At 35.5% G+C, this 239,820-nt stretch overlaps 13 protein-coding genes across 21 annotated transcripts in view; 8 read left to right on the top strand and 5 right to left on the bottom strand.

Moving 5' to 3' along the window:
* The window catches only part of LOC116347608 (tyrosine kinase receptor Cad96Ca), a 39,789-nt gene extending 17,700 nt beyond the window's left edge, over positions 1-22,089 (top strand). For all 5 annotated transcript variants that reach the window (XM_031778282.1, XM_031778281.1, XM_031778279.1 and 2 more), the window contains 6 exons: positions 6,940-7,028; positions 10,985-11,124; positions 17,104-17,209; positions 17,584-17,723; positions 19,549-19,690; positions 21,369-22,089. In XM_031778282.1, the coding sequence (XP_031634142.1) occupies positions 6,940-7,028; positions 10,985-11,124; positions 17,104-17,209; positions 17,584-17,723; positions 19,549-19,690; positions 21,369-21,593 (842 nt within the window). In that variant the 3' untranslated portion in view covers positions 21,594-22,089. The remainder of the gene's footprint in view (positions 1-6,939; positions 7,029-10,984; positions 11,125-17,103; positions 17,210-17,583; positions 17,724-19,548; positions 19,691-21,368) is intronic.
* Positions 1-57,973, bottom strand: part of LOC116347607 — a 92,105-nt gene extending 34,132 nt beyond the window's left edge. Inside the window, exons 1-4 of one of the 3 annotated variants that reach the window (XM_031778270.1) lie at positions 57,405-57,973; positions 41,593-42,875; positions 10,810-10,890; positions 849-950 (exon numbers count right to left, since the gene is read on the bottom strand). The gene's annotated coding sequence lies outside the window, so the exon portion shown is untranslated. The remainder of the gene's footprint in view (positions 1-848; positions 951-10,809; positions 10,891-41,592; positions 42,876-57,404) is intronic. The other 2 variants (XM_031778269.1, XM_031778271.1) reach the window with 2 other exon arrangements.
* An 11,411-nt stretch (positions 57,974-69,384) lies between these two features.
* LOC116347519 lies at positions 69,385-70,133 on the top strand. The gene is made up of 3 exons (XM_031778114.1): positions 69,385-69,544; positions 69,608-69,737; positions 69,799-70,133. Exons 1-3 carry the CDS (start codon positions 69,458-69,460, stop codon positions 70,131-70,133), a joined length of 552 nt encoding a protein of 183 aa, XP_031633974.1. The 5' UTR covers positions 69,385-69,457.
* LOC116347642 lies at positions 70,042-70,914 on the top strand. Its single transcript, XM_031778331.1, has 3 exons — positions 70,042-70,226; positions 70,293-70,483; positions 70,547-70,914. Exons 1-3 carry the CDS (start codon positions 70,196-70,198, stop codon positions 70,811-70,813), a joined length of 489 nt encoding a protein of 162 aa, XP_031634191.1. The 5' UTR covers positions 70,042-70,195; the 3' UTR covers positions 70,814-70,914.
* A 10,218-nt stretch (positions 70,915-81,132) lies between these two features.
* On the bottom strand, positions 81,133-101,528 carry LOC116347547 (protein O-mannosyl-transferase 2). The gene is made up of 13 exons (XM_031778167.1): positions 101,388-101,528; positions 101,240-101,320; positions 100,787-100,871; positions 100,435-100,539; positions 99,705-100,088; positions 99,018-99,317; positions 98,277-98,486; positions 96,074-96,314; positions 87,330-87,478; positions 86,931-87,087; positions 84,927-85,001; positions 84,800-84,865; positions 81,133-82,239 (listed from the first exon to the last, which is right to left on the bottom strand). Exons 1-13 carry the CDS (start codon positions 101,459-101,461, stop codon positions 82,046-82,048), a joined length of 2,121 nt encoding a protein of 706 aa, XP_031634027.1. The 5' UTR covers positions 101,462-101,528; the 3' UTR covers positions 81,133-82,045.
* Positions 101,529-102,298: 770 nt separating this feature from the next.
* On the top strand, positions 102,299-195,587 carry LOC116347518 (coiled-coil domain-containing protein lobo). Its single transcript, XM_031778113.1, has 12 exons — positions 102,299-102,751; positions 192,260-192,469; positions 192,556-192,954; positions 193,166-193,385; positions 193,465-193,722; positions 193,798-193,930; positions 194,018-194,072; positions 194,134-194,346; positions 194,416-194,637; positions 194,713-194,901; positions 194,963-195,054; positions 195,428-195,587. The coding sequence occupies exons 1-12, from the start codon at positions 102,299-102,301 to the stop codon at positions 195,585-195,587; spliced, it is 2,604 nt and encodes an 867-aa protein (XP_031633973.1).
* Positions 102,896-120,674, bottom strand: LOC116347530 (protein distal antenna-like). The gene is made up of 2 exons (XM_031778137.1): positions 118,601-120,674; positions 102,896-107,057 (listed from the first exon to the last, which is right to left on the bottom strand). Exons 1-2 carry the CDS (start codon positions 118,615-118,617, stop codon positions 105,038-105,040), a joined length of 2,037 nt encoding a protein of 678 aa, XP_031633997.1. The 5' UTR covers positions 118,618-120,674; the 3' UTR covers positions 102,896-105,037.
* Positions 195,588-196,586: 999 nt separating the features above from the next.
* Positions 196,587-201,792, bottom strand: LOC116347618 (FERM domain-containing protein 8). The gene is made up of 9 exons (XM_031778298.1): positions 201,499-201,792; positions 200,270-201,021; positions 199,730-200,183; positions 199,100-199,446; positions 198,597-198,947; positions 198,285-198,414; positions 198,092-198,190; positions 197,685-197,832; positions 196,587-197,613 (listed from the first exon to the last, which is right to left on the bottom strand). The coding sequence occupies exons 2-9, from the start codon at positions 200,536-200,538 to the stop codon at positions 197,486-197,488; spliced, it is 1,926 nt and encodes a 641-aa protein (XP_031634158.1). The 5' UTR covers positions 200,539-201,021; positions 201,499-201,792; the 3' UTR covers positions 196,587-197,485.
* Positions 201,793-202,665: 873 nt separating this feature from the next.
* Positions 202,666-208,295, top strand: LOC116347602 (putative mediator of RNA polymerase II transcription subunit 26). 2 transcript variants are annotated; one of them, XM_031778263.1, is made up of 7 exons: positions 202,666-203,166; positions 203,858-204,248; positions 204,344-204,809; positions 204,920-205,312; positions 205,381-205,768; positions 205,848-205,943; positions 206,012-208,295. In XM_031778263.1, the coding sequence occupies exons 2-7, from the start codon at positions 203,890-203,892 to the stop codon at positions 206,017-206,019; spliced, it is 1,710 nt and encodes a 569-aa protein (XP_031634123.1). In that variant the 5' UTR covers positions 202,666-203,166; positions 203,858-203,889; the 3' UTR covers positions 206,020-208,295. The 2 variants fall into 2 exon arrangements, with proteins under 2 accessions (XP_031634123.1, XP_031634124.1); XM_031778264.1 differs by lacking the exon at positions 202,666-203,166 and adding an exon at positions 203,659-203,681.
* A 1,082-nt stretch (positions 208,296-209,377) lies between these two features.
* On the top strand, positions 209,378-215,496 carry LOC116347545 (protein slender lobes). Its single transcript, XM_031778165.1, has 8 exons — positions 209,378-209,707; positions 209,968-210,066; positions 210,215-212,881; positions 212,966-213,328; positions 213,442-214,359; positions 214,424-214,494; positions 214,572-214,761; positions 214,836-215,496. Exons 1-8 carry the CDS (start codon positions 209,674-209,676, stop codon positions 215,213-215,215), a joined length of 4,722 nt encoding a protein of 1,573 aa, XP_031634025.1. The 5' UTR covers positions 209,378-209,673; the 3' UTR covers positions 215,216-215,496.
* A 1,381-nt stretch (positions 215,497-216,877) lies between these two features.
* Positions 216,878-228,565, top strand: LOC116347521. Of its 2 annotated transcripts, XM_031778117.1 has the most exons (12): positions 216,878-217,248; positions 217,364-218,525; positions 222,495-222,619; positions 222,795-222,952; positions 223,121-223,144; positions 223,402-223,550; positions 223,744-223,938; positions 224,018-224,234; positions 224,325-224,509; positions 225,203-225,385; positions 226,851-227,508; positions 227,647-228,565. In XM_031778117.1, exons 2-12 carry the CDS (start codon positions 218,434-218,436, stop codon positions 227,977-227,979), a joined length of 2,319 nt encoding a protein of 772 aa, XP_031633977.1. In that variant the 5' UTR covers positions 216,878-217,248; positions 217,364-218,433; the 3' UTR covers positions 227,980-228,565. The 2 variants fall into 2 exon arrangements, with proteins under 2 accessions (XP_031633977.1, XP_031633978.1); XM_031778118.1 differs by having other exon boundaries at positions 216,878-218,525; positions 222,495-222,613.
* Positions 228,566-231,811: 3,246 nt separating this feature from the next.
* On the top strand, positions 231,812-237,634 carry LOC116347597 (AP-3 complex subunit delta). The gene is made up of 15 exons (XM_031778258.1): positions 231,812-232,185; positions 232,424-232,519; positions 232,674-232,802; positions 232,906-233,046; positions 233,488-233,617; positions 233,694-233,833; positions 234,185-234,258; positions 234,363-234,511; positions 234,573-234,920; positions 234,992-235,163; positions 235,231-235,849; positions 235,922-236,072; positions 236,154-236,279; positions 236,355-236,484; positions 236,554-237,634. Exons 1-15 carry the CDS (start codon positions 232,090-232,092, stop codon positions 236,954-236,956), a joined length of 2,904 nt encoding a protein of 967 aa, XP_031634118.1. The 5' UTR covers positions 231,812-232,089; the 3' UTR covers positions 236,957-237,634.
* A 987-nt stretch (positions 237,635-238,621) lies between these two features.
* LOC116347516 (antichymotrypsin-2-like) lies at positions 238,622-239,818 on the bottom strand (the record flags this gene model as incomplete). The annotated part of the gene is made up of 3 exons (XM_031778112.1): positions 238,622-238,960; positions 239,026-239,170; positions 239,243-239,818. Coding segments are annotated over 3 exons (918 nt in total), but the record flags the coding sequence as incomplete, so codon positions are not given.
* Positions 239,819-239,820: the final 2 nt, after the last annotated feature.

The following is a 239,820-nucleotide window of genomic DNA, read 5'->3' as shown; positions in this document are numbered from 1 at the left end:
GCGCCTTACAAAACTATTGTATCAAATTTTGATTAAAATCAAAATAACTTTGTCTTCCGGTAAATTCGAAATTTCCGTAACCCAGGCACATACACACTTTGACATTTACAGCTTTTTGTTCGAACCAAGCAATATATTTTTTTAATATATTTAATATATTTAAATAACAATAACTAACACCCACTCCTCATCATGTTTCACCATTTGAACTAAAAATAGAAGCGAGTATATTTTATTCAACACCAGTCGCTCACTATTACTTGAACTCCATATTGTATTTATTATGTCATTTCTTAACGATGGTGAACTACGAACCACCAGTTGTGTCAATAGAGTGAGAACTTTTCTCAAATCATCCGTACACAAAAAAAAAATCCAACATTTTGGATTTAAACCAAATCATTTTCAATACGATGATGAGCTTCCATTTTGTATTGAATTAATGGTATCTTTTCATATCATGTGGTTCGACACATAGCAGATGATCCTTTTGCGATTTGATGTACCATGGCTTCGGTTAATCTTGTCACGGTAATTATCTTGATGCGATTATCAGTGAATTAAATCTGAGATTATTTTATATTATCATGGGTATTATTTAGAAGCTTGCAATATTCTTAAAACTTTGTAATATTGGGTGTATTGTGCTAATTTCAATAAAGCTGAACAAATTCTCAATATCTTCGTTTTAAATTGGTATTTGTGTTTGCATTGTAACAAGTCTCCAATGTGTATCGATCGAATGAGTTTAGTTTTTGGCAATTTCATTCATATTGCAATAGAATGTGATTTGGATATGGCATTCAAAAATGGTAATGCAACCCGTTTCGGAATCATGTAATACTTACGAATAACAGTATCAAAACATGGTCTCAATTGATCCTGCTGAGACGTCGTCGTTTAATGGCAGTCATTCGGAATTGCATCGCATTTTAGTGTTTTTTTTTTACCTGTAAAACAGACATAAACATAACAAGTACCAAAATTACTACATAAACTGCTAACTGCACAAATACCAAACAATTCCGAAAATGAATAAAAGAAACTTATACATATACAAAAACCAGCAACGACGACAATAACGATGAATTTCAACCGGCAATAAACATTTTTCTCAACGGGTAAATGGAGCAAAAGCGTTTTCACCGAAGTTTGTTTAATTCCAGACTTTGTATTTAAAGCTTAAATTCGTTGCGATTTGCACGTTTACTGTTTGAATGCACTTTGAATCACATTTTGTTTGACTGGCTGTTCGATTCGAGACGTTTCGTTTGTTTTTCCTCGAGTTTGATTGCATTTGTTTTTTTTTTTTTTGGTGCCGCCGAAGAGTGGGAGTCCTTCGGGATTGCAACGAAATTGCCAGACATTATATGTGTCTACAACGACAATATTATACGACGAAACATGTATTGATTGAAACGCAATACATTTTGCGGAAGCTGAATAAAACCAGAATAAAATTTAAACAATCGTTGAATTGGTTCATGTGTGTTTATGACTTGCAGTTAAGTTTGAAGCGATTTTTTTCTTCTTCGCTCTCTCTCTCTTTCTCTATCTTCGTTTTATTGCTCAAAATTGAATTTAACATTTCATGAAGCTGATAGTGCGCTTCAGGCATGTATACAAATATCCGTTTGGTGCTTGTGCTTGTGCAATGCATTTGGTGCCCAATCCTATTCATACATTGTCGCAATTTGCATAATATGCATATTATGTAATAGGGGATAATGTTTATTGTATACAAATCAACAATTTCAAGCAATCTCGTTGAAAACTATTGTCTATTTTCAATCCATTTTCGGTATTGTTGTGTGAGAGACGTGCCAAAACTGCTTAAGGAATTTCTTTTAACGATCCATTTGCCGGGCTATAAACTAGCTGCAAACACATACATACATGCAGACAAAAATCGCGCGCAACTGTCTTTTTTTGGGTCCATTTCAAATGGTTTCGCTTATCATTTACGATTCATATCACATCGTCATGCTCTTTCACCAAATCGAGCCAAACCATTTCAGCTATATATTTTTTCTTTGTCGAAATAACTAAAGCAAATAGTTTTCGTATTCTTTACGAATAATATTTTGAGTAAGAAAAGACATGGGAGAGAAAGAGAAAGAAGGAGAATGAATAAAAAGAATGAACGCATCATTCTGCGAATGATAAGCAGCTAAAATGTCGATCTCTTTTTGCTTCATTGCGTTGCTTGAGTAGCAACAAATCTCGAATTCAGTTAAATATTCAAAATGAATATTTTATACGGATGCTTTGATTCAATGCTCTTACTTCTGCTGATGTTGCTCTGCTGCTTTTGCTGTTGATGCTATTCAATGGTATATTTTTCGCATGTTGCATAGAGTGAATGATTTTTTTTTTTTTTCATTTTTCGTTTGTTTTGCGCTTTTCTTTGGTTCTGATTAAATTCCCAACCAAATTGAGTAAACCATCACGCTGTGCACGCATCGTTCATTTCCACCAAAAACTTTCCATATACATAAATTCATATATTGCTGATGATGGCAGATCAAAACCAAACTCACAACCAAATGAAGTACCGCATGTGGAATATTTTCGGTTTTCGTCGCAAATTTCTCTCATTTTGTCTATTCACACATACAGACATAAACATCGAAGAGGTACTTTTGAAACAATGAAACATATTTCAAATCGCTACAGGAATGTGTATAAGTGCATCATTCACAAGCATTTTATGCAAAATTTGCAAAATGTTCGAGCTCAAATCAAACTTGAATACGGTTTGTTTTTGTATCGTTGCGCTATCATCATTGTCTCGCTGTGTTGTTCATCTCTGATTCGTTGTTATTTTTCACTTCATGGTGTATGTGTGTTTGTGTGCGCTTCTTTTATTTCAATTTCCTACGATTTTATGAACTGTTTGTAGATGACATGTCATGCCGTCCTTCACATTTGACACCATCTATCTCGTTTTCCGTATTTCAGCAATATTGTTATTAAATAGATACAATGATAAACCGAATAATATGACAAATAAAAAATGCCAAGAATTTTGTGGATTTGACAACAAAACAATGAAAATCTGGCAACAAAAGCCACTCTCTGATACACGCCCTCAACTGATCTCGATATGTCTCTTATGCGTCATTGTGTTCTATCTCTCTCTCTTCCTCATTCTCTCATCCATTCTTTTTCTTTATTCTCGTTCATTCATCTTCAGTCCATTTGCTATTGTAATGTAATAAAGATGATGATGTGTATAAATTTATTCTTGTCAATTTCATTTTTTTCACTTCTTTTTCTCTCTCTTTCTCTTTTCATTGTTGTGTCATTTATTTTTAATGTACGCCAAAACAAAAGGCCCCAAACAAAAAGAACAAGAACTGCCAAAAGAATAAGAAAGTTGGTGGAGCACACAAAGGGAGTCACAGAAAACTTCGAATGAAACGAATGCTTTTTATCATTTCTCATAATTTTTTTTTATTTTCCGTTGAACGGTGATTTAATTCGATGCCGAGCACCAAAGCAGACTGAATTATACACAAGTAATACATACTTCCGAGTAATAACAATAGTAAATGGAATTCGCAATGTAGACGACAATTGTGGGTACTGAATGGAAGAAAAATAAGAAGAAGAAGAAGGAGAAGAAAAAACACCAGCATCAAGAATCGTTTCGTAAAGATTTTCTTGTCGAGTGTGTACCAAGAGTGAAAAAGCGAAAATGAATGGGATGAGGCCGAGAGAAACGGAGAACAACGAATGCACATTGAGCACAAAAAACAAGAACAGTCGAATAATAAAAAAAGAACTTCTTGAAATGGACGAGTGCAAATGAAGAGAATGCCACGTCGATGTGCAAAAGATGTAGAAATGGCAACGAACGAATGGGAGAACTTGGCGAACAATTTATTAAAATAATATGATTATTTGTGTAGAGCAACAATTTTCCATTATAACTTTTTCCATTCTTATTTTCATCGTCTTTCTTTTCATCATCTTTATTCATTATTTTTTCACTTAACGTCAATTATTCCACTTTTTTGCTTCATTTGATGGCCACTCCACATTTTTTTCTTCTCTTGCTCTCTCTCTCTCTACATAGCGATTGTTTCCTTCTTATTCCTTTTGTTTTTTGCTCGCTTCGTTTTCTTCTGTTTTACAACTTGTTTTATGAACGGAAATCGATAAGAAAATTTTTGTTTGCGAAGTAATAAGGGTTGAAAGAGTGAGAGAGGGGAATCATATCAGCTAGCTGAAGATGAGGAGCTAAAAAGTTCTGATCATCTTGTTAGATAGCGTGCTGAATACCAATCTCCACACAGAGATGGTATAAAATTCGTTGCTGTCTGTTCGCATTTAGACATAGCACTTGTGTTGGTAAAAGTTTTTATAAAACAATAACAAAAACCAGAAAAACCAACGATTTCTTTTTGTTGAATCATTCATCGAAATGAATTTCGACATCGCTTTTACGTTCTTTCTCTCAATATCATATGTAATAATCACAGTATTGTATCCAGTAAATAGCTAATTTACTAATAGACGTGTATATACATATACCACTCAAAAACGCACACATTTTTATTCGGAACAATCAACCGCACGATCTTTGGCTGTGTGACGGAATTTTTCCGAAATATTTGCAAAGTTTCTTCGTATATTAAAAAAAAGCAACATTCATTAAGGATGAGATGACAGCAAATAGAATTTGGAAGCGGGTAGATAAGACAAAGCGCAACATTCGGTGTGAATGTGGTGTTAGGGTGCAGTGAATATCAAGCGAATGTACAAGATACATGCAAACAAGCGGAAAATCGATGTAAAAACAAAAACACAAGTAAATTGGCAATGGCAATGGTAATGACAACAACTCGAAACTTTGCTCATTCGCTTGCCTTGTCATGTACAGCAGTACTGCGTAACACTTTACATGTTTTACGAGCATTTTCCCTTCGTTTTGGTTTTTATTTATGTTTTCACTTGCCTTTCGTAATTCGACACATTCTCTCTCTCTCTCCTTCTGTCGCTACAGGTTACTTTTTTGTTGGGGAGATCTTCGCCATTCGCATATCTATGTGTCGCACACGCCAATATATTTTTCCGTTTCTTTTATAACATTCTTTATTCTCAGTTTGGCGAAAAGTTCTTTCCTCTCTCCGCTCACTCTCTCTCTTCCGTACTGTTATGGCGCTAATAGACTCGGTACATCATCTCATTCTTTCTCTCTTATCGCAACGAATAAATTTCCATGGTTAGCATTTTCATTTTAAAATGACAACAATCTTTCCGCAACGACTGAATGAGACAGTGTCACTCGCAGCATAAAATTACACGGAAATAAGAGCAAAATTGTTTCAATAAATATGGGAAAATTAGTTTTATCAGTAATTGGCCAGAGTTGGATTAAATTTTCATGAATTTCATGAAACGGTATATCGCCTATCAAAAATTACATAATTTCCTCGAGGATGTTGTTCTGCGATAGCAACGAGATAGAATCCAATTGAGTTGATTCCATTAAAAGAAACCACTTATTCTGCAAACAAATATATTCAAGTCAATCCCGTTTGAATGTACAGAAAGTGAGATAAGATTATGAAACTTCTTAGAAACAGATATACTTTACAATTTATTTGTGATCGATAAATGCAACGCATCGCTGAGTTCAATTTCTTTGACTATAATATCAGATAGATGAAATTGTCTCGAGTTACAAATCGAAGTAAGAGCTCAATACGACTTTATGCACTTTGATCGTTAATCAAAATGAAGTGATACGTGTAAACTTTGAATACATGCCAAACCAAAACCAATTAGGCAAGCATTGGATGCTCTAACATTCAAACAAACATCCGAACGCAGTACTTTATTGCAGTAAAAGTGTTCTTCAATGAAAGAGACCCAAGCAAAAAACGAAACACTAGGGGATCGGATCGCGATCAGAACATCGAGAATTTTACGATATTTTAATGATTTGCTATTGAAGTTGCTATTCACAAACAAGTCGCAAATAATTCGCTATAAATGTTAGGAAATTTGTATCTTTTGTATTTATCAAATTGTGACAACTTATTGAGATTTGTTTGCGAATTGTTTGAATTATTTTATTGAAGTAACGACTTATTATGCAACTTCAACGAGTTTTGTCCATTTTCAAACAGATAATTTCCCCTAGATGAAACAAATTAGTTTGAATGATGGTAAAATTTGATGAATTATACATATTCCATCACTATTACAGTACAGATTCTCGATTTCATTAAGCCAGGTTCAAGTCTAGGGATTCATTATCACAATTCTACAACCAACAACAACAATCACATAATAATTCATTAAAATTCATCGAAAGTCCTCTATGAAATGCAACAAATTTTATTTCATTTACAAAACTTCTTCAAAAATGTTTTCTCATATTTCGCAATTAAAATCCCATATGCGAATCACAAACCTTTCCCCATAAATTTAATTTAGTTTGTTTCACACATACATACAGTATCCCCTTGCAACCTTTCAATCTTAAAGGTACGATCAATACGATTCAGATCTGTGCATTTGCAGGTGGTTCGATGTGAATCGAGTTTTCGAAAAATCCATTTAAAAGATATATTTTGGCATATATCTTCATTATCAAAGCATTAACTATGTATCGAATGCCAAAGGGTGGCCATTTGCAGCGCCAATTAAAATTAAATTGCATCTACGATGTTCATGAAGAATATATATAGATTTTTCGTCGAAAAGGGCAAAAATTTCAAACCCAGCACACCACATTGCACTGTTGCAGTGAAAACACACGACGCTTCGCTTGCTTTTCATTCGAGATTCGTATAAGATAGAGTTTTAATAAACCCAAAGTGCAATAGCTTAATATTCGACTTGTGCACATAAATATACTTTTCAATTCGTTTCGATTCGTTTGTATAATGGTTTTTGTTGTTTTGTGTGGTGTTTTTTTTGCAGGTAAAGAAGGTGTAACCACAGTGGCTGTTAAAACATTGAAAGAGAATGCAACGGACATCGAACGAAATGATTTACATTCCGAACTACAGGTAAGCTTACATTTTACTTTTACACTCTGTATCACTTTACCGCCTCTCCCACCCCCAATTGGTCGTATTCGACTCAATTCACATTCATTTTCAAGGAACAACAATGGCTTTATTGCAACAGGAGAAAGTAAAATTGCAATACGTTTCACGATTACTCTCTGGCAGTGTATTAAAAAGTGGTAATCCTTTCTCGCGGATCGTTTCATGTGAGTAAGAGCACAACGTTGTAGAAAGAGACGATGCGATGGATCGAGAGAAAGAAGTTTTATTTCATTTTATTATATCAGCTATTGTAATATGGAATCATTTATCAATTTCGTACACACTGCACATCGTATTTCTGTGGCAAATTTTCTTTTCGCTTATTTTCATTCTCGTTCTGACCGGGTTTTTTTCATCTTCTTCTCTTTTTCTGTCTATTGGTCTTGCTCTCCATCTCCCATTCTGTGATACTTAATCCGTATGTCATTTCACAATGCTCCGATATATATTTTATCTTGCTTCGCAAAGCGATACGATTCCATTGTAGATTTTTATTTTTGGTGTGGTTTGCAACAAAATGCTTGAACAATGAAATGCAGCTTAGCGTTGCATTGTGTATTATATTTCAAATTATGGAATTCGTGTTCGTTTTTTTTTTCTTCACCTCTCTTCTTTCGTACATCACTCCCTCGCCTCACACAATACCACATTTTGGTTTCTATGCACTTTTCATTCGCCATGGAAACCAAAGTGAACGATTAGCAAACATGTTTGCTACGTGAACGGAATCGTTTACGTCTTTCTGGTGCACATGCTTCGACAGTAAAAATATGCTTTGAAATCATTTGGCGAATCTTTGACGATAAAAGTATAAAGTTTGATGCAAAAATATGTTCGAACGTAACGAAAATTCCACTGTAGTTGTGAATTCTCTTTAAGTAGATTCGATTAAAAAGCGACATATTATGTTGGAATTTTTAAGAATATTGCGCGAATGTCAAACATATCGAAAATATGCGAATAAAATAAGCGCTCGGAAAATACCAATTTTGAAAAAAAAACCGAGAAGGAAAAACAACAACCAACACCGTCATCTGACAAGAGAATACCAGGTGAATAAGTTAGACCACCATTTACGAAGAACGAACATGTTTTGTGTTGTATATTTACATTAAACGCAATAAGTTTTTCAATTGAACTTTTTCCCAGGCGCGCCGTTAACGTCACCGATACCATTCTATCGATATAAAATATAAATTGGAAATGTTAGCAATGCACTTCGTCGAAAGACATGAATAACCGCAAAATGCTCGCACATATTGAATTTTACATCATTTTCGCCCCCCCTCCTTGTTCCCAATACGGTTCGTGTGTGCGCGCTTTACGGACTTTTTCAATTTATCGAAAGAATATTTTCAACATTCATTCATAGTCATATTACTTTAATGTTGGGGTTTTTTTCGGCTGTACGCTTCACTCAACGTTTCATGTGCCATGAAATGATGTTGAAAAAAAGGCGATAGAAACCAACACAAATAATATATATATAAATTGAATATCTGAAGAAGACAAAAAAAGCTCGAACAATCAATTTGAAAATCGAATAGACGTAAAACACACGGTGCTCACACACTTGCTAATGTATTGAAATCAAAAGAAGAAATAAATATTTTAACAGCCCCTTTCAATCGAATACACAAGTGAAACTGGCGGTTAAGTACATTGAACGTCAGCTTATTTTATCGTGCGTTCCATTGCAAACACTTTTCCGATATGTGCAATGTGTGTGCTTACACAAAGCGCCTTCACATAAGAAAGAATAATAGATTTTAAATTGGCTGTTTCTTTATATTGTATGTGCATTCGATGTGGATGTTTCGCCTGTCGCGCTCTTATCGCTGCTGTTGCTGCTTGCTATTTGATTGAATCGCTTTTGTGTTCGATTTCATATTGAATTTTCAATTTTTCTGCCAATCAGCATCGAATTTACGCAAAAGAATCGAATAAGTTGGGAAATAATGCAGCTTTTAAAGTTAAACTTCAAACTCTTTATCGAATTTATATTTTTGTATAGTTGATGTTTTGAGCTTTGATCAAACAGACACCGCATGCAACGGCAAAAAAAGTTTTTTCTCCGGTTTTATTCCAATAGAATTGGTATGGATTTTAATTTTGATGGAATAGCACTTTCATGCATCTCAAAAACTATCTTCAGAATAAAGAAATGCTTCGACAAGAATATGTCTAGACCAGATATTTAATTGGATTTTAAGCATTCTTCCATTTGGCTTATAAACTTTGTTATAAAACTCGTTATCAACCGTTATGTGGCTTCAAATTGGATTACTGACTATAACACAGCACACATAGCACAGCGATAGAAAATTTTATTCACATTTTTCATCGAACACAATTTTTACTTATATTTTTAGCATTACGTTCATATATTATCCAAAGAGAGTCATCAATTCATTATGAACTTAATTCGAAATCCTTTTAGCAAAAAACTTTCACTAATATAGTCAGAGGCACTCATCAACACGTTCGATTTTCATGTTGTACTGTACACCGTACAATGTTTCGTTTCAAAATAAGCAGATTGCTACGGTATCAACATGATAATATGCCAATTTACAATCTTTTCACCGGTTTATTTATCCTGCTAATGAATTTTCGAGATTTAAATTTTGCACTAAAATTGTTGAAGGTAACTCTTCGGTTTCATGTCTCTTTATGTGTAAAAGCGAAACTTCATTAACTTTTTAATGGCGATTCGACCATTCCAAGAGGTTAGTTTTGATTATGAAGAGTGATTTTGATATACTCAAGCCAAAAGTGCACTGTTTTTTTTAAATTTTAGTTTTTAGTTTATTTCAGTTGAATGTTCTCAAAGGAAATAATTCTCTTTATGCTCGGCAGCAGCTCAAAGCCAGTTTTGTATTTATATTAAGCACACATACACATAAAGAGAAAAGTGAAACGAGTGAAAGAAGCTCAACTTTTGTTTACCTTTTTACACTTGTGGCATATTGACGAGCTGCAGTAAATTCAGTGGCCTCCGCCCGAAAACTCACAAAATTTACATACATTTACCAAAAAGCTCTGAGTATTTTCAATCTTATTCTGTCTTTGCTCTCTCTCTTTCCCTCGATCTGCACAACGAATGAGAAAAACTTTTTCCCGAATAGAATTCACAGAGGAAGCGGAAAATGTAAAAGTTTCAGCTTTATTTACGATGAGTGCGCGGATAAACATCACCTCTCGCCAACAGTTTTCAGTCACTTTGTGTTGTTCTTTCTTATTTCTCGAAAAAATTATTAACTTTGCCTTTGGGAAGGCATTCAGCGTAAAATGCGTGAATGTTTTCGATCAAAAAGGACCGTGCCATTGTGAGCGACTGCATGTGTATGTAGTTCGGAGTGTTGTTGTAGTGATTGAGTATTTTGTAAACCTGCAAAAACTTGAATTTGATCCGTATCTTAACAAAAGTTCGAACGGTGAATTGGGCTATGCCAACGTTAGATTTTGACGTGTTGCGTCAATATTTGAAGTATATTTTCTGTTTTCGTTTACATTTTGAACTAAATTTTCTGGTGCCAAGAAAACACCGTTTCAATATTTATACGTAGCAGTTCGACTTAGACAAACTATATGTATGGAAAATAGCATGTATATTTTGACCTGAATTTTGGCATTTGAATGGAAATTTATAATTTATCGAACCAATGTCACCATCGCTTGAATTATTTATAGAAAACTAAGTTCCGAAAACTTTGCCTATACAAAATTGTCAACCTACCGAAACCAATTCAAGTTGTCAGACAATGTAGAGAGTATCTACCGTGAACTGTTGATATAACTGTCAATCCTTCGACAATACCTGAAAACGAAAAAAAAATATTTGTCATTGTTTGCTTATAAAATGGTTCAAATGGATAGCTAAATTTTAAATTTGATTTTTATTTTTGAAATAGGTAATGAAGACATTGGATCCGCACATCAATGTTGTCCGTTTGCTGGGCTGTTGCGTCGAAAAAGAGCCGATTTTCGTCATTATGGAATATGTGAATTGTGGCAAACTACAAACATACCTACGAAATTCACGGGCCGAACGGTAAGTTCTACTTGTTCTTTAATGGTTTAAAAATGCAAAATTTCAACTACAGCGAAATGCGCGAATAAAAGCAATAGTGTATACGAGATCTAATAAAATGGGAATTAAGAATTCGACGACTCAAAACGACAACGAAAATATCCCGAAAAGTTTGTAATTTGATAAAGTTTTCATGCTCATGAAATCACTCAGCTCAAAATATCAAACAGTTACATTCGACAACTTTTCAAATTGGATTGAATAACTTTTCGATTTTAAAGTGTATTCAGATTCTTTTTTTTATTTCGCTTTCTATTTTTCATTCTTTCGTTGGTTCCCGTTCAGTTTCGTGTCGTGTTTGAATAATAGAATGCTGTGTGCCATTTTGATTCTCTATCTATTCAGCATGAAAATGAATTGGTTGGCAGTATCGGTGCAACCGTTAATTTAATCACAATCTGCGCAAAAGACATTTAAATTCCGATAAATGTCGATAGAATGGGTATATACAAGTTTTACAAAAGTACAATCAATACTCGAGTCGATTGGGATGGGATGGTGCAAAGCGAATTCATTGGAAAATTATTTTCATTATTGGAATAATAATAATAATCTTTTTTCGTCTTCTTCTTTGTTGGTGTATACCCGTATTTTCTGCTATCTTAAACCTCCAACCAAACAATCCGTATATAATCGATAAAAATAATATTTTCTTTCTTTTCATTTGTAAAGTTAAAATGAAGTTTTATCTCTTTGACAATCTACTTTGTGTGTTGTATCAGCGAAAATGAGCCGCCGTATAAGCACCAGATGATCCAATGAATTGGATCCGTTTTTTGGTGTCCTTTTTTTTCGCTTTTCAAATGCACTGAGCTTATAAAATGCTTTTTATCATCGCTGTTATCTTTCACTCACATAACAGATTAATATGAACTACGTTGAATATTAAAAGAAAGACGATCTTTGTGTCTGTGTACGTTTTACGGTTCAGCGAAACTGTATCCAAACCAAACTGGTGGAACGGTAATGTGTACGTTGACCGAATGCGGGGGTCGTTCGTTTCGTTCACCACCATCATTATTAACATTATTGCCAGTATCGCATAACTGACTTTGTCATTTTTATCCATCGGATCAAATGAATTTCAGGTTCTTGTGTTGTCCTTTAGGTGGCTCTCTTTGGTCGGTTTGTGTTTCGTTTTTAATTTTTTGTTCTGCAGCTAAATGCTGAACTTTAAAGTGAAGCCGTGCATCAAATACCGTGGTGATGGTGTGTGGTGGTCGACCGAGTGCTGTTGAGTGGATACGCGATTTACAAAGACGTCTCCTAATAGCATAAAATGATTACATTGATCACAGCAAAAGATACGCTCGCATGTTATTGTATAGCAAATAAAACATAAATGAACCCGCAAAAACGAAAAAAGAGCAACACAGAGAGAGAAAGAGAAAGAGAGAGCAGCAGCAACAAAAAGAATCTTAATTCTGTGAGCCTTTCTTTAGCTTCTTCTCATCCCTTCCTGTATAAAAAACATAATAATTTGTATGTGTGTTTGTGTCTGTTCGGTTGGATGTTCAGTGGAAATTGCTGTATGGCAAAAGCGCAGAATAATTTTCCGTTCTAATAAATATCTCGTTAATTTTTCTCTCATCTTCCTCTTCCATCCTTTGTACTTTTCAACCCGATTCAAAAGCAATGATAAGAGTACCGCTGAAAGATACTCTGCCTATGTGCCACCCATTTGGCTCCAATTCGTTCTGTCTTTCTCGTTTTTTTTTTATCGCATTTTTATACTGTTTTAAAAAAAACGCCGAACTTTCTCGTTCGATTCACTTCCGTCCATCGAGCTCATTTTTTTCGAATATATCATCCGGTGCGCTATGGGTTCCCTTTTAAATCATAACACACACACACACCGACCGACCGAAAAAGATTGAAAAAGTGCTCTTCGAAAATATTTGCGCACCGCTAGTCAACAATTCCAATTTATATCAACCTCAAAGAAAATTCTGCTGAAGACGAAAATTACTAACCGGCATTAAGACCAGCAACTGAAGCAAAAAAGAAAATAAAATATGAAAAACCCATAAAAAATGTACGCTTTCATTTTTCTTTTTGCCCGAAAAAAGTGTGCACAAAGTGCGAAACTGTTGTGATACTATCGCCTTCGTTTTATGAGCAAACACAACAACAAGCACAATATAATAATTAATGAAAATCTAGACGACAGGCGGAAAAAAGAGAGAGCAACAACGAGTGGACCATCTATTTTGACAAAAACACAAGTGGGTGTGAGAATGGCCACAAGCGACAATGAGTCACTCATTGCGACTCTTTGTAAGAGAAAATATCTCATTGCACGCAATTGCTTTCCCTATCCGGTTTGTATTCTACTTTTGAATACTTCATATTTTTTTCGACCCATAATCATAAAGCTTAAAAGCAGCAAAGAAGAGCGAAAGAGAGAGAACAAATGTAATCTCAATTGGTAACCAAAAACCATCATGGAAAAAAAGGATAAAATAATTCGAATTACTTATTAACAGCAAGAGTATCACAAGCAATTATTTTTGTCGGTATCGTTGTTGCATGGGGGTGTATGGATGTGTATGTTTGATCATGAATGTTATTAGAATTTGTAATTTCCAACGAATCAGCATTATGCAAGAACCTTAAAAGCTTTGGCTTTATTTCAATGTCCTGTATTTTCTTTTTTTTCCTCGCATGCCAATTAAACGGAACCGATTTTTTTTCGAATTGTATACACAATAGTATGGATCACAGACAAGAAAGGGAAACAGATTCCCATAAAAATGTGCCAAATATTTGTTGCTGTTTGATCATTTCGAATGCCAAGTCAATATAACTTATAATTAAGGGCACAGGCAATCAAAGTCCAAACAAGAGTGTGAGAGAGGGATATGGAGGAAAAGATAGAAAATGACACACACACAGAGAGGAAATGTGTTACATTATTCAGAAGTATTGAACGACAACAGTGAAATTTAATATCGGCTTCAATGGAATTCCAGCATTTGCGGTAATTGTATTTTGAGGCATTTTCTCTGCCATGAAAATGTGAAAATGTGCAGTTGGGATTGCGTACCGAAGCAAGTTGACGCAAAGCAATAATAGCGTAGTGAGAAACGGGATGCTGGCACTGCCATCGACATACTCACTACACATTCGACTCCATAAAACGGCTTTCACAAAATATATGGTATGGCGAATGGTAGTAAAAAAAAAATTTGAGACAGAGTTGCATTTCCACATTGAAATTATGTGCGGTACTTATTAGTTAACGATTAAATCGCTAGAATGAATTTTCCAACGCGGAACATTCTAATTACTTTGTGTTTTTGTTGCTCAATTTTATGAAATTTTGTTATTACTTTACTATATTTTGCGACTCAATGCCGATTCTGCTACGGGCGTTTCGTTCATTTTGTAATATTATTATTTTTCATTGTTCCATTGTATGTTTGCCATTTGATACAATATTTCCATTGCCGCACAGCTATTACCATCATAGAATCATGAATGTAGCCCCCAACCCTTCCTCTCTCTCTCGGCATGTGTATTTTGTGTTTTTCTCATTTTGATGCGATTCATCGTCTTTCTCTCTTTCACAACTTTTGCATTAATATATATTTACACAAAGTGGTGACACTCTTTGGCTGCGAGAGAACTATCAACGTAAGAGTATTGCAATCGCCTATCTCATTTTCACCATGGAAAATTGAATTTGGTTGTGAAAAGGATGCCAAGTGTACATTTTATTGAATGCAAAGTGAATAACAGCCGGTTTACATATGAAAATGTTCATAAAAGTGGCATAGACACGCACATATGGGCCTGGTAATAAAGGGATTGAAATTGGATTCTCTCTCTGGCGGAAAAGACGACAAAAATCTCTCTCTCTCTCTCATACACACTCTTCCGCTCTCTATCTCTCCGGTTTTCTCTGCGAACGTAAAGACTTGATAGGGAAAATGAGCGAAAAGCTTTTAGATTATAATTACTGTCTGCTTTGTTTGCCATTATTATTCTGTGCTACTGACGCCGTTCCAACTGTTCCGATTTAATAGCTGCCAGAGACGACTATACTGCCTCTGCTGTTGCCGCTCTTCAGCACTATTTACTCAATGTTTAATTAAAATCATTGTGGTATTGTGTCGCATGCACACAAAACGCACTACATCTCGAATATAAACTTGAAATACCGCATCCAAAAGATTTGCACATTATTCGCAGTTTTTTTTTGTGACATTGTTCGCTGAATTCATTCCAGTGGTTATTTAAAATGTTTGTAAACCATTTTCAGCGACTGCGTGAAATATTTTCAAGCATAAAGAACAGATCGATTGGCAAATTGGAACAGTGTAGGAGTGATAAATGAATCACAGTTAGAAACTCCATTTTTGGCCACCACCTCCATGTTGAGCCGATTAATTGAAGAAAAAGAAAATTAAGTATTAAGTAACGAAGGCCAACGTGATTAACTTGATTCAAACCACTCGAGTGACTCTCTCCGGGAAACACAATTTTCGCCAAACCAATTAAAAACAATAAAGTACAGTGCCGCCCAATCAAAATTCAATGCTACTTTATTATTAATGCATCAGAGATTCTTGTGTTTCCAAAAATAAAAGGCGAAATCACAATATTTTTGTGATCTCTTCAAAAACCCACATGTAATTGCCAAGCAACACTGTAATGTGTAATTTTTGTGCACGCAACAATAAGAAAATTAGGAAAAACAGACACATTAAAGGGAACACAAAGAGGATACGAAATTATGATGCTCAAATGAACGTCAAACACGCCATCTCAGTAGTTCGCTTGAGTGAGCTAAATTGCCACTTTGCCGCTAATTACTCACATGTTAGGGTGGCTCAACACAAAAATCTTGCCACACGAACATATTCTTCTTCAATTTCAGTTCTTATTACAACCACTTCAATTCAGTTTCTTCGTGTGCAAGTGAAATTAATGATTTAGTATCTGAAATATGCACAGATGTGCAAATATTCCAGCTTGGAGTTCATTTAATGATTTTTGAACGGTCAAGCGGTGATATCCGCCCAACGTTGCTTTAAATCCCCACATTTGAACTGCGAACCACTCCAAAGTGCAATAATGTTATGTTGTCGTTGATTGGTTTCGTGTTCGTGTAGTGTCCTCCGTACGTTGGTAAAATCATTAATTCCAAAATTGCTGAATGTTTAACGAAAATGCTCTCTCTTCATAAAATGTTGAATATTGTATGTTAAATTTTCGTGCAACACGCTATCACAAAGCGAACACATGCACACATTATGGCAAATTGTATATCGTACATAAAATGCCATTTTCTTTGTGTATGTGTAATAAAATTATGCAGGCAAAATGTGTGCTATCAAAGAAAGTGCTGAGCATCTTTCGACTTGCTCTTCATCTGCACTCGCATGAAAAATGAATGTCGAGTCAAATTTAAGGAGCATCGCGCGGCGTACATTTGAAAGCGCACCCAAAAATACGAATGGCAAAAGTGTTCGTTCGGTAAATTTTCCAGTCAAAAGCTTTTCGGATGACTTTTCATCCGTGGTTATTGCATGCATAACAAAATAATTTGATCCGAAAATATGGTAATATGTTATGTCGCGTGCACATGTGATAATTTCTCGGTACCTTTCGAACGTTCACATTAAAATGTAACTTATAATATACACGACAATCATTCCATAGCATGTAAAAGCTTATAGCTGATTCAATCTCCTTAACACGTACAACATGCTGTAACGAGCGCATTACACAATGACGACACACCATCTCTCTATCGCAATTTATACACAAACACATTCAATTTAATTGATTTTTGCTTTTGTTTTTCGTCGTTGTCACATTTTTGGCATAACGTACATGTCATTTTCGTGCTTATATTAAGTTTTCGTGTGCTTTTTATCTATTCAATTTCTCGGTTTTTCTCATCCACCACCCCCGGCCCCCCACTCTGGACAGGCATTACGGCAATACACATGGAAAATCAAATATTTTAACATCAGGTGATCTGACATCGTTCATGTACCAAGTGGCAAGAGGAATGGATTACTTATCATCGCGAGGCGTAAGTAAACTTATTAGATACACTCGAATGCTTTCATTATTCTCTTATCTACATTTGAAAATTGTTCAACATTTCACTCTAGTGAGCGCACAGTAGCACATTATTGAATTAATTAAAAACAATTGAGATTTCGTGAAGATTTCAAAAACAATTTTTGTTAATTTTTTTTCTAAAGTTGTTGTTTTTAATTTATTTGAGCACGGAATTTATGCGCTTCGCAACATTTTCAATGAAGAGAAGAAAAAAAAACTTTTCAAAAGTATTCGAGCGAATGAATTTGAAGAATGCTTCGCTTCAGTCGAATCGTATTTTGGTTGAAGAATAATATAAATTTATAAATTTTTTATTTTCAATTTTCGTTTGCATTTGCACAGATAATTCATCGTGATTTGGCCGCTCGAAATGTATTGATAACTGATGATCATACATGTAAAATCGCTGATTTTGGTTTTGCACGTGATGTGATTACGTCGAAAATCTACGAGCGAAAAAGTGAAGGAAAATTACCAATCAGGTAAGTTCTGGGCAGAAATTTGCATTTTAATGTTGATTGTTGATACATATCACATTTTTTCATGTAGATTCTGTTGAGTAATTGATATTGATTCGAAGTGAATGTCATTTCGTCTTCCAAAGGTTGAACTTAATCTGATTGCGGTTGACAGCTGCCGCGTTGATATTCAGTAAAAAAGAGGAACAACATGTCAATCGAAGTTCGGTTAAGTTCGACTCTTTGAAAACGACATGACATTTGAATTCAACAAAAATTTCAAAACGACTACCATTTTCAGTGGATATATATATACACTTCCGGAAATGTAGTAAATGTGAACGCGACCGTGTTCACATATTTTCAACTGGTGATAACGATTTTCCTCGCCAGAAAGTTGGAAGTGGAAATAAAACGAAAGATACACTCGCTTGCGAATCAAAATAAGCACAAATTATGTAAATTATTCTTTCTTTTGCATGGAAACGTTAGCGCATATATATCCGTAGGTGTTTTAGATGATAGAAATGGAAATGTGTTTTTATCCGTTTGCATGCATTCACCGTAGCCATTGGCCTGTGGCAATGCAAAAGCGATTTTATCGACCTGTATTTGGGGGAACTAATCACATTTTCTTTGTCAAATAGAACTGTAATCACAAAAGTACTGTACAGATTTTGTGCCTGCTTTGATGTCTACGATTTGACATTTATGTTGATCGCCTTGATCATATCAAACACAAACATTGCCAACGTTGATTTCCCACTTTTATTTGCAACATTTTTATATTATGATACGCTGTTTGCACACAAGCGAAACAGTGATTATTTTCCTGAATGCGGTTTATCTTAATTTGAAGCAATGAAAATGTGGTAAAAGGCTGATTCAATGTTTTCGCCCATAAAAACGGATATAACAACGCACAATGAAAAAAAATGTGCTCATATCATACACTTTCACGGTTGATGAGATGAGATGCGTTCGACAGAGAAAGAAATAAAAAAAACCTTTGAAAATCTCAAGGAAAACGGCTTTGTCAACGATGCTCATGCATTCTTCAGATTAAAATCAACAGAATTGGTGAGTGAGAGATAGCGACAGCAACAGGATCGAAGCAAAACACTTGGAATATTGTATTTGCAAAATAAACCGGTTCCAATAAAATGGTTCGTGCTTTGGATTCAAACAGGCTTTTAAGGGAGTCGATTCGGTCGTATGTGTGTTTGTATGTTATACTATGATATCTGATATAACGTGCCACACATTTAATACAAAACGTTCGTTCACTTCGCTTACTATGTGTGTGTGTGATGTTTTCTTTTTGCAAACGTCATTTATTTGGTGGCGGAAAAATGTCAAAAGACACCCGCATAGAATGAAAATGCGGCGAGTCACTCACAACACACTAACACGCACTCAACGACCGAGCAGCGGAAAAATTGCTTCAATTCACCAACAACATCGTCGTTATATTATTAGAATAAATTTCTGTTGTTATTCTCGTCTCGGCAAAATGTTATAACGTTGACACGTTAAGATGAAAGCACGAGTTTCCAATTGCTTAGGTTACGCACACACACATACCGAACGAAAGTTGGATGTTCCAAGACGGTGAACGTACGTGAATTGGTTTTCCTTCCATCTATCTAATGTGTACTCTTGCGGCAGTGCTTGTTTTTCGTTTTATTATCTCATATCAGCTCATTTTGTTGTTGTTCACTTGACAAAACTATGTGAGATTATGTAATTCTATGCCTAGTCATAAAACAGTTTTATTTTTCTCTTTTTTCTTCTTTCTTTTGCTTCTTTTCTTACAATTTTCTTTACATTCATTTTCCCGCATTCACAGGTGGATGGCAATCGAGTCACTTTATGATAATATATTCTCTGTCAAGTCAGATATTTGGAGTTTTGGAATTTTGATGTGGGAAATTGTCACATTGGGCTCAACACCGTATCCAGGCACAGCTGCAGCAGATGTCATGCGAAAGGTAAGCAAGACACTCGCGTGTACAAAAAAAACTTTTTATGTTACAGCGAAAAATCTCGCGCGGCCACTTTTTGTTCAATTCATTGGTTGTCATCACATTGGTGCAAAAGTGATGGCAAACTGTGTTACACACAGATAGAATATTGTTTCTTTTGCCATTTTTATCGTTACAACTATTTTTCTATCTGGAGCTGTTTAAAATTTGCATATTTTATTGAGCTGTAAGCAGATGACTCCAAAACTTGATAATGATGAAGAAAACTTCTTCTTTGTAATCGAAACAAAAAACAAGATGGCACGAGCGTACCACGAATCAAATCGAGAGACGGAAGAAAAAATCATGAGGCATTTGGCATGACACACACACACACCCATATCAGACAATATTGTTTCGATGTCATCAGCTGCGACAAATGTATGCATAAAATGTGAATAAATTGATAAGAGAAAATCGACTTCGCCGCCGCTTGTATTCTATGGAATTCAAAATGTTTTTACGTTGTTATGTGCAATCGACGATTTGCATTTTCTCTTTTTTCTCACATCTTCTTTGTTGTCGGCGAGTTCTTTTTTTTGTTCGTCGGTGTTATATTCATGTTTAAATTATGTTCTCTTCTATCTTTATCCTTGCACCGATTTTCAATTGAGCCAATTGAACATTTTTTTCGCTTAACCATTCGACGACACCGTAAATTATACGTCATATTTTGAATTTTAAAACGTTCTTCATCGTTTTATGAAGCCAAATATGAACGGAAGAATGATTTTTTTCGTCATGCTTAAGCAAAACATGCTAAATTTATTTCGTGCATGCCAATTGCTGTTGGGCTCATGGTTTTCTTCGGTCGTTTTTTTTGTACTGCTTCAATGGCAGTACTTCGTTTTGATTGAATATAAATGATTTTAAATCGAAATCTTTCTGGCTTTTCGCGATTCTTTTACAACTTTCCGTCTCTCTCATTCTCTTTTCATTCGTGTAAATAATTCTGTTGGAAAACATGCATTGCATTTGTTATCCAATCCAATTTCAAATGCAGAAAAATTGTCTTCGCAATTTGAGATTTATATATTTTTTTTGCCAATTTGTTTTCGGTTGAATCGTGTACCTTGTGTGCCAATAAAATGTAAACCGGATCAAAATTTGAAATTCACGAATACTTTTGAATTGATTATAATTCCGAAAACTGGATTTCTATTCGATTCAGGAAGCAATTTTCAAGCATTACATTGACGAAAATGGGATTTTTCGTATTCAAAGGCACAACGCGAATTGAATCTAATCGATTGCATTAAAATGCAACTGTTGCAATTTGATGAATGCTATCATTACAAAAATCATTGTCTTTTTGAAATGATAATTTGGTTTGGATTTCGAATTCCGTTACATCCGGTGCTGCTTTTTTTATTTTCGCCGAAAATGATTTCAATTCAGGCGAATAAATCTCCTTTTTTTCCCAATAACTATTACCTCCGAATTTCAATTCCATCCACAGCCAAAATGATAAAATTATAGATCCGTTTCAAGTAACTTACGACATTGTAGTTTAAGTTAATAATGACCATTGATTATACCGTTTCAAATGGTTTTGCGAAAATTTCCCTGCAATAAAATATATTTTATTGGTATTTATTGTTCTTTCTCGTTTTTGATTTCTCTTTGTTATTGCTTGCACATACAGGTACGTGATGGTTATCGGCTGGAAAAACCGGAACATTGTCGCAGAGAAATATATAACGTAATGTACTACTGTTGGTCTAAGGATCCTCAAGACCGTCCGTCTTTCTCCGAAATAGTAAAATTGCTCGATAAATTATTGGTAACCGAAATGGATTATATTCAATTGGAACACTTTCCCGATCACAATTATTACAACATGCTGAGCGTAAGCGGTGAAAAGCTTTAAACAATCAACGACAACGACGACAGAATAGCAGTAGCAAAACGAGCAGCATCGACAAAAAGTCACTCACGGCAAACGAACTTACACAAAATCGAAAATTTAAATTAATTATATTGCTACATTTTGATAGAAACGTAATTTATTTGATATTTATAAATAGTGTCCCTATATCAATCACGAACAAATGTCACGTGAAAGCGAATAAGAAGCCAATGACACACGAATAAAATAAATCAACTTAAAATCGATAATGTTAAAAGTCGTGAGCATAATTTTAAAAGAAAGGGTCATTTTACTATCGATTTGATACGATATTGTGCGTGTATTTGATAGTATATTGGCTCGAATCTCACCGAGTTTATAAGGTAGAACAAAGCAAAGGCAAGAAATATCTTAATTTTTAATAAGTTAAATTTATTTATTGTGCCTCAGAGAGGAAAACAAAAGTTATAAGCACACATTAATAATCAGAATCCCAAACGTAACAATTGTAAGCTTAGCAACTGAATTTTATTTTAGTATATCTTATTTAGAAAAAAAAAATCAAGTTTTAATTAAGCCAATAAAATGATGTTGATATATACGCGAACAATAAAAAGAAGAAAAAAAATACACGAAACATAAAAAAATCACGGCATTCTTTTTATTTAATATCTTGAATGGGAAATTGAATTTTTGTTATATGAAGAACGACGTTTTTGAAATTACAGTCACATGGCAATGACAGATGATTTGGAGCAATTTAATTTCTTTCTTTGATCTCCAAATTTATTTCTGGAACAATATTTTATGACCTTTTTACTTATGTAATAATAATACTATAAATTGATTCGTTTTGGTTTCTGACCTCTCAAAATTATAGTAAATACCTTTGAGTTGATTGAATTTTTTCGAAAATTGGAGCGTGCGCTTTATGTAACACCTGCTATTTTGTTGGTATATTTAGGTGGTTGATTAAAAATCTATGTTTCTTAATTAAACACGGCCGTAGCCAGCAGTGAACATTTGGGTGAGCTCGACCAATTTTTGGGTGAGCTGCAGTGGCGATTTAAAACTTTGATGGGCTCTGCGACGACTAATTTTTGTGAACAAGGGAATTCCATGAAATTTTTCTATTTTGATAAAAAGAACCAAATTATGTTATTTTTCTTTCGAAATTTACATTACGAACGTATATGAACCAGCGTAAATTTCAAATTTTCATAATTTTTTTTTTTCAAATAATTTCTTGTTGAAAATTCGGAAATATTTCAATTTTTTTGGGTAAGCTCGAATAGTTTTAGGGTGAGCTCAGCTCACCCAAGCGTGCCTATGGCTACGGCCGTGTAATTAAAGCTTGCCACACGATATTATTTGAAGTAATTTTACTCTCTATTAAGTCTAAATTAATTACTGACATGAATTGATTCACCTTCGTTTCAAATATTTCGAGAATTGTGGTAATTTTGTGTGGGCTACAGTCACGTTTACATTAATATCATTAGAACGCGGTTGAGATCCCAAAGTGGTCGAACATTGATTGAGTAAAGCTCATTACACCTAAATTGCTTTAAATCCATATACAATGCGATCCATCTCTATATCATTTATACCAACAACATTCTTCTTTTGCGGTCAACGACTCGTGATGCCGGAAATAGGTCCAACGTACAAACTAATCTAATTCACTTGTGCTCATTTCTTTCTTTCGGTTGGATCGCTTTCCCAAAGAAGCTCTTCATTTTTTTTGTCGCTTTGTCCATACGAAAATGAAGGACATTTTTGAAGTTTCGGATGGAATTTTTATGTGTCAATTATCATCAAGCGACAGATCTTGATGCTGCCATAGGAATCAAAATTCATTGTCAAAGCCATAAGCACTTTGGTTTCACGCCGTAATGACCATCTTCATGTTTCAGGCAATTTTTCTCTTTGATTGTTAGCAGCGACCAATTTTCGTTGGCGTGCGCTTGTGTGTGTGTGTGTGTGTATTCTGGGTGGTCTGGAAATGGTTTCGAATGTCACAACACATCCAATGAAATAAGAGGAAAATTCGTGCTGACATCACATAAATTAAATTTAGTTGGTTCAAGCGTGTAAATGCGAAAATGGTGAAATGGCTTATGATAGTTTAGAATGACATATGGCTCTCTGTGCGGTTCCATTTTCATGTTATCAATTCTACTTTATCTAGCCATTTGAATCAAACTAATGTATATGATATCTTTTATAAAAATTGCTTCCATTCGAACGAATGAACATTGTTGTTGCGTCTATTTTTCGTTGTTCGGTTCGGTGTTGCTATAGCAACAATTGCATTGGTGTGAAAATGTCCATTTCCTTGATTATATAGATTTTATACGCTCACTCATTACGTTTTCGTGTCTACACTTGTTTTGGTCTCTTCTATCTTCACTTCGTACAACCGAACAAAGTACCAATTAGGGCACGTACCGGAGTCAAAGAGAAAAATACAGAGAAATAGAGCAAAAAGAAGAAGATTGAATGAGTGCAGAGCGAAAAACCTTGCACTACCGTTGCCAAAAATTGTTTCCAAGCTTTATCCTGCTGACGGTTGCAAATGCACAAATATTTTTGCGCTTAAAATTTATTTTCCAACCGAAGTGTTGCATATGGGTTTTATCTGTTGTTAAAACTAATCACAAAAGTATTTGCAGTTGCTCTGGCTACTTATAAAATGTTATCATTCATCGGATTAAAATCTGTTCACTCGAATAATATGCAAAAAACAGAAAATCTCTCTCATTTAACAAACTATAACTCCAGCAAATGGAGGAAAAAACGACGCCAACAAAATACAACATAGCGAATATTTATGATTGTAATATTTTGTAAATGAAACACTTCGACACAATGCAAGCAATACACAGTTATGGAAATGGATAGCGGCCAGTAACTGGAAAAAATCTTTACGCTTTTTCCACACTTCGTGTGAAATCTTCATCGCTCAACGACTTTCTTTCTCTTTTTTTTTTTTTTTCATTTATTCAAATGATTTTGCCTTCGGGAGTGCATTTCCAGGGTAACGCGCACAGCTGCATATTTTAACATTGTTTGATATTATTTTTAGTGTTTAACTGGCACTTCAACTGGAACAGCGCATAAATGAGTGTGAGAGAGTATAAGCCGCAGAAAATAAAAAACCAATTTGTCTGTTCATATGCTTACATATAAAAGAGGCCAATTAAAAGAATATAAATTTTGCTTCTGTTGCCATGAATGTGAACGAGAAAACGATCATGATTGGGGGGCAGGCGAGGAATGTTCAAATAAAATAATTCGCTCAAAATTGACTTCCAAGAAGAACATTCAATTACGGAACAAATCAACTCAGACAGTGATTCCGGTGAAATTTTGGTCCAAGCGTGTCAAATACTTTGGATAAAGCGCTCGGACAAAGCGATATCATTAAAAAGAACTCTTAACCCAGACAAAATAAGCCATTGTAATACCGAAAATATATCCAAAACACTTTTTCTATTCAAAGGCGAAAAGTTCGGTTTATAATGAGGTGTATTTCTTTTGTGTGGAAAAAAACGAGCGCCTGAAGCATAAAATGCGCTTGCAAATATTTTTAGGGTGAAAATGAAATCTTGAGAGTGTTCCGTTGCCTAGATCCAATTGGACAGTGGAGTTTGTTAACATAAACAGAAGTAGTTAGATAACAAAAGGGATTGGAGAGCGTACAGAACAAATGAGCTCGAAGAACGAATAGATAAAAAAAAGAAATTTAAATTTAGCAATGATGATGATGACTTTTCCTCTCCTCATTCGTCGTCGGCAACGAATGTTTGCGTGAGATTTTATTTTTTGCCCTTTTTTCGATTGAAAAGAAAGAAAAAATTAGTGTTTGTATTCGCGTAGTGTGATCCGACATGCAAAGCTCAAATTCGAATTACTTTATCGTGCACGCGCATGCACTCCCATACTCACAGAGATAATGTTAGCAGTTTTTAATAGTTCGAAAACAGCTGTCGCCATTCGAGGGTAATTTATAGAAAGATCTGGCTTGAAAGCTGCTGCTGTTGCAACAGAAACAATGACGTCTGGTAATAACAAGTCAAAACGAATAAATGAGTGAATGAAGGGCGGGCAATGAGAGAAAATCAGAAAAATTGCTTAAATTTGCAATTCTTCATTTGGATTTGTATGTATTTTTTTTCCTTCCATCTCTTTTGCTCGCATTTTTCCCCATCTATGGTTGGTGTTTTCTCTCAGCCGCATGCCATTTTTCCATTTCTAACTTACTTATCTAGCGATCTGGTGCAGCAGCATTCGCTCAACGCGCTACCACTTTACTCGTTTTGACTACTTATAAATATCTAAGTATAAATCTTTTATGGTTTTTCTGCTGTTGCCCCACATTCATCGCCAATGCCATTTCGTCTCATTTCTCTCCTACACACCGTTTTTCCTACATTTGGCTGCCATGGGTAAGTTTTTATTTTCGTTGCTGTTCGTTCGTTCGTTTTGCTCGCAACGTTTCATTTTTTCTCTGCCCATTTTACACTTTCAGCTCAGGTAATTTATGGATTTTTAAGCTGTACATTTTGTAAGCAATTTTCTTGGCATTCGTTCTGTGCACGCTAAATTAAGTTGAAGTTGGCAATATTTTTCTTCTTGTTAAACAATTTTTTTCTCGCTCTGTGTGTGTGTGTATGCACCCTCTCTGTCTCGCTTGTTCTCTAAATGTGCACCCCCCTTTCGTTTTTGCTTTGTGTGCATTTCTTCACGCAAGCATCATGCCTTATGTATCGCCCAGATTACGGTTTTACTATTTAAAATGGATTTTCTTGGTTGTCGGCGGTGACCGTTTTACTCTCTTTCTTTCACTTTAGGTTGGTTTTACGTTATTTCTCTTTTTTTTTGCCTCATTTGACGGTTGTGATTTTCTTTTGATAATCTTTTTTTGAAAAAGAAAAAAATGCGTTTATTTCGTCTAGCGTTGATTATGTGACACGATGTGATGAATTACTAATAGAATTGAAATTTATGTTTCGTTTGCGCGCCGATGAGCCGCATTTACCTGCGGCGACATACAATTTTCATTGCATTTCAAAACAAGAAAATTAAACTACGACACAATTTGTTTTTCTGTTGCTTCCTTTTTTGTTTGGTCTCAAGTGACATTAAAAAATAATCTGCAGCAGAATGCCGCATTTCGAAATTCCATTTCGCATTACTGCGAATGGCGATACTTAAGGTATTTCAACTGTGTCTATTTGTATGAATGCAAACGATTGTGTGGTGTACACTTGAATAAATATAACTCAAGAGCACGTGTGTGTGTTACTCCATCAAAATACCATAAATTGAATATTAAAATTATTTACCGTTCCATTGTGATTGTTTACGGTTGGTTTTTCGGTACTATCTAACTCTTGTTTTGTATGAGCACACACATAGGGGCGCAATATTGGATCGGTTTTTTTTCTAACTCGATTGGAATTGAACCCGCCATTTTGGTCTATGCCTTTTGTTTCAAAGCAATCATTTTGCATGCATAATATATATTTTCTTCTTTTGCAAAATTGATTCTTTCTATTTTCCATTTTTTCTTGTTTGGTTTGTATCCTTTTCTATAGGCGAAAAAAAAAACAACAATAACACACCCAAGATAAAATGTATCTGTGACAGTTCTTTATTCTCGTTTCGTTTGTTCTGAATGTGTCGTACGCATGGTGAATATCGAATTCGATGCAAAAACATGTATGCTATTTGGTGGAATATGCTGTTTGGATTTTGCACATAAATCGATTTTAAGACACTGAAATATATAAAGTGGTGTGTTGTCGGTCCCCTCTTCAAAGCCAAAAGACCAGAAGAAAAAAAGAGAACAGAAGGAAAACGCACAGAAATGATACGAATAAAAAGAAATATGTGATCGAAGGAGCTTTTATCGCATGTTTTACTGGCAAAACACAGTTATTCGTTTTGTCTCTCACTCCCCGTGCATCCGGCGGGCCGAATCGCATATACGTAAACGAGGCACACACACACACATACAAACACTTTCACAATTCGTATCAATTTATATTTTTATCTACAAATCCTTCATGTTCGACGGATTTTTCGCGTCATCTTCGGCTTCGTCCTCAATCGAAGCGTATCGTCGCTCGGTCTCTATCTCTTCGGCCCCATCCCCTCGTCTCTTTGTTGTCTTTCTGTCGATATGTGTGTGTGCCTGGTTTTACAAACATACTTTATTATGTCTAGCACATTCGTCTTATCATGAGCTTTTAGTCCCCCAATCCAGCCACTGTGCGATATAAATGTTACACATGTTGTGATCGATTTCATGTGTGAACGATACGAATTTGAGAATTCTTATTTTTTTTATTCGTTTGTGAAAAATAACATGAATAAAAAAGGGAAGAAAAAAATGAAACGAAAATAACGAGCATCAATGGCAAACGATAGGCACTGCTGCCTATCAGTCCGTGGTGGTGGTGGGCCATTAAATTGTGATGTTTCTTATTGCCAGTTCACTTGATATTCTTAGTAAGAAACGCGAGTTTGTTATCGTCTTTTGAATCATCATCGATGCGAAAACACCGTTACCAGACGCACATCGACAGCGTTTCGAAGACATAAAAAGAAAAAAATCGAATAAAATTTCACAGACATGCAGAACACACGATTCGATACATATATTTAGTGTGTGTGCATTTTGTATGCGAAAACAAAAGACTCTATAGATGTTTCGAAAGTTTTAGCATTTTTCTTTGAGGCTCAAAGCAGACGAGTCACACGGTATCACTGAGAAACTCAATTTTTGAACCGAAGTCTCGAATATGAAGTGTTGCGACGGAAAAACACTCGCTACTTGGATGGAAAGAAAAACAAGGAATTCGGATGTTACAACAAAAATGAGATTCTACATCATATTTGCTGTCGACATATGAGTCTTGCTTAATAAACAGCATCGAATTGAGAACATGTAATGTGTCAATAATAAAATGGCGATTCACATTTGGAATGTAAAATGTGCTGGCCATCTAATATATATCTAAATTGAGAGTCTATGCCTTGAATAATTAAAGCCGTGAATTTATTATGGAAGAATATAGCGAATGTTTGGCGTCATTTTTCTTCATTTATAGCTGGCACACGTATTTGAGCACGTTCAATGGTTCAAAAGACGCATGATCACATATTATGTATGTGTTACTTTCTTTCTCTTTCTTTCTCTCGCATGAAAATGAAACGAAACGAAAAATGGTGCTATCATATCGAAAGCATGCAACGAAGCGATACAACAAAAATTACCATGTGCACCGATGTATACAGAACATTGAAAGAATTTGATGTTGAGTCAAATGTATGGCAAACATCTTGTAGCCGCCGCGCATTGCACTCTCAAAACTGCTTAAATACTAAAGAAAAGTTATAAATTACTTCGTTGTCAAGTTAGTTCACGAAAAATAACAAAGGAAAAAGAGCAAAGTTCCACCATCAACGACCGACGGAAAAAAGAAACAAATGAAAGAGAGAGACAGAGATAGAGGAAGAATGTGTGGATAAAAAGAATCTAAAGGAAATTCCTCGACACAAACAGCAAATTTCCACATATTCTCATTACAGTTTGGTGAATAGCGAAGCAGAGATAGAGCGCACCGAAGCATTGAAACTAGCTAAAAAAACCATTAGTTTGAATTGCACGGTGACGACATTTTTGCAACGTTATTAGAATGTATCGCGCGCGGCATTTTGATTGCTCGAAACAAGCGGCGAAAACCAACTTCTCCATCTGTGTCAAATTGGTGATGCGATAGCATTTCGCATGCCAGTTTAATGCTCACTTTTTTTTAACTTTGTTACTCATTCGTTATGTTCGTTTTTTGTGCTATGTTCGAAGCGCAGTTCACTTTTTTTCTCTTATGAGCAACACCGATATTCCCTTATTACTATGAAAGATAGATTGTTTGCTATAAATCATTCGAGTGCTTTTTTTTCTCTTGCATCTTGTTCTAGTTACTCGTATACGCTGGTGCTTGGGCGATCTCTTTTCCTTTACAACATTGCAGTTTCTTTGGCCATCTTCTATCTATATTAAATCTAACTGCTATAGTTCGCAAAACATGCTCACACAGACACAGACACAATTCGACCGGGTGACAAGACAAGAACGAAAGAGACAAGAAAAACGGAGAGCACATCTAAAAGCATAAAAAGTTTTTTTTTGCATGGAAAATGATCTCGATTTGGTTATCTCAAGAATCTTGTTCGGCGTCCTTTTTGGTCTGGGACGTGAGTGTTTGGAAAAGGGTTTTGTGCATAGATATATGTGTGTATCGAAGGCAAAGATGTTTTAAAACTTTAAAATTCCACTGTTCTTGGTTTTATGTATGTGTTGCTGAGAATTCGATGTGTCTGGTCATGGCCTTAGCGCAAATGCTTTAAATAACATGTATGATGACGATGATAAAATGTTGAGGCGGGCAGAAAAGAATGCAGAAAGACACACATACAGAGAGAGAGAGAGAGAGAGAGAGACAAAAAACGAGTTGAAAAAGTGTAGAAAAAAAGTAATGCAAGAAGAAGACATAGAGAGCGAGACACATCCTTTGGCATTAAACAATGCGGAACGGTCAAAAATGTTGAACTAAGTTTTTGTCCCGCTTTTTATTGCGCTCCAAAGCAACCGATGGTTATAATAAATGCACACACTAGTTTGACAAACTTTCCCGCATCTATGTACTTCATTCAACATTCCCCATTCTCAATTCGATATTTGAGAGTTTATTCATATTTTTTTCTCATTCCGTGCAATGTCTTAAATAAAGAAGAATTATCCGGATACTGAATTTGCAATGCAAATTACATGCGCTTCACTTGTAAATTGTTTTGAAACAATTTGAAACACTGACTCTCTCTCTCTCTCTATGGCTTTCTCTTTCTCTCCATGTGGCAAAAGAGTCCACAACACTGAAAATGGGAATGTTAAAAGTGACGTAAAATTCTTATTTATCGCCTCAAACGTAAATTATGGCCGGTTTACTTTCTAATCCGCATTTATTCACTTCGAAATTTATATCCATTTCAGGCAAATAATTCAACAGCGCATGCAGCATATTTGACCCCTATATTTGACACGCCACAAACAACATAACGGGAGCGAGAAGAAATGTTAAGCATAAAAAAATGTATATGCTAAAGCGGTCGCTTTCAAATGCATACGCTTCCATAAAAAAAAGAGAAGACGAAAAAACGATGTCAATTGAGATGAGAATACAAATCCACCGAGCTCACAAAAATCTTCTTCTTTGGAATGTCATTAAAAACACACTAGACACTTGCTGCGAGCATTCCAAATGTTTCACATTTCGTATGGCTTCATTTTCTTGTTTCGTTCGGGTTTCCCTCTCTCTTTCTCCTCAACATACAGCTTTCCGAACAAAACTTTGATTTCTCATTTTATTTGTGGCCGGATTTTTCAAACTATCTGCTTGACGTCAATATATTCATTCGCCAAGCACCACAACTGTCGCTCGAAATCTCGACAAAGATAAACTTCACTTTGCATCTGCAAGAAAGAAAGAAAAACCAGGGCCACATATTTCGTACGCGTTTTCTCTCACTCTCTTTCCCTCTCATCGGTCCTTCTCTTTCTCAATCACACATTCATGTATATAGTAGTAAGTCGTTTGTTCGGTCTTGCTCAAAATGTTTCCATTTGGTAGTCGGTTTTTATACGGTTTGCATTAGAATTATGAACATTAACTTACCCCGTAGGTACAATTTATTATGGAACTTACAAGTATCATGTCGCTGTTTGCTACACTGTATTGCATTTTATACGCTTTTGTTCTGCATTTTCACTCGATCTCATTTCTTTTTCACTTCTCGTTTTGTCTTCATTTGCTTGTTTTTTTCTCTCTCTCTCGCTTTTTCCATTTTTCGTGACGATCATTTCGTGCAAGAATATGGGATACAATACATATTTTATTCGGTTTTACTGTCTTTATCTGCACACGATTATATACGATGTGTTTGGTTCGTGTGTATTTGTGTAGTTTTTCTTTCTCTTCATAATGGATCGTGGTTTATTTTTTTATTTCCGCAAGGCAAAATGTCGTATATAATAAATATATCTAAGCAAATCTTAGCCATGAAGCTTCAAAATGATGCATTTTTTTTAAACATTGACAACAATACAAACATACATGGGTCGAAAAACATGTGGATGTGTAGTCAGATGTAGTTGTAAATTCTTTACAATGAAAGAAAGAAGGGGGTAGAGATAGAAAAAGGTAAGAGATCAAGAGAGAGAAGCAGGGGGGCAAGTCAAACACCCAAGACTAAAAACATAAAAAGGTCTTTTTATTCGCCCTTTGAATAAAATATGAAGCATGAAGATAGACGAAACTGTGCATATAGTTGAACATAAAAGGTAAAACATCTCATTGAATATGAAATCGTATGTAAGCATAGTGATGAATAATAGTAACTGAGCGTTACAAATAGATAGCCATTAAATATAATTACTTGAATGATGTAAATACACAAAATGTAAATAAATGGAAAAACAAGCACCGCCATATTCATTGCGTCTTGGCATTTCCTAAGAAATTCAATGCAGTATCTTCAAGCTATCGATGGGATTGAGTGGGCGATCGGATGGAATTAGAGAAAAAATCGGAATCATGTAAAATGAGCGAAGAAGAAAGTTCGTTTGTAATGAAAAATAGGCATGACGGCAAAGAAAAATGATGAAAACCGATTAGCTAAAGTGTAGCTCATTCGAAGTGAAATCGAGTATAAATGATCTTGAATCTCTGAAAACGATGCGACGAGAAATTGAATTTGAAAGAATCGATTGCTATCCGTTGTAGCGCATTTTATCCGGAATCGCTGACCTTTTTTTCTCTCTTTCTTTGGCCTTATATTAGTTTTGCTGCAGTAAACAACAAAAATAACATCGGCAGCAATGAAAATGGATCGCCAACAATCCATCACTTGGCAAACGCTGATTGCGTTGGTTGCTATAGAAATGGTTCGCTCGCTTTTATTTGATTAATATATTGATAGCGAATTTTTTTTATACATTTTGGCTATGTTAAATCAAAAATTGAACACATTGAAAATGGGGGAGCAAAAACAATGAAACGGTCAGACAATGAAGTGGGTTACAGATGATGGGTTGATAAATCAGACATTTTTACTGTATATGCTCTTGTATCATGAGTTGAGTGGATAAACAATTTAATTTTTTTGTGTGGCAGTCAGCTATTTTTTTTTCGCTCACCATCATCAATTTTGATCTGAAAAAATGCGCCTTTTGAAAAGAAATATAACATTGATCAACACCAAGAATGTATATCCATTTTTATGAACTGATTGTGTATAAATAATGTAATAGATATCAGTGTCTGGCAAAAGCAAAACGGTTATCCCTGAACTCAAAAAAAACATCTGTTTACTCAAAGCCGAGATCCATGTTTATTTATTGTTTGAAGTGGAGTGTACAATAAATTGAACCGTAGTCGTAATAAATTAGCATTGCTGTGCTATTGAATCGTTGTTGCTTGTTTATTGGTTTCGTATCCGAGAATAGTGCTTGTACTTTCAATTTTCGTTCATAGTCAAAATATGTATTGGATTATTTACTTGAAACTTCCATACACATTAATGACCATAGCAAATCACATACACGCACGCTCACACAGGAAAATACGCACGGACTTTCTATTGCCATTGGCGGTTAATGAATGACTGTAAAAGCATTTTGCAATACATAACAATCGGAACAGCATTCGATTTCGATTGCAACCATTTTCGATTTGAAAACATATGACAAATTATGTAACATATATATAGTTGTAAGAAAACCCATATTTACATTTTGCTTTTTGTTTAGCTGTCCTTTGTGTTGTGCCTTCGCATTGCATTGGAATTTGGTTTTTGATGCGTGTACACGAATACATTTTTGTTGCAAGCCGATAACATGTAAATAAATATTTATCGTTGCATCGATCGATGCAATAATGTGCAACATTTTATATTTGCATAACATGCCCTATCATGAATTATATGCAGTGTATTAATTACGGGCTCACAATTTTCTCAAATAGGTTTGACATAAAGGACGACATTCCAATGAGAACGGAACAAATGGAGAGACTGGACCTACGTAAATTCCAAATATTCATGCCACAACATTTTATGGAATTTATATTTAATTCTCTAACTCAAAATATTTGTGTTCATAGTTTTGAATTAATTCCAAAACCAATGCACCTTGTGGTCATGCACACATATATTATCGCAATTTGAAATATTCAAACATTCGTTTAATAAAGACTTTTTTAAGTTTTAGAAACGCTATCATTCACTTTAAACTTCATCAGTTCGGAAATAGTTGATACAAATGTTCAAATTATGTGCATTCAAATGAGTATTGAATAAGCATTCTCCAAAACGATCTCATTATAATTGCTTTTCGCATCGATCGCGATTTATTTATTTACCGACCGAAATCTCCTTATTCATACAAACGAACGCACAACATCCGATCCGATATTCCATTCAATCGATGAACATTTCAAACAGTTCCGCTTTGATTTCAGCAAACACACTTTATTTATTATGATTAATAATTCCATTTGTTAGCATGAATTATGTGTACTAATTCGGATGCGAAATGCAAAGTAAAATCGATATTCTCACATGCTCAAATTCTCTTTGAGCTCTGTTGAATTTAATATTGCAATTGTTCGTGGCCTCCAACGCAAAACTGTGCTCAGTAAATAATTCATGATTCTAATTAAAAACGTTTTAGCCAAATTAAGCTCCGTTCATTTGAATAAATGGAATATTCATTGTATGTGGAAAAAAGGCACATTCATTTTAGCTTCGCCAGTTTTTTTGACCGAATTTCAAATTGAGAAAAAGTTTTGTTCTGCTATTTTAGCCGATAATTTTGATGGGAAAATTCGATGTTGAGGAAATTATGTGAGTAATTTGTTTGCTATCAAACACGGATAAGCTGTGTAATAACATTATCGGCCACGAAACTTCCTAAATCCCAATGTGAACACAACTCGTGATGAACGCGTACCACAACAAAAAAGAGACTCAGAATGTGTGACAACAATTTTGTGGTCTACCCCGAAACATTCCATTTCTGAAAATTGAAGAGAGCAAAAAAATGCACTGCATTCACCAAAATGATTGAATTCGCATTTATCAAACATGTTCAATGGTTGAAATGGCCGCAGGGAGTATTCGGTTGATGTTATCAATGACAATTGCTATAAAAAGAAGTCGCATAACAGTTGATCACATTTAAGCTCTTTAATAGTCTGAAAGAGAATTTGATTGCAATACACACATCGTCCATCTATACGCGAAATATGATCTCACTTTGTTCACATTTTTGTGGCCATTTTTCACCGCAATACATTTACATGCAACGTTGGCATTTTATAAGCGGCACGTAAATTCGAGATCGTTGGCAACGAAATTGTTTTTGATGATATGAAATGTATACACAGGCGCAAAAAACAAACGGCGCTGAAATATGAAATGTCAATAAAAACTGAAATTAAAATAAATAAGCCGGAATCAGGAGGAAAAAGACGAGAACGAAAAATGGAGCCGAAATACTGGGAAAAGGACACAAAACCAAATAATTAAAACATTGTTTATTGCGCTGCTGTGTGCACTTCAGTTCTATTTATATAACATCAAAATAAGAGAAATATAAAGAGGGGTGGGGAGAGAGAGAAAGAGAAAAAATAGCGCACAGACAGAGTTCTGCTGATACAATTTCAGTGGGACATTTTTTGCTTGAAATGCCAATTTCATTTGGTATCTCTGTAGCATGGAATCAAAAACAACAACGATAGCAGCAGCAGGAAAAAAACCGGGGTGAAAATCTATAAAATAACGTGTGTGTTAATGTAGTTAAGCTTACGATTGTAACCAATCCTAAAGTATACACATTGGCTTAATTTTTCCCTCTGAACCCCAAACATGTCACTGTACACAGACATAAATATTGAATCCATTTCGACCGCAAGTCGTGCGACCCGTCTGAGTGAGCAAAAAAAAAGCACACAACCACGACAAATACGACGACGAGAACTTTTGGTGTACTGTCGTATTTAATATCTGTGCGTTCATGTAGACGAAAGCTACGAGTTTTGTGGGAAAAAAGCAAAAATGACAAACATTGCTCGTATGTGATATGTTGAGTTGAGTGTGTGAACGAAATTCTCTCTCTCTTTCACTTTTTCTCTTTGATTTCTTTTTTTACTTTGCCGCCTGGTTATCCGAGTAACGAATTTCTATCTGATAGTTTATGTTTGTGTTATATGTGCTGTGCCCAGCTTAACTCACGTTGCATACAGTATTATTCAATCTGCTCGATGACCGGTTTGTACGAACAAGCTCACAAACAATTCCTTATTTAGCTGTATTCATTTTGATTTGGTGTTAATAATAAAAATATATATATGTGCTTTTCGAAAAACCGTTCTATTTCATTTCAGCGATAATTGAGTTGGTGTTTTTTTAGACTCGACCTTCATTCATTGGTCGTTCGGACCAATGTTTACCTATCATTTGTCGCATAGAAATACAATTTTTCTTTTTTTTTTGTTGAAGATTCATTGAAATAAATTCATCCTCATTTCAATTTGTATGAAAATTAAACAAATATCAAACTACAAATCAGGAAAAACGCAGCATTTGACCCTTCATAATATGCAAAAAAAAAGCGTGACGCTTTTAATTCAAATACGATTGGATAATTTATTGGGTGCTTGAAAGAACTTTTGAAGATTTATTCATTCCCTAATTGGGTTTTTCCGTGAAAAAGCACTGCTTTGCCATCCACTTAAACGGAATCGCAAAATGATAGCATGATTACGTTCATTCGCCCAAGAGATACAACATACCGGAATCGCGTTCAATTTCATTTTGTTGTACTTTGTTCAACAGTTTAAGTCCACGCGTTGTGAAACACAATTTGTGTTCACAATGTAAAAGGAATATATCGATTTGGCTGTGTGTGGGTATGTGTGTGAGAGGGAGACAGAATTTGGTTGAATCGCCTTGTTATTGAAAACCACGCCATTTCCATCCGTAATTCGCTTGGTAAAACATTACCGATATCATGTTCATAGATTATTAACTCTTAACGCAAATAGTGGAATTCGATACCAACCGACTAAATGAAGAAAAAAAATACGAAACAAGCGAACACGTTCAAACAACAAGCCTATGTTATACAACACTTTGTGCGCAGCTTAAATAGCTAGTGAAAATGAGGGAGAAAGAGACTGACAGAGAAAATCGGAATGGGCGGGGGAGAGAGAGGGAAAATAAGCTGAACGTAATTTACGTCCAGCTTTAAAGGATTGAAAATTGGTTTTTGCTTGTTGGTAATCGATATATGGAAAATATTTATAAAATGAATACCAACATCGGAAGCAAATACCATCGGATTGAATGCATCAACCAACAACAGCACCGGCAATAACCGAATGGCATCAACGGCAGCGCAATCAACACCAGCACCGGCACCAATAAAAACATCCCCATTAACAAGAAATATAAAGTCAAATAAAAATCCACTTGTGAAATAATCGATACGAGAAAAAAAAATTATAGATTTTTTTTCAACACATTTCCAAACAGAGTTCGGAATGTATTATGGACGAAATGCCATTGAATGGATAAATACATTGCGGAACAAGTGGACAGAGAAAAAGCATTATTTGTGCTATGCGAAGTAAACCAAAGAGTGCGAATATGTGCATGATAGAATTGAAAGCTAGACACCCAGTAATTTTCACAAGCGTTTTTGTATAATAACTAGTTTTGCGCACTTAAAAACATAGCCAACGAAAAATTGGGTCGTTTCGTCTCTTGCGTCGTTCTTTAGTGGTCGGCTATGCTTTTGTCGTTCGTACAAAAAGAAACATACACCGTATTAAAAGCGATTTATTTTCTGTACTCAAAATGAATGTTCGGCACATTATAACCCAATCATTTGGACGCAAATGAATTTTCATATGGCATGTCGTATAATAATTTTTCTCCCACTTTTCCATTTCCATTTCAGTTTCGGCTCCACTCATTCATTTACCTCATTTATTTATGCGAAAAGTGGCGCATATAAATTGTATAAATGAACTGAAGCGCGCTTGTTTGGGTTGATATTCATATATTACTTTTTACTTTGTGTGTCTCTCTCTGTCTTTATGTATGTATGCGTGAAAAATGTTGTTGTGGAAAGTGGTATTTTGGAAAATTATTTGCCTGATGTACGCCTCGAACCCTCAGTTGTCGCACCAAAATATCGAGCCAAAATGACAAAAGAATCGAACAAAAGCGCAATAGCCAAGTAATTGCTGCTTTGCTATGTTATTACTCGACGGCAACAGCAACTGACTATGTCTGCCTCTCGTATTTGTATGGAATGCCAACAAATGTGTTCACATAGTCTTTAATTGTACGGATGTGAGAACCTTTTTTGCCAGTTTTTTTTTTCAGAAGTTAGAAAATAAATTTTCGATGTTTTCACCGAGAGAAGCGAACAAGAGAGGGAGACAGAGACCGAAAGTGTAGTTAATTTAACATGAAATACAATGCTTCCTCTTTTTACCATCACGTACAACGACTATCTCTTTGGTTCTCTGTATTATTTGTTATTTATTTTGAGTGCGCCAAAGACAAATGTTAAATGAAGTCTAATGCATGCGCTCAAAATTATTTGGCAAACACAAAACATCATACAAATGAGGGGGCATTTTTGTTTTTTTTTTTTCATTTTGCGTGAAGCCATACGCAATAGCATGCTTTTTCTATCTCTCGTTTATACATGTTAAGCATTTAAAACAACCAAAACTATGCAACAAAGCGCTTTACAAACACATTTGTTTAAATTTTCGGTGAAATATTTTGCGTTGTAAAATGCCATCATGCAAACACATTTCGTAGCCACATCTAGCTAGCTAACATTTTATCATTTTGCAAATTAACACCACTCTTTTGCTCTCGTTTGTTCTCTCCGGTTGGTGAGATGTGTACGTGTTTTCAGTACCACTGCCAACTTTGAACTCTATTCCAATCTCTCATTTGTTCACCATTGATGCGTGTGTGAGCGCGCTCGTATGTGTGCGCGTGTGGTATGTCCTTTTCTATTTTATTTGAATGAATTGGCATTTAGTGAAAGTGTTTCACATTAAAACAAAACTACTCACATTAAGCAATGCCTGGTTGCTTTTAAATTCGTAAACTTCATCCAAAATGAGTATGGTCGATGTTGCCTATTGCTAAAAAGAATTGTAGTCTGTGATTATCTGGTTGCCTGTATAAACTGTGAATGTTAATGTACAAAGAATTCAACCAACATTCTTATACCAACAAATGAAAATGTAAGCCTGATTCATGGTTTTTTATGCTTGAGATTGTAGGCGACTTAATGAATACCGACTGCTATTCGGCATGGTCTTTAAAGAGGTAACCGGATAGCTGCTGCTATTCGAGCAGCTGTAGACTGTGTGAACACAATGTAAACGTACCGGCTGCTGTTGTTCACCGTAGCAGCAGCACCTGACCAGTTAGCTGCAGCCTGGCGGGGAACTGGAATCTCTTTATCATCAAACAAATGAGCACAAATAAAGCATCAAAATGCTTCAACATGCATGGATGGTTGTGGTTTGTGCGCCATTTTCTCGGCCGCCACCTCTCTGCTCATCCTCATCTATCATCGCGCGCACAACCACTTACTCGCTTTGAAAATAAACTCTTTTATTTTATTTCATATTTCATTCGATTTTATTTGTGCATTTGTGTTGAAACACACATCCTTTGCCAATCGTATTTATTATCAGATTTCGTGCATGCTGCGTAACCGCGCATTATTTTTGTTCATTTTAAATGGTTCGCAAACAATGGCATGCGTACATTAAATTATCAACACATTCCACCGAAATGATGAGAAAGAACAAAAAAAAAACGGCTATACAACCACATGAAATATGGCCAAACATAGAAATAAATTCTGAATTATTTATGCGATGAAAGCCGATGTATAATTTGCATTGGATATTTTTATACTATATGGTGAAAATAACACTGGCAACCCGATACACGAAAATCTACACAATAACGTTTGGCTTAAGGGAAGCGAAAATAAACTGAAATTGAATAGCAAAATGGGTGCGAAATACACACGCAACGCATACACCATTTGAATGGAGATAGAAAGAGCTAACGAAAGAAGAATGGCAGAACGAATTGGAAACCATGGGAAATTGGATTCAAAGCGGGTGTCATATGGAATTGTATTTATTTAAAGGTTGGAATGTTTTCGTTGTTCTACTTCGTTCATTCGGAGGTGTGGAGCTTGCGATGTGTGATTTTTAGTAAAGATCATGGCACGTTGATCATCTTCCGAGAAGAACGAAGGGTGCACATTTTATTTTGTAATCGAAAATGAACTTCACATACCATAACCATTAACCAAATATACACCTACTCTTTCTCGCTCCCGCACCAACTCTCAAATAAACATACAAATAAACCACGCATTATTTAAATTGTTTATTTTACGTTGAATGGCAAAGCAATCACACATTTCCGATTTCTGGGTGTTGATTGCCGAAAAAGCAACAAAGATGAATGTTGACATGGCAAATGGGGTTTATGTGAGCGCATCTTAGTGGAAAATTTCAATTAAATGTTTTTTCAATGTCACAAAACTACTAAAATGAGACATTCAACCAAAAACCACCGAAGAAACTTCTTCACCAAAACATCTTTCTATAAATTTGTTCAATGGTGCTTTCTTGAATTCGATACGAAAATGAGATTCCGGGTATTTTAAACCAAAATGACATGAGTGATTAAACCTATTCACAATATAAGAGCAACGTTTTCGCATGTGTGTATGCATGCTGCGAGATAAAATGTTTAAACAAATAACACATTTGATATGCTTGAATGCAAGACAAGCGACAGAAATGCGGGTGGCATTTACCAACATCCGATGTCTTAATTGAATGCCAAGAGACAATTTGCTTTGGTTGTATATTTCTTGCTATGAACCATATCGAGTGAAACTCTATTATCAGGCGGATGCTTTAATCCGAAGGTTCTCTCTCTCTCTCTCTATCTCGTTTTTCCGTTGGTATCTCTCTGTTCGTGCACTCCTCTTGTCTGGCTCGATCTGTGTTTTATCCTGGTGCGCTCTTACACTGCATAAATTCAACGCTTAAATAATTGATGCACGATTTTGATCGATTGAGTAAATTCCAAAGTTCATTGCGTTTCACACACACACACACCGTAGAATGCATATAGTCGATTAAATGGATTACTTGCCTTCTGCATGACGAAGTCGATATGTCGAAATACAATGGATGCACTGAATAACTTCCAGACTTATCACATTAATTAGAAGTATAATCGACAATATGTAAAGGGATTATATGTTTAAAAATAAACTGAATTGAAAATTTTGCGTATATCACTTGTGTCCGTTGTCCACTAAAGAACAATGAAATTGGTGATATCGGTGATGAGCCATGCTCTTAATGCAGCTTATATAGATATACGTCATAAAACGGGACATAATAATGTGCACACACATGTGAAATTGGCAACGATGCGGAATCGATGTTTTTTCCTCATAAATGACAATATAATAGAGTGAAAACTATTGCAAATAAATTATATTTGCCTTGAGTAAATATGCGGATCATCATCTCTTCCGTATATAAAATTGGATGGTATATTGCGATGTCGATGTCACTCCAACACTAAGGCCCAATCAATTTATTGGCTTTAATTTGTTATTCAACCCTCATTAAATGCTCTTCCTTTATCTCTTCTTAATGTTTTCATTGATGGAACAACATTGCGCAAATTACTTTAAAAGATCCGAGAAATAGCGATATTCCACAACCCATTTATCAACATACGGTTTCAATTTGGCATTTCCACAAAGAATTCCAATATAATATGTATAACAATTTCATTGACTTACCTCGTTTGAATAATTTTTGTTTCAAATGCCGGAAAATTTATTTTCAGCTTCAAATGCTCTCAAAAATAGAAATTTACTGCACACAACGTTTTAATGTTTGTGAATATTTCGGTTGTTTTTGAAAATGTCAATTTATAAATTCGAAAAACAATTAAATTTTCAATTATTGAGAGAAAGTGTATTTGACGGCTATTAAAGTTGATTTTTTTCTCTTCTTTTATTGTTCGTTCATGTCAATTTGTTTAATTGAATAGGTTGAACATATTTGATGACACTTTTGATCAATAATTCATTGAAATATATTGTTTTTTTTTTCTTTTTCCGTTGGTTCACGTCAATTCATATTAAATTTATGTGCGGTGTGCGCATTCACGCAGTAAAATGTGATCTTTATGTAAAAATTTATTGCGTTCGAATAAGTTTTTTTCTCTCTTTCTCACTCTCTCATGTCAAACAACACTTCATTTTATCCTCATAAAATGCAATCAATAAAATTTTATAAATTGCACATTAAATCTCATGTCCCGGATTTATATGAACGTTTTTTTTTTGTCGTTTCTCGATTGATGGCTGTTGCACGTATATTTTATCTCGTTATTTCAATTGTTGTAGCTGTTGTTGTATCATTATTTTCCCATCAATTTATAATAATCACGAAATTGTCTGAACAATTAAATAAATCCATGTATTCGATGTGAATGTGTGTGTGTGCGAGCTTTAATTTTAAGTCCTGTCACACATGTAGCTATCTATCTGTCTATATTGTTGATCTATTCCATTTGATGCTTCAATAAATATATGATCCAAATGTTGTACGTGAATGAGTTCGGCTCCGGTGTTTTTCAGCGATATCATCAATTAATTCGATATATATATTTAAATATAAATTATCGGCAATTTTTTGGTTCGAGCGCGGTGTCGTTGTTTTTGTTGATTTTTGACGATAATTTAATACGCCGGAAATTGAAACGGGCGCAATTTTTATTCGTATCACTCGAATTTTATGCACTCTTTAAATTATAAACTCATTATATGGACGCATACCATTGACTTTTTAGCATTGATTTTTGCATTCGCATGGACAAAAATGAGAATTCATTATTCAAATGTGATTCGAAACATGCAAATGTCAGTCGTATATATCACCGCCAAAGTGTTCGCTTTATTCACATGTCATTATTATCGTCAGGCATTCGATATAACGTTTTTTTTTGCTGTGAAGCGTATCGATTTAACCAATTTTATCCAAACTCACTCTGTGTCGATGTGTTTTGCAGCAGTAACTATACCAGGGGAAAAAACGAAAACAAAGTAGAGAATGAATAGAACACATATGAATGATATAGAAAGCTTAATGGAATAGAAAATGTTGAAATTGTTAAGGGTTCACATTGTACAACACTAACCCCAATGGCTAAATTACGTAATAAAAACCGAATATATAGATATACAGCAACTGAATAAACAGATATAGAAAAACAGCGAATAAGAAATGGCAAAAAAACTATGTTTCATCCAAAAATATATTTGAAAGTCTAGCAAAAGCCGTATTTTCCGAGTCGAATGACGACAAACAAAGCTATTCCATTTCCATTTGATTCGGCATGAATTCGGGGCTCTCTCCACTATGTGTGATATGCTTTTTTGCTTCTTCTGGTATTTACAAAATGACACGGCTTCATTGATACACCTACAGTGATTCGACCAAAAATGAATGTCAGTCGATGTAAGCCTATGCACTTTTCCACCGGTGTCCATTATTATCTATTGTGTATATTTGAATGGTTTATCTAGCCATTTCGGTGTTTTGGTGCACAAGGCCAAGTCTCGGCGCGAATGTAATTTTCGACAGAGAATGAGTGTTTGTTGATACTATAAATAATGTAAACCACATTACATCGTAGCAACGAAAAAAGAACAAAAGGATTATGGTGAGCTTAATAGCACATTCTTTCCCTCGTAAGCTTTCCAGCTATACGTGATTCTACTTCGATGTGAATACGCCGAAACGCAAATCAAATACTTAAATATTCATTATTGAATACCGTTAATTGTTGTCAATTTGTAGCGCTTCGATGCATCAGCATGACGAAATTACTAGTCTTCGGTGTATATTCGAAAAAATTTGTACCGTAATTTGAGATCGATTTTTTTTTGTCGTACACATTGTAGCAGTCGAAATTGGTGACGTTAAAGACGCAAGTTACCATAAGAACCCAAACTCAACGATTAAATCGGGCCAAACCGTAGCAACCAAAAACACTGGGACACTGTGTGTATGAATTATGTGAAAGTGTGAGAGAGAGAAATAGGGTTTTTTTATATCGGCCGATTCATATTGCCATTGCCCTCGAAGCAGAACATTTCCGAACTATCGTATATTGTTGGTTGTCGGATTTACCCAAAAGCCACTTGGATTAGTTTCGGTTTGGCATTCGCCATATTACTTCGAGCCATACACATGTGTCATATATTATACTCAACGGAAAGTCCTCTGCGGCACGTATTTTGAATGTGCGCTTAACATCTTTTTTAATGGGCTATTTTTGTATTTGGTCAGCCTCTGTAATTTAAATTATATAAATAAGCAGTCTACGTAATTCTTTTTTTGTTTGCGCGTCTGTAATTGACTTGAAATACCGAGAAATCGAACGAATCGCATTTTTGTTGGTAAAATTATGTTTCGATTACACGAAAGAAAAGTCAAGAAAATTCGAAATTTGATTTCGTTTGAAGGCGAAGACTTATTTGGAAGCAATTCCATCAATTTTAAATGAGAATTTCTTGAAATTTACTTTTTTTTGTTCAGATGCCGTGAAAAGTTCTTCAAAGGAATCACCTTTGCTTTCGAGATGAAGAAATTCAACGGCAAATCGAAAAATTGTGTGGAATTTTATTTGGAGGCAAAAAAGGCCAACAACAATTCAATGTTTTTGTGAGTTTTATTTGGTGAAAGCAAAATGGGCATATTTCTTTATCTCGAAACATGTTGATTGTTGTTTTGACACATTAGCAAATGTAATTTGACATCCTTTCAAAAACGAAAAGTTTCCATGGATTCCCCTTTCGCATTTCCTTCACTTCCACTCGTGGTTCGTGCATACTACGCTAAAATTTACGCTCATTTCACATGTTACATTAATTTGTCGCCTACACGAGGTGAAATGTGAAGCTTCGAAAATGTGCTTGCGCTCAATCCGATCCTTTGTCAAAATGAAAACGAAACCAGTCAACACACAAACACACAATTTGGAAGCAAATGAGAAAAACTGAAACGAAGTTTAGAGATTGTCGCGTGCCATTCCATAATTTGTATGCTTTTGTAGATAGATTTGTTGTTTCTTATTGCAAACGAGGCATTTGTTATTTATGTAAATGCCTTGGGCCGTTGTGCGCGGTTGAAAAAAGGGCCAAATTGTGCAAGGGTGAGAAACTGAAAGCGGAAACAAAAATCTCAAACTGAAAACACGGTGTGGCTTGTGGGGAACGTGACTTGGATACCAAATCGACAAAAACGCTTGTATTTTCGTTGACGAACAACCAAAAATGATATACAAATATAATATCGAGAATATCGTATTTATTTTAATTGTATGATTTACGCATGGCGAACAAAATATTATTTATAGGTGTTTAATACATGGTTTAATAGGTTTGGGTTGTGCATGTAAATAATATTCACTTCTTTTTCTTCATCAATTTCAGAATCAATTTTGAAGCCATCAAATTTATGGTCTCCATTATGCAAATCAAGCTTCGCTTAGATCAGAAATGTTCGAAGGGGGTTAGGAGAGGTTAACACCCTCTGTGATTTCGATTAGAATAATTTTTCGCGCGGAAATTATTCGAATTTGCCATGGTTTTTGATTTTAAAAATGAAGACCTTTTGCTTTTCAGTTTTTTTTTTTTTTTTTTTTTTTTTTTTTTAAGAAAATCTTTCGATTCGCTAGGGATTTTAGAGCTGTTTTTGTTGTTCAAATTCAACCCCCTGAAAATTTTTGCTCGCTGGCTTGGATTATCGCTGACATATTGACATAAACTGGCAACCTAATGAACGGTAATTCTCAAATCAAAAATAATAGTATGTCGCGTAGCTGCCGGAAATTTCAAGCAAAATGACTCTGACTGAAATAAATTATTCATATTTCGAAGCAAAAACCACTTTATATCTTGCCCAATTTAGTTTGCTTTTCTGCTGAAATGTTTTTCAACATAAATTTCTCGTCCATGGAATGTGAAATTTGAAAAAAGAATTAAACAAAAGTACAATTCCATGTTTTATTATCGAGACGCTGTCAAAAATTTGACAATTTATTTCCATTTTCATTTCAGCGTTGAATTAAAATACCTATTTTTTTTTAGAATAACACATGAAAAGGATTACAATATATGCAAAAGACTCACTTTCATCCCAACAACAGCTGGAAAACTGTCTGAAGGTTTTCTTCGCTTTTTAAAAGTCTAATTAGAGCGTGACAGTCAACAATTTGCACAGCGAAAAGATATATTTCATTTTTGTGGTTGTCTGTTATCAACATTGAGGCAGTTTTCTGCCCGATATTCTTATATTTAAGCCAATCAAGCCAATGTGAATCTGATAAAAGCATATGTCATAGCACACATATTATAAGCTGGTAATGGCAGCGATATTTAAATATAGTCTCAAATTAATTAAAATGCCATCCATCTTCGTTTCGTGTCCAATTGCTATTTTCTAAATTGAAGCAAAGATAACTTTTGAATAGTGAAGTTAAATGCCAACTGTTAAATGACATTTAAATTTACGATTATTCACTTTCATTTTCGCACGATATACGTATACCGGAGCGAAATAGTTAAATAACAAATGAATAAAGTGCAGAACATGTTATTTGTAGCAAAGTGCACACTGAAAGTATTGCACTTGAAAAAAGCAACTCATCACAAAGTGACTTATTTAATTCTTCCACTTAGCTTCGGTTTTATGTTCTCTGAGTTTCAAATTAATTATATTTTTAGAACATGGCATATACTCTTTGGAATGACACTTAATAAATGCAAGACCTGTCGTATTGTTTTCAAAGTTGTTATGCGTTACAGTGACGGGAAGAAATGCTAGAAGAAATTAGGAATATTTTCAGAACTGAATTATGGCATTTTTGAAATGTTTACGTTCAGTGAATCTTTTGTTTTTTTTTTTTTTAAATGAAAATTAGCTGATTTCGCGACTTTTGCTACTCGTTAAAATGGAAACATTTAAATATTCAAATTCTGTCGCTACAGTTTGGATAATGTACACTTGAGAAAATAAACTTGTTGAAACAGTGTTTTGAGAGTGTTTCTGGATGGATCTTATTTCTCAAGCTTTTTTACGTCTTTGCTTTTAAACCGAGCAACATTAGAATTAAAATTCAGCTTCATGTGAACCACCAGCATAAAAGGAAGCAAATATGTTGTAGACGAAAAGTTTATTTTTAACATATTTTGAGAACATCAAAACTTGGTGCATTTCTTCATACGTATAACATATTATATATCGTCAATCTAATAAAAATCTTTGTTCTAATTTCTCAAAGTTCTTTAAAATGTATTTCAAATTGCCTTTTTTTCGTGGGTGAAAATATTCTGTGTATCCAATACTTAAATGAAAAACTTTTTGCCATCGTATTAACCACCATATTATTTGAATGTTTACTTTTGTATTTGGTTGCTGTTCAATGAACAGTGATCAGGTGATGTTATGCATATTGAATGAAAAACGAATGAATCGAAAAGGAAATGAACGACCCACATAAATTCTCATGTGTTGTGTGTGTGTTCTTTTTCCTTTTTCATTCCTGTAAAATAGAAAAACATTTTTTTTCCTTCTTTTGTATGTATAGATATGTGAAGTATTGCCGATTCGATTTTTTACTGTAGTTTGTACAATTTAAAAGAACAAACCAGATGCAAATGGCACGTATTCATTGAGTGTTTTTCCTAGTGAATATTCCCCATTCAGGTTGCATAGATAAATTGCATATCTTTCCATCTTTAGCACACGGAAATAAACAACATTTCGAATAGAGATTTATATTCAACGTTATCGAACGTTTTGTGCATGTGTATTTTTAACTGGAATGCGATTTTATGGAGCAGTTGGTAAGTGCATTCTATATTGATTCTATTGAACCGGAAGCGTAAGCAATTTCCGCTGAACAAAAATGGCCCCTCATTCGATCGTACATCATACGATATGTACACATTTTACAAGCTTGATAGGCTCTTCTGGCTGATTCGATGTGATTTGATATTGTTCGAAATTCAATGGCCAAACATTGACCCGAAGAATGAACTCCTCATGAACTTAAACTCAATTTATATCGAAATATTATTTGCATTCCATACCCAAGGGCCGCATAATTGTATGCTCTCTTCTCCCTACAAATTGATTCCATCGATATGATAAAATTCTTCACTTTATTCGACTGTGAAATTCACATTCAACAAAATTCGCATTTAAATTGCAATCACTCTTGCCATCCGGATCAATTAATTAAAAATTTGCTTCATTTTCACATTTCACATACTGGATTAAGCTGCAAATTCCACACGCGCCTCGCTAACCATCTCTTTGCTCTCTTCGACGAAAATTGTACATTAAATACTCAATTTTTACGGACAGCGTGTAATAGGGGAAAAAGTGGTCTACATAAGTGCGCAGACACTTTTTTTTCGTTTTAATTTTTCATATAATGCCAAATACTCATGTGTGTGTGTGTGCACATTGAAAACTGAGTTTTACTTCCGCGTTATTATATGTGTGTCAGTTACAGATTTTATCACCGTTTTTAATGCACTTTTTAAATAAAGCACTCGAGAAAATTGCGAACTTGTGTTGTTATCACTTTAAAAATCATTTTTATTGTACATGTACTTAAGTAATTAAGCTTAATGAAGATCTGTTCATTATTTTATTAACTCGGTTTTTTTCATATTTGCTTCTACCATATGCCGAGGTAGGCAAAATTTTATTTGAAAAAAAAAAAACGAAAAGATTTTTCGTTAGATGAGCGGTATGAATGAAAAAACAAGAACATGCAATTTAATGAAAAACTTTTTTCGCTGTCGAATGTGACCCACTTCAGAGCTGCTTTGTGTGTGTTAACATTTTAAATGTATAACTAGCAGTGAGTAATTGTATATAAATAAACTTTCAATTTTCTCAACATTGTATGCGGCTAATGTTGATTTACCGAAGCTTGCCGCCTGTTCCTTAAACCGTATAAAATGCCTGAATAAACTCCAAAGTAAACTTGATAACCTACAATGTTTAGTTTACAAAGTGGAAAACCTTGCGCGCAAAGTTCGTCAAACAAATAAACGGTGCAATAAATTGTACTTTGGCTACTACTTCCGTGATCTGTGCGCAAATACACGCAACCAAAGTCAGAATACAATGGCAAATGTTTGCTGGAACAAGAAAGTCAATTGATTGTGAGTTGTAAGAAGAAAAAAAATACAATAAATGGCAAATTGATTTTTCAATTTTTTTTTAAATTGGCAATTAAATGGCATCAAACGTCGTCTTTGGAGGCAAAACAATTGAGCACAGTAAGTAAGCGTTAAAAAAGTTTTTCGATTCAAGTCTCAATGGGCGATTTTTCGCAGATACGGCAATCAAATCCGATTCGGACCAATGCCATCGAGGAATAAAAGCGAAGAAGAAAAAAATCGTCCAAAACTTTTTAAGTATTTTGTTTTGTTCACGGGGCATTTCATTTCCAATAGTATTTACTTGTTCTGGCAAAAAGAGCGTGAGTTTCGTTGTTGTTTGTGGTGTCAAACATCTCGTTTTATACGCTTGTGCGTACGTCAATGAAACGAATTGGTAAAAGTTCGTTCAGTGAACAACGCCTACCACATAATTTTGTAAATTGTTTTTCGGTTCGTTCAACAGTAAAAGTTATGCCAAAGACTTGAAAAAGACAAATAAATCATATACGTTTCACATATATCGGAAAAGTCTATTGAAAAAATTTTAATATTGAAAATCAAATCGCTGTGGGCAAAAAATGATAAACGAACCGTTGGAAAAATATTTTTATTTGATCGAATCGATCGGGAAAAAAGAAGAAAAAAAAAACAGAAAAATATTATATATGGTCATTTTTTGCCTGATAACAGAAGTCAAATAAAATACACTGAACTTTATTCAACAACATGTTGAAATATAGATTATATGCTGAATCATCCGCCACCGCTTTCAGTTTATTTTGCATAATTCGGTGGGCTTTTCGGGGTGAACATTGTATTCTCAACTCTGTTCGTTTAAATTTGAATTTGATGTATATTTTTGTGGATTTTCAATCTAAATCCATCTCTATCGAGGCAAACTATTAAAGCAAATAAAATCGCCCCTTTTTACCAATATAGATTTACAACATTTTAATAATTTGAAAGCATTTCGGATTATGCGTGTAATTCAAAAGCATTTTAATTTTGCAACATGAAAGAATAGTTGCATGAACCTTGTGTGTGTGCGATTTTTTTCCATTTCCGGATGGATTTTCATATAATTTGCGTTGAGGCAGCAGTAGTTTCAGAATTTGGGATTCATTCTGCATATATGAATATGAAAAAAAGGACTAGCCGTGGATTAAGTTGACGAGGATTTTCAAAGTAGATTTTGAACATCTGTGAACAGCTTTGTAAATATTTAAAAAGCATTTTTACGGTTAAAAACTGAATGCATATCTACATCGTTTCACATTTGCGCCAATGATAGCAATGATAAAGAGTGAAAAGGGATGAGAAAGAAAGAGATTGGGGAAATTCACTCTCAACAAAAATTGTGAGAGAAAAAAACACGTCAAAACTGGAAGATTACCGGCAAATTGGGTTTTGCTACTACTGACACTACAAGAAATCCACCAAACCGATTCGAATGCATGAAGCGAATACATTGGAATCACTGACAAGAGAAGAAGAAAAAAACGGAATTTTCTATTTTGTTGTCGCTTTTTTCGGTGTCTCTTCATCTCTCTATCTGTGTATTTGCTCAATTTTATAGAGAAAATGCGCACACTCACAGCTGAGATAATAAATTCTCGAACAACTCGTCGCATTATTTTTACATGTGATATTTGAACACATCCACAGGCACGTACGACGAATGAAATGACGAAAATGCTGGCAAACACCCCGAAAGTATGAATGAACGAGGCAAACGAACAAGCATACCCGAATAGAAAAAAAAAACAAGAATAGAAGAAAAAATCAACAAATTCGAGGCAGATATATGAAGTAACGCGCTCACTCATTTCAGCGGAAAAAGAAAACTGCACGAAATGTGAAGAGCTGCAAAATAATCCCTTGTACTTGTAGAAAAAACATACTGCGTTTCAACACACACATACATTTCGCAATTTCATGTGTTTATTGTGGATGTTTAAGCACAAAATGTTTTGCGGAACAAATTTCCACTTTTTCTCACACACAATTCCACCATCGTTTGCACAATATTTACACTTCAAATTTTTATTAAATCTTTTCTCTCTGCCGCTGTGCTTTTTGCCCGCCTTGTCGTTTCGCCAGCGCCAGTTTATTTTGAGAGATGAGAAAATCGCGCACATTTTATTTACTTTACAGTAAATTAATATCTATTTCATGAAGACATGCATGCGAATGGTTTTTATCTTTTGACTCATTTTTTTCGCTTATCATATCTTTTTTTTTATTCGTTTACATTTCACGTTGTTTTATGATGCGAAAGATTTCTCTTTTTTCGGCGAATGAAGATGAAAGAGAAAGAAATTGTTATTCAACCGTACTACATTCACCATGTTCAACATATAACTTGGATTTTCATTTGACGTTTTTATTTCCGTTTGTCGTTCCGAGAAAAAAAAAACACGGAGACACGTTTCACTTGTGTTGAAACATCCAATTTTCGCTCATTTATAAATATAAACACGGAGCAAACGCGCTTCCGAAGGAAAGCAGAAGAATTTCAATTCATTAAATGCAGAATAATGGGGAAAAAGAGACCGCGCCGCAAATGAGTCGATTGTTTATCAAACAAAGCGCTAATAAATTGAATAAATTTCATTATATGTGCGGGCGTTTCGAAGTGTACTCATTGTAATCAAATTGAATTGTGGAATCAAAATTCATTATTATAAAACTGATAACAATAATTAAAACGATGATGTCATTGCCGAATTGTCATCATACAATCACCATCAACATAATCATCATCGCTGCTATAAGCGGTGATGGTACAAAGTATTTAAAAACAACGTAATTACCAAACAGGGTTTGACAATGAAAATAAATCGAAATGTACCAAGTCACTTTGGTGTTTATCAATCAGAATTGACAGTTATCAAGTAGAAACTATGACAAATCGCTATATGCTGTTGCTCCCATGCAACCGTTTCATCTCTCATTTGATACGTGCTTCCAGTGGGATTTTGCCACTTACTATCGTCAACTGAAATAATTGCTTCGAGTTCAAAGAGTATGTTATCATTCCAAGTGATACATCGACTAGGCGATGAGATGGTACATCATTTTTCATTCACCAATAATTCCCAAAACAAAAGTTCAAAGATAAAATCTCGCTTTTTTTCGTCTGATTGGGAAAATGTCGGCCATTTAATGGTACAAAAAAGCATCCACTTTTTTGTCGATACTTTTCATTTATCCATCAGAACTTTTTCGGCGATACCGAAATGAAGTCCGTTCAAATTATCCATGAGTAACAACAACAACCATGGAAACAAAGCAAATGCAAATCGGTTAGCATTTTTGAGCATCCCTGAATTTATGTATGTGCAGATTATTTGATTTGTAACAGCATGACCTGCATGTCAAAATTAATTATGAATTTTGTGCTGTTCGCCAAATGGACAAGCGATTATCAACGTCAATTTATGAAATGAGTTTATTTTTGATGAACGCAAATGGAAAAAAAACTGCGCCACAAAAAGAATGGTATGTCCGGCATGCATGTCATGAGTGGAACGTGAACAAGAGCATATATTCATATTACCGATTCATGAGAATGGCATGTCAAATGAATTACATAACAACCATTGAGCCAGAGAATGAGCATTGTGGTTTTTATCAACCAAATGGGGTGGCCATCACCAATAATTGACCAGAACAACAACAGCCAAATTATTCGATTCACGGATTTGTTTAGTGCCGTTTCCATTTGAATATTTCAACATTAACATTTACTGATAATATACGCGATAAAAAAATATATGTTATAACCACTGTAATTATCGAATTCCAACCAGAAAATCATTTGAAAAAAAAAACTCAAACATTTCATACAAAATTGGTTACGAAATGAATTGCGAAACATTTAGCGAAATGAAATTGGCGGCGCGACAACGTCAACATGAAATCGTTCGTACTTTTGTTGTCGTGAACATTTTATGCATGGCCATGACTTTTCGCAGTGATTCACTGAACATTTCGAGTTTGTGTCCTTTGCAGAGAGTCAAGAGTATAAGAGAAAGGGAGTGAAAACTTCTTGCCTGCATTACGATAGATTTGCGACATCACTTGCTAACACAATCGCATTTGATGGTGGTTCTTTTGTTCGGGGTATTACATTGGAAAATGTTGAAGGACACCGCGTAATGAGGGCAACTCAATCGATACCTCACTATACTGCATACGGCATAACAAAGTGGCAAAACAGCATCGAATAGTGAAAAGAATTTTTATGTGGCACATATTTTGCAGTCATTCTGCCATTTGTAGTTGTTTGTACATCGCGATGCAATTTCACTGCTAAAAGAATAATAACGAGAGAGAAGAGACAGAGAAAATGAGTTCGCGCGGCCAAAAGGGGGAAATTTATAGTAAACTCAATTTTCTCAGTTGGAATATTTTCTCTCTCGTTCTCGGTCTCTCTGTTTCTCTTTGAGATCTTTGAGCCCTTTCTATTGCTCATTCTCTTCTCTGCCATCAACAATTTTCCAATCGTAAAATGCGCTTCAAATTGATAATAAAAATGCTCGTTGCGAAAAATCCATCGTTATGAAATGGCATTTCGTTTATATTCAATAAGTCTGAGAGACGTTTTCGATTGAAAGTGCGCCATAAATATTTTCAAACACATTCGAACGTTAATGCTTGGTTGTATGCGTGTGAGTCTTTCAATTTTTAAATTTGTGAAAATGAAGTCGGGTGGCAGGTGCTTTTCGGGTATTTATTCAGAGTTTCATTAATGAAAGCAGTTTCCGCATGCGATGCTATGATGAATGGGGCTTTCAAATAGTCATTTATATAGTCATCAAGGCAAAATTCGCTCCATCCATTGCTCTAGTTAATGAATTCAGGCGCCTTTGTTGACGCAATTCCGCTCATGGCTTAAATGATGCATCACATTCTCGCGTACACATCCACAAGAGAGAAAAAAGAGAGGACAGTTCGTCAAATAAGAGAAATGTCACAGAGCATTTTAAACATCCAATGATGCATGCGAATATGCAAAGAATCTAGCAAACACTGAGTTTGAATTTGTTATGGTTTTTTTTATTTGTATCAAACGTACGCACAAACATACAGACGACACATTTCGTGTCATCGAAGAGATATAACTATTTTTTTTGCATCAAAATAGAGAGAGAGCAATAAAAAAACTTGCTTTTGTGTAAAATATGCAACATAAATTCTTGAGCTATGCCATCTATCTTTTGTTGAACGGATTGAGAATGAGTTGGAGTTTGTATGGTTGGTATGGTTTTATGGCTGCCAAGAGATCTTTTTGCAACGAAAGATAAAAATAAAAGCACATATTTCCCAATGCGCTCAAAATGTATCTGCTTGTGTCATGCACAAATTTTCACATCGCTATAAAGTATATTGTTGATAAACTGAAACATAACAACGGCGAATGGCGCGTTTTACGCATAATATATGTGCCATTATGACGGTTTATTGTTGTTGTTTCAACCACCATTCACGGTGGGTACGAGTAAACGAACGAACAAGCGGGTGAGTTCTCTTTTTTTTCTCATCGTCTTTCCATTGTCAATTGTACCATTATCGTCGTCATCATCTTTTTTCCATGTGAAAAACCAACCAAGTGATCTCATTGTCACATACATGAAACGTTAAAACGAAGAAAATATATCTACATGGTTGATTGCATGACGGTGTGTATGTGTGTGTGCATGAGCTTGTTTTGGGTAACGATGTGCGCAAATAAATTCACTTCAGGCTCCACTTTAAAATGAATCAACATCGGAAGCATACAATACAAAAATAATAATAAAAGAAGAATGCCTGAAGTGTAGGAAAACCAAAACGCTTGTTTTGATACAGTATATATTTTCCGAAATATTTTCAAGCTTGTGTGTGTGTGTGTGTGTGTTGTACGTTGATACATTTTGAGTATGATGATGGCATTGTTTCGGAATGCTAAAGCGCGCATCACATTCTCTGTATTGCCATCGTCAAATTCAGAAGAATTGCACAAAATATACACGTCACGATCCTTGTCGTTCAGACGACACATCCACAAGCAACAACAAAAAGAGCATACAGCACAAGCAACACAGTGTGATACCACGAAACGAGCGTGAATGCAAAGAAGAAGAAGAAGTGAAAAAAGCTCAAAACAAGAAAAAGAAAAACAATGGTGGAAACAGGAAATTGAGTGCGTCTGTGAAACATAAATTAGTTTTCGAGATTCGTTGAGTCGATTCTCATTTCGTTGTTTGGGTGAATTTAAAACAACGCCTGGGAAATAGGATGACGACTAACCAAAAAAAGAAGAAACCATCATCATTTACCGTATACATCTCGACAGTCGACAACGCCATCGACGTACAAGAAGGCTTAACGGATACGTGAAAATGTCGCATTCAGAGCTCAAACTGAAAAATTGGAATTCAAAAAACAACACAAACTGACAACTGAACCACAAAAAAATTCCGAACAAAAGAGATCGGAGAAAAGAAAAAAATCGTCAACCGAGAATAGCAACAAATGAATTTTCACATCATTTTCTCTCTTTCTCGTTTTCATTGTCGTTACATAGTTGGTTTTTTTTTGTCATTTGTTTCAGTCGCTGCTTTGTGTGTTGTACATTGGAATCTTATACTTCTGTTTTTTCAATTTCATCTCATTCGGATTCAACTCTCGACGACTCTTCGAGTTTATATCGAATGAAAACAATGATTCATTGCATTTCAGCCATTGAAAATGGAAATGCGTCCAATTTTGAATGGGTCCAGTGGAGGAAAACGCGTTGGCGAGAGATAGAGAACAAACCAAAAAGAATCGGAGAAATACCAAACATACAAATGCGGTTGATACTTATACAGTGCACGAAATGAAAAGCAGAAAAAACCTGATGGTCACAAAAAACGATGGAAATGAGAAATAACAACGATTGATACACACAAAAAAAACAACAACGGCATGGAGTAGATATTGAAAAGATGTTACCGCAAACAGATACAGTGTGCAGTGGTATGATGGCCATTGGAATTTAAATCGTGTATCGTGGCAGAAATGTATTCAATATGCGAAGCCAAATTAGAAGTTTACATATTATAATTTATTAACAAGGCTCATTGTCAGTCATCTGAAGCGAACTGAATTTCCAAGGTTTTCAAGGGTCGTTCAATTTCGCATAATATTTATTGTCATTGTCTAAATTTGAAAAATGCCCAAAAGCACTGCTTCAGTACTACGTTCTTGATGAATATTTCATATTTCCCGTTGAATTGAGCGCACAATTCATGAAGCACAAAAAGTAAATATTTTCAATGGAATTTCGATTTTTATTTGGCCTTTTTGAGAGTGTGTGTGTGTGTCTTTGTTTGTGTATCTAATTTGAAATTTCTTTTTGGAAAACATTGTTGATATGTACAACGGGGGACATTTCAAATGACAATAAACAGACGCTTCCAACTCTTGGCACTGTCGGTGGTGTCGGCGGACATAAATTCCATTTGACAGCAGGAGGTTTGACACAGGTAAATTTAATTAGAATTTCTACGTTTCTATCTCATTTTCTTTGTCTCTGGTTTTGGTGAATATGGTGATCAAAACAAACATATATCAGACCACTCTGCGTTAGATAAGATTTTTTTTTGCTCATAAATCCCATGAAACGACAGGGGTGTAAGTTTTTCTACTACTTTTAGAAAAATGATTCCTGTGGTGTAAGGAAAACAATACTGCCGCACTTGATTAGTACAGTCTCGTTGATAGTCTCGTATCATTTGTTCACAATACGCTACGAATGCATGCCCATAAGCCCGAATCAATACAATTTTGGGTCATTGAAGGGTGCACAAACACAGTCTCATTCACGCCCCAACCGTTTATATTGTGGCTACTTCATTGTAGCTCATAACCGTCAAATCGAAAAACTTTTTTATAAGATTGAGTAAACAATGGCTCATATTGTTGGTATGTGCACAGTAATTTCGATCCCATGAAATTGGCGAAGAGAAAGAACCGTCAATCACTAGTTACAAGTATGTGCACAGTCATTGAAACACCTCTTAAAGAGATTCAACGATAAAAATGGTAAAAACTGCAACACTCATCAACACCACCACTTCTGCAACCCCCTTGAATTTTATCTGTCTGCCATGAACGTAGCGAATGGAAAACACAATTTATGCCAAAATGAATTAACGAACATAAAGCATCGAAACGGCATGAAATAAAAAAAACAACAACAATAACGAAAATAAAACAAGAACAACAACATTGCAAACAACAAAGAAAAACTCATAACAATTATCATAACTCAATTTAATTGTTTTGCATTAAATACGTAAGGAATATATATATACGAATATACACACCATTCCATTAGTTCATTATTCTGTTGGTGTCGTTAATTTTTGCTCTGTCTTTTTTCTATGTCTTGCAACGCATTTTTGTGTCCAATTTTCCTCTCCACACAATCTCGTTCAGTTAGTTACACACTGAGATTGTAAAATAACACACTGATTCGATGTTTTATCGTCACGTTTCACTTTAAAAACTATTATTATTTCCGAAACAAAAAAAAAACATCAACTTTGAATTGCATTCAAATGTTTGTTAAAAATTACAACTTGTTTTTTTTTTCACCTTAATTTCGTAAAGTCTTCATTAAAATTGTTTACAATTGTATGTTCTTTAATGTTATCTCAAAAAAACATGTTATTTTAACACGCGTACTGACAATTATTGTTAATTAAAATTTATATTTCCATTCGAAAAGTAATTTATTTTATATCGATTTTAACTACACGGACATATAGTTTTTTTTTATTCTCTTTGTTATTGCACAAGTTGACAGCTAACAACTGATCGGTTCGAAGGGCAAACAAGAACTAACGGAGCCGAGCGATATGAAGATGGGAAATGCCACAACATAACGCCAGCACCAACTCACAATCACTGTTCTCGTTTCACCAATTGACTTGTGTATTATACGTTGCCTGTCAAAATGTGCCGAGAGAGACATGGAGCGAGCGAGAGATAGAGAGAGAGCGCAAAATATCACCAACAAAACATTTGAATCGGCAACTATTCGAAGAGCCAATTTTCTCTCTTGCTCTCTATTCTCATTTTGACACAACACAAGCACTCGGGGCAAAATGCGCTCTCATTTTCGCAACGACACATGGAACATGTGTTTGAATTGTTTTGTTTTTGTTTGGTCTGCAATGGTGTGCGTGTTTATCCTTCAGTCAAGTGCATGGTCGCTTTACTTCCACTCAATTCGATGTTCGAAAATCCTTCATGCACACAGTGTAAGCGAACACAAATTTTCGAACTTGGAATCGCACAGACACACTCTCTCTCCTTCGCGAGAGCGGCGACTGTCATGCGCATTTCACAATGAAAGCAGTTTGTTGTTGACACTTTCCAATCTATGGATATATAATAAATTGAGTGCTATATGTGTGCTTGATAGAGAGCATGCAGACACGAATGAGCGGCGGCAATAGTCGCATATAATATAGCACACAGACTGAATAATATTCATATGAACGATATGTACTTATAATAATGACGATGTTGTTTATGGCATTGTGGATATGGATAATGTTTTTACAGTAAGGAAGAATGAAGAAGAAAAAAAAACGAACAAAGAGAAAGAGGAAAAAACCCCAACCAGCAACGAATTGCACTTGGATAGAGATTTGATAACCATTTTCCATTTACTCGTTGTGAGCCGAACATGTAGCCACCGCACACCAACAAGTCATTATCCATGAACCAAACAATGTGGATTTTATTCTATATTCACTAGTTCTTTCAAAAAGCATATTTTCTTTTTTTTATATTTCATTCGGTACGTCTCAGGCGAATGCAAGTCTCGCTTGCTGTACAGCCGAGTCAAGCGAAACCAAACCAATGGTTTTACAGCTTTTGGTTTTGTTTTTCAACTTCGAGCCAACTCCATAGCCAACCATGATTATATGCTGGTTAAATGATTACTATACAAACACTGGCCGAAACGAAATAAATTTCATATGCAGAAAATATATGGTGATGATAATAACCAAATGTATGTACCCGCTTTCTAATGAATTTTTGATTTCAAATAACGATAGTAATGCGTACATGCATAAAGAGTTGATTTCAAAAAGCTCAACTGCGGTATCTCTTTTGATGTAAAAAAAAATTCGAACCGAGTGCAGCAAAATGTAATGCCGAATAAACCAATGCTGAAAATAATGTACATCTCTGGCAAAGAGAATATTATGATTGGTTTACCACATGATGCCAACAAAGAGAAATTAAATGAGAAATTTCTTAAATTAACTTTTTGCGTTTTACGGCAAACAAAGCATACACACACGTCACAATCAAAATGACATTATTTTATTGACGAAGTTTTTCCATAGAGCCCAAAAAATACAAATACCATTCTTTTTCAATATGCATATGCAGAAATGAAAATTATTACATTCTTGTTTATTTTATTTGCTTTCTCTCTCACACACTCACTCGTATATTTTGATTAAAAGTTTTACCGCCCCCAAAAAAAGAGCATAGTAAATTTTCAGCAACAATATACCAGTTTCATTCACATAAAAAGTAGCAACACTAATATTTTAACCCAGTTTTTAAGCCGGAAAAAATAATTCAACATTTCAAACGAACAGCTGACTACTCAGATCGGCAGTGGGGCAAAATTAAAATTTAAAAAAAGGAACAGTTGAAATATTCAACGACAATATCATGGAACTATAACTCCAGTGGAATAATTCTAGAAAACTTTTTCATGATGTTCATGTGTGTTTGTCCCACTTTTATTCACTGCTGTAGGTTATTAACTGTGGGTTATTGCTCGAGTTCCATTAATGAATAAGATGAAGGAATAAATAAAAATAAATAAAAAAAGAAGGAAAAGTAAATTTGCAAGAGGATTGCTATTTCAAAGAGAATATATCTATCTACTTTCACATGGCTAATTGATTAATTTAATTATTTCACTTTGACGATTGAAGAAAATCTCTTGTGCAGTACAGAGAGTGTGTGTGTTTTTTTTTCTGCATGTCAAATCTTTTATAAACGTTACATCGTAAAGGGTATAACCAAGATGCATTTGATGGTTTCATTTTTTATTCATAAAATGCTCACAAAATACACTCCAGTGTGTGGCCATTAAGTTTACGACAAGCGAGCGTTTGAAGTAAAACCAACATTTGCAACGTATAACAAACGCGTCCAATTTTCATGGATTGAGTAGTAAAGTGTTCAACTTTGCCACTATGTTCACTACATATTATCTAGCACTTTTGAATTTATCGATGCTTCATTTTGGAATGACTTTCTATCCTGTTCCGTGTATGATGGAGAAGGAAATAGAGAAGGTGTATACTCACGTGCGAATGAGACCGACGTTTTATCGCCATTATCAACCTGTGTCTTTGATCACTGGGGATTTTGCCGTTGAAAATTTATTCATTTCGACTTGCAAGATGATCGTTTTCACATCTCTCCTTTGCGCGCGCCCTTTTACTCGTAAGCCAAAGCATGTGTGATGGTACGGTGTTTCTGGTGACGTTTTTTGTGATGGCAAAAGGCGAATCCGGTGCCATTAGTTTTCATGATTTTCTGTTTCATTTGATTTCCCATATTCAGCGTTATAGAGAAATTGTAAAGGTTCTCTCTCTCTCTCTCTCGCTTATTCGTCTCGTCTCTTTTAAGTTGAAGCGTCTGTTGGTTTTTACCGAATAAAGGAAATAGAAAAGGCAAGATAGAATACCGGTAAAAGAAAGCGGAAAACAAAAACGATGAAAATGTTGTAATCGCTTGTGCTTCCAATAATGCTGTGTGACGATGGTATTTTCGAAGGAAAAAAAACCCGCATATAGCCTGGCTATAGCTATCATATGTATGTGCATTTGATAAGAGTTGTACGAAATATATGGTGGCGTGAATAACGCTTTATGGAAATGCAATGAAAGTAAATGGTGTAACTCCATATCCGATTGCTGTTCAACCATCGCCACCGTCGCCGTCTTCTTCATCGGCAGCCACCTACAGCAAAATACAAGCAGCATATTGAAATATTCAAATATTAACGTCAACAATATGAACACTGCACCAAAAAAAATGAGCAATGAAAAATGTGTATGTGTGTGTGTGCAGCTTTGAGCTCGTCGGATGGGAAATCCGCCGACAATATATATTCGAGTATATTTTATATTTTCCACTAAAGATGGAATTTTCGCTGCATGGTTTCTTTTGTCGTTCGCATAGTCAGCACATTATTTCAAGTTGATAAAGTGTAACTTTATCGCTCCAATTTGACTTCAAAATGTGGCGGATTTCAAAACTAAAAGCATAAAAGAAACCGAGACGATTCAAGTGAAAAATTGCCACATCTTTTCCAAGTAATTTATTGACGATGTTAATTAAATAGACAAAATGTGGTTTGACGATGTAAATCTTTTTGTTGTTGTTGTACTGCGATGTTATCTACAAAGCTTTCTTTCGCAAGCTTTTGTCAATTTTTTGCAAATAAAATAAATAAATGAAGCTGATTTACTTGAAACATCTTATTTCCGTCACAATAACTGACATCTAAATGTTGTCACACTGTAACCCGCCGACGAAGAAAATGCTGTTAGCATAAATAACTTTTCCGATTTATAAGTACGATTCTAATGTGATGTTTCCGCTTGTTGAATACTTCCATTTATATGTGTATGTGTCGTACAATTCCAAGTGTCGAAATGGTTGCTATTTTTGTAGTGAAGTGCGCGCCTATGGAATGCGGTAAAGGGGTTTTTGTCATGAATGAAAAAAAAGAGAGAACTTCAAGCACTTGACACAATTGAACCAAATAAATATTATGTAAATCGTGGCTTTACGAAGTGATACAACAGAAATTGCGTTCCAGTTAAACCACAAGTCAATCCATATCCCAACAAATTCCAAATGTGACAACTGTTCCGCACAACAACAAAATAATGCATGTAATGTACAAAACTGTACGCCGGCTGTCATCACCATCGTCATTTTTGTGTTAAACACTCAATCGATGTGTAACGGTAGTAGGTCTCGCTCATTTGTGTCGTGACACTTTTTTTTGTTGTTGTACTGCATTCGCATTGACAGTGTCATTGAATGGTGTAAAAAGGCTGAAAACGTAAGAAGTAACGAATCAATCGCATTCAAAGTCGCAAAAAACGGGAAAATATTTCCGATTTTGTGTTGTGTCATTCAAGAAACACTTAGCTCATGATGATGTATATCCTTCGCGAACGTAACGTTGTGATTGAGAATATATCAAAGGAGAAAAAAACACGCGCGCCACTTTCAATGCTCGTAAAATAAATGTACAGGCGAAAAGTGTACTTTTGGTCGTTGTGCCGCTTTGATTTGCGTACATGTATTTAACTAGAGCAGTAAGTTGAGAAGCAAACGCACAGACAAAGGGCAAAAGGAACGCATTTGTGAATTGTCATCGAAGTTAAGTAATTTTAAGTCGAATAAGTGGCGTACAGTTCTTGTCACAGATCTTGTTCGACACAGTCATGCATTGATTGAGAAGAAGAAGAAAATCAATGGCATTTCACAAGGCAAGAAATCATTTGCCTAGTTCGTCATCTTCATGCCATGTACATAAAAAAGTAAACATCATCCCTTTCGATTAACTCAAATTAAGGAATTCCCGTTTGTGCACAATGCATAAGAAGGTTTTTTCTTCTTTTTTTCTTCATTCTACCAAAAGAAATGATTCAACTGCATAACTTTTCTGTAACCCAAATACCGTTGGAAAAGAAGGGATTGAAAAAAAGCACACACACAACGACATCATCATTTCAAGTTACTTTTGTACAAAAGAAAATCGGTGAAATTTTTCCTTCATTATCCCATTTTTCTTTCATTCGGCAAGCATTCTTTGTGTTTGGATATCATACCGTTTTCTTTGTTAGTTCATTGTTTTTTTTCTTCTCATTCGCGCATTGGTTGTCGGTATGGCATCTCCAAGGGAAATGAGAAATGGCAAAAGAGCAAAAATGACGGCAGTCAATTTTGTCGGCGATTGTTTTTCGCACAGCAAAAGATTATGTAGCCTCATTTATTTTGCGTTTATGCTCCGAATACGTCGCACGGTCGTTGAATACAATTCATTCGGAGTGTTTGTATACACCAAAGTCACACATACACACCAAAGTGAAAAGTGAGAAAGAGAATGAATGCGGTGCCGACCAAAGTGAACGAAAGAGAATCGTAGTATTTTCGCCAAAAAAGAAAGATGGTTGTTGCATTGTATAAAACCATTTGGTGCATGTGTCCTTTTAATGGTGCTCTTATGCATTATGTTTATGGGCTTTTCGTGCAGCGCCAACAACAAACAAATACACACACACACACACACATCACCATCATCCAATATCCACCATCCACCATCATTACGACTGACTCTGCAGCAGTCGTTCGTCGACACATACCAAACAGTCGTAATAACACAACAATGTCTAAAACTTAAAGACGCCCGGAATTGATGTATGGTCGGAGAGAATTTGTAAGGAAATTGCTGCATGAATGCGACTGCATGAGTCAGTCGACTTTTCTACCAATTCAAGCGTATGTAAGCTGTTTCATTTGTGCGCTAAATTATTTCTTCCACACCAAACAAGATTGTGTTTTGATGACGACACAAGAATGGAATTGCGAATCATTTTCCATTTGAGCCAAATGCATCCATATGCTCGACACCGACAAAAGTCCATTCTTAAGACCCGAGAACAATAGATCGTTGGGATAAAAAAAAAAGTAAAGGCATTTCGCACCGCAAAAAGGAGCGTATATATCTTGAAAAATCAATTTAAATACGACAAGAATGCAAGAAACACAAATATTCCCACACAATTTGAATATGAAGGAAACCACAAGCTGGAAAATGTTGGTATTGCTGCTGCCACCGGTCGCTGTACTCTTACTTGCTTTCTAAATTGTAATGCGCCCGTTTGTAATGAAAGAGTGTGGCTGTCTCTCTCTCTATCTCTCTGTACGTATATATTTTATATTTTGCACTTAAAGATTCCTTTCACTTGAGTACGAATTGGCTGCTTTGTCTCAACAAACTAGTGTATTTTATCTTCAATTTTCATCGTTGTATTTTTTCCTTCTTCATTCTTCTCTGTTGAGCATTGCAAGCACTTTACAGCTCATCTATAAACACACATCTTGTCTCTTTTTCTCCGCTTTCATTTTGTTTGCAATGGTTCAGTTCATCGTGGCATTTTCGGTGTGTCATTGCCTTATTTGTGTTGTCTTTGTGTTCATACTTTTGGTTAGCGAAGTGAATTTTTATTCCTGCACCAAGTGAATGCAACAATGAAAAAGCATTAGGTGAACAGACACACATTTAACCCAGCCATGGAAAAATGATTGCAAAGAGAAAGAGTGAGAAAGAGAACGGGCGAATGATAGAGAGAATGAATGAGTGGTGTGATGGTAAAGCTTTTGCACAACAATCCCAACATTTCCATTATACGCTGTAATCATGTGCTGAAGTGGTGAAATTGCACTTAGTTTATTTTCATTACATTTATTTGCATCTCATTTCCAAGTGCAGTTTCGTTTTATTTATACCGTGAGCTCTTTTTTTTTGTTCGCCACTCTCTTTCACTTTTGCCGGCGTATTTTACATTCTCGCAATCGTTCGGTGAATGTTTCGCATTTCGGACCGAAAATGTAATGTTAGAGCGAGCGAGATAGAGATAGCGTGGATAATAATATTCGTTATGTCACGGAATCGTTATCTCTGTTGATTGCACAGCAAACACGTACATCGTACATACTTACCACTTATCTGATTAAACCGAAAGTCTTTAGGAACCTATTAAATTTTCAGCGAGAAAATGCAAATTTTCGACATTCACGCGATAAGTTTTATGGAGCTGTCGACATTATATTTGAATATTTGGTAAGAGACAGTCTCTGCAAGAGAGGGACAGAAGGAAAGGAAAGAGAACAAAATAACGGACACACAGAAAATTGCCATCCATTTCAATGAAAAATGACAACACCTCTTACGAAATTGTTAGGAAGACACTGTAGTGTGTGCATGTATGTTGTATATGTATGGATGTGTGATAGAAACGCTTTTATGCGGACGCTCGTTATATTCTTGACCAGTGCAATAGACTGCTGCATTTTGCCAGCAGCGAAATGTCTCCGGTGTCAAGCATTTTGAACATGGTCCAACGAAATGCGATTGAAAAACGACATATTGCAGTTCGATAAAAATCTCGATTTATCTACTATCCCTGCAACTATTTTAATGGTTTGGTTCCGTTCTGTTCGACCATTCAGTTCTTGCATCGCTTTTCGCTGGCTACTAGTCTCCCTTTTTTGCTATCTTAAGCCACAAAAGCTCGCATATACACATCACTGCCATTGATAATACAAGTTATTGGATTTTCTTCGTTTTCAATGTTTAACGCTACGATGGCTGGTAGTTTATAACGAGCAAAATGTGTCCATACATTACGCATCCGATGTTAAATTGGATTGTGTTAGACTTGAAAGATTTTTCGGTTTGTTTAATATTGTGCATTTATAATTTATGCACTGAACAACACACACACCGAACCGTGATGTTGGCAACAGCAAAAAGCCAGCAGCATCGAACTAAGAGCTACCGTATAGTTTATAATGTATAATGTATGCATGTCTGTATGGGTGTGCATGAGTATGGAGTAAATTGGATGGGGTGCCGGATGCAATGCCACCGAATCTTTCTTTTTTCAAGCGCATTTTAGTATAAGCACCTTTCGTTTCTCTATCTTCGTTTGGTTTGGTTGGACGGCTGCAGTGTCAGACCATGAAATATGCGGAAGAGCTTTAGTTTATGTATCACAATCAATTTTACTGCAATGAAATCACGTTTGCGTTTCCATGTGAAATATGATTACATGCCACAACGAAACCGACGTTCAATATATTGGATCTCTCTCTATCTCTGTGTATCTCTCCTTCTTGTCGTATCTCTGGCAAACATTTGCAACGAAATGCACGGACGCTTCAACTAAAAACATCATGTCCTATCCATCTAACATCCGCCAGCAACGAGAAGTGGATGTCAGTCCATTAACGACCCTCAAGCCGATTTCGTTTTCGATTTGCTTTTAATGACAGCAAATCTGCAACCAGAACGATAAACATGCACCCAAACAGCAAAAAGAGACAGAGATCAAACGAGCATAGGGAAACGAACAGTTGGGATGAGGCAAGAGATTCTATTTGATTGAATGCAACGCAAATCAATACATAAATTTGATGCATTTTTCTGTTCACATTCACACATTCGCAAAGAATGATGCAGTGTCATTCGTGATGCTGGCATTTTCACCATAGTTCACCATTAAATGTGAAAATACGTGTGGATGTGGATGTGTATGTGTGTTTTGTACCAGATAAACCAGAATTACAAACTTTGAAATGCATTTTGAGACTACCCAATAATGACCCATTCCCATTGAATTGCTCAAAATGCTTGAAAAAGGCTGGAGTTGGTTATGTGTATTTGCTGCGTTCGAGTGTTTACTGATTTTGTACATTTACCATGAACTAGTCCAATCGACGGTGACAGGGCCAACACATTATGGCTTCGAAAGCAAAACATCAAGTGCTCAATTTATTGTTTTCGATGGCATAATACTACAACATTTCGCACTCAGATTTCATAAAACATCCAATTTGTTGAAATTGTTTCTCGTTGGTTTCTAACCAGACACACATATACACACACACGGTTGGTAACCTATTTCTGGGTCTTTGGTCAAATTGACTTTGGTGCTCATAAAGATTGGATGACGAAATAATGTAAATTTATAGGCAACTACTATTGTCTAACCGAATGCCGTTCCTTCAGCTTGTACATCACTGGGATTGGGGTAGCGTTGCGAAAAAGGATGTCAAAATTGAAAGAAACAGGTGCACTGCACACAAATCGAAACAAACTCGAAAAAAATTGTGCAAAAAAAACTTTGCAAAAGTTGTTTACACTGCATGTACGTACATATATATTGTAGTGACACTCATTGCGGATGTTAAGCGCGTCAACGTGGTGTTAAGTTATGGTAAAATATGTTGTTTTGCATTCAAATGCAATTAAAATTTAATTAAATTCATTTGGTTGGGGGGGGTAAAAGTTTACTTCTTCGTCATTGTCACCCATCGCCTTTAGTTGGATGACATTCTGCTTGCTAAAGTTTACGTTTTTACACACGCAACACTTTGAATGTTAACCATTTGATAAGCAAACAGAAACAACAAGCAATATATCAATATGCACAAACCATGATGCGAACGACGATAGAAAAAAAATGAAGCAAATAATTGTAAACTTGAAATCCTATAAGAGTGCGGTACAAGTAGCAGACTCTCTAGACTGTTATGAAAAACACTCATCAAAAACCAATTTTGATTCAAGTATCAAGGCATGGTTTTTTTCACAGTCAAATTTTTTTTTGCTTCTCTCATATTTGATCCATTATTTTTCTACCTTGAAACATATTTGTGTCATCGTACCTGCGCTCCGATGCGTTCTTACTGGTGGACGTATAACCATATGACGCTGTACTTGACAACCTCTCAAACAAATGAGAGAAAGGGAACTTGTGACCGAGTTTTTTTTTCATTTAACTCTCATGAATCTCACTAGATTTTCTACTTATTACACCCACACAAAATCGAAACAACTTTCGTTCGGTTGTGGCACTTGAATCATCCTTTTTCTCTTGCTATTTCGGGCCACATTTTTTGCAGTAATAAACTGAACTTGTAATTAAGACCTTTTGTGAACGAGACAAATATTTCATTGGTTCGTCTGGCATACAAATTGATTGACAGTAATCTAAATGTGAACTGAAAACGAAAGACGAGGGACACATCGGTCCCGAAAAATCGGTCGAGAAATGACAATCAATCTTGACGAATTACAATTTCAAACTTCCGAAAAATATTACGGGTATCACGAAAGACAAATGACGTATTTTTTCGGTTTAATTTTGTTCGGCAAGAGATGCGAATAAGGTATATTCTCAATCGACTTTCAGGTGAGACGAAAATGAAGAGCAAAAATAAATGACACAATGTTGCAGACATATTTTGACAATGTCAAAGACGTCAACTGCCCAAATAAATGATTTATGTTGATTCATTTGATAAGCTTTTTTCGAATACCAGACCCGATGCTCAACAAGAAGAATACTATTACAGAAAATGCAACTCGACAAAGGTATACAATCTCATGTATCGTATTACTATGCAAAAGTAATTTCTCTCTATTTCTCGGACATGATTCAATGCCATGCGCTTGACATTCGTTTACATTTTAACGTTAAATAGTGCACTTTGACCAATTGCTTTTGAGTGTATGATGTTCTTTCTAAATCGTTTCGCTATTTGCTTTCTTTTTGTCTATTGATGATGATTCGGTTTTTCCGTATCAATTTTCTTGTGTACAATAGATCACAAAGTGCCAAAAAGGGAGACTTCCATAATGGGAGAATGAATTCAACCGAAGCAAAAACATGATTTAGTCACAATCGAAAAATCTTACAAGTAAAATTATCATGTATTATTCAGTTTGCTTCTTTCTAAGGTGGATGTAAAAAGTAAAGTAATCTCCTTATTTTTATCTACTCAAAAAAAAACTTATTTTTTTGTGTTGTGAGTTTTCTTTTCTTGTTCAATCAAGATAGAATAATATTTCGGAAAAGTACCTTGGGTTGATTATTAAGTAACAAATGACGTCATTAAAAGTCTTCTATACATTTCGATATTGCGTAAAACATATCATTTTATATCATAATAATAAGACGTATGTGTACGAATATAGCCTCGTTGTTTGGAACAGTTGTTTTGAATTTTAATCTTATTTGTTTGATGAATGTGATGAAACCATACAATGTTGCTAGCTAGCTATTTATATCAGCTATTGCTATAGGGATATATAAATAGCTGCTATTAAACGCATCTCTTCGCTTGGACGCTGTGTATGCTGGACATAATAATGGTCTCATTGTTTGAAAATTTTAATGTTTTAAATCATTCCAAAACAATGACACCATTGTTATCCGAGCGTAGATATGCGTTAAATAGCAGCTATTTATATATCCCTATAGCAATAGCTGATAAAGATAGCTAGCTAGCAACATTGTATGAAACAAACATTATAATTTGGATTGACGTAATTCGATTTTCACTGCGAGTTTGGAATTCCGTATAAATAATTCACGAAACAACTCTTTTAAAGTCAATACGACTTTTACTACCCGTATCAGAAGAATTCACGCTTCGTGTACACTCGGCACATCTTGACACGTTTATTTGCTCAGTTTGATTTCAAATTTTCTGTTATTCGGTGAATATATAAGTAATTACCATGTGTTATTTGTTCTCATTTAACTTTGAAGTATTGAAAATGAAAGCAAAAATATTGTTTGCCTGTTTGGTACTTTTGCTGACATATGTAAGTATACTTGGTTATGCTGTTCCGTCCATTTTCATATTAAAATAGCATCGATAAATCTAGAATGGGGCCCTTGGATCGCTTGCTGACACATTAAATTCATGGGCTGAACATAACAAAACTATTCCCAACATTTTTAAACCATCGAAAGGCGGTTTCCTTGGCTATGGTTGTAATGGTTTTGCGTACAGAGGTTCGATTCAATTTATTGAAAAAATGAAAGATTGATTGCATTTATATTTAAAAAAAATTAGGTTTTCTATTGAATTCAACTACAAAAATGGAGGTTGCAATGAAATTTACACCGCTAAATCGTAAAGGTGATGCCGATTCAGAATACGAAATGTACAAATATTTGAATGCGGTTCAAAATCCAAGTGTAGAGTTGTATGGAATACCAAATGTTTATTATTATGATACGTGGCAAGATTACAAGTTGATGGCAATTACTTTACTCGAATCAAACTTTCTGGAAAAAACCAATGCGACAAATGAAGTCGATCTTTTGATTATATTTCAGCAATTTGTAATTAGAACTATTGTATTCATTGGTGCATTCTACATAGATTTGATTGTATTCTTCAGGTGAGAACATCGAAATACATACATAGCCGTGGTGTATTTCATGAAGATACTAAGCTTGATAATTTGATGTTCCGTACACATCAGTGCTTCATCATTGGTGAATTTTTGCGGAATCTTTTTCTTTTCGACCAATTTTTAACCTCGCTAATATTTGTGAAGATAGATTTCGGTGAAGCTTCATATATGGCCAAAGCCAGTCCCGCGGTAAAAATGAAAGCGGCAAGAGAAGATTGGACCAAATTCCTCACTACAATGTTCTCTATGGTTTATTCTAAGCTTAATTGGCTTGGATTCTCCGCACAGGATAGAATACGACTTTCATCTGATTTGATCAATAGACTTTTAGAAGATGTCGTGAGTTTCAATTATTCACTATTATTCCACAATTTTTACGATTTTTTATTTGACATTTGACAGAAAAACGTTGAACAATTCAGTGGATTGAGAAGAGTTTTTATTGAATTTGCCAAACATGCATACGACGTAGATCCACAGAAGGGAAAATCAACGATTCCATTTTATGATCAAGTATATCGAATAATCGAAAAAGAAATGGCGAACTACGCACCAGCTTTATTTTCTTGGATATCGAATAACAAAGAAATAAGTTTAGCCAAACAGCAATTGAAGAAAGCAATTTCCATTTACAAAATAAAAGATCCGTTTGCAATAGTCAAAAAGTGAATCTTTGATAAAGCAGAATTATTGGCGCAACAGGCGATAGAACCAGCAAATTTGCAATGACTCTTTTCAAACCAAAAACAATAAATTTCGTTGCCCAAGAACCCATGTTTTTTTTTATCAAATCATGTCTAGAATTTTTTTGAAAGAAAAAACGAAATGACAAAGTCGGACATGTTTGAGTCTTGGTGATCTCTCCATCTTTCAATTAAAGTTTTTTTTTAAAGCGAATAAAGCCAGAATCAGCGATTTTGCAAAGAAGACTGTCTCAAACTAATAGTAAACCAAATAAAAATGACACAATGTTGCCGACATATTTTGGCAACGTCAAAGACAGCAACTGCCCAAATAAATGATTTAAGTTGATTTGATAGGATTTTTTCGAATACCACCAGGGCCAGTGTTGATACTGAAGAATTGGAATTGCTTAAGCAAATCAAAAAATAATGGAAAATCAAAAATTGAAAATCTCATATACAATATTGTTGTACAAAAGCACATCTCTCTTTCTCTTTATTTCTTGAGCATGATTCAATGTCATGCGCTTTGATTTATATTCGTTTTCAGAGTTCGTTTACATTTTATCGTTAAACTGTGCACTGTTGCTGATTGACTTTGAGTATATATATATGAGGTTCTTTCCAACCCGTTTACTCCATTTGCAAAATCCTTTCTCTTTAACGATGATGATTCAGTTTTTCCATGTCAATTTATATTTGTCTTGTTTACAAAAGATAAAATTTCACTGTGTGCTCGCTATCTGTTTTGCATACCATATCTACATTTGACTTGACCGACAACCACAAAGTGGCAAAAAATAGAGAAAGAAAATGATGGTGTGGGAATGAATTCAACCGACACTAAAGCATGGCGAACGTTCATTTTATTTTTATCACAATCGAAAGATCTTGGTTGGCTGGATGAAGTTTTTGTTTGGTGAATCAACACAAATTGAGAAACGAAACGAAACTAAACAAAGAACTTTAATCATCAGGAAATAGACATTTGCATTGTTGATTTATCGATAAATGGCCGATTCTTTTCATTTAATCGTCGTCGGGTGTTGTATGTTGCCGGCGCAATGTTTGAATAGCGATTCCCATTTTCCATATTTGTTTATAATTTAAACAACCAATGAAGTACGCCAGATGCAACGAATCACCCGCTTCGTACCTTTCTCATTTTGTAGTTTTTATGTTAAAACATTCACATGAAAGAAGAGAGAAGAAAAAAGAAATCGAAAAACAAATATAAAATACACATGCCAGAATAAATAAAGTGAAGCGCAGTGTGTGTATGTATAAACGAGAATACGGCAATAGCAACAGTAACGACAGATGGAGGGTAAGAGAGAGAGAACAAGTGCCAGAGCAAAAAACTAATTTGCGTTTTGTAAATATGAAATGGTTGATGTTATATCCACAATGCTCGCACAACTTTGATACTTTGATACAGCAAGCTCTGTATGATGTTATACAAACGTTGTCCAAGCTTGTCGCTGCTGTTGCAGTGCTTAAAAAATGTGTTTCATGCTCGTGCAACCGAACTGTGAGTGTGTTCTGGTTTTTCAAATGTTCCAATGCTTAAATTGTGATGCTTGCGCTCGCTATTGCATACGAAATGTTGTTTGCTTGAACAAACGACTTTTTCCGGAGTTAACAACCTCGTTGGTCGATAAGGTTTTCTTTCATCGTTCGTCGTTATTTGCTCGCTGTCAAATAGTGCACAAATACCATTTTAAATGGGTGCTGCAACACTCTTCTGCCAACATTTCACAAAACCCTATCATATCCATATATATAGATATTACTACAATCGAATTCCACAGGTTAATCAAGAAATAATTAGACAGGCGCTATAGTGAATCGGACGCTGTTATGTGTACTATGTCGAACATTTAAAATTATTATTGAACAGTTGCCAAATTCCACAAAATCCAGCACATTTTCATTAAATTAATGTTGGTTTTCATCGGTTTTAGACATTTTTTGATTTTAATGAGCAACTCTGAGAGATGTTTTCTTGACAGAATTACCAACCGAAAAACAAGGATTCATTTTTGGCTAGATATATGCTTCGTATATAAATAGGCAGCATAGAAATATCCGCATACGCACTGACGCTCTGTTGCTTTGTGATTTTTTTAGTTTTTCTCCGTTTCTCTCGGCTCTGGTTGCCGAATAAGTTATGGTAGTTTGTTAAACTGACATATTTATAATTGAATTCTTTGCAGAGTTGATTTTGTGCAATTATGAAGTATTGTTGTTATTTAATGAATTGTTTAGGTCTTATCGGCCTTTTCGAATGTCAAAACGTGAACGCTTGTATATGGAATGACAAGTTTTCGCAAATTATTCAAGTAAGAATTCATGTGGTGATAATTTCATCGCAACAAAGACCAATTCAATGTTTATCGGATGACTACTCAAATGTCCGCACATGAAAATATTCCCAGTACCAATTTTCTTAGCAATCGAATAAAAACATTGTTTTCCGAAATATCATTCCAAAAGAAAGGTTTCAAGCTGAAAAATCTAAAAAAAAACTAATTTCTCAAAACGGTTGCCACCATTAAATTTTTCGGGTCCGAATTATGTAAAATCAGTTGTCAAAATGGACCAACAAAGTAAAAACCTAGCACATTACAGTGCATTAGTAAGATATTAAAATATAGGTGGCCGCTTAAGTTCACACTTTTCCCAATTTTCACCAAATAAAAAAATGTTGGTTGTTGGAAAAAAGCCAACATGTGACATTTTCGGCGAAAAATGACCATGACTTTTTTCACGTGATCCTTAAAAAAATTTGTCTATGAAAAAAATAAAAAAACTAGGCGTTTGTTAGGGACCAAATATGTGATGATGGGGAAAAATCGATGAAAATCGAAGTTAATCGTCATTTTTCTCGAAAAAATGTATGACTGGCGTGGCTTTTTTCCAACAACCAACATTTTTTTATTTGGTGAAAATTGGGAAAAGTGTGAACTTAAGCGGCCACCTATATTTTAATATCTTACTAATGCACTGTAATGTGCTAGGTTTTTACTTTGTTGGTCCATTTTGACAACTGATTTTACATAATTCGGACCCGAAAAATTTAATGGTGGCAACCGTTTTGAGAAATTAGTTTTTTTTTTAGATTTTTCAGCTTGAAACCTTTCTTTTGGAATGATATTTCGGAAAACAATGTTTTTATTCGATTGCTAAGAAAATTGGTACTGGGGGGTTTTTGGCACGAGAAAACCGAATCTGACATTTATTTTACGTTAAAATCAGGTCTCAACACACTTAGCGTTAGAATTTCGTCATAAATTACTAAAAAGATTATTGATATAAGTTTATATTTTAATAATTATTAACGTTTCACTTTATTACGATATCATACAGGTATATAAAATTCTTTATCCCTCCCTTCTTTATCCTCGTCAAAAACAAACAAAACTGAAAAAATAGGTTCTAACGCTATTAAAACGTGTCAAACCACAAGAAAGACAAATATCAATGGGTTGTTTTTATGATATGCCAGATGTTCGTTTTATTAAATTTAGTATTGATTAGAAATTCAGACTAAAAGTTAAAATGTTCATAATCAAATTTATTTTGTTTGGATTAATTGCCAAATCGATTTGTGAAGATCAAGCGAACATCGATTTTGTAAATAGATTTAAAGCACGATATAATGATTTATCAAAAAATTGTTTAGACTCAAATGATCTTGTAAGACCAGCATACGAATGTTCTGGAATTTTATTACGTGGCGTTAAAAGTGAAAAAAATAAAGATAATTATGCTTGGGGCAGAAGAAACTCGAGTATTCCAACTAAAGCATTTTCGATATCACTTTTACGGGTAGAAAATCCATTTTCCTCTATATGCTGTGGCTATGTGTCGGGTTTCATTCTTTATCCCCATTTAAGAACTCCGCCTGCATCTCCGGAAAATAGACTAAAAGTGTATTGTGCTTTTCCATTGGATGGTCATACAAATAGTCGCGGGGGACGTCACGGCGGTCTTGCATGTGGACAATCAGACAATGAAAAGTCTGGAACAAGCAAGCCCTGTCACTTGCAAGGGATAAACTCCATAGAAAAATGGATATCGCATTTTGAAAAAGTTTTACACGACCGAGAAGATGATTTTGCTATAAGGAGCAATCAATGTGGATTTGATATGACAGACAAGAGCGCGGCTAAAAATTTTGAGATGGTTCTTGCATGTAATGCGTATTACCAGAAAAATTGCAATTTAAATGTCAATTTTAACGGATACAAAGGGAACGAATTACGCATTGATCCATGGAGTGAAAATTGTGCAGAAATACCAATTGAAGCATTCTTCTATTTGATTGATTCAACGGGCGCAGATCTGAAAGCTAAAACGTATCGAGATCAATTTATTGAATGTGGTGGACGTAAAGTACCTATCGTTGGCATTGGATTACCTACTTCTGAACGAAATATAACTATTGAAATTTTGAAAGAATAATAAAAATAATTTTAATGCAGAAATATAGGTTTCACAGCACTCGTATTACATTACTCTTTGTTAAAACGTGAATGTTTGTATTAAAATTAACTTTTCCTTACATACTGACGTATATATTCATGTCTTTGTATTTAATGTGTTATACGCCATACGCTGTGTAACTGTATGCAGATATTTCCATGCTACCTTTTTATATGCAACGCATAAATCTAGGCAAAGATGAATCCCTAGGGGGCAGACACGTGGAATAGGATTAGACTTTTAGAGTAAAGATTCGAGAAATTTCAATGATATAGCAACGTATGTGAATGGATTCGCGTGGAATAGCAAAACAGTGCATGGAATAGCAAAAATTGTTTCACTTCAAATCCATTTGACATTTCTTTTGACGTTTATTGATGGATTATTGGAATAGTTTGGAATAGCAGAATTAACATTTTTGACGGAAACAGTGCATGGAATAGGAAAAATAGTTTCGATTCCACATTTGTGTTTTTGGATTAGTGGAATAGCTGGATTAGTAATTTATATAGTGGATTCGGAATTTATTCTTGGTGTCTCCCCCCTAGATGAATCCTTGCCGAAAAGTATTACAACACATTTCGTGTAAAGAATTTTTCAACACATATTTCTTCATTCTTTTAGTCTTCCTCTTCCTCTCTCTCTCTCTCTCTCTCTCTCTCTCTCTCTTCTCTCCTTTCTCACTTGTTTCATCACAAGCTGAACAAAAATAACGAGCTTATTTTGTAAATACACATGGATCAACACCCGAGCAAAACTTATTTCAAAATTGAAAAGTTTCTCGTGAAACGTCATCAGCATCAGCAATATGCAGCAATAATATTATTAAAAAAAGCAACAAAAATCCCGAAACGACTTAGACAGGATGTTGCTGAGCTCCGTCGTTTACGTTCAAAAAGCTCATGGATAGTTCGTGTACTTTTCTCTTAGTGTTTTTGCCATTGCAATGCATTCCACTTTGATGTTGACTTCGTTTCTTCGCTATTTCTGATGTAAACACGCACTTCAATGCGGTAAAATATTGGTTTTTAAATTAAATTTCAATTTTTTTTTGTTCTCCGGTACTCTTTCTTTGCTCTCATGTCACATCGGACATTATCACATGGTACATGGCAAATCAAACTAGCACAAAGTTATAGTGTTCTTCGATGCACGGGAGAATATATATACATCACATCCATACAATATCAAGACAAATTTTCAACGAAACAATGAAAACGAAGAAAAGAGGAAGAAGCAGAAGTAGAAGCAGAAGTTGTACGAAAGTTTTGCAACGAATCATGGATCTAAAACCACATCGAAAATCACAAAGAAACTAAAGTTTTTTGTGTGTCGGTCGAAAGTGCAGGCTGAAAAACGTGTTGCATGCGCACCCCCAAAAACTATATACAACAAACTTAATATGAACGAAATTGATGAGGGAAAACTCAGTGAAGCATATGTTATAGAATTTGTGTGCTTGCTCGCAATGTGTTTGTGTGAAGCAGCTGACAGTTGTTTTTGTTTCATTGGTTTTTGGTGTTGTTTGGCTGTGTCTGACTATGGTGTTTTCCGTTTCTCCATTTTGCACTAGTTTGCCAACAGCAGAGGTAGCTGGTCGAATTAAGAGCTGCAGCAACATTTTGTGTTTTCAAACAGTGCGGAGAGATTCACACAAACTTTATCGGACTTTTCAACACAACATTTCTATATTCGTGACTCAATTGCAAAAGCAACGCTTTGAATGATCAATTTAAAATGTTTCATTCGAGCATCGTCATAACGATAACATTTATTAAAGCATTTCCAGGCCACACTCAAAACTCAATTTTGTTTGCGTTCGACCAGAAAAACGAATTAAAGCTATATCATAAAGCTCATTAAGTACGTTTCCTTCTCGTAAATCATCATTCATGAAAATGTAAAATACTCTGAACAAAATTTCATCGAAAATTTATTCCATCAACATACGAACTCTTGTAAATTAAATTAAACTACACTCTGAGGTGAACCGCTTTTTTTAAAATGTCAGTTGAGCATATTCAAGGTAAAATAGAATGTAGGGAATCTTTTTTCTTTATTCAAATCAAATTCCATTGTAGAAAAAGTGTCTATCGTTTATATTTTCTGTTGCATTCTTGTGCGGAATAAAAACATTTTTTTGTGCACACTCAAACATAAATTACCTTCCTATTAAGGAATCGAAGAAGTCGGGTGGAAATGTTCATTGCATTTCATGCAAGTGAATTTCTCTCTTAAAGAGTGTTTTGAAAAAGCGGCACCACTTGAAACGCAATCGAAATGGAATAATACAAACTGAAAGCATTTTCGTTTGCAAATGAACGTGATGGTGGCTCTGGCTGTGGTGGTAATGCTGGCGGCAGCGGTGAGAGCAAGAGAGAGAGCACGGCAGAGAAACAAGAACGTTAAGCATGAATGCAAACTACAAAAATGTAAAAGTAAAGAGCAAGCAACGCGCTATGACAAATTGTGCCATGAGTTTGCTCATTGAGTAAGCAACAAGACTGGAAAATGAGATGAGAAATTATGTTTTTTAAATTGGTTGAATACTTCGAAATGGAGCTCATCAAAATGCCTTCTTATGACGCAGAAAAAAAAGAATTGCTTCAATCTCGTTCATTTCGACTACCTTAATGAGAACATTTTCCAATTCGCGAAAGGAGTTTTTTCTTATTTTCGATAAGATGTTTGGCTAATAAGCAAACTTTTAACAGCCCGATTATCATAAACAGATGATAAAAAAAAGAAAACATTTTCAAACATATTCAATTCAGTATTTATTTAATCTTGTGCATTTTCAAAGTGCATTCGATCGATGATCCGTAAATAATCTGCTTATAAGTTTTCACATTGTAATGATCCTGACTGAAAATTAATTTTCCTGGAATTAAAGTTGAAAAAATTATAGTGATTTCGTATGCATCAATGCTGTTCAACTCTTGCATTTAAATATGTCTTGAACATTGTTCAGGCGTACACATTTTGTACGATCGAATGGTTGAAAACAGCCTCTGGCGTTACATGGATGGTATTGTTGGTTTGTTGTGTTCCATTTTGGTTTAATTGCATTAGTTTTCGTACTTACTTTAAAACCTTCAACTTTTCCTTCTTTTATCCATTGAGAAAAAAAAATAATGGAAAAGGAAGTGGTGAAGTGTGTATTTTCTTGAATTTTCGCATTTTACATCATACATATTTCACACACTAAAACATGGACGGCAGAGCACGCATCTATCAAAAACGTTGCAATTAAACCGAAAGTATCTGCACAAAAGGTCTCTTCATATGCAAATATAATTAAATGCATAATGTCGCGTTTGCAGAGTGGTTCCTAACTCAGAGTAGCTTCAGCAGCGGATGTTGACTTTATTTAAACAACTGCCATGTGTGCTATGCGCGCTATATGAATGCAGTGCTTTTGTTGTTTTACAATGACTTTGATGCAGTAGACGTGAAGTTTTCTGTTGAATTTTCCATGTATATGTAATTGTTTTTTGTTCGAATGAATGTGACGCAGTTTCCCTGAGAATACTCTCGACCTGTTCTTAAGCGATATTCACTTATGAAAATGAGCCTACTTCTCTCGTTGCATGTGCCTGACGACGAATCTATGGTGTCTCGGTGTTTTACTCAAGAATTTTGTCAATGTCATGATGCCAACACAACTGTACATATACAGCATTTAAATTATCAACGGTGAAATTCTTTTTTTATTTCGATTTTTAAATTTTTAATGGAGTATACATTGAAAGAAAACGAAATAAGTGAGCTAATGTACTTGTTTTGAGTAACAAGCACACTGACGACGACAGAAACAGCACACACACACACACCACCACCATCCATTTTGCCACTGTGAGAAAACGAGATGGAAGTGAATCCTGTTATCAAGTGCAAATTAAGCGATAATGCGTGGCAATGGCAAGCGCGTCTGAATGAATGTTTTATGTCTTGAAGCTTCGATGGCATGGCGAAGTGTCTTTTAGTGAATTTAAACGAAATTATCGCTTTAGTCTTAACATATAGTGATAGAACTAATTATGGAAATGTCGTGAGAAAGAAACGGTGCAACGTCGCTTGTGTGAACTGGTGCGAATTTCCTCACTGAAATTGAACGAGTGCTTGCACTCTCATGCCGGAAGATCCGTCAAAATGTTCAACTTATTGATTCACAAAATTCAACGTTGAGGGTGAGAGACACCAAACTTGAGACTCGAACCACGATAGATGCCAGCCACTCGTTTAATACCTTGCAGCGCTTTTTTGTTTGAAACTAAACTACAAGAGGTTGTGCTGTTTAATGCATTTAATTTAATTATTATTCATTGATTTGCATTCGCTTGTGAAAAACGTAATTTTCATGCATCATGAAAGTGGTGGAAACGAAATTACTTGCAATAGGCACAATTCAAATATTCATTCAAGCAAAATGATTTCTTTTGAAATGCTTCAATGAAATTGATGGAGAAATGGACGACGAAGAAATAAATTAATTTATTTAAAAGTCTGTACTCAATCCAGTTTCAGAAATAAGCAGTAGGGTAGAGATGCGTCTACTTTTCAAGAAATGAAATCCGTTCCGAACGCGACCAATTATTTTTTATATCAATCGATTCAGTTTCAAATTCAAAAGCTATAGATAGATTAATTTTTAATGGATTTTTTTTATTTTTTGTCAGAATTAATTTTTAATTAGGTAATATTGCGTATAGAAGAAACAAAAAAATTTCAATAATTAAAAAAGAGATTATAAAAATGAGTTCACATGAAACCAAGCCTAAAAAATAAAATTCAACCAGGGAATTTGGAATTGAAATTGATACTCGTATCAAATCAAACATTTACTCTAAATTTGAAGAATTTATACACACATGACAATAAAATTCAATTACTTGCAGCTATGCCATCCTACTTAACAGAAAAGAATTGAATACAGCATGCCACGTAAATTCCAGGGAGGAGTCTTCTGTAACCGTACGTTTTTAATCAAAAGAAATAAATATAAAACATACCCACCCAAATGTGTACTTTTACAGAAAAAAATGTGCCGACATTTTCATGTGAATGTGAAATTATTACGAATGGTTTCGATTTCGCAATAATAATATTAATCTAAAATAATTACTGAAATACACATTATTGGGTTGCGTTTTGTTTCAAACTTGTGCTGATAGTTCTCTGTAATCTTCATTTACTAGTTGCAATATAGAGAGAAAAAAAGTGGTATTTTTAATTCAATTTTCAACTGCTTCATTACGTTTACCAGCTTTTCGAAACTACAAATGACGCTAGCCCATGTATTTGGTAAATGTAATGAAGCAGTTGGTAAAACTCATTCAATTAATAGTCTCTTTTGAAAAATATGCCTCGGAGATGTCATAAATGGTAAATCGTTGTTGGTTGATTTCATATTAAATGTATCGAAATTGAATTAAAAAAACCACATTTTTTCTCTCTGTGCATCGCATATAATGTGTTTTTCATCACATTTCCACGTAAAAACAAACCACAAAATATTTTTTGTTACAGTTTGCTTACCTGTATAGCAATTACCGCTTCGATTCGTATAAAATGGTATTATTAATTTATTGTGGTTGTTCCAAGGGTATTTCAATAAATAAATTCTATTTTACAAAAGCGTTGTAATAACAATTTCATTTCAATCATTTTCTAAATTAAAACTCATTACAATGAAATCTCATTATTGGGCCACAAAGTGCTGTTCAAAAAATCATTACACATTTTGTTGTTATTTTTGTAAAATCCATTATTTATTATTTATTTCATTTTATTTTCATTTCATTTGACTTGGTTGCATGAATACAAAGTATTTTCATTATAACATTTTTTATAGTATAAAATGAGTTTTCATTAGCAATCAATGATTGTATTGTTCTATCTAACAAATCAAATTGGAATATCATAATGGAATAAGGCAAATGTTTTTTTTGTTGTTGTTGTTTCGTTGTTGGTGCTGTTCAATGGCTGTTGTTGCTATGTCGTCAACAAGCAAATTCAAATTGCATTCTATTGTGAATGTGTGTTTTGTTAGTGGTCTCAGCACCATGCGGTGTACATTGTCGACTTCAACAGATATAAATGACATTTATTCGAGTGCCTGAAACATGCAAACTGCATATAATATTTTACCCAAATCTAGGTTGCATTTGAAACACAAAATAGAAAATGAACTGAAAAAAAATGCCACACCACCGTTAACAAATGCACGAAGCATTTGGAAAATCGAATAGAAAAACACGTTTCACGAACAGCGACCATTTCCTGAATGTTTGCTGCTGATTATCGATCTAGCTAAATAATAATATATTTATAAATTATGTAAAATAAATATGAGTATTGTGTTTCGATCGGCATAATACACAAAATGCCAACAATTTATGAGGAAGAATGGGAAGGCAAGTGGAATAAAAATTGCTCCCCTTATGTATATATACAACAACGGTAATTTTATAGCTATCTGAAAATTGGATCGCTTTTCAAGAGAGTAAACCTAATTACAAATGTTCAGCACGCGCGATTATTCTTTCAATTTACATTTAAATTTTGCAATTACATGCACACGCATGCAATTGCATGTGTTGTTGTCGTTGAAGTTGTCATTAGTTCTATGGCAATGATATTTACGTGTGGATACCAATATATGTCTATGTATAAACGGGTTTGCATAATAATTTTTCCAAATATTTGGTGAGTATTTGCATTTGCACTGCTAAAATTCCCAGCTGTTCAACCATTTCAATTTGAACATTGTTGAATTTGCTTCATTAGCTATTGGACCGGTCATTCCATATGCTAACGGTGAGAATAGCATAAAACTGTACGCCAATAATCCCAATGTGGTGCCGAGCACGGCTTGCTGCATCCATTTCGGCAAACGCTGAATCAAATAATACACCATCGGTCCTGAAAATCATGATTTTGTCATTAATGTTTATCTCTGTGTTTCTCTCTATCTCTATCGCATTTCAACGCTATTCGAAACTCTCTATCTATCTCTATCTCTCTTTCTCTCGTTTTCGTTTTCTCTTTCCCAAAGAGAGAAAGGGAATGAGTGAAAATGCATCTCATTTGTTAAAATGTAGGTATGCTTGTACGCGATATGTTTGGGTAAGCTTCATTACGAAATACACATTTTCATCGTTTGACCTGGCCAAATGTTTACTATGGTGGGAATTGTAAAACATTTTTTTTCGTTAGTTTTTTTTTGATTTATATCGTACCAAAACCGGACCATAAAATGCAACGGAAGGAAATACGAGCGCGTTAGGTCAACAGGAGATTTTCCATGTTTCGAAATTCAATTTGAAAAATTTTCAATTTTTATTTTTATTATTTGGCAGTTTTTGAATGGCCAACTGTCGCCTGAATCAAGTAATAAATCGATGGTCCATACGAGAAAAAAGAGCACATCATTGGCAATGGGAATGAAACCGTTTCCAAACTTCGAATAAACAGCCAGAGAAAAAAAAAACAAAATGACTCTAAAATTCACTTTCTTCGATCGACCACACACGTTTCGAATTTCATTGAAATGAGGGTTGAGAATGGTGAATCGTAAAATTGTTGTCAAAAGTAATGAAAATATCGCATAAATTTTAATCTGATTCAAAATGAACGTTTGCCTGGTCATTTTCATTGTGATGAATTCAGTGTTACTGGAATATCGTATAATATTGAACCACAATAAAAGTGTTTAAACGATGCTCGTTTTGCCCATAAAAACCAATGATTACTTGTTATCAAAGTGCTACAAAAGCACAAAAATGATATAGCTGTTCGGTTGTTGTTCTGTTGCTTTTCCACAAAAGAACAAAGCATATTATAGCTTATTTTTCTTTCATTCGACCGGTGATACGACCAACATCATCATTACCACAGTTGCTGTTATGTTCATAGTCGGGGCTCGTATTCACTTGAATGAGAAGTGGCGCACACAGTTTCACACGAAAAACGAACGAAGGGAAAATAACACGTAAAACATTTAGCATTAGATAACAAGTTACGACATATCATAATATTTCGTCAGTTCAGCAACATTCGCACGCACCGCAAATATGCATGATTACATTACGGTAGTCGGAAATTTCCCTCATTTCATTTTCATATTTATTTATATATATTATTTTTTTGCTGCTTTCGTTTTGTTTCCCATGACGTTCGTCAATTATTTCGTTTATGCTCTTGTGAATTTATTTATATATGAATGTCTTGAGCACAAGCGGAGAATGAATGTGGCGTATGAGAGTTTGGTGCGATTCAGCACCTTTACCTTTCATCAAGTGAGCCGATATTTTTAGTGTTCGTGTTGTGCATATTAAAAAGGGAAAGAGCAACGCAAAAAACGACATATCAAACAACAAGTCCAAAGCCGCAAGGCTGCGAGTAAAGAGCAAAACAGCAACAGAAGAAAACTTAAAGCCCAAACGAACATTGTGGCTTTTTCACCAACTACTTAATATTAATAACAATAAATTAATACACAACACGACATGAAAAATACATATATAAATTGTACGAAGCGAAGAAATTTTGTGCACAAGCTATGTGCACGATAGACAACAACAACAAACCAAGTGACTTAAACTCGAGCTGGAAAAAAAGTGAAAAAAAGACACGACGACAACAAAATCCGGTAAAGTTAACACAAACTGTCAGTGGTTTGAGACATGAACGAACGGGGCATCATGTCGATGGCTTTCGTTTTTGTTTGCCTTTTTCTAGGTGTAGGATTTTGTTGAACATTTTCTTAGCAGTCGATTCAGTCTTCAGTCTATGTGCGTGTTTAAGCATCAACCGAATTTTTTTTTATTTATCTTTGAATGAAGACGATGCTATTTGTCTTCTGCCATAATAAAAAATGAATGAAAATCAAATAGTTAGCATAGGTACGCACATTTGCACGTGCAAAATGCGATGGCGCATTGTTGTGACTGTGTGTCACATCAAATTTATATTAAAACCCATAAATAACATCGACAATTTTTTTTGTTGCGAAGAAGCATCAACCGGTGATAAGAAATCCTTGCTACTTTCAACATTTACGATCTATATATATATTTTCTTTAATATGGTATTTTTCGTGAGCACAAGTATATTGCTCGCCCTTTTTTTCTCTGGTTAAATTTGACGTTTTTACACACATTTGAGCAGAAAACATAAAATATGTATCATCGAAAATGGGAACTAGCAATTGTAGCGTGCAAGCGAACACATTAAGAAAATTGAAGTTAAATCACAGATTCTCACGCAGAGAGTCGAGAGGCAGTATTCGATACTTTCAATTTCCTCTTTTGCTAATTTGAAACAATTTTCATAACTCTTTTACAAAGTGAAAATTTGAAAAGAAAATTTGCATTACACCGCACGTAGTTTCATGGTGATTAACTTTAAGAGATGCGAGATATCGAGAGAAAGAGTGATTTTATTCTTTGGTGTATATTGATTAAAATCTAGTTTGCGTTACCTGTTAGCATTGAGTTGAATATCAGAGCTGGAAAATAGTGATGAAAGTATAGAACTCGACCCATACCTGTAATGATGTACTAGATTAGTATACAATAGACGTGACAGTCTTTTTACAATAAGATTACCCCAAAATGGAACATAGTGCAGCAACCACCCAATGAATAGCCATCCTCCAGCTCTCAATGATTTCCCCGTATATTCTGAAAACGAATGGTTAAACTCATTAAAATCATCTTTATTGCACTGTGAACGAACGAAGATGGCAAATGAACGTGAACGAAACGGTTATAACAAATGCGAAAGAGAGCGAGAGCACATCAACATCAGCATTACCGTAGATAACGAAGATTTAAAAAAAATTGAGCACTTTCTTGGCGTCATGGAATTGCTGCAAATGTTGATGGCCGAATACTGTGTGCGCTCGTTGCATCTAAGCTTCCATTGAGATAAGCTTAATGTGTCTGAAATGACCCGCTTTCAATTTTTTACACATTCATTTCGGTCAGAAGTCAGTGTGAAGAAAAAAGTCGACTATCAAGTGTCCGAACTGTTGAAACTCAACGACGACATCATGGAACCGATTCTTTCAACTTTTATAAACATTTGGCCCATTTGGCAAACCATTCGCTGTTTTGTTTTATCTCTTTTCATCTAACACATTTTGTTTTAAATGAAACAAAAAACATACTCTCGCTCCGTATTTTTTTCTTTCTGGCTTAATACCTCTTCTAAGTTCTAATGCGCGAAAATTAGTCGTTAAAAATTCAAACCGGATTGTGGAACTTATCATTAATTTACAATCTTTTGAGTATCAGCTTAAAATGATGTTAAGGTGCAATTTTTCATTGTCAAACAAGCTCGTGTACGTACAATGTGCACGCAAAACATTCAATGCTTGGAGAAAATGATACAGACACACCAATCTATCTAATTTTCTTTGAAATTCAGGAATTCCTGCCTTGACACATTGACAACGATAAAATTATCAGCATTCACAATAGCATCAACAGCGAGCACAGAATGGTTTTCCGCATGTCATTGAATGTGTATCAGTTGGTTGGAAATTTAAAATAGACAAGACGTGAATCATTCGTTTTCCTTTGGCTTTGTTGCTGTAATTTTCTTTTCGTTGTTCGCTCTTCTTGCAATTTAAGTCGATTCAAAATAGGACGATGAAATTAGAAGAGAGAAAAGTATCGATCGCGTAGCGGCTGAAGAGCATATGATGATGTGTGTTGTAGATGAGCCGTACATAAGGCTTTTGTTTGGCGTTCGATGTGAACGAAAATGATAAAGCCAAATGGGATGTAATAAATTCAATCATTTATTATTGAATGATAAGAGATGAGCTTTCAGCTCACGCATATACCATGTTGTTAGATTAAACGTATAGATAAGCATGTACTTGATTTTTTTTCATCGTCTTTTGCTTTAGTCATTGCGAACGGAAGCAGCGCATCAATCGAAAAACACAAAGCCTCGGAAAATGGTTTGTGTTTCCACCGATGATACTGATTCATCTTCTTAAATTTTATAAACTTGAATTTTTAAACGCGAATTTCCTTTGGTTGTTTAGCGTTTTTTGTGCTTCACCGTACAGCAAAAAAAAACGCGAGCGTCTGTCTTCTTTTTCTTGCTCGGTTTTTTGCTCATTTTGGCATTCTGTTTTCAGTCTTTTTCGCACTGACACACACTTTGTGAATTTGTTTTCGCAGCTGTTTTTCATTTAGCATACGATTTTTTTACATCTCATTCTTTCTTCTCGCGCACAAGCGGTTTTGTATATGTGTGTGTGCGTATATTTTGCTGTAAATTTCAATTTCATGCGAGTGTCAAGAGAATTTATGTGAAAAATTCGCAGCTGAAACAAAATTTTTATTGGCATATTAACGTATAACGTCCTTCTAGCTTAGAAGATAGATTTTTTTTCACCGCCTACATCATTTTCACGCGCGAGGTTTTTTCACACTTTTTCATACGCTTCGATGGATGCTTCTGTTTTATTCAGTTTTTTCCTCTCCATTTCGTTCCCTCTTGCACTTGCCATCATTCCGAATGCCATTTTTCTTCGTTCTCTTCTCCATCATTTTTTTTTCTATCTCTCTATCTACTGTTTTCTGTTACTTTACCATTATTCTCCAAATTATTTTCGTAGCCACGTTGCTGTTTAATGGCCGACACACAAAATACCAGCAAAAATATGACCAAAAATACCAAATTGCTCCACCAGATAATAGGATTGCCAAGCAAGTAGATACGGTAAGCGCTGCCAGAGAAGAATTGACCCTGTTTTCGATGAAACGAAAGTGAAAAAAAAAAAAATGTTTTGAGACTTTTTTTTCCTCCTGTGAGATCCGTTATAATGTGTATTTGAAATGAGAAATGAGCGAGAGAGCATACATTTTCCGTTTAAAAAAACCTTGATGAAAATGTAAATGACCTTCAACCGTCCGTTGTGATTTTGCATTGCGGATGCAACAAACACATGCATATTTCATGTGAATTTGGTCAACATAAAATAGACTTACCCGATAATTAATAGGCCACTGCCATGGCCTTGATGTAACTTCTCCTTCTTTTGGCTTCAAACCGGCGTTTCCTTGAAACATTACAGCATGCGATTCCATAAATCTGGCAAAGAATCCTGGCGCATAAACGCGAAAGCTCACGTTTGGCACTGTGTAATGAAAATGTAACATAACAACAAATAAAAACCACATCAGCATCAAGCATATTGCGCGCGACGTACACAAACAACTACAGTTTTCAATCTTTTATGATTTTGGCATTATTATCATTTAAAATCTAGGTTAATAGACGCAACAGTATGGAAGGGGTTGCAAAAACGGTAGAAAATACCCAATTCGAAGTAAAAAAAGTTTCTTTTGTTGATTTTTCGGAATTGAATCCATCAATGCAAAGAGTGATTGCAATTGCATTTCATCAAGTTTGCATTTATTTGATGCATTTTCATAAAATCAAACAAATCATAGGTGGAGTTTTGCTTTCGCATACGAAACATTCGATTTAATGCGAAACAATTTCAAGTGCTTTTCATTTCAATTGAGAGCAATGATTTTCCATCAATCAAAATGATATTTTTCTGGCTTTACACCTATTAATCATGTGGATGCACTTGATTGAATGACTGCGTTGTATACTATTCAAATCAATAGACTTTTATGAGGTAAAAGCTTTTTTTTCTTCAAAATTCAAATAAATGAAACGAAAATAGAAAAAGAGATACCAGTTCACCAATGGCATAACATTCAATTTGTGGATACATTGGAAAATATGGCAGAGGCTAGGGGCTTTTATCTTCAAATGTATACGATTTAAACTCTAAATAGTGAACTATATTGCAAAATAATCTGTAATACGCGCAAATAAATGTGCATAACTGCATATATTTGGTGTATATTTCGTATATATTTCGTCTATGGCATGTTTTTTTGTTCTCTTTTGTGCGGATCTTCTTCGATTCTGTGTAGCAATACTGTGTGTGTGTGTACACTGAAGTTTGAAATACATCTTATTCACTGGTATAGGCGAGAAATTTTAATCGTATATATGATGAATAGGACGTGAATATTGTGTATAAATTTGTATGAACGAATGATGAAAGCCCCTAGGGCAGAGGGAATCGTATTTGCATTTGATAAATAAAATCGAATGTTCCGGAAGGAATTTGTTCGGGTGTAATGAAGCTTAAAACATAAATTCCACAATCCACAGCATTGTTTGATTCCGATTTGGACTGGCATATATGTCTTCTTTATGTTTAAGTTTGCATGTATGCATATGCTCCTAGTTTTAACAAGGCGATAGTCTGTTACATGCACATTGCCAATTAAAATCGTTGCATTTAACATGATTTTTGAATAGGTTGACAAATTCATAATTTTGAAATGAATTTTGAATATTCTATATTCAATTTTACACAGTAACCAAATTTGGCCACAAACATAGAAGCAAATTGAAAATTTAATGTTCATTCATAATATAAATTTCAAACACAGTCGTACATTGAATAATGAGCGTATGTTAACCATTTGAAATACAAAAGGGCATCAAAAGCCCATACTCAATCGAAAAACACAGTCTTGTTTCGCTCTTCTTTTCTTCTCGAGTCAAAATGTTCAAACTTTCTGTTTTTGATGAAAACTCTTCGTCGGTCATCAAATTTGATCCGAGTGGAACCAAAAAATTCCTTTCAACAAGGTTTGACGAAAAAATTCTTTGGAGTTGCTAGTGTTTTTTTATGGGCGGATAGACCTCGTCATATTCGAGACCGCACTCATTTTTATTTTCGAATTCAAACCAATTTCCCATTTTGAGTTATATTTTATAGATGAACTCTATCATTGAACATTCAGCCATCGGTTTATTAGTAACATACCTTTTTCATAGCTCTCAGTTGAGGGTTAAATGCTTTTAAAATTATTTGAATTCATTCGATGAAAAATCAGAACCTTTTAAATCTGTTATTCAACATATTAGTTTTAGTCTGCTGTATCTATTTTATGAATTATTCCACATGAAAAAATCAAAATCAAACCGCCGTTTTCAATATTCATGCTCTCGTTTATACTCATTATTAATACATATGAATGATTTATGTATTCCCTGTGGTTGAATTCCATTTATCATAAAAAATCATCGATTTTCTTCGATCCATTTAGTTTGTTGGGAGCATTTCAACTTGAATGCGGCTAAAATCAATATTATGTGATTTGAACTGGTTTTCAAGAAATGAAATGTGTTTAGACAGGCAGAAGTACCATCAACTTTAATTTAAAATGTAAACATGAATAACATACAAAATAAAATCGTATCCAAATCGAAATGTACCGAGTTAATACAGTTTTCATTGGATTTAACGTGGAGTTATTGCATGCGCTGAGAAGAACTGAAATCAAATGGAGAAAAAATAATTCGAAATGCCATCAAACAAAAACGCCAATAACATTATTTGATTTCCATCGTTCGGTTCTTCGTTGACATTCGCATGTTTCAAACTGTTTAACTCTATTTTGTGTTCAATCATTGACGGAATCGAAAGGTACTTTTTCGCATTAGGATCGAACAATTTTCATCGATTGAAGTAAACAGACTGTTTACATTTTCATCAACATTTCAACAAAGCAAATCGTTCGATCCTAATGTGCGCATCATTTCGATTACTTTTTCTTACTTGTTTATTTGCTCTTGTATCCGATCCGCACACGTACAATTGAGCGGGTACGATGACATATTGACTTATACTTATATATACACGTAGACAATCCATCTGAACGAGAGACTACATTAGAATATCAGCAATCAATTGTTCATCGTTGGATTGAAGTTCAATTCAGAATACAACTTACACAGAGTGCAAATACCGTACATATTTATAGACAAGTTTCTCTTTCTTTCTTTTTCATTCGACAGTATTAACATTTCGTTTTGTGCCTAGCTTATTCATTTCCCCTGACGCACCGACAAACGAAATCCGGTGATGATTCCGAAATGATAATAGAAGCTGAGGTGAACGTATTTTTTTCGTTCTTTAAAACGGAGTAAATGGGAAAGAAGAGAACCGTTGTCGAAAGATCGTTGTTGTTGATTTTATTGTTCACAACGGTGGAATAAGAAATGAAAGCGTACGTTCAATACGTCAAGTTAAAAGTAGAAAACAGAATTTATACGTACAAGTAAAAACCACATCGAATCGTGCATTTTGAAGCAAGTCGATCGAACGATTCCATCCAAATAAAATATAACCGAACACAAAGTGATGCTGAATTGACAACGGCAAAAATGCAAATTGAATTAGAATGAAATGTGAACGGAGCAGAATTGTGGTAATTCAATGGAAACAGCAGAGGAATGAAAAGAGAAGCGCCGGAAAGAAGAAGAAAAAAGAATCGTTGCTTACCAGATAGCTTTATTTATTGTGCGATTTCATATCATCGCCAATGAATAGTGCGCGCAGTGAAAAGAATGAAAATTGTTCGCGAAAATATGTTTTGTCATTGGGTGAGAGAGATAGCAGAGCGCCTCGAAACTCAATGATGGTGTGCACACAATGGGCCACTGACAAACCTGACGAAAACCAATCATTGAAAGCATTGACACTGAAAATCGAAAATAAGAACTGATAAATTCACAATATTTTCCACTTCCTGTATCTAAAAGCTTCGCAAGCATTTATCTTTCGATGCTCAACACCAACAACAACAACAACGATGACACTTTCGACGAATTCAAACACTTTTCCAGATAAGAAGAAAAACAACATTTATTTCCTGCTTCGTTCTCTTCTTCTCTTGTCATACTTTTTCGTCGATACTTTTTTTGCCCTCATACTCGATGGTGTTTTTCGCTTCGGCTTTATGTTCATGATTATGCTGACGTTTCTTGTAACTTTATTTCATTCTGTTTTTTTTTTCTTCATACGAATTTCAACACTTCTTTATTTGGCCTTTTTTATGTTTATCTTGCAAAGTGTATTTACAATTTGGTGCGTTTCACAGGAATTCGTTGATTAGGACGATTCAGACGATGACACCTTTTTTTATGTATATCGTTATATCACTTACTTTCAAGCGATTGCCATTTTTCTCATTTTAACCCCTTTTTTATGTTGTCGGGTGTCAATGGGCGAATTGAGAGAACCCAATGAAATTACGTCGAACGTTTATTACGTTATTCAAGCGAACGTTTTGCACAACAATCTCAATTGGCTTTTTGGGAATATGTTGCAAACATTTTTGCTCGCCAACCATATCCGAATCCAACGGCAGTGTAAATAGACGCCAGAGATATGCTTGCGTGAGCTAACGACACATTTTTTTCAACACCATTCTATTTAATGGATCGTGTGGCTTCTTTTCATATTCAACTACTTTACCCGTATACACGATGATGTCATTGTATGCGTTGACATTTGAACAGAAGAATAGCTTTGGCAGCAGCAACAAGATTATCGAATCATGACTAAAATGTTTCATAATTTCAGTGTTTTCTTTTCATTTATTTGCCACCGTTGTCATCGTTTACCACAGAAAATATAGAACGATTGTGTGTTCGTGTGAATCAAACGACATTGGAAATTGTCGAAATGGGACGAATAAATTGAATCGTGCTTTTGCTAGCCCATTCATTTGGTTCATCAGCTACATCACAGCCGAACATCGGACACAACATAATGTCTTTGCCATTATGAATTCCATCGCCATAGAAAACTTTTCAAAACAATTTTATCAACAATGCCACTGTTAAGCAACTCACTTGAGAGCAAATTATTTAACATTGTAAATTACCTCTGATAAGACAAATTAGTAGCTGTTGACCTTTTTGTTTTGCGAAACTCTCGCTTTCAACTCTCAAATATACACCGAAATGTGTTGAACTTTTGCGAAATCACCGTATTATCTTCATAGATAATTCAAATGGGATATTTCAGTTTTTATTCAAGAATATGCTAGCTCTCAAAAGATAATTATTAAAGTGAAATGCAACACTGGTTCTCAACAGCTTTTGAGTCTGACAATTTTACACAGATCACAGCTGACAACTGTCCCATGAGATGAATGGAAATGGAGCCATTTCACTCTCTGATTTTAACATTGTGACCGACATTTCCGAAGTGAATATTTCAAGCTAATAAATATAGAAATCGCATTTCTACAACGTTTTACACGGTTTTGGACTTTTTGGTATCGAATAGATAAGCTGAATTTGTTGCATGACGGTGTACTAAATGGCTTAAATGATGATAAGCTAAATTCGATCGATTCGATATAGACACATAATGTCGATAAAGGTAAGCCCGCTGAAGAAGCTATTTTCGTCTTTCGTTGTGGAAAATCGATTGAAAAAAAGGCAAGAAGAGACAGACTTTTGTAAAGGTGTTTTCAAAATATTTCATTGTTAGATAATCTGCCAAGTCTGTCGGTCTGTCTATAAGAATTTTTAATATGAAACGGAACGAACGAAAATGGCGAATATATAAAGTAAATAGTCACTTAAAATCACAGGAAACTTGATTACGAAGTCAGATTTTCTCTATAAAAAAATGAATCGGATGAAAAAAAAAAACTGAAAAAGAATTAAAAACACATGTTTTGCGAGAGTATGTCGGATACATGAAATGCAGACATAGCACCGGATGTTATTGAGTCCTTTGAAGCATATTACCGCAGTTTTTGTTCAATCTTTGTTTTTACGACATCATTTTACAGTCTTCATATTCACATGCATTGGCAATATGTGTGTGTGTGTGTCGGGCGCCCGCTTTTCCCTTTATAGTAAAATTCTACTTAATTGAAAACCACTAAAATGTGAGCATGTAAATGAATGAAGCTGCTCATAAACATTTATTCATCATGTTCATATATTCTGAAAATCCCGAAAAATCGTTTTGGTTTGACTTTAGCGAACAGCGTGGAACACAATTTCATTGCATGTTCTCGTTTTTATGCATGAAAATTTCATTAAGCTGAACATATTCGCCATCGCCGTCATTATAAGTGGTAAGTGGTTGTGCCAATGTTGCGTGCGCTTAAGTGTCATACACGTTCAAGAAACATTAAATTAATCATAAAACACTGGAATGATAATTATTGTTCTGTACAAAAGTCAGGCGGATTGTTTGTCAGATTGAATAAGCGGGAGCTCGGAGGGAATGGGGAGGGAAAAAAATGAACGGATATGAATTTAATATGGCATACTCAAATGTGTATAATTTACATTTTATTGACAGAAAGTGTTTCGTTTTCAATATATTCATTTGAATGGGAAGTGTTTGCGAATTTATCGGAATTAAATAGAACAAGTGAGATGTTGTATCGGTGCTCTGCCATGTGCACATATATCTTATTCACCGAAGTGGTTCTTGACTTACTTTGGGGAATATCAAGTGAGGTGTATTTTTGCTCATTGCGATTCGTTGAATAACTTTTTTTCAAAAGCATCGAACTCTTTAACCCCAATCACAAGAGATTACTTTCTGCTTCAGTATCAAAACTGCTTTATTGTGTCATACAGGGCGAGAGAGAGAGAGAAAAGGGATTTCTTTTATTTCGAACGAAAAGTTTTCGGTGAGTTGTAGATTTTCAAGTTTGACATAAACAAAGCAGCTTTCTTATGCCCTAATCATAAGATTTGAAATTAAAAAGATATGTCGTTTCAATTCTTCTTTCGCCTCTGACGTTTGAATAAACAAAATATCTTTCAATTCAATTGAGAGAAACATTGATTAAATACACGAGAAAGTTTTTGTAAATTGACGATTTGCGTTTTTTTGAAAATCCCTCTTTAAATCTTCTTACTTGCAAAGTACACAAAGAGTCAGCGAAAGTGCTTTCATTGCAGCTCAGTCAGTTTTTCCTACTTTTAAAAGTTGAAAGCGCACTGAAAACTACTTTTCAATTAAATATCGCAATGCATTTTAAATAAATAAAATGCCAAATTGCTGTATTATGTGTACTTTCTTCCATTTTTTCCCCTCTCCCTCTCTCTCTCTCTATCTCTCTCTTACTTTCTCTCTCTCTCTCTTACTCTCCTCTCTACCTATCTATCTCATCGTAAATAAATATCGATTTCGTTCAGAGAAAATGCAGAAAATCGAATTCCTCCTATCATGCACATATCTTTGGCATTTCTTCAATGAAGTTATTCGTTTTTTTTTTTGTTGTTATTATTGAAAAGAGCTTTTGTTTGCAATGCGAACAAAAGCAAAAAAGTTTCAACATTTTCCGATAAGTGGAAGTTTTGTTCGTTCTTCATTCATTTAAAATGATCTCATATTTGAGTTCAACGCATTCTTTTCCCCCATTTCATGTTCTTCGAACTTCGAACATATATGCCCCATCTCGTTTCTATTCAAAATCCATATCTATGTAAATATGCAAGAAAATAAAAATACGTTTCGTTTGACTTGAAATTGATGGAAAACTACGTTTGGTAAAACATATATTTCAAATTCAAACATACATTAATATTGAAATAACAATCATTTGAATTCATATATACGATATTGGCGCAACAATAGCACCAACAACAATTCGACTCATTGAAAAAAGCCCGACGATATCAATCGATAAATATGTGTTATCAACACGGTAAAATCAGGTTGCCGACACATTTTCATGCTTTTGCTGTATCGCTGAAAAGTTGGTTGAAGAACAGCCAAAAAATTCCCAAACATTGGTAGAAGCAGCGAGAAAGTATAAGGTTGGCAAAGAGCAAACAAAAATCAATACATATATCATTTCTTTTCTCTTTTCGTCTGTTTGGAAATAAGTTTAATGTTTACACAAGTTGAGAAAACCAGAAAAATAACAATCCGTTTTGTTTTTCCCAATCCTTTTTTCGTTTGCTCTTTTATTTTTATTTGCAAGTTTTATATATCATGATATTGTAAATTTGGCAACAACTATTTGCACTAAAATGCCATTCCTTGCCGCTTAAATAAATATTATATAGAGTTTTTTTGTTGTTAAATTATTTGATTATGAACAGTTTCTTTTTTGGCTCTTTGTTTCGTTGAAGTTCGTTTTTTTTTTCGATTCGTAGATCGCATTCTATGTTGAAACGGTTGTGAAAGTTTATTAAATCGAATGGCAAATATATTTGCCGAAAAACTACCAGTTTTCCAACAATAAATAATTCATAAGTTATGAAGAACATTGTGCAGTGCCAGCATTGCATATCTGCAACGAAGCGTGAATATTTGAGCATCAGCGACCCCGAAATTCGCACTGATGGTCTATAAATTGATTTTGATGTTTGACATAACTTAAACATCGATTGAAGAATTGATGAAATCAAACAATGTGAAGAAATACGTTGTGTGATACAAGATTTGTGTTTTCAACCCATGCGCCGCCCCTCGAAAAAAATTGATTAAGTTTCAAACATGATTTCAAGTTATTTCTCATGCGATTAGTTTGATTCATTGTGGTTTCAAATCTTGATGTTCAGCGACCAAAAATCGCTTAAACTCACTTTAAAATGCTAAATGATGATGCGATTCGTCGTGGTAATCGAGTCGAAAACTTTCCAGCTTACGTAAAGTGATACGAGAGCGAACGGAGAAAAATAATCGATTCAAGTGGAAAAGTGCTCGACTAGCAATAAATGTAATAACTTAAACTCCATTAATAATTGATTTAAAAAATGAATGGAAATTTTTTGGCTGCGTGTTTGTGTACGCGTACTTAACAAGAATGAGCGAACATTGAATGGATAAAATGTATAGTAAAATGCAGAAGAATCTACTTACATTTATCAAAAGTGTTATCCTCGACATTCCAAAATGCATTCGGATCGCGTATATTTGGATTGCACGAAACTTCTTGCTGTTCATAACCCCATTTTGGTAATTGTTTTCCGCTCGTTGTAAGCGCACAATTTTGTAAATAATGTACGATTAGCAATTTACTGGTTACGGTTAAAACTGGTTCGTTTTCACGACCACCAACGATCATAATTTTCCAAATGTCATTCGCATCGCCGATGCCGTTCTATGTTATTATTATTGTTGTTGTTTGTGTTGTTGTCATCGTTGCCATTGCATCATTGCCGTTGTTGTTGTTATTGTTCAAAAATCCGATTAATGTTTGAAGTCGTTTGTGTTCGGTCCGGTCGAGCGAGGTGAAGAAGAGATGCCACCCCACCATCCACATTCATACCGAACATACAGGATATTACATAAATTTGCAGTCAAATCATAAATCATTCAACGCCACGTACCGATGTTTCAAAATCATTTTGAGGTTTTTCATTGTTCGGCGACGGTTAAATGTGCGGTGAGCACATGAAAAGTTTAGATTTCATCATCGTTGTCGTCGTCGTCGTTTGTTGAATTGAAGTGACGAAGAAGCGCCCGTTCAGCAACATTAACATCAGTTGTCAGAGAAATGCACGGAATCGAGAATCCATTTTATTGTATGGAAATCAAGCATTGGGATAGAGAAAAAAAAGAAACACAAGATAGTGCAGTGAATTGGTGTGGAAAAAGCTGTAATTTCGAATTCTATATTTATATATGTGTATGTGTATGTGTGTGTGAACGTGCGTTTTTCATCCGGATTCCGTCGTGTTGGATTGAAAATTGCTTCTATTATTAAATTCCGGAAGCGGTACAATAAAATTAAGATAAATTAATCATTTGGCAAATTGAAATGCAGATTTTGGCATTGTGTGACGTTTTTCATCCGCTCTCGCGTGTTTTTTTTTTTGGTACACACACATTGGATTCAGGTCAAATGAGATGACGAAGCGAACCATTTTCATGGAGTGAATTGTAGCAAAATGTATAGATTTTAAATTCGAATACATACAATCCACGCTCTATTGGTTTGATCACACCGACATATTTTTGCCGAGTTTTTAGTGTCAATGGAGAAAAAAAATGCGATGCAAAACCGAGAGAGAAAAAGTTGACGATGTAAAAAATATCTATTGAAATTCGTTTGGATGGAAAAGTTTTTTTTTCAGCTTATTATTGGTTTGCTACTTGAATGAACATCTATTTGATGTGAATGAAGGCAATTTGAGTGAACGGAAAAACCGGCGACGTTTTTTTCTTTAACCACTGCTCGATGGTTGCGTGATGAGGGATCAAATGCCCCGGAAATCGATTGGGAAAGAAAAAGTTCATTTTGATCAAATCGGTGGGTAGGTCGCAATTTCATCCGATAAAAAAGTAACTTAATGGTTGAAAGTGGCAATCATATATCTTGTCAAATCGAGGAACGAGAAAAAAAAGAAGATAAACAAAAAAAACACGTTGATGGTGCATCGCAGGTCTCCGCATCAGTATTTAAATGTCGATTTTTCTTTGTCAATTTTAAATGGAAGTGACAGATACAAAACGAAAATTTATCGCACCAATTTCGCATTTGTAATGAATTTGATAATGTTCGGTTGAAGTGTCGTCTGAAAAATGCCATTTTCCATCATAATTTCAAGCCAATGCATTTCGTCCAGGCAACTATATCAAATTTATAATCGCATTTCACTGAATAATCAATGTTTCGAAAGGAAAAATCTATATATGTAACTGATGCCACACAATCATTCGTTACATATTTGGCATTTTTTTCACGTGTCCATTTTCAAATTGTACATCAACACAACGCTTGTTACCACACTGAACTGCGAGTATCTGCCAATTTACGATTCGCCATTTACACCATTTTTCCATCGTGGGTATGTTTGTGTGATGGTTGACTTTGGAGCTTGCCGTTCATCAGACAATTTTTGGCGATTCCGTGAAAATACGCAGTCAAGCCACAAAAACCCAAAATCGATGATGCAAATCATTTGATGTTAAATTAGGTATGCACATCGGATAAAACGTGCAATGTTTTTTACCTTTCGAAATCCCAAATGTGAACTGCCACACACACACATTTAAAAAGAATTGAAGAGAGTGGGATGGGGGGGAAAAGAGTCAAAATGAATAAATTACGATCATTTACCTCTCCATATCCAGTGACTTGATAGTGTTTTTTTGTTAGCGGCGCTTGTTCACGATGCGAATGCAAATTGCGTTTCGTTTGAATGTGCTCCAATCGAATTAGATCGCCATGTTTAACAAGCACTACATCCTTTTCATTCGATTTAATCTCTTCGTTGTATGGTTTTATCAGCCATTTGTTGTTTTCGTCTTTGTGCGTGTACGTCGTTATCTGAGTCGTTCGTGCATTTATGTGATCGAAACGCCAAAAGTGTCGGCAGACAAGTCAAATGTGAAAAGAGGCCAAAATGGTTGTGGCGATGTGATGGGATGAGCGTGAAAAAAATAGAATTAAAGTAGATAAAAGTAAAATTACATTAAAAAGCGACCTAAAGAAAAAGAAAATCCTAGAATTGAATCGAATGGCAAATGAAATATTTGTCTGAAGTTTATTGCTTTTTTGTTCTTTCGCACGTGTTCTACGTGGGATTTCTTTGTCTATATTGTCTGTGATGAAGTGAAACTCTTAAGTGTACAAAGTGCAAATCACAAAAAGATGTTTCACATTTCACAAGGCACAAGAAAAAGCTAAAACTCGCTGAAATTGGATCGCTTCGTTGAATTGCACGGTTTCAACGAAGTGCGAATTCTTAGAAAATTAAAATTTTTGACGGCAGTCAATGACAAGCATATACACGCTTATTTCATTGTTGCCATTCGAAACGAAACAAAAAAATAAATTTAGACATTTTTGAATTTTTACCTGTTGTTGCCGAGAGCCAGCTCCTTTTGGGTAGAGGTGATAATGCGAATGTAAATATCCTCCGCCCGTTTTGTAATTTTTCAATGTTAAAACTGCACCGTACGCCAGTTGCCTTGGCATTGTTGCGTTATGCAAAGAATTTCCAATTAGTTGTGATTGAAATGCTGAGCTATAGAAGCCATCACCGTTACCGCTGTGATTTAGCACCTCCAAATGAACGTAGAAAAAGCACATATACAAAATGATTGGCCATACGATGAGTGTCACGGCGCGGCCAACAAATTGTTTCGCTATTTCAACCTGTACGTTTCCATGGGAAAAAGTTGAATTAACTTTTACGCGAACTCAAACAGTTGCAAAAAAAAAAGAATAAAATGTACGAAAAAGATGAGCAACAAAAAAAATCACGAACATCCTTCAAATTTAATTTATTTCCCGGATTCGCATTTTTTTCTGTTTCCGAAAGGTATTTCAAATTGAAATGGAAACAAGCCATTTTACGACAGTTGATGGCAAAATGTTAAATATTTTGTCATGGGAATTCAAATTAAATTCAACTTGATTTTTCGGTCAACAATGTGTGGCCGTGCATGTAAATTCGCCAATTTTGGTATGACACCACACGTGTCACCCTTTGTAAAACGATGCAGAAAGAAAAATAAAAAATAAAAAAATTAAATTACTCACAACTGGTTTGGTTAAATCGCCTAATTCAATCCACAAATCATTGATTGTATGTATACCGACCAATAAAATCACGAACAGACCAACAAATTTAACGCTGATGGTACAGGCGATCATGGTGCCAGTGAACAAAAGCCAAATCCACCATTTAAATGTAAATGTTTGACGATTATGTGTTGCTTTCGACACTTTAACCATGCCCATAATGGATGCCGTCATAAAACACAGCAAAATCGGATCCAATAAAATATATTGATTTAAAGTCACCATTCCAACATCAAACAGCACGTAGCAGCTTGAAATAAGTGCTCCAACATCCGATTCAATGAGGTCGAACACGGTCACATGCACCATTGGTACGATTAAGGCGCCCAATGCGGTACAAAACTGAAATATGTATAATATTATATTAAATCACGTCAGAGAAATTGTTAGAATATTGCACGCAGTTTGAATCGAACGGCTTCGAAATTAATTAGTTTTCTCATCGTAGTCGTTGTTTTTTTGCTCTCTTTTACATGCTCGTTTAAATCTATTTGTTTGTTCACCAAGCATGGTTAAATTTGCGCGCAGGCAGAAAATCGTTAAAATAAGACTAAAAAAATATTTATTTTACGTCACTCTTAGTTTGCAGTTTGAATTGAAAGCGAAATGCACGAGTTGAACAGGAAAAAAAATTCAATTAAAATCAGACAAACACACAAAATAGCAATTAAGAACATCAAACATTTACCAGTCTCATTCCTTCGTAAGCAGTCCCATTATATTTATCTCCAGGTTTTTCGAACGGATACGTTCCATTGTAGCCACTCATTACACCAGATAACGCTATCAACATCTAAAATAGAGTGCAAACGAAAAAAAGTTGTATATGTCCGTCATAAACATCAGAACCAAAGAAATAAGTTGTTTTGTATGTATGTGTAGAAAATGTGCGAGACATCTACTTCGCTGCACTTAATGAAAATGATGTTGTTTGGAATTTTCGTCGAAATAACGGACATTTAATGTGCGTTGAGCGTTGATCGCGCTGTTTTTTTGTTTGTTGATTTACTTCGCTAAAATAATGTACAACACACACACACCTTTCCCAAAGGTGGATGCACGTCAAAGAAGAACGTTCGGTTTATATACCAACTTCCCATTTTGCCGAAATGTGTCTCGTCCCAACTGCCAACAGCCAAGCATAATTCCGAAAATAGAAAGAAAATAAGAAAATTGCAATGAGAAGAAAACAAAATCATTTTCATTAACCTCGTTTTTATCTCTCTGTGTCTCACTCGAATAAAGCATGATATTCATTCGAAAGGCTGCCATTCATTTGATTCATGTGAATGTATTTATTGAAAAATCTTTTGCAATATTTGAATAAATCAGATTTTATCAAAGATTAAAGGATATCTCCGACTTATTCAAATTGCTTTCGGAATCATTTTTCGATTGAAATTTACATCTTTCATTCGATAACAACTCACTCGAGACATACCATTCAAATCCCAAAACACTGATTCCTACAAAAAAACATTCCTCTGACTTACCAAACATGATCGGGTTCAGTGACTTTATAAAATCGTGTTGCTAACGTAAGTAGAACGATTCCAAAGAACAGATACCAATCCCTGCATTCATCAAACAAAATCATTTCAATTAATTTCAATGATCACTTCAACGACGAACCAAACTTACATTCCAGCATTATTTTTACTGCCACTATCAGTACAGCTGGCAATATTTTTCTTACTAATTGCTTTTTTTGTCATATTTGAAATACTTTTTTTGATTAGATCAGCAAAATAAGAACATTGTTTTGGTTGTTTTTTAAAAATAAATTTAAATAAATATGTGCTTGAACTTATAAAAAACAAACAAAAAATATACTTCTTGTAAAACACAACTTAATATAAATAGTAAATAAACTATCAACAATTGTCAAATTAAAATGAAACAGAAGAAAGTTATCAAATTGTAAACAAAAAAAGAAATGAAATTCCGACGATATTGCTACGTATGTAGTTTGACACTGAATGTTGAAATTGGGTGATTTGTTATTAATGTGCGTTGTAACTCTTGACACACATGCACTCATACACGTACATTTTCACATATCGCGACGGTTGCCGCTATAAAGCGAGTGCTGTCAAATGTAAAAGAACTATCAAAAGAAAGGTAAAAAAAGCAACAACACTTGTCATTGTGCGAACAGGTAAGAAGTCATCGGCATACATGAGTGAGACCAGTGCACCGCTTACATGATATCAATTTTCCATGACCGAAACATTTGGTGCCTTATTTTTCTGCTTTTTATTGACATTTTTCTTCCAAAATCCTCATCAATATTGTGGATTGCAGACGAATTTGGTAAACAATACCAAAAATCTTCTTCAGTTGTGTTGAGCCACTCTCGAAAATCTCGAATGGGCCATCTATTGATGGTTGTTGAAACTAGTCACTTCAAGTGGAGTACACCTCAAAATCAAACTTCGTCAAATTGGATGGAGTCGCCGAAGAAGCATGTGTGCGACCGTTGCCTAGGAACGTATATCCAGAGTGCAATGTGTTTGTGACGCCGACAATTTTGTTTTCGCACGTGGTACACCATGGACGTGGAAAGTGAAGTAATTAAGTCAATTAACGATGAATTGAACGAAAGGGCCGGCAGCAAAGAAAGCGGTCATAGTGACGATAATGAGTTAATCCTTGAGGATGGAATTGAGTTAACACAAGAAATCGGAAGGATTTCGTTGGAATTTGCTGATGCCGATGCTGAAAAATATAGTGCATATCCAAGTTCATACTACACATTCAGTGCAAAAGAGCGACTACTTTTGATTTTTACGGAAAATTTTCGACGCCAATTCAAGTATACTCACCCAGAACGTAAACCACTTGTATTGGCCATTCCCAATGAATGTGGCATTCAGAAGTTCGTATCGACCACCGTACGACCGACTTCGTTCCTCTTTTATGAGTTCATCGATTGCTGGGATGGGCCAGCACGCTTTGTATCCGACTTCATTGCCTATGAACCTTTGGAAAATCCGTTTGAAATTGTAAGTAAAAAATGAGCATCTTTTTTTTTATTCGGGAAAGATTTTATTAAATTCATTTTCATTTTTTTTTTATACATTTATAACATAATTTGTTTTTGTCAATTATCCATTGCAGTTTACTTTTCTTCAATTTTTGAATTAAGTTAATGATTAGGTTTTTGTTGTTGTGTGTTTTTTTTTTTGTATTTATTTTTCTATTCATTTTGAAATTATGCATTAGAAGAGATCACAATAAGATTAAAATTGAGTAATTCTAATTTTAAATACGATTCCATTGTTTCTGTGTGTAATAATGTTTGTCTCATTTATTCGTCTCATGTTTGTTTCGTCGAAAAAACGTTAAACTGGGCGAAAAAAACATAACGAAATGGATTGAACCAATTGAGCGTTTCGTTAAATTATTATTCAAGTTGCACGACGCATGGAAACTGCTTCAAATTAATAATAATAAAACAAAAATAAAATTAACTAAAATATTGATGTGAAATGCCAGTTCGAATGCGGCTACTTCACGCTTTGAATACATTCGCGATGATATATTTAACTCATGAGTATTTACAACAGAAAAGAAAATATATGTATTTATATATCAAATTAATTACAATATATATTATTTAGTTATTAAGAACGTAAAAATTTGTCTAAAATAATTTGTGTGATGTAGTTGCAGCAATTGGTATGTTCGTTTTTTTCTCTCTCTTGATTCGACATCCATTTTTATATACAAAGATCGATGCGAATGATTTAACAAAAATGTAATACGACGTTGACTGCGGTTTGTGTTTCTGTGTATATGTGAACAAAGTACTGTCTAGTGAAGCATTGCTACGTATTTTCGGGATGATTTTCTCTGTCTCTGGCTCTTCACAATTTTTGTTTAGAAGAAAATTTATTACGTATATGTGTTTCTTCATTGATTTTTTTCTCTCAATGACAATTGCTCTACTTTATTTATATTTATTCCACCTAAGAATTGTTTTCTTTTTTCCTTAAAACACTGAATTACGTTTGACTCATTTTTATCGCTAATATGAATGGAATTGAATATATAGTCGAAGGAGATGAGCAAAGAACATGAACAAATGTTGTGATTCTTTTTTTCCATCTTTTTCGATTTAGTGAATGCATCAACTCGCTCAAATATTGATTTGTGTTTGCTTTCATTTTATTTGTTATAATTTTTTTTTTTTGTTTAAACGTGTACAATAGATTTCAAAATAAATTGTTCAATTTTCTTCCATGTCCAAATGTGGCGCATGGGCTTATTTACAAGAATTGATATAAAATACTGTGAATTTTTACGTATATATTTCCCATATTAGTGTTTTTCTATGCGGAATGTGCTAAAGATGATTTTTTTTTTTCTCATTTTTTTCTCATTTTATTTACAAAATATTTTAATGATTTTTGACTTCATAAAACTCTTCTCCACAATACTAATTAAACAATTTTGCAAAAAAAAATCTTTTTTAAAAAATTGTATGATATTCTTGAAAATGCTTATCATTGAACATGAAATAATTTTTTTGTTGTTTTTTTTTTTTGTTGTTAATTTCGTTTTATCGTGATTGGTTAAATTACATATTTGCTATTACGTATTTGGTTATCATCAAGTGTATTGTGGCATGTGTGTGTGTGTTCAAATATCTATATATCATGTTTGTATTCGTACATTTTCTCTACATTTAGCACATATCGAAATCAAAAATGGGGAAAAAATCCATTGCAGCAAATAAATTTGACGAAGTGTTTGTTAATTCTTGATTGATTTACGTTCGGTAAAGTTTTAACTTCTTTTTCATCTTTGTCTCATTCGAATTCTCTTTCATATTCTCATTGATAATTATGATTATAATAAATACTTTACAGCATTTTTCCTTTATCATTCAATACAATATATTTAATAACATACATGTATGTTTCGAATAAAATGTGTGTATGTGTGTGCTATTTTGTGTGCGACACACGGGCGCGCAATAAATATAACGCTGAGCTAAATTGTTTTTTTTTGTTGTGTAATTTTTGTTTTTTCTTCTTCTTTTTTTTTAAATACCATGGTGCTTAATTCAAAAAATCAACTAAAAATGCATGGTGGCTGTCATCGTCGTCATCGTCGTTGTAAATTGTTTGTGTGTCATCGTCGTATGGGTAAAGACTCTTGAAACTGCACCAATGCCAGTCAATATCAATGCTGCTATCATTTTTGTTGTTGTTGTTGTTGCTGCTACTACTTTCATCCTGTATGGTATTCATTGTAACGTAGTGAAGGGCTTGTTTTGGTTGCTCCTATTTTCGTTTGCGTATACGAATTCGTTGCTCTTGGTCCGATGTAGCGGTTGTCGTACCATTTTCGTTTGACATTCGTATAGCACTTGATTTGATGCTGTTTAATAATGTTTTGAATTGCATTACCTGAATGGCGGTAATGGTTGGATCGCTGCACGATTCGAGCCACTTCAAAAATTGTTCACCGTGTTCGATGGCCTCGAATGGGCTATTTGCCCGGGCTCTATCATCATCACCATTTTGTGTATCAATTGCCATCGCCTCATCGATATCGTCTTTGACATTTGTGTTGTCCTTTGTGTTATTGTTGTTATTTGCGGCCGATGCTTTACACAGCAAATCATCTAAAATATCGCGTACATTTGCCGATGATGTGTTTGATAACAGACTTGAGCATACTTTATCAGCATCATTCATTAGCATGTTTTTCACATTAATAATGCCAACTTTACAATCGGCTACATCGAGTGGCGATGATGATTCGGCTGTACGATTATTTTCGGGTGAACCATCGCCCGGTTCCGATTTTACCTTCAACGAACTGGTCGGTGTGCTGCGATCATTATTCGATGGTGAACATTTTGGCTGTGATAAATCTTCGGGTTTTCCATTGTTACCCTCTTTGTTGTCATTGTTGTTCATCGAATCCGATGGGCTCGGTGTCGACGATGATGATGCTTGTTTTGTTAATGTTGAATATAAGATATTTTCATAGATTGACGGTGTTGGTTTAACATCGTTTCCATTTTCAGCATTTTTATGCGATTCACCATTACTTTCGGCACCAACACTTGCACCGGCTGCAGCGGCCGCCATTTTTGTTAATAACGAATTACCGAATGTATTGTACAATTGCAAGAACCAATCTGAAGCTTGTGGATTGTCAGCGAATGGTGGTTTTGTTGATGATGTGTATGGTGTGTTCATTGCTGGTGGCGGGGATGTGGTTGATGTTGGAATATTCGATAGATTTGGGCGTTGATTGCCACCATTCTGATTCATTGGTGACATATGGCTTGGACTTGCACCGGCCCCATACAAACTATTTAAATTGGCCATATTTTGTTGTTGCTGTTGTTTAATCCAGTATGAGAGTGGATTATCATCCAATTCACGTCCGGTTGCTGTGTTTGCTTTCTTTAATTTACTCAACATATCAAATTCTTCGGGTGCATTTTTTTGGAGTTTGGCTAAATTTTTAACGGTTAGTCCTTGTGACTTTTCGCTATCGTTGCGTGGACTTAAGCTTGAGCTTGGTTTTGGTCGTACGTTGCGTAAATTGCTGGAACTTGAACCATTTCCAAGTGGACTATTTGCAAGCGGTGACATACCAGCCAGTGAATTTAAATTGGCACTGTTGAAATGTGCAAATAGACTCAAATTTGATGCGATATCGTTGAAGCTTAATGCTTGTGGATTTTGCATGAAATGTGTTAGACTTGACAATGGACTGATTGCTGACATCGATAAATCGGCTTTTGTTGGATCGGTTGGTTTTGAAAAATCACCACCATATCCTTTGTAACCGTTTGCCGATTTCGGCGATGAAAAATCATTGACCGATTTGTATGCATTGAAATCATTGTGTGACAAACCATTGAAGCCAAGACTGGCCATATCCAAACCACCGAGCGAATTGCGACCATTTGAAAAATCTTCGTATTTCAATTTACCATTCATGCCATTTGAACCAAAATTCATTGGCAAAGATGTGTCCAATTTTGAGCGTTTATTTTGTGGTGTGCCCAATAGGCTATTGATTGCTTCGCCGGCCAGTTTTTCATTTAGTTTATCCAAGCTGAGTTTATTATCCAATGGCTGTGATTGACGTGACATATTACGAAGTTTCTCTTCATTTTTACACCAACCACGCAACGTTGACTCTGGCACACCGATATCACGAGCCACAGACGCCTTTGATTCACCATCGTGAATACGTTGAATTGCATCGATTTTATCGCTGGCCGTTAAGTGACGCAACGGACGCTTCCCTTTGTTGCCTGACATTGCAACGGCATTACTAAAGGGAAAAAAGAAGAAGAAAAAAAATTAGAAAAATTACAAAAAAATTGCCAGTCACTGACAATGTAAATGGTTTGCAACAGAAAACTGTCACTTTAATCATTCCAACAAAGCGAATGTCGATTTTATGAGTGTTGTTGTATATTGCGGCGCATTCAACAGGTCTTTCCGACGATGGTAGAAAAGAAATTTATTGTCGGTTAAGTTAAAGTGTGTTTACTTCTTAATAATAAGTTATGGTCAAAAGCGAGAATAAGAAAACTCCAATAAAAGTGATGCAACCCCATGTATACACACAGAGAGTGAGCGCGCACAAACCGTTCTTCTGTTGAAGCGATTAAGTGTCTTTATAAATCTCTTATGGTTTTGTATGTCTCATTCGATGGAGCTCATGGGGCGAGAGAAAGTGTGAAAAGGATCTCAGTGATATTCGATGATGGAATGGAAAATGAAAACACGAATTAATCGTATATATACATCTATAACATGTGCGCATAAACGAGCTACCCTACTGTAAAACCAAAGCCAAAAGGCGAGCCAATAAATAAACTAAAACCAACTAAATAAAAATATTTTATGTATTTTATGTATAATGCACAGAGCTATACATAAACACAGAAAGTGAGAAAGAGACGTTCGGCGATAATGTGATTTAATGTGTCTGCGCTTCGTTTGTGCTTCTTTATGAGTCTATATTATACTAAATATGTTTGCTGTGAACTTTTGTACAATTCGAAACGTGAACATAATCACAATGTTGATAGGACTTTCATGAAACGAAGAGTGGAGAGACAGAAGCCGGCGGATGGTCCAACATAAAGTAGTAAGAAAATGAAGCGAAAAAAAATATATATGAAATAGACGGTATAGAAGCTTGCTTTTCGGTAAACTTGGAAATGTACAGTAGCATTAGCTGTGGCAGTGTAGTACCGCATCCAAACTGACTGAACAATCGTATGGCTTCTCTGTCGGGCATGGAAACGAGAAAAATTCACAATGTATTGGCAGTGTTCGGGACATTTTATCCCTTTACGCTGAACTGCTGTGTGCAAATGTGTACAATTTTTCCATCATTTCCTCGTCTAAAATTTCGCACACTGTGTATACACACGAAACATGCACATTTTCGTATTTCTCTTTTTCCCTTTATTACAGCAGCATATTTGAGCACTTTTTTTTCCGCTTTCTCTATTGTACACTGCTCGATTGGTGCAGATGTTTTTCCATTCTATATAATTGCGTATAAAATGAATAGATCGTCGAAATGGAATAAAAAGCACGTGGCTTTGTTTACAGCCGACGGTGTTTCGACAGCCGAGAATATTGTTAGAGTGTATGTGTGTTTGAATTCGTGTCAGCACGAAAGGGTGGCTGCAGCCCATTATACAAAGCGCTACACAAAAGTGGAAAATTGCAAACAATAGAGTCAAAGAGCCATTCATGGAAATGAATGAAAAAAAAATGCATGTTACATAATCCTCTAATGAGCAAGAAGAAAAAATTGTGTCCAAAAAAAGTTCCACAAGCACGTTGACCAAGTAGCAGACAGACGACAAATAAAATGCTCGACATTTCATTTATCAAGTGATAAAATTACAGTCAACGATGTCGTAAATCTAGTACTTATCAGTCAACTTTATAATATTTTTTACGTGAAAATGTAATGTTTTACACATAATATCAAGTGTATTTGCGATTCATAAATTATTTAAACAGATTTATTCGAGCAAAGACGTGCTGCCAAAGAAATACACACCGCAACAAGCCATTGATCTTGTGATAAATGAACGAATAGACATTTTGGGTTTTATTGATATTTTATTGCGTTGTCGATTAAGTAAGCAGACTGCGAAATAAAACGGTCAATGATTCTCAATATATACACACAGAGAGAAACGCAACGCACACAATGTATAATCGAGTGTATGAGAGAAAACTTGTAAAAGAGTGAGCCTATAAAATATAAAAACAAAAATGCCAAAAATAAAATCGTCGGTTTGAATAGAAGAAATTGCGGAAAGGAGCATATCGTAGGTCAATGCTACCGAATATTTATTTCCTTTGCCGAAATCTCGCAATTTTATTTATGGTTCTGAATGGGGACTTGCACATAAATTATTACTTGTGTGTATCTTTGTATTTATGTATGTATATATTTCGAAAAGTGCCGAATTGGAAATGGCAATGGAAAAGGAAACGACGATGAAGTCTGAGTCTGAGTTGGAGAGAGAGTCTGTGAGACAGATGATGGTGCCGCATAATAACATTGTCTCAATACACACGTATCATTTAATGTGTGCTTTTGCTCCAGATTTATCAAGGCAAAAGCTTGTCTTTTCTTAATATGTATACATATTAGTATATAGTTTTTATATCGTTGAGCGTAGACTCTTACACACAACTTTTATCCATGTGCTAAGTTTTCTTTTCTCTGTCCCATACATAATGTCTTCTTTTCAATATCAACACCCGACCGAAGACACTGGCACCATGAACCGACGACTTTCCTTGAACATCGAAATAGATAGTGAAATAGAGCGGCGGGAGGGAGCGAGAGAGAGAGAGGGTGGAAAAAATTATAACTTTTAATTTATAGGTCTCATCAAAAACTACATAAAAGCACCCCGGTATATAATCTCGATAGACGAATATGAGACTCGGTTTGTATGCTATTGCATGCTTACTGACCAACCGACAGACCAAATCCAAAATGAAACTAGACTATATCACAACAAAAATAAATAAAGATTTCTCACACTCTTCCAGTTATTCGGTTTCGTTTCGTTCGGTTCGGTGTAGTGCAGTGTGTATGGATGCCGGTCGTTTTTCGATCTCTGCATACGAATCTCCCGACGTTTTTTTTTCTCTTTCTCTTTATCATAGCATTCATTATCAGTAAATAAATCCATATGATTTTTGACCTACAATTACGGTTATGTAGACGCTTTGTATATACATGAACAAAAAAAAAGTTCACTTCTATCCATGTGATTTTTTCTATGTTTTTTCTATCTTTCTCTCTGTGCTCTGGCCCTGTGTTTGGTTTTCATTCATTTTCATTTAACACATTGTTATTAATGCTACGGTCGGCTAAATGTTTTGCTACTCTTGTTTTTCTCTTATTATTTTTTTGCTCGTGTGTATACATTTCTCCACACCACATCATTCGATGATTTTGTTTGGATCGTTGTTGGGGTTGTTGTGTGTTTGCATTTATCTGGCATAGAGTCATTGCATTTGGGTAATGAACGTCATACATTACCACTCTCTATCACTCTCTCTTACTCTCATCGAGTTGATGACGCTGATGGGCAGCGTTGATGTTCATATAATCCTGTAGCGCATATTCTCTTTTTTTTCGTTCGTGGTTCAGTTCAACACAAAACAACTATAAATGCAAATGAAATTCTTCCACCTAAAACGTTCATGTGCCATGAGCATGTGAACAAGTGGCTGCATGATTTCAATGAAAAATTGCATTTGCAAAGAAAAAAACCAGGCAAAATACAAAGATCCATGTTGTGAATATTTTTACTCCACATCAAGCGGCTGGCAGTAATTTTGCATTCAAACTGGTGTGCCGCCGCACATTGTCTCTTGCAAAAAAGAGATGGACGTGCGCTTCAGTCAGTTGATTTTCTCGGCCAGTCTTTTTTTGCATTGCAAATGTGTGTTGAGTGCTTTTAATGCATACAGAATTGAAAACAGCGGGTTTGTGGGTGATTATGACATCAGTTAGATGACATTAGTAGACACATATTTCATGGATTACTCTCATCTGTTGTGAGCTCTTTTACATGCTATCGCTCGTGTACATTTACAATAAACATTTTGGCCACAGATGAGGCAAAAAAATGACTTTTTCCGATGATTTAGTTTGACGAAAAAAAATTTCTCTTTCTCTCTTCGGTGTCTTTTTTTTATTGAATTCGCCTGTTGTCTTGCAGCGATCATCTGATATGCATCTCTTTTTTTTTTTTGGTCTGTTGCGTTTCAAGCGTCGGGTAATTTTAACTATGGCATCGAATTTCGTGCGAGCCAAGGGAATGTCGTGAGAAACGCAAAAGTTCTTATGGTCACTGAACTGAACTGGTAACAGCAGAATCAGCGATACGAAAGAAAAAAAAATTGTAAAAAAGTTACGCGTCAAATGAATGCGCGCACAGTTAGATAAGCATCTTGCACTAAATTGCATTTTGAAAATTCAATGAATAATATTTTTGTGTATGTGTTCGCTTTGCCGTTCGTATTTGGCATACAAATAAGAGTGTAAATGCATTTCCCCTTGCACAACGTGCTAAATCGGTTCACCTCATTCCATTATGCTCTACAAACACACGGTTTGCCATTGATTCCCTAGTTCAGCGTTTTTTTTTATTGCGTTTTTCTGTGCGACACACAATTCACTGTTTGCATGTCCATGATCGCTTCCTTGCATTTTGTTGTAATTTGCTAACGATGAAAATCTGCGTTCGCTTACATCGAACCTAGTTTCTATTTTGGCTTGCAAACACTCACTCTTCCTGCCTGAGTGCATGCACATAGAACTGAATTTTACCCGTGGTTGGATTACACAGAGACTATTTATTGAGTGTTATGTTTCGTTTATTCAACTGCATGAGTTTCGCATTCGGGTGCATGGTACGATTAATTTTTTTCCGTTTTCGCACGGACGTCATTTGTGTATGTGTGTGTTTTTTTTTTTTCCTGTCGCCCATGAACGAAACTTTTACTTTCGGTAGACATTGCGTAAATATAGTTTTTTTCGTATACGCTCGTTTTTTGTTCGAATCAAGGCAGGCGTCTACACTGGGAATTTGATTTCAGATTTTGCCGGCAAATATCAGCAACGAATAAAAAAAATAATTCAATGAAATGTAAATTGATTCGTAATTGCTTGCCACATGAAATGGCTTTGAGGACTGTAGATGAAACAAAAAGTGGTGAAATCACACGAACTCTTACTTTGACACGTTTTCACGGCGATAAGTACCGTTTCGCCGACGGGGCGTCAATCAAATGTGTAAACGAGTAAAATAGAACAATTGATGAAGTTTCTTAGATGGCACAGATGAGATAAGTGAATGTGGCGACAAAAATCAGTTTCAATGCCACTTTTAGATAACGACACACACTCAAGATATCACTCTTTCACAATCTCAAAGGAATGCTCGCGAAAAACGATCCTACACAATTTGGCCGCTATGAAATTGATATCGCACATATTCGAATGTAGTGTAAATATCTTCCTTTATACTATGTGGTCAATGGCTCGATTTGGCTTTTGAGATTTTGCATCGAAAAGTGATCCATATTCTTCTTCTTCTTCGTTTTGTTTCGTTCGATTTATGCACATCAAACCAGTGATGTGTGAGCGTACATCAGCAGCAATATTAGCGACAATTCAACGGAAATGATGTGTTTTGTCATTCCTTTTTTGTACTTGCTGCGTTGGATGGTTGCATTTTTATATATATGTTCATTGTAAAAATCCATGGTTTGGCAGAAAAGTCACATTAGCGAATTGATCGACGACGGCAGCCATACATAGAACATGCACACACATACATATAAATATTCGTGAGAATATTGGATAACGCTCTCTCGCGCGACAACACTCTTTCCAGTGCAATTGCTTGTTCAAGTGTGCACATCGCGCGTCGTTGGTTGCACGACACTAGCATTTTCTTTCCAATCCTTACATCCTGCCTTTTTTAAATGCATTTTATGCACCAACGTGATGCGTGTCTTTTTTTACTATAGAAAAAAAATCATATAATATCATTTATGTGTCTTTTGCATCATGGTGTATATTCAATATGTGCAGCTCCGGGTGCATTTTATTATGTGTCGAAGGAAATTCACTTCAGGAGCACCATAACGACACAAAAAAAAAACATTGTTCAACGTTCGGTTGACCATTGGATAATACATTTGATCGAAAACTATTTCGAGAGCAGAAAGTTTATAGGCAAGAGAGAGAGACGCGTAAGACCGGAACGTCAAGAGAAAGAGATTTCGAAAGACTGAACAAATTCAACAACGGTGGATAAAGTAGGAAAAAAAAATTACGACAAAATAAACCACAAATTAAATATACGTGCAAATGAAAAGCAGTAAAAAAAATCAAGAGCAGAATTTCAGAATTTACAGAGAAAAAAAAACCGACGAAAAAAAAGAACCGACCATCACAAGTTGCTGAATGGAGGAAAAGGTTCGCGTGATACACACAACTGCGTTTGGCTGTAATTTAATATGTATTTTGCGTACACTTAACAAAATCGTGTATGCATTTTTAGTATCCACTAAAACGCGAAATGATGGTAGAATTAATGTAACAGCTTAAGCGAAGAATAAAAAAAATCAACAACAAAGAGTCAACATACAGTGAAAAAAACTGAAACGAAGGACTGCTAATGGCAGGAACTTTAAACGCTCAATCGTCAGCAGCCACACCGACCATGTAGCAGACAAGCAACAGCATGAATGAAATGCACCAACAAAAGGGCAAAAGAAAAAAAAAACGAAAAAAAAAACTGAAATGTTGGAAAATAAGGCTAATGACATGCGGCTAGTGATGACTGCTTGAGCCACCGCGTTGTTTTATTCCATCGACCGAAATTATTCAGATTACATTTCGCAAGTACAAAATTACACGGAAAATCGTCGTCGACGGCGATCGACTCGGCGCGATACACTTTTTTTTATCGTTCCTACGTTTACGTGTGTGTATTCTTGAGACATCTCCCCCTCCTTTTTGATATCATGCGATTAAGAAGAGAAGCGAAAAAAAATACATCAGATAATAATGATAATCGGGGAAGCGAATTAACGAAAAAATTGAATTGTTTGCCACGTTTAATATTACTGTGTTGTAATTTGTTTTGTATTATATTTGTCGGTGTTGTTGTTGTGTTTCTGCGTTTCAACCATATAATTGTGTGTATTCGCAATTTGATCAGAAAAAGTGCACACATGCACAATTGAGGCAACGGTAATAATATTAAGCCGACACTTTGCGGCCCGTTTCGATGATTATCCAATCGCTGCTGTGGCAGAGTGATCGAAAGAGGTGAACGAGCGCGCGCGCGCACGCATTTACGCACACAGTGGCTCAGACTTAAAGCACAATACGCAGTAGCAATAACATAAACGAGTAATTATTATTAAATTTAAATTCGAATTGGCGCAGCCAAAAAAAAAACACAACCCGTCCGATTGTTTGACAAGAAAATATCATCAATATGGTTTTTTTTTCTCTTATTCTTTGTTCGATGAATCGGTGTAATTTGTTCGCCGGCGTTCGCTAACCATATGCAATGCATTCCACACACACATAAATATATTTGCAATTCTAAAGAGAATCACACAAGTTATACACAATATTATTGTTGTATTTTTTTGATTGCGTGCAATTTCTTGGCACGACATAATGCTGGTGCGATTTCGATATATATCTTAAAGCCGCGATGCATTCCATTTCATCGAGCTCGGTTTACGTCCACATGCGATTTACTCGCACACATATTTGTGTGTTGGTTTTTTTTTTCGTTAATTGCCATCTTCTTCCCATTCCAATATCATAGTATATCAGCGTCGTCACTGATGATGGAATATTATTTACATATTCTCGCTTAAAAACATTTCCTTTATGCCATATTTTTGACATATTTTTACCGACCGGAATGAAAACAAATTGACAAAATGAAGAGCAGCAAAAAAATGCAGTGCGTCGATAAATTGTTGTAGTTTAATGCGAACGCAGCGAAATAATAAACAGAAATTGAGCCAAAGGTCTTCGTTTGCATTTTACAACATTTGATTGGTTTTTATTTTGGTTTGCACAGCCTATCGTTCTCTCTCTTTCGGTCTTGTGACTGTTCAAGTATTGCGGTTCCGTGAGTGTTGTTTTTTTTCGGGTGCTCCGAAGCACAGAAGGCGAATACACGCATTTAAATAAAAATTGAACTGCTACTGGTGTGTACAAAAGAAAAATTGCGGTTCAACAGGTGGCCGTTAGTTCATTTCATACAATTAGCATTAATTTTCTCATTGTAGTTGCTATACAAATATCATATAAATATATACAGTTTTTTTTCTTATTCTCTTGATTGCCTCTTCTGTCGTTATATTTGGACGAAACCGATTCGATTTCGGGCCACATGTTTTGCGTGACGTTTTCAACATTAAACCGTTTTCTTACCCACATCGATTTTTAATGAAAACTTTATGTCGATTTGTGAAATTTGGTCACATTTTTCAACGACAACGGTGGCTACGACCGATACATTCATTAGCTGACACATTAACAGACGATGTGTTTTGTCTTAACTATGTTGCCGTAATCGATTTTGCTGTTATTATTGCATTTTGGGATTTTACGATTTTGCAATGTGAAATTCTTCGCCGAAAAATCGCATTTCACTTTCAATGGTGAAAGATGAGTCGTCAATATAATTCACTGTCATGGTATACATTGTTGTTTTTTATTAATTCTCGAAACGCATCGAATTTATGCGATTATAAGGTATTAGCTTGGAATTGGACACAGAGTGCGGTACCAATTGGCAATAGTCGATACCCTCTCATCTGTCGATTTGATGCAATTGAATTGGTCATATAGTCGCGTGATACACATATCAAATCACAACCCTCTTCAATTCAACCGATTTCGCATTTATTTTTTTGTTTGTCTCGCCAAAATTTATGCAGAGAAAAAGCCAAAACCGTATATTTTCTACTTCATCGAATGCAAACAACAGGCTGTACACATTCATATTTTTTTCTGCGCTCGTTTGCTCGCCAATCGATTCCACATAAAACAAATTACGAAACGCGATACAACAGCAACCGAACGACAAATAAAAAACAAAATCGGCTCAACACAGAAAGAAAAATAAATGTAGGAAAAAAAATCCCCGAATAAAATATTTCGCTGGTTTTTTTTTTTTTCAGTTATTGTGTGTGTGTGTGTGCTTTTTTTGTTATGAAAAAAAATCGCCCTTCGCAAACGACAATAAAGAAAATAAACGCGCGCTCAAATATAGTTTCGCTGTGTATTTTGTCGTGTGCATTTTTGCAGCATATTGCTTATTTGTGTGTGCGATATATAATGTTGGATGATGAGCGTAGCCAAATAGCCGACGGTGTACTTTTTGGGTGCTTGATATTCGTCGATCGTGTGAGAAAAAAGAAATACTTCGAACGACGCGCACCAAACAACGAAGAATGGAAAATAAATAAACGGAATTATGATAATGCGAGGAGCCGTTGGTCGTTTGTCCATGATATTCCCGCTTTTGTGATGGTACGTAATTTCGTAGACTACTCTGACAAATGTACCCAGAACTACAATGTGCGGTTTGCGATAGAAAAGGCACCCGAATAAAAATCATACAAACACACGAAAAACGAAATAACAATGAGAGAAATGCTCGGCAAACATAGTTCGCATCGTTTGCCATTTACATTTACTATTAATTTTGGCCTATGTGTACACGTATGCGTTGAGCCATTTATTATCACCGTCATCGTTCGGTGTTTGTGTGTGAGAGAGTAAAAACGACGATGGATGTTTTTTTTCGTCTTTTTTCATCGAAGTATATTGACAATGGGTCGCGTAAGTGTATGCGTTCGGATTTTGATGATATTTACTTTATGCCTTTTTTCTAACAAACATTTTACCGATTTTCTATTCCATTATTTTTTTTCCTATTTATGGGTAATTTCGTTCATCTTACACATTTTGTGTATGTGTGTCGATTGTCTATTTGTGCCTGAGTCTTGCATTTGGAATGCAATTATCTGGATTTTCGGGGAAAAATGGAAAAAAAAGCAAGCAAAAACATCAGCCACACCAAGTAAATACATAACAAAAAGATTAGACACGAAGAAGAGATAGAGAAAGAGAGAAATGGCAAGAGAGAAATAGCCAAAGAATAGAAAGAAATAACAAATGAGCGAAATACACACAGAGATAGAGAGTGAACGGCCAACATGGTTAATCGCACACCGTCGAAATTGTAGCAACCACCGTTTGTTCCTCTCTCTCTCCCCCTCTCTCTCTCTGTCAAAATGATTGTGTGTGTCTCTTTTTGTTTTATTGTTCTTTCCTCACTACTCGCACTCGCATCTCGAATGAGTTTCTTCGGGACCAAGAGCCGAGAGAATTGAATGTGACTAAAACTATGTGGTATTTGCGATGTGATAATTTTCATAGTTGTTGTTGCTTTCATTTAATGTGCGGCGGTGTCGTGTGATTTCCACTAACGACTTGTGCGAGTCGCCAACAATTAAATCATTATCAAGCATATTCCATGCGACAATTTCAACATTTTCGGCACCACGCAAACTAATGCCCAAACCTAAAATGGTTGCTATTGTAATTTTTTTTTTTGCTGTTGTTACCGTTCGCAAACTCACTTGAGACAAAAATGCATCGCGAACCGTTCATGTTTGTTTCGTATTACATTTCTATGGGCCAATAGCAACGCCAGCAAATGAAATGTGTGTATGTGTGTTGTACTTTATGATGTTGCATTATTTGTATTTTCGTCTATTCTCTCATCTTCATTGCGGCCGACTTTTTGGTGTCATTTTCGTCGTTAGTCGAATGCTCTGCCAAACTATTGATAGATTTATCGATAGATTTTTCTACCTGCCCCCGAACCGAATACAATATATTTAAATTCTTGGAATTTGCCACTTTTTCCGTTTCACCATTCGTTCGCCTAATGTAATTTTCATGAAATTTCCAATGCAGTTTTTGCATTGTTGCAGCGCACATTCAATAGAGTTCGTTATTTTTTTTTTGTATGTGTGTGTGTGTTGTTTTTGTTGCTTTTCTTTTTCTCTTTCTATTTTTTGTATGTGCCAAATGGGTGTGTGAGTGTGTGCGCGTTTTTTTTGGTCGGATGTTTGTACTTCATTCACATTTGTTTGGTGGTCGATACAAACGAAAAAGGAAAAAAAACACATATTCTCACTAGTTGCTTTGGTTTTTCTTCTTTGCTTTGGGAACATATACTCGATGCGTGTATGTTAAATATGTGCGGATCAATGATTTTATGATCTTTTTTTTCGGGTGGGCATTTCGGCATAAGAGATTTACTTGGAAAAGAGATTAAACTGCATCGTTAAGGTCTAGCTTAATACCAGAATTGGGATGAAGAAATGCGATTTTTTTTCGATAGAAAAATACTTCATGGTTGTTGTATTTACAAAAAAAAAAAACAGAAAAATAATTTGAATAAATTCCAACTCAAATTGAAAAAAATGTACTTTTACGATTTTGATCATCAACTTTTTCAAAAATAGAATATAATAGAATATAATCGCCTTCAATGGAATTTTTGCAACGCAAAAAAAAAATTGACACGTCGTGTCACAGTAAACCGCCGAAATAGATGTCCGTTATGTGATAATTCAAAGTCATACGATTACCGCGAAAAATGACTCAAAACACTTGTTAAATTAATTGTTTATCGCTAAATCAATGAATTTAATGGAGAATTTTTTGTAAAAAATTTCTGTTGTACTTACACTTTGTATAAATCCATAATAGATGTTCGTCTCTGATGAAAACGGAAAGCAATTTTCTCTCACTGGATGACTTCTGATTGAGTTAACATCAATTTAAAAAAAAAAGAAAACAAATATTCACCAAACTGATACTTTTTTCCCTTGCACGGTTTTAATATAAGTCACGTTATTTTTTGTTTTGTGTGGAAATATGCTATTAATAATTATTATAACTTGTTTGAATTAAATTGTTTTCTTTTTGCACTGGTTATTTTTTTTTATTTAAACAAAATGAAAAAAACAAGAATGTTTTGATCACATCAAATTTGTATCTCTTAAAAATATACACTAAGTCCTTGTTTTTGTGCGATGTGATCTGTATGCTTCGACTGGTTTTTTGTGTTTGAATGTCGAATTGAAATAACCGTTTTGATTTCGAGTCAAGAGCCGAACTAAATTAGCGCGTGTTCAAATTGGCTAGTGTGCACTGAGTGTGAGTGATGTTGCAGTGTAAAATTGGCATCAACCCCGTTCCACCGTCACACACTTTCTAGTTAATGAGCACCGCCGAAAAAATTATTATATTCGACGTCACGAGCAAATACATGCAGAATAAACGGACAAACGAGAAAAAAAAAACATAAACTGCACGAGCGACGTTGACGATCAGACGAATGGTATTGTTATAAACGCACAACACACTGGAATAAGCGGTAGTAGCAATAACTAATGACGATTGTTTTGGTTCGTATGCTGTTGTTCCGTCGCACTCTTTCTTCTTTTTTTTCTCTTCTCTTTCTCTCTTTCGTCTGCCTAAAACGTCCAAACGCTCACAGTGAAATGCGAATCCGAACCCAACCAAATACACTGTGTTCTTCCTTCGCTTACTCCCGATGTTGTTTCGTACAACGTGAGACGACAACGACGACAACGGCTACGACGTTATTATTTATATTGCACGCACGAAGACAAATGCCGAACTTATGGTGTGTCCGTACCCGAGGTATGAGTGGTTGAATGCAAACGCGTAACGCACAAATATAAACGCATACAGGCAAAACAAATACATACACAGTGACGCTTATTCAATCATAAGCACATTCAGTACAATCTCTCTTCAAACAGAACGAATGTGTGTCTCACCGTATGCAACTGACTTTGCCAAAGAAAATGCAATAATGGATATTTGCATGTGCTAATGTGATGCTTGTAATGAACGAGAGCGAAAAAAAAATATTGGCCTTTGTTTTTGTATGTGCTTGTCAAATGAAATCGCCGCTTTTCGGGATCACGATGAAGTTGAAGTCGTCACACTTGACTGCTTGTAATTGTTTCGGAAGGAGAAAAAAAAATAATTTAAACTGATTTTTAAAATGAGATCGACACGTTCGGCTTTGTAATTTATCTCTGTCGCTCTCCTTGCGTCTCTCTTGTATTGATAACGTTGCTGTTATTCGTCAAAACCAACCGCAAATGATTATTATTTATTATTGTATGTCTTATCTCTTGCTATCTCTCGAATTGCATTGAATTAATTTATTTTTATCATGAAAACCTAACTCTGAATGACCAGAATCGCGTCAAGTGATCAAAATACATTGGTTTTGTGTGATATGCGAGAGAAAAAAATTTTACTTCACGCAAAACCGATGACGGTTTTTTTTGTCGTGCTCTGTTTTGCTGAATGTTTTGAATGAGCGTTTCGCTTACTTTGTTTGAATTGTTGTCGTTGTTATTTATTTTTCGCCTTAAATGATGATGCACGCAATTTTATGGTTCGACCGCGTATGTGTTTTTATTTCCACTCTCTCACTCGATCGATTTATTGTATTATTATTTTTTAACGTTCTTTAGAGAAAAATGTCAATGTTTCTTTTTTAAATGAACACTTAGTTTATATTATTATAGATATTTCCACACAAGCGCGAGCACATTCGATCGCGAATTTATCGGAAAGATTTTCATATATATATATGTATGTCAGTGTCTTGAATCACATGCGTTTACTGACTGATAAGCGTTTATTTTCATTTCACAACAAACGAATCGATCACCAAAAACCGACTGTTTTATCTTCGTCACCAGTGGACCGATGGATTTGGTTTAGGTTTTAAATTGATGTTTTTTAAACGAAAATTTTGAAATTGATTTAATTTTATGAATTTTATTTTAGTTGATTGATTTACACCGAAAAAAAAATCTATCAAATTTGATTCAGTATTGATGTTGTTTTGATGAGCAAAAAGTCAAAAGCGAGAAAGAAATGAATAAATTCACCAAGTCAAAAATTGGTTATCGCGAAGATGTGATGAGAAAGATGTTCCGATAAGTAACATGCGTTACCGGACACTCCAAATGCATGTATGTCCTTTTCGAATAATAATACGTGAATAAATAGTTGGTTCGATGCTGATATTCGGTATTGTCGCTAATGCTGTGTGCTGCTGTTTTGCGCCGTTCCTTATGTGTTTTCTGTTATTACAAAATACAACCAGCGAATTTCATTATAAACTGACTCCTTCTCGCTCTTTTTCACTCTCTCAGTCAATCTATATGGACATACACACACACACACATGATCATACATCGTGTACGGGGCCCACCGTGTGTACTCAAGAATCACCATTTCGCCAATTCCATTTCTCTAGCACTCGACACGCATAAACTTAACGATGTTACATATATGCTCCGAAGCAGCCGCTGTGAGACACGTATTACGAAAACAAAGGCGAAAAAGGAAAAACGAAAAACACAAATACACACATATGCATTTCATCTCCATCCCTTTCTTGCTTTGTCCATTCCCGAAGATTATTATATACTATATGGGCCAACATTGAATATGCGTGCTATATATATGCACAAATGTATGAAAGTCATGTGTGCGAGCGAGACGCGAAACAAATCGAAACCATCGACGAGAGTGAAACATGTGAAACACAGTGTGGAAACAACAACGACGATGGCGAACGATATATGTATAATAGAAAACATTCCATACAGTTCGGGCCACTACTCGTCGAACCAAGTTTGTTTATTATGAGAAAATCGCCACATACGACGCTACTACAAATATTCTAAATAGTATCCTTTAGAAATCGTCGTCGTCGTCGTCGTAGTCGGCGCGTTATGGACAAGCGAACATACAGAGAGATGCGAAATCGCACTCCTATGTTTTCCAACAACACAATCTCTATTTTCTCCTTTTCTCGATGCTATTTCACGTCTTGTCGACGTTAAAGCGAGCACACACGGAGTATGCATCAATTTTCTTTCTCTCTTTCACCTCTACGACACACACGGATGGTCAAACGACGTTCAATGGTAGTTTCATCGTTTAAGTTTTTGCCTTCGATGGACATAAGATAGTTGCTATTGCCGCTCTGCTATCGCTATTTCGACCGTTTTGTTATTGTTGCTTTTTATGATTTTCCAAGTCCGAACACACTACATAAGCTTATCTTAAGAGAATTTTCTAGCCGCATTCGAACTATATGTGGTGCGATACTACATACATATTTCGATATATGGTCATCACACCAACACGCACATCGACACACACACGCACACACCAGCGATGGCATGTAAATGTCTTTGAAATTCGCGGTAAAATGACGACGTTGACCATTTACTCGATATATGTAAGGGCAGCATCACATTCGGGGTGGCTTTGACAACGACGACTGTGAATGTGCGTGTATGGAATATTCCTACGTGCGTATATGCGTAAGAGCTCTTTTTTGCCTGCATCTTTATGAAGGTAAAGAAAAGCGAGAAAAAAAATATGATAAAAAGATCAAAATGCACTTCTTTTTTCATGCATTTGTGTTTTCACTTTGTTTACTCTTCAATTAGTGAAGAAACTCATTAAGCGCATTATATCTACCTTGCTATACAAAAAAAATGCATTCAATTTCAAGTCAAAACAATTTTCTAAATGTGACACATAACATGGAAATATACTGAAATCAAACATAATTTTTTTTGTAATTTTTTAACGAAATCAAATTTAAAATGATAAAAATTATCGTTTTCAATTATGTTGTTAAGAAAAGAAAATCTTGAGTACGAATTTTTCTTTCTTTCAAAAAAAATTCTTTTTTTCTCAAATTTTTCTTCATTTCTTTAAAAAAAGGAATCGAATTTTGAAATCGAATGCAAATTCAAGAAGAAGCCATGTTCTGTCCGTTGCTCAAATGGTCAATGGTGAACGGAGATCTTTGATTTGAAGAAAATTTTCACCGAATTTTCTCGGGTTATGTGAGTGTATGTCTTTATGTAGTGCGCATTGATGTGTCTTTTCGCGAGATGACCAATCTTTTCGATTCGATGCTCATATGCGCCCCAAAAAGTAGAAGTGGTCATCTCGCTCGTCCGTTTGTGCTTGCAAATCGTGTGGCGTGGAGAATTTACATATATGCAAAATATCTCCATTCGATGTTGCGTGCTTGAGTATATAGCGAAATGGATTCGTTTATCGAATACAAAGACCGTAAACTTGCGATTGGCACGAAAACGGCGAAAACGAAAACTCTCTCTCCTTAGCTGTTTCGTCGTTTTGCTATCGAGTGTGTAGTATATGAACATTATGCAGTGGAACCGAGGTAATATACACATACACACATTTGATTCTTAAATAATATCATGGCTTAGCATCTCTGGTCAACATAGCATTCGAATTTGAGTAGGGTACAAATATCACTACATACGACACACACGATGGACTTTGAACCGTTCTCCGTGCATCTGAACTGAAGTCATTAGTAGTGTTCGACAGTGCCTAAAATTACAATAAACAAAACGGGCGATTCCATTATTATGACCTGCTCACTTTGGAGCTATGCTTGACAAACACCAACATAAAACATTGAAATTGTAATTGGGATAAGCAAAAAAAGAGCCATAAAAAATTGAAGATTATAAATTTTTACTTTTAGCCAAAGAAGTACATTTTCAATGGAACTAAACAAACAGATTATCTGTTTTGGTCATTTTTAACGTAGTCTCTGTCACGTACATGTATTGATGCGTGTTTGTCTTACCATTTCGATTGGTGTTGTGTTGTTGTTGCTACTGCTACCCCACACTCAATTTCCATTTCTCGCACACAAAAACGATGCGCTCATGTGTGTATTTATTGTTGGAAAGCAGCGAGTTGATATGTTACATACGTGACGCCTGAATCTATGTACCGAAATGGAGAACAAACGAGCAAAACGACGAACCAGAGAAAGTGAGCGAGATAGGAATATCAGCGAAGATAATGCAAATACATATTTCGAGCCGCTATTTCTAATGTCCACTACTTACTTCTACTTCTGTATATGTTGTTTGCAGCATCATATCGATATGTATGATTTACCTCAATATCCATTTTCGGCACGAACCGTATACTCCGTGCTATGTGTGTTATATTTCTCTCTCAATCTCTTTATTTTGCTTACCATGGATGTTGCTGATGCGATTCGTGTATGAGCATTTTCGAATGTAGCGTTTGTTTAGACGCTGATAACAGAGACAAAGGCGTACAGATTGCCCGTCAACAACAATATATACACCCTCTCGCGATATTCTCTCCGTACACTTGTATCACGCGAACTATGTTCAATTTAATTTAGCATTCGACTGATTGTTCGGTATTTCACGTTGGCTAACTAACGGTCACAACCGTAAATTCGCCGAATGAATTGATCGAATACTTTATTGAATGTTGTTCGATTGGTTTTGCATCGCGAAAAATAGGGTGAAAATAATGAGCACGTATTTTGTTCGAAACTGTTCCGTTTTCGATTTCTAACTAATGGTCATTTCGTATACGAAACACAGACGAAGCACAGACAATATTGGATGGAATTCAAAAGTTGAACAATTCGATGAACTGTGTGAACTTCGAACAATCGCAATTCATTTGATTCAAGCTAGAGACACTTGGCGTGTAGCAAACGCGTAAATTCAGTTGAATTGTTCGGTTTTCGAGTCCTTTTTGCTATGCACCATTGTTAAGTTGTTTGCTTATGTTGTTGTTGTCGTCGTCGTCGTCGTCGTCATCATCATAGTCCAGTTGATAATATGTGAAGCAATATCGTATATCGCGTATCCTCTGGGAATGACTACCGAATATTCTGTTCGATGTTCTTCTTCTTTTACATATTTATTGAACGATTTTGATGGCACATTGTGTGATATTATCGTGTATCTCCTTTCGACTGTGTACGCACATTCACATTTATATTTATACAAACGCCGATGCTTAGCGAATGAAGGTATGATGGTTTCATACGAGCGGGCGCCCGCGCTTACATTTTATGAGCGCGATTATTTCTTCGCTCAAGTTATGGCTAAAATTGAATACATTGGTGTGGGGCGCGTGTTCATCTACACAAACCGAACTGAATTTATTTCAAACGCAACGAACAAAGAATGTATTTGTGTGCCAAACGATTAAATATACTTGTGAACATTTTTTTTCACTCCATGAACCCATAAGCTGATGTAGCACATATATGTTATATAGATATAGGTTTTTACCTAATGTTTTTTAGTGTGGCAAATCTCTCTACCGCACACCCACACCATTCGCATCAATCCCGGTCAGTTTGAATCGAAGAAAAAGCCTTTGGCTAGATAACAAATACCGCATCTACATAACAACCACGAACTCTCATCTCATACCCATATCTGTTCGCTGTTCTCGCCATACGTGATACATTCATGAAGGCTATTTATTATAATGATGCCAAAATAGTAGCAACAAAAGGCAGCGGTCACTTTTTTAAGGTGAAAAATAGTTTCGGATGGTGAAATTTCTTCCGTTTTTTATTGTTGCTGTTTTTCTCTCTCTCTCCATATCACGTTGCTACTGGCCTTCGGACAGTGCAAAAGCATGCTTCATCTCAATCTCTATGTGTGTTTGATGCTGTGAGACGCGTAGTTTTAGTTTCAAGTTTTTTTTTTGTGTGTTTGGTTTTAATGTAAGGGTCTGTGTTTGCTCAATTAATTTTCGTGTTATCAACCGCACACAAGGGAGATTTTGCTATGTACCAAATATGGACTAATTAGAAGAGCCGAAAAGCGAAAGCGAGAAATATTTAAATAAAAACGGACATTTGCATCGTATAACATGCGTGCGTGTGTGTGTGTATATGATTTTCAATTCGGTCATTTATGGATAGCGTGGGTTTTTGTTGATTGTGTCTGAAACACGAACGAAATATGTCTCGCAAAAATTTTCATTCTACCCCACTCACTCAAACCCCGTGTTCAGGTCATCTTCTTGCGCGCCTTCACAACAGTCTCTTCAGCTCTTCGGTCAAACAATGATATGAGTAGTACTGACGGTGATGGTGATGGCGGTATACTTGCCGGAGAATGCCTTCAAACATATCTATATATATATATCATTAATTGTCTCTCTCCGGTTTTAATTTTCTTTTATATTTTTGGGACGACGGTCAAAAGTAAATATCCGAACGAAACGATGGAACGTGGTGAAGACCTTTTTTATATGTGCGCGCTCATATGTACACACACATTCACCGAGAATAGTTGATGTTGGTCTTCTTCGAGTTTGACGGGTTTATATTGCGAATAAGTTAACGGAAAATGAAAACGGTTTACGGTCATTAAAGTAAAACAGGCATATAAAATAGGTTTTTCTCTCGCACTTAGCAGGCCGGTCGTTGTATCTTATATGAAAGATCGGTTTGTATATGTGCGGCCATTGTGATAAGCGCACATATTAGTCGAAGAAAAATGTGAAAATGAACGACACACACACAGAGAGAGAGGAAAATAGAGAGAAGAGAATTGTATATCATAACAACAGTAGCAGTAACATTCATGCATGGACATAAAATCCATTGAAAATCAAATGAATTGGTGAACAGCAAACCGAATGGCATATGAATACAAGTTATGCGAAAGATGAAAATGATTATGGATCACATTGAAACGGCGGTTGAAACCGAACCGAGAAGAATGAATGTGAAGCACATAAACATACACTGGTCATAATGCACAATAACGGCGACAGCAGTAGCCGAGTAGCGTCGGTGAAACGACCGACAATTTCTTTAGGGTATAGAAAACGGGTAAAATCTCGCGAAATGAATATGAAGAGAATGAGTGAGTGAGTGAACGGTTGAGCGGGTGAATGAGTGGTGAATGAGTGCGCGCCTCGCGAGCAATTCAAAACGAGTCAACGGTCCACACACAACAGCACACTCACTCGCACAATAAATTGTGGATGGGGGAGTTTAGTTTTATAAATCGTCATCGTCGTCGTTGTACGCGGGTTTATTTGCTGCTGACGTTGCTTCTGTGTTTCGCTGGTTTTTCTCGAGAATATATATATATAATTTGAATGGCGCTTGATATTATATGAAATCTGAAGGCAACACACATGTGTGTTTGATTATAGATACGATATGTGAATTGAGAAGGGTCTACCATTTTTGCTGCTGTTGCTGATGCTGATGGTTTTATTATTTTTTTTTTCGCTTATTCTCTCTCCTTTCTTCCTTTTTGTGCGCTTTCTACTTATTTTTGCCAGCAATGTTTTTTTCTTTCTTCATTTAACAATTTTTGCTGTCTCTCTCTCGCTCGTTGTATCGCTGCGCGCTTGGCTCGAGATGTGAACGACGTATGTGTAAAAAGAAGGTTTTTCTCTTTGTTGGTAATACTTGAAAGCAAAATGCTTGGCTATATTGTGTGTACCAGTGGATATCAACGGTGGCCGCTATTTTTTGCGCTTTAACATCGTGGTGTGTTGTTTTTTTTTCGCTGCCGTGTGTATGCTTACTGTTCGTGATGTGATTGCGACGCGCGGACATTCATGCTGCCAAAGTACCATTCGATGAGTGCACAAGAGACTCTGTGTGTGAATCGCAATATGATGGCTTACTTCGTTTTGCTCTCGTCTCATTTTTCTTCTTCTTTTCTGGCCGCTCGTTTTTTTTTTCACTCTAGATTGTCCTGCAACCTCTCGATTGCTGCTTCAGCTCGTGTAATGCTTTGGCGTGTGTGGGAATAAAAAAAGCAAGAATTGAGCGAAAGAATAAAAGCGCACACAAAACGGACATAAGCAAAGAAGAATGAAAATTGGATGGGCTAGCGAAGTTGGTTTTTTTTTGTGTGCTTATTTGAAATGCGCGCGCGGAGCCACCATAAGCATCGACAACACAAGGAAAAGTAGAATATATTTAGAGGTAGCGTGTGTGGACATTGGCGGCATCAACGTGCGCGACACACAGAACATATATACATGCACATATGAAAGGGAGATATGTAGAACGGATGGTGGGTGAACGCGAAACGATGGTATGAGGTGAAAGATACTGGAAAGTGTAGAGAAAATGCGAACGAGTAACAACGAAGACTGGGCATCAACAACAAAAAACCGAGGGTGATTTTCTAAGGCTAGCGCGAAACGAGATGAAAAACGAACCTTATTTTTAAAGCGAATTCGGAAAAAAACACACACGGAGAAGAAAATAACATCAGAAAATAAATAAAACGAGGGTTTTTCGTGCGCATATCACATGTGCGGCTCGGATGAGTTTCTTTTTTTTCTGCTCTTATTCTTTACTCTCTAGTTGTTCGATGTAGAATTGTGAAACTCGGCGATCTTCCCGTTTCATTTTCGTGTTTTTTTATTCGTTGTTGTTGGTGATGCTGATGTTGGCGCGGTGTGTATATTTATTGTTGTTGCAATCGGTCGCATAATGGACTACACACATGTGAAAAGGGAGAAGAAGCGAACGAACCGTGGTTTTTGGCTGACAACATAAGAAATTGAATCAGAGTGTGGGTGGAAAATGGACTTTCGTTAAGGCGACATATACAATCGTACACACCGAATCGGAACAACAACACACGGGCCCAAACGTGAATTGCATGTACGAGAGAAAGACCGTCGTGATATGTATTAAATTTTGTGCGTTTTTTGTTCGCTTTATTTCTCTCACTCCTCAATCCATATACACTGTTCAATATGGTTTATACGGCAGAGGACCAACGATGGCGATTTTCTTCTTAGTACATAAGAATGGCCAGAGCACATAGACGAATCAAATTGAATGCATGATTTATATATATAATATAGCATGCATGATACTTATTCATTCGCTCTCGGTTGCCATGGAAAGAGCGGAATGAGCGGAAAAAAGGCATTTTCATGTTTAAAATATTGAAATGATATCGCGCGCGCAACGCGTGTGCCGTGGACACTGTAAATTCTAAATGCAATCGACGTTTTTTTTTGTATGCATATACTCACACCCTAGCCAACACATCTATGTAAGATGAAAGGCAAACAACTGCATTTGTACAAACTCTTTGAAGCTTATTTGAAATTCAAATAGATTTGTGTGTTCTGTTTTTTAACCAATTTGACATTTTTATTGAATCAGCAAGCAAATCAATCATCTCCTCTCCAACGAATTAACAATCGAAAAAAATGAGAGAAAAAAGTGTTGGAAAATTCTTCAAAATGTTCAAATAATTTCTAATCCATTTTAAACATATTATTTTCAACGCGGCATAAAAACAGATCTACGGACCAAAAGTCAAAACCGGAACCATTGTGCCCGAACTCAATACGGTTCAATTCTTGTTGAATATTTACGCTTGCAAAATCACTCAGTGCCATATGTAATAACATTAATACTTAAGTGCATGCGTTTGTTCTTCAAATTAAAGTGATTGAAACACGTACGATGTGGAGCGAAAATAAGAATGAACACGAGAAAGACAGTTTGTTTGCGCAAATATAAAAATCGTATTGTATGTTGTGTTGTATGTATGTTTCGTTTCGAAATGAATGCAAAAGGACACGAAACATGCCATTCATAATGCTGCTGGGACTATTTATTCAAAATTCAGCGAATAAACCCGCTTGTTTTCGGTCTATTGTTGGTGCCATGTGATGGTGTGCGCGTGCAATAAACGATTTGCGCGTATTCATTTATATTAGAAATCGTATGCAATCACGTTCTTGTTTGTTGTAGTCATCGTCGTCGACGACGACGACGTTATTGCCATCGTCATCATCGAAATGAGATGTGTGTTCTTCATACGTCCAAAAATAAATACCAAAATCGCCATAGGGGTTTTCCATATTCTCTCGTTCGCTTTGGTTCGCGATTTTAACGAAAAATCGTTTACTTACTTATCGCATGGGCTCAACACACTCACTGTACTGTATATTTGTGTGTATGTTCGTGTGGTTCACTTGAATAAATTTATCGGTGTGTACTATGCGGACGAGATTAGGGTTTTTAGCTTTCAAAATTTGTTGAATTGAGATCCATTCAGATGATGAGTGAGTGTATGTGTGTTTGGTTCGCGAGAAGTGACGGGATAAAACACATTTGACACGCCGTCAAAAACTAGAATCGCGCGGTATTGCTCATTCCAAATCCGACGACGTCTCCAACAAAATATTTTCTGAATTAAAATCAAAATTGCGTATATGTGATGGTTTGCTCTCTGTCCCTCTTTTACAAAATAATTGTTTCTCGGTTTGAAACTCGTTGAATATAATAATGCACTCTCTCTGCATTATGTCGTCTTTAATAATCATCGGCTTGCTGTGTTAGCATGATTGTTGGCGATTTGCCTCAATCATACATTCGGTGAATGTTGCCCAGAGATAAAATGCTTTCGGCTAAATCGAATGCGAATTTTCAGCAAATGTGCTTGACCACAGACTTTTTTTTTTTGACAACACGAAATTCGATTTTTTAAATTGTAAGTCCTTTTTCTTAAATTAAAAAACACAACAGATTGAAAATAAGCAGTTTTTTTTGTTTCTTTAGAAGAAAAAAAAACGAAAATTAACAACACCTTGAGGTAAAACTGTTACGAATTTGTATTGATATGATGAACAATAGTCCCTTTTTAAAATGCAAATCAAAAATATTAGCCATTCTATTTCGCTAGTAAAATTCGACGCGCTTTGCCGATAAAATCCATTCCACATACGTGCAATAAAAGACATTTGTCCCTTTCTTAGTATTTCCACAGATTAAACGCATATTCCATTGTTCGGCCCGTGTTACACATATCGTTCGCCGAAATTTACCCGGTTGCCAGTTACAATAGCCACCACGCACACGGATATATCATTATTGTTTGGTTGGGAAGAGTGTGAGATGGGTGTCGTTGTTTTTTTCTCTTTTGATTATTTATGTGAGTGTGTGCGTGTGAGCTCTGTGTCCGTGCGTAAATAATTTATAATGAAAATCAGAGTAGCAAACGTGTAACTGAAGAGAATTGTGTGTTTCGCTAATATGTCAAGCAACGACAGTCGAGAAAGTTTTTATGTATGTGAGATAGAGGATGAGTGTGTGGAATGGTTTGTGCTACCCTTCGATTTAACCAACTCGAAATTCTTATCTATTTTAGCATTTCTCGCACACAGTTTCTGCCGTTCACATACGATAATGTGCGTATATATATTTTTATTTGTCTCCTGTTTCGCATATTTTTTTTTCGCTTAGGTCCACATACATACATACACACCATACATTATATTGTATTGGCAAAATGTGAACTGCTCTTGACGTGGACGCGCGAGAGTGCTTTCACCAAATAGAGAAAAAAAATTCAACCGTTTATTCAATCGAAGTGTATCTCGCGCGCGTTCTCTTTCTCTCTCTCTCTTTCTCATCGTCATCGTTGTCCGCCTCGTCAACGGTTCGAATTCGAATAATACCATGAAAATGAGCATAGACGCATTTTCGAGGGATAAAAACACGTCACACAAATGTTGATCGAATCGTTCGCTTGAAGGGATGTCAATAAAAATTTCTATTTGATTTACGAACACCATGCACACACATAGACGCATTTTCTATATATTAATGCGTGTACTTTACGTATCCGCCAAAAGGTTCGATTCGCTCGTTTATTTTTTGCTCTCGTTTGTTTGTCCTTTATTCTGTTTCGTGAAAAATCTTCACTTTTCGATTGATCTATATATGTATGTTCGCATATGGGTGTTTACTGTATAGAAATTGTGAACAAAAGAAATTCGATTTGTTATTTATTCGACGCTGCTCACGGTTTTTGATAGTCGACAAATAGTGAAAAGAATGTGAGCGCTGATTTTCGGACAGCGAAACATTTTTCCATTTTAAAGAAACCGGCAACAATATCACGCTTGATTTCATCGTTCACATGCATTGGTTTAGAATATATAGAAATCGACATAGGCAGAGTGTCAAATTAGCTACGAGTCTCAATTTTCAGTCATCACAAAATAACAAATTTATTCTCCTGATTTTGCCCGCATATTCACCACGACAACGCATTTTAACCGAGAAAAGAAGAGGAAAAAATAAATGAAACGCCAGATTGATCACAAACAATAATGAATTTAGAACATTTTCGTTTTCCAATTCCTTCGTTCTACTGCTGTGAAGTCAAAGAACAAGTCAATGGATAATGGATATGCTATTGCAATTGCACGTATCTGTAACAAAGAAAAAATGCCTTTAACATCATCATTTTACCTTGCAGCGCACATTCAGGTAGATGATTCTTTTCCTAGGGAAAATTTATAATGGGTGCGCTTTGTTCGACTATTTTTTTTGCTCATGGAAATTCGTAAATTTTTAAATTACCACACTAGTACATAAATAACGTTAAATTTGAAGGTAAAGGCTATAAGGCTTATAAGGCTTGAGTTGTATTGCATTACGGAAACAACTATTTTTAGTGAGAACCAATTTATGAAGGACATACACCAAAACATCCTCTTTTGTTAACTTTTTTTTCCTATATTAGTGTTAGGAAGATTCGATCAACTTTTTTTTTTAGAAAAAAATGGAAATAAACATTGAATGCACGAAAAAAAGGAAAAAAATGTTATTCTCCGAAAATTTCAAAAATGTTGTTGTTGAAAACAAAGAAATTTAAATATAAACCGCAATACGTTGAAAAGAGGTAGAAAATGCGATGCCATTAATTCTATTCTTTTGGTTCAAGAGACAAACATCATAAACTCAGTTCTTTTGTTTAAGAAACAACACACTTTTTTGCAAACAATAACTTCAAATTGAAGACAAAATTAAGATTTTGTTACATCTTTTACCATTTTCTTAATCGGTAAATGGAAGAGTTTTTGCAGACACATTTTTATTATATCTGGATTACAGTCTTCACATGATGAAAAATTGAGATAAAAAAAATTATTTCAATTTTCGAAAACCAACTTTTGTTTGAAAATGAATGATATTCGACTATTGAAATATTGTTGTAGATACAGTAGATTGCCAAATGTCGCCACACGACCAAATGTCGGAATACCGAGAGGTGAATTGAAATTAAAAATTGAAAATTCATTTGAATTGCATTTTTAAAAGTAAATTATGAAAGATCAATATCAAATCTCTTTATTATAATCCAAATTTTAATCAAAAATCTATTATTGCTTTCACAAATTACGTTCAAAAAAAATTCGGCATTTTTATTACTTTTTCACGTCAAAAGTTAAACTATGTCATTTTGAGACAAGCCGGTAAAATGCGTTTTTTTATATGAAAAAATAACTAGTTTGGAAAAAAAATTATATTGGCGAATTGTAGATAGTTTAATTTAATTATTGAACAGAAATTTTGAAAATATAAAGAAAAACAATTATATTTATTTTTCATTTTTCACTGTAATACGTAGGCGACTATTTAAGTTTCTTCAATATGTATGTTTTAGTATTGCCCGATGCAAACCATTGTCATATTCGTGAAGTTGGACATTTTTCATGACCATTTGACTTAACAGGACGAATTTTAGTTTTGTGGTATGGCTACGACAGCAGCTTAAACATGACACTCCAAAAAGTGCACTTTTTTGAATATGCACCTAATTTCAAGTACGAAAAATATATTGTATCCAACTGATTTTGGTCTCTGGTGGACATAGGGGTCCCGAATAATTCGTACACGGAGTATTGTGCATCAATTCGATCTTTTGGGTGGTCAAATAGTCGACTGTTTGATGGGCTTCTTTTTGCCATGTTTTGGGATTATAAGTTTCAGAGTTTTGGTCTCCATATTCCCGTGATGACTTTTGACAATCAAATGGTTGTGTACTATTCAGCATTGAAGGACCTTTCATCCTCTAAAGGCATGGTAGCAACATGACACATAACACTGTAAAATAATGAGGTCCGATTTTCCCTATCACTTCACAAACGAACAACTTTTGTTCGATTGTGTTCATGTTTGAAGACTCAGAGAGTCAACCAAGTTTTTGTTTCAGGTCCAAACTACTGGAATCATGTCTTGGCTTCTATTGCGATCGTATAGACGTGTTTTTATTATCCTATGTCAAATTGGTTATGATTTTTTGGATGTGATTAAAATCAATCGATTTTTGAGCAACTGTGGGTTGACACGTAAAGATTTATTTTTTTCATGTTGTAATTCATGGAAGAACCAAATGATTGGAGTCTCTGTGATCCTTGGGCATACCACAATTTAACTGTAAAAGAAACTTCGATCCTAACTCAATCGGCACCAAAGTTTTTCTCGATGACATCAATTTTCGAAGGACCATCGCGCAATTGATCACTGTAGCGAGCACCATGACGATGGGATTCAGTGAACCAGTTGTATACAGTGGCAAGGCATGGTACTTCCTTCCCATACCCCGACTTGAGTCGGAAGTAATACTGTTGAGCAGGCAGCTCTTTTTGAAAACTTATGAGAAATAATCTTTTTTGTAAATTTCATTTTTTTGCGAAGTTGACCTTTTCCAACTGACACCGTGGCCATACCACAAAACTAAAATTCGTCCTGTTAAGTCAAATGGTCATGAAAAATGTCCAACTTTACGAATATGACAATGGTTTGCATCGGGCAATACTAAAACATACATATTGAAGAAACTTAAATAGTCGCCCTCGTATTATTCCGGAATAAATCGTCCAATTGCCGACACATAAAGCACCGAAGTTTCAAGTGAAACACTTTGGATTTGACAGATGTGACAGTTAAAGTCGTATTTGGTTCATTGTGATATTCAAACCAAAAATATTCTGGATCAGTGAAATAACGTAATATTTTTAAATATTTTTGCCACTTTACTATAGAAAAATAAGTAAAATAAAATATGGAGCAAAAATATATCAATCTAATAATTTTAACTCCAATATTTTGTATTGTTTACCTCAATGTAAATAGTGCGTTCATGGGCTGTCAAAACTTAAAGTTTACAAGTTTCGTAGTGAAAATGCATGAAATATGTCGAGATTAGGGAGCCGAGAATTGGACGACGAATATCCGACATTTGGAATTTTCGATGTTATGACGAAAAAATGGAAAAAAATAATACATTTTTGGAAATTACTATCTTTTGAGAAACGTGAAATGAAGCACAATTAAATTCTGCATCGAATTGTGTATAAAGTGATATTTTTTCATGAAATCAAAAATGTTAAATATTAAATTGAAGTTGAAAATTCAAACAAATAGTCCGACATTTGGGCGAGTGTCCATACATATCATTTAGCGAAAATACTTTTCTCAAACGATGGATGAAATCATTGTCCATTGTTTACAGCCCATCTTCATTCCTATCAACATGATCATTTTGAATGTAAAATTATCGTTTTTCTTTTGCATTTTTCATGTTGTCAATTAAAATAATTAAAATGTTCTCAATACAAATAGATTCTGTATAGACTTTAAATCCATTGGAGCTTCGAATCTTTGGCAAAATACTTGATATTCATTTTGGTAATTATTCGAAAATAATTGGAAGCTTCTGTTCGGTTGTGGCTGTTTTCATTCTATTATGGATTGAATGAAAGGTGTTTGGTTTCTTATCACTTCGATCACGGTAATGACAAAGCAACGTCGGAAGAACAAGTATCGAATTAATAGACCGACTGGTGATTGGATTGAAGAAATGTGTTCGTGTGTATGCTTTCGTTTTGGTTCGATGCGATCGTATAAGGTTTAAGAAAGGGTCAATTAAAATGAATATAATCACATAAGACGAGATTACATTTTCCGCATGCAATGATTCAGTTCAAAGAATACTTCACATGAATGTACGAATGTTATGGTCATAAATAAAGCAATCGCATCTTGGCAACAGTGCACAATGGTTCGAAACGAATTGAAATATATTCTTATCGGATGTTCACTCGTTATCACAATGAACGAGAGAAATGTCGACGTGCATATAGTATATTGCACATATACTGGCCATTTAGCCGAGATGGAGATCGGCCAATTCGCATCGATAGTTTTGCAACCTATGTAATCGAAAATTACATAAATTTATGATAAAATCGCATTGAAGACGATTTTACAGCGTTTATTAGTTTGGTCGTTAAATTCATTATGTACGATATGGAAAAAAAGTTTTAATGAATTTTACACAAAATTTGCATTCAATATTCATTTGTACTTTTATTCAGTACAGTGAGTACAGAGTAAGAATGTTTAGTATTAAAGAAATAGTGATGATCACGAATTTTTAAAGCTTTTTTTAACAATGTGTTAAATTGGTAAATGTCGCTTTTTAACAGAACATTTTTGCCGTTTCTTTGTGAAGTTTCATCGATTTTCGGTCAATTGTTCATTTAAAATTTAAAACTTAAAAGCAACGAATTTCTTCTCCGCCTACGATAAATCTATGTAAAATCAACTTATATACGGTTGATGTGCTGACGATATATGTTTTTGCATTAAATTAATGCAGCATGTAATGATTGGATATTATTATTTCTGTGTATTGCCTTCAAGTTAACTGTGGTCATGTCTCGGAGAATGAGTGATGTTTGATCGAAGTTTTTGGATGAAGCTGATGCAGCATTTGTATGCTTTCAGGAAGAAACGAGCCAGAAAGAAAAGATGTTTGTAAACAAAATTTGATTTTCTAATGATGTGAAGAACACTAAAAATAACAATCGTAATCCTGGCAACGGTCAAAAGCAGCGAAACCAAATATTTGCATTGGATTATGTTTGTGTTCCACACGAAAAATGCGGCGTTGCTATGTGTACCCATGTCCAGTGTAGTTTGAATCAATATAGTTTTGTTGGCGCATATATGGGGAGCAAGAAAACCGAAAGAGGTGCAAAGAGAGAGGGAGAGAGAGAGAGAGCAAGGGAATAAGCTCATTCAAAGTGTATGCAAATTTTTGCAATTGCTTATTTGTACCAAACGCATTCGCTCTTTTCCTCGATGGCAGCGCGTTAATGCAGCTGAAATATTCTGTTTCTATGGCACACACATTTGTCAGTCACATACAATATGCAAGGATCTATTTCCTTCGTTTCATTCCTCTCTCTCCCTCAGCCTCACACACTTGGCTCGGGTTCTTTGTTGTTCGGCGGAAAATTTTCAATTTAAATATGTATAACGCGTCGAAGAAACTCCCCAGCATCAACATCAGCAACGGCATCGGTGGCATCAGCAGCAGAAACAGCACCATCGATCGTCTTACGGTTACTCAAATACATTTAAAAAAAACCTTTTGCAAAATCCCAAAACACACTCGAGTCCATTTGGCTGCATGGCTACCATATTATTCTGTGTCCATTTCAAATTTGAGTGTGTGTGCTCAGAAAAGCAGAACGCATATATGCTCGAGCAGTCAATGTTCGTATCCCTCTTTTTCAAATGCTCTCTCTCTGCTCCTTGTTCTTCATCTCTTCTTCTTCTTCGCCTTCATAGTCTTCATCTTTGCCCTGTTTCTACAATATTTTCTCGTATTTTTTTTTCGTTCGATCGTTCGTTCATTCGTCAGCGAGATGTGTGTATGTACTCAATGGCCACCGTGCATACGGTATTATTTGGACATGAACCAAACATTTGCAATGAAACACATACCGTACGCAAATTTTTAGACAGTTGCGATATGTGTGCTGTGTGTGTCCGAGCGAACGAAAATCGGATATAATATGTATTCAAAAGTTCTATAACAACCGCAACGTGTATACCTTTGAATTGATGTGTAGTTTAAGCTCAAAACATTGCTTGCTTGTTCAACAAACGGGCACACCAACTAATATCTAAAACTCATTCCAGTATGGGGCAAGCTCGAGTGAACAAGCTAGCGATTCAATGTACCCAGTTCAATGTCTGATTTAGCTGTAAAACTCCAATTTTCCTACGCTAGTATTCTGACCATCTACTGCCATTTTCCAAACGGCTGCTACAGAATCAACAGCAACAATTTCGATGACGACGAAGAGCGGTAACATTCTATCATCTCAATACAGCGCCTTCTCTCCCGCCACATCAATCGAAGCAGAAATCTCTCATTCTTCAATCTACAAAAATTTTCTCTACTTTTGAATACATTCACTGCCCACGGCCCACTAACAACAGTCAATTTTCTCTTTAGCTGAAATACGTGAATTGTATGCTTTACACTATTTTCTCGCTAGCAAATCGTACATGTGTCCATCAAGGTAACATACGAATTCGCCAACAAATGCGGTTGAGAATAGTCAAAATCGTATACATTTTCTACGAAAATGGTCAAATGTGGATTGTGATTGACAAGATTTTCATACGGTTCTCGGTGTATTTTACACGCATTTGCACTGAAAATTGTTGTTGATATTCGGTGTGTGTAATAAGAAGCGGTGTACATATGCATGTGTGTCTTGTATAAACTGAACACTGAAGAGCGAGGATTGAATATCGTTAAAGTAAGCTTGGATAAGGTACTATCGTACATGATAGCATACACAACATAGTCAGCATAACTATCGCAAAAACATACTCACACATCTCTTTCTATCGTTTCTCATTTTCGAGCTGACCATTATTATCAGCACAGCGACAACGATCACATCAAGCGAATGCAAACATAGCGAGAACGCGCCTCGAAGGAGAGACTTTCTCATTCCCAAATACAATTTATGTATGTAGCCGTCTGTATTTTATAATAGCCAACGCGACTACATCAAACTATTTGAACGGTTGCCATTGCCATCGTTTCAAAAAGCAAATAGCCATCATTTTCTTCAGCTCCCTTGGCTGTCCAATGCAATCTCCCCGCCCCTCATTCCATTTTCTCACGTTCACTCTATCGCGCGCGCTATCGTGTCTCCTTTGCATTTCGTGCGATGCCACCACCAACTGTGTGTATGCGTTTTACATTACTTACATACATTTAGCATTTTCCAGCGTTGTTGTTGGTCCAAACGCTATTGCCTTTTGCCATTTTTCGAAACAACAGCGACAGATATAATATAGAAAACGGTCATTTTACCTCAAACTCCCATGCTCCAACAACTCTCTTTCTCTCTGTTGACCGCTTCACATACGCTACATCCTCTGTATCTTCGATGTACAGTTTGCAAAACAAAAAACGTTTTGAGACACTGAAGATATGCGAGTAGTCTGAATCGACCACGAAAACCATTTCTCATCAGAAAATAAAAAAAAATATGGTTGAAAAAAAAACCGAAGCCGGTGTCGTTTCTTGATGATGAAATCTTTCGTCCGTCAATTTCAAAATGTTCATCAATAAAATTCACATGCTGATTCGTTCAAACTTCTCGAATGTGTCAAAATATAAATGTCGTTTTTTCCACTCAATCCCAGACGTTAGAAAGACCATGCCATTATGGCCGAACTGAAAAAGTTTTATCCAAATTATTTATTTAGCTCAAACATATATCGATCTTTCGATGCGAATTTTGTTATGCGCTTTATCGAAATGTGCTTCGTTTCGGTCAGCAGAAAATTTCTATTATTACTTATGTACACATACATATCGAAGACGTGAAATTCTTTCGACACCATTGTCGATATCGCATTTGTATATTTGTGAACCGTTCAATTTATCCTCCGTAAACATCTTCTCAAGAAAAAGAAAAAAAAAAGGAAAATATAGAGACGTAGGGAAGAAGAAAAAGAAGCAGAAGAGAAAATCGCCACCATCATCTTCGTCACACAACAGCGAACACTTCAAATTATATAGATGGATGGAATCTAACCGTTTTCGTTTCTCGCGCTTCGTCACGCTTTGCCTGTTGTCGGACGATGGACAATTTCCTTTTTAAGACGCGATGGAATTTAAGTCCATTTCGGAAAATTCACATACACAAGCACATATGACCATTTCACTCATATGTGTGATATATGTATACGAATGTGTGTCGGTCGTTCTCTTTGCTCTTGGTGGATGAGAGAGGACGAACGTCACTTAATTTTGAAAAGGATCGCGCACGGTGACGACGGCCATCTTGTTAGAATATTCTTTTGCATATTATACATACGTCTAGTGGTCATCGTACCACACAACGTCTGTTTTTTCACGATAACAATAACCGCATGCCAGATTTCGAGCAATTTTAAATAAAATTCATTAATTATTCAATGAATAATTTGGCCCAGAGTCAATTTTATTTTCTTCGATTTCTTTATCATTTGATATATTTAATTTTCCATTTCTTTTTTCGGTTGCTTTTTTCTTCGTTAAAAGCTATGTCAAACGCAAAGTATCAAAACATGTTCCCTTCACTTAGTAGAAATAAAGCTTGAAAATCTCTTCTTAATCAGAAACAGGTGAGGTCGAATGTCGATGTAATGAATCCAAATTCATTGGAAAATAACATTGTGCATTGAATACACACAAATTGGATCAAAATCATTGATCATTTCAGCGATCCAATTGGCGGACTAGATTGTTGGATAAAATCGATAAATCCATCAGAATCATCACAGTGATGATTACGAGAATCTGAATTTGCAATTAACCGCGTACGTTTGTTTTTTTCTGCATCAACTGGCCCGACGATTGAGAATGTTGAATATGTGTATGTTATTTGTTCATCGCAAAATTCCATTGCTGCCGTTGTAGCCGCCAAAAACAAAAGCCATTCCACAGAATCGTATTATTACATAGTAAAATTGAATGAAGCTGAAAAGCATATATGAGCGATAAACGCATTTAACGTCCAACAAACTGGACAAATAAGTGGATGGAAGCATAGAGAGGGTGGACGGAGAGGGGGCGGTGGGGACGAGGGAGAGAGAAATGGCTACATTTATTGTTATATGTGTATATGGGGGCTCAAGTACCTACCAAGTGGAATGTATTAGCCTGCGTGAATAACTGTAGTGAAGTTAAGTTTTAACTAACAAGCAAACATGGCTAACGTAATTTCTCAATATCGCGCGCGCATTTTCAAAGGTTCGGAATAACTACTTTTCGTATTGTAAAATACGAAGCACCGATACACAAAAGAGACAATAATAGATACGATAGAGTGAATGGGAGACTTGAAATCGAGGAACCAAAAACACATTTCTGAGAAATATCAAAAGATGTACACACACATAGACACATATTCATTCCATGAATGTTATTTTGGTCATTTTTATTTTTCAACTTTTGCATATGTTGCTGTACATGCCATTTAGACAATTTCGAGTTTTAGTTTGACCATTTATAACCGAAATACACGGCCATCCCAAGAGCGAATGAGTGAGCGAGCGAAGGAGCAAAACGCGCGCACGCTCATCTCACAGAGAGATGCAGATATGGAGATGGGCATTGGGCACGTTGAAATGTTACGATAATGGCACAACGATAGAGAATGGTTATCGTAATATTCGCATAGTGAAATTATAGGAAAATGCAAACCAACAAGCTTCACATATTGCTTAGGTGGTTTTTAGAGGTGAGGTGAGAGGCAAAACGCGTACATATTATACAAGCGAACGAGGCGCGCTATCGATGTCTCTGGCGAATGAGATTGCTGAAGATGATAGAAACGGGCGATATATATATGTATGTATGTATATGAATGGTATGAGGAAAATGGTGGTTTTTAGTTTACTCGATTTGGTTTCAGCATATTCCGTATGATTATTATTCGAAGGAGAGAAATTTCAGTTTTGGACATGATTCTCGGCATTTTCGCTATATCGTCGTCGTCGTCACCGGTCATTGTGCATTCTTCTTCATGTGCTCTCTCTTCTCTATCCATTTTCTATTGTGGCTCTCGATGTTTCTCTGCCGTCGTCGCCGTCGTCGTCGTCGTCGATGATGCTGCTGTTGCTGGTGTTGTCGTTTCGTTCGAATGACCACATTCTATTTCGAAAATGTAAATCAAACGTGAGTGCACAGCATATATACAGACACAAACATTCTCAGCACATAGAATAACCAGATCCAGATCAGGCGCATAATAACAATAATAAGTTTTTGCCTATTGCGATGTTGTCGTTGACCAGCTACAATTTTTACGAAGCTCCAAACTGGAGGAAGATAAAGAGAAAGAGTGAGTGAGTACATATAGATAAATTGATGGCGATGTACTCCAATGTACGAGAGAAGAAGGAAGACAACGGCTTTAACGAAATTGCAAGAAATACCATTTCTACTATGTTATAAAGCAGACCAAAGAATGATTTACCTTAATGCTTGAGCTTCGCCGTTTCGGCCATATTTTCCAAAATGTGTGTGTGCATGGTGTGCGCTGTGCGCTCTGTATATTTGTTATGTATAGTCAAGTAGATGCGATAAGAAGAATGAATACAAGCGCATGCATGGCTACTTACAATTTTCAATGTGCAATATGAAAATACGTCGATCTAACCGAATTCTGAAAATTGAGACCATTGGAATAATATACATGCACACATGATCATGGTGTGGTGGTGGTGGTGGTGCTAGTGCTAGCAATGGTTGTGATGGTGGTGTCCATAGGTTACCTAAAATCTAAAATACCTTCTGCAAGTTGTAATATCCGAAAACTGCCATAGAAAATTGCTTGAATTTTCGAGCAAAGAGAACGATATCGAATTGGAGAAGAGAAGACGACATGACAACAATAAGACTTTCAGTTTTGGACAATCGGAAATGTGAAGCAACGATGGCAAAACCGAATACCAACAACAAATCGTTCTATATCCAAACAACGAAGTAAAGGGTCAAGCTCTCAGGCATAGAAAGAGAGCAAGACGACGATAATGAAGAAGAAGAAGAAGAACAAGAATAGAGAGAGAGATAGCATTGGCCAGAGATGATGGCGAATGCTTTTAAGCTTTTTGCATATAACATGGATCTAAAATGTAATTCGCCAACGAATACACAAAAGATGTATTCCGAAAAACATAAGAATATTTAGCTGCAGTCCAGTTTGTTCAGAAAATTTGGAAAGGATATTGTTATAGAAGTGCATAGATTTAGATAGAATGATAGATACATACATGCTATACACATTTATATAGAAATGCAACGACAAGAAAGGATGCAAACACGTTTGCTGCATGTAAAAGTTATTTTGGTTGGCTAAAACAGTTATTGACCATCGCACATTTTCTCGGAAACTTGCACACGTATTAATAGAAAATTTTCGTTTTAATGCAGAAGACACCAAATGGACATTTAGAGAAATGCACCGCATAGATGTAGCGAAAGATGAAGCGGAGAGAGGCGGTGGATGCTGTGAGGGTGGTTAGAAGAGAGTGAAAATATTTATAGAATGGAGTTTACTTGCATCAAGATATATCTAAATATCTCGTTCTTTCTCCAATGCTCACGATGCCGAAGCTTGGTGCAGAGAGGTATTTAGTTGAAACAATGAAGCTTAGTGAGATGGGCATTCGATGGTACTGTATGTGGTGCACACGAAAACTACTTTTATCAGAAACGTAGCGATGGCGACGACAATTTTCGAGGATAGCCATGTGTCATTTCTCTCTTACTCCAAAAATTGTAAATGTCCAATGGTTTTGTGTGTGGGGTGTCAGCGGCAATTGTTTGGCGATTCAAGCAGCATCATCAGCAGCAACAACATGATTTTCTTAAATTTTACACGCTCCACCTCACACCATTGTCCAATCCTTTGCATTCGCAAGCAATAATTCGTCCAGAAATTCAACCGAAGCTGATCCGAGTGCATTCGCAATATTCGTCGCCACCATTCACCCCGTATGCACTTAAATTAATTTTGGAGCTGAATAAAACTGGACATACACATTTTGCCCCGTTGCCAATGCAACTGCCACTGAGCACAAGAATGCGAATGCATGCACATCATCGACATAATAATGAAAGCATATTCCATACCCGTACACATTGCCTCTATCGCTTGCCCTCGCTCACAGCGGACATTCGCTTCGTGTAAATTATCATTTGTGTTCCATTGTTTATATTAAAATTTAATTCAGTCCAAACCATCACTTCAAAACTTTAAACCGCACAAACCAAACACACACTCGCATATATGCAATCGCTTGCTCGCTCATCCGTTTCGCCTCTTTTCTCATATCCATCTATCTTATACACAAAATGCATGCTGGCAAGTAGACGAAAGCAATCACTCGATTTCTCGCTGTGTATCATACACCAATATTAACAAACCGGCCAATGTGCTTTGGTTGCTACTCAATTCTAAGAATGGCCGTCCACTGAGGTCGATGGGGGTTGAATATTTCGTAGAACTACTTTGCATTTATCTGCATAAATCTCATCTCCAATCGGATGATTTTCTACGAACACACATTCATAATAAATGGGCAAAAATTTAATTGAGGATTTTGAACATTTCCACATAAACTCACTCATACACAGTGCTCGCTACTTACCCACACCCCACACACATCACCCATCATCTAGCCCATCATACATGGACGCATATGCAAACGAATACAAAACATTCAAGATATGGAGGTTGCTCAAGATCAATATCTAATTTAATTAGAATTTGCTGTTTACGTCTTTTCAAATCCATGACGGAAGTATATTTTCCTTCTACGAACCATTCCTTTTTTGATTGTCTTTTGCCAAAATTTAATAGTCGTGTTTGCATTTTCTTAGATTATATGCTTTTCCTGTGTTATTCAATTTCAAACTGAAAAGACTTTTATACTGACTGACCAGGCAACTGACAACAAAGACGTTTAAATTGACTCACAACGGTCAATGTGCAATGTGCATACAAATTTATCTGGAGCACATCGTTTCTATTCATCAAATCAAAATGAATGGAGTGTTGAAGAGGCAAACTGTATGCATCTTCAATTGAGCTGGTTAAACGTTTTTCATAAATTAAGTGGAGTGAATAGAGAATTGCCTCGATTCAGTTAAACTGAAAAATCATCTTAGAAAATATTTTATTTTCAACATGTTTGAAAACTATAATTGTATTATCCTTGGCTGTTGATTCAAAATATTTGATACATTCTAATTTGATAAAATAACAAATGGTTTTTCAAAAAATAACTTTTATCTTTCGTGTTCGATGTCAGTAAAGAGAAATATCGATGTATCTGTGTAATGCAACAGCATCAAACTATAAAAACCAATAGCAATGACTTTAGTATTGGACGAAATTTGTGCATGTAAAAACCCACTTTTCTTTTCTTCTTTTTCTCGCATTGTTTTACCACATACATTTATCGAAGCGATGAGATTGGCAAGTAATGAGTGAATGCGAAACAGTTCTGAAATGTCACGCGTGGTTTGAGTGACATCGACCATTGAATTGACATCGAAAATGTAATAACGACAAAAATTCAAAATTTGGATTCTGACGACTGGTGCCAAATTTAACTTCTATAATTTTAATAAAAAAAAATTATAATTTCAGAAGAGAGAAAGTGGGCGCAAGGCATTCAATTGGTTCCGTATGTTTCAACGGGTGAACTGTTTTTCTAAAACTCAGGTGCAACTATTTCTGATGCGGAATTGAACTCAAACGTAAAATTTTCCAACAAAAAATTAAATTATAATAGACCTTGTCCTATAAATTTTCCAACAATATCATAGACATACGCGTCGTCTCAATTGGGTCAATTAAATGTTTTTTTTTTCACATCTCAAACTAATCATGAATAACGGCAACAACATTTCATCATTATGAATATGATTGAAATTGAACAGCCTTAACTCGGTCGCTTATCATATCAAAATGCGAGAAAGTTTTCGCAATTAACTTTATTTCCTTCATTTAGGATGATACGAAAGCATCCTAGGTATAGTGTGCGATAAGAAATCGATTTTTCGCCTTTACAGTTTTTGCAGTTTCACTATCTCAATCGGAATCGTCTGCACGAAAAGTTTTGTGTTTGGTTTGAAGTTGTTCATTGGTTTTGTGATGGGTGTATGGCATATACAGTAAATGATTTGATAGAAAAAGAGATAGAGTATATTAGTGCAGTATGTGTTTACGTTATGTCATCATCAATCAGTAGGTTGTATTTATGTGTCTATTGAATTAAATGTTTGATTTTCCTTCTCTTTGCATCACTTGATACTGGATGCTGTTACTGCTGCCACACATTCTCTGTTTGGCAATAATAAAAACATCCATTTTCGACAAACAAACAAGCAACAAGTTAGAAACTGTAAAAATCGAAAGCCATAAATCGTTTCTACACTTCTTCTCCATAACATATACAACAACACACATAATATTGGCTCCGGAAAAAAAAGGCTCTGCGGAATTTTTATGGTTTTTCCCCCAGTCTGCAAATCAACAAGCAACAAACTACTACTCTCGACTCAACAGCCAACCAAGTTCGAATTTAGCAATAGCATTTTGCACGGATTTTGCTAATAAATAAAATTGCAGATAAAAGAGATAAAATTAGAATTCATGTGAGAACAAATAACTTCCATATCAACATCGAATAAATAAACAATGTTTGTGTGAGAGAAAGAGAGAGAGAGAGTGTGTATGCATCGTGTGCAAATACAAAACGATGAGCAAAATTCCCATTCCATCATCTCGAATGATATTCAACAGTTTACGTGTGTGTGTGGGAAAAAATACAGCAAAAGCGTGCGCTTGACTCAAATCAAAGCTGAACCGCACACATAAGACCATTCCGTTTCGTTTAACTTAACATTGCTTTTTTTCACTCACTTTCACTACTCAATGTGTGTGTGTGTGTGTGTGCACTTTTTTATAGCTTCAGTATAAAAAATTAACGCACCTTTTATCACTTTCGATCGGAAATGTATTCACCTCATGCTCACCAATGGAAGCATTGGCCATCATAAATCGGTGCCAGCCAAGTGAACCAACACACAACGTTGTTAACATATAGCAAAATCGTTTACACCCAAAACACTTTACACGGTAATAACTTATAGCGGCAATAATTTATTATTTTTATGAGCGCCGGCTCATGCAATGAACAACAAACACATCACATACTCCAAACCATTCCATAAGATATTTAGAATATATTTAATTCACACCGACATCACACAATCATCGATGTATTATCTAAAGCAAATGTTGTGCAAAGTGATGAGTTGTTGAGTCAATGAGCATAAGAATATGTGAAGTGAAGAAAGACTACAGAGAATAAAGAATGCTAAATAAAATAGTAGAAGAGTGCAAAATGTTTTTGATGTGAATTTATTTGCAATGTTCAATGTTCATAAAACGATGTACATCAATAGAGAAAAGAGAGTGAGAGCGAGAGAGCGAATGAAACGAAGAGTGAGTGAGAGAAAGTGAGTTAGACTTTGAAGCAATTGAAGTGTATCTGTCGAAGCGCCGGTAGCAATGTGTGTATTTATGTATTGAGCATAAAACACTAAACGATTTTCCAATAAAAACTGGCAAAAAAGAGAGAGAGAGAAAAAAGTAAACAAGAAAATGAAAAAGAAGATGGTTTTTTTCTACTCACTCTCACTTGCGTCCATGGACTTGCGATGCAATGTTATGTGTGCAATAAAAATAAAAATAAATACGTAATAACATCCTGTACGTAATGTGTTCGATCGAACGTTTTCAAATCGATTAGAACGTCGATTTTTGTGATCATCTCTGCCATTTATAGACTGGAAATGGATATGCAGTCAACGTTACTATCATCATTGACTAATCGGTTAATCGATTGAGAGCCAGAGAGATGGTCATCTTGTCTATTGTGGCAACAACGATAGTGGCGCTTGATAACTCAAATATTGAGATAAAAACAAAAGCACACCATCATCAGAATGAAGAGAAGCCATTGAACCAATGTTACGCAGCAAGCTGGAGAAGAGGAGAACAAAAAAATGATAGAGAAACTGGCGAAAAAAGCAGCAAATAAAAGCCCGAATGAAGAGCAGAAAAGAGAGAAAGAAAAAAAAACGCATAGAAAAAAAGTACACCATCGCATACCATTCAAATGAAAGTGAAAACATTGAAAGAGAGAGCGCACCAAGGTAAAACCAACAAATAAATATGTATGAGCATGAGTTACAATCAACAAAAGCCAAAGCTAACTACAGGGCAATGGAGACGAATAAAAAACTCGTTGTGTCGTTATTTGGGAAAAGTGGCTGTATGCTATGAGAACGATGTCGAGCATTTGCACTTTTGTGTCGGTTATTCCATTGAATCTGTGCCACTTTGACCCCCAAAACACATCACACACAAACACAAAGATCGAATATACGAACCGGCAACTGCAACTATACAAACACACACACACACATCAAATATTTTATAACTTTTTTATTCTGACATAATATTCTTTCTTGGTGATGGTGCTGCTATTTGCCGGCGGAAGATGAATTGGCCGGAATATAAGTACACAACTTTTGAGCTGGGCTTTTGTATTTGTTATGGGTAAATAAAGACACAACAAACGAACAATCATTATATTATTATTGGATTAGATTGGTAGTGAACTGTAGTGCACTGTGCAGTGGCTATTCTTAACCAATATAATCACTTGATAGGCACTTTAGATACAATTTTTTTTCATCTCCCACAGATCAATACATTTCCACATTTGAAATGGTATTGGTTTGTTTGCCATCAGCAAAAGTGATTCGCTTTTATTGGCGCAGCAGAATGAAATGAAGAACGATTTGTCATTCTTGGAATGGAAAATGTTTTACTCAAAAGTCAAATGAAAAACGAGGAAGTTTCTTTTGCTATAGGAAGTTTCTGTTTTTGCCGCATGCTCGAAAAGCATTTGATGTAATTTTCTTTATCAGGGTTTCGGAGATATTATTATTATTATTTTTTTTGCAGCTCATAAAATAATGTTGATATGATGTGAGCTGAATTGATGCATTTATCCTCATTTGGAATTCTGCACAAGCAAATTGTGTTTCGAAAACAAGCAATAAAGCAATCAGACAAAGCCAAGCACTTTTTACACCGTAAGAATGCTAGCGCAAAATGTTGTCGATGACGAAGAAAGATAGAAAGATAGCAGAACAGAGAATGTATGAGAGAGATAGAGAGAGAGAGAGAGAAAAGAGAAAAAAAGTGCATGTTTTACTACATTTTTATGTAAGCACGAAACGTAATAAAATAATATGAAACCACCTGTTGGGTGTTTGTTCCATATTCCGGCCCTTATGAATGAATCAACTCAATGAAATTGTAATGGCAGTCAATTTATGAATTTTTATATGAAAATGTCTATGTATTTGGATTTTCGTTTGAACATAATTCATTGTCTGAATATATTACATAATGCTCTCACCAAGATCATGTTTTATGTGCTTCGGCATTGAATGTATGCACGCGTACGAATGGCAATTGCGAATGTGCGAATCAAGCATTTCTCTCAATTGCCATTTTAATAGTAGCTAATTTATGTATGAGTTGAACATTGACCCATTGAATGTGGAATGTCCATATGGAGCCGCCGCTGCCGTCATCGCCATTGTTGTTGTTGTTTTTGTCGTCGTCATCACCAAAAGTGTTACACACACACACACTCAATTTCAATTTATTGTTGAAATCAATCGATCGTAATAATAGATTCATTTGGTAATGATTTTACATTATATAATTAAATATATAATATTATTGAATGAGATGCTCAAAAGATGCTTACAATCGGTTTCATCAAATCAAGAGAAAATGGAATATGCTTTTTGGCAGGAAATGAAAGTTGATTTCCACCCATCCGAAAATGTTTTGACTTGTTTACTCGAATACCAATATTCATAAATTCGTGAACAAATTTGGGAAACAAACAGACACACAACTAAAATAGAAGCGGTGGTTTAGAAACCTCATCAAATTGACAATGTTTTTTTCTCTCCTCTTTCCCTCTACTTTCTCTTGCTTTTGCTTCAACTCGGGAAAGTTCAAACTCGAAGGTTTAATTTTGTTTGAAATTTGTTCTATTCGCTTTTTGGTCATCGTTGTCGTTATGCATTTTGTTCATTTGCAAAGGTTTTGTGTGCAGTTGTTTGTGAGTGAAATGTATGTATATATTTCTGAACATAATATGTATATATGAGTGTGTATGTATATGTTGGAGTTCTGGTTGTCGCAAAAATTTGATCAAAGTCCAAGTGGTAGCGCACTGCAGTGGTATGACATATGTACACGTATGAATATGAATACAACAGAATGAAAGAGAGTGGGATTGGGTGGTTGCTAGCGACCAGATAGATATAACGTTAAATAATGTTGTGCACAAACTCAATGATTCAGCAACTAAATATGCTCGCTACTTGTGTACAAGAAAGAGAGTATGAGCAAATGAGTTCAGTGGGTTGAGGGGGGCGTTTGAGGGGGTAGGGGTGGTGGTTCGCTGGACGCAATTTAAGAATGTCCAGAAGGACTTTCAATGTGTATTCGGAGTTTTCGTTAAAACACAAGACACACATTGTATGTGGGAATATAAACAAAGTGGCAAACGACGATGACGACGACGACAACGACGATACAGAGAGCAAGACGTGCGAGAATAATCAAAAGCAGTATAGCAAAAATTTTCTCGTACCGAGATGGACCGAAGTGGTCGTTTTTTGTCCGAATCAGCATTAAACCACATCACATATACGACGAATATTGCTTTCCGCTGCCATGCCATTTGCTACTTTTACCTTTTTGCACAAAACTAACTAGCATCATTCCATTTACGTGTATTCCGTGTCCAGCGAGCACGAAAAATCCATACTCTCCCATCTGTATGTTTTGTGGTACAGTTATTAAGCGAAAATACTAAGAGTAAGAATTTAGCAAATAGACGACAACGACGACGACGACGTTCATACCATTGGAACGATATAGTATATTCAATGTCGGACGGACACAACTCGAAGGAAACGAAATTGCGAATGTCGAAAGAAGCGAAAACACACCATTACCGAAGCGAAGCACAAAATACATAATGCAATGTTTAACAGATAGATCTGGTTCATATTCCATGGAAAAAGACATTCTCGATATATTTCGTGCGAATACATAACGACGATGGTCAAGCAAGCAAATGGTTATGTCTAGATATCGAAGATACACGAATATTGCCCGCTCTGCGATACCGTTGTGTATTATATTTGCTGCTGCTGATGCTGATGTTGATGCTCATGTGTGCTCTTCTCTATCTCTTGTTGCTTTTTTTTTGTTTCTTCTATATATACATATTTTACTTTACGTGTTCGTTGACGACAACGACGACGGTGAATTTCTCTAGTTTTGCGATTGTCTTTTTTCGAATTTTCTCGCCAAAAATAATACATGTAGAAAATGTAAGACAGTTGATTCCATCGGGCACATGCATGAACTGCCACGAATCGCTGAACATCACCATTCAGGCACAAGCAACATATGCATATGTGGAGGAAAATTGGTACCGAAAGATATGAAGAGAGAGAGAGAGAGAGAGAATGAATGAGAAAAATAAAGAGAAAAAAATAAAAGTGTCCAGAGCGCTAGAGAGCCGTTATCAAATGTATTCACGTATGAAAGTACAATAAGTATGCTTGTGTGAGCATGCAGCATCGATGATGATGGGTCTCTAAGTGGGCGAACATAAATGCGATGTACAAGTTCGAAGTGTACGCGACCAATATACGCACACGTAGCATTTGCTTTGACCATACAATTTATAAAATATGTGCACAGTAAAATGTCGTTTGTTATCGTCGCCATAAGTTGAGAAAGCGTGAAAGGAAGAAAGAGAGACACACACACACACAGAGAGAGCAAATGTGTGTCCGAGAAAATTATGTTTATTCGCGCCGTGTGCGAGCCTGTGTTGGTTTCTCTGCGATAATTTGTCCCACCAACTCACATTTTGGATAAATTCGACTTTTAGCTGATTTCAGCGGTATTTTCTCCTCATCGAATCGAAGCAAAAATCGATTCATGGACAAAATTTCACCTTATTCTTTGGCATTGCCACCAATATCATATTGCCAGAATTGATGATATCGCCGTTAGTTACGTTCATTGTCATTTTCCATTCAAATTGAGCTAAGTTTCTTCTCTTTCTTTCCACCGACTCTTCTTCATCATTTTTACCTTTTTTTTGTTTAATAAAATATTGTTTCCGTTGAAGTCCAATCCGATGACCAAAATGGAAATATAACAATGTGAATGCGAATCGGAAATTTAGCTGTGAAATTGTGAATGGTGAGCCGACCAATCCGTGTTTTGTTTTCATTTGTTTGTATCGTATTTACTGGATGTCACTTGCGAAACATTGTGAACACTTGAGAAATGCGGTTTAAGTCAATATAAAAGAACCAATACCGAAAATGTATATTTCACAAGCAGGCAAAGCAATTCAAATGGCTCTCGCTGGTTCGTTTCTCGTTTGCGGGTGCTCATCGTCTCCTCTACCCGAAATGACAGCGATGCGATTAGAGCAAAAACAACGAACCAAATTGTCGTACATAACAACAAAATACAACGCTAACAAAACCAACATCATGTGATGCCAATGTCCAAAACTACCCAAACACCACCATCATCCACTCTCATTCTCTCTTTCGTTCTCTCAAATGCAATAGCAACGGCATCAGCATTTGCGAAATATACAAGAACGAAAATCCATTTCAATGATTTTGCTCGCTCGTCTGTTCCATTCCTTACGACAAAACTACGTATTCGTTTGAGGCTATATGGTCCGAGAGATGTGTCACACTACAATTTCCTCGCATATACTTTGTACGAAAATTGTATTCTGACTCCACTTGCGGGCCATATATTGCAGATGGGCATTAAAAGTGGTAAACGAAACGAATGGCGAGGCAAAATGGGGAGTTAGTTTAGAATCCATTCGCTGCTGCTGTTGATGCTGTTGCAAATGTTTCTTCGTTGTTGTTGTCGATGTCGTCGTCGTTGATGCTGTCGTGGACTTTGGACATTCGTTTTAACCACCAAAATATTCATACTCTCGTCTCATCAACGCCATACGGCGACTAACAAACCATCTTTACCCGCACTCACTTACACACATACTTGCAATGGCACAAAAGTTGCTTCAATCCAATCCATACTCTCACTTCTCGTTCACTTGGCATTTTGAAAACTTGGTGCTGCGGATTTGCAACCGAGAAAATGTCCATCGGAACGTGAAGTATACGCTATAGCACCACCATTTTTATAGGTATAGTTATTGCTACACGTGCACACACCCGATAGAAGCGATACAGTCAAAGAGTTTAAGTGAGAAAGGGAGTGATGGCGATAATAGCAAAGCAGTAGCCAAAATCAGCAAAAACATCGATTCAATGCAGATTTCCAAAGGAAAAATTACTCCAACGAAAATTATCTTATACAAAATTTGTTTCTTTTGTAATTGTCTTTCAATTAGTTTCGTAGCCTAATTTTTGGTGCGAAACTTTTATTTACTTCCTTCGTCAATGGTCAGCGTAGCCATTTTGGCCAGCCTCTTCACATATAAAGTGTTGTTTTTGGTTTGTGTGTTACATCAAATGGCAAAACCACGATTTTGCACATAAACACAACCATAGCCACATCACGGTGGAATTGTGCATTGTATCGGTTTTTCAGGCCAAACATAACATTATAACATTAGACTGGCTACTATCGATTTCTCGGCTGGTTATTTTCCAAAATGCATTGAAAATTACAGCAAAATATTCAATTCATGTCGATGCAATTGACAGTCTATGGATGCATTTCGAAAGTGCAAGAAGAGAGCGAGAAAGAAAGACGGATTCCAATTGCAGAAGTATGCAAAATATACACTATGCAAAGAACCGAAAACAAAACAACAACGACGACGATGACGGCGACGATGATGAGAAATGCAAAACATCCATCTACAACGATGTAGTAGACAACAATTTTATACTTCCCTCACAAATATCAAAATGGTGGAATGAAATGGAATGGTGAATGCTTTTGGATTGACCAACTATCCGATTATAATGCACGATTTCAGTGTGCGCGCGATGTGATATTTCTATATTTCTCTCTGTGTGCCTGTGATACTCAAGGCTTAAGCGTTGCGATAGCACACACACATACACCAGTTACTGCCCATCACCACTTAACTCACACCTTCGATATTCTGCGAAAATGACCAAGTTTGTGCCATGAATATGGCATGTGCTTGTTATGCTATCGTCGTCGTCGTTGTCGTCGTCGCCGTCCACTAGATCGGCACATAGAAATTTAGCATTATTTTGTATATTTTTATATATAGAGAGATTGTGTATGTGCATGTGCAAACTACTAAATATATTCGATGTGAACGGGTTTTGTGTGTTGTACACGAAAACGGTAAAGGAACCATCGAATAGTGGCAGACGACACATATACATAATGAATTGCGACTCTGTGTTTGGAATTTCGCTGATCAAAGTCCATTTTGCGCTGCCCACTTACCAAGTTGCCGACGATGCAAGCAGCAGCAGCAAGACGAAAAACGAGAAAACACATACACAATGCATACAGTTATACAGGCTCTGAATAATAACAATAACAACAACAAATAGGCAACGATAAGCTCTCGCCACTCAGTCTCTCATTCTATCCTTTTGTAATAATAAGAAATAGCCACGAAACTTCTGTATCGAAGCACATAACCAACTAATACAGCATTGTTTTGTGCATCACCGCGCACAAAATTATATAATATTTTGTTCAATTTTAAAATGTATTTTGTTGCTCGAATTTGGTGCTTTATTTTGCCGATAACTAACACACACTATGTTTATGGTCAGAACGATGGTCGGCTGGGCCCAACAACTGAGAAGCGACAAAGAGAGGAAAACATAGAAAGTGAGAGAGGGGCCGGAGGAGTGTAAGAGTTAGATTGAAGGAAAACAAAAGAGAACCAAAAATTGAAAACTTTACAACATAAATTTAGATTTTATTATTGAAAACAGTAAATAATTTTCCATTCGGTGTGTGCGAAATAGTTGAAGTGGAAAACTTTGACGTCCAGACTTCGAGTAAATTTTTGCCGAAATTATGATTTGATATTGTTGCGAAATAGGCGTAAACCATATTTTGACTTATGGCCATCACATGCTAATATGCCATTATAAGTTTGTGATCACCTCAGGATGAGAATTTTTGCTTGTTAACTCTTATGCTTTTCGAACGCAATTGTCTCGAATAAAGTTTTTGTTATTTGTTTTTTTTTTTTAGTTTTGGTTGTTTTTTTGGTGAAACAGAAAAGCTTGAAATAACGATCTTTGAAGATTAAAAAAAACAGCAAAAATGGACGATTCCGTTGTAATCATTTTAAAAGAATTTTTAGAGAAAACATGAAAAAAATGCGTCAACATTATTAAATTTCAGTTTAACAGCGAGACGGTCAACGTTTCCATAGAAATAAAACTGTATTCGGAAAACTAAGGATCACACAAATGACCAACCATTTAATATGCTCAATTTTCGCATTGTACATTTTTATCTCTTGGTTGGCTTGATTTTATTTTCAGTTGATGCCAAAACGTGTGCAGATTTTTACTTTATCCTGCCTTTTGTGCTGACTGTTCAAGCGGTATCAATGTGGTGTATCTCTTGAAAACAAGGCAACTGACAAATGATAACGGTGAATTGCATCCAAATGGCGCTAACATTAGGGCGACAAAAAGAAAAATATCTTTGAATATATGTCGTGTTCGCTTTCACCGCGTTGCCAACCATTAACCGTGTATGTGTGTGTGTGTGTGTCAGCTTTGGCTTGTCTCCCGTTCTCTCTACCTTTCTCCCATTCCCTTTTTAAGATCAATTCAGCACAAGTCGTATATATGCGAATGTATGCTCTGGACATTGGGCAAACCGAAAGTAGAAAAAAAAGTGGCGATTGGCAAAAAAAACACACACCTCGATATACAATTCTCTCTATGTTCAAGAAAATGGCCACAAATACATTTCGAAAAACACATCACACATGCTATTTATTTTCTGTCGTGTACCGAAAATCTCTCTTGCTCCCCTGGTATACGGTTTTGCGGCAGTTTTTCTTTTTCTTCTTCTTCATCGTTGGTTGCTCGAATGTAGAGCCTTATCCGTGTCATGATATTGTGTACGGGTACGAATGTGTGTGGTGCGAGCGCGCATTTTTCGCGAATGCTTTCAAATTCATTCTTTGAGCCCGATGGACGGAATATATATTGTGTACAGGACAAAGGTCATCTTCGCCCCAAAATCATATAAGCCGCACATGCTAACGTTGTAAAAGTACAGATCGACATTTTTTTTCATCTCATTCTCCACCTCTTGTCGGTTTTTTTTGCGGCGATTCCATTTGAAACGGTCTCGCTGTTTCCATTTCTCTGCTCGCCAATTCTTTCGTATGTGCGCTTTTTCTTCGAATATTTCTTTTACGCGTTTCCATTTGGACGTTGATGATGTCCTTACATGCCTCATATGTAGTTGCCATTTGCTGTATACGTTTTTTTTTCTCTTCATCTTCTTCTCTCTCTCGTACTTTCCGTGCCACCAATTCCAAACTCACTTATAGTGTGTAGCATTTTTGCTGGTCTATTCCATTTTTGGATTTATATATGGATGCTATGTATAAGCGTGTGCTGATGACCGTCGTTTCTTTGCAATGTTTTTTTTTTCTGTTCCTATTCTCGTTCGCATTCTCCTTTCTCATCTTATGTGTGTGATTTTTTTTGTGCAAATCATCATTCAAAATGTTTTGTACACGCACGATGGACGTACGGCGGAAAGCGAAAAAAAATTATTTTATAAAAAGGAAACGCAAAAATGCGAAAACTACGAATGGGTGGGAAGGGCACTTGGTCATATATGAGGTGGTTAGCTGGTTAGATGATGCGTACGATGCGATGGTTTGAATATAATATTCGATCTATTTTTTTTTGTGTATGTGCGTGTGTTACTCGTAATTTGACTCCCCTCGCCTCTTGCCCATTGTGGTGTTTCGTATTTCGCGCGCGTGTTTTATCCTTAAATACAATTTCGGCCAAATTTCGTGTGTGTATATGGGTTTTTTTTCTCGTTTCGTTTTGCTTTTGGTCGATTTTCTTTTTTTGCACCCTCGCTTCGAAAATCTCTAGTGACTAAGCATCGACCGTTTTCTTTTACTTAGAATTATACACATATAAGGGATCGCCATCATCATACATGTGTGTTTTTCGTGTTATTCTCTGCCTTACGGTCACGCTGAAACGTTGATTACGTTTTTGCTTCGTGCACATTTTTTATTTGGTTCTTGCCGATATCATACAGAACACACACACACCACCCAGCCAAATCAACGATGGAGAAAATAAAAACGAACAGCAAAAAAGGACAAATATTGATGCTGTATGGCATTTTTCACGTTCTTGACCATCTTTTTTGTTCACTTAAAAAAACCTTCTTTTTTTGTTTTAATCGCATGAACCCTAGTACTCAACGAACGTAGAATTGCGAAAACAATGTTGTTACTAACTCAAATGAAAAAGGGAAAAACTTAAATTGTTTCGTGCTGATGATGACTGAAAAAAAAAATTAAAATTCGACGTGAAAACGTAGAATGTTCCAAAGTTTTTCCAACCATATTTGCTAGAGCTGTTTCTGAATCGAAATAGGTAGTGTTGTGGATGATTGGTTCTTCTCAAAGACATTATCTACCATCTTATAAGTAAATTAATTGCTCATCGAATCAACTTTCACTTTTTTCAATTCAAAATGTTGAAAAATCTTAAAAAGATCGATAGAAAGTCGTCGCATACATCTTTCTGAAATGGTTTTCGAACATCGCGCCAATTTTTTTCTGCTTCTTTGAGTGTTTTTTTCCATCAACATCACCGAAAAAGGTTTTGCTTTGGTAAAAATAAATAAACTGTTCGAAATGGATGTTTGTCAAGTAGATCCTATACAAACTAATTCACAATTTTGGTTGAAAGGAGTTTCGTTTCAGCGTCAACCATCTTGTCTCAAAATAATATATACGTGAAGAGATTAAACGCTAGCGTGCAAAACTTTGATCATATTTACGAAATGGTTCTCCTTTCAAAAATACTGTGGTGTAATATATTCATTGAAAGAAGGCGACCTGTGACCATAATTTATTTTGATTACCTTGCAATGTTCGTAGTATAATCCACGTCAATCACTATCGCTATATCGTCGTAAAATTTGGCATTGAGCTGAAACCATCATCATCGGTGCACCACCATTTTTGCCTTTTACTATTTTGCTTGCCACCCCGATTCGTTCGCTCGCCCGCGCGCCTGTTTACTTGTCCATTCAATAACTATACGAATCTGATTCTCTCATTAACTACGCCAACAATCGACCGTGATATTTATCGAAAATCCAACATCTTTGGTGCTGATGAAAATTTCAATTTCGGAAAACAATAGAAGCATCTCATGTCGATATGCTATGGGTGATTTTAGTGGCTATGGATTGCGCGTATCAAAGCTTAACAGCTCTTTCGTTCTCATTCCTCCTCGGCTACAATCAAAACTATATCGATTTAACACACGGCTTGCTCGCATATTTATTAACATTGACGGCATGCGTGTATAATTATTGCTTTTAAGCCCCTTGCTTTAGATCCGTTGCTATTGCTTTACTCCATTTCTCTTGACAATGTTTCGAGATTATGTCGTTTTGAAGCGCATAAAATCCACAACACACACACACACTCGACACCACCATCGCACCATAACCAACCATTGCAAATATTCCAAAAGGTTATGCGTCCATCACATCGTGACATAAGCATTTCTATTCGGCATCATTTTGCATATAAAATCTGGTTTGAAAGCTCGACCGAATGGTGAGCACCCGAATAAATTTATACCGAAGTAGACGCATATCTTCGCTATTATTCCACGACATAAATGATACGCTTCACATTATCTAGTAGCTAAAGTTACTATTTCTTGTGTCCAGTAATTGTGCCGTCACGGAACATCAACATTGAATTGGTTGAATTTACATTATGGTATTTTGTGGACATCAATGTCCGTGACTCAAGTCATCAAATGATGAAATTTCAAATGCTTGCTGCAAAATGATGAGTTTTGAAAAAAGAAGAATTTCTCTTTTGAAACAAACGACTAAATTTGCTTGGCATCGTGATCAAGAAGATGATTTTTATATCTAAGCGAACCCACCATTCAAACCATCACTTAACTAATTCAATTGTATTGTTTTTAATTTCCATGTGTGTTTGCTTAACCAATTTCAAGTAAACCTTTTATTTTATATGTGAAAAACGGGTTAAGCTTCGACCATTGTCTGTCCGTGAAATTGTACATATAAGAGAGCGAGCGCGCGTGTGTCTGTAATTTATTTTGTAAATCTCATGTGTGTGGCCTCGGAATCCATTGAATCTCTAAAACCGTTTCTAGCAATGATGATGCATTTTATTTGACCATTTTCCATTTTATGACGATTTTAGTTGGTGTTTTTCTTTATGTGCTCCATCTTCCTTTTTGCTGCTTTTTTTTCATTAATATGTGTTCCCTTAGACAAATAGTTGTCGGTAAGTGCGTTTTTAGGGCGCAAACATTTGATTTCGGTTGAATGGCGGAATAAAGTTGGACATACACACAGTGAAAAAAAAAACACAACAACAGCGTAGAAAGAGAAAAGCGTAAATTCATTACATGAAAATTCTCAATGGTATTGTGAAAATGTGCCGAAAATCCGTCCAAAATAAACTAATGCAATCCGGTTAGCAATAAGAATTTTGCGTTAGACCAAACCATTAGAATAGAAAAAGGTGTAATTGGTTCGACATGGGCAACGTGAGACCATATAAAAAAGCGCTCTCAACTAAACGGACTAACGTCATTTAAGGATTTTTAGATTTGCATCACATTTTGCCGCACTTTAAGCAAATAAATGTATTATTTAATATATAAATAGTGTACATATATGTGTATGTGTATTGAGACGATGTGTACGTGAATACATTTCGTCGTTTGGACCGACCGAAGCGTCGCTTTTTGTGTATCAGTAATTAAGGTATAATATATAGTTTTGTGCGATGTGAATGCAAGAGAATGAGCGTCGCTCTTTTGCTGCTTTACCCATTATCCACAATATCCACATAACATCACATCCCACTCCATCACATCACATTTTCATCCATGCTATTCATTCTTGCGAAAATGTAAATATTTCAAAGATAGCCGATTCCTAAGCCACTCACTCCATCTCACGATGTTTGTATATGATGCGTAAATTCAAATGGTCAATCAGAAAAAGGTCTTTTCGGCGAGATAAATCGCGCGCGGAAAATTCATTTCTCTACACACATAGCCACATCAGCAGCAGCAGCGGCAATAGCAAAGCATTTGAGATGTGGTATCGCCTTCACATAGCCAGCAGTTCACAATGCGTTCCCTCACACAACCAAGTATCAGCAGCAATTGTGATAGAAGGCGAACGAGTATATTTGTCCTGCAAACGGTCAACCATGCGATTTAAATAAATTATATTTGGTGTGTGTAAGTATAAGAGGATCTCTTATGTTGTACGTTGAGATTGGAACGGATATCGTGTGTTCGGCGAATGTTCAGTTGTTCTATCGGTGTTCGTTCTGTTGCTGCTGTTGATGCTTCTGCTGTGTTCTCTCTCTCACACCGTATCGCATATTTAAATTTTCTTTTGCGTTTTGAATGGCTGTGCGCATGTATTGTGCACCACCCACCAAGATTGATTCGATCCTTCGGTGTTTAGACATCGTGTGTTCGGTGTGACTTTGCATCGGTTCACGTACACAACTGCCTTTCTTCTTTGGCTGCCCTCTCATTGTCGCAACCGTTGATGCTGAACGCGTTCGACCGATGTCTCTCTCTCTCGGACACCGTTCTATGTTCTATATGCTATGCTCTGCTCTACTCTACTCTGTACATGGTGAGTGTTTTTTTCATTCTCTTTTCGGGGGGAGAAAATTTATCACTATTCGTGTGTCCATCATATGCGAACCATACAAATCTTAAATGCGAAAATACGGTGAACAATTTTCGTGTACAACAACACACACACACAAGAAGCGCGCACTAACGCGCACACACAAAGTGTCATATGTGTCGAGAATTACGAGCGACAACTATTCGGCTGGCTACTGGCCATTCTCTTTCGCATTGTACTAAAAACGTGATACATGACAAAAAGTGAATAACGAAAACTACAAAATACGCGCATACTATTTCATAATTGAGTTTTATTCAGCGCTTACACTGTACCACGAATTGAACAACTTCGTGTTTACAACGAAATTGTGCGTTGATAAAACTATAGCATCGCTACTGCTTGTGTTGCTGGTGGTGGTGGTGGTCCTGCTGTTGTTGTGGTGATGATGCTACTAAAAATTTCGTTAATAATTTCAACACAACCAAAACACAATGAATAATGTACAACATATATTCGTAACAACTGGCATTCATTTATGATCAAATCAGAAATCATCACGTGGCCATTTCTACCACTGCTCGACCATATTTTCAACAATCACTTTTTATGGTAGCAACAAAATTTCCATGGAATTGTATACATATTTTTCATTCTAATCAAAAAGTTTTACATTGCCTTTGAATTAAAACGTGTTGATTTTCTCAAATGAAACAAGGAATATCGTAACTTATCGTAAAGTTCTTTTTTTTTATTTCGCTGTATATTTAGTAAGTTCTTCTTTAAATAATGTGTTCATTCAAAGGGTACAGAAATTTAAAGAAATAATTCTCGTTGATATTAAAAAACTTTGAATCTAAAAAAGTAGACGATTCAATGAACGAGTTAATCAACTACAGCTGAAACAAAATATTTAGTACATTCCAAATTTGTGAGAGTTATTCATTTAAAACTACATTGAATCCGTGAATTATGACTTCCATTTTGGAATTTTAGATGCAGATTTACGGAGTAAAACTGCAAATTAATAACTCTCACTAAATTCAAATGTCTATTTTGTCGCAGATCCAGATGAATACCTTGATCATTGTATTGTCTGAAAAAACATGAAATGATGAAAAATGTCATGTTCAGGAAATATCTTTTGAAAAATGTAAAAATAAAAAAAATCATCTGAAATCTATAAAAATCATTGGAATTTCATATTTACATAATATTAAATCCTTTTAAATATGATGAAGTCCATGGATCCTTTGTAACCAATATAGATGAATCCATATAACTTTGTTAGATTTCTTTGTCATCATTCCTTATATCACCAACGATGTTTCACCATACATCCTCGTTATGAGCTAGAAAAACTTTCGGCATTAGAACAAAGCACTTAACTAAATGACGTCAATAATCTGAATTTATCAATAAACGAAATGTCATGCCAAATATAGCTTGATAGTTTAAAAGAAATTGGTCAATGGTTTTGTGTGAAATCAAACAAGTGAGTGTGATCAAAAGATTGATGCAATTAGAATCACGTTGAAAATAGTAACATTGAGGTTGAAAGTGCCCAAAGAAAGTCCAAACAAAAACAATTATTTTCATTCTAATTTGAGTCATTCGAATGAAATGAACAAGAGCCAGATTAAACGTTTCTCCATTCAGTTTGAAAAGACGTGCTTTTGAATCGATTATGTCATTTCAAAGGATAAATATCGCACACAATTACTGTTATTTATTTACATAACATTTGTTGTCATCATTATGAAATTAATAATAATCGGATTAAATAATGAAAAATTGTTCACAACAACGTCATTTATCATATCGAATAAACATACTAGACGCGGATTGAATCAAATAAAATACAATCGTATCGCGTTCCGCGTCAACATTTTGTCACGTTTCACGAATGCCATTCGTAAAAAAAATGCCGATGTTATAAATGTTCGACAATAAATAAACAAAAACAAACAAGCCAGCGACAAGGAAACTAAGTCGCGGTGGAATAAAAAGTGCACAACTTATTTAGAATGTAGAGTTCGCGATCGCGCTAAAGGGATTTTTACCTCAATCAAATGGTGGAATATACTGAGAAAAGACACATCATCGCAACCCTTATTAGTGTCAATTCAATTTTTCATTTGTGCATTTCTCCGAAGATGTTTTTTTTTTCGTTTGTTCTGTTGATTGAAAACTATCCTTTACGCACTGTTGATTTGTATTATTCTTGCCTATGAAAAAAAGGTAAGATGCACCGCTATATGCAAATCACTTTTTACCTTTCATTCCCGTTTTCGAATGCATCTCGCGCTCATTTACCACGGTCGGTTTTATAAAGTAGTGGTTCGATTTAGTTGCACTTCTTATGGCGGCTTTACACCAATGCTTCTCGCCGATGAAGGATTAATTTTGAAAAATTGAACAACCACCACGAGTAGTGCCAAAAGTTGTTCGACGACTTTGTCAAATTGGTCGGGGTATCTCTGGGTGCACATCAGAGTTTGATATTGAAACAAAAAAAAACGAAAACAAGTTTTTCTAAATTCGACCCATCACATTCTCACGGACTTAGCGGGGAATGAAAAGCGGCCAGTTTGACAAAAAGTCCCATTCGTTGCATTTGCGGTATCAATCTTTCCTTCCGTCTTGCATTCATTGAAAATTCAATTTGTATTCTTATTATGCAAATTGAGCTAAAACAAAAAAAAGTCTACCTCAAACATCAAGCCAAGATGTTCGTCGTTTTTTTGTGTTTATGTTTTCGTTGATTTTAAGGCGCGTCGTTTGCATTTGAATTGATTTCATTGCTGCGAAGATATGTAACGGGATCGTGGAATCGTGCACCGCGCAAATCAAAATTCAGTGAAAAGAAAAGGAACAACCGCTTCATCAAATGATCGTAAAACAACACACCAAATTACCTATGGAAAATTTACTTTATGACAACGGTCTGTTTTCTTTATGCCTCGCGAAACATGCATTTTGTTTTTGTTGCTTTGATCCTTCGTCAATCGACGCATCGCAGCTTGTTCATCTACATTTTATTGTCAGGGCAGAGCAGACGAAAAAAAAAAACAATTTTATTTACATTTTATGTCATGTTTGTAAATTGTAAATGGTAATTGAATCAGCTCGTTTTTTCCCGCTTGCGATACCGACTTCAATTCAATTAATTAACCGTATGAAATCGTCGTTGAAGGTATTCACATTTCAGTTTACCTCTGAAAATGTTCTCTGAAAAAGAACTGATTTTGAATCGGGCGCGAGAAACCGTGATCCAATCGACATTTATCTTTTTTCGAAACTTTCAATTCTAATGCAAATAAAAAATAAATGCATTTTTCGCATCACACATAATTAGTCATGGCAAATATACTAAATTTGATTCGAAGTGATGTTTGATTGCACTAAATACTTTTCAAATTAAACCAAAATGGAATAGTTTTCTATTTCAAATTTGAAATACATTTCATTTCAAACCAATTTCATTTGAATTATGCAAATGAGAAAAAACTATTGATTTTCATTTCATCCATAATGAAATAAGAAAATTCAATTCTCCCGAGATTTAGTCTTGGTCAACGTTTTCCATAAAGAATCCATAAATTTGGTTAAATTTGCTACTTTATCAAATCAATTAGGTTTTAATTAATTGACATACATATTTTGTTTGGATGAGTTCATTCAAATCCTTTGAACTACGTGGCCAAAGCATTTCCTACACTCGACATTTGTCAACTTATTGGAATTGGCCAAATTCCGTAATGTTCTTAATTGAAATTGATATCAATAACCAGCAAGAAGCCAATATGCGTTTTGAGACACTCTATCACAAATTCACTCACGTGGAGACTCACACATTCAAAGATTCATCATAATTGTTCGATTCTTGAAAATATTGAGTTGAATGATTTTTGGATGGTTTTCAACCTGGAATGCATTATTTAAAGAAACTGATTGTATAAAATCACCTTGGCATAAGTATGGGAGGATAGAAGAAAGAGAAAAAACATTGATGATTGTGTTGTAGGCAAGCACCAAGTGTATAATCGATCATGGTCGCTTTGTCATGTGCAGCGGCAGACTGCAATGTTCGGTTTTTATTATCTGTATCGCAAATGCTTGTGAATTTATCGGAAAAAAAGAGGAAAGATAGAAACTAACTACAAAAACTAGGAAATCAATCCTCTTCAATTACGATGCGGTACTGTTTTCTTTTAACTAACACCAACCCCAAAGCATGGAATTGGTAGAAGAATAAAAAAATGCACACACAAAGCGAAAAAAAAATCCCTGGAAAATAATAAGAAAAAAAAACACACGAAAACATGTATAGAAAAATCGCAGAAAGTGCGGGCAGCTGCATACAATCCAATCCATTACAATCATATCGTTTTGTGTGTGTTTGCCTCGACGAAACGGCGCGTTTTGTGTTCTCACTGTATGTGTGCGTTTGTGTGTGCTCTCTTGACGACGAGTGTTTCAAGAAGTGAAGAATGAAATACACGAAACGAAGAACAAAAACAAAAATTGTGAACGAAAACGGTAAAATCGTCGCACCATCGACGAGCCAAAATGCATATTCCATGTGTGTGTGTTTGTATATTGCACCGATTGTTCAAAGCGTTTCTCTCTTTTTTCTCTTTTTTCATGGTCTTTCGCATTTGTGTCGTCGTTGTCGTTATTTTTTTTCTGTTACCCAGAGTTTTCCATTGTGTGCATTTATTGGTGTTGTTATTTCTTGTGCTGATTGGTTTCGCATTTGCTCTCTCTCTATGTGTATTTCTATGTGTGCGTGCGCGCACAACCAACAATTTTGGATTCTTTACTCGTTCAACGAAATCGTTATAATCATTTTCTTTCTCTCTTGGGTACGTTTTTCATCTTCATTTCTCTTTTCGCATTGTCACTATTTTACACGAACACCACATTTTCGTCTAAATCGTACAAATTTGATGATTACGCTCACACATCGCTAACTAATCCACTTCGAAATGTGATACAAAATGCACAAGAATAGAAGAGCCAGAGCGAAGAAAAAAGCGAAAGCAACAACAAAAGAAGAGCAACGAAATAAAGGGAAACAATGAAAATATGTAATAATAATCGTGGCGTGGATTATTATTTATTTGATTAGAAAAATCGGTTACTCCGTTTGTTCACTCTCTTTCGTTTTCTAATATTGTTTTCTTTTCTGCGTGCCGTTGGTGAATCGAAAAAGGAGCAAAGTAATTGTAGCACAAAGAATGGCATAATTGAATTTGGGTTATGCTTGTCGATGGCATTGTGAAAACAATGTGTCTCGTTTTGACGAATTTCATCTTCCGCTGCAGCTAAATCGCACACACATTGACACAAACACAAATCGGGATAAAAGCAATGCAAGCGAGACTCCTCATGCAATTTCCGTGTGTAAACTAATGAATAAAGGCGCTTTTCAAAACGGTTTGTATGTTTGCATTGCAATTTGTATTTGTCGCTTGTTTCGTATGTTGATCCGCGCCAATCTTTTTTCCTTTGCTACCATTGTTGTGCATCATTTCAAAACAGAGAATTTCAACGCAATCCTTGTCAATCGCTGTTCTATTGAACGCTATTTAATGAATTTGTTTGATGCATTCCATTGGCGTGTTTTTCTTTTTGTGCAATCGCATTTGTCACACTGAATTGTGATCCCATTTTATGTTGCACCCATTGCAAAACAAGGTAGCTACTTGCAGAAATCAACGAATCACCGTAAATTGAAATTAATGCGAATGACAACTTAAAACCATGCCATGGAAAATAGCGGAAGAGCAGAGCCGAAGTGAACACACACACATGCACGCATATCATCGATATTCAGTTGATGCCATTCGGCTAGCGAGACAGAGAGACATATTCACTTACAGCAGGTTCGTCATACAATATATATTCGTGATGCGTGTAATTCCGTATGCACGTTGATCGATTTCACATTGAGTGGCTGTCAAAGGATTTTTGATTTGACAATAATAGAGTTTTGCATTTTGATGGTAAAAGAGCGAACGGGTGAAAGAGTGAAAGAGAAACGCAGGATGCAATGTGATCGAGGCGCGCGAGACACTCACTGTTCACTGTTCATTGTGTAATTTTTGCACAAAAGGTGTCGTATTTCACATTATATGCCAATGCTATTCCATTCACCGTCACCATATCCGCAACCGTGCATTTTCCTACGTTGCATTCCCCGCGCCATAAATTATGCATGAACTTTGATGACTTCACATCAACATTTTTTGTTTTGTTAACTCGTATGCTTCAGTTTTTCTTGTCACACCACTATTCGTTCAGCGAAGCGTATTCAATTTCTGCCTTGCTGCTGTTAAAACTGCTGCTGTTATTCATCGGAATTTTTGGTTGACATTTTTCGAATCGCTTGTTTTTTTTTTGGTTCATGTGAATGTGTGTTAGTTTGGCTTGTCGATTTTGATGGTTTTGAAAATGTTCGAAACGGAAACGGTTGCATGTATTGATATGATCTTAATGGGCCCAAATCTGTTCTGTCAACAAAATTTTAATGTGGAAACTGAATTACGCGGTTAAACTGATTTCGCTTATCCAAGCCGATCGACGATGTGGCGATAGTGTTACATACGCGCGACCGTACGGCCAACAACATTGATATGCATAAAACCAAATCGACAAATACCATCTTGTTTACATCAAACAGCTTAAGCACACAAAAGAACGGTACATGAGTCTAAACAAACACACCTCGATGACAACTTTATAACCTTCGGCTCATGAAAATTCCACAACACAATACTTATTCAAATGAAAACAATTAACCCACCAAATCAACCAAAAATCTTCGACTAAACAAATGCGCCTCTTTAAATATGCGCTGAGATGCCTCTATCTTTCTTAGCATTTTACCTGTGTCATGCATCTCGCGACCTTTTTTTTTTCTCTTGTCATTCTTCTGCCGTGGAACGATCCGCTGATGCAGAACCAAAGTACTGCTGATATAAATCTCTGTCACAAAATTTCACTTAAGGATAATTCAAAAGGACTTTTCATATTTAAAAAGTGACAACTTAAAAACCATAACCGGAATCCGAACAACTTATTAACTACAGTATGATGTTTATTTTGTTTTCATTTCCATGTATGTAATGTCGCTGTAACGATGAAGGAAAAGGAAGGTAAATCGCGCGCGTTGCGCGATAAATACTCCAATGTGCAACGACTTAAACATTCATTCATTAAATTCACGGACACAATGTGACAATGCAACAAATTAAGTTCGTTGTGCCTAATCCCATATTTATCTATTCATTTATGGAATTGCTGTCTGTCACCGACCCGGCCCGCCGTTGAAAAAATTACATTACGGAAGGATACGGTTTTTTTCCATTCACTCTGCTTTGCACTCACGTCGATGCGATTTGGTACAGTTGTTTTTTTGTTTCTTTCTTCATCACCTTGTTTCATTTTGGTGTGTCTGTCTATCGCGCTGAGTTACTTCCCGAGCGTCGATTGTTCATCTAGATATGCTTCGCATCCAATTTAATATTTTGTTCATTTGGTGCATTGTCTTTTTTTCTGTTCATGTGTGTTTGTGTAAGGGTATATCTATGTATCGCATTCGCTCTAATCAATCGACCTCGGTCACAAACACAGCAAGCACATAGATACCCGCTGCGTCTGCTGGTGATGTCTTAAAAGTGGGTATCAGTTAAAACAGGGCAATGATTTCAGAGATTCGATTTATATATTTTTTTTGCCATGCCTTGCCTCAAATAACAAACCAATTTTCGCGTCTTTGGCATTTTCGTCATTTTTTTTCTTCTTGTTCCGTAGGTAGACAGAAGTTTGTTAACCGATTGCCATTTAATGTAATGCTGTCGTTGTCATCGTAAGCAGCATCGCGGCTTTATGGCATGCAATGCATGTTCGTTCATGTTGACTGATGTCATTGGGAATAAGTCGACAGTCGCCGTTGTCGATATTATTGTGTATCACATCACACGGCGTTCGATGACGAAAGAGCGAAAAACGCAGGTAGCACACCGTGTTCAACACAAACAAAAGTAGCAAAATTAACTCAAATTTAAAAGGATAAAATTTCATTAGGTTTGTATTAGCTCGACGAATGTGCGTGTCTCACTGACTCGATACATATACCTTCTTCTTCTTCGTACTTTTTTTTCCGTATCTCGTTTGTTGTTTATCCATTGTTTTGCTCAACTCAGTTTGAAGTTCGTAAATTATAGCAAAAAGAAAAAGATAGAAACAGAGAGAGAGAGAGGGAGAGAGAATGAATAAAAAAAATACGAAAAAGGCATTCACCGTCTTCAGCCTGTCAATGGAATGCATAACCTTTCTTCCTTAGAGTTTGTAGTTTTTTTTTCTGAATGAAATTAAATGGGTAAAGAGAGAAAGCAGCAAAAACTCATAAAATTGCAATGATGCTTCTCAAAAGGATAGAAAAAATATACACGAAAAGGAGTGTATATAAAAATACATACACACGAGTAATTAACAATGAAATTATCCGAACCAAACGAAAATGCCAGAGAGAGAGAGAGAGGTTCGACTTTTTTTTGTTGTGTTCGTGCCATGCCATTCAAACCTTTGAATGAAATCGAATCGGTGACTGTGTGTTTTTAATTTCGATCACAACACGATTGTAAATCACATCTCATTTTGATTTTCGAAATCAAATAAACTAGATACCGTAATCAAGGTAGCAAGCCGGCAAGAAGAATAGAGAAAAAAAACGGAGAGGAAAAAACCCTCTGTTTGACGTTGCAATCGACTTCGTTACATATATTTCGATCACTCTCGCTCGTTTGATAGTTAATTTATTGTTATTATCTCTTGGTATGTCACCGATTCCGATTCAATGTGTACTTTCACCGCTAAATTTAACAGCCACCGAATTTGAATTCCTCGAATAGAACAAGGGTTCGCAGCAATTTAAGTGGAAAGCAACCAAATATTCTTTCTTCGCATTTCTCTTTTGCACTCTTTTGCAATGCAATATTTGTGCCAGCGTAACGGATAACTTAAACCAAAAATAATGTCAAACTCAATCAAACAACCGAATCGCTTGAACAACTCAACCGAAATTTCATCTAAACCAAAATGTATTTAGGGTAGGAGAAAATAAGATGATAACATTTCAATCAGCATGAAGTGATCATGGGCATGTACCTTTCTTAAAGTGAAAACTCAATAATTTTTTGTTTGAACGGTTTGCGAATATGACCGTTTCTTGAAATTGTTAGATAAAAATGGCAACGAAAGCGTAAAAAAATACCAAAATAAAAACAAGTTAGAATAGAAAAAGGAAAATATGCGCGTCAAAACATTTTAGATCTCCATCACGAATATGCGAAACAAATAGCAAAAAAAAATCCACAGACACATTTCGATTTAGCTCGAACATATTTTGTTGTATGTATGTTGTTTTTTTTCTTCTCTTTTTTCGTCCGTTTTCCATTTATTTCTTACTTAATAAGACGACGCGCAAGTAGGGGGTTCTTTAACGCTGCTGGCACTTTTAGCAATAAAAATTGTTTTTAACAAAGTGCACAGAACAACAACCACACTACACACCATCGAAACTGTCGAACGACGACGCACATTGAACGAAATTGAAGAATAGAGCGGAAAAACGTCAGATTACCCAAAAAAAAAGAAAGAATAAAATGAAATAGAAAAAAAACAAAAATGAGCAACAACAACAACAACTGAAACCAGATATAATACGACAGTAACGAAAATCTTTATGGCCGCCTAAGTTCTGCAGTCTCCTTTTTTCAACTTTATAGTATGTGTCCATTGTTTCTTGTCGGCAATCGCATAGTTTTTGGTGCGTATGAGCGAATTTTTCGTGCGTTGCTCGAGAAAAATTTAAATGCGAACATGAACACACAACAAAATCACCAAAACTATTTACAACATACGATCACAAGCACAAGAAACAAACATTTCGTCGAAGAATAGAGACAATTTCGGAGAAACGAATTTCAAAAAGAAAATACAATAGAAGTAATACATTTGAAGGGAAAAAAAACTAACATCAACACACCAAAGCACTAAACAAAACAATGCATGTGCGGGTATGTAACAGTGCATCGTTCGTTATGTGATGCATGGAAAGAAGATTGAAGGAGTATGTATTTTTTTTTGTATTTTCCATAAAAGAATCGCTCATTTCGAGCCCATTCGTTATAGCTGCACTAAGCCGTACTCATTCAAAATGCACGTTGCGTTGTATGGTTTAAAGAATAGCGCATATTGCTCCGGGTTTGAAACGACTTTTCAACCGCCACCACCATTGACGAATAACATCGTTGTCATTCATTTCTGGCTTCCTTCATTTTGCATCTCTTCTTTTCCTTTCATCACAGACCATGTGCGGAACAACGATGACTATCAATCTATACACTCGTTTTTTTTCCTTTCTTTCTTTCTTTAAGCCGGGTTATTTTGACTGCATATTGTACGATTTTTTGAGTGTTTTGGTGTATTTTTACGATTTGTGTGTGTAACACAGACAATTAATCGTTTATGGTGACTATGCCAAATGCAACCGATCACTGAAATCCAATATTTTGGCTTGCATTTTTTTGGCGATCATTTGAAAAGACACAATACAACATTTTATTTATCTTTTATCTGTCTCCTTTTTTGAATCCCTTTACCTTAACTTTGATCAATTAACTGAAATGGTCACTTCTAAAAGTATTTGAAAGACAAAATTCGCATGTGTAAGTCTAAGATAAAGAGCGAGTCATGCTATGTGTATAATGCTTTACTCTCAGAGCTCAAATGTTTTCAAATACGCTTTTTCATTTTAACGACAAATTTATGTGTGAATGTCTACGAATAAAAGAAAAAGAAAACCTCTCTACTGAATGACCAACAAAAAATCATCGCAAATAAAATTTAATAGGATGTAATATCTTACGAGTCGATATGACTTGTCTATGTTGTAGAACGTCTCCAAAAATGATAATGAAAAAAGCAGAGAAAAAATAAACGCTGCATAATTTACGCATAAAATATGAATGAATAAGCAATTTGAATTGAAGTTTTCTGTTGATAACTATCTTTTGTCTACTAGAAATTGAACGGGACAAACATTTCGGCCCGCGGAAGGAGGATTTGAATTAAATGGAGATATAACGATTGGTTTCTTATTCAAACATATAATATAAAGAGTGTTTGGGAAAAACTGGAATTTTTCTGAGTTGAATCGAAAATCAATGATTTTGCTCGTTAGATGGAAATAATGTAAATTCAAATCGTAGCCGTTTGACCAGTAAAAATACATTAAATGAATAGTATGTATCCATTAAAAGATTTCTAGTCAGAAATAAACAGTTCTATTTAACGATTTTTGATTGTTTTTATGCTTTCAATGTTGAATTTTGGCATCCCAAAAGTGTTGAAGTCAAATTTTCAATTTTTCAGCTTGAAAATGAACACAAAATCTAATGATTTTGTATTTAAAATGCTCTTAGCGGATTTAGCATTAGAACGTTTCGGTAGTGTAGCTTTAATGATACAAAAATTTGCAAAATGTTATCCATTAGTGGATGTTTTATGTAATATTGAGTGATATTCAACGTGTTACAATTAAGCGATTATTTTTGCAGTAGATTATTTTTGTAACATTTTTCGCTATACATGACCATAAAGTTATTTCACTTCGCCTTCCATATCACATCTGCTTAATCTTTGTGTGTAAATCTGTTTTTACGTTCATTACAGTCGGGCTTGAGTCCATAGAACATTATATGCATTTGTATTTACTGCCACCGTGTTTATGATGTTCAACCTCACAGATTAAAATAAAAAAAAAAAAAAAACAATCGTATGGGTTCGGTTCTATTATCTGATTTCTGGAATTATCAATTATTTTACTACTTTTTCATGTCAATTTTGGTAATCTGCATCTTTTTACTCCTATCTCTCAACCATCCATTAAGATGCACATATTTTTGCAATTCATATTGTTAATATTGAAAATTCACACACATCAGTCCTTATCAATTGAACCTCTGCAAGTGCAAAATTCTATAATATAAGTTGAATAATGTATCGTTGTTGATGTCGATGTCATTGCTTTGATATTTCTTTCACGAGTAAATAAAATGCCAAGTATTTGGAATATAATTGTGCAAAAACCAATTAGAAATTGATCAGTTGGCCTTTCATTTAACCAAATTCGAATGTCTTATGTAAATCGAGATTTCCATTGGAAAATTTGCGGTATTCAAAATCGACGTTCATGTTGACGAGAGAGAATTGATATGTGTGAGAACGGGATCTATGATCTTATTGAAAATGAATGTTGAAGCATTAGAACTGAAAATACAATGGACACCGAATGATTACGAAATGCACATAAAATGTGTAGTGTGGTTTTGTACGGTGCAATGTTTGAGCTACACTTTGCCTTGGACACAATGGACGGTTGATTGTGTGGGAAGTCTCGACTCATTCTTCGATGTTGTTTTTCATCTTCTTGATATGGGTTCGCATTCACTGATTAATATTTCAAACAGAATGTCGTCTTCAAATACACCACATAAATAGGAGCCAGCGGCTGAAGCAACAACAACAACCGCACGTTGAATGGTTTTTGTCGTCATCACTGGACAAGCACACTATTGTTTCTTGCTGACTCGGCCAGAGTACAAGTTGGTGCTGTTGCGCTGTTCTAATGTGTCGTGTACGTTCCTTTTTTTTAATTTTCTTTTTCTACCCGGCCCCATTCTACCGAAAACTTGAGTTCGTTGCTATAGCAAGACAACACCATATATCAAAAAACTGGACAACATGCCACGAGAGATGGTGCATTTTGTAGCCATATTTCACTCTCACTCTGACTCACACAAGCAGCATCGCAGGCGATTATTTATTGCAATTAATACAATTAGAAAACATCGAGTATATGTGTACGATATTTGCGATGCTCAAGAAGCGCTTGATTGTGGAATGTGCTGGACAACGGATACACGGTATGTCAACCGTTAGCAGATTGAGAGCACATTTTATAGACATTGAACAGTGTTCGCATGCCCGCACAATTTGTGAGATGAAGACAACTTCGACTTCAAAATGACATATAGGTGACTGAATGGATGGATGAAGGCTTGTGTTGGTGGTCATTTTGACCATTTCAACTGAACTAATGTACATGCACTTCGTTCAATTTCCATTCTGACAAAATAATTAGAATTATAATATTCAAATAAATGGGTTTGAGGTAAAATGTTTGTGAGTTTCCGTATGTTTTAGTCTTCCATCATATCGTTCCATTTTTTGTTTTGTTTTCTCGAGACGCAGCAACATACAGAGAGATTGCATTTAAAGGACAAACTCTTCGCTTGGTCATCATTGGTTGCTTGTTGTTGTTCTTGTTTGATGCGAATGATATGGTATCCGAAGAATGAAACAACAGATAGAGTATTATGGTGATGGGTCGGTTGTGTATGAGTTGCGGGTATTTGTCTTCCTTTACATACGATATATTAAATTGATGCACACATAGCTCGTTGAATTTTCGAATCGGACATCAGGAAGAGCAGGCAAAAGCATTTCTATATCTCACTAAATTTGACATCGGTCTTGTTCACTTGGTCACTCGTTTGCCTGCAAAATCGCCTAATGAGATCTACATACAAAACTCAGTTTCTGTCATACTCTCGCCGTGTCTTTCTCTCTCTTTCTCTGAAAAAGTCTTGAGCACAATACCGCGCATTCTGTTTGACAATGCACTTAAATGTAAAATGGTACATACATAGACATGACAGAATATGCTTTCGCTTCAATTTAAGATGGATCGCGTTCAAAACTTAGAAATTCCAAGACCATCCTTTCGAATTTGTCCATCTCGTTTGCACTTGCTGCTGCTGCGTATCATACACATATGCCACAATAATTATGCATTTGCAAAATGGCTACGAAACCTGTGTATGTCACTTACATGAGAGAGAGAGAGAAAGAGAGAGACATTTTGACCACATTTCATGTCATGACGGCTCGGTCTATTTTAATATCGCAAATTTACAAGAAACTCGAAGTGAAAAAAACCCGAATGTTTCAGAAAATTGAAAGGCAAATGCATTTTCGGTTTTACCTGAGAGCTTTAAAACATGAAGATAAAGCTAGAGCTGGTTATTTCCTCTGATTTTACTCTCAAGATATGTGAAAATGAATATTCGTTCAAACTCATTACTTTAATTGAAACTGTATGGCTATAGCTAAACAATTGCGCCACCTGCCGATCTCAATCACTGAATTGCCCACTAAATTTCAAACAATAAAGCATATTTTGCTCAGCTTCATGTTGTGAATGTTTTGACCAAATAAAATGACCGTTCTAATTGAATACCGATAAAGTTGCAAAAGTTCATCTTCTCTCTCTGCATGTTCAATGTTTGCAAGTGAACGAGAGAGAGGGGGAGAGAGAGAAGAGATTCAAAGAAAAACATGCACGTATCTAAATATTCCATTAATTTTCGTAGCATGCATTTGAAGAGAAAGAGAAATAGAAATGGGAAAGGAGAAGGGGGAGCGGGAGATTAGCTCCATCCGATTAATAAGTTTATTTAGAAAATTTCGAGTGGTGCTTTCAACCGAACACATACTCACTCAAATAAGCTCCAAATATGCGTAAATGGAGTTGCTGCCATTTCTCAGATAAACGAAATGGGCGCTTTTTCAATTCGGACAACTGAACAGCACTGAAATCTGCAAGCCGCCTTTAACAAAGGAAGCTATTTTAAGATTAGCACAATGCACTCGGCTTACTCATACATATATACATATATGCACGCAAATTTATTTATTAGCCCCGAATAAGAAAGGACTATTTATCCACTGGTGCATACGATCATATCTCGAAATGTAAGGCTTTTGCACCGTTACTTACACACAAATTTACGCTTGAGCACATCCATCGACTTATGTACACTGGTGGCTGGTGATTCGTATATTTTAACAAAATTGTGTGTATGCCATGCATATAGCGTAGCACTTTGAAGTGTACATGTACATAGTTACGAAAATTCATCGAAAATGCACGTCGTGCATCTCGTTACGAAAACAGAGCATTGGATCAAACTAAAGATGACCATTGTCTATTTAAATAATGCCGTACATGTTGAAGTGACGATATTTGTACGCACTCAGGATTCCTAATAGGAATATATAGTCTTGTGTTTCGTATAAATACAAGTATATGTGACATTATAAGAATGGCAGAGTCCGTTGTGATCGATCTGGGAAAATATTTTGCATGAGAAAATTATTATGCATTCGTTAAGTGTGGATACAAGTCATTGAACTGCATTTCGGATGTTGAGTTGAGATCGTTTCAACGATACGTGAGCAAGAGATTCTTGAATAATTGGCCAAGGTACATTTTTCCATCTGTTCAGCCTACGCATGTTTTGATTAATGTTATTTTCTACGAATTTCGTGTGTCATTTTCTTGGATTGCGTCATACATGATGCTTGGGACACACAAACACCTGAATCGCATGAATACAAAAAGAAACAATTTCGGTTTCGGTTTTGCGCCCAGCCAAAGCATATAGAGTTTGTGAACCATCATCTCGCAATAGCCAGTGTACGCACATGTTCAAATGGTCCCATGGCTGACATTTTCGAGTTTCACAAATGTTTTTGCTGTGCGCGAAAATTGATGAGAAAGATGCAGTCTCTCTCTCTAATAGAGAGTCTCTATATATATATATGTACGATTCACAATGACCACCTTAAAGGCGATTTTGAATGAAACGAACGAAGCAAAGCAACATGATAATAACAATAAAAAAATAGAAAACTAGAACGACAATAGTGCAACTTGCCGGCCAAACGACACAGCACCAGTATTGGTCGACACTATCACCACCACCACAACCACCACACCATTGCCATCACCATAAGCAACAGCAGCAGCAGCAGCAGCAGCATAAGCACAAGAACATCAGTTTAGAAATCGGTTAAGCATCGAACTATTTCTCAGAAGTTTTTAGTAAACGACACACATGTGTGTACATCACACAGCACAGTACACACATAACGCAACGACAACAGCACTACTTTCAGCGGCAAAATCATATAGATTAGATAGCATATAGCCTGTAGATACACATATACATAAAAAGGCTTGTGAGGATGCTTTGCGGTTGAAATTATTCAAGAATGTACAGTACACGGAGAGCCAGAAAAGGAGGAGAGGTAGAGAGATAGGAAATGCGATCACACATTTCAACCGGGCAAGAAGACAGGCAAACGACCGTACCAAAAGAGGATGGGTATGAAGTTGAGGAAATTGGTGTAGATACGAAGCGCGCAATGTGCGATATGAATAAGATACATGCACGGGTTTTGGATATGTTGTGTTCAGCGAAGCAAACGGTGCGATGAAAGAAACGAGGGATGTGGAAGAAGAAACCGATGGCCAGCGGTGTACATAACGACATTTCATAAAATAGGCTAACGGACAGCGAACACACCGAGAGGGATAGAGAGAAATAGAGACACAGAGAGACTTTGCTGTATACAATTGTCTTTCCATATGAATAGAAAATATGTTTTACAGCGCGAATATATGCAATGGTCCATTTTCTCAAAAGCAAAACGACGGACCGAAAGCTTTGGACATTATAATATGTGGTATTCACCGTTGTTCGCCATCGCATCTCTATCTCTTCTGCATTCGAGAATATGAAGAATGCCAAATTGATGGAATGATGTTTTGGGTGTTATTTCCTGTAGATGTGCTTATCTTGGCTTTCGCACATGTACCGTTTCGAATCGAAACTCTGAAAAGCACTAACAACAACAACAACACCACTTCCAACTATGATGATGACGACGGCGACGACGATGATGATATGACGATATGAAGGTATTGTATAAGCAAAATCGAAAACATAAGTACAAGACATGCAGAGAGAAAATCGTGAAATGGACATTCGTTCGAATGGCAAAAGATGGAGAATGTGAGTAAGAGATATAGAGAGAGAGAGAGAGAGAGAGAGAGAGAGAGAGAGAGAGCAACAATATGAAAACGCCAACGCTTTATAGCGATGCTCCTGCTGTTGCACCACATACAAATGTACACGTTCGGCTTGTATCTTTTTCTTATTTAAACGTTTAAATACACGTTACAGCTCCCGGTATCTCCTCAGCTATTTTCATTTATTATATGTAGTCGGTGGTGCGAGCGACCAAGCCGAACCATCGTGTCCGAACTTTGAATGTGCGAGAGAATATGGATGTATGGATTTGGTGTGCATGACCAATGCTGTGAGTTTGCATGATATTTTCTCATCTCTTATTCACTGAAATTGAAGATGATGATGATGTTGATTTTTGTGCAGCGGTTTGAGTGGAAAACATCGAGAGAAAGATAGATAGATGTGACCGACCGAGAGCGAGAAAGAGAAAGAAAGAAAGAGATCAAGAGCAAGTAAATTCAAGTATTCGGAGCGAATTGCTTGATATTTCGATAATAATAGTAATAATAAAATGTATTCTCGGTTAAAACGGATATTGCACGGAGATGGACCTTCGTCGTTGACGTTGCTCTTGTCATTTTCAAATATGCAATATTATTGTTCTTCATTCGGCTCATGATATCGTTTCGACAATCTTCTTGTGTACTCGATGGTATACAATGCCGCCGTTTTTGTTATTGTACAACATTTACAACAGCAATAGCAATGGACAATAGTCACGATGACATCGACAGAGAGACATACATACACATTGCAGACCGAAAATGCCGAACCGCTTCTTGCCAATGTACGCTATAATGATGATGGTGTCCATGCATATGAGATATATAATAATACCTCCATTTCACCACTTTTACATGTTGTGCCCAACGTTGTTCGCTTGCAATTATACCCTCTCGCTCTCTCTCTTTCTCTCTCTTGATAATATCGGCTTCCATTTATTGCTGGGCATTATTATTACAACGGCATAAAATTGACGGTAACGGAATTTTGTCCAAATGTTTATTCGACATACATGTCGAACGCATGATCGACAACCGATGTTGTCTTATTAAGTTGTGACTCGCTGAACGATTCATATTGTCAGTCTAATTTCCATTCTAATTTCGTCTCCTTTTTGCTGTCCTTCACATGAATTTGGAAAACTAAATAAACCGGATAAATTCCAGTTACTGTCCAATAATATATTTCCAAATTTTTAATAAAAATACCAAATATATAAATGGTTATATGATATTTAATATCGTTGCGCAAACGAGGTTTTTGCATGGAGCACATCGTATCGCCTTTCTTCCGTGCGACCATTTTTCGATGATGGATTTGTGTTCTTCTCCAATTACGTTATTTATCATGAAGCAAAGCACGAAAGCGTATTTTCTCATTTTTTTTTGCTATTCAAAATGTAAATTGAAAGAAAACACAATACTATTCCACGACATATTTAAACGAAATGTAAATTCAAGAAGCTAGATTGGACGCTTCTATACGATTCACATATTTTTTTGGAGGGTGCATTTAAGTTTAACCCCAAAAATACCACATCAACGCAATACTGAACGATGAAAAGTCCATTTGCATTGTGCTTAGATATCGATGGCACCGTGAATACGATTAACATAGCATGTATTAGTGTTTATTTTGCTAGGCAAATAGTGAATGCGTGAGATGCGCGCTATGTACAATTGTAGATTGTGCGGCCAGGGGGGATGGAAAGCGTCAAGTTTTACAATGTGGCCTGTGGCTATCTCTCTTTTCACCAAGATTTGTATAAATTTTCGAAAAGGTTTTCGGTGTGCACTTGCCACAATAGTAGAGACGACGACAACGACAGTGGTGGTGGCGATGGTGGCAGTCGTGAACATACGTGCTTTTGTACACTATACACACCGTTGTTATCGTCGTCGTCATCATCAACATCATCATCATCATCGACCAAACAGCATCATGATTTGATATCGAATTGGAGCGGATAAAAACTTCATCTACTTTAACTCGTTCTTTGAGCTAACCATTATTTTCCATCACCTCCTCCGCTGCCAAATATGGTGACTGCCTTTTCGCTTTCGTCGCTGAATTGCCGTAAATAAATGTTTACCATTTACTTGTGTTTCTTCTATCGTGTCGAGAATTGTTTATTTTAGCGCGCTTGCTGTATTTTGAACGATATACGATATATATATTCACATACACAAAACATCTACAGCAACCGATGGTAGTAGAAGCCAACAGAAGCAACATCAGCAAGAAGCGAATGTCGGAACCTGGCTCAAAGTGACCGTTTTCAAAAGTTGTTGCTATAATATTTTATGTAAAATACTACAATGGCCCACCGGCCGAACATCAAGTGTACGAAAACACGAAAATCTATTTCGATAGATATAGCGAAAATGAGAATGTGGAAGGAGATGAATACATGTGTATGTGTGCTCGTTCACAAAAACGCCTATACATATATGCATGACACATATATATATATATATAGCTAAATCGCAAAGTCCAGCAGAAAACTCCAACAACCACCACCTTCTCTTGAATCTTCGCCTCCGAATCACCTCAAACCATTACTTTATCCACTCTTATTCGCCACTCCACACACCCCAATCTCACACTATTCACCATATAGCACATTTATATAGCAAGTACTTTTCCAACTTGCTGGACCGTCAACGAAAACGATGACTGTCGTTCGCATCACATCACTCTTTCTTTTTGCATTTTCTTGATTGCTTCGCATTTGTGTATTTGTGCGCGCGCGAAATGTGTGGACCCATCTCGTGTTATATTCTCTTGCGTATGTACGAACCAAAAACAACAACCAGTAACAACAACAAAAAAATAAAACGAAAAATCCGTCGCATCACACAACGTCGTATACAAACACACATGGCAAACATTTCCTTTTTCCATTTTATTTTATTTTATTATATATATTTTTTTCGTTCTTTCGTCCGTTCATTCGTTTTGGCCGTACCATATTTTTGCTTGGTAGCTATAACAATATCGTTGCCACATTAACCCCCGCTCATCGAACAACGAAGAAAAAAAAACACACGAACGATGGAAAAACATTTTTATAAAATTCAAAACCGACTTTCCCGATTCGACAACGACGACGGTGGACAAAAATCCGAGAGTCCAAAACACTCACACCCCCGCCACGTGTGAGCGCACATATTCCACGAAGGAACATTCGAATGGACACTTTTTTTTCTCGGACAAGCAAAATAACAAAAAATTATCGAACGAACTCGACAACAAACAAAGCTGAGCAAAGCAATCGAGCCAAACGAAGACGAGAAATACAAAATGTAACAAAGGAGGGCAAGTTGATGAAGAAGAAGAAAAAAAAAACAAATAAACGGCATTATTGAACACATTTCAGCGGTGCAGAACAGTAATCACACATATGTGCGATGCTTCTTTTCGCTTACTGTGGCTGTTGGTTGTGCTGTTGCTACTGCTGTTCATTTGCCTTACTAACCATTTTCAAACTGTGCGCTTGTGAGTCTGGTGAATGGCACAAAAATCAAGGAACCGAATTTTGTATTCGGTGGCAAAATCGAGACGTGTGCATTTTCTCGCTACAAAAATCAAGAGAAAACTGTTAGAGAGTTTAACTGAACAGAGTGCTATACGTGTGTATACTATGCTTAACATAAACGCGCATTTTCTTCGACTCTCATATGCAATAACAATTCACAATTCAGCGAAAAAACGGAAAAATGACCGACACACAAAACAAATAAGAGTAGCGCACACAAAGTAGAAAACGAGCACATTGGGAAGAGTAAAAAAATGACCAGTGAGAAAGTAGGAAAAAAACTCACACCCGATGGCCAAGACGAAAACAGCGAGTTGTCAATGACAACGGCATCGGCGAGAAAAAGCCATCCAAGAGTGGAAGCAGCAGCAGCAGCACTATTCGAAGACGCTTCTACATCTATCGAGGAAGATTGACAAAAAGAAGACTTCGAGGGAAAGAGAAAAAGAATGAACGTACAAGAAAAAAACATTGTACAACGGTTGAAAGCTCAATATACATGCGAATTCGACCATTCTCATGCCACTGATCTATCGCCACATATGCAATATGGAAGATAAAACCCATCGCAATTTTGCTTTTGCTCAACCTTTTTCCATTTATTTGACTTGTTTTTTTCTTGCATCATTGCCGTCATACAAACACCATCCCGCATAGATCGGCGAAAATTGCGACAACAGCATAAGAAAGTAAGGGAAAAGAGAACGCTGAAAAAAACAACAACTTCGAAGATACCGAAGTCGATGTGTCCACTTTGCCTCTGCAACAAACAATTGTAGTCCAATGAACGAATAAACGAAAACGACAAAAAACAACATCGTTCGAACGGCAACACACATACTCACTTACATTCACATTCAAATCAGGCGAAACGAGAGACAGAGAGAGAAAGAGAGAGAGCCAAGAGTGTGCGGTGAAAAATGGCAGGCAAGTCGAACAACGGAAAAGGTATTTATTTCATTTCATCTATTTGGCAATAGTTTGTGTCGTCTTGCTAGCTGTTGTTGTTGCCACTTCTCTCTTTTTTTTGTCGAACACATCGAACAAGACAAAGAAAAAAAGGAAGAAAAAAATTAAAATTTTCTTCGTGTTTCGCTTCAATAAACGCATGACTTGCAAATTTCGGCTCAGAAAATCGCCTCAAGTCACCGCAGCAGCGAACGTTCTTCTACGCTTGTATGTGTGTTCTGTCATTTTTCGCTTACAACAGCAATATTTCGAAATTGTTGGTTTCTCTTCTTTTTTGCTTTCTCCAAATCTGCTATAGAGATTCTGTGAAAATCAAATTCTTGATTGCATTTTTTTCTCAATTCTTGCAATCCTCGAAAACCGTTAAAGACATTTGATCCGATGAAAAAACGTAGCCAGTTTGTATGAAAATAACGAAATTATTGAATGACAAAAAAAACGAAAAAAACAAACGAAGGCTGAAAATGGGATGTTTTGAACATAAAATTGGGCGATTGCATTGTAACAATCGAATGCATCTTAATCAAAATGTAAGACAAACGCTCGTCACATTTGATGATTTAGTTTTGAAACATTACATTAAAATATCATGAAATATGTCTCACGACCTTTTGCACCGTTCCTCGTTACGGATTAAAAGATCATCAACTATTTATACGAACGGGCCAATGAATGATTGGAATACGCATTGGTTTTTCCAACACATTTCATCGAATCAAACCATCAAAGAAACTAATCTAACATCGTAATAAAACCTTTCTCTTCGACGAAAACAGAAAAAAACAAGATTTCGGTTTTGCATTTGTTTTTTGGTATGACAAAAGGATGCAATTTGAAAATGTAAACATTGAATTTCTAAGATACTGAACCGGACACTCGATGCATCGCATTGACCAATTGCTCAGTGGTGGCCGGTAAACGGTGACAATAGCATACAATTAAGTAGCATGCATTCGTATCGAAACGGACGAAACAGGAATCGGTTGCATTAGAAATATCAACGGTCTCGGAAAACGAATGATGGAAAAAAAAAAAGCGGAACCATCAACCATCCCGTAACTGGAACCAATAATCATTTTATTTACATAATGGCATGAGCTAAGCCTTAAATAAATGATTCATGAATTTATCATATTGAATAATTTGGCATGTTCAATACCCATCTTCTTCGTTGTTGATTGTTGCCGCTGTTCCTATTTTTATGTCTACGCTCGTTATGTGTGCATTTGCAATGGGCTGGTTGGTTGGGCTCACGGTCAAAGGGCCCCTATCAAAAATATGGCGGTATTCAAATTCAGCCACTCAAATATATAAGACAAAGACGGAATAACAGAAGAAAAAAACCAACCTATGCATTTATTATTTATTGTCCCAAATATTTATGCTCAAATCTATTTTTCGTCTCAGCATATCGTCTAATTTACGCACAGCGTGCAAACTGTGCAATTTAATTTTCTTAGCGAACGCTGCATTCGTAGTAAAAATGATGCACACATATTCAAAATTCCAGTTTGTGTTAAGTTGGTTGGGTTCGTCTTTGGTGTCATTGGTGTCATTCGCATAAAGTTCTAACTTTATTGTAAGTGAGCCCGCTTAAGATGCAAAGATTCGAATGAAATTACATTTTGTGCAATGAAATTTGTTTAGATTCATCTGTACTGCATCCCATTCTTCGAAGATGTCAAATGGTCATTGCTGTTTGATTTAAATAAATTTTCTTCATTTCTAACGGTCGAAATTAAGAAAAAAATAGATGACCAATTCTCGTTTCCCTTTTTTCAGAAAACAGCATCGAAAAGTAGTTGTTTTTCTGTTTTTCATTCTCGAATGCCGAATGCGACCAAATGCAAATAAAATAAGCCTACAGTTAAACAAGGATTTATTGTGAATCAATCAGCTGCGATTGGAAATCAAAATCGAAATTGGTTACATATGCTATTTCGTTCTGTCTGTTTTTCGTGTTGTGAATTTCGTGCATGAAATAAGCAGATAAAAAGAATTACAGCGACACCGAGTTTTGCACCATGCAAACATGCCATAAATCATTTTGTGAACAACAAAACACATACATATACAAACACACATTCTGCGAACACCATGATACCGTCCATAGTGGTGTTGTCCTTCGGTTGTCGAAAAAAAAAAAACCGAAACGAAAACGCACCCAGTCGCCTACATCATTTAGCGGGAAAAATGAAGGAAGACGGGTGATAGAGAAAGAGGAAAAAACGCACACACATCAATGAAATGAGCCTAGAATTCGTAAATATTCTGCGAACAAAGTGATGCTCATTTTTCTTTGTGGAAATTTCCGTGAATTCGGATGATGCATGGAAACATTCGTCTACTTTTTTGACCAAATGACGGCAAATAAAACGAATGGTGTTTTTTTTTCTTAAACTGACGCACATTCATCCACAGCAATGTACATTCGTTAAGTATGTATATAAGAATAAAATTGTATGTTTGGGTGGTTTTATCGTTCTTTCCCGTTTCATATTCATTATCGAACTAATCAGAACGATAAAATCTTCGGCAGTTTGCAAGAATTGATATTGAACTCTGTTTATTCGAAAGAAAACGACAGTTAACAGTGAAAAATTGTAACAATCGATGACATTAGACTTCAACGTGTGACAACAAAACAAAATAAAAGTTGACACAAATTGTTTGCAAAAAGAGTCTCATAAAACCATACGATCAATTACAATGAACTTCAACCGTATGTGCATTGTAACTGCAGCCAATTGTTAAACGTGCAACAAAGTTGTTCATAGAGCGTACAATTTCAATCGTACATCATGCTCGGACGGAGAAAGCGACCGTTTGGTGTGAGAGTAAAAGAAAGAAAAAGTGTCGTATTTCTGCGCTACTATAAATGACAAAATGGTCAGCAATATGTGGTCAAAGTTTCATAATTTTTTTGTTTTTAATTCCAGCTCCGTTCACTGAATGCTCGAAAAAAACTCACTTGTACGCTGTTGTAATACTCGGTACATGTATCGCAAGAGTTCTCAAGAGTATAGTGTTTTTTTTTGTCCGTTTTCTCTCTATGTCATGTATGTTTTGTTTGTCATATTGCTTCAATTGTTCTGTTGCGAATTTTTCAATTGTTGCTTGTGAACGATTTCCGATCATGTCATAAACTCAATGCGTTCCGACAGCACACACATGATGCATTTCTGTGAATTTAGGTAAAGAGAGATAGAGAAAGAGCGATAACAGAATGGAAAAAAACAACGTCAAGAGCACAGAATGCCGAACACAAGCAATAGATACAAGAGGATTAAGCTAAAGAAAACAAGTAGAAGCAATTGTAAAAATAAATAAAAAAATACACACATACACACGATTGAATCGTTTGTGGCACACATGATTTGCTGTTTGGTTCTATTCTCTCTTTTTTTATGCAGTTGTACATTATGACGAATTACTTGAGAAGAGAAACGTGTCGATTCAATTTTTTGCTGAATGGCATGGCGATTTAGTTTACACATGCAATGTGGGCTACTCTCATTGTTGTGAGTTTTTGCGCGGCAAATCGATCAGAAATCTGGTACTCTCTCTCTGTCTCTTTGTGTACAGTTCTCTCTCATGTTCAAAGCGAAATTGAATAAAAGGAATTTCACTAGATGCTTATCAAAATCAAACAAGTTACTTAAATCAAAAGAGACGTTAAGAGTCTTTTCCATCGTAATCGCTGAAAAATAGAGAGATTCAACGAAATCTTAATTTTGTTTTGGAATCCCGACCTTGTACGAATCTCTATTTTCTAGCAAAATGTTGAGAATATTGTAGTTTTGTAGAAAAATCATTCAAAGCGTGCGGTTTGAATACGTTGAATTCATAGAGAAAAAAAAACGAACTTCATTATTCGATTTTCACCGAAAATTTCTAAATTTTATGGTTTAAGTCGAAGAATATGCATGTGAAGGTAAACATTTATGATCACCCCGTGCGAATGATGGAATAAAGAATATGAATATACACACAATCACAAAACGACCATGTTAACATACACATTGTTTCGATTTCATGCAGAAAATTTAAAATAGATATATTTGTATGGTTGCAGGTAGTCGAAAATGCGTCGTGCAATAGTTCGCTTCTTGTTTCGTATTTTCTAAAAATGCAGCATATTTTTCAGTACGATATTTTGCTGTGCTATGCTGCACCGAATTTGAATTGGTAAGAAGATGCGAACAAAGTCCACAGCAATGATGATCGCTGGTGCCATATTGGTGCATTAAACAACACAAAATTGCACATTGAATATATAAAAGAGAAAGAGCATAAAAAGAATAGATAGTTTTTCGGGAAAAACATAACGCGCATTTATTTGAATGGAAGAGATGAGTAGTAAAGCGGTTGATTTGATGCAGCTGCCAGAGTGCCACAATGTGACATTCTTTGCTATTGTTGCGTTTGAGCGAAATTTATCGGCAAACGGCCATGGCAAATAATAAGTGAAATTAGGTAAAAAGGGGGTGAAAGAAAGACGACAAAAACACCATTATTTTGATTAAATCACAGCCACGCATTCGGCATCACCAACAGTCGAAATAAAAACGGCTCTGATTTATTGTATTTGGTTCTCATCTCCCGACCGGGACATCGTATTCGGTCTCTCATGAGCATGCATTCTATAACGTGCTCAGCATCATAGACGTTCATTTTTTTTCTCTCTCGATAAACTCTTTACCGGGAAAGTTTTTTTTCCACGTGAAAAATATTTGCTTTGCTCAACTTAATTACTGTGAAACCCCATATTCGGTGGCATTGTTTGGTAGCACAGCGCCATCCAGACAACCACCTTAAATGCTACGAGCAAAATAATAATATAAAAAAATACTTCAATGGCATTACGCGTCCAGTTTTTTATGCTCTCTTTTTTGTTTCCGTTGTTATTTAGTTTATTGTTACTTTATAGATTCATAATAATTGAATAACTGTAGCTAAAGAAAGAGAGGGAGAGAGTTTTGAATTGAATCGGGCCAATGAAGAAGAAAAACCACGAAATTGCCGCACCACAACTCCGCAACTAACTTTCGAAAATGCACTTAGTTTTCGTTTACATATTGCGGTTGGGTGAGATGCTTCTTTTATGACTATGAAAATTGTGGTAAGACATTGCCCATGTCAATTCACATCGGCATACACATGACTGACTTCCATCAAATGGCTAGTTTGCACTTGGTCTTGGAATCAGCACAGACATACAAAAAAAACACACGCACGAACACAGAAGTTGCACCTGAAATAATGATGAAAAGGCCACGCAGTGAATGGGAGCGAGTGAAGGAGACGCCACATGGTACAATTTGTGCGTACATAAAACACGCTGTAATTATGCAATTCATAAGAAAAAGAACCTAAATTACGCTGCTCATTGTTTAATTCATTGTCGTCCATTTTTTTTTGTTTCGTTAACTTTTCACATCTCTTTTTAAATTATATTCATCATCATTACGAACTTGAATTGTTGTTATTATTTCGTTAAAAAATGCGCGTGACCCTTTATTATTAAACAGTTTTTTTGCTGCTCGCTCTCTTTTGCTGCATTCGCTGTGGCTGCTGTTGTCGCTGTCGCTGTCGATTGCCAACGTTTCGTATGAAAAACTCCGTCAAATTACTGGTGAAACAAAAAAAAAAAATAACGTGAAAAAAATGTGATGTAAAAAAGGCTTCATCCGCTGTTTATCCAATATTAAACACGCGAAAGTCTAGATTGTTTGTATGGATTGACGAGATATAACATTGTTGTTGTATGAAGGATAAAGAAAAAATTCCCTGCGGCTTTTTTTTACTCGCTTCCATTCATACAGTGTGCGTTTGGCATTTGGCGTTGCACATATACTTACTTATTCGAGCAAAAAAAGAAATACACTCGATTACTTCGCGAGACTAGAATTGCATTTGCATATTTCTCTCGCTCTCCCTCTCGATGTGTACATCTCTCGATGTCAGAAACAACTCGCATTCGCAAAAGGAAAATCGCTAAAAATAATGAACGCAAAATAATTATATAATTTATTTAAAGAAAGAAGCAAAAAAAGAGCGAATCCGGTATTGAGAATGGTGAAATGAATGTGTTGGGTACTTGTTCACTGGTTTGAATAAACGGCACACAATCTCATGTGTGTGCGCGAGCTGATTTGTGTGAATGTGCGTTTCGTTTTTCAAATTCAATGAATACGATGAATGAATATACACAGTGAACTGATTTTTCACAATGAACACCAAACAAAACGCAACGCACATATTCGCGGAGAGGTGATTCACGAGGATGCAAACACTCTTTGACTTCAAACAACCGACCAATCATCATATGTGTATAAAATGCAAGCTGAAAAAAACAATTTGACAAGTACCTTTATTATTATTATAAGAGCACTGCTCCGATTATTTTAACTGCTTGGTTTGCATTTTTTTAGCCCCTGTTCATGCTGCTGATCGTCGCTGTCGAATATATTTCAAAAAAAACCCAGAGAGAAAACAATCTGAACGCGTTGGTTTTTCATACGAAGCCAACCAACCACTTTTGTTCGCGATCCGCGCTTTGTATGTGTGCGCACCGGAGACGTTTTTTTTTGTTTGTTCTGAAATTGTTAACTTTTCTGCGTGTCTCCTGCACCGCTACTTTTTCACCTCTCTTCTCCGTTTGCTGCAGGTTCGGTCGAATGCGTACTTGGATTTACATATATCGTTTTGATGAACACGCGAAAAACCGACACACATATGCGCACAAACCGGTACGAATAAGCGACGCGTGCACGCGATGTATTCAATGCAATAACAAATAATCTCCCTTTAAAATATCATAATAGCCATGTACCAAAGCTTGCCTTTTTTCAACCCGTGTTTTGCTTAATCATTTCAAGTCGCGCGTGTTTTTTTTTCGTCGCTCTTTATGAAGCAACTATCTTTTGTTCTCAATTTTTCTTTTATGCCCGATCGCTGTTTGGTTTGGCTCTTTCAATTTCAAATAAAAAAAATTAATTGTACAAAAGGCACAAGGAACGTCATTTGAACATACAACTGCAAATGAGGTTTATTTGACTTCTCCACTCTTTTTATGTGTGTGTTTGTGTGCGATTTGGCAGAGATCATTACAATACGAAATTATTATGAGGCACTTTGACTTCGACAGCAGGAAACCAAGAGATGAAGATGCGATGGTTTTTTTGCTTTCTCAGTTAGTTTTTGCGCTGTTTTTCGGCTGAAATGAAATTAAATTCTTTTCATTCCGAAGGCAGTGTTAAGCGTGCACAGAACAAAGTCAATGAACAAAAAGAACCAAACTTTTTTTTTGAACGATACTTGAATAATGTTTAATTGAATGATGACAGATTATTGGTATCATTGAATATATCCATTGTTGTAGTGTGTGTGCGTATCGGTTTGAATTTAATCATCGATTTTTAAAAAAATGAGGGAAATGACAACCGATTGATATAAAAAGAGTTTGTTCATGTTACTCTACATTTCTTTTAATTTTCGCATTTATATGAGGCTAATATCGACTCAATAATTTCTACTTGGTTTGACATTTTACACATGTGAAAACCTGTGAAATGTGTGTAAAATCTTTTCTACACACTTGGTCGATTCGATGTTGTTGCTGTTGATGCTTGTTTTTTTTTCTTCTCTCTATCATTTTGAGTCGAGTGCACAGCGAGGCCGAGATTTAAACTGGATATGTGTGTGCACAAATAACAACGTTACACAGGCGAATTCACTCGTCAAGCAGTCAGAGTTGTTGTCATCGTCATTATTCACATAAAAGTGCCTTTCATTTGATTGTGCAACGGATATAGCTATTGCCTGGTGATGTATTTTGTTCAAAAGCAAAACGCAAAATGAAGACGAGAATGAACGTTTAGATGGTGGTGTTTTTGCTCACCAGAGAAGTGAAAAGGATGGAAAGAGCAGAGAGAGAGAGAGAGAGAGATGGAGAAAAAAGAAGAACCGAATGAACCATTAGATGTAGAAAATATCCTCCATGGACGACAGGAAATCATCATACCATTACTCGTTGTCGTATGAAGTAATCGTATCTTTACGTTTTCTGTATTCGTTGCTAAGCCATTCAAATTCAATGTAAACCAATATCGCTATATGTTGTTACACCTACAAACGACGTTTTTCTCGCCACGCTCGAGAAATCATGTGCACTGCCACCCTCATCACCATCACCATACTATCACCATCAGCTCCACCGCCCATCTTCCACCATCGTCGCCATCATCATCGCCGTTTTCTCTCTGTCCATTGTCCGTGTACGATAGTTTTTGCACCTTTTTCGCTTCAAATCACCTATCGCTCCATCTTCTTATAAAATGTGTGCCGGTGCTCATGTGTGCTTATCAGCTCACCGAGCGCAAAGGGATTGGGCACAGAAAAAGCAAGAGAGAGAGAGAGAGAGAGAAAAGAAGAAAAAAACACACAACAAGCGACTGAAACGAGAGAATACTTACCAAACAGATAAAAAAAAACACGGTTGAATAAAGTGTATGCATACGTTAGCTGTATATCCTCGATATATCAGAGCAAAGAGACAACAACACAAGAAAGAAAGGACAAAAAATAGAGATATAAAGCACACACAGAGTTTAGCCCAAGTCGGTATATGACGCGTTGAATATTTCAAGTGACCATTTCAAAATATGTATATACATATATAGTAACTACTACCCACTATTCGTTGATTCGGTGTGTTTCTCTATTTCGCGTGCTCGCCTTTCCATATCGCACATACGCAAACTCTCATCTCATCGTTCGTGTCGTCGTTGTCGTCGTCGTTCAACAATGGAAAATACTTAAGGCTCGCTGCTCGATCCACCATTTAGCATGTTTATTTGTTGGTAACAAATGTAAAATTTTCGAGGGATGACAACGAGAAACGCGCGATATAAACTTGACAACATCTGTGTGATGGCACTGTAGAGAGGCAAAATACTTACAACAATGACCACACTACGATTGGATCGAGCCAGCGAATTCACCAATTCAAATACAGACACACACACACACACGTTTTGCCTACCCAACCTTCCGATTCAATTTATTTCACTTGGATGTGGACATAAGTGAGACCCATCTTTCTTCGAACAAAATATTATTTACAGCATCCACCGCCGCGCCATCGTCCATTGTCCATTGTGTGTACATATTCGCTTATTCATTCTATCATTTTGGTACTCATGTACAGTTCTCGGTCGGTTTATATTCGCTTGTTCGTTTGTTTGCTGCCTTCTATGCGGTTCGGTTGTTCGCATTTGCTTCGTTTGCATCGTTTCGCATTTATTTTGTAAGTGTGTGAATTTAAACCGTTTTTCCCGATTTTGAATTGCTTTTGGTTTGGACATTCGACCAATACCATGCGTGAAGATGATATTTGCCGACGACAACGACGACGATGAAATGCTAAAACTAAATGGACAAAAAGGAACGAGAAAAAGACATGAACTAAGAAAATCGATTTCACACAGACCACCGAACTCTTACATAAAATTTTCATAAAATATGTAAATGTGTGAATGCATGAGCGCACACGAACCGGTGGTGATGTTGCTCTATCTATCTATATTTTTCCTCGTTCGCTCCCTCTTCGATGTTGCTATGCCTTCGTACGCTCGATATCATCGTCGAAAAATCCAAATGATAAACAAAATTTAATTCAATCGCATCGTGTATTGACTTGGGTAGTCATTTTGACATTTTTCTTACATTTGCATTTCAATTACGACCGAACGACGATGGCGACACCAAATAGAGTCATTGACTTCGCAATTGATGTTTCATCGGAAATAACAAGCGTATTACAACAATTGCAATATGCGTTTAACATTTAATCCGATTTATCTTATATCGCTTTAATTAGAACCATATTAAAGCAACAATCAATAGCATATTTAGCTCGATAACGGTGGAACAACTGTTGATTGATTTCAGACGCCAAAAACACATTGAAACCAATACGGCTCTTAATTAATTCAAAATTAAACTGAATGAATACAGCGGGAGGTTCGTCACTTGTGAAAAAAACGGGTGGACCGGAGTAATTTCTTTTTAATTGGATTCATGTCACTTTGTCAAAGGATGAACACGATCCAATTCAAAATTGCGTTAAAAAAAATTTGTTTCTTTTTTTTCAGCCGCCACGACTAGTGTCACCTGACACGTTGCTGACACTGCGTTCTGGCAACGCCTTTGAAATGGCAACGCTTTTATGTAGCCTATTAATAGCTAATCGATATGGAGCGATGGTAGTGAGTGGATATGCGAGTGAGGTCGTGACAAGCTGCAATCAAAACCGTGAATGTTGTCCCAACATTCCAATCAGAGCATCAAAACAAACGACAAATGTACATATATAAAGAAACTAGTTTTTTTCTTTAACAATAATTATATTCATTATTATCGTTGTTTTGTCTCTTGTCGTTTTTTTAAGGAAGCAAGTTCGAGCAAAGCAAATGGCATGGATAAAAACAAATACGCATTAATCGATCCAGTTGATTTGAGAAGTAAATTTTTACTTGAAGTTGAAGCACGCAAACTGAAACAGGCAAATGACCAACGACGTGAGGAAATGGAACGTCAATTAGAAGAATTGCGAATTTTGGAAAAATTGCCAGAAGACGAACACATCGGTAGTCGCAGACATGCTTGGGTTGTAATTTTGTCAAATGTTGAATGGGCTTCAAAAAAATCCGCTGGGCCTGAACATGAATGCGATGAAACACAAGTTACACGACCATTTTTTATCGAACCAACGACAGGAGTTCATTTTTCAACAGATGATCCAAATTACTATGTCGTTGACAGTGTTTGGAATGAGGCCAACTACTATGTATGTGAAACTATGTAATTAATTTCAATCTTAAACGTACTAATTGGTTGCGGAATTATTGATATTAAGAACAGTTTGGCGTGAATCATGAGAGTTGAACGTTGCATGAACAACATGATGCGTATAACTATCATGATTTGGACTTTCTAAAATAAATTAGTACATGAACGATGCGTTCCAATTGATATTGTTGGTGTTCAAAATATTGCAGGTAAATTTACAAGATCCCGGTGAAAATAATCTAAAAAACCTTAAATGGAACTTTGAAGATCGGAAAAATTGGCAAACGCTGTTGAATGAAGATTCGGTCGTTGACTTTGTGAAAAGAAGTGAAACACCAGTAGAACTGAAGAGTGCAAATATAAGTTTTTGCGCACGATATTTGGACATGCCTATCAGTTGGGTGAAGCAATTTAGCGTATCGAATGCAGGTGAACATCCACTGATCCAATAATAATAATAATTCAATATAATCAAGTGTAAAAAATACTATATATATTTGGATTACAGATTATGATGAACGTTATCCGAATGGATGTAAAAAGATTTATTACAAACGGGTTCTGTTGGAACTGTTTGCACCATACTTGAACGATAACGGTGTTATTAAACGACTTACGCTGTATAAAAACTTGGACCACACCGATGAAATTACTTGTTGGCAATGGTACTGCAATCGTGAGGATTCACTTGAATCAGTCGAAAAGGACTTTGAAACAAATCAAATAATAGAAAATTACGCGAACGGTCGACCAGATTCTTTGCGCCGTAAATACTGATGACATTTTTGGTGTCCTTCACTATTGTTTTTTATTTTTTTAATATTGCTCATTGAACTCTTAGGTTTCACGAGATCAATGGAACGTGATGGTGAAAAAATGTTCGAATACTACGAAAATTCGCGTTTAGACGGTTTGATTTTACTTGAAGTAGCGCCGAACTATGTTCGAGAACATTTTGAGCACCGTCAAGACAGGTGATTGCTTTTATTTCAACACAAAGCTCGATTTAGATTAATATTTGTCATTGATTTTCTCGATAAAATTAAACTACAATACTTCAGATTTCTTGTCTACCGCGAGTTTGTGACGGATGCAAAGGGCAATAAAGACCTTCTTGTAAGTCAATTGAAATACATCGTTCGATATGAACCAATTTATTATTATATTCATTGAACAGAAAATCGTGGAAAAGTTTCGACGCAACGAGAAAATACCGTTTCACGAGAATATTTTGAAGCGCACCTTTGACATTGCAGAAAATAAGATAATTTTGCAATTTCATTATGGATACAATGACATAACTCCAACCATTCGTGTTTATACATGCCCACCGAAACCAAACTATGGATGCGAAATCCCATTTAGTGAAGATGATAATCCGGTTGATATGGTCCGTAAGAATGATATCTCTCTCTTGATTTCTTTTTTTGTGTGATAATTTGTTTGATGATTATTACAGACCAACAAATACGAAAGAAATGTTCCAAAACTTAAGAGATATTATACTCTGCTTGAACAACTCCGAAACCAAGAAGAATGTATAAAGTCTTTCGAAAGTCGGCTATTGCACATTGAGTCAACGATGGTCGAACATCAAAACAATGCTCAACATCCAGTTTTGACGACAAGCATTTATGATCCGCTCCGCAATACAATTTCAAGGAATAGACGACTGGCAGAGGTAACATTTGCTTTTTTATCACAAAAAAAATATTAAGACACATATTTCGTTCGCAAACTCTATTCATAACTTTAGAACGATCGAATTGAAAGACAACAAACATTAGCAATGACTTCTGCTCCGGATATATTAGCGCCATATCTAGTTCATTTTACGACAAAACCAAATGAAATCGAATCGTTGCAGATCTACGAAAAATGTTTAAATGACATTCAAATCGATTATACGGAACGTTTGGCGCTACTTCGACAACAATATGAAGATGTAAATTTCTACCACTTTTGCAATGTTTTGTTTGTTTTTTGAAATCAATCTATAATTTAAGGTATCGAAAGAAATAGAAAATCTGAAAAGGTACCTGGATTTGTATGAGGATAAAATCGATGAAAAGGAATACGACGATTACGTGAAACATGGGTAAGACTGAATGGTCGAGAATAAAAACCGCATTTGAAGGAAAACTGTTGTGGAGCAGGAGTTAAGCCGTTTTTTGGGGGTTCGGTTTTTTGGTTTTGGGGATTCGGCTTCAAGAAGCAAAAGAAAATTGTTTGTCTCCATACAATTTGGGTAATCGAGAAAAAAGTTCGATACTGTGGCATTGTTTATGACGAGGGTCTGAATTACCTGCAAAACAATCCCCCTGCATTTTTTGAAAATTGTAAATATTTGAATATACACACCCCAATGACCGGCAACGACAATAAAATTCTGTTTTCATTCTTAGTCATTCATTTCGATGGAACCAATATTCACTTCGATTTTAAATTCTGTTTTCCTTTTGATTTCGCAGTCTCGAATTGGATGTATCGCAGCGAGTGTTCAAGCAGCGAATCGTTGATATTGAAGAAGAATACAAACGAAAGTATAATGATGCAAAAGAGCAATTAAAACATGATTCACGCCTAACAGTCGACGTAATTGTATGCCTTGATGAAAAACTAACACAATAAAAACAACAACAGTATTTTATATTTACATAATTTTATTTAAACTTGTCTTAGTATTTTTTTTTTTTTGGAAAAAATATTTTTCGTCTATGTAATGTTCATTTTGTTGTCACTTTTTTTTCACAGTACTTATGGGCTAAGATTTTCTTTAGTTTTAGTCTAATTTATATCGTTCGTTCTACTGCATCATTGTTGAGATGATGATTCATTCTTAACCACATTTTATTTTGTTGTTGTTGTTGTCTCCAGTTTCAAATTCAATGTATGTGTATTTTGTTCAAAAGTTTCCATTTAAAATAGTGTATAGTTAAATAATGTATGCTATAGCAGCAACGATTTATTTTTAACATAACTACCAACTCCATCGGAAATATAAATTTGCCAATACTTTATCAATATTCGGGGGATTTGTTTTTTCTTCTTCTGGTTATCTCAATTGTCTTCACATAAAACAACGACTTAAAATAGGTAAAAATTTGATTTGAATTGGATTTTTGTTGTATAATAATAATAATAATAATAATTTATATATTCATTGAAAGAATTCGAATCGGTTATAATGATGTTATTTGCTATGAATTGCTTACATATGTAAAGATGTCAGCGTGTGTATTGTAAATAGGTTTCTTTTAAAAATAAAGGTAAAAATATGAAGACATTTGGTTTGTCGTGTATTTGATGGTCAGTTTGCAACACATTTCTTTTTTGCCTAACGACACTATTTGAATACAAAACTTGGGAGAAACTTTTTGATTGAAAGGGGGGAAGAGAACTGTTGCACTCAGAGAGTTTCTATCGCTCTCTCCTTACGTGTGCACAGGAATAATGTGTTGGTGTGTGTGTGTGAGAGAGAGTTTCGAGTGGGGTCGATGGAAAACGATTAAGAGATGTTAATTGTCACTTTAATCCATAATACATTTTACATTAGATTAGAGGCTCCCTTTAATACGAATATGATTGAGATTTAGATTTAGACTATGCTCTCTTTGTCTGTGTATTGTGGTTCCGTTTTCTCAAAGGTTTGTATTCTCTATTCATTTACACTGTCGTTCTAACATGAATTCAAAACCATTACAATTTATGCCATAACCAATTTGTTCATATATAATTTAAGTCGATTGACCAATAAAGCAAAAGGGGAGACAAACTTGTGTTCAATGCTGTGCGTTATAATTACCCGGAAAATGAGTCTTTAAAAGAGTACGAGTGTTGTTTGACCTCCTCTTTTTCTCTCTTCGCAGTAATCGTGTTGAAAACAAAAGTAATTACATTGATTATTGAATATCTTTTTAACTATGTCACGATTACTCTTTCTTACAACTTGTCTGTCACACAAAATGCCAGTTTGAACTATTCAACTCTATGAGATAGCAATCGTTTCACTTTTATGTCTCACTTTTGCTTTTTTGGCCATGCAATCATACATTTTATAAGATTTACTAGATTTTTTTTTCGGTTTAAGTCGTCACATAATCACTGTTTATATCTCACCATTATCATTCTTCACACTATATCGAGACTTATGGATTCACATTGTTCATCCACTCGAATTTCATTGGCAATAACGTTAAATGATTGATTTGTTTTAAAATTTCGTCAACTTTTAAAAATGGTGGTCATTTTAAAATGAAATATCCTTTCGCAACTACTTTATATTTTATCCACTTGATTCATTCTCGATTTTCCGTTTATAGTTATCGTCTTTTTTGTTTATTTTTATTTTCCCGAGGATAATAACACTCTGTGTTTGTTTCGTTTCACACTAAATTCAATCACTCTCACGTTTACCCAAACATCTAATTCATTATAATGTGTGCTTTGCATACTTAATTTCTTTGTTTCAAATAATTTTCATAAAACTGTCGTTAAATTTATGCCCAATATTTGATTACCACAAATTATCAATAGCTTATTGCCATTGATCCCATTTGTCCGATGCATCGACCCTCTTCGTCGAATGTAGCCAGCGTTAGTTTTGATAATTTGTTACTTAAAACGCCACAGCCATTGTTTTGAATTGGATTTGGTTCTGGAAGAGAAAGAAAAATGCCATTTAACACATTGACATGGTGACCGTGCGTTATTTTTGTTTTTGCATACCTTCAGCTACATTCTCCGTTCCATTTTCACCCAATTTTCGACGTCGCATTTCGGCAAAATGTGATATTAAGGCATCCATCATTGGGGCTTGCTTTGAAAATACTTGCATCATTTTCGATGTGTGCATTCCATTTTCAACGGCATCAAACTGAAAATAATAACCGATTCATTTCAAAAAGGATATCAAAAGGTACATGCGGATAGTATAGAACGGGTTCCACCATCTGGCGGAAGTAATGCAAAACAAAACGAAAAAAGGATTTTCCCATCAAAAGGATAGCTTTTGATAAAGCTTAAATGTGAACGATCCTTTCAAGTGGAGCACCGGAATTTCCCTTTCGAAAAAATGTTCGAATCCTTTTTTTCTCTCGATGGAGCTACTCGATCAAAGCTTTTCTTTTGTTTACCTGAATGAAAATACAGGGCAAACAATCTGGGTCATCTGTTGCACTCGGTTTGGCCAAGTCCCATGACAATTCGTCGTATTTTAATCCAAGCAGAAGATTCTGCATTTAAAGAAAATGAATTACATTTAGTTACCGCCATTCTGATGGTAATCACATTAATCACCATAAATAATTGCAACGAAAATTCACTTACCCCGTTTATGTTATCAATTATAAAAACGCCACGTTCGTTAATTCCAACTAAAACCGGTTCATCTTGTTGATTGAATAAACTCATAAGACCGCGAACGGGTTGCTCGATTTGCGCATTGAAAAAGGCCGAACTGAAAATACGTGCACGCACATATGCAAAAACCGATTGTGTTAATAATTAATTCATGGATTCAGGTTAATAATTTAAATCGTTTGAAGGAGAAGAAACACAAAAAGTGAAACAAATTAAATTTTGAATTGGTTGGGTGTATTCGTACATCATACGCGCAACCAATGCGTTCAATTTTCTTACCCATAAAATGGTAATGCCCAACAAAACTCTAAATATTTTCGCATTAATTTTCTAGTTGTCGCTGTGGTTGGCACTCGTTTATATTGTTCGAGTAGTTTTACCTCAGCGGACGTCTTACGGCTAATTGGCATCCATGACCAGCTTGTATTTTTTGCAATATGTGATGGCAAAAAGCGAAATTGATTCTCACGAAAATAGCCAATGGTGTGCGTGTGCATATTGTATGGGCCGAGTTCGATGCGTGCCTGAATGCCACCAAGCATAATTGAGTGTGCCGCCTCGAGTACATAACGACCGCTTAACACATTGTGCCTAGCTTCCTCGTACAACAATTCGATGATTCGTGGATCTCTGTTGTGAGTACAATGGGAAAATGAAACAAAACACAAACACAGAGACATAAGAGGTTGAATGGAACATGGAAAGCATAAAATTAAGTGATTAAATTCATCAAAATAATAATAAAAAAAATAAAAAAATAAGGTCAATATGTGGTCACTCACTTGATTTTCTCTTCTTCACGCTTTGAAACGAACACATTTCGTCTGAGCTGTATCATTGGTTCATCGTATCGTTTTTGTAAAGCGTTTGCATTGCTGAATTTATTCAACAGTTTTGGCCATGCAACTCGCACACCAAACGGTCGATGCTGTGGCTTCAATTGGATTTCCAGCAATGTAGAGTTCATCCAAAGCGAAAATATATTTTGTGCCAATAATTTATTTGATATACCAAGTTCTTCACAGCCTAATGCTGCAGCCAAATACACTTGCGCCGGACATTGTGCGGTACCTTCAATTTCCATATGAACTGCCACTCGTGACATTAGATAAACACACGTCGGAATCACCTGCAAAAATCAAAAAAAAATTATCGTTTTACAACTAGTTCGACGTCGAATATCATTGTTGGCATGAATTATGTGGATGACTGAGAAAAGGCTGTGACGACAGCAAAACCTTTCAATAATGGACGCTTTCAAAACTATAAGTCATCTCAAATTGAACATTTTTATCAGTTTTAAAAATGTTCATAAAAAATGAACTTTCATCGGTGCAAACTCCTCGATGGTACAAAAATTGAATTGAATCGATTATTGAGCGGTTCCGCTGTACTATTTTATTCGCACTTACATTTTGTAAGGGCCTATTTAATGAAACGGTATTATTTTGTGGTGCATTTGATGTGCCAGCATAGTAGTTGGAATTCTGTTGTGTTTCGGTCATTTGTGACATCATTTGATGTGAATGTGATTGATACGTGGCAGTGCTGCTTGTGCATTCCAGCATTTCGGTGCTTTGAATTTGTGATGTGGTTATGACTCGTTGTACTGTATACAAAACCGATGGTACATTCGATTGTTGAGGTGGTGGCGGCATCGGTGATGTTTGTTGATTTGACTGAAGCATTTGGGTCTGTTGTTGTACAGCTATCGATAGTGGCGTTGATATGCCAGAGTTATTATGGCTTGCCATCATTCCGGCATTAACAACCGAATCCGACATTGTGCTCGACAATGGAATCGGCGTTGATGCCAGCGTATAATAATCATCTCGTCCAGTGGCGCCAAAATAGATTTTTGACGGCCTAAAAATAAAACATTAAACATTGAATTGTTGTAAATTTCCATCAAAGACAACTTAAAAAAAAGTGATGATCAATTTTTGACTCACTGATAGTCTGATTGTATTTGTTGTGGATATTTCCGACGTTGATGATATTGAACGCCCATTTGCATTGGCACAATATTTATGTAGCTATTTCCTGAGTTTAATTGTGCTTTCGACTTTGTCAGTGTCAATTCGTCATTAGTATTGCTATTGTTGGTTGCGTTGATCGTTGTACCAATCGCTCCTCCATCCATGCATTGTGTACCAACGGAAGCTGTTTGAATCGCATTGGCACCGCTAACATGATAGCATTTTGAATCAATCGAATCCATTTCATAACTAATTCTATATATGTGTGTGTGTGTGAGTGTGGATTGGCGTTTCACGTCGATACCATCTAATGGTTAACGGATTTTTCGTCGGAATTTCATTGTTCTAACGCTTTTCCATTGATCGACACGAGCACCATTAGAAATTCCAACATTTTTCACATGAAAACAAAATAAAAAACAAGCAGGTACACTTAAAACCAAATCGAAACCAATTTATCACGTCAAAATCCACACCATCGACTATATGATGATAACACACTCGTTACACAATTCAAAATTTCATTTGAAATTTTATTCACGTCAACAAACCACTCACACACAATAATCGAAAAAATGTTTGCTAGCACAGTTGCATTGTTTTTGTTCTCGATATTCGTTTCACTTATCGTCGATCGAATTTTTTTTGATTTTTGTGTTCGTTCAATTTCAAAAACTATTTACTAAATTGGTTGTATATTTTATTTGGTAGGCAATTTATTTCATCTGTTTGGATAGATAAAGAGGAAAAAAAACAAACAAATACAAAATGTTAATCAACAAAGTTCAATAGTTAGTTAGTAGTTCATCAAATATTTCAAATATTGACATAGATAATTTGCAATTGAAATGAAATCCAATTTGTGTCAGAAACGCGATTGGGCGGATGGAAATATCAATACAAAGAATAAAAGAAATGTAATACAAAACAACAACAACACAAGTGACAAAATGAGATTTCCACCAAATGCCATTTATTTTGGTCGAAAATGAAGCACCATATCGAAATAGAAATTGGTGCACTAGTTTTCAAAAATGCCAACAAAAATAATGGATTTTTCATGTAAATAAATTATTCAACATAAATTGGTCACACTTTTGACGTTGACGATGAGTAATTTATGTTATTACATTATATTTCCTCTTCTTCTTCATCATCATCATCGTCTAAAATGATTCTTTGCTCTGCGCTTATGCACTTACATTCGATACATTGATTTACTACCCACTTTAAAAATTAAATAACATAAAAGACATCTTCTTTTTATTGCACAAAACTTTTCGTCGTATTTACATCGAAACTATTTGATTTACAAAATGAAAACCAAATGACTAACAATTGTTTCGTTCGCTGCAATTGTAATTTGCACAAAAATATTGGGCTGAAAAATATGAACAGAAACAAAAGAAAATTCGGAGCTCCCTTTTTTCTTGCTTTGAATAATCTTTTCTATATATGGTTTAAGTTGTCAAAACAGGCAGCAGCCATCATGAACTGCTGTTGAACAGCCTACATACAGTGAAAATTTCTCGCCATATACATCATCCGTTTTCCCCTTCACACACTTTTTCCACATTACAATTTTTCGATGGAAATTACACACTCGAAACAACCGAATAAAGAGCTTTTCTACGAAGGATAACACCATTACCCATTTTTGTTTCGTTGGCAGCACTGTACGTGTACATACATCGGAGAAAACTGTACAATGTGGATACCACTAGGATATTTTCTTTTTTAAATGAGTTTTACCTATATTTTCGCCAGTTCGACTTGAGTCGCGAAGAATGATTATTTGAATTTTTTTTCTATTCTCTTCTATTTTCAAATTTAAATTTGGTTTATGTGATTGAATTAATCCATTTTTACAGTAACTGCCCATCTTCATCTAACTACTAGATAAAATATTCAAATTGATAGTTTCCATACAAAAATGATGTACATCAGATGAAAATTGCATTCTTTCTATCCGAAAAAAGATAAACATTGTCAATGTTTATATTGATAAGACGGAATCGCGTGCGCCATCTCTTGTTCGTAATCGTATTATTGATAAAAAAAAAGCCCTCTGCCACATATATGCATAAATAATTTACTTATGAATAAATGCAAAGAATTGCATAAATTTCATGATGTTTCTTCGAATAAATGCTATGAATCTGTGATAAACTGGACGCGATCCAAAATAGCCGATTTAAAATTAAACTGCATCCGCATTCTAATTCGATTTGAATATGAGCGTTGTGTGCGTATGTGTGTGTGTTTGCAATTGGTTTTTGCACACGCACACATACACAAGCGTAATCACGTTTGTCGCAAGATATCGTTGTGTGTTGTATATCGAAAGACGTCTAGTCTGTCATCGCGTCTCGCAGAGCTCAGACGCAGAAATACATTTTTGCATATATCGAATTAATACGAAAGAGAAAGAGGGAAAAAAGACGACAACGTTAATCACAAAAATCGGTTTGTTCCGTGGTATTTTGTGTTCTCGCCATTCGGGTGGTGCATGTATTGGTGCGCATCATATGAGTAAATGTGAGCATGTGTGCATCTGACTGAAGGAAGAAAAAAAAAACGACGTACAAATATACATATATCGATATGTATGTATAGAGAGACGAATAAATTCGCTGTATCTATGGTGTGTGTATCGAAATGATTGATTGCAATTGAACGAGAGCTGCAGACTGCAAAGTGATAAGAAACGCGAGCGGAGAAAGAAAAAGAAAGAAGAAGTGTTTCATTGGGCGCTTTGTAAAAATGTCGAATTCCAATGAATTATGTGCAAGAAGCGGCTAAACAAATCGCACATACAATACGATTTAGCTGAAATATAGATACGCTGATCCGACCAAATTACATTTAAGGTAAATATATCCGTGCGAATAATGTAGCGACAGTTTTTCATGTGTGCATTTATTTTTATGAGAGCATTTGGCTGGGAACACGCCATCTTTTTGTTACCTTTTTTTTATTCATCTCTAATTGATGGTTTACATCAAAACATAATTGTAGTGTCGTGCGCGCGTTTTTTTTCACTCTTCGTTTTGCATTCATCGATGCTTTTTGGTATTTTCAAAAAATATTTTTCAATCGCATTTTATTTTTCACGTTCAATTGAAAAGGCGTAACATTTTGATAGTCGCGGTTCACCACGGAGACACCAACAGCTTGTTGGCATCGAATATAAAACAAAAATTCGAGTGATATTTTAATTATTCATATAACATTGAATCGTATGGAATATTTTAAATTATTACATTGTGTTCTGCCGTTTGATTCGTCGCGAGGCAGACTGTTCTGTGCCAGTTTACTTTGTGGATAATTTTCTTGTTTTACCAATTTCAGTTGTGTAAACAGCACGAATCGATCTCATATGATAGTAACTATGTTCGATTAAATAGCTCTCACGTTATTATAATTTCAAATTAATTCGATGAATTTTTAATGAAACAAAGGACTCGTCGAATTTGATGAGCGTGTGTCTTTTTCACAATACATATTCGACCTCTGGTGTTTAACAATATTTGATTTTTCCATTCTTTTCAATCCAATCAGAATCCCAATAAGACTATAATTAGAGTTCTATTATGGATTTGACGGAGACAATGAAGCAGGTGTTGGCCAAAGTGTCAGCGGGAAATGCGCAGGGATTGATGAATTCGACTGTCAACAATCCAGCTGCAATGGCACTCCTCCAACAGCATCACGCACAACAACAACAGCAACAGCAGCAGCAGCAGCAACAACAACAACAACAACAACAAAAAGCACATCCCAGCGATTTGCAATCGAATAACGGGCCCGGTGTCGGTTATGTTAATGAAAAACTTTACATGCTGCTTCAATTGTATTTGCAAAATAAAGGCTGGAATCCAAGTGTCGAATTGTTACAGTGTTTCAGTGAGCTAAAAGACAGTGCAATGTTGCCAAGTGCAGCTTATTTACAGTGAGTGTTGGCTGTTCGTGATCAAAATCGTCGACAATCCAATCTTATGAATCGAGTAAAATTCTAAATATTTTTTCTTTTTATTTTTTTTGTAGAGTATTGGCCAATCGATTATCGTTGGATAGCCAAGGACGTTTGGTGCTTCGTGAATCGGGTAAAATTGTTTTACCGTACGAACATTTTGCGAACGCTGTAATGTTGAAGCATATGACCGGTCCACATGGAATGCATTTAAGTTTGGATGCCACCATTCGATCGGTTGTGGAATCATATACGATTGGCCGTGAAAATTTTGGCATGGAAAAAGAATTTATTGTTGAAGTCGTGCAATCGTGTCCAAATCAAGCGTGTCGTTATTATAAAACTCATTTGGGCGGTACAGTGCCACCGTTTATGGACAGTGCTTTTCAATCGGCAGCTCAAACAAATCCAGATTTTTTGCAACATTTGCCACAGCCACCAATCCTGCCACAACAAAATATTCCATCATCACAGTCATCGGGAAGCACACCCAATCCAGGCATTATCGACATGTCACAAATGGATGCGAACAATGCTGCGGTGAGTCATAAGTATTGATCGACAATTTCTTCTATCAATTCCACACAAATATTTTTGTTTCAATTAGTTGATTGTGGCATATTTTTTTGTAACATCATTTTTAATTACAGCATCTATCATCAAAACAACAGCACAATAGCGTTAATGCTCAAAAGCAACAACAACGGGCCGCACTATCAGCTGCCGAAAAACACATGAAAATGGGACCAAATTCAACACAGCAAATTACAGCAGCTATTATTCAACAGCAAAATCGTGCGATTGCACAACAAAATTTGGAGAAATTTAATAGCATGTCGACCATGGAAAAGCAACGACTTTTTAAAGAATTTGATAAGAAACAATTTGATGCACCGATGCTTCATACGGATAATAATCACAGTCGGTCACATGGACGTAACCTTCAACCAACACAGCTACCATCTCGATCGCCACATCAAATTTTGAACTCGAATGCACCATTAGATCTTCAACAACAATCAAAACAACAAATTTCGCACAAGGTTTGAAAATGAACATTGTTAAGATCGAACCAAACCATATATATTATAAAATTGTTTTCTATTTGCAGCAATCACAACAATTGAATGGTGCTTGGAATTCATATTCTGCACAACAACAGTCGTTGCCAAATTTGTCGAATCGCACCGATATAGGACAAACAACCATTACACTTTCAAATTTAAACGCACATCAATCACCGCACACACAAGCGGCATTATCGCAACAAATTCCATCAGCACACAATCAATCTCAAGTTCCGTCGATGCCACCGCAACAGAATTATCAACAACAACAGCAGCAGCAGCAACAACAACAACAGCAACAATCGTCGATCGGCCAAGAGAATATTGTACGTGTTTTTGATGAACTAATGAAAAACATTGCGAGAATGAAAATGTTTGTTCGGCCATCAATGTGCAAACCATATGGCAAACAAAGCGAAAGCCTGCAAAAGAGTATGTACACCTAATTATGATTGAAAATTAGAAGAAAGAAAACAAAACAAAAATGTTGATTTTTTTCTCATTTATTTAGCTTTAATTGACACCATTCAAATCGTTCAATCGTTGCGCAATTGTATACCGGCGCCCACAATTTCAATTAATGCTTGGAAAAATGAAGATCGCAACAGTAAGTATACTTGTTTTATCGGTTTTAATCATTTTTGAGACTAACATTTGGTTATTCCAACTTTTCAGTTAACTGACATCTGAGTGTGTCCGATGACTTTTATTTTGAAGGTCAATCGGAAAGCTATCGATTATCATCGAATAAAAATTGACGCGAATATATTTAACAGATCATCGTATTGTACGTATTTTAATCGGTTCCTGATTTATAAGAACGACTCATAATTTCATTCTCCTTTCTGTGTTCCTTTTATTTAATTGTTTATTTTTTTAAGGTTCTTTTTAATCTAAAACTGAAAAGTATTTATTCTTTTTTAATTTCGCTAAAATCAAATGTACCTTAAGCATTGCATTTAGTTGTAATTTCTGTTCCTTATTTTCCTCCCGCCTCCCCACGTCGGGTGAATTAGTTTCAAGAAAGACTTTGATTTGAAAATTTTATGTTATGAACATATTTACGACTTACATAAACAAACAAGAAAAGATCGTTTTTTGTGATTAAGAATCACAATAAATTTATTATAATTAAATGATATCGAAAACATCACTGTAATTTTTAGTATTAAGTGCTTCTCCCATTCATTTATTATGATGTTGCAAATGGAGCGCAATTGAAACAAATCGCTTTTATGTAAAAACAAAATAATCGGAACATTTGCGACGGTGAATGTTGCTTTCGATTTGGATAGAAATAAAAATGGCGCATAATATGCCCAATTATTCCGTTCTTCCCCTCGTTAAGAGACCAGCACTATGTTACATTTTATGACTGTATTTAAATTACTTGTAAGTAAGCGATGGAGTGAATTAGAAAGCGAATTATTGCGGCAAGCACGCAAAATGTTTTGAAGAAGTCAATCGAGTTTCGATCATTCGAATTGCAAATATTGCTGATTAACTTGAATTGGTTTAAAAAAAATGGTATTTTAAGCAAGCAGAAAGACAACGTAGCGAAAATATAATCGTGATACATACAAATCAAAATGAGGCTATTTTCATCATATCGATTGTATTTTCCACGTTGGCACTTTCGTGTACTCTCTCATCAAATATTCACAATTTTTCATTCCAAATTTTATAATAATTTATTTAAATATAAACGAAAATTCGCCAAATTCAAAATCAAACATCACGCTCACAACTTTAGTCAATGATCATTTTGATACAATAAAAATTAAACATCACTTTTATCATTAATTCATTTATAAACTAAATTATGCATAATCTTAGAAATTGAACATTTTAATGAAAACGTTTAGAAAACAAATTGATACGTTCCGAATTGAATTTTGTGGGGGAAATACTGTAAAACCCATGCCAAAAATGGAACTTTTTTCTTATTTTAATGTAAAAAAAAAAAACAAAATTTAAATCAATTTTATTCGGCTATAGGAAAACTGTAATGTCATTTTTCGATTTTCAAGGCGCAAAAAGAATATTTATTCGAAAGCAAACGATGGCACGGCTACTGACAAAAAGAAAATATGGAAACGCAATCGGCAATATTCTGTGATAGACTCTAAGAATGAAATGAAATGAATGACATGATGAAGTTTGAAAGGTCATATTCCATCACCCGATTCAGTTTAACTGAATTATTACAGTATTGTATGTGTGTGTTTTCTTTTTTTAAAAACACTATCATATGAAATTTGAAAGTAACAGAAGTATTTGGTTAATTCCCTTTTTTAAACCATCGAATTATATTGATCATAATTATTAGAATGAAATTAGTCTAGATTGGCAATATCAAGAATGTGAAACAAAATTTAAAACAAAAAATAACGAATTCATAGTGCAAATGTTATATTTTAACGCTTAGAGAAAAAAAGTGAGGAGAAAACGCGACAAAATTTTCGCAATTTTCATTTATTTGTTGGAGTTGCCATCGTGCTGGTGCAATTACAAAGACAGCCAACATAAATCATTGGGAATTTCTTGCTTTATGGTTGTGTTAGAAAAGAGAAAGAAAATCAAGTAAATAGAAATAAGGATAAATAGTTTTTATTTCAGTAAATGCTCAAGTCAAACGATTTTTTTGTGTGTGTTTCAGCGGATAGGTGGAATTTCTTTTACTCGTTAGTTGTTTTTTTTCATCCTTCGTTCAAGTTTTGTTTTACATCATTTTTCCACATTGCAATGGAAAAACGTATATTTCATTATCGAAACATATAAATATCTCAGTATATCAGTATCAATACAAATGCGCATATTTTCGAAAAGAAAACTATCTAAGATAAACCGAAATAAAAGCCAATGTGCTTCAAACACACATCAATAACCGAGTTTTAAAAACTTAAGACAACATTTAGATTGTAATTTATCGATTATAAGAACATTCATTTTAAATCCATACAATTTTGTTCAGTTCTTTTTTAAATCTCTTGTTTTGTTTGAAAACAATTTACTTTGAACGAAAAAAAAGACGTTTTTATTTCTAAATTTCGATGAATGATGAAACAAATTTTTTATATGCTTAAACAAATTGCAGCTAATTCTTTGTAAATTCAAAATAAGCATTTAACAATAAAAAAAACGCAATTATTCAAGTACATGAATCGTGGGTCTTTTATTTATTTAAGATGTTTGTCCAAATTAATAGTGTGGCTCATATTAGCATCAGATTGATGGCAGCGTCCTTAGTTGGACCGTTAATGCAAAGACGGTGTGCTAGCAATCAGGACTCTGATTTTATCATGTGAAACTGTCAGTTGTGCTTTAAACATCAAAGTAAGTGCAAGATCTAACAAAAGTGAATCTCATTTGAGTGCCATTCATTTCCTGCAAATAGACACATTTGCATAGTATTCTATCAAAGTCTGTCACATTTAAAACAACTTCAAAATGCTTTGGCCGCAGCAGTTTTGGCTCGTGTCTCTTTCAATTGTTCTTGTGCTTGTTTTTGCATTTTCTCCAATTTTTCCAACGTAACCGACTTCAATGGCATCAGATGTGGTTTGCAATAAACGAAATCATTTTTTTGTTCATAAAATAATTTCCCATGATCGGGCAAAATTAAATCTACTTTTGGCGCATATGATGCGCCTGATACTGGCTGTTCATTGTAGGACATTATCTAGTGTAAAATCGATAAAAATTAATTATAGAAAATCCAAAAAAGAATACACATACAGAGTAAACATATATAAATTCTGTCTCTTACTTTAAATTTTAGTCGCAATTCCGATTTGGACCAACAAGTCTCAGAATATTTCAAAACGGAATTTTTTCCAAACTGATTTTGAAAAAAAGACACAAAATATGAAAAGAATATCAACAAAATCCAAGTGACAGGCGATTGTCAGCTGATTTACGTATCTCGCCGATGGCAACACCACTTCGCCGCAAAAACTGACAGCTTAACGAAATGTGCGGTTTTTTCGTGAAGTTTCGAACGAAACGATGGTGTTCACTTGCTTATCGTGCTCTTGACATGCGGTTGCATGTCTTTTACATATAGTTTAGCGCTAAAACATTGTATAAGATTCAATTTGTCGCGCATCACAGCGAACAGTGAGAGAAAGAAAGAACGCAGATAGCACAATTCAAAAAATCTTTTCTAACGGATTAAATTTATCGTGTTTGACGGACGTGTTTTATAATTGCTCCAACGAACAACGCAAATTCAATTCATTTCAACTGAAAATCAGACTTTTTACCATCCAATTATTGTTTGAATATTTTGTGTTTTGTAAAATAAAAGTTTCATTGACCAAATTCTACCGAATAAAATGGATGAAAATCAAACAGCAATACCATCGAGATGTAAGTTCTATTTTTTTTTTTCGATCGCCATTGTCTTGTACAATACTGTGCTTTATGTCGTTCAAATTTTTTTATTCAAACATTTCATAAATTCATGTCATTGTTTCAATAGTATATCATTTCTGTAGAATTTTCTCAAGACTACGCATATTTTTATTGCACAAACAGTGTGTGCAACACAATGATTCCAATCATTTTTATTTTTGTCATGTTTTATGCATTGTCATTAATTTTTTGTATGGATTTTTTTATATTAACAGTGACACGGTCACGTCGTGCATCGGTGGAAAGTCCTGTTGTTTCATCGCCAAGGAAGAATACACGGCAATCACGCAAATTAAAGAATATCACCGAAAAGGGTAAATATTTAACAAAGAATTTTAAGAAATATTTTCATTATTTATGATCGCATTTTGGTTATTCGTGAAAGAGAAAAACAAAATGTCTTACTACAATATTACCGTTATTCATGCTTTGCTATCATTTTTTCTCTTTCTATGCATTCAGATTCAGATGACGTCGACAATAACGATAGTGCAAAGAAAGATGATGATAATGATGATGCTGCAAGCAGTATTAGTTCAAATTCGATGAGAGGGTGCAAAGTAGTATTGGAACGTCAAAATTTCGATGACATTGATGCAACGTCTGGTCGTCGTGCCATTGCGCATGCTACACGCTCTCGTCGTAGTTCACAATTGACCGAAGAAAATATTGCTGCTCACTCAAATCCAACAAATCCGGCGCGACGAGCATTGCGCTCAAACAGTATTGCGTCTGATTCAACTGAAGCCACACAAACTTCACGTCGTTCCAGTCGAAAGGCTAATACACCAAAAGAAGAAATTGTTCCAACGACACCAGCACGTCGTAGTTCTCGTTTGCTGTCCGAAAACGAAAAAGCTACAGACTCACCGGCCAAATCGGCAACACCGGCCAGACGTTTGCGTTCAAATAGTGTAGCATCAGAAGATCATTCACCGACACGGCGTACAAGTTCCCGTTTGTCCGAATCACAAGTTGGCACACCGAAAACATTAAAGACCAAAGTCAGTAAAATTAAAGAGCCAACCACACCGCGTCGTGCATCAATGCGCATCAATAAAAGTATTATTGCGTCGGAAGTTATCGATGAGGAGTCAGACGAAGAAAATCTCGCAAATGAAATGAACAAGGTAAGCAAATCAAAGTCGCCATTGCAAACATATGTAATTGACGATGACGAAGATGATGTAACAAAAGACAAAAAGGTCAATGGTAAAGAAAACAAACAGGAAGTTCCTACAATAACTGTAGAAGAACACAAAATCGTTACGATTGAAGAAGAGCCAGAAGACATCAAACCCATTATTACTAATGAACAAAAAGAGACCAGTTTGATTGATACATCCAACTCAATCAACGTGTTAGCATCACCGTCATCACAAGTCGTGTTGATTTCCACCACAACCGCTAGAACACCAGTAGCACGTTCACCATTGCGAAAGGCTCAAACACCAAGTGTCGAACCAGCCGAACCAATGGAAACGTCCATGACGGAAGAAGTGGTCGGTACACCAAAGGGCACATCAAAAACAATGTCAATCAATACGCCAAAGGATACTACACCGAAAGCAATACCAAAAGGCACACCGAAAGGTATACCAAAATCCGAAGAACTTGCTCAATTGAATTCGAAAACGCCACAAGATGAAACGGTGTCCGATGATTTACTGAATGTGTCTGGCATGGTTAAGCTTTGGGAAAATAAAATATCGCCATCATCATCGGCCAAAGGTACCCCCAAAAGTAAAAATGTTTCAATCACAGATGAAGCAGAAATTGGTGTGGTCACCGAACCCGAATCCAATGAACCGAAACTTAATGAATCAAAAGGTAGCTCAACCGTTAATACACCACATAGAGAACCACGCATTACGAGCGACTTTGAGCATATGGATGATGAAAGTGAAGATGGTGACAATATTCAAACAATTCCAAAAGAATATCCCAACAAAACCACCGACAATGTTAACAAATCGGTGAGCACACCAAATTCAAAAGATCCATCAAAGACACTTTCACCTTTGGATGTATCTGTTGTGGTTCACGACAAAGATGTATCAACGCCACAAATGTCAAAGAAATCATCAAAACAACGTCAGTCATTGAATCGATCAACCGATTTGGATCGAATGGAAGTAAGTGTTTTAGCTGTAAAATCGAACGTTGAAAATATTAAATCGGCTACGCCAAAACAAAATAAAACACCAAAGGCTAAAAATGTTTCGGCAAAGAGTACACCGGTGAAGCTAAACACGCCCAAATCGAGTGAAAAAACACCAAAACAAGATGTAAGCATAGATCTAACCAGTGATGATGAAACAACAACTGAAATTGCGAAGGAAAAAACAAAACCCGAATTAGTGTTGCTTCGACCACCAAGAGAATCTACACTTGGCGGCCTATCAATCTCATTGACGGCTGCAATCGATCAAATGTTGGCTGGATTTGATGACACACCAACTAATGTAAGTTCTTCCATTGATGAAATCAGCGAAAGTGTAACACCATCGACTGAAAAGAAAATCGACGAAGATTTCAATGCAATTGCAACAGCGGCTATTTCCGAAACATCGAAAAATCAAACCGAAAACGTTGAACAAACACAAGATCCAGCAATTAAAATGGAAAAGAACGATACAGATAAAGGTAAAGATAATAGCACCATCATCGAGGAGTCTGTTGTCAATATGTCAGTTGTGAATGAAACACAATTTGATTCGGATGTCGATTCATCCATCAAACCAACGGTTGAAGAAGCCATCGAACCAGTCAAGGAGTCAATGGTCTCCGAATCCAAACAATCCGAATCGAATGAGAGTGAGTCTGTTAAACCAGTTAATGAACAATGCATTGAAAAACCTACCGATGTATCCAAAGAGGCAGAAATCGAAAAAGACCTTGAATCTCCTGAAAAAACTCTTGAAGCCAATGAAGTAGCTCACTCAATTGATAATGTCCCCACTTTAAAGAGTGAACGAAAATCGGTGCAAATTATGACGCCGAAAAATGATAAAAACCAAATGACAATGAGACGAGTCGATACACCTTTCCCAGACGAAAATTCAATTTTGGAAGCGACTAGAAGTCAGGAAAATTCCGAAGAAAAATTGAAACGTAAACAACGTGATGGTAAGTTTTTTACACTTCTTTTTTTCTTGAAGAATTTCTTAGCTTATTTTTTGTTCAACAAAATGACATTTTTAACCTTCACAGAGAATCGGGAGAAAGCTCGCGACAGTTTGAAGAAATTACAAGATTCATGGAATAAGTCGATTGCACGACATTCTCTGGATTCATCAAATCCAATCGATGCATTAGGTGTTGCCGATGCAAGTGATAAAACCGAAGAGGAACCAGTGAAAAAAGTTGTAGCACGCAACAATTGGGCCATATTGAAGGGCTTAGTGGACAGTGAGGATTCAGATGATGACATTGTTCCAGAGACTGAGGAAGGCAGCGATGAAGAAAACGAAGATGAGGAAGAAGCTAATGCATTTGTGGATGATGAAGCTGAAGAGGTCTTGGATTATGAAACGGGCGACTCAATGGATGATGAAGAACGGCGGGAAATTGAAGGTAATAACACCGATTTACATTTTTTTTTTTTTTTCTGAAAATAATAAAATTTGTGGTGTTTTTTATTTTAAACTAATTATTCCATATTTATGTTATTTTGTTCGTATTTACAGAAAATGAAATCGATTATGGTGTGGATATTGGATCCGAAGATTCTGATTTCGAAGAAGAAGATGAATACGAAGATGATGGTTTTATTATTTACGATAGTGATGTTACAGATGCAACGAACTGCGAAGAGGAGGAAGAAATTCCGAAGAAATCGAAGCTACGACGTCGATCTGCGATTATTGAAGAATCAAGTAGCTCCGATGAGAGCGACGATGAGCATGTGATCGAAAGTACAACTGAGGCTAGCAATGATATTGAAAGTGTTACATTGCAACAAGTGGAATCAGTTGTTGTGCTTGCCGGTGGTGCACCTAATGAAGCGGAGCCCATTGAAGGCAAAAAATTCGCTACAACATATTTGACGTCTGAAAAGGAAACGAAAGACATCAAAAATAAGTCCCAATCGAATGAAATTGACACAGAAAAAGAACAGGAAACGATTGCTGATGCGCCAGAATTGCCATCAAATAAAACGGTGCATGAAGATCAAGAAGAAACTTCAAGTGCGTCCAAAATGGCTTCCGAGGCACATGCACCCGAAGCAGTTGATTCCGATAGAGAGTCAGGCCACAATAAAATCGATAAAAACACATCATTGCAAAGCAAATCGGTTTCCAAAAAGATTGTTCTCAAAAAACGAACTTCACTACCTGGTTTGTCTGGCATTGAAAGTTTGTCGAAAGCAATCCGTAAGGAAAGCAATCGTCAATCTTTGAGTAATCTCAATCCAAAGGCATCAAATCCAACAGTGGTCGAATTTACAATGCAATCGAGCAAGTCAAAAACCGTTGAAAAAGAAAATCTCAATTTGAATGCAAGCACAAGTTCAAATGTGAGCCTGAGTCCAAATGACATCACACGTGCTCCGTTGAATATTTCGTCACAGGAAGAAAATAACAATCAAAAGGCTTCTAAAAAAGGTACCACATTCAAAAACATTTCTCATTAACTTTTGTTTCCTCATTTCATCTTTTTTTTGTGCAGCTACAATCGTCGAACAGGCACAAGAACAAGTGGAAAAAGACCGTGAAACTGTATCATCAACGTCACAGGATGTAAATATTCTAACTAAATGTTCATTTAGTCATTCGTAAATACTCATTCAATACTCTTCTATCACTATTATATTCAGGATATGCCGACATCAGTTGTGATTAACGTTAAACTTAATAGAAAGCGTAAATTTGTTGAAATAGACACTGATGTTGAGCCACGTGAACGACCAAAGGCGAAGAAATTATTGAACGTCATTCAATCATCAAGTGGTGCATTTATTGAGGAGCCGATGACACCCGAGAAAAAGAACAAATTTGGTTTCAGAGGTAAATCAATTAAACCATCTTGTCCAAACGAAACATTTTTATTTAAACTTTCTTTTTGTTTGGTATTGGTACAGAGGCACCAAAAACACCAATCAATTCGAGCTTCAAAATCGAAAAGCGCATCCAACTGGCGTATCCTGGTGCATCGAAGAAACGGAAGAGCATCTATCTCGATGAAGATTCTGATGACGTTGAAATGTTTTTACCGCGACCAAGATGGCAAATTAATACGCAATTCCAACACGAACAGCCAAAAAAACGAGCACGAAAATTGGATTTGGGTTCAACCGAAATCATATTGCAACCAGTCGCGCCGAAGAAAAAGACAAAACGAAATGTTTTGATTCCGATCGAATTGGCACAGTATCGCCAAAATAAATTGTATCGTGCCGACATTCCACGCCAAGATGCGCGTAATCTATTGCGTGAACGCCGAAAGCGAGTTGCCCGTTAAAGTTTATTCAGATTAAATTAAGCGTTGAAAACACTTCAAGATTTGAGAAGAATTTAATATTAAGAAAACAATTGCATTCAATATGAAATAATTGCTTCGCATCCTATAGTTTTAGTTATTTTTTTTATTATTGATATTAAAAACCCAATGCTGACTTTAAAGGCCATCAAGCTAGTGGGAAAAGACATTAAAAATGACACACACAAAAATGTAACATCGTTTTTATGCGTTTTTTTATCACGAGATTTTTCTGGTTGCTTATTGAAAGAAATTTAAGTGGACGTTTATTCGTTTTTCTCTCTTGCGAGTCCAATTTCTTTTAAAAAGAAAACATATGTCAAACTTTCTCAAAAAGCATATTATTCGAAAAAAAAGTTGTCAATAGATCAACGCTGGAATAAATGTTTCATTTTCTTTTATTTTTATGTGCCAATCTAATTCAAAGTCATTTTTCCTTTAATAATTACGAATTATTTGTTAAACCCATCATAAATGAAAAAAAATTGGATTACAGTGCTTTTGGCAATTTGTCATAGTGCATTCGAATAGACTTTACATAAGCGATGTTTTTGGGGTGAAGACAATATGAAAGCATTTATTACTTGAAAAATAATCAACAAAATGCCTTGTATAATCTTAACGGTATGCCAGTTTCACACAATTGACTGGTACAGTTACGATCTGAAACAGTCTCTGTTCGGTTTAATGTATTTTATTCTTTGGTTGTTGTTGTGGAATTCAATTTATTAGCGATAGAAACATTTTCGATATCGCTAGTCCTATGGAAATCTTGTAATGATAAACATAATCATTACCGAGACAAAGGTCACTGAGACACAATATTAGTTAAATATACAAATGTTAGTTATCCATTGGTCCATAAATAAAGCCCACTACGATTTCGTTTGAATTTTGGAAGCCAAAAATCAACGTTTTGCTGCAAACATGAATGACATATTTATATGTGATTATTTCTCAAAATGGACAGTGTGGTGGCGCCACGTACAAAATATCCCATTCACGTCATGTCAAACATTTTATTTCGATGAACTTTCAATCAGACAATGTTCACCCATTAATAAAATAAAAATTGATTTCAATTTATATTTGCTATTCTTTGCAATATTTATCTGTGCAACTTGATGTCATTGTAGCGATATGTGTTTGAATCATCGATGGGCAAAACCATTGACACTTTAAAACAATTCAAATCTGAATAGGCTTCATACTTCAATCGAACGCATACAGACAAATTGTGTGAGACAGCTCGAAGCAATTAAATCCAGATAGCGCAAAAGTAGTGATAGTTGTGTGAAGAAGAAGAAGCAGACGGGGCACAGTAAAAACGAAAGAAAAAAGAGCAATACTGTCGAATGCTGAGTGTCTCGCGAATAGACATCTTTTTCTCTCTGCACACACAAAACCAAAAGTGAAAAAAAATCACACTCGGTGAAAGAGAACGGAAACAATATTTTTTGTTCACTTTTTTTTTTTAATTGAACAAGAAACAACAACGATTGAAATAAAATTTTAATTGCAGTGCAATTTCGACGTTCGTAGACAAAGTTCGAAAGCTGAATTTGTGTTACAAACGAAGTGAATTGTCGACTTTGAATGTAAATCATAGTCGACACATAGATATATAAGTATAGAAAAAAATCGTCGACATTCAGTGCGAGTGTGTGTGTATTTGTTTGTCTTCACAAATTAAAAGAAATCATGTATTTTTAGTATACACAATTTACAACAAAAAAAACCACATGCACACACCAATAGTGTTTTGAAGTTCATCAAATCGCCTTTCGGAGGATCCGCAAGCCAATTTACAATAACATAAAAAAACGAAATGTGTGTCGCTATCGAAATAAATTATCGGTCATTAGAAAATTGAAGGAGAAAAAAACGACAAATGTTGACTTAAAATTCGATTGTGAAATGTGTAAATTTCTGAAATCGCCAATAAAACTTTAAGTCTGTGCGTGTGTTTTTTTCGCACGGTCAAAAATCGTATCAATGGAAAAATAGCGAACGGTGTATGTGTATCTCTTTGTGTTTGTGTGTGTGATGAGAGAAAACGAACGAAAAAGAAATGGAAAAAATCAACACATTCGTAGATTTCAAGCAGTTAATCTAATTTTGATTTTAAAGCTAATTCGTTTGGATTTGATCAACAACGACCATAAAATTTGCTCATAGAAACCACAAGCAACCGGAGAAACAAAAAATTCATTGGAAATTAGTGCAATTAAACAGATTACGTGTAGTAAATTATAATTCATTACCTTCGCTGGACAATCACTGTTGTGTATCGTATTACAACAGATGAAAATACAAATTAGAAAATACAAAGTAGCATCGAGTTTGTCGAAAATAGCCTTTGGCTTGTTCTTTGATTGTTCGTTGTTGTGTGTATATGTGATTTTTTCTCTCTTTCCCTCTCCCCGTTTCTGACGTATCATCGAGAGCGTATGCACCGTGTGTTATTTGAAAAAAAAAAAAAAAACATGTCTCTGGTGTTGTTCGCGGTCACAAATCGGTAAATGTGTCTATGTGTATTGGTGTGTCTATGAAGTGTATTTGATCACATACGGGAATGCATTTGTTGGCCATTTATCGGGCGACACAACAAATGTGAAGAAAAAAGTAACTTGCTGTACTATCTTCGATCGCTAAGGAATATCCAGTTACATGGAGACTTTGTTGTTGATGTCGTTGCCGTTGCCGTCGTCATTGTCCACGCTACCTTTTTTATTATTTGCTCATTTTTTATTACTATTCAAACTCATCAAATACAAGAACCATTCAACGTGATCCAATGTGGTGTGCATAGAAGTCAATTGTATTACCAAATAACATCAACAATTCAACACAACACAATACATAAAAGAAATCGTATATACTGAAAGTGTTTCATCGCTCTGTAATAACCGAATTTAACCATAACCGAACAATATCTCAATCATCTAAACGGAAAAAAAATTAACATCGACAGTTCGTGTCGTCGTCGACGTATTCCAGTAGTTTAGTGTTTTATAATAAAATAAAAGAAAAGGCATAAAGAAAGAACGAAAGAAAAATATCCACGAAAAAAAAAATAACGTTATTTAGAAAGGAACAAAAGGAAGGCGAAAAGTTTCGAGCAAATTAACCATACAAAAAGAAAAAAGAAAACACAGAACAAAAAAACAGAAGAAAAACAACAACATTGTGCACACAAAATGCCGAAATGTAGCCTGAAAACGAGATACATACCAGCCACATTCGCATGGCTTTTACTGCTTGGAACCACAGTCGCCTTTTTCTATTATCCGTAAGTGTCAATCAGCATTTTAATTGATATTCGGAGTTAGTGAATGTTGTTATGTTACTGTAAGTGTTAGTGTGTCTGTGTGTGAATGTAAGTGTTGTGTCTTTGAGTACTTTAATGGAAAAAACGCGAAAAAAGTGCAGAATGGAAGACATGCTAAAGACTATTTTTAAGGTATCCACTTGATAAATCCGTTGCGAGTGTGTCGATGACGCGCGCGCGCACGCTCCTCTTCTCTATTCGCCAAATCATGGATAAGAGCCCATTGTGGACTATATATTGTAACATTGTGCCGAACATATAAAAATGAATTCGTTATTGTTGTTGTTTGCCCGTTGATTTGTGTATTTTTGTGATTCTATCTCTCTCCCTCACTCTGTCGCTCTATTCATTCTTTATCATTTTCACAGCGATGGTCGTACATTTTAATGGATTGTTAAACCCACAATTATGCGACTAATTTTATACATTTTGCTTCATTCCACTTCATTCAATGTGCAAAACTATGTTGGAAATAACATTGTTCGTCAAAAGAAAAAGCAACAAAATAACAATGACAACCGCTGCAATTCTCTTGCACTCACTCTCTGTGTGTCAGACGTTCCGCAAAACTAATCAATAACAAAAGAAAGCTAAATGCGCTCAAGTGAGCGAATGAGTGATAAACGGGCAAATAATTGCATGTGTTACAGTCTCTTCTATTTTTTTTTCTCGCCTTCTCTTTCTCACTGATGACATCGGCTTTAGATTGTTTTACAAGGCAATTTTAGCCGCACAAGCGAATTATCGTATTATGTTCTACCTTCAAATATGTGCGCGATATTTTTTAGGTCGTTTTTAAGGACAAGGTTCGAAATGACTTTTTATGTCATCAGTCTTGTGGTATATTCTAGGTAAATAGCGTGGAAATGGTTTCATGTATTGATTTGTGTCTAGCCTCGATGGCAATTATTCCAAATTACACAAGTATCCATCAAATGATCGAATATCCAACGAGAATTAACTTAAAGCCCATCGTTAAATCAACAACACACATTCCCAGTGGATACTTTGATTGCCAAATATATGACATATTAAAACGAAGAAAGAATTTGACATAAATAAAGAAAACAAATATCCATGCAACACATCATTCATGTGTAAGCTCAAACGCAATGTATTTACTTTATGTTTTTTCTTCTCTACTCTATTTTCTAATAAAAATGTCAGTTATATGGTTTTTATTGGATTTGTCTTCCGTTCTCATTCGCTATGTATTTACATTTGACATCTCTCGTTATTTGAACAAGATATTTGAATGGGAGAGAAAGAGGCAGACAAAGAGAACGAGAACACCGTTAATCGAACAAATTAATTGCACTGTGAATATTTGTCCTTCCAAATAGCTGAATTTAATCAACGAAATTATCATATTAAATGTATTACGATTCAAGGAAAACATTTGGACAAAAAATTCATTTCAAATATGTTATTATCTGTATCTTTGAGTATAGGGGAGTGTTTTCGACATGTTCATATGAACAAATCATCTTTGTTTCACTAATGGTAATGAAAGTGTCATTTATACGTGTTTTTTTTTTTCGTTGTTTCTATTCTTTTGTATTTCAATCGCAACTGCGATTCAAAACAATGCCATACCATTATACCGTAAATGTGTCATCTATCATTTTATTGGTACAAAGGCAACTGAGAAAGAGTGATGGCTCGAGAAATATGTCAGTTTATTTTTCGTCGTTGACAATGCACTTTTTGAGCAATAAACAAAAAGAGTTTGTTGAATGATGACAATGTTATGCATATATATTATCTGTCACTCTCATGCATTTCATGAAAATGAGTAGAATCGGCCACCAACCGATTGTTTGTTACTCAGTTACTAACGAGTGAACTCATATAAAATTCACTTGTTGTATCTGTCTAATCGAAGCATTGCCACTTGAAAAATAATGTTATATAAATGTAATTCAAATGTTGTCACTTCTCATCGGTTAATGTGTCTTCCGAAGCCGTGCCAACGCACGGCTTGTGAATGAAATATATATACTTTTTGATGTCGGTGAATCGCACATACTCCTTAATTATGAACGGAAAATTCATATGCGTGCACGATTGCCTACAAAATGAAGCTCGAATTTACGAATAAAAAAAAATGAAAGCAAAAAGCCACCGTGAAACACGGCTAAAAATACGATAAACATGAGACGCCGTGTATGTAAAACATGGGCGCGCTCTTTTAATTTTAATAGGTCGGTATCTACTCGTGCGCTTACATCATATGTGTAGATATGTGTATTTTTCGATTCACACAGCATTTTGTTGTTGTTGTTGCTTCACTCCTTTTTTCCACATTCTCAACTGACTGAGTTAAATATTCATTTGTGCCACAATTTTTCCACCCATCGTAATAGCAAGTGCATCTTACTACTGCTTTAATCTCCCTTTGGCTGCTTGTCATCTCTGGCGATGCCATAAAAGGACTTAGCAACGGTCTTTCAGTTTTTCATCTAGCTATAGTCGATTCGCTCTTTTCATGCGAAAAAAGCGAAAAATGAAAATTCAAAACGCTTGACATGGAATCAACAAAAGTAAACTAATCATAGAAAAAGTGAAGTCAATAGACAATTGTTTTGAAGCATATCATATACACACATTCATGCGTGTGTGTGCTTGGATCGCTTCTACTTTTCTATCGAATAAGAAAATATATGAGTTTCGAAGAGAAAAAACCCAACATCGGGAAAATACTATCGTTTCAACATATCTCGGTGTTTCTATCTCTTTGTACGGTGTGTCGATGTGTATATCGAGTGTGTTGCGCGTGTAAGCATAAAGCATGCACTATTTGCTTGTTTTATGGTGTGTGCTAGAGATGTTTGCAAAAAGCGAAAAAAGATGTAACTCAAACTTATAATGAACGCACAAACGACACCAGCAGCTGAAGCTGTAGTTACAACAGTACTTATATACATTTCTCTCACTCTGCAATTTCTAATAACTAACACGAGAGTCTTCTACTTTGATATTTCTTCTTCTTTCTCTTTTTCTTCTTCTTTTCGGTATTTTACACCGATGTACAATGCACGAGCATTTCAAACAACACATTTTATGATGCAAATGAATGAACCGATTGTGTATTTATGAGTCGCAGTACTTCTTCTTTCTTTCTCTCTCTCTCTCTCTCTTTCTCTCGCACACGGCAACTGTGCTCAGTCACTCGTGTTTTTAATACATGACCGTAAACGTAACGACGATATATAGTTCGCATGTTTATGAATGCAATTTACACTCTATTGGTATTGACATTGGTTAACATTATGTCGCGCTGATAATTCAACTGAACTTTTTCAGAGTTCAATTTATCTTGAAGCGGTTTGATTTCATCACAACGGTGTAATGTGCATATTATATATGTTTTGGTCATGAATCACACATTATTTTATGAGAATAATAAATGTATCGAACGATATCGAATTGCAGTCATGCAATTAAACTTTTGGTTTTTTGATTTTATCGTCAGATATAAATGTGTTCTCTCTTTTTTGTTTTACATTTTCAATGTTAAAAAAACATACAGGGCGTTTTGCAGCAAAACAAAAAAATCATCGAATTTTTGAGCTGTCCACTTTGTGTGTATGTTTCTGTTGTCACCAAACCAAATGGTGGTTTCGTTGGACGTGCTCACGTGTGCGTAAAAAAGCGTGAGCATTGGGTACAGCAAATTTCTTCTGCTTCACTGAGCATTTTCGTATAATTGCCAATGCTGTTTGCTATTGAACTGTTTCGGCGATGTGGAGTGTTGTGTTTGTACAGTCTTTGTTTTGTGAACTACGAAAATTGTCGGAAGCCGCAGTATATTGCATCGAATTAATTCTCTTTCCGCAACTATTTCCCACACAATTGTTTTTTCTTTCTCAAAATCTAATTTCTGAAATAATACAATCATTTTCATTTTCGTTTGTTGTTCAATTTCAGATGTCAATATTATATACGTCATTATCTATGGGTACCTGCATATCAAGGCGTGTTGACGTTTTTTGTCATCGCAAATTTTACGCTGGCCACATTCATGGACCCGGGTGTTATCCCGAAAGGTATAGGTAGTGAGAGAAGTTACATCCATTTTTTTTTTCAACTCCATTTCATGCATTGATTTTATAATAATGAGCACATCAATCATAATCATTTCCATCAAAACAATAGAATGAATTAATTGACATGCACCGTGTAGAATGTGAATGAACTGCCGATTTTGTTTTTCTTTCTTTTCTTTAGCACCACCTGATGAGGATAAAGAGGATGAATTTCGATTTCCATTGTACAAAAATGCCGAAATCAATGGCATTACGGTGCGAATGAAGTGGTGTGTAACGTGCAAATTTTATCGACCGCCACGCTGTTCACACTGTTCGGTGTGCAATCATTGCATTGAGGTAATGCATTTTCCGATTGTTGTTATCATTATTTATGCAAAACAAATTCAAAATATATCAACATATACATTTTTTAGGCATTTCACTTTTGCGAATTATTTTTCACTTGGTTTTCTTCAAGAAATTCAAAAATTTAATCGTTTGTTTTTTTTTTCTCTTCTTTTTCAGACTTTTGATCATCACTGTCCATGGGTAAATGCAGAAAATTTTCACTTACTTTCGATCAATCGACGCCATATCGCATATTTAATTAGTTTCACTGATGAATTGCTCGATTGATTTTTATCGCTAACAAATTAATTCACTCTTTCTTCGAATTAATTTGCTGCGCTTTGTACAAAATGTCGGCTTTGTTGATTGATTGCATTGGATTTTATTCATTCATTTTTTCACTTCTTGGTTTTTTCTTATTCATTGTGTTTTTTTTTTCTTCTTTCCATTCGTACCAGGTGAACAATTGCATTGGTCGGCGAAACTACCGATTCTTCTTCTTTTTTCTGATATCGCTGTCCATTCATATGATGAGCACCTTTGTACTATGTTTGTTTTATGTTTTACATCATAAAAAACAATTAACCGAACCAGCATCAATTGTAGCGTATCCTTTTTCGTAAAAAAACATCTTAAAAATGATTCCCGCCATAAAATGGGAATCGCATTTTTAATGACACACCAAAGTGTGCACTGTTAAAATGAAACAAATTTGCGTTCATTGTGACGAAATTATTTTGTTGTTTTTCCTTAATTAAATTTTTTATATTTTCCTTAACCGCAAACGTTTCGATAAATAGCATTGTTTTAATTGCCATCGTAGTTGTGTTAGCCATTCCAATATTCGGTCTAACTGGTTTTCATATGGTGTTGGTGTCGCGGGGGCGAACAACAAACGAACAAGTGACTGGCAAGTTCAAAGGTGGTTACAATCCATTCTCACGGGGATGTTGGCATAATTGCTGCTACACGCAATTTGGTCCACAGTATCCAAGGTGAGTACGAAATGAAAATACGATATGGTTGTGAGTTGTGTCATTTATTGACATTGTTTCAATCGTTAAACCGTTATAGTTTGATGAAACCGCAAAAATATGCAGCATGTCGATCAACGAAAGAAAATCAAGCAATTAGCATTATAACAAATGACGACCAACAGAGACACACCGGCAACAATGCGGTTCAGCATTCAGGTATTTATGAGGTTGACCAATCGACTCAAGTGAAAACGTATACAGACCATGGGAACGGCTATGGTCAACGATCCGGCGGCACTACTCATTACAGCAAGGTAAATTTAATAAAATTCTTTGAATGCGTGATTCGAAATTCATATTCGAATTATATATTCAAAACGAAAAAAAAAACTACTTTGTTACAGCTTTCACCCGGTCGTGAATGCTCTGACACAGATATGGATCCACAGGGTACTCAAAGCCAAGATTGTGAGCCAACGCCACCGTTGCAACGGCATAATTCAAACTTTTATCTACCTCCGATCGAAGGCGAATCACCGCGTCACGTTCGAATGTATCACGCACGTCATAGTCCACATGCCAGACAAAGGTCACTACTATTTTGCTAAAAACAAAACTTAACTATTACATTGATAAGAAATGCACATATAAAACTCAAAAGAATATATATGAAACAAATCCTCTCCCAAAATACTAGAGAAACAAAAAAAAAACCTTTTTAATATTTTGCTTGTGTATAAACAAAAAACAATTTAGTTAGTTTTGGTACTAATGTAGTTCTTACTTGTTTTGTTCATTAAATGAAAAAGTTTTTAAAACATCCCTATTAATATATGTGTTGAAAAAAACAAAAAATTTACCCGTTTTTTATGTCCCTTTTTATTTATTCTGTGCTTAGCGCCATTTGAATGAATGAAAAACAAAAACAACAAAAAGTATTATACAAATTATGATTTAGGTTATTTTTTTTACTAGAAATAAAACCATTTTGCATGCTGTGACAAAACCTGAGTTGTATATAATAGCATTTTAGAGTTTTTATGTTTGCATTTTGTACATAAAACGTAATTTTATCTTGAACAAACTTTTTCTCTCTCTATCTATTTTTTTTACATTGAAAATTCTCTTTTGTTTGCATCTACAACATGAAACATATACACACAAACACACCGTGAACATAAAAAACCGAACATACACATCTGCAATATGTTTCTCTTTTTTATTTTGGCTTCGTACTCGTGTTCGCATGATTGAATTTGGTGGTCATTGGTCAAAACGACAGGGGCCTAGATGTAACGCGCGGATACAATCCAGATGCACTGTCACCTGATCAAATGATGAGCGGACCGAATGTAAACCAACCGGGTGCAGCTATTCGAATGACCTCGGCAACACCGACCATGCAACAACGTATCAAAGCATTAGGGGTCGCAACCCCGATTGCAATGTCTAGTCCTGTTCGAAGGTATGTCTTAACATCACTAATTCGCAAATTATCGTTCGGCCAAAAAAAAATCGGGAATGGGACTCTTTATTCATATACCCTTTAGTAGCAATAGTTATTTTTGTTGTTGAATATTTATTTTTGACAAAAAAAAGAAAACAATTTTTATATGGGTTTTTTTTTACTTTTATTTTTCTTTTATCAACTATTGATTACTGCCCTCCTGATCTATACAAACTTCGAATTATACAGATGGCCTTAATGTAATTCACATTCTTCTCTAAACGCGGTCTTCGTAAAATAAACAAACACATACACCAAAAAACTAAATAAAGTACGCTCCCGCCGTGACTGTGCACTTTTCTTCGTTGCAAAAAACGTGAATTACTCCGAATCACAAAACAATTCCAAAACAAAAGAAAACAAAATAAAAAATAAAAAATACCAAAATTCTTACTCACAATAAATCCGGTAAATAGAATTGTTTGCGTATCTTTTTCACTTTTGATTTTTCATTTTCTTGTACGCATTCTTCAATTTTATTTCTCTCTGCATAAATTTTGGCTTTATTCAATTATTTTCTGCAATAATAATTTTATATTACTTTTATCTTTCTATTGCAACCAATTTGACTCGTTTTCATTTTTGATTTGAAATTTACCACAGTTTTTTTCTTCACAAAATGATTTTTTTTGTTGAATTTGCATTATTGCATTATGAACAATGAAAAACACGCTTTATAGCTTACTTTTCTTGTACATTCGTTTCGCCTATATCGATTATCCAATTTTCAGTTGCGCTGTAGTTGAGTAGAACAAATTTGACACTTATAAGACAATCTTTTATTTGGGCAGCAATTTCATTTTTTGAATGTGTACATTCTGTTATCATTCTCTCTCTTTTTCGTTTTTCATTTTGAGTTGATTCTTGCGTTATACATATCACGAATGACGTGTGGTTTTACTGTGAGCATCAAATTTCAAACTAAATATTATCTATCGCTACCAAAAAAGAAGTAAAAAAAATAAATTCTGAAAACTTAGCTTCATTTTCCGTTTATTGAACCGATTTTGGTTTTGAATTTCATCAATATCGCGTTCACATCAGTTCATAATATATCTTTTCAAATATGTAAAATAAATATCATTTTTTTCAATCGAAAACATGAAAAAACTCATAACGACACACACACACATTTATTTTTATGTAAATTTTTCTGCTCGATGACAATCATACACACACATATATACACATTTTTTAGTGAAACAAAACTATGAAATAGATTGCATAGTGTAATATTGGTCGAAATATGATATACATACCGATAGAAACGGCAAAAAAATCGATTTTATGGTGGTTTGAAACATTTGTTAATTGCATTGATTTTCATAGCATTTTTGTAGATTTTATCCACACGAAATTCAATTATCAGTATTCTCTTCATGCTATTTAAATTAAGTCATTCAATTTATCATTTTAAATTTAGATCAAATCCAGGAACGCCGACTCAACCGAGACGACCTGATTTCATAGGTGTTAGCAATTCCAATCAAATGCCAAATAATCTGATGAATGCTCACCAACAACAACAACAACAGCAGCAACATCAACAGCAGCACCAGCAACAACAACAAATGATGTACTCGCATTCGTTAGGTAAACAGCATGAAAATCAAATTCCCGGTGTGCATGTGAATCGTCAACAGCACGTTCAAAATCAGTCAGTTTATGGCAGTCCACAACGAAAATTCCTATCGGAAGGTGAATTGGTGCGACAAGGTGCCGAATTGTCATATGCACGATCAAATAATACAGTAGATAATATAAGAGAATTAGCGAGCAGTCCACAGCATGGTGGGCATTATATGTGGAAAGACAATTCGCCCGGTTATAATAATGGACAACCGTCACAATTCCCCGGCGTACCACAAAATCAACTAAATAACATGAATATGCATCACGAATACATGCGAGCCGCACAACAACTGCCACCGCCCGGTCATATGGTGACGCAACAACAGCACTACGTACCAAATAACATGCAACACGATTACAGTGTTGGTCGTCATCGATCGAATCCGACTAGTCCGACACAACAACAACTACACGGGAATGTTGCCAACAATATTCAACGATTCAATCAAGTGAGTATATACGCAACTCTAATTGTGTGCTATTTTAAAATTGCCATTGGCAATGACATTCAATCTAAAATACATTTCGCAAATTGTTCTACGCTTCAACGTTCATTTTACAAATTGTGGTCGTTTCTTCTTAAAAAGGTGCCGATCACTACAACAGCTGGTGGTTATCATCCTGCATTGAGAGGCGGTGTACCTGTATTTCCACCACAACCCCAACCATCTCCGCAGGGCAAACGAAAAGCAACACCAACGCGTCCAATTTCGTTTGTTCGGGCACTGGAAATGGCCGATTCAATGGAAATGCAAGCAATGCAAGCAAACGATCATAAATCAAATGCTACTATTAAAAACAACGGCATGATTGGTTCAAGTGCAATAAATAATCAACAACAATCGAATACTCAAAAATCCACCACAACAACGCCAGATCGAGCGAGTGTTTATGATGTAAACTATGAAATCTCCGTATAGTCTTTGAATCGATGTCCAAATTAAATAGAATAAACAATTTTTTTGAACAAAATATATAAACAAACACACACGAATATAAGAAGAAAAAAAAACACATAGAATTTATTGAAAAGAAAAAAAAGAGTCTGTATGTGAATTATAAACAAAAAAAAAGATTAAATGTTTTAAATGGAATCCAATTCAATCTCGTGATCGTCATATAGCAAATAACTACACTTTCTATACATCGCATAAATCAATCACATTGAAAACCAACCAACCCGACCACAATCAATTGAGATCAAAATATGCCGATTCGAATCCAAGACACACCATCCAAGACTTCATGCATTATACTCATCACCTTCCAATGTCGACACACTCCGAACAAAAGTCTTCAGCTGTCATTTAGATTAAGTGGATATATGTAAAATAATAAGCGTAAAATGCAAACAAACGCTCTTTGTCCGAAGATACGCCAATCCAAATAGAACATAATCAATGTATAAAACTAATCTGGATAAATGTGAAATATGAGATACTAACCAAATCCAATCAGAAAAAGGAGAAGAACAGAGAATACAAAACATGATAATAGAGAAACATAGACACATTGTTTCATATCTTTGCAATAGTTGAATGTTCTATTCACTGTTTTTTTGTTTTGTTTTGTTTTTTTTTTGTTTGTATTTTGATGAGGCTAAAATCAAAGTCAATTTTGTATTGTTGATAGTCATATGCACTCAATGTCGTTTAGTTCATGTATCGGAAGAGAAAAAAAAACCGTAGATATATATAAATTATCAAGAGTGAAAGTTATTTGAGAGAAAAGAAGAATTTTTTTCGCTCTCAATTCATTCTAGAAAAAAGACTAATATGTACATAAAAGATTATAGTTGATGTCAAAATTGATGTTCTTAAAATGAAATGATATACATATATATATTTTTGTGCAGAGAAAAACAGAACAATTTAGAATTTAGTTCGTGTTTTGTTCCCTTCTTGTAGGTCCACTTTTTGTACCAGTTAAAAAATCGAACAGCGCTGGAAACAGCAATTTCGATTGTTTTCTTTTTTCAGATAATGTTATAACTGAGCGAATTGTGTTTTTTTCGTCGAATCAAACGCAAAATGAGAAATGTTAAAGAAGTCAGTCACGTCCGTCCGATGATCTTTCATTCTTTCATCATCCACAAACGATCACGAAAATCGTGTGACAAAAACATTCTACTAATACCGTTAATTTCTTCTTATTTTGATTGAGCATTTGGACTTGAGGCTAACTTATTTCTTTGTTAATTATTATTTAATTTAAAATCAACGACAATGATTCAAATGAAATCGCAAAAACAACAAATATTTAAATATTTAACACATGTTCGACAGAAAATGTAACGAAAAGAAAATTGGAACAATTTAGGAATATTTATAAGTGTTTAGTCAAATTGGTGTTTATGTTTGGTTATAATTTGATTTTAAGGTGCAAAGTTTTTTTTTTCTTCTATTTTTTTCCTTCTATCCTATGAAAGAATTGCTATTTTTCAAATGAAAGATAATAAGAACAAAAAAATTGACAATTCCGAAGACCTAATCTTAACTTTTCATTCGAATAGCAATCATTTATATTAAAAAAAAAAAAACATTATTAGAACCAGGGATTGTTCCTCTGAGGAGGAGGAGTGGTGAGGAGGAAAATGAGGAGGAGGAGGAGAGCGAGGAGGAACCTCCTCCTCAACTGAGGAGGAAAATGTTTTTAGCTAAAAATGATATTTTTGTGATAAAAATAGCCCTTTGAGCAAAAAAACTTTTCCTTCTCACTTGAGGAGGAGGACCCTCCTCGCTCTCCTCCTCCTCCTCATTTTCCTCCTCACCATTTCACCTCCTCAGAGGAAAAATCCCTGGTTAGAACTAATTAAAACACGAGTTTATTTACAAGCATTGCACTGGGATACTTTCAAGTTTCTACCAGCTGAATTTTTTTTGATTTGGTTGAGGTCAGACGCTATTCCACCCAACTTTAACTCTCATACAAATGAGGAAGTTGCAACTTACAATAGCACCTGGATTGAGACAGATATAATTCCAGTTGCCCGTAAATATATCAGTGTCTGCTTTATGGGACTAGATAGAAAAGTAAATAGAGAATGTTTTTTAAACTATTTAACTAACAAAATATAATATTTCGGCAAAATTTCGAGCTTCAAAATAATTGTTTTTTATTGTGATGAATGGCGTAAATTTTATGTTTCATCCATTCCCACCCTCATGACAAAGAAAACGAATTCGAATTTCGGGTCTCAAAAAATGACCTAACGCGTATGCATGCGACCAAATTCATCGATTTTAAATGCGATTTTATTTATGAATCGGAATCCAAGATTTAATCAAATTCAATCATACGACACATTTTACACACTGTTGTTTAAGTGCATCGGAACTTTTTTTGTATACATCTATCACAATCATTGAAATGCCAAAAGAACATATGTAAGAAATGTATGAAATCGAATATGCAAACGAGAAAAGCTGAACAAATGAACAAAAACCACTAACCCCATTATGAAACATTAACCCATTTTTAGCGAACAAATGTAATTAAACAACTGACAAATAACCAAAATAACAACCACACCACACACAAACTCTAACCACTGATTTTTTGAACGATGATTTTATCTAACCTCTCATACTAATCCACAATTTCTATGTAATATTTTCTTCGCCCTTCGCCTAAATAAAAGACCCCATGAGATTTTACATAACAAACATTTAGCTAGCCATTTACATAAGCAAACCGAAACAAAGAATTATAAAACATTTAAACAAAAAAAAAGAACACACACAAAACAGTGATCAAGTGACAGCATTGAGTGACATGACGAAGAAAAACAAGAGAATAAACACGTAGAATTTGTATACAGACGATAAATGAGATTTTCATTTTAAGTAAAATAAAAGTGAAACATAATAAAGAAAAATACATTTAAATGTAATTCATGATTTTGTCGTCCTTTTTTCATTTTTAGCCAAGAATTTTGTTACAGCATCATATAAACGGAACAAAAAAAGGTAAGATGTTGGAACGATAATAAATTACTGCAGGCTTTAACATAATAACCGATGATATATTTGTGTTGAAATGAGAATAAAAATAGAGAAACAGCCAACCCATCGATTTCCAACATGTTTCTTTACTAACTTCCTGATAAGACATAGTTGCGACGAATTTTCGCCATATTTTGTGGTTTTTTCTGAGATTTTGAAATTTCTAATAAAATTCAATGGCAACAACAAGCTCAAATAGAGAAACCTTAAAAATTGTCTATTTAAAAAGCGAATGCTGATATTCCTCGAAAAAATTTCTTCCCAAAGGTAGAAAAAATTCGGGAAAATTTCCAAAAAGTCCATTATTTTAGCTCAATGAAAGATAAAAATACAAATGTTTTCTTTCATTCGTTATTTTCTCTATGTCTTTTATTTGGAATTGCTTAATTTTTCATAAATTTTCTCACATTTTTTAAAATTCGTATCCAAAAACAATTCCACTTCATATTTTCTACATAAACGCAACCAAAAGAGAGGATATAATCCAATCAGATTTCATACCATTTAAAAAAATCGAATATTTTCTCATAAATAAAGTCCATTTGAATGTTGCTGGCAAATGAAAATGCTGTAACATGATGATATCGGGCAATACCAGGGATTTTGAAATTTACGTGGCCGGCGATTGAATGATGGAACACATCTACATGCACACATTCGCTGATAAATTTGACAGTTTCATTGCATACACGAACACAATTTTTATTTACTTATTTTGTATGGCTGCTGTGTATTGTCAGTCAGTATAGGCATTATTGCTTGGTCAAAGAGAAAGACAGCGCAAAGACATATTTGTTTTTTCGTTAATCACACATATTTTTCATTATTTTTCATTTATTATTGAATATTGAGCATGGCAACAAACTTGATTGTGCATTTGATTGTGAAAGCATGAGAATTTTTTGAAAAAAATCGAATGTATTGTTTGACTACAAAGATAAAAGTGAAAGAAAATCAGCGAAAAATTGAGCGATTGTTTTCTATTAAAGCATTTGATCAAAATAAACATAAACGCAGTTATGAAAAATGGCTCTCAAGAAAGTTAAAGGAAATTTTGAACGAATGTTCGACAAAAATCTCACAGATTTAGTACGCGGCATTCGAAACAATAAAGATAATGAGGTAATTAAACATTTATTCAAATTGGGAAATTTTTTGTATTCAGACATATTCGGCAATATGCGGATGCGACAATTTGACGTGTGAAGTATGTTAATTGAGTGGATGTGCTTGTCATTCTATATGTGACATACGATTCTATTCCAAAAATGAATTGAAATCAGAGTGAAAATGGTGTCGAATGCATATCAGTTAAAATTCAACAAAAATCAGTAAATTTTTCGTTTGATTTCGCTTACAGGCCAAATATATTGCGCAATGTATGGAAGAAATAAAGCAAGAGTTGCGCCAAGATAACATCAATGTGAAGTGCAATGCGGTGGCTAAGTTGACATATGTAAGTTGCTTTTTGAATTGTAATTTAGCAAGTGGTTATATATGTGTCGTCTCCATACGAGTCGTACAGTGTAAAAACATGTGCAATTAAAATGTACTTCAATGTGATACCATTCTTATGGGTGTTGTTTTTGTTTTCTTACATTCTGCTTTAGATTCAAATGCTTGGTTATGACATCTCATGGGCTGGATTTAACATCATCGAAGTAATGAGCTCACCAAAGTTTACACACAAACGTATTGGGTATTTGGCTGCCTCTCAATGCTTTCATGCCGATAGCGAAGTAAGTATTTTCTTTGTCCAGTGAATACGCCTACCTAATTAATTGTCAACAAATGTTCTATCAACTGTAATAATTCGACGATTTTGTTTCGACTGATTTTTAGTTGTTGATGTTGGCAACGAATATGATTCGCAAGGATTTGAACTCACAAAATCAATACGATGCTGGCGTTGCACTCAGTGGCCTAAGTTGTTTCATATCAGCCGATTTGTCTCGAGATTTGGCCAATGATATTATGACTCTGGTAAATATAATTTATGGCTTCAGTCTTACCAGAGCTGTTATTAGCAGCAAACACAAGAGGAGTATCCTCGCCTCCACAGTGCGTATAACAGCTCCGGATCTGGCTCGTAAAAGTGTCTGACTTATTCCAAGGCTTTGTCTACAGCTAAATGTTCACCTGCTGCTACTGATGGTTGCTGTTCACCGGCTTGTGAATACGTGCTCGGACACGTAATAGCGTTCTCTCATTGATTTCTTCACTCTCACCCAATTTCAATGAGGGATCTATATTACGTTGACCGAATATGTAGTCAGCAGCCACGCCAATCAATAGCAATAGCTGAACAGTTAGTTGTAACCAAGGTCTGCTCATTTTTGATAATTGAATTAACGCCTGAATTTTATAATTAATTCAATTAACCATGATGACCTTTGGCTCAATTGGCTGTTTATTTTTACACAGATGAGCTCAACTAAACCATACCTTCGCATGAAAGCGGTTTTAATGATGTACAAAGTTTTTCTAAGATATCCAGAAGCATTACGTCCAGCATTTCCGAAATTAAAGGAAAAATTGGAAGATTCAGATCCTGGTACATATTTTTGATAATTCAAATAAATCGGGAATTTGAATCCATAACAATACATTCTTAATGTCAATTTGTTTAGGTGTCCAATCAGCCGCTGTGAATGTAATTTGTGAACTAGCACGAAAAAATCCGAAGAATTATCTTTCATTGGCGCCGATTTTCTTCAAACTCATGACAACATCAACCAATAACTGGATGCTTATAAAAATCATAAAATTGGTGAGTTTACCGATTTTCGGTTGTGTTCTCAGCTTTGATTGTCTTTTCAGTCTATAAATGTGTTTTTCAATTGAATCTGAAGTTTGGAAGGTTTACAGCGATCGAACCAGAGCTTGGTCGTCGTCTCGCAGAACCGATTATCGATATTATCACAAGGTTTTACCAATATTTATCAAAAAAAAAAAAAAAACAATTGTTGTTGATGCATCTACAGTATACCCATCAATAGTTCTATCCGATGCAAAATTGTGTTTAGCTCATTTCTGTTCGATTTCACCAATATTTATGTATATTTAATTTATTTTCGTTTGATTATTACATTTGGCTTTTTTTTGTTGTTGTTGTTTACAGTTTGGCGCATTGACTCCATTAGAACCACGCTTAGGAAAGAAATTAATAGAACCGCTTACCAATCTTATTCATAGGTTTGGCTAAATTCCATTTCATTCCATCACATTTTACTCACTTTGGCACAGGTGAATTGATTGAAACTAATGCAATTTTTTTCTATTTTGATTTATATTTACAGTACATCGGCTATGAGCTTACTATACGAATGTATAAATACTGTGATTGCAGTTTTGATAAGCATAAGCAGTGGCATGCCAAATCATACGGCATCGATTCAATTATGCGTCCAAAAATTGCGAATACTCATCGAAGACTCCGACCAAAATTGTATGTCTTTTCGTTCATTGTTCGTTACGTTTTTCTTTTCAATAAACCTGTTTTGTTGCAGTAAAATATCTTGGCCTGTTGGCAATGTCCAAAATTCTGAAAACACATCCGAAAAGTGTTCAAGCGCACAAGGATTTGATACTAGCTTGTTTGGATGACAAAGATGAATCGATTCGCTTACGAGCTTTGGATCTACTGTACGGCATGGTGTCAAAGAAAAATCTTATGGAAATCGTTCGACGATTATTGGGCCACATGGAACGGGCCGAAGGTTCAAATTATCGAGATGAACTATTGTTCAAAGTCATCGAAATTTGTTCACAAGGCTCTTATCAATACGTTACGAATTTTGAATGGTATCTCACTGTTTTAGTGGAATTGATTCAATTGGAATCCGGTTCCAAACATGGTGAGTGACCGAATAAATGAAATTTTCAGCCAATTTCGAAAGGAATAAAATAAAATAAAAAAAACTTCCAGGTGGCGTCATTGCAACTCAACTCCTTGATGTGGCAATCCGAGTTCAAGCCGTTCGAACCTTTGCTGTATCCGAAATGACATCGTTGCTGGAAAGTTTCCCGACTACATGTCAAAACGACTCAATGTACGAAGTACTGTACGCTGCTGCTTGGATTGTTGGTGAATTTTCAAAGTACGTGAAACTCTTGAATCAACTAACGAAATAAAAGAAACTAATTAAAATTACCTTTAATTTTCAGTGAATTAAATGAGCCGGAGAATACGTTGCACATATTATTGAAACACCGTTCGTTACCTGGCCACATACAGGGAGTTTATGTGCAAAATATTCTGAAACTGTTTACACGTATCATGACCGGATTGCTGGAGCGAAATGACGTTAATCAAATAGTGTCGTTGTGCAATTCGTTGTTGAAAAAGTTGCCCGCTTTCATCAGTTCCGGGCACATCGAGGTACAAGAAAGAGCCAGTTCAGCGTATGTTCTTGTTCAAATGTTGCGCGAACAATTCCCATCAAACGACGCACCCGATGCTGACAGCATGTTAGTGATGACCGAACAACCAGAAAGTCCTAAAGAAGAAGAAGATGATACACAAACCATTCCGATCGGTGCAATTGAAATTGTTCAAGAGATGGCAGTATTATTTGCTGGCGATCTGAATCCAGTTGCTCCGAAGGCACAGAAGAAAGTACCATTGCCCGATGGTTTAGATTTAGATGCATGGATCAATCCACCGCCGTCGGAAAGCAGTGATTCCAGTGATGAAGAACAAACCGATTTGTTTATTGCAAACGATGATGGGGAACAACACAAACGACCAGTTAAATCAGAGCTTACACCGGAGGAAATCGAACAGGTGAGAGATCATATTTGGAAAGATTTGTGAAAATTTAATATCATTTGAAACTAACGATGCGTAAATTTTTAGATGCGAGAGGCACGCCGCATTGAACAGAGTCACAATCCGAATTATTTGAAATCAAAAACAACGAAAACTAATAAGATTGAGGAACAAAAAGACACTATGGAAGATATTCCAATACAAGAGATTAGGCTTGATGTTCCACTACAAATAACGTGTAAGTATTCACTTTTTTTTGTAATTACAGTGAAACGGTGGCCCTCGATTGTAAAAATCCATTTTTTATCCCTTTGATTAGCAACAAAACGTTCGGATAAATATCTGGATGAACAAAAGAAGCGGAGTAAAAAAGAGAAATCCCACAAAAAGAGCAAAAAGAACAAAAAGTCAAAGCACAAGGAAATCAGCACCGAATCTGAAGAAGGTTTGTTTTTGTTAATTACCTGAACTCAAAATTACACTACATTTACATGTGAATTGATCCGATTTTTGTTCGCAGAGCCTGAACCATTGCACGTAGTTAGTTCGTTTATTGAGATGCCGGAAGGAGCTAGCGTTTCCGATACCGAGGACAAAGATAAAAATGATGCGGACGATCCACATCGAGCGCTTGATATTGATTTAGATATGTGAGTACAAAATTGGTGTGATTTGGTGCATTTTCAAATAAACTCATTTATCTCGTTCTATTCTCACAGACCGCTTCGTGGCGATGAAGTTCTACCGAAACAAAGTTATTCTAAGGTAATTAAAGACGCATCTCTGAAGACAACCCCAAATAGTCATGAACCGAAAGAGACCGACGAAAATAAGTCCAAATCAAAGAAATCAAAAACGCACAGCAGCTCTAAAACAAAAGAGAAATCCAATGAAAACAACGAAAAATCCGGCCACAAAAAGAAGAAAAGTAAAACGACCACAATCACTGAAAATGGCGAAGTTAATTTATTGGGAACGCCAGTAAAGGAATCGAGTAAAAAGGAGAAGAAAGAGAAAAAGGAGAAAAAATCATCAAAAAGCAAAAAATCAAGTGTCGGCGAATCTAAGTCTGGTTATGAAGAGGCTTTGGGTATTTCAACTCCTAGTAAAGAGGTCTATTGAACAAATTTAGCTGAATATATCATGCCGTTATGCGATTAATCAAAATCAAATAATTTTGAAAAGGGAAAACGTAAGAAATGTTTGTAAAAAATGTGATTGAAATGACTTGAAAAGCGTCGTCGTTAAATTAGAATCCGATTTTTTTTTCTAAAAAGAATATTTGTAGCCATCTGGAGTTTCGGCAAAAACCACGACACATTTAACGATAAAAAAACAATTCCATGCCTTCCGAATTGAATAACGCATCAAATGCCTATCAATTTCAGTAAACCAATTTGTTGGCAAATAAAATTAGATTTTTTTTCTGTTTTATAAAATTATGATTTTGCACTAGACTCTGTACCACGACTATGTTTTTGGAATATGTACAATTTTTCGTCATCTGTCGTAGTACATTTCCAATGTGATTATCTTTTTTTTTTGATAACGGAAAAATTGTTCAATTGAAATCAAGCGAACGAAATATTCTAGTGATGGAATTTAGTCCGATAAGTTTCTGACAGTCTATGTATTTCGGATGGATATCCATCCGAGATATTTTAGAATATCTGGAAATTTAACGCAAGTGCACAGAATCAGAGCTGTGTGCGTCGCACATATAATCTACGGTATGTCGCTACACGTAAAATACAGACACAGTGTGACTGTGTACGTGCGACACTTGATACACATATACGTCGCGACATACCGTAGATTCTATTTGCGATGCACACAGCTCTGACGCTGTGCAGTTGCGTTGAATATCCAGATATTCTAAAATATCTCGGATGGATATCCATCCGAAATACATAGACTGGTTTCTGATTAGAGTATTACAAAGAGTTGATAGTTAATACGAACAAATAAAACACACAATTTGCAAGCTTTTCGGCCCATGGAATTAACTCAGAAAAGAAATAAACAATGAACCCATCATATAATGATTATTTTTAGCCGATTTCTATCCCATTCTAATCCAAAAATGAAATTCCATATCTCTATTTTAATTTTGCTGCACTGTAACACTCAATAAAATACACACATTTCGTTAATAAAAAGAAAAGAAACTATAAACAATGATTTTTGAATGATTTTTTTTGTAATTGTTGATTGTATTTGAACCACGAAATTCGATCGATTTGTTGAGTTTTAGTTCCAATTAATCAGAAAAACACACATGATTTGCATTAAGGTTTATTATCGTTTTTTTTCTTTTTATTCTCTTTTTCGACAAAGTTAAAGACATTTTTTTATACATTTCTGTTATATAATGATAAAACAAAAATCAATTAATCCCAAAAACATGTATGACTTTTTGGATGTGATTGACAACATGCGGTTCCGTAATTCAACCGCTAAAGACAGGGGTCTGTGTTTGAGTGTCCCATATTTAATACCAGAATGGATGATAAACTTTAAAGAACCTTGTACACTGAATGAGACGTCTACATAAGTCAAATGTGGATTACAATGTGAGTGAGAGAGGCAAACACATAAAAGGCTCACTTTTTATACAAACTTCTTTGGGTATTATGGAAGGAGAAGGATCTGCGCTACAACAAAATAGTAGCAAATATTCAAAACGACTCACATTTTCGGTCGCTCACGAAACAAAATGATCAAACAATTATTGTTTCACAGCTTCACAGATTAACAGAGTACTCTACTCTAAAAAAACACTAAAAATTTACATACTTTTTTCTCTTTATTCTGACTTTCGACAATGTTTATGTTCTTTGTTTTATACATTTCTGTTATACAATGATAATGCAATATATCTTAACTCGTTACATAGTCAATACATTTAAAGATATTCAATTACTTGGTTTCAACAAATTAATCCAAAAAAAGTGCATGATTTCTTTTCAATGCGATCGACAACATTCGGTTTCGTAATTCGACCGCTAAAGACAGGAGTTTGTGTTTGCGTGTCCCATATATAATACAAGAATGGATGATCGACTTGAAATTTCGGTATTATAGGGGGAGGGGGATTTGCGCTATATAAATGAAATACGTTCAAACCTTCAAAGATAATAAGAGTGTCAAATAGTTTATTTGAATTTAAAATAGATATTTAAAAGTCTTACTTGTAGCAGATGCTGCTTCTGCACCTTCTTCGTTGATTTCTATGTAAGCTTTATGAAGTACCTCCGATACATAAAGTTGCTCCTTGGATTCCAAAAGACCACTCAAATTAGCGTTTTCTTCATCAAACATCTCTTTCATTCCCAACTACGAAATCAAGTTATTTAAAATGCTTCTTGTTATTAGTTTACTCCAAAAAAGGTGTTTTTCATTACATACATTTTTTAATATGTCGTTTAAATTAATTTCAAAGTCAACCTTAAATTTGGGCAATATCACCTCGTAACCACGATCATAGGGACTAAAATCGCCAGCCAGCTTTGTCAAATTGTAATTGCTCAATTTACCTTCCAATTTTGATAAACCTTCTCTTTTATGCGGTAAGACGATCACAAATGATAATTTCGAATTGGCATATTTCAGTTCTAGCGAAGTGGCATCTAAGTCATCAAATTCTCTCAATCTGAAGTTACTTGTAACATGCATAAAATCAGCCGACACTGTTTTTGTTTCACTAATATAAAAATCATCCACTTCTGTGAGTGTTTTATCAAATTTATAGAGCCAGTCGCCTTTGAAGTAGTTGGCATTCACCAAAACGACACGAGTTTTATTATTTATATTATCCTCTTTGACGAGATCTTTTATCTTATCATTTGTTTTATTTTTGACGAAATTATTGATCTTTTGTGCAGCTTCGATGTGCTTGTCAAAGTTTATAGGCTCGATTCCCGCTGAGAATTTTTTAATTGCCACTTCCTGAAAACTTTTATTCAACTTATAGTTTTCATTCACAT

The sequence above is a fragment of the Contarinia nasturtii genome, unplaced genomic scaffold (genome assembly GCF_009176525.2).
Source record: "Contarinia nasturtii isolate CC-2019 unplaced genomic scaffold, AAFC_CNas_1.1 Cnas_scaffold_1964, whole genome shotgun sequence".
Classification (NCBI taxonomy): Eukaryota; Metazoa; Arthropoda; class Insecta; order Diptera; family Cecidomyiidae; genus Contarinia; species Contarinia nasturtii.
This window is presented reverse-complemented; position numbering and strand designations above follow the sequence as displayed.

What these genes read in the sequence shown, in the direction of transcription:
- LOC116347547 (XM_031778167.1), bottom strand. Translation starts at nt 101,461, where the DNA reads ATGACAAAAAAAGCAATTAGTAAGAAAAATATTGCCAGCTGTACTGAT. An exon ending in TGCATCCACCTTTGGGAAAG is followed by an intron (nt 100,540 to 100,786) that starts GTGTGTGTGTGT and finishes ACTCTATTTTAG; the next exon opens with ATGTTGATAGCGTTATCTGG. An exon ending in CTTACGAAGGAATGAGACTG is followed by an intron (nt 100,089 to 100,434) that starts GTAAATGTTTGA and finishes TACATATTTCAG; the next exon opens with TTTTGTACCGCATTGGGCGC.
- LOC116347519 (XM_031778114.1), top strand. Translation starts at nt 69,458, where the DNA reads ATGTGTTATTTGTTCTCATTTAACTTTGAAGTATTGAAAATGAAAGCA. An exon ending in TGGTACTTTTGCTGACATAT is followed by an intron (nt 69,545 to 69,607) that starts GTAAGTATACTT and finishes CGATAAATCTAG; the next exon opens with AATGGGGCCCTTGGATCGCT. An exon ending in TAATGGTTTTGCGTACAGAG is followed by an intron (nt 69,738 to 69,798) that starts GTTCGATTCAAT and finishes AAAAAAAATTAG; the next exon opens with GTTTTCTATTGAATTCAACT.
- LOC116347642 (XM_031778331.1), top strand. Translation starts at nt 70,196, where the DNA reads ATGTTCCGTACACATCAGTGCTTCATCATTG. An exon ending in ACATCAGTGCTTCATCATTG is followed by an intron (nt 70,227 to 70,292) that starts GTGAATTTTTGC and finishes TTGTGAAGATAG; the next exon opens with ATTTCGGTGAAGCTTCATAT. An exon ending in ATAGACTTTTAGAAGATGTC is followed by an intron (nt 70,484 to 70,546) that starts GTGAGTTTCAAT and finishes GACATTTGACAG; the next exon opens with AAAAACGTTGAACAATTCAG.
- LOC116347518 (XM_031778113.1), top strand. Translation starts at nt 102,299, where the DNA reads ATGGACGTGGAAAGTGAAGTAATTAAGTCAATTAACGATGAATTGAAC. An exon ending in GGAATGAGGCCAACTACTAT is followed by an intron (nt 192,955 to 193,165) that starts GTATGTGAAACT and finishes AAAATATTGCAG; the next exon opens with GTAAATTTACAAGATCCCGG. An exon ending in TCGACCAGATTCTTTGCGCC is followed by an intron (nt 193,723 to 193,797) that starts GTAAATACTGAT and finishes TTGAACTCTTAG; the next exon opens with GTTTCACGAGATCAATGGAA.
- LOC116347597 (XM_031778258.1), top strand. Translation starts at nt 232,090, where the DNA reads ATGGCTCTCAAGAAAGTTAAAGGAAATTTTGAACGAATGTTCGACAAA. An exon ending in GCTTTCATGCCGATAGCGAA is followed by an intron (nt 232,803 to 232,905) that starts GTAAGTATTTTC and finishes ACTGATTTTTAG; the next exon opens with TTGTTGATGTTGGCAACGAA. An exon ending in CTTGATATTGATTTAGATAT is followed by an intron (nt 236,485 to 236,553) that starts GTGAGTACAAAA and finishes CTATTCTCACAG; the next exon opens with ACCGCTTCGTGGCGATGAAG.
- LOC116347602 (XM_031778263.1), top strand. Translation starts at nt 203,890, where the DNA reads ATGGATTTGACGGAGACAATGAAGCAGGTGTTGGCCAAAGTGTCAGCG. An exon ending in CCAAGTGCAGCTTATTTACA is followed by an intron (nt 204,249 to 204,343) that starts GTGAGTGTTGGC and finishes TTTTTTTTGTAG; the next exon opens with AGTATTGGCCAATCGATTAT. An exon ending in AAGCGAAAGCCTGCAAAAGA is followed by an intron (nt 205,769 to 205,847) that starts GTATGTACACCT and finishes TCATTTATTTAG; the next exon opens with CTTTAATTGACACCATTCAA.
- LOC116347545 (XM_031778165.1), top strand. Translation starts at nt 209,674, where the DNA reads ATGGATGAAAATCAAACAGCAATACCATCGAGAT. An exon ending in GAAACGTAAACAACGTGATG is followed by an intron (nt 212,882 to 212,965) that starts GTAAGTTTTTTA and finishes TAACCTTCACAG; the next exon opens with AGAATCGGGAGAAAGCTCGC. An exon ending in AGAACGGCGGGAAATTGAAG is followed by an intron (nt 213,329 to 213,441) that starts GTAATAACACCG and finishes TCGTATTTACAG; the next exon opens with AAAATGAAATCGATTATGGT.
- LOC116347521 (XM_031778117.1), top strand. Translation starts at nt 218,434, where the DNA reads ATGCCGAAATGTAGCCTGAAAACGAGATACATACCAGCCACATTCGCA. An exon ending in TGTTATCCCGAAAGGTATAG is followed by an intron (nt 222,620 to 222,794) that starts GTAGTGAGAGAA and finishes TCTTTTCTTTAG; the next exon opens with CACCACCTGATGAGGATAAA. An exon ending in GAACCAGCATCAATTGTAGC is followed by an intron (nt 223,551 to 223,743) that starts GTATCCTTTTTC and finishes TTCGATAAATAG; the next exon opens with CATTGTTTTAATTGCCATCG.
- LOC116347618 (XM_031778298.1), bottom strand. Translation starts at nt 200,538, where the DNA reads ATGGATTCGATTGATTCAAAATGCTATCATGTTAGCGGTGCCAATGCG. An exon ending in TGCCCTGTATTTTCATTCAG is followed by an intron (nt 197,833 to 198,091) that starts GTAAACAAAAGA and finishes TATTATTTTCAG; the next exon opens with TTTGATGCCGTTGAAAATGG. An exon ending in AACGGAGAATGTAGCTGAAG is followed by an intron (nt 197,614 to 197,684) that starts GTATGCAAAAAC and finishes TTTCTCTTCCAG; the next exon opens with AACCAAATCCAATTCAAAAC.